The sequence below is a fragment of the Somniosus microcephalus genome, chromosome 9 (assembly GCF_052327205.1).
Source record: "Somniosus microcephalus isolate GS21.2 chromosome 9, FLI_Smic_1.0, whole genome shotgun sequence".
NCBI classification, from domain to species: domain Eukaryota; kingdom Metazoa; phylum Chordata; class Chondrichthyes; order Squaliformes; family Somniosidae; genus Somniosus; species Somniosus microcephalus.
This window is the reverse complement of record NC_140995.1, coordinates 69,578,525-69,866,882: the sequence shown is the minus strand read 5'-3', so window position 1 is coordinate 69,866,882 and position 288,358 is coordinate 69,578,525. Positions and strand designations below refer to the sequence as shown.

Below are 288,358 nucleotides of genomic sequence, written 5' to 3'. Positions count from 1 at the left end.
ACACCGTCCACAAAACTGACCATGTCCACAAAACTGACCCCGTCCACAATACTGACTCCATCTACAAAACTGATCCTGCACACAATACTGACCCTGTCCACAATACTGACCCTGTCCACAAACCTGACGAGGTACACAGTACTGACCCCGTCCACAATACTGATCCCGTCCACAAAAATGACCCCATCCACAACACTGACAGTGCCCACAAAAGTGACCCTGTCCACAATACTGACCATGTCCACAAACCTGACCCTGTCCACAACACTGACACCGCCAACAATACTGACCTGGTCCACAATACTGACCCGGTCCACAATACTGACCCCATGCACAATACTGACAATTTCCACAATACTGGCCCTGTCCACAATATTGACCATGTCCACAATACTGACCATGTCCACAGTACTGACGCTATCCACGATACTGACCATGTCCACAAATCTGACCCTGTCCACAATACTGACCATGTCCACAATACTGACACTGTCCACAATACTGACCCTGTCCACAATACTGACCCCGCCCACAATACTGTCCAGGTCCACATTACTGACAATGTCCACAATACTGAACCCGTCCACACTAATGACACCGTCCACAATTCTGATTCTGTCCTCAATACTGACCCTGTCCACAATAGTGACCCCGTCCACAATACTGACCATGTCCACAAACCTGATCCCGTCCACAATACTGAACCATCCACAATACTGACAATGTCCACAATATTGACCACATCCGCAATATTGACCTGGTCCACAGTACTGACCTGGTCCACAATACTGACCCCGTCCACAATACTGACCATGTCCAAAATACTGACCCAGTCCACAATACTGACCATGCACACAATACTGACCCTGTCCACAATACTGACCCTGTCCACAATACTGACCCTGTCCACAATACTGAGCTGGTCCACAATGCTGACCATGTCCTCAATACTGACCATGTCCACAATACTGACCCAGTCCACAATAATGGCCCGTCCACAATGCTGGCTCCATCCACAATGCTGCCCATGTCCACAATACTGACCCCATCCACAATACTGACCCTGTCCAAAATACTGACCCAATCCACAATACTGACCATGTCCACAATACTGACCCATCCACAAAACTGACACCGTCCTCAGTACTGACACCGTGCACAATACTGACCCTGTGCACAATACTGACCCCATCCACAATACTTACCACGTCCACAATTCTGGCTCCACCCACAATACTGACCATGTCAACAATACTGACCCCGTCCACAATACTGATCCCATCCACAATACTGACCTGCCCATAATCCTGCCCATGTCCACAATCCTGACGCTGTCCACAATACTGACCCCATCCACAATACTGACCTGGTCCACAATACTGACCTTTTCCACAATACTGACCTGTCCACAAGACTGACCCACTCCACAATACTGACACCGTCCACAATATTGGTCCCGTTGATAATACTGAACCCATCCACAATACTGACACCATCCACAATACTGACCCCGTCGACAAAACTGACCACATCCACAATACTGACAATGTCCACAATATTGATATTGTCCACAATACTGACGCTGTCCACAATACTGACCCCATCCACAATACTGACCTGGTCCACAATACTGACGCTGTCCACAATACTGAAATGGTCCACAATACTGACAATGTCCACAATACTGACCGCGTCCACAAAACTGACCAGGTCCACAATACTGACCTGTCCACAAGACTGACCCACTCCACAATACTGACCATGTCCACAATACTGACCATGTCCACAATACTGACCCCATCCACAATACTGACCTGGTCCACAATACTGAACCTGTCCACAATACTGACCCCATCCACAATACTGACCTGGTCCACAATACTGACCATGTCCACAATACTGACACCGTCCACAATACTGACCATGTCCACAATACTGACCCTGTCCACAATACTGACCATGTACACTGTACTGACCCTGTCCACAATACTGACCCTGCCCACAATACAGACCCCATCCAAAAAACTGACTCCGTCTACAAAACTGATCCCGTCCACAATAATGACTCCATCCACAACACTGACCCTGCCCACAATAGTGACTCGGTCCACAATACGGACTTCATCCACACACTGACATGGTCCACAATACTGACCCCGTCCACAATACTGACCATTTCCACAATACTGGCCCTTTCCACAATATTGACCATGTCCTCAATACTGACACTCTCCACAATAATGACCCTGTCCACAACACTGACACCGCCAACAATACTGATCTGGTCCATAATACTGGCCTTCTCCACAGTACTGACCACGTCCACAATACTGACCATGTCCACAAACCTGACCTGTCTACAATACTGACCATGTCCACAATACTGACCCTGTCCACAATATTGACCATGTCCACAATACTGACATTGTCCACAATACTGACACTTTCCAAAATATTGACCATGCCCACAATACTGTCCCTATCCACAATACTGACCATGTTCACAAAACTGACCCCGTCCACAATACTGACCCCGTCCACAATACTGACACCATCCACAAAACTGACCATGTACACAAAACTGACACCGTCCACAATACTGACTCCATCCACAATACTTATTCCACCCACATTACTGACCATGTCCACAACACTGACCATGTCCACAATACAGAACCTGCCTACAATATTGACCCTGTCCACAATAATGATTCCTCCACAATACTGACCCCATCCACAATACTGACCCCATCCACAAGACTGACACCGTCCACAAAACTGACCATGTCCACAAAACTGACCCCGTCCACAATACTGACTCCATCTACAAAACTGATCCCGCACACAATACTGACCCTGTCCACAATACTGACCCTGTCCACAAACCTGACGAGGTACACAGTACTGACCCCGTCCACAATACTGATCCCGTCCACAAAAATGACGCCATCCACAACACTGACAGTGCCCACAAAAGTGACCCTGTCCACAATACTGACCATGTCCACAAACCTGACCCTGTCCACAACACTGACACCGCCAACAATACTGACCTGGTCCACAATACTGACCCGGTCCACAATACTGACCCCGTGCACAATACTGACAATTTCCACAATACTGGCCCTGTCCACAATATTGACCATGTCCACAAGACTGAACTTGTCCACAATACTGACCGGTCCACAAACCTGATCCTGTCCACAAGACTGACCATGTCCACAATACTGACCCTTTCCACAATATTGACCACGCCCACAATACTGTTCCTATCCACAATACTGACCATGTCCACGAACCTGAAACTGTCCACAATACTGACCATGTTCACAATACTGTCCATATCCACAAAACTGACCACGTCCACAATGCTGACAATGTCCACAATACTGATACTGTCCACAACACTGACGCTGTCCACAATACTGATACTGACCACAATACTGATGCTGTCCACAATACTGATCCCACCCACAATACTGACCTGGTCCACAATACTGATGCTGTCCATAATACTGAATTGGCCATCAATGCTGACAATGTCCACAATACTGACCGCGTCCACAATACTGACCGCTTCCACAATACTGACCAGGTCCACAATGCTGACCTGGTCCAAAATACTGACTCCATCCACAATACTGACCCTGTCCACAATACTGATCATCTCCACAATACTGATGCTGTCCACAACACTGACCCCGTCCATAACACTGACCCCATCCACAATCCTGACGCTGTCCACAATACTGACCCCATCCACAATACTGACCTGGTCCATAATACTGATCTTTTCCACAATACTGACCTGTCCACAATACTGACCCACTCCACAATACTGACACCGTCCACAATATTGGTCCCGTTGATAATACTGAACCCATCCACAATACTGACACCATCCAGAATACTGACCCCGTCGACAAAACTGACCACATCCACAATACTGACAATGTCCACAATATTGATATTGTCCACAATACTGACGCTGTCCACAATACTGACCCCATCCACAAAACTGACCAGGTCCACAATACTGACCTGGTCCACAATACTGACCCCATCCACAATACTGACCATGTCCACAATACTGACCATGTCCACAATACTGAGCCCATCCACAATACTGACCTGATCCACAATACTGAACCTGTCCACAATACTGACCCCATCCACAATACTGACCTGGTCCACAATACTGATCATGTCCAAAATACTGATACCGTCCACAATACTGACCATGTCCACAATACTGACCCTGTCCACAATACTGACCCTGTACACTGTACTGACCCTGTCCACAATACTGAACCTGTCCACAATTCAGGCCCCGTGCACAATACTGACACTGTACACACTACTGACCCTGCCCACAATACAGACACCATCCAAAAAACTGACTCCGTCTACAAAACTGATCCCGTCCACAATAATGACTCCATCCACAACACTGACACTGCCCACAATAGTGACTCGGTCCACAATACGGACTTCATCCACATACTGACATGGTCCACAATACTGACCCCGTCCACAATTCTGACCATTTCCACAATACTGGCCCTTTCCACAATATTGACCATGTCCTCAATTCTGACACTGTCCACAATAATGCCACTGTCCACAACACTGACACCGCCAACAATACTGACCCGGTCCATAATACTGGCCTTCTCCACAGTACTGAACACATCCACAATACTGGCCATGTCCACAATACTGACCATGTCCACAATACTGACCCTGTCCACAATATTGACCATGTCCACAATACTGACATTGTCCACAATACTGACACTTTCCAAAATATTGACCATGCCCACAATACTGTCCCTATCCACAATACTGACCATGTTCACAATACTGACCCCGTCCACAATACTGACCCCGTCCACAATACTGACACCATCCACAAAATTGACCATGTACACAAAACTGACACCGTCCACGATACTGACTCCATCCACAATACTTATTCCACCCACATTACTGACCATGTCCACAACACTGACCATGTCCACAATACAGAACCTGCCTACAATATTGACCCTGTCCACAATAATGATTCCTCCACAATACTGACCCCATCCACAATACTGACCCCATCCACAATACTGACACCGTCCACAATATTGGTCCCGTTGATAACACTGAACCCATCCACAATACTGACACCACCCACAATACTGACCCCATCGACAAAACTGACCACATCCACAATACTGACAATGTCCACAATATTGATATTGTCCACAATACTGACGCTGTCCACAATACTGACTCCATCCACAATACTGACCTGGTCCACAATACTGACGCTGTCCACAATACTGAACTGGTCCACAATACTGACAATGTCCACAATACTGACCACATCCACAAAACTGACCAGGTCCACAATACTGACCTTGTCCACAATACTGACCCCATCCACAATACTGACCATGTCCACAATACTGACCATGTCCACAATACTGACCCCATCCACAATACTGACCTGGTCCACAATACTGAACCTGTCCACAATACTGACCCCATCCACAATACTGACCTGGTCCACAATACTGATCATGTCCAAAATACTGACACCGTCCACAATACTGACCATGTCCACAATACTGACCCTGTCCACAATACTGACCATGTACACTGTACTGACCCTGTCCACAATACTGAAGCTGTCCACAATTCAGGCCCCGTGCACAATACTGACACTGTCCACACTACTGATCCTGCCCACAATACAGACCCCATCCAAAAAACTGACTCCGTCTACAAAACTGATCCCGTCCACAATAATGACTCCATCCACAACACTGACACTGCCCACAATAGTGACTCGGTCCACAATACGGACTTCATCCACATACTGACATGGTCCACAATACTGACCCCTTCCACAATTCTGACCATTTCCACAATACTGGCCCTTTCCACAATATTGACACTGTCCTCAATACTGACACTGTCCACAATAATGACCCTGTCCACAACACTGACACCGCCAACAATACTGACCTGGTCCATAATACTGGCCTTCTCCACAGTACTGAACACATCCACAATACTGACCCTGTCCACAATATTGACCATGTCCACAATACTGACATTGTCCACAATACTGACACTTTCCAAAATATTGACCATGTCCACAATACTGTCCCTATCCACAATACTGACCATGTTCACAATACTGACCTGGTCCACAATACTGACCCCGTCCACAATACTGACACCATCCACAAAACTGACCATGTACACAAAACTGACACCGTCCACAATACTGACTCCATCCACAATACTTATTCCACCCACATTACTGACCATGTCCACAGCACTGACCATGTCCACAATACTGACCCTGCCCACAATACTGCCCAGGTCCACTTTACTGACAATGTCCACAACACTGAACCCGTTCACAATAATGAAAGCGTCCACAATTCTGATCCCGTCCTCAATACTGAACCCGTCCACAATACTCACCCTGTCCACAATACTGAAAAATCCACAATACTGACAATGTCCACAATACTGACCATGTCCGCAATATTGACCTGGTCCACAGTACTGACCTGGTCCACAATACTGACCCCGTCCACAATACTGACAATGTCCACAATACTGACACCGTCCACAACACTGACCATGTCCACAAAACTGAACCCGTCCACAATACAGACCCTGCCTACAATATTGACCCTGTCCACAATAATGATTCCTCCACAATACTGACCCCGTCCACAATACTGACACCATCCACAAAACTGACAATGTCCACAAAACTGACCCCGTCCACAATGCTGACTCCATCCACAATTCTTATACCGCCCACAATACTGACCCTGTCGACAATGCTGATCATGTCCACAATACTGGCCCCATCTACAATACTGACCATGTCCACAATACTGACCATGTCCACAATACCAATCCCGTCCACAATACTGACACTGTCCACAATACTGACCCTGTCCAAAATACTGACCCTGTCTATAATACTGACCCCGTTCACAATACTGACCCTGTCCACTACACTGACACCGCCCAAAATACTGACCTAGTCCACAATACTGGCCTTCTCCATAATACTGACCGTGTCCACAAACAAGATACAGTCCACAATACTGATTATGTCCACAGCACTGACACTGTCCACGATACTGACCATGTCCACAAATCTGACCCTGTCCACAATACTGACCATGTCCACAAATCTGACCCTGTCCACAATACTGACCATGTCCACAATACTGACCCCGCCCACAATACTGTCCAGGTCCACATTACTGACAATGTCCACAATACTGAACCCGTCCACACTAATGACACCGTCCACAATTCTGATTCTGTCCTCAATACTGACCCTGTCCACAATAGTGACCCCGTCCACAATACTGACCATGTCCACAAACCTGATCCCGTCCACAATACTGAACCATCCACAATACTGACAATGTCCACAATACTGACCACACCCGCAATATTGACTTGGTCCACAGTACTAACCTTGTCCACAATACTGACCCCGTCCACAATACTGACAATGTCCACAATACTGACCCAGTCCACAATACTGACCATGCACACAATACTGACCCTGTCCACAATACTGACCCTGTCCACAATACTGACCCTGTCCACAATACTGAGCTGGTCCACAATGCTGACCATGTCCTCAATACTGACCATGTCCACAATACTGAACCAGTCCACAATAATGGCCCATCCACAATGCTGGCTCCATCCACAATACTGCCCATGTCCATAATTCTGACCCCATCCACAATACTGACCCTGTCCAAAATACTGACCCAATCCACAATACTGACCATGCACACAATACTGACACTGTCCACAATACTGACCCTGTCCACAATACTGACCCTGTCCACAATACTGACCCTGTCCACAATACTGAGCTGGTCCACAATGCAGACCATGTCCTCAATACTGACCATGTCCACAATACTGACCCAGTCCACAATAATGGCCCGTCCACAATGCTGGCTCCATCCACAATGCTGCCCATGTCCACAATACTGACCCCATCCACAATACTGACCCTGTCCAAAATACTGACCCAATCCACAATACTGACCATGTCCACAATACTGACCCATCCACAAAACTGACACCGTCCTCAGTACTGACACCGTGCACAATACTGACCCTGTGCACAATACTGACCCCATCCACAATACTTACCACGTCCACAATTCTGGCTCCACCCACAATACTGACCATGTCAACAATACTGACCCCGTCCACAATACTGATCCCATCCACAATACTGACCTGCCCATAATCCTGCCCATGTCCACATTACTGACCATGTCTACAATACCTACCCCATCCACAATACTGATTATGTCCACAATATTGATCCTGTCCACAATACAGATCATGTCCACAATACTGACGCTGTCCACAACACTGAGCCCGTCCATAACACTGACCCCATCCACAATCCTGACGCTGTCCACAATACTGACCCCATCCACAATACTGACCTGGTCCACAATACTGACCTTTTCCACAATACTGACCTGTCCACAAGACTGACCCACTCCACAATACTGACACCGTCCGCAATATTGGTCCCGTTGATAATACTGAACCCATCCACAATACTGACACCATCCACAATACTGACCCCGTCGACAAAACTGACCACATCCACAATACTGACAATGTCCACAATATTGATATTGTCCACAATACTGACGCTGTCCACAATACTGACCCCATCCACAATACTGACCTGGTCCACAATACTGACGCTGTCCACAATACTGAACTGGTCCACAATACTGACAATGTCCACAATACTGACCGCGTCCACAAAACTGACCAGGTCCACAATACTGACCTGGTCCACAATACTGACCCCATCCACAATACTGACCATGTCCACAATACTAACCATGTCCACAATACTGACCCCATCCACAATACTGACCTGGTCCACAATACTGAACCTGTCCACAATACTGACCCCATCCACAATACTGACCTGGTCCACAATACTGACCATGTCCACAATACTGACACCGTCCACAATACTGACCATGTCCACAATACTGACCCTGTCCACAATACTGACCATGTACACTGTACTGACCCTGTCCACAATACTGACCCTGCCCACAATACAGATCCCATCCAAAAAACTGACTCCGTCTACAAAACTGATCCCGTCCACAATAATGACTCCATCCACAACACTGACCCTGCCCACAATAGTGACTCGGTCCACAATACGGACTTCATCCACATACTGACATGGTCCACAATACTGACCCCGTCCACAATACTGACCATTTCCACAATACTGGCCCTTTCCACAATATTGACCATGTCCTCAATACTGACACTCTCCACAATAATGACCCTGTCCACAACACTGACACCGCCAACAATACTGACCTGGTCCATAATACTGGCCTTCTCCACAGTACTGACCACGTCCACAATACTGACCGTGTCCACAAACCTGACCTGTCTACAATACTGACCATGTCCACAATACTGACCCTGTCCACAATATTGACCATGTCCACAATACTGACCCCATCCACAATACTGACCTGGTCCACAATACTGAACCTGTCCACAATACTGACCCCATCCACAATACTGACCTGGTCCACAATACTGACCATGTCCACAATACTGACACCGTCCACAATACTGACCATGTCCACAATACTGACCCTGTCCACAATACTGACCATGTACACTGTACTGACCCTGTCCACAATACTGACCCTGCCCACAATACAGACCCCATCCAAAAAACTGACTCCGTCTACAAAACTGATCCCGTCCACAATAATGACTCCATCCACAACACTGACACTGCCCACAATAGTGACTCGGTCCACAATACGGACTTCATCCACATACTGACATGGTCCACAAAACTGATCCCGCACACAATACTGACCCTGTCCACAATACTGACCCTGTCCACAAACCTGACGAGGTACACAGTACTGACCCCGTCCACAATACTGATCCCGTCCACAAAAATGACACCATCCACAACACTGACAGTGCCCACAAAAGTGACCCTGTCCACAATACTGACCATGTCCACAAACCTGACCCTGTCCACAACACTGACACCGCCAACAATACTGACCTGGTCCACAATACTGACCCGGTCCACAATACTGACCCCATGCACAATACTGACAATTTCCACAATACTGGCCCTGTCCACAATATTGACCATGTCCACAAGACTGAACTTGTCCACAATACTGACCGGTCCACAAACCTGATCCTGTCCACAAGACTGACCATGTCCACAATACTGACCCTTTCCACAATATTGACCACGCCCACAATACTGTTCCTATCCACAATACTGACCATGTCCACGAACCTGAAACTGTCCACAATACTGACCATGTTCACAATACTGTCCATATCCACAAAACTGACCACGTCCACAATGCTGACAATGTCCACAATACTGATACTGTCCACAACACTGACGCTGTCCACAATACTGATACTGACCACAATACTGATGCTGTCCACAATACTGATCCCACCCACAATACTGACTGGGTCCACAATACTGACGCTGTCCACAATACTGAATTGGCCATCAATGCTGACAATGTCCACAATACTGACCGCGTCCACAATACTGACCGCTTCCACAATACTGACCAGGTCCACAATGCTGACCTGGTCCAAAATACTGACTCCATCCACAATACTGACCCTGTCCACAATACTGATCATCTCCACAATACTGATGCTGTCCACAACACTGACCCCGTCCATAACACTGACCCCGTCCACAATCCTGACGCTGTCCACAATACTGACCCCATCCACAATACTGACCTGGTCCATAATACTGATCTTTTCCACAATACTGACCTGTCCACAATACTGACCCACTCCACAATACTGACACCGTCCACAATATTGGTCCCGTTGATAATACTGAACCCATCCACAATACTGACACCATCCAGAATACTGACCCCGTCGACAAAACTGACCACATCCACAATACTGACAATGTCCACAATATTGATATTGTCCACAATACTGACGCTGTCCACAATACTGACCCCATCCACAAAACTGACCAGGTCCACAATACTGACCTGGTCCACAATACTGAGCCCATCCACAATACTGACCTGATCCACAATACTGAACCTGTCCACAATACTGACCCCATCCACAATACTGACCTGGTCCACAATACTGATCATGTCCAAAATACTGATACCGTCCACAGTACTGACCCTGTCCACAATACTGACCCTGTACACTGTACTGACCCTGTCCACAATACTGAACCTGTCCACAATTCAGGCCCCGTGCACAATACTGACACTGTACACACTACTGACCCTGCCCACAATACAGACCCCATCCAAAAAACTGACTCCGTCTACAAAACTGATCCCGTCCACAATAATGACTCCATCCACAACACTGACACTGCCCACAATAGTGACTCGGTCCACAATACGGACTTCATCCACATACTGACATGGTCCACAATACTGACCCCGTCCACAATTCTGACCATTTCCACAATACTGGCCCTTTCCACAATATTGACCATGTCCTCAATTCTGACACTGTCCACAATAATGCCACTGTCCACAACACTGACACCGCCAACAATACTGACCCGGTCCATAATACTGGCCTTCTCCACAGTACTGAACACATCCACAATACTGGCCATGTCCACAATACTGACCATGTCCACAATACTGACCCTGTCCACAATATTGACCATGTCCACAATACTGACATTGTCCACAATACTGACACTTTCCAAAATATTGACCATGCCCACAATACTGTCCCTATCCACAATACTGACCATGTTCACAATACTGACCCCGTCCACAATACTGACCCCGTCCACAATACTGACACCATCCACAAAATTGACCATGTACACAAAACTGACACCGTCCACGATACTGACTCCATCCACAATACTTATTCCACCCACATTACTGAACATGTCCACAACACTGACCATGTCCACAATACAGAACCTGCCTACAATATTGACCCTGTCCACAATAATGATTCCTCCACAATACTGACCCCATCCACAATACTGACCCCATCCACAATACTGACACCGTCCATAATATTGGTCCCGTTGATAATACTGAACCCATCCACAATACTGACACCACCCACAATACTGACCCCATCGACAAAACTGACCACATCCACAATACTGACAATGTCCACAATATTGATATTGTCCACAATACTGACGCTGTCCACAATACTGACCCCATCCACAATACTGACCTGGTCCACAATACTGACGCTGTCCACAATACTGAACTGGTCCACAATACTGACAATGTCCACAATACTGACCACATCCACAAAACTGACCAGGTCCACAATACTGACCTTGTCCACAATACTGACCCCATCCACAATACTGACCATGTCCACAATACTGACCATGTCCACAATACTGACCCCATCCACAATACTGACCTGGTCCACAATACTGAACCTGTCCACAATACTGACCCCATCCACAATACTGACCTGGTCCACAATACTGATCATGTCCAAAATACTGACACCGTCCACAATACTGACCATGTCCACAATACTGACCCTGTCCACAATACTGACCATGTACACTGTACTGACCCTGTCCACAATACTGAACCTGTCCACAATTCAGGCCCCGTGCACAATACTGACACTGTCCACACTACTGATCCTGCCCACAATACAGACCCCATCCAAAAAACTGACTCCGTCTACAAAACTGATCCCGTCCACAATAATGCCTCCATCCACAACACTGACACTGCCCACAATAGTGACTCGGTCCACAATACGGACTTCATCCACATACTGACATGGTCCACAATACTGACCCCGTCCACAATTCTGACCATTTCCACAATACTGGCCCTTTCCACAATATTGACCATGTCCTCAATACTGACACTGTCCACAATAATGACCCTGTCCACAACACTGACACCGCCAACAATACTGACCTGGTCCATAATACTGGCCTTCTCCACAGTACTGAACACATCCACAATACTGACCATGTCCACAAACCTGACCTGTCTACAATACTGACCATGTCCACAATACTGACCCTGTCCACAATATTGACCATGTCCACAATACTGACATTGTCCACAATACTGACACTTTCCAAAATATTGACCATGTCCACAATACTGTCCCTATCCACAATACTGACCATGTTCACAATACTGACCTGGTCCACAATACTGACCCCGTCCACAATACTGACACCATCCACAAAACTGACCATGTACACAAAACTGACACCGTCCACAATACTGACTCCATCCACAATACTTATTCCACCCACATTACTGACCATGTCCACAGCACTGACCATGTCCACAATACTGACCCTGCCCACAATACTGCCCAGGTCCACTTTACTGACAATGTCCACAACACTGAACCCGTTCACAATAATGAAAGCGTCCACAATTCTGATCCCGTCCTCAATACTGAACCCGTCCACAATACTCACCCTGTCCACAATACTGAAAAATCCACAATACTGACAATGTCCACAATACTGACCATGTCCGCAATATTGACCTGGTCCACAGTACTGACCTGGTCCACAATACTGACCCCGTCCACAATACTGACAATGTCCACAATACTGACACCGTCCACAACACTGACCATGTCCACAAAACTGAACCCGTCCACAATACAGACCCTGCCTACAATATTGACCCTGTCCACAATAATGATTCCTCCACAATACTGACCCCGTCCACAATACTGACACCATCCACAAAACTGACAATGTCCACAAAACTGACCCCGTCCACAATGCTGACTCCATCCACAATTCTTATACCGCCCACAATACTGACCCTGTCGACAATGCTGATCATGTCCACAATACTGGCCCCATCTACAATACTGACCATGTCCACAATACTGACCATGTCCACAATACCAATCCCGTCCACAATACTGACACTGTCCACAATACTGACCCTGTCCAAAATACTGACCCTGTCTATAATACTGACCCCGTTCACAATACTGACCCTGTCCACTACACTGACACCGCCCAAAATACTGACCTAGTCCACAATACTGGCCTTCTCCATAATACTGACCGTGTCCACAAACAAGATACAGTCCACAATACTGATTATGTCCACAGCACTGACACTGTCCACGATACTGACCATGTCCACAAATCTGACCCTGTCCACAATACTGACCATGTCCACAAATCTGACCCTGTCCACAATACTGACCATGTCCACAATACTGACCCCGCCCACAATACTGTCCAGGTCCACATTACTGACAATGTCCACAATACTGAACCCGTCCACACTAATGACACCGTCCACAATTCTGATTCTGTCCTCAATACTGACCCTGTCCACAATAGTGACCCCGTCCACAATACTGACCATGTCCACAAACCTGATCCCGTCCACAATACTGAACCATCCACAATACTGACAATGTCCACAATACTGACCACACCCGCAATATTGACTTGGTCCACAGTACTAACCTTGTCCACAATACTGACCCCGTCCACAATACTGACAATGTCCACAATACTGACCCAGTCCACAATACTGACCATGCACACAATACTGACCCTGTCCACAATACTGACCCTGTCCACAATACTGACCCTGTCCACAATACTGAGCTGGTCCACAATGCTGACCATGTCCTCAATACTGACCATGTCCACAATACTGAACCAGTCCACAATAATGGCCCATCCACAATGCTGGCTCCATCCACAATACTGCCCATGTCCATAATTCTGACCCCATCCACAATACTGACCCTGTCCAAAATACTGACCCAATCCACAATACTGACCATGCACACAATACTGACACTGTCCACAATACTGACCCTGTCCACAATACTGACCCTGTCCACAATACTGACCCTGTCCACAATACTGAGCTGGTCCACAATGCAGACCATGTCCTCAATACTGACCATGTCCACAATACTGACCCAGTCCACAATAATGGCCCGTCCACAATGCTGGCTCCATCCACAATGCTGCCCATGTCCACAATACTGACCCCATCCACAATACTGACCCTGTCCAAAATACTGACCCAATCCACAATACTGACCATGTCCACAATACTGACCCATCCACAAAACTGACACCGTCCTCAGTACTGACACCGTGCACAATACTGACCCTGTGCACAATACTGACCCCATCCACAATACTTACCACGTCCACAATTCTGGCTCCACCCACAATACTGACCATGTCAACAATACTGACCCCGTCCACAATACTGATCCCATCCACAATACTGACCTGCCCATAATCCTGCCCATGTCCACATTACTGACCATGTCTACAATACCTACCCCATCCACAATACTGATTATGTCCACAATATTGATCCTGTCCACAATACAGATCATGTCCACAATACTGACGCTGTCCACAACACTGAGCCCGTCCATAACACTGACCCCATCCACAATCCTGACGCTGTCCACAATACTGACCCCATCCACAATACTGACCTGGTCCACAATACTGACCTTTTCCACAATACTGACCTGTCCACAAGACTGACCCACTCCACAATACTGACACCGTCCGCAATATTGGTCCCGTTGATAATACTGAACCCATCCACAATACTGACACCATCCACAATACTGACCCCGTCGACAAAACTGACCACATCCACAATACTGACAATGTCCACAATATTGATATTGTCCACAATACTGACGCTGTCCACAATACTGACCCCATCCACAATACTGACCTGGTCCACAATACTGACGCTGTCCACAATACTGAACTGGTCCACAATACTGACAATGTCCACAATACTGACCGCGTCCACAAAACTGACCAGGTCCACAATACTGACCTGGTCCACAATACTGACCCCATCCACAATACTGACCATGTCCACAATACTAACCATGTCCACAATACTGACCCCATCCACAATACTGACCTGGTCCACAATACTGAACCTGTCCACAATACTGACCCCATCCACAATACTGACCTGGTCCACAATACTGACCATGTCCACAATACTGACACCGTCCACAATACTGACCATGTCCACAATACTGACCCTGTCCACAATACTGACCATGTACACTGTACTGACCCTGTCCACAATACTGACCCTGCCCACAATACAGATCCCATCCAAAAAACTGACTCCGTCTACAAAACTGATCCCGTCCACAATAATGACTCCATCCACAACACTGACCCTGCCCACAATAGTGACTCGGTCCACAATACGGACTTCATCCACATACTGACATGGTCCACAATACTGACCCCGTCCACAATACTGACCATTTCCACAATACTGGCCCTTTCCACAATATTGACCATGTCCTCAATACTGACACTCTCCACAATAATGACCCTGTCCACAACACTGACACCGCCAACAATACTGACCTGGTCCATAATACTGGCCTTCTCCACAGTACTGACCACGTCCACAATACTGACCATGTCCACAAACCTGACCTGTCTACAATACTGACCATGTCCACAATACTGACCCTGTCCACAATATTGACCATGTCCACAATACTGACCCCATCCACAATACTGACCTGGTCCACAATACTGAACCTGTCCACAATACTGACCCCATCCACAATACTGACCTGGTCCACAATACTGACCATGTCCACAATACTGACACCGTCCACAATACTGACCATGTCCACAATACTGACCCTGTCCACAATACTGACCATGTACACTGTACTGACCCTGTCCACAATACTGACCCTGCCCACAATACAGACCCCATCCAAAAAACTGACTCCGTCTACAAAACTGATCCCGTCCACAATAATGACTCCATCCACAACACTGACACTGCCCACAATAGTGACTCGGTCCACAATACGGACTTCATCCACATACTGACATGGTCCACAAAACTGATCCCGCACACAATACTGACCCTGTCCACAATACTGACCCTGTCCACAAACCTGACGAGGTACACAGTACTGACCCCGTCCACAATACTGATCCCGTCCACAAAAATGACACCATCCACAACACTGACAGTGCCCACAAAAGTGACCCTGTCCACAATACTGACCATGTCCACAAACCTGACCCTGTCCACAACACTGACACCGCCAACAATACTGACCTGGTCCACAATACTGACCCGGTCCACAATACTGACCCCATGCACAATACTGACAATTTCCACAATACTGGCCCTGTCCACAATATTGACCATGTCCACAAGACTGAACTTGTCCACAATACTGACCGGTCCACAAACCTGATCCTGTCCACAAGACTGACCATGTCCACAATACTGACCCTTTCCACAATATTGACCACGCCCACAATACTGTTCCTATCCACAATACTGACCATGTCCACGAACCTGAAACTGTCCACAATACTGACCATGTTCACAATACTGTCCATATCCACAAAACTGACCACGTCCACAATGCTGACAATGTCCACAATACTGATACTGTCCACAACACTGACGCTGTCCACAATACTGATACTGACCACAATACTGATGCTGTCCACAATACTGATCCCACCCACAATACTGACTGGGTCCACAATACTGACGCTGTCCACAATACTGAATTGGCCATCAATGCTGACAATGTCCACAATACTGACCGCGTCCACAATACTGACCGCTTCCACAATACTGACCAGGTCCACAATGCTGACCTGGTCCAAAATACTGACTCCATCCACAATACTGACCCTGTCCACAATACTGATCATCTCCACAATACTGATGCTGTCCACAACACTGACCCCGTCCATAACACTGACCCCGTCCACAATCCTGACGCTGTCCACAATACTGACCCCATCCACAATACTGACCTGGTCCATAATACTGATCTTTTCCACAATACTGACCTGTCCACAATACTGACCCACTCCACAATACTGACACCGTCCACAATATTGGTCCCGTTGATAATACTGAACCCATCCACAATACTGACACCATCCAGAATACTGACCCCGTCGACAAAACTGACCACATCCACAATACTGACAATGTCCACAATATTGATATTGTCCACAATACTGACGCTGTCCACAATACTGACCCCATCCACAAAACTGACCAGGTCCACAATACTGACCTGGTCCACAATACTGAGCCCATCCACAATACTGACCTGATCCACAATACTGAACCTGTCCACAATACTGACCCCATCCACAATACTGACCTGGTCCACAATACTGATCATGTCCAAAATACTGATACCGTCCACAGTACTGACCCTGTCCACAATACTGACCCTGTACACTGTACTGACCCTGTCCACAATACTGAACCTGTCCACAATTCAGGCCCCGTGCACAATACTGACACTGTACACACTACTGACCCTGCCCACAATACAGACCCCATCCAAAAAACTGACTCCGTCTACAAAACTGATCCCGTCCACAATAATGACTCCATCCACAACACTGACACTGCCCACAATAGTGACTCGGTCCACAATACGGACTTCATCCACATACTGACATGGTCCACAATACTGACCCCGTCCACAATTCTGACCATTTCCACAATACTGGCCCTTTCCACAATATTGACCATGTCCTCAATTCTGACACTGTCCACAATAATGCCACTGTCCACAACACTGACACCGCCAACAATACTGACCCGGTCCATAATACTGGCCTTCTCCACAGTACTGAACACATCCACAATACTGGCCATGTCCACAATACTGACCATGTCCACAATACTGACCCTGTCCACAATATTGACCATGTCCACAATACTGACATTGTCCACAATACTGACACTTTCCAAAATATTGACCATGCCCACAATACTGTCCCTATCCACAATACTGACCATGTTCACAATACTGACCCCGTCCACAATACTGACCCCGTCCACAATACTGACACCATCCACAAAATTGACCATGTACACAAAACTGACACCGTCCACGATACTGACTCCATCCACAATACTTATTCCACCCACATTACTGAACATGTCCACAACACTGACCATGTCCACAATACAGAACCTGCCTACAATATTGACCCTGTCCACAATAATGATTCCTCCACAATACTGACCCCATCCACAATACTGACCCCATCCACAATACTGACACCGTCCATAATATTGGTCCCGTTGATAATACTGAACCCATCCACAATACTGACACCACCCACAATACTGACCCCATCGACAAAACTGACCACATCCACAATACTGACAATGTCCACAATATTGATATTGTCCACAATACTGACGCTGTCCACAATACTGACCCCATCCACAATACTGACCTGGTCCACAATACTGACGCTGTCCACAATACTGAACTGGTCCACAATACTGACAATGTCCACAATACTGACCACATCCACAAAACTGACCAGGTCCACAATACTGACCTTGTCCACAATACTGACCCCATCCACAATACTGACCATGTCCACAATACTGACCATGTCCACAATACTGACCCCATCCACAATACTGACCTGGTCCACAATACTGAACCTGTCCACAATACTGACCCCATCCACAATACTGACCTGGTCCACAATACTGATCATGTCCAAAATACTGACACCGTCCACAATACTGACCATGTCCACAATACTGACCCTGTCCACAATACTGACCATGTACACTGTACTGACCCTGTCCACAATACTGAACCTGTCCACAATTCAGGCCCCGTGCACAATACTGACACTGTCCACACTACTGATCCTGCCCACAATACAGACCCCATCCAAAAAACTGACTCCGTCTACAAAACTGATCCCGTCCACAATAATGCCTCCATCCACAACACTGACACTGCCCACAATAGTGACTCGGTCCACAATACGGACTTCATCCACATACTGACATGGTCCACAATACTGACCCCGTCCACAATTCTGACCATTTCCACAATACTGGCCCTTTCCACAATATTGACCATGTCCTCAATACTGACACTGTCCACAATAATGACCCTGTCCACAACACTGACACCGCCAACAATACTGACCTGGTCCATAATACTGGCCTTCTCCACAGTACTGAACACATCCACAATACTGACCATGTCCACAAACCTGACCTGTCTACAATACTGACCATGTCCACAATACTGACCCTGTCCACAATATTGACCATGTCCACAATACTGACATTGTCCACAATACTGACACTTTCCAAAATATTGACCATGTCCACAATACTGTCCCTATCCACAATACTGACCATGTTCACAATACTGACCTGGTCCACAATACTGACCCCGTCCACAAAACTGACACCATCCACAAAACTGACCATGTACACAAAACTGACACCGTCCACAATACTGACTCCATCCACAATACTTATTCCACCCACATTACTGACCATGTCCACAGCACTGACCATGTCCACAATACTGACCCTGCCCACAATACTGCCCAGGTCCACTTTACTGACAATGTCCACAACACTGAACCCGTTCACAATAATGAAAGCGTCCACAATTCTGATCCCGTCCTCAATACTGAACCCGTCCACAATACTCACCCTGTCCACAATACTGAAAAATCCACAATACTGACAATGTCCACAATACTGACCATGTCCGCAATATTGACCTGGTCCACAGTACTGACCTGGTCCACAATACTGACCCCGTCCACAATACTGACAATGTCCACAATACTGACACCGTCCACAACACTGACCATGTCCACAAAACTGAACCCGTCCACAATACAGACCCTGCCTACAATATTGACCCTGTCCACAATAATGATTCCTCCACAATACTGACCCCGTCCACAATACTGACACCATCCACAAAACTGACAATGTCCACAAAACTGACCCCGTCCACAATGCTGACTCCATCCACAATTCTTATTCCGCCCACAATACTGACCCTGTCGACAATGCTGATCATGTCCACAATACTGGCCCCATCTACAATACTGACCATGTCCACAATACTGACCATGTCCACAAATACCAATCCCGTCCACAATACTGACACTGTCCACAATACTGACCCTGTCCAAAATACTGACCCTGTCTATAATACTGACCCCGTTCACAATACTGACCCTGTCCACTGCACTGACACCGCCCAAAATACTGACCTAGTCCACAATACTGGCCTTCTCCATAATACTGACCGTGTCCACAAACAAGATACAGTCCACAATACTGATTATGTCCACAGCACTGACACTGTCCACGATACTGACCATGTCCACAAATCTGACCCTGTCCACAATACTGACCATGTCCACAAATCTGACCCTGTCCACAATACTGACCATGTCCACAATACTGACCCCGCCCACAATACTGTCCAGGTCCACATTACTGACAATGTCCACAATACTGAACCCGTCCACACTAATGACACCGTCCACAATTCTGATTCTGTCCTCAATACTGACCCTGTCCACAATAGTGACCCCGTCCACAATACTGACCATGTCCACAAACCTGATCCCGTCCACAATACTGAACCATCCACAATACTGACAATGTCCACAATACTGATCACACCCGCAATATTGACCTGGTCCACAGTACTAACCTTGTCCACAATACTGACCCCGTCCACAATACTGACCATGTCCACAATACTGACCCAGTCCACAATACTGACCATGCACACAATACTGACCCTGTCCACAATACTGACCCTGTCCACAATACTGACCCTGTCCACAATACTGAGCTGGTCCACAATGCTGACCATGTCCTCAATACTGACCATGTCCACAATACTGAACCAGTCCACAATAATGGCCCATCCACAATGCTGGCTCCATCCACAATACTGCCCATGTCCATAATTCTGACCCCATCCACAATACTGACCCTGTCCAAAATACTGACCCAATCCACAATACTGACAATGTCCATATTACAGAACCCGTCCACAATACGGAACCTCTCCACAATACTGACCATGTCCACAATACTGACCCGTGCACAAAACTGACACCGTCCTCAGTACTGACACCATGCACAATACTGACCCTGTGCACAATACTGACCCCATCCACAATACTTACCACGTCCACAATTCTGGCTCCACCCACAATACTGACCATGTCAACAATACTGACCCCGTCCACAATACTGACCCCATCCACAATACTGACCTGCCCATAATCCTGCCCATGTCCACATTACTGACCATGTCCACAATACCTACCCCATCCACAATACTGATTGTGTCCACAATATTGATCCTGTCCACAATACAGAACATGTCCACAATACTGACGCTGTCCACAACACTGACCCCGTCCATAACACTGACCCCGTCCACAATCCTGACGCTGTCCACAATACTGACCCCATCCACAATACTGACCTGGTCCACAATACTGACCTTTTCCACAATACTGACCTGTCCACAATACTGACCCACTCCACAATACTGACACCGTCCACAATATTGGTCCCGTTGATAATACTGAACCCATCCACAATACTGACACCACCCACAATACTGAACCCGTCGACAAAACTGACCACATCCACAATACTGACAATGTCCACAATATTGATATTGTCCACAATACTGACGCTGTCCACAATACTGACCCCATCCACAATACTGACCTGGTCCACAATACTGAAGCTGTCCACAATACTGAACTGGTCCACAATACTGACAATGTCCACAATACTGACCGCATCCACAAAACTGACCAGGTCCACAATACTGACCTGGTCCACAATACTGACCCCATCCACATTACTGACCATGTCCACAATACTGACCATGTCCACAATACTGACCCCATCCACAATACTGACCTGGTCCACAATACTGAACCTGTCCACAATACTGACCCCATCCACAATACTGACCTGGTCCACAATACTGATCATGTCCAAAATACTGACACCGTCCACAATACTAACCATGTCCACAATACTGACCCTGTCCACAATACTGACCATGTACACTGTACTGACCCTGTCCACAATACTGAACCTGTCCACTATTCAGGCCCCGTGCACAATACTGACCCCGTCCACAATACTGACCCCGTCCACAATACTGACACCATCCACAAAATTGACCATGTACACAAAACTGACACCGTCCACGATACTGACTCCATCCACAATACTTATTCCACCCACATTACTGAACATGTCCACAACACTGACCATGTCCACAATACAGAACCTGCCTACAATATTGACCCTGTCCACAATAATGATTCCTCCACAATACTGACCCCATCCACAATACTGACCCCATCCACAATACTGACACCGTCCATAATATTGGTCCCGTTGATAATACTGAACCCATCCACAATACTGACACCACCCACAATACTGACCCCATCGACAAAACTGACCACATCCACAATACTGACAATGTCCACAATATTGATATTGTCCACAATACTGACGCTGTCCACAATACTGACCCCATCCACAATACTGACCTGGTCCACAATACTGACGCTGTCCACAATACTGAACTGGTCCACAATACTGACAATGTCCACAATACTGACCACATCCACAAAACTGACCAGGTCCACAATACTGACCTTGTCCACAATACTGACCCCATCCACAATACTGACCATGTCCACAATACTGACCATGTCCACAATACTGACCCCATCCACAATACTGACCTGGTCCACAATACTGAACCTGTCCACAATACTGACCCCATCCACAATACTGACCTGGTCCACAATACTGATCATGTCCAAAATACTGACACCGTCCACAATACTGACCATGTCCACAATACTGACCCTGTCCACAATACTGACCATGTACACTGTACTGACCCTGTCCACAATACTGAACCTGTCCACAATTCAGGCCCCGTGCACAATACTGACACTGTCCACACTACTGATCCTGCCCACAATACAGACCCCATCCAAAAAACTGACTCCGTCTACAAAACTGATCCCGTCCACAATAATGCCTCCATCCACAACACTGACACTGCCCACAATAGTGACTCGGTCCACAATACGGACTTCATCCACATACTGACATGGTCCACAATACTGACCCCGTCCACAATTCTGACCATTTCCACAATACTGGCCCTTTCCACAATATTGACCATGTCCTCAATACTGACACTGTCCACAATAATGACCCTGTCCACAACACTGACACCGCCAACAATACTGACCTGGTCCATAATACTGGCCTTCTCCACAGTACTGAACACATCCACAATACTGACCATGTCCACAAACCTGACCTGTCTACAATACTGACCATGTCCACAATACTGACCCTGTCCACAATATTGACCATGTCCACAATACTGACATTGTCCACAATACTGACACTTTCCAAAATATTGACCATGTCCACAATACTGTCCCTATCCACAATACTGACCATGTTCACAATACTGACCTGGTCCACAATACTGACCCCGTCCACAAAACTGACACCATCCACAAAACTGACCATGTACACAAAACTGACACCGTCCACAATACTGACTCCATCCACAATACTTATTCCACCCACATTACTGACCATGTCCACAGCACTGACCATGTCCACAATACTGACCCTGCCCACAATACTGCCCAGGTCCACTTTACTGACAATGTCCACAACACTGAACCCGTTCACAATAATGAAAGCGTCCACAATTCTGATCCCGTCCTCAATACTGAACCCGTCCACAATACTCACCCTGTCCACAATACTGAAAAATCCACAATACTGACAATGTCCACAATACTGACCATGTCCGCAATATTGACCTGGTCCACAGTACTGACCTGGTCCACAATACTGACCCCGTCCACAATACTGACAATGTCCACAATACTGACACCGTCCACAACACTGACCATGTCCACAAAACTGAACCCGTCCACAATACAGACCCTGCCTACAATATTGACCCTGTCCACAATAATGATTCCTCCACAATACTGACCCCGTCCACAATACTGACACCATCCACAAAACTGACAATGTCCACAAAACTGACCCCGTCCACAATGCTGACTCCATCCACAATTCTTATTCCGCCCACAATACTGACCCTGTCGACAATGCTGATCATGTCCACAATACTGGCCCCATCTACAATACTGACCATGTCCACAATACTGACCATGTCCACAAATACCAATCCCGTCCACAATACTGACACTGTCCACAATACTGACCCTGTCCAAAATACTGACCCTGTCTATAATACTGACCCCGTTCACAATACTGACCCTGTCCACTGCACTGACACCGCCCAAAATACTGACCTAGTCCACAATACTGGCCTTCTCCATAATACTGACCGTGTCCACAAACAAGATACAGTCCACAATACTGATTATGTCCACAGCACTGACACTGTCCACGATACTGACCATGTCCACAAATCTGACCCTGTCCACAATACTGACCATGTCCACAAATCTGACCCTGTCCACAATACTGACCATGTCCACAATACTGACCCCGCCCACAATACTGTCCAGGTCCACATTACTGACAATGTCCACAATACTGAACCCGTCCACACTAATGACACCGTCCACAATTCTGATTCTGTCCTCAATACTGACCCTGTCCACAATAGTGACCCCGTCCACAATACTGACCATGTCCACAAACCTGATCCCGTCCACAATACTGAACCATCCACAATACTGACAATGTCCACAATACTGATCACACCCGCAATATTGACCTGGTCCACAGTACTAACCTTGTCCACAATACTGACCCCGTCCACAATACTGACCATGTCCACAATACTGACCCAGTCCACAATACTGACCATGCACACAATACTGACCCTGTCCACAATACTGACCCTGTCCACAATACTGACCCTGTCCACAATACTGAGCTGGTCCACAATGCTGACCATGTCCTCAATACTGACCATGTCCACAATACTGAACCAGTCCACAATAATGGCCCATCCACAATGCTGGCTCCATCCACAATACTGCCCATGTCCATAATTCTGACCCCATCCACAATACTGACCCTGTCCAAAATACTGACCCAATCCACAATACTGACAATGTCCATATTACAGAACCCGTCCACAATACGGAACCTCTCCACAATACTGACCATGTCCACAATACTGACCCGTGCACAAAACTGACACCGTCCTCAGTACTGACACCATGCACAATACTGACCCTGTGCACAATACTGACCCCATCCACAATACTTACCACGTCCACAATTCTGGCTCCACCCACAATACTGACCATGTCAACAATACTGACCCCGTCCACAATACTGACCCCATCCACAATACTGACCTGCCCATAATCCTGCCCATGTCCACATTACTGACCATGTCCACAATACCTACCCCATCCACAATACTGATTGTGTCCACAATATTGATCCTGTCCACAATACAGAACATGTCCACAATACTGACGCTGTCCACAACACTGACCCCGTCCATAACACTGACCCCGTCCACAATCCTGACGCTGTCCACAATACTGACCCCATCCACAATACTGACCTGGTCCACAATACTGACCTTTTCCACAATACTGACCTGTCCACAATACTGACCCACTCCACAATACTGACACCGTCCACAATATTGGTCCCGTTGATAATACTGAACCCATCCACAATACTGACACCACCCACAATACTGAACCCGTCGACAAAACTGACCACATCCACAATACTGACAATGTCCACAATATTGATATTGTCCACAATACTGACGCTGTCCACAATACTGACCCCATCCACAATACTGACCTGGTCCACAATACTGAAGCTGTCCACAATACTGAACTGGTCCACAATACTGACAATGTCCACAATACTGACCGCATCCACAAAACTGACCAGGTCCACAATACTGACCTGGTCCACAATACTGACCCCATCCACATTACTGACCATGTCCACAATACTGACCATGTCCACAATACTGACCCCATCCACAATACTGACCTGGTCCACAATACTGAACCTGTCCACAATACTGACCCCATCCACAATACTGACCTGGTCCACAATACTGATCATGTCCAAAATACTGACACCGTCCACAATACTAACCATGTCCACAATACTGACCCTGTCCACAATACTGACCATGTACACTGTACTGACCCTGTCCACAATACTGAACCTGTCCACTATTCAGGCCCCGTGCACAATACTGACACTGTCCACACTACTGACCCTGCCCACAATACAGACCCCATCCAAAAAACTGACTCCGTCTACAAAACTGATCCCGTCCACAATAATGACTCCATCCACAACACTGACCCTGCCCACAATAGTGACTCAGTCCACAATACGGACTTCATCCACATACTGACATGGTCCACAATACTGACCCTGTCCACAATACTGACCATTTCCACAATACTGGCCCTTTCCACAATATTGACCATGTCCTCAATACTGACACTGTCCACAATAATGACCCTGTCCACAACACTGACACCGCCAACAATACTGACCTGGTCCATAATACTGGCCTTCTCCACAGTACTGACCACGTCCACAATACTGACCATGTCCACACACCTGACCTGTCTACAATACTGACCATGTCCACAATACTGACCCTGTCCACAATATTGACCATGTCCACAATACTGACATTGTCCACAATACTGACACTTTCCAAAATATTGACCATGCCCACAATACTGTCCCTATCCACAATACTGACCATGTTCACAATACTGACCCCGTCCACAATACTGACCCCGTCCACAATACTGACACCATCCACAAAACTGACCATGTTTACAAAACTGACACCGTCCACAATACTGACTCCATCCACAATACTTATTCCACCCACATTACTGACCATGTCCACAACACTGACCATGTCCACAATACAGAACCTGCCTACAATATTGACCCTGTCCACAATAATGATTCCTCCACAATATTGACCCCATCCACAATACTGACCCCATCCACAATACTGACACCGTCCACAAAACTGACCATGTCCACAAAACTGACCCCGTCCACAACACTGACTCCATCTACAAAACTGATCCCGCACACAATACTGACCCTGTCCACAATACTGACCCTGTCCACAATCCTGACGAGGTACACAGTACTGACCCTGTCCACAATACTGACCCCATCCACAATACTGACACTGCCCACAAAAGTGACCCTGTCCACAATACTGACCATGTCCACAAACCTGAGCCTGTCCACAACACTGACACCACCAACAATATTGACCTGGTCCACAATACTGACAATTTCCACAATACTGGCCCTGTCCACAATATTGACCATGTCCACAAGACTGAACTTGTCCACAATACTGACCGGCCCACAAACCTGATCCTGTCCACAAGACTGACCATGTCCACAATACTGACTCTTTCCACAATATTGACCACGTCCACAATACTGTTCCTATCCACAATACTGACCATGTCCACGAACCTGAAACTGTCCACAATACTGACCATGTTCACAATACTGTCCATATCCACAAAACTGACCACGTCCACAATACTGACAATGTCCACAATACTGATACTGTCCACAATACTGATACTGTCCACAACACTGACGCTGTCCACAATACTGATACTGACCACAATACTGATGCTGTCCACAATACTGATCCCACCCACAATACTGACCTGGTCCACAATACTGACGCTGTCCACAATACTGAATTGGCCATCAATACTGACAATGTCCACAATACTGACTGCGTCCACAATACTGACCGCTTCCACAATACTGACCAGGTCCACAATGCTGACCTGGTCCAAAATACTGACCCCATCCACAATACTGACCATGTCCACAATACTGACCCCATCCACAATACTGACCTGGTCCACAATACTGACCCTGTCCACAATACTGATCATGTCCACAATACTGATGCTGTCCACAACACTGACCCCGTCCATAAACACTGACCCCGTCCACAATCCTGACGCTGTCCACAATACTGACCCCATCCACAATACTGACCTGGTCCATAATACTGATCTTTTCCACAATACTGACCTGTCCACAATACTGACCCACTCCACAATACTGACACCGTCCACAATATTGGTCCCGTTGATAATACTGAACCCATTCACAATACTGACACCACCCACAATACTGACCCCGTCGACAAAACTAACCACATCCACAATACTGACAATGTCCACAATATTGATATTGTCCACAATACTGACGCTGTCCACAATACTGACCCCATCCACAATACTGACCTGGTCCACAATACTGACGCTGTCCACAATACTGAACTGGTCCACAATACTGATAATGTCCACAATACTGACCACATCCACAAAACTGACCAGGTCCACAATACTGACCTGGTCCACAATACTGACCCCATCCACAATACTGACCATGTCCACAATACTGACCATGTCCACAATACTGACCCCATCCACAATACTGACCTGGTCCACAATACTGAACCTGTCCACAATACTGACCCCATCCACAATACTGACCTGGTCCACAATACTGATCATGTCCAAAATACTGACACCGTCCACTATACTGACCATGTCCACAATACTGACCCTGTCCACAATACTGACCATGTACACTGTACTGACCCTGTCCACAATACTGAAGCTGTCCACAATTCAGGCCCCGTGCACAATACTGACACTGTCCACACTACTGACCCTGCCCACAATACAGACCCCATCCAAAAAACTGACTCCGTCTACAAAACTGATCCCGTCCACAATAATGACTCCATCCACAACACTGACACTGCCCACAATAGTGACTCGGTCCACAATACGGACTTCATCCACATACTGACATGGTCCACAATACTGACCCCGTCCACAATTCTGACCATTTCCACAATACTGGCCCTTTCCACAATATTGACCATGTCCTCAATTCTGACACTGTCCACAATAATGCCCCTGTCCACAACACTGACACCGCCAACAATACTGACCCGGTCCATAATACTGGCCTTCTCCACAGTACTGAACACATCCACAATACTGGCCATGTCCACAATACTGACCATGTCCACAATACTGACCCTGTCCACAATATTGACCATGTCCACAATACTGACATTGTCCACAATACTGACACTTTCCAAAATATTGACCATGCCCACAATACTGTCCCTATCCACAATACTGACCATGTTCACAATACTGACCCCGTCCACAATACTGACCCCGTCCACAATACTGACACCATCCACAAAACTGACCATGTACACAAAACTGACACCGTCCACAATACTGACTCCATCCACAATACTTATTCCACCCACATTACTGACCATGTCCACAGCACTGACCATGTCCACAATACTGACCCTGCCCACAATACTGCCCAGGTCCACTTTACTGACAATGTCCACAATACTGAACCCGTTCACAATAATGAAAGCGTCCACAATTCTGATCCCATCCTCAATACTGACCCTGTCCACAATACTGACCCTGTCCACAATACTGAAAAATCCACAATGCTGACAATGTCCACAATACTGACCATGTCCGCAATATTGACCTGGTCCACAGTACTGACCTGGTCCACAATACTGACCCCGTCCACAATACTGACAATGTCCACAATACTGACACCGTCCACAATACTGACCATGTCCACAAAACTGAACCCGTCCACAATACAGACCCTGCCTACAATATTGACCCTGTCCACAATAATGATTCCTCCACAATACTGACCCCGTCCACAATACTGACACCATCCACAAAACTGACAATGTCCACAAAACTGACCCCGTCCACAATGCTGACTCCATCCACAATTCTTATTCCGCCCACAATACTGACCCTGTCGACAATGCTGATCATGTCCACAATACTGGCCCCATCTACAATACTGACCATGTCCACAATACTGACCATGTCCACAATACCAATCCCGTCCACAATACTGACACTGTCCACAATACTGACCCTGTCCAAAATACTGACCCTGTCTATAATACTGACCCCGTTCACAATACTGACCCTGTCCACTACACTGACACCACCCAAAATACTGACCTAGTCCACAATACTGGCCTTCTCCATAATACTGACCGTGTCCACAAACAAGATACAGTCCACAATACTGATTATGTCCACAGCACTGACACTGTCCACGATACTGACCATGTCCACAAATCTGACCCTGTCCACAATACTGACCATGTCCACAAATCTGACCCTGTCCACAATACTGACCATGTCCACAATACTGACCCCGCCCACAATACTGTCCAGGTCCACATTACTGACAATGTCCACAATACTGAACCCGTCCACACTAATGACACCGTCCACAATTCTGATTCTGTCCTCAATACTGACCCTGTCCACAATAGTGACCCCGTCCACAATACTGACCATGTCCACAAACCTGATCCCGTCCACAATACTGAACCATCCACAATACTGACAATGTCCACAATCCTGATCACACCCGCAATATTGACCTGGTCCACAGTACTAACCTTGTCCACAATACTGACCCCGTCCACAATACTGACCATGTCCACAATACTGACCCAGTCCACAATATTGACTATGCACACAATACTGACCCTGTCCACAATACTGACCCTGTCCACAATACTGACCCTGTCCACAATACTGAGCTGGTCCACAATGCTGACCATGTCCTCAATACTGACCATGTCCACAATACTGACCCAGTCCACAATAATGGCCCATCCACAATGCTGGCTCCATCCACAATACTGCCCATGTCCATAATTCTGACCCCATCCACAATACTGACCTTGTCCAAAATACTGACCCAATCCACAATACTGACAATGTCCACAATACAGAACCCGTCCACAATACGGAACCTCTCCACAATACTGACCATGTCCACAATACTGACCCATGCACAAAACTGACACCGTCCTCAGTACTGACACCATGCACAATACTGACCCTGTGCACAATACTGACCCCATCCACAATACTTACCACGTCCACAATTCTGGCTCCACCCACAATACTGACCATGTCAACAATACTGACCCCGTCCACAATACTGACCCCATCCACAATACTGACCTGCCCATAATCCTGCCCATGTCCACATTACTGACCATGTCCACAATACCTACCCCATCCACAATACTGATTATGTCCACAATATTGATCCTGTCCACAATACAGAACATGTCCACAATACTGACGCTGTCCACAACACTGACCCCGTCCATAACACTGACCCCGTCCACAATCCTGACGCTGCCCACAATACTGACCCCATCCACAATACTGACCTGGTCCACAATACTGACCTTTTCCACAATACTGACGTGTCCACAATACTGACCCACTCCACAATACTGACACCGTCCACAATATTGGTCCCGTTGATAATACTGAACCCATCCACAACACTGACACCACCCACAATACTGAACCCGTCGACAAAACTGACCACATCCACAATACTGACAATGTCCACAATATTGATATTGTCCACAATACTGACGCTGTCCACAATACTGACCCCATCCACAATACTGACCTGGTCCACAATACTGACGCTGTCCACAATACTGAACTGGTCCACAATACTGACAATGTCCACAATACTGACCGCGTCCACAAAACTGACCAGGTCAACAATACTGACCTGGTCCACAATACTGACCCCATCCACATTACTGACCATGTCCACAATACTGACCATGTCCACAATACTGACCCCATCCACAATACTGACCTGGTCCACAATACTGAACCTGTCCACAATACTGACCCCATCCACAATACTGACCTGGTCCACAATACTGATCATGTCCAAAATACTGACACCGTCCACAATACTGACCATGTCCACAATACTGACCCTGTCCACAATACTGACCATGTACACTGTACTGACCCTGTCCACAATACTGAACCTGTCCACTATTCAGGCCCCGTGCACAATACTGACACTGTCCACACTACTGACCCTGCCCACAATACAGACCCCATCCAAAAAACTGACTCCGTCTACAAAACTGATCCCGTCCACAATAATGACTCCATCCACAACACTGACCCTGCCCACAATAGTGACTCAGTCCACAATACGGACTTCATCCACATACTGACATGGTCCACAATACTGACCCCGTCCACAATTCTGACCATTTCCACAATACTGGCCCTTTCCACAATATTGACCATGTCCTCAATACTGACACTCTCCACAATAATGACCCTGTCCACAACACTGACACCGCCAACAATACTGACCTGGTCCATAATACTGGCCTTCTCCACAGTACTGACCACGTCCACAATACTGACCATGTCCACAAACCTGACCTGTCTACAATACTGACCATGTAATACTGACCCTGTCCACAATATTGACCATGTCCACAATACTGACATTGTCCACAATACTGACACTTTCCAAAATATTGACCATGTCCACAATACTGTCCCTATCCACAATACTGACCATGTTCACAATACTGACCCCGTCCACAATACTGACCCCGTCCACAATACTGACACCATCCACAAAACTGACCATGTACACAAAACTGACACCATCCACAATACTGACTCCATCCACAATACTTATTCCACCCACATTACTGACCATGTCCACAACACTGACCATGTCCACAATACAGAACCTGCCTACAATATTGACCCTGTCCACAATAATGATTCCTCCACAATATTGACCCCATCCACAATACTGACCCCATCCACAATACTGACACCGTCCGCAAAACTGACCATGTCCACAAAACTGACACCGTCCACAATACTGACTCCATCTACAAAACTGATCCCGCACACAATACTGACCCTGTCCACAATACTGACCCTGTCCACAATCCTGACGATGTACACAGTACTGACCCTGTCCACAATACTGACCCCGTCCACAATACTGATCCTGTCCACAATAATGACCCCATCCACAACACTGACACTGCCCACAAAAGTGACCCTGTCCACAATACTGACCATGTCCACAAACCTGACCCTGTCCACAACACTGACACCGCCAACAATACTGACCTGGTCCACAATACTAACAATTTCCACAATACTGGCCCTGTCCACAATATTGACCATGTCCACAAGACTGAACTTGTCCACAATACTGACCTGCCCACAAACCTGATCCTGTCCACAAGACTGACCATGTCCACAATACTGACTCTTTCTACAATATTGACCACGTCCACAATACTGTTCCTACCCACAATACTGACCATATCCACGAACCTGAAACTGTCCACAATACTGACCATGTTCACAAAACTGTCCATATCCAAAAAACTGACCACGTCCACAATACTGACAATGTCCACAATACTGATACTGTCCACAATACTGATACTGTCCACAACACTGACGCTGTCCACAATACTGATACTGACCACAATACTGATGCTGTCCACAATACTGATCCCACCCACAATACTGACCTGGTCCACAATACTGACGCTGTCCACAATACTGCATTGCCCATCAATGCTGACAATATCCACAATACTGACCGCGTCCACAATACTGACCGCTTCCACAATACTGACCAGGTCCACAATGCTGACCTGGTCCAAAATACCGACCCCATCCACAATACTGACCATGTCCACAATACTGACCCCATCCACAATACTGACCTGGTCCACAATACTGACCCTGTCCACAATACTGATCATGTCCACAATACTGATGCTGTCCACAACACTGACCCCGTCCATAACACTGACCCTGTCCACAATCCTGATGCTGTCCACAATACTGACCCCATCCACAATACTGACCTGGTCCACAATACTGATCTTTTCCACAATACTGACCTGTCCACAATACTGACCCACTCCACAATACTGACACCGTCCACAATATTGGTCCCGTTGATAATACTGAACCCATCCACAATACTGACACCATCCACAATACTGACACCGTCGACAAAACTGACCACATCCACAATACTGACAATGTCCACAATATTGATATTGTCCACAATACTGACGCTGTCCACAATACTGACCCCATCCACAATACTGACCTGGTCCACAATACTGACGCTGTCCACAATACTGAACTGGTCCACAATACTGACAATGTCCACAATACTGACCGCGTCCACAAAACTGACCAGGTCCACAATACTGACCTGGTCCACAATACTGACCCCATCCACAATACTGACCATGACCACAATACTGACCATGTCCACAATACTGACCCCATCCACAATACTGACCTGGTCCACAATACTGAACCTGTCCACAATACTGACCCCATCCACAATACTGACCTGGTCCACAATACTGATCATGTCCAAAATACTGACACCGTCCACAATACAGACCATGTCCACAATACTGACCCTGTCCACAATACTGACCATGTACACTGTACTGACCCTGTCCACAATACTGAACCTGTCCACAATTCAGGCCCCGTACACAATACTGACACTGTCCACACGACTGACCCTGCCCACAATACAGAACCCATCCAAAAAACTGACTCCGTCTACAAACCTGATCCCGTCCACAATAATGACTCCATCCACAACACTGACCCTGCCCACAATAGTGACTCGGTCCACAATACGGACTTCATCCACATACTGACATGGTCCACAATACTGACCCCGTCCACAATACTGACCATTTCCACAATACTGGCCCTTTCCATAATATTGACCATGTCCTCAATACTGACACTGTCCACAATAATGACCCTGTCCACAACACTGACACCGCCAACAATACTGACCTGGTCCATAATACTGGCCTTCTCCACAGTACTGACCACGTCCACAATACTGACCATGTCCACAAACCTGACCTGTCTACAATACTGACCATGTCCACAATACTGACCCTGTCCACAATATTGACCATGTCCACAATACTGACATTGTCCACAATACTGACACTTTCCAAAATATTGACCATGCCCACAATACTGTCCCTATCCACAATACTGACCATGTTCACAAAACTGACACCGTCCACAATACTGACTCCATCCACAATACTTATTCCACCCACATTACTGACCATGTCCACAACACTGACCATGTCCACAATACTGACCCTGCCCACAATACTGCCCAGGTCCACTTTACTGACAATGTCCACAATACTGAACCCATCCACAATAATGACAGCGTCCACAATTCTGATCCCGTCCTCAATACTGACCCTGTCCACAATACTGACCCCGTCCACAATACTGACCTGTTCCACAATACTGACCCTGTCCACAATACTGAAAAATCCACAATACTGACAATGTCCACAATACTGACCATGTCCGCAATATTGACCTGGTCCACAGTACTGACCTGGTCCACAATACTGACCCCGTCCACAATACTGACAATGTCCACAATACTGACACCGTCCACAATACTGACCATGTCCACAAAACTGAACCTGTCCACAATACAGACCCTGCCTACAATATTGACCCTGTCCACAATAATGATTCCTCCACAATACTGACCCCGTCCACAATAATGACACCATCCACAAAACTGACAATGTCCACAAAACTGACCCCGTCCACAATACTGACTCCATCCACAATTCTTATTCCGCCCACAATACTGACCCTGTCGACAATGCTGATCATGTCCACAATACTGGCCCCATCTACAATACTGACCATGTCCACAATACTGACCATGTCCACAATACCAATCCCGTCCACAATACTGACACTGTCCACAATACTGACCCTGTCCAAAATACTGACCCTGTCTATAATACTGACCCCGTTCACAATACTGACCCTGTCCACTACAGTGACACCGCCCAAAATACTGACCTCGTCCACAATACTGGCCTTCTCCATAATACTGACCATGTCCACAAACAAGATACAGTCCACAATACTGACCATGTCCACAGTACTGACACTGTCCACAATACTGACCCCATCCACAATACTGACCTTGTCCACAATACTGATCTTTTCCACAATACTGACCTGTCAACAATACTGACCCGCTCCACAATACTGACACCGTCCACAATATTGGTCCCGTTGATAATACTGAACCCATCCTCAATACAGACACCGTCCACAATACTGACCCCGTCGACAAAACCGACCATGTCCACAATACTGACAATGTTCACAATACTGATACTGTCCACAATACTGATGCTGTCCACAATACTGACCCCATCCACAATACTGACCTGGCCCACAATACTGACGCTGTCCACAATACTGAACTGGTCAACATTACTGATAATGTCCACAATACTGACCCCATCCACAATACTGACCTGGCCCATAATACTGACACTGTCCACAATACTAACCCTGTCCAAAATACTGACCCTGTCTATAATACTGACCCCGTTCACAATACTGACCCTGTCCACTACAGTGAATCCGCCCAAAATACTGACCTAGTCCACAATACTGGCCTTCTCCATAATACTGACCGTGTCCACAAACAAAATACAGTCCACAATACTGACCATGTCCACAGTACTGACACTGTCCACGATACTGACCATGTCCACAAATCTGACCCTGTCCACAATACTGACCATGTCCACAAATCTGACCCTGTCCACAATACTGACCATGTCCACAATACTGACCATGTCCACAGTACTGACACTATCCACGATACTGACCATGTGCACAAATCTGACCCTGTCCACAATACTGACCATGTCCACAATACTGACACTGTCCACAATACTGACCATGTCCACAATACTGACCCCGCCCACAATACTGTCCAGGTCCACATTACTGACAATGTCCACAATACTGAACCCGTCCACACTAATGACACCGTCCACAATTCTGATTCTGTCCTCAATACTGACCCTGTCCACAATAGTGACCCCGTCCACAATACTGACCATGTCCACAAACCTGATCCCGTCCACAATACTGAACCATCCACAATACTGACAATGTCCAAAATACTGACCACATCCGCAATATTGACCTGGTCCACAGTACTGACCTGGTCCACAATACTGATCCCGTCCACAATACTGACCATGTCCACAATACTGACCCAGTCCACAATACTGACCATGCACACAATACTGACCCTGTCCACAATACTGACCCTGTCCACAATACTGACCCTGTCCACAATACTGAGCTGGTCCACAATGCTGACCATGTCCACAATACTGACCCAGTCCACAATAATGGCCCGTCCACAATGCTGGCTCCATCCACAATACTGCCCATGTCCACAATACTGACCCCATCCACAATACTGACCCTGTCCAAAATACTGACCCAATCCACAATACTGACAATGTCCACAATACTGACCCCATCCACAATACTGACCTGGTCCACAATACTGATCTTTTCCACAATACTGACCTGTCCACAATACTGACCCACTCCACAATACTGACACCGTCCACAATATTGGTCCCATTGATAATACTGAACCCATCCACAAAACTGACACCATCCACAATACTGACCCCATCGACAAAACTGACCACATCCACAATACTGACAATGTCCACAATATTGATATTGTCCACAATTCTGACGCTGTCCACAATACTGACCTGGTCCACAATACTGACGCTGTCCACAATACTGAACTGGTCCACAATACTGACAATGTCCACAATACTGACCGCATACACAAAACTGACCAGGTCCACAATACTGACCTGGTCCACAATACTGACCCCATCCACAATACTGACCATGTCCACAATACTGACCATGTCCACAGTACTGACCCCATCCGCAATACTGACCTGGTCCACAATACTGAACCTGTCCACAATACTGACCCCATCCACAATACTGACCTGGTCCACAATACTGATCATGTCCAAAATACTGACACCGTCCACAATACTGACCATGTCCACAATACTGACCCTGTCCACAATACTGACCATGTACACTGTACGGACCCTGTCAACAATACTGAACCTGTCCACAATTCAGACCCCGTGCACAATACTGACACTGTCCACACTACTGACCCTGCCCACAATACAGACCCCATCCAAAAAACTGACTCCGTCTACAAAACTGATCCCGTCCACAATAATGACTCCATCCACAACACTGACCCTGCCCACAATAGTGACTCAGTCCACAATACGGACTTCATCCACATTCTGACATGGTCCACAATACTGACCCCATCCACAATACTGACCATTTCCACAATATTGACCATGTCCTCAATACTGACACTGTCCACAATAATGACCCTGTCCACAACACTGACACCGCCAACAATACTAACCTGGTCCATAATACTGGCCTTCTCCACAGTACTGACCACGTCCACAATACTGACCATGTCCACAAACCTGACCCTGTCCACAATACTGACCATGTCCACAATACTGACCCTGTCCACAATATTGACCATGTCCACAATACTGACATTGTCCACAATACTGACAGTTTCCAAAATATTGACCATGCCCACAATACTGTCCCTATCCACAATACTGACCCCGTCCACAATACTGACACCATCCACAAAACTGACCATGTACACAAAACTGACACCGTCCACAATACTGACTCCATCCACAATACTTATTCCACCCACATTACTGACCATGTCCACAACACTGACCATGTCCACAATACAGAACCTGCCTACAATATTGACCCTGTCCACAATAATGATTCCTCTACAATACTGACCCCATCCACAATACTGACCCCATCCACAATACTGACACCGTCCACAAAACTGACCATGTCCACAAAACTGACTCCATCTACAAAACTGATCCCGCACACAATACTGACCCTGTCCACAATACTGACCCTGTCCACAATCCTGACGAGGTACACAGTACTGACCCTGTCCACAATACTGACCCCGTCCACAATACTGATCCCGTCCACAATAATGACCCCATCCACAACATTGACACTGCCCACAAAAGTGACCCTGTCCACAATACTGACCATGTCCACAAACCTGACCCTGTCCACAACACTGACACCGCCAACAATACTGACCTGGTCCACAATACTGACCCGGTCCACAATACTGACCCCGTGCACAATACTGACAATTTCCACTCTACTGGCCCTGTCCACAATATTGACCATGTCCACAAGACTGAACTTGTCCACAATACTGACCAGTCCACAAACCTGATCCTGTCCACAAGACTGACCATGTCCACAATACTGACTCTTTCCACAATATTGACCACGTCCACAATACTGTTCCTATCCACAATACTGACCATGTCCACGAACCCTAAACTGTCCACAATACTGACCATGTTCACAATACTGTCCATATCCACAAAACTGACCATGTCCACAATACTGACAATGTCCACAATACTGATACTGTCCACAATACTGATGCTGTCCACAATACTGATCCCACCCACAATACTGACCTGGTCCACAATACTGACGCTGCCCACAATACTGAATTGGCCATCAATACTGACAATGTCCACAATACTGACCGCGTCCACAATACTGACCGCTTCCACAATACTGACCAGGTCCACAATGCTGACCTGGTCCAAAATACTGACCCCATCCACAATACTGACCATGTCCACAATACTGACCCCATCCACAATACTGACCTGGTCCACAATACTGACCCTGTCCACAATACTGATCATGTCCACAATACTGATGCTGTCCACAACACTGACCCCGTCCATAACACTGACCCCGTCCACAATACTGACGCAGTCCACAATACTGACCCCATCCACAATATTGACCTGGTCCACAAAATTGACCTTTTCCACAATACTGACCTGTCCACAATACTGACCCGCTCCACAATACTGACACCGTCCACAATAATGACCCCGTTGTTAATACTGAACCCATCCACAATACTGACACCGTCCACAATACTGACCCCGTCGACAAAACTGACCATGTCCACAATACTGACAATGTCCACAATACAAATACTGTCCACAATACTGACGCTGTCCACAATACTGACCCCGTCCACAATACTGACCTGGTGCACAATACTGATGCCGTCCACAATACTGAACTGGTCCACAATACTGACCAGGTCCACAATACTGACCCCATCCACAATACTGACCTGGTCCACAATACTGACCCTTTCCACAATACTGACCCCATCCACAATACTGACCTGGTCCACAATACTGACCATGTCCACAATACTGACCCAGTCTACAATAATGCCCTGTCCACAATTCTGGCTCCACCAACAATACTGACCATGTCCATAATAATGACCCTGTCCATAATACTGACCATGTACACTGTACTAACCCTGTCCACAATACTGACCCTGTCCACAATTCAGACCCCATGCACAATACTGACACTGTCCACAATACTGACCTTGCCCACAATACGGAACCCATCCATAAAACTGACTCCGTCTGCAATGCTGATCCCGTCCATAATAATGACTCCACCCACAACACTGACCCTGCCCACAATAGTGACTAGTTCCACAATACGGACTTCATCCACAAAACTAACACGGTCCACAATACTGACGCCGTCCACAATACTACCATTTCCACAATACTGGCCCGGTCCACAATATTGACCATATCCACAATACTGACTCTGTCCACAATGCTGAACCTGTCCACACACTGACACCGCCAACAATACTGACGTGGTCCACAATACTGGCCTTCTCCACAGTAGTGACCCCGTCCACAATACTGACCATGACCACAAAACTGACCCTGTCCACAATAATGATCTTGACTACAATACTGACCCCATCCAAAATACTGACCCTGTCCACAATACTGAACCTTTCCACAATATTGACCATGTCCACAATACTGACCTTGTCCACAATACTGACCTTTTCCACAACATTGACCATGTCCACAATACTGATCCTATCCACAATACTGACCATGTCCACAAACCTGACCCTGTCCACAATACTGTCAAAGTTCACAATACTGACCATGTCCACGAAACTGACCCTGTCCACAATACAGACCCGGCCTACAATATTGACCCTGCCCACAATAATGATTCCTCCACAATACTGACCCCGTCCACAATACTGACACAATCCACAAAACTGACCCCAACCACAATACTGACTCCTTCCACAATACTTATCCCGCCCAAAATACTGACCTTGCACAGAATACTGACCCTGTCCACAATACTGAACCTGTCCACAATACTGACCCCGTCAACAATACTGAGCTGGTCCACAATGCTGACCATGTCCACAATAGTGACCATGTCCACAATACTGACCCAGTCCACAATAATGGCCCGTCCACAATTCTGGCTCCATCCACAATACTGCCCATGTCCACAATACTGACCCCATCCACAATAGTGACCTTGTCCACAATACTGACCCAATCCACAATACTGACAATGTCCACAATACAGAACCCGTCCACAATACGGAACCTGTCCACAATACTGACCATGTCCACAATACTGACCCGTCCACAAAACTGACACCATCCTCAGTACTGACACCGTGCACAATACTGACCGTGTGCACAATACTGACCCCATCCACAATACTGACCACATCCACAATTCTGGCTCCACCCACAATACTGACAATGTCAACAATACTGACCCCGTCCACAATACTGACCCCATCCACAATACTGACCTGCCCATAATCCTGCCCATGTCCACATTACTGACCATGTCCACAATACCTACCCCATCCACAATACTGATTATGTCCACAATAGTTATCCTGTCCACAATACTGATCATGTCCACAATTCTGACACTGTCCACAACACTGACCCCGTCCATAACACTGACCCCGTCCACAATCCTGATGCTGTCCACAATACTGACCTGGTCCACAATACTGACCTGGTCCACAATACTGACTCTGTCCACAATACCGATCATGTCCACAATACTGATGCTGTCCACAACACTGACCCCGTCCATAACACTGACCCCGTCCACAATACTGACGCTGTCCACAATACTGACCCCATCCACAATATTGACCTGGTCCTCAATACTGATCTTATCCACAACACTGACCTGTCCACAATACTGACCAGCTCCACAATACTGACACCGTCCACAATACTGACCCCGTCGATAATACTGAACCCATCCACAATACTGACACCGTCCACAATACTGACCCCGTCGACAAAACTGACCATGTCCACAATACTGACAATGTCCACAATACGAATACTGTCCACAATACTGACGCTGTCCACAAAACTGACCCCGGCCACAATACTGACCTGGTGCACAATACTGATGCCGTCCACAATACTGAACTGGTCCACAATACTGACCCTTTCCACAATACTGACCCCATCCACAATACTGACCTGGTCCACAATACTGACCATGTCCACAATGCTGACCCAGTCTACAATAATGCCCTGTCCACAATTCTGGCTCCACCAACAATACTGACCATGTCCATAATAATGACCCTGTCCACAATTCAGACCCCGTGCACAATACTGACACTGTCCACAATACTGACCCTGCCCACAATACGGAACCCATCCATAAAACTGACTCCGTCTGCAATGCTGATCCCGTCCATAATAATGACTCCACCCACAACACTGACCCTGCCCACAATCGTGACTAGTTCCACAATACGAACTTCATCCACAAAACTATCACGGTCCACAATACTGACGCCGTCCACAATACTACCATTTCCACAATACTGGCCCTGTCCACAATATTGACCAGGTCCACAATACTGACTCTGTCCACAATACTGAACCTGTCCACAACACTGACACTGCCAACAATACTGACCTGGTCCACAATACTGGCCTTCTCCACAGTACTGACCCCATCCACAATACTGACCATGACCACAAAACTGACCCTGTCCACAATAATGATCTTGACTACAATACTGACCCCATCCAAAATACTGACCCTGTCCACAATACTGAACCTTTCCACAATATTGACCATGTCCACAATACTGACCTTGTCCACAATACTGACCCTTTCCACAATATTGACCATGTCCACAATACTGATCCTATCCACAATACTGACCATGTCCACAAACCTGACCCTGCCCACAATACTGTCAAAGTTCACAATACTGACCATGTCCACAAAACTGACCCTGTCCACAATACAGACCCTGCCTAAAATATTGACCCTGTCCACAATAATGATTCCTCCACAATACTGACCCCGTCCATAAGTTCCTCGGAGTCCACATCACGGAAGACCTCTCCTGGTCCCTCAACACCTCCTCTCTGGTGAAGAAGGCCCAGCAGCACCTATATTTCTTGAGGAGGCTGAAGGGATGTAATCTGTCACCCCCGATCCTCTCTAACTTCTACCGCTGCACTATAGAGAGCATCCTGACTGTGGTAAACCACTGTTATTGTATATTGTTACCTCTGGGTGGCGCTGTGTACCAAGGCATGCCTCAGCTGACTCCGCCCACATGACCAGGTATAAAGGTGGGGGTTTCACCGACTCACTTCCTTCTTGGAACCAGCCACCCACGAGAGGCATGCTCTGTTCTCTAGTTAATAAAAGCCTTTTCATCACCTTCCTGATTCATCGTCTTTTATGGGGTAATTGATAAGCGTATCAATTTTATTAACTAGAAGTAAAATGGCAACACCTGAACAGCAACAACAGCAGGCGTTGCTGCGAGCCCTCAGACCGGCATGCCTGGACCTCGACCCTCAAGCAGCGGGTTCATCAACCAATTTCGAACACTGGCTGAGCTGCTTTGAATCCTTCCTAGGAGCCTCCGCCGTGACATCGGAGGAGAACAAACTAAAAGTTTTGACCGCCCAGGTGAGCCCTCAAGTATATACGCTCATCCGGGACGCTACTATGTACACGGCGGCCCTCGAACTACTAAAAGGGCAATACACGCGCCGAGTGAACACGATTTACGCCAGACACCTCTTGGGATCCCGCAGGCAGCAACCGGGGGAATCGGTAGAGGCATTTTTACGGGCATTACAGACACTCTGCAGAGACTGCGACTGTAAGGAGGTAACGGCTGCGGGGCACGTGGAGGGACTTACTTGTGATGCCTTCGTCAGGGGCCTCCAGTCCGACTACTCCCGGCAGAGACTGCTCGAAAGCAAGGAGCTCAACCTGAAGACGGCCGTAGCCCTTGCGCTCTCGCTAGATGCGGCCCACCGAAACCTCAAAGCATACTCACGTAACGGCGCCGCGCCATGGCCATCGCGACCGTGGGACATGGGACCGCCGCCCCCGGCACCAACTGCTGCAGCGATGTCCCGAAATCAACTGGGACAGCCACCCCCGGTAAGAACCGCAGCGATGCCCCGTAACCAGGCCCAAAAATGCTATTTCTGTGGCCAGTTAAAACACCCTAGAGCGCACTGCCCGGCTAAGACCGCTACCTGCTCGGGCTGCGGGAAGAAAGGCCATTACGCCAATGCCTGCAGGGGGAAACCAGCGAACGCCAGCAGCGCCGCGTGCGAACCATGGGGGCAGCCATCTTATCCGCCATTTTGTGCACCTCCGGCCGCATGGCCGCCGCCATTTTATCCGCCGCACTCAACCGCCACTTCGTCTCCGGACTCAACCACCGTCTCGTCGGACGACCATACCGACTCACTAAGCCATACACTGGCCTCCGTTACGCTGGATCAAGCCCTCCCTCATCACCTATCCAGCTCTATGATGGATATCACGGTAAACGGCCGTGCCACCACTTGCCTAATCGACAGCGGGAGCACAGAGAGTTTTATTCACCCAGACACGGTACGTAGCCACTCCCTCACGGTCCTGCCGATGCGCCATCGGATTTCTATGGCATCCAAGTCCCAGTCAATGGACGTCGGCGGCTACTGTGTGGTGACCCTTTCGATTGGGGGCTCAGAATATAAAAATTTTAAACTTCTAGTCCTGCCCCGTCTCTGCGCTGCCGTGCTGCTAGGGTTGGATTTTCAGTGCCACCTTAAAAGTGTCACATTAGCATACGGTGGACCCCTCCCCCCACTCACAGTCTGCAACCAACACCTTTTAAATCGCCCGCCGCAAACCACCTGCAGCCTTTCCATACTAAAAGTCCCCCCCCCTCCCTTGTTCGCTAACCTCACCCACGACTGTAAACCCATCGCTACCAAGAGCAGGCGGTACAGCGCCGGGGACAGAGCTTTCATTAGCTCTGAGGTGGAGCGGCTCTTGAAGGAGGGCATTATCGAAGGGAGCACTAGCCCCTGGCGAGCCCAGGTTGTAGTCGTTAAAACCACTGATAAATGCCGCCTGGTCATTGACTACAGCCAAACCATAAACCGGTACACTCAGCTGGACGCATACCCCCTTCCTCGCATATCTGATATGGTCAACCAGATTGCGCAATACAAAGTATTCTCCACCATTGACCTTAAGTCAGCATACCACCAGCTCCCCATCCGCCATGAGGACCGCCAGTATACTGCCTTCGAGGCGAACGGCCACCTCTACCACTTCCTTAGGGTTCCCTTCGGCGTCACCAACGGGGTTTCGGTCTTCCAAAGGGAGATGGACCGGATGGTTGACGAGAACGCGCTGCAGGCCACCTTTCCCTATCTGGATAACGTCACCATCTGTGGCCACGACCAGCAGGACCATGACGTTAATCTAGAAAAATTCCTCCGTACGGTCCAACGGCTGAACCTAACGTACAATAAAGAGAAATGTATGTTTCGCACCAAACGCCTCGCCATTCTCGGCTGCGTGGTGGAGAACGGAGTCATCGGGCCCGACCCCGACAGAATGCGCCCCCTAATGGAGCTACCCCTCCCCCACTGCCAAAAAGCACTGAAGAGATGCCTGGGGTTTTTCTCCTACTATGCCCAGTGGGTGCCCCACTATGCAGACAAAGCTAGACCCCTCATCAAATCCACCTCCTTCCCCCTGACACCAGAGGCATGTGCAGCCTTCACTCTTATCAAGAGCGATATCGCGAAGGCCACAATGCACGCAGTGGATGAGTCGATCCCCTTCCAAGTGGAGAGCGATGCATCCGACTTCGCCCTAGCTGCGACCCTTAACCAGGCGGGCAGACCCGTGGCCTTTTTCTCAAGGACCCTCCAGGGCCCCGAGACCCGACACTCCTCTGTCGAAAAGGAGGCCCAGGCTATTGTGGAAGCGGTGCGTCACTGGAGGCATTACCTGGCCGGAAAACGGTTTACCCTGCTCACTGACCAGCGTTCAGTAGCTTTTATGTTTAATAATAAGCAGAGGGGCAAAATCAAGAACGACAAGATCTTGAGGTGGAGAATCGAACTCTCCACCTACAATTATGATATCTTGTACCGGCCCGGGAAACTAAATGAGCCCCCAGACGCCCTATCACGTGATACATGCGCCAACGCGCAGGTTGATAGACTGCAGACCCTCCACAATGACCTCTGCCACCCGGGGGTCACCAGGTTCTTCCATTTCATCAAATCCCGTAACCTGCCCTACTCCATCGAGGAGGTCAGGACCATGACCAGGAACTGCCAAATCTGTGCCGAGTGCAAACCGCACTTTTATAGGCCGGACAGAGCAAGCCTGATCAAGGCCACTCGCCCCTTCGAGCGCCTGAGCGTCGATTTTAAAGGGCCCCTCCCCTCCTCTGACCGCAATGTGTACTTCCTCAACATAATTGATGAGTACTCCCGTTTCCCGTTTGCCATCCCTTGCCCAGACATGACCAGTACCACGGTCATCAAATGTCTGAATGACCTCTTCGCCTTGTTCGGGTTCCCTAGCTATATACATAGCGACAGGGGCTCATCTTTCATGAGCGACGAACTTCGGCAGTACCTGCTAGCGAGAGGTATTGCTACGAGCAGAACCACCAGCTACAACCCCCGGGGGAACGGCCAGGTGGAAAGAGGGAACGTGACGGTTTGGAAGGCCGTCCTCTTAGCCTTAAAATCTAAGGGCCTTCCGACCTCTCGCTGGCAGGAGGTCCTCCCTGCGGCGCTCCACTCCATCCGGTCACTGCTTTGTACTGCCACTAATGCCACCCCTCATGAGCAAATGTTCGTTTTCCCCAGGAAGTCCACATTGGGAACCTCGCTACCGGCATGGCTGACTTCTCCTGGGCCCGTCCTACTGCAAAGGCACGTAAGGACCCATAAAACGGACCCCCTGGTCAAGAGGGTGCACCTCCTACACACCAACCCCCAGTATGCCTGGGTGACATACCCAGACGGGCGGGAGGACACGGTCTCCATACGAGATCTCGCACCCTCGGGTACCCCTGAACTACCACCGTTATCCCCCACCACCCCTCCCAATCCAACCCCTGTAGACGACATGCCGGAGCCCCAGGACCCTTCATTGACCACCCAGACACCAGATCCGACGTTGGATGCTGCAACACCGCCGCCGCCACCACGACGATCAGGACGTCAGACAAGGCCTCCTGATAGACTTAACTACACGAACTTGTAGTACCCTTCACCCCGCCGGACTTAATTTTAAATAAGGGGTGAATGTGGTAAACCACTGTTATTGTATATTGTTACCTCTGGGTGGCGCTGTGTACCAAGGCATGCCTCAGCTGGCTCCGCCCACATGACCAGGTATAAAGGTGGGGGTTTCGCCGACTCACTTCCTTCTTGGAACCAGCCACCCACGAGAGGCATGCTCTGTTCTCTAGTTAATAAAAGCCTTTTCATCACCTTCCTGATTCATCGTCTTTTATGGGGTAATTGATAAGCGTATCACTGACAAACTGTATCACGGTATGGTACGGCGGCTGTAGCTCCCATGACCGGAAAGTCCTGCAGCGGGTAGTCAAAACTGCCCAACGCATTACCGGCACCCGGCTACCGACCATAGAACATATATATCAGAAACGCTGCCTACGGAGGGCACGGACCATCATCAAAGACCCTACCCACCCCAGCCACAGTCTGTTCACCCTCCTACCATCTGGAAGACGCTACAGATGCATTCGCACCCGTACGACCAGATTTAGGAACAGCTTCTTTCCCAGGGCTGTCATCCTACTGAACTCCACAAATAAACACTAAAGCCTGCACATCTGTCGATGCACTTTATTATGGTCATATTTATGCTAATATATATGTACAAATGTATGTTGAAATGTTTAAGTGTCCTAATCCAAATTGTACACTCTTGGGAGCCGCAAGCCTACATTTCGTTGTACTGCACTTGTGCACTAACAATGACAATAAAAGTTGATTTGATTTGATTTGATTTTGATTTGAATACTGACGCAATCCACAAAACTGAACCCAACCACAATACTGACTCCATCCACAATACTTATCCCGCCCAAAATACTGACCATGCACACAATACTGACCCTGTCCACAATACTGAACCAGTCCACAATACTGACCCTGTCCACAATACTGAGCTGGTCCACAATGCTGACCATGTCCACAATACTGACCATGTCCACAATACTGACCCAGTCCACAATAATGGCCCGTCCACAATTCTGGCTCAATCCACAATACTGCCCATGTCCACAATACTGACCCCATCCACAATACTGACCTTGTCCACAATACTGACCCAATCCACAATACTGACAATGTCCACAATACAGAACCCATCCACAATAAGGACCCTGTCCACAATACTGACCATGTCCACAATACTGACCCGTCCACAAAACTGACACCGTCCTCAGTACTGACACCGTGCACAATACTGACCCTGTGCACAATACTGACCCCATCCACAATACTGACCACGTCCACAATTCTGGCTCCACCCACAATACTGACCATGTCAACAATACTGACCCCGTCCACAATACTGACCCCATCCACAATACTGACCTGCCCATAATCCTGCCCATGTCCACATTACTGACCATGTCCACAATACCTACCCCATCCACAATACTGATTATGTCCACAATATTGAACCTGTCCACAACACTGACCCCGTCCATAACACTGACCCCGTCCACAATCCTGACACTGTCCACAATACTGACCCCATCCACAATACTGACCTTGTCCACAATACTGATCTTTTCCACAATACTGACCTGTCCACAATACTGACCCGCTCCACAATACTGACACCGTCCACAATATTGGTCCCGTTGATAATACTGAACCCATCCTCAATACAGACACCGTCCACAATACTGACCCCGTCGACAAAACCGACCATGTCCACAATGCTGACCTGGTCCACAATACTGACCCCATCCACAATACTGACCAAGTCCACAATACTGACCATGTCCACAATACTGACCCCGTCCACAATACTGACCTGGTCCACAATACTGACCGTGTCCACAATACTGATCATGTCCACAATACTGACGCTGTCCACAACACTGACCCCGTCCATAACACTGATCCCGTCCACAATACTGACGCTGTCCACAATACTGACCCCATCCACAATACTGACCTGGTCCACAATACTGATCTTTTCCACAATACTGACCCCATCAATAATACTGAACCCATCCACAATACTGACACCGTCCACAATACTGACCCCGTCGACAAAGCTGACCACGTCCACAATACTGACAATGTCCACAATACTGATACTGTCCACAATACTGATGCTGTCCACAATACTGACCATGTCCACAATACTTACCGCGTCCACAATACTGACCCCATCCACAATACTTAGCTGGTCCACAATACTGACCCTGTCCACAATACTGACCCAGTCTACAATAATTCCCTGTCCACAATTCTGGCTCCAACAACAATACTGACCATGTCCATAATACTTACCCCGTCCACAATACTGATCATATCCACAATACTGACACCGTCCACAATACTGACCATGTCCTCAATACTGACCCTGTCCAAAATACTGACCATGTATGCTATACTGACCCTGTCCACAATACTGACCATGTCCACAATTCAGACCCCGTGCACAATACTGACACTGTCCACAATACTGACCCTGTCCACAATACTGACCCCATCCATAAACTGACTCCATCTACAAAACTGATCCCGTCCACAATAATGACTCCATCCACAACACTGACCCTGCCCACAATAGTGACTCGGTCCACAATACGGACTTCATCCACAATACTGACACGGTCCACAATACTGACCCCGTCCACAATACTGACCATTTCCACAATACTGGCCCTGTCCACAATATTAACCAAGTCCACAACACTGACACCGCCAACAATACTTACTTGGTCCACAATACTGGCCTTCTCCACAGTACTGACCCCGTCCACAATACTGACCATGACCACAAACTGAACCTGTCCACAATAATGAACTTGTATACAATGCTGACCATGTCCACAAACCTGACCCTGTCTACAATACTGACCATGTCCACAAAACTGACCCCGTCCACAAAACTGACTCCATCCACAATACTTATCCCGCCCACAATACTGACCCTGTCCACAATACTGACCATGTCCACAATACTAATCCCGTCCACAATACTGACACTGTCCACAATACTGACCCCGTCCACAATACTGACCATGTCCACAATACTGACCATGTCCAAAATACTGACCCTGTCCACAATACTGACCCCGTTCACAATACTGAACCTGTACACAATACTGACCCTGTCCACAATACTGACCCTGTCCACAATACTGACCCCGTTCACAATACTGAACCTGTACACAATACTGACACCGTCCACAACACTGACCTGGTCTACATTACTGGTCTTCTCCACAATACTGACCCCGTCCACAATACTGACCATGTCCACAAACCTGACCCTGTCCACAACACTGACACCGCCCACAATACTGACCTGGTCCACAATACTGGCCTTCTCCATAATACTGACCTCATCCACAATACTGTCCCTGACCACATAACTGACCCTCTCCACAATACTGAACTAGTCCACAATACTGAGTGTCCACAAACCAGATCCAGTCCACAATACTGACCATGTCCACAATACTGACACTGTCCACGATACTGACCATGTCCACAAACCTGACCCTGTCCACAATACTGACCATGTCCACAATACTGACCCTGTCAACAATCCTAACCATGTCCACAAACCTGACCCTTTCCACAATACTGACCATTTTCACAATACTGACCATGTCCACAACACTGACCCTGCCCACAATACAGACCCTGCCTACAATATAGACCCTGTCCACAATAATGATTCCTCCACAAAACTGACTCCATCCACAATACTGATCCCGCACACAATACTGACCCTGTCCACAATACTGACCCCATCCACAATACTGACCCCATCCACAATAATGACCCCATCCACAACACTGACCCTGCCCACAATAGTGACCATGTACACAATACTGACTCCGTCCACAATACTGACCCGGTCCACAATACTGACCCCATCCACAATACTGACAATTTCCACAATACTGGTCCTGTCCACAATATTGACCATGTCCACAACACTGAACCTGTCCACAATACTGACTATGTCCACAAACCTGACCCTGTCCACAACACTGACACTGCCAACAATACTGACCTGGTCCACAATACTGACCCAGTCCACAATACTGACCCCTTCCACAATACTGACAATTTCCACAATACTGGCCCTGTCCACAATATTGACCATGTCCACAAGACTGAACTTGTCCACAATACTTACCGTGTCCACAAACCTGATCCTGTCCACAAGAATGACCGTGTCCACAATACTGACACTGTCCACGATACTGAATATGTCTACAAACCTGACCGTGTCCACATTACTGACCATGTCCACAAAACTGACCCTTTCCACAATATTGACCATGTCCACAATACTGACCCTGTCCACAATACTGACCCTTTCCACAATATTGACCTTGTCCACAATACTGATCCTTTCCACAATACTGACTATGTCCACAAACCTGAACCTGTCCACAATACTGACCATGTTCACAAAACTGACCATGTCCACAAAACTGACCCTGTCCACAATACAGGCCCTGCCTACAATATTGACCCTGTCCACAATAATGATTCCTCCACAATACTGACCCCGTCCACAATACTGACCCTGTCAACAACACTGACTCCATCCAGAATACTGACACCATCCACAATAATGACCCTGCCCACTATAGTGGCCCTGTCCATAATAATGACTCCAACCACAATACTGACCATGTCCACAATATTGACCATGTACACGATACTGACCCCGTTCACAATACTGACCCTTTCCACAAAACTGACCCCATCCACAATACTGACCCTGTCCACAATACTGACCCTGTCCACAATACTGACCCTGTCCACAATGCTAACCATGTCCACAAACCTGACCCTTTCCGCAATACTGACCATTTTCACAATACTGACCATGTCCACAACACTGACCCTGTCCACAATACAGACCCTGCCTACAATATTGACCCTGTCCACAATAATGATTCCTCCACAATACTGACCCCGTCCACAATACTGACCCCGTCCACAATACTGACACCGTCCACAAAACTGACCATGTCCACAAAACTGACCCCATCCACAATACTGATTCCATCCACAATACTGATCCTGCACACAACACTGACCCTGTCCACAATACTGACCCTGTCCACAACCCTGACGATGTACACAGTACTGATCCTGTCCACAATACTGACCCCGTCCACAATACTGACCCCGTCCTCAATAATGACCCCATCCACAACACTGACCCTGCCCACAATAGTAACCATGTCCACAACACTGACCCTGTCCACAATACAGACCCTGCCTACAATATTGACCCTGTCCACAATAATGATTCCTCCACAATACTGACCCCGTCCACAATACTGACACCATCCGCAAAACTGACCCCGTCCACAATACTGACTCCATCCACAATACTTATCTCGCCCACAATACTGGCCCCGTCCACCATACTGACCATGTCCACAATACTGACCATGTCCACAATACTAATCCCGTCCACAATACTGACACTGTCCACAATACTGACCCCGTCCACAATACTGACCATGTCCACAATACTGACCATGTCCAAAATATTGACCCTGTCCACAATACTGACCCCGTTCACAATACTGAACCTGTACACAATACTGACCCTGTCCAAAATACTGACCCTGTCCACAATACTGACCCCGTTCACAATACTGAACCTGTACACAATACTGACACCGTCCACAACACTGACCTGGTCTACATTACTGGTCTTCTCCACAATACTGACCCCGTCCACAATACTGACCATGTCCACAAACCTGACCCTGTCCACAACACTGACACCGCCCACAATACTGACCTGGTCCACAATACTGGCCTTCTCCATAATACTGACCTCATCCACAATACTGTCCCTGACCACATAACTGACCCTCTCCACAATACTGAACTAGTCCACAATACTGAGTGTCCACAAACCAGATCCAGTCCACAATACTGACCATGTCCACAATACTGACACTGTCCACGATACTGACCATGTCCACAAACCTGACCCTGTCCACAATACTGACCATGTCCACAATACTGACCCTGTCAACAATCCTAACCATGTCCACAAACCTGACCCTTTCCACAATACTGACCATTTTCACAATACTGACCATGTCCACAACACTGACCCTGCCCACAATACAGACCCTGCCTACAATATAGACCCTGTCCACAATAATGATTCCTCCACAAAACTGACTCCATCCACAATACTGATCCCGTACACAATACTGACCCTGTCCACAATACTGACCCCATCCACAATACTGACCCCATCCACAATAATGACCCCATCCACAACACTGACCCTGCCCACAATAGTGACCATGTACACAATACTGACTCCGTCCACAATACTGACCCGGTCCACAATACTGACCCCATCCACAATACTGACAATTTCCACAATACTGGTCCTGTCCACAATATTGACCATGTCCACAACACTGAACCTGTCCACAATACTGACTATGTCCACAAACCTGACCCTGTCCACAACACTGACACTGCCAACAATACTGACCTGGTCCACAATACTGACCCAGTCCACAATACTGACCCCTTCCACAATACTGACAATTTCCACAATACTGGCCCTGTCCACAATATTGACCATGTCCACAAGACTGAACTTGTCCACAATACTTACCGTGTCCACAAACCTGATCCTGTCCACAAGAATGACCGTGTCCACAATACTGACACTGTCCACGATACTGAATATGTCTACAAACCTGACCGTGTCCACATTACTGACCATGTCCACAAAACTGACCCTTTCCACAATATTGACCATGTCCACAATACTGACCCTGTCCACAATACTGACCCTTTCCACAATATTGACCTTGTCCACAATACTGATCCTTTCCACAATACTGACTATGTCCACAAACCTGAACCTGTCCACAATACTGACCATGTTCACAAAACTGACCATGTCCACAAAACTGACCCTGTCCACAATACAGGCCCTGCCTACAATATTGACCCTGTCCACAATAATGATTCCTCCACAATACTGACCCCGTCCACAATACTGACCCTGTCAACAACACTGACTCCATCCAGAATACTGACACCATCCACAATAATGACCCTGCCCACTATAGTGGCCCTGTCCATAATAATGACTCCAACCACAATACTGACCATGTCCACAATACTGACCATGTACACGATACTGACCCCGTTCACAATACTGACCCTTTCCACAAAACTGACCCCATCCACAATACTGACCCTGTCCACAATACTGACCCTGTCCACAATACTTACTACATTGTGGCAGAGCCACTAAGGGACTCCAATCAATTGTATATAATTCCCTTTAATAATATGTTGGCTACAGCCTGAGTCTGTATCCTTGTTTTCACTGTCTACTTGTACAGAGCGTGATCACTTTAATAGCGCGGGTAAACACGATGATGTCATGCCGTTCATCGCGTGAACCCCCACCGGCGGGAAAAACGTGATGACGTCATGACATCAGCCACGGGACCGCCCTAGCAGTCCTCGTGGAGCCTCCGAACTGACTAGACCTATATTCGATGTTGTCCTGTAGTTATCTGTTAAACTCTGTTACTGTTCATTAAATCTCGTTGATTTCATCGCCTGAGTGGACCTCAGTCTTTTGGATAGGAATTAGACATTCCTACAACATCCACAATACTGACCCTGTCCACAATACTGACTCTGCCACATTACTGATCCTGTCCACAATACTGAACCTGTCCGCAATACTGACCTCATCCATAATACTGACCTGGTCCACAATACTGACCCTGTCCAAAATATTGACCTGGTCCACAATACTGACACTGTCCATAATACTGACCCCATCCACAATTCTGACACTGTCCACAATACAGATCATGTCCACAATACTGACCATGTCCACAATACTGACTCCGTCCACAATACTGTCCCCATCCAATATACTGATCCTGTCCACAATACTAACCCTGTCCACAACATTGGCTCCATCGTCCACAATACTGACCCCGTCCACAATACTGACCATGTCCACAATGCTGACCATGTCCACAATACTGACCCGTTCCACAATAGTGACCACGGCCACAATACTGTTCATGTCCACATTACTGACAATTCCACAATACTGACCCCGTCCACAATACTAACCCTGTCCACATTACTGACCCCATCCACAATACTGACCCTGTCCACAATACTGACCTCGCCGACAATACTGACAATGTCCAAAATAGTGACCCCGTCCACAATACTGAACCCATCCACAATACTGACCCCGACCACAATACCGACCCTGCCCACAATATTGACCCTGTCCACAATACCGACTCCTTCCACAATACCGACCCCATCCACAATACTGGCCCAGTCGACAATACTGACCCCGTCCATAATACTGAAACCATCCACAATACTGACACTGTCCACAATACTAACTCCGTCCACAATACTGACTCCATCCACAAAACTGACCATGTCCACAATACTAACCATGTACACAATACTGTAGGGGGTGGCGTGTGCCCAGTCAGCTTCACCTCTGACTGTCTCTGAGTGGTTCAAATCGCTCCCACACCCCTGGGTTCTAGACACTGGACTTAGGTACAAGTGGCGATAAAGAAAATCGAGTGGACAAGTGGTTTGGTGCAAGAAAACTGCAATTTTTATTAAAGGCACAATAAAACACAATCTTACTGAGAATTACTGAAATAATTACAGGCATAAACAATTACACTTATATGGGAATGGGGAACACACAGCACATCGAGGGAAACAAATACATTAAAAATCCCCTTATTCTTATCCCACCCCCAGTACCTAACTAGATTAAGCTACGAGGGGCCAGGAATTCATGCTCACCAACTCGAAACCTGTTGATTTAACTGGTTGTGGGTTTTGAGGTTCACTCTTGTTGTCCTTTGGGGTTCGTCGTTGCCACGTGGTCACAGGTGTGGCGATGGAGTTGTTTGTGTGAAGCACCCTCCGTTTTCCTCCGTTAACGTCTTTATTGAGTACCTTGTCGCGATGGGTCTTCTTCTTCGGGCGGTTGGTCGTCGACAGGTATGCTGCTGTTGGGGCTCGGTTGGCGGTTTGTACCATTACTATGATTTTCCTACCCAAGCTTCGAACGCCAGTTTATTCTTAATTGGGCTTTACTGTCCAAGCATCAAACGCCAGCTTATAACTAGGCCGTTTGTCTTGATTTCACTGCCCATGCTTCAAACGCCAACTTATTCATCAAACGCCAGCTTATAACTAGGCTGTTTGTCCCCCAACGTGTCTTTCCGCTGCCCTTCTCTGCCTTTACTGGTTTTATTTTTCTCGTCTCATCTCGTCTGTTCGTGACCCCGTATGTCCTGTGCGTCTTTGATTCGGGTCTCATTCTCCTCCCGTGTTTGACCCCCGATGTAGTAATGGGTGTCCTTGGTGTCGAGCGGCATGGGGAGGGAGAAGAGGGCCCGCAACGAGGCATGAAGCGAGAGCGAGAGGCAAGGAGGCAAGAGAGGCAAGCGACAAGAGACGGAGGCAAAAGCGAGGGCTACCAGTGGGCCTACAATTATACTCAGTTCTTCACCCCTTATCTGCGCGCCAAATCAGGTCAGTCCTTTGTCTAACTTTTGGCGGGCTCATCTAAAATGATTACAGCCATTTACTTTAACGACTTCTGGGGCGGTTGTCTCTTGTTTAGTGGCTTCGATATCCTGGCTGTTTGTTATTTATGAAACCTAATCGTCTTTCCTGGCTTGGCAGCTACCTGTGAGCTGTTACCGATTATTTATGCGAAGAGTTGATGGCCTTCAGATTAGGGCCATCCTGACTTGATCTGTTCCAAGGTGAAGAATACATATTCTGTGTTTACCTAGCTGTCTGGCTTTACAAAGTCTTTTCACAGATCCACGCATGTTAGGTTTCATTTCAGGGCCTGCCTTTTTGCAGGGCCTTGCTTTTAAAATCCTGTCGGTTTTGGTCACAGGTTTCAGAAGCCATTTTGGGTACCCTTTTTAATAACTTGTCCATACAGGGTCCCTTTATCCAATAACTTTGGGGAATGTGGGAATTTTGAGAACCCTACATACTGACACCGTCCACAATACTGACGCTGTCCACAATATTGACACTGTCCACAATACTGACACCGTCAACAATACTGACCCTGTCCACAATACTGAACCCGCCCACAATACTGACCCCGTCTAGAATACTGACACTGTCCACAGTACTGACCCTGCCCACAATACTGACCCTGTCCACAATACTGACCTGGTCTACAATACTGACGCTGTCCACAATACTGACCTGGTCCACAACACTGACCCAGTCGACAATACTGACCATATCCACAATACTGACCATGTCCACAATACTGACCAAGTCCACAATACTGGCCCCATCCACAATACTGACACTGTCCACAACACTGACCATGTCCACAATACTGGCCCTGTCCACAATACTGACCATGTTCACAATACTGACATCATCCACAACACTGACCCTGTCCAAAATACTGACCATGTCCACAATACTGGCCACATCCACAACACTGACCTGGTCCACAATACTGACCATGTCCACTATACTGACCTGGTGCACAATACTGACCCTGTCCACAATACTGACCATATCCACAAAACTTATCATGTCCACAATGCTGACCCAGTCCACAATACTGACCCCATCCACAATACTGACACTGTCCACAATACTGTCCCTATCCACAATACTGACCTGGTCCACAATACTGACCCCGTCCACAATACTGAACCTCTCCACAATACTGAACCTCTCCACAATACTGACCCTGTCCACAATACTGACCTGATCCACAATACTGACCCTGTCCACAATACTGACCTGATCCACAATACTGACCCCGTCCACAATACTGTCCCCGTCCAATATACTGATCCTGTCCACAATACTAACCCTGTCCACAACATTGGCTCCATCGTCCACAATACTGACCCCGTCCACAATACTGACCATGTCCACAATGCTGACCATGTCCACAATACTGACCCGTTCCACAATAGTGACCACGGCCACAATGCTGTTCATGTCCACATTACTGACAATTCCACAATACTGACCCCGTCCACAATACTAACCCTGTCCACATTACTGACCCCATCCACAATACTGACCCTGTCCACAATACTGACCTCGCCGACAATACTGACAATGTCCAAAATAGTGACCCCGTCCACAATACTGAACCCATCCACAATACTGACCCCGACCACAATACCGACCCTGCCCACAATATTGACCCTGTCCACAATACCGACTCCTTCCACAATACCGACCCCATCCACAATACTGGCCCAGTCGACAATACTGACCCCGTCCATAATACTGAAACCATCCACAATACTGACACTGTCCACAATACTAACTCCGTCCACAATACTGACTCCGTCCACAAAACTGACCATGTCCACAATACTAACCATGTACACAATACTGTAGGGGGTGGCGTGTGCCCAGTCAGCTTCACCTCTGACTGTCTCTGAGTGGTTCAAATCGCTCCCACACCCCTGGGTTCTAGACACTGGACTTAGGTACAAGTGGCGATAAAGAAAATCGAATGGACAAGTGGTTTGGTGCAAGAAAACTGCAATTTTTATTAAAGGCACAATAAAACACAATCTTACTGAGAATTACTGAAATAATTACAGGCATAAACAATTACACTTATATGGGAATGGGGAACACACAGCACATCGAGGGAAACAAATACATTAAAAATCCCCTTATTCTTATCCCACCCCCAGTACCTAACTAGATTAAGCTACGAGGGGCCAGGAATTCATGCTCACCAACTCGAAACCTGTTGATTTAACTGGTTGTGGGTTTTGAGGTTCACTCTTGTTGTCCTTTGGGGTTCGTCGTTGCCACGTGGTCACAGGTGTGGCGATGGAGTTGTTTGTGTGAAGCACCCTCCGTTTTCCTCCGTTAACGTCTTTATTGAGTACCTTGTCGCGATGGGTCTTCTTCTTCGGGCGGTTGGTCGTCGACAGGTATGCTGCTGTTGGGGCTCGGTTGGCGGTTTGTACCATTACTATGATTTTCCTACCCAAGCTTCGAACGCCAGTTTATTCTTAATTGGGCTTTACTGTCCAAGCATCAAACGCCAGCTTATAACTAGGCCGTTTGTCTTGATTTCACTGCCCATGCTTCAAACGCCAACTTATTCATCAAACGCCAGCTTATAACTAGGCTGTTTGTCCCCCAACGTGTCTTTCCGTTGCCCTTCTCTGCCTTTACTGGTTTTATTTTTCTCGTCTCATCTCGTCTGTTCGTGACCCCGTATGTCCTGTGCGTCTTTGATTCGGGTCTCATTCTCCTCCCGTGTTTGACCCCCGATGTAGTAATGGGTGTCCTTGGTGTCGAGCGGCATGGGGAGGGAGAAGAGGGCCCGCAGCGAGGCATGAAGCGAGAGCGAGAGGCAAGGAGGCAAGAGAGGCAAGCGACAAGAGACGGAGGCAAAAGCGAGGGCTACCAGTGGGCCTACAATTATACTCAGTTCTTCACCCCTTATCTGCGCGCCAAATCAGGTCAGTCCTTTGTCTAACTTTTGGCGGGCTCATCTAAAATGATTACAGCCATTTACTTTAACGACTTCTGGGGCGGTTGTCTCTTGTTTAGTGGCTTCGATATCCTGGCTGTTTGTTATTTATGAAACCTAATCGTCTTTCCTGGCTTGGCAGCTACCTGTGAGCTGTTACCGATTATTTATGCGAAGAGTTGATGGCCTTCAGATTAGGGCCATCCTGACTTGATCTGTTCCAAGGTGAAGAATACATATTCTGTGTTTACCTAGCTGTCTGGCTTTACAAAGTCTTTTCACAGATCCACGCATGTTAGGTTTCATTTCAGGGCCTGCCTTTTTGCAGGGCCTTGCTTTTAAAATCCTGTCAGTTTTGGTCACAGGTTTCAGAAGCCATTTTGGGTACCCTTTTTAATAACTTGTCCATACAGGGTCCCTTTATCCAATAACTTTGGGGAATGTGGGAATTTTGAGAACCCTACATACTGACACCGTCCACAATACTGACGCTGTCCACAATATTGACACTGTCCACAATACTGACACCGTCAACAATACTGACCCTGTCCACAATACTGACCCCGCCCACAATACTGACCCCGTCTAGAATACTGACACTGTCCACAGTACTGACCCTGCCCACAATACTGACCCTGTCCACAATACTGACCTGGTCTACAATACTGACCCAGTCAACAATACTGACCATATCCACAATACTGACCATGTCCACAATACTGACCAAGTCCACAATACTGGCCCCATCCACAATACTGACACTGTCCACAACACTGACCATGTCCACAATACTGGCCCTGTCCACAATACTGACCATGTTCACAATACTGACATCATCCACAACACTGACCCTGTCCAAAATACTGACCATGTCCACAATACTGGCCACGTCCACAACACTGACCTGGTCCACAATACTGACCATGTCCACTATACTGACCTGGTGCACAATACTGACCCTGTCCACAATACTGACCATATCCACAAAACTTACCATGTCCACAATGCTGACCATGTCCACAATACTGACCCCATCCACAATACTGACACTGTCCACAATACTGTCCCTATCCACAATACTGACCTGGTCCACAATACTGACCCCGTCCACAATACTGAACCTCTCCACAATACTGAACCTCTCCACAATACTGACCCTGTCCACAATACTGACCTGATCCACAATACTGACCCTGTCCACAATACTGAAACTCTCCACAATACTGACCCTGTCCACAATACTGAACTGGTCCACAATATTGACCCTGTCAATAATACTGACCGGGTCCACAATACTGACCCAGTCCACAATACTGAACCTGTCCACAATACTGACCTGGTCCACAATACTGACCCCGTCCACAATACTGACCATGTCCACAATACTGACCCTGTCCACAATACTGACCCTGTCCACAACACTGACCTGGTCCACTGCACTGACCCCGTCCACAATACTGACCATGTCCACAATACTGACCCTGTCCAGAATTCTGACACCTTCCACAATACTGACCCCGTCCACAATACTGACCGGGTCCACAATACTGACCCCATCCATAATACTGACCCCGTCCACAATACTGACCCTGTCCAAAATACCGACCCGCCCATAATCCTGTCCATGTCCACAGTAGTGAGTGTTGCTGGTGTTACTGGTGCTAGTGTTACTGGTGCTGGTGTTATAGAAATTTACAGCACAGAGGGAGGGCAGACACGGTGGCATAGTGGTTAGCACTGTTGCCTCACAGCGCCAGGGTCCCGGGTTCGAATCCGGTCTCGGGCGACTGTCTGTGTGGAGTTTGCACATTCTCCCCGTGTTTGCGTGGGTTTCCTCCGGGTGCTCCGGTTTCCTCCCACAGTCCAAAGATGTGCGGGTTAGGTTGATTGGCTATGATAAATTGACCCTTAGTGTTAGGGGGATTAAATACGTGGAGTTACGGGGATAGGGTGGGATATGTGTTGGTGTAGGGGTTACGGGGATCGGGTGGGATATGTGTCGGTGCAGGCTCGATGGGCCGAAATGGCCTCTATCTGCACTGTGGGGTTTCTGTGTGATTCTGTGATTCGGCCCATCTTGTCCATGCTGGCCAACAAAGAGCTTTCCACCCTAATCCCACTTTCCAGCACTTGGTCCGTAGCCCTGTAGGTTACGGCACTTCAAGTGCATATCCAAGTACTTTTTAATGTGATGAGGGTTTCTGCCTCTACCACCCTTTCAGGCAGAGAGTTCCAGACCCCCACCACCCTCTGGGTGAAACAATTTCTCCTCAAGTCCCCTCTAAACTTCTGACCAATTACTTTATATCTCTACCCTCTGGTTATTGACCCTTCTGCTCAAGGAAATGGGTCCTTCCTAGCCACTCTATCTAGGCCCCTCATAATTTTATACACCTCAATTAGGTCTCCCCTCATCCTCCTCTGTTCGAAAGAAACAACCCCAGCCTATCCAATCTTTCCTCATAGCTAAAATTCCCCAGCCCAGGCAACAGCCTCGTGAATCTCCTCTGCATCCCCTTATAGTGCAATCACATCCTTCCTGTAATGTGGTGACCGTAACTGCACACAGTATTCTAGCTGCGGCCTAACTAGTGTTTTATACAGTTCAAGCATAACCTCCCTGCTCTTGTATTCTATGGCTTGGCTAATAAAGGCAAGTATACCGTATGCTTTCTTTCTGGTGTTACTGGCGCTGGTGTTACTGGTGGTGGTGTTACTGGTGCTGGTGTTACTGGTGTTACTGCTACTGGAGTTACTGGTGCTGGTGTTACTGGTTTTACTGGTTCTGGTGTTACAGGTCATGGTGTTACTGGTATTGCTGGTGCTGGTGTTACTGGTGCTGGTGTTACTGGTGCTGGTATTATTGTTGTTACTGGTGCTGGTGTTACTGGTATTACTGGTGTTGGCGTTACTGGTGCTTGTGTTACTGGTGCTGGTGTTACTTGTTCTGGTGTTACTGGTGCTGCTGTTACTGGTGTTATTGGTGCTGGTGTTACTGGTGCTGGTGTTACTGGTGCTGATGTTACTGGTGCCGGTGTTGCTGGTGCTGGTGTTACTGGTGCCAGTTTTACTGCTGCTGGTTCTACTACTGTTACTGGTGTTACAGGTGCCGGTGTTACAGTTGTGATTGGTGCCGGTGTTACTGGTGCTGGTGTTACTTGTGTTACTCGTTCTGGTGTCACTGGTGCTGGTATTACTGGTGATACTGGTGCTCGTGTTACTGGTGTTACTGGTTCTCGTGTTACTGGTGCTGGTGTTAATGGTGCTGGTGTTACTGGTGCTGGTGTTCCTAGTGTTACTGGTGCTGGAGTTACTGGTGCTGCTGTTACTGGTGCTGGTTTTAATGGTGCTGGGGTTACTGGTGCTGGTGTTACTGGTATTACTGGTGTTGGCGTTACTGGTGCTGGTATTACTGGTGCTGGTGTTACTGGTGTTACTCGTTCTGGTGTTACTGGTGCTGGTGTTACTGTTGTTACTGGAGCTGGTGTTACTGGTGCTGGAGTTACTGGAGTTACTGGTGTACTGGTGCTTGTGTTACTGGAGTTACTGATGCTGGTGTTACTGGTGCTGGTGATACTGATGCTGGTGTTACTGGTGTTACTCGTTCTGGTGTTACAGGTGCTGGTGTTCCTGGTGTTACTGGTGCTGGTGTTACTGGTGTTACTGATGCTGGTGTTATTGGTGTTACTGGTGCTGGTGTTACTGGTGCGGGTGTTACTGTTGTTACTGGAGCTGGTGTTACTGGTGCTGGTGTTACTGGTGCTGGTTTTACTGGAGTTACTGGTGTACTGGTGCTTGTGTTACTGGAGTTACTGATGCTGGTGTTACTGGTGCTGGTGTTACTGATGCTGCTGTTACTGGTGTTACTCGTTCTGGTGTTACTGGTGCTGGTGTTCCTGGTGTTACTGGTGCTGGTGTTCCTGGTGCTGGTGTTACTGGTGTTGGTGTTACTGGTGTTACTGGAGCTGGAGTTGCTGGTGCTGGTGATACTGGTTTTACTGGTTCTGGTGTTACTGGTGCTGGTGTTACTAGTGCTGGTGATACTGGTGCTGGTTTTACTGGTGCTGGTGTTACTGGTGCTGGTGTTACTGGTGTTACTGGTGCTGGTGTTACTGGTATTACTGGTGTTGGTGTTACTGGTGCTGGTGTTACTGGTGTTACTGGTGCTGGTGTTACTGGTGTTACTCGTTCTGGTGTTACTCGTGCTGGTGTTCCTGGAGTTACTGGTGTACTGGTGCTTGTGTTACTGGAGTTAATGATGCTGGTGTTACTGGTGCTGGTGTTACTGGTGCTGGTGTTACTGGTGCTGGTGATACTGGTGCTGGTGTTACTGGTGCTGGTGCTACTGGTGCTGGTGATACTGGTGCTGGTGTTACTGGTGCTGGTGCTACTGGTGCCGGTGTTACTGGTGCTGGTGTTACAGGTGCCGGTGTTACTGTTGTTACTGGTGCTGCTGTTACTGGTGTTACTGGTGCTGGTTTTACTGGTGCTGGTGTTACTGGTGCTGGTGCTACTGGTGTTACTGGTGCTGGTGTTACTGGTATTACTGGTGTTGGCGTTACTGGTGCTGGTGTTACTGGTGTTACTGGTGCAGGTGTTACTGTTGCTGGTATTACTGGTGTTACTGGTGCTGGTTTTTCTGTATTTTTGTGTTACTGGTGCTGGTGTTACTGGTGTTACTGGTGCTGGTGTTACTGTTGCTACTGGTGTTACTGCTGCTCATGTTACTTGTGTTACTTGTGCAGGTGTTAATGGTGCTGCTGTTACTGGTGCTGCTGTTCCTGGTTGTACTGGTGCTGGAGTTACTCGTGCTGGTGTTACTGCTGCTCGTTATAATGGTGCTGGTGTTACTAGTGTTACTGGTGCTGGTGTTACTGGTGTTACTGATGCTGGTGTTATTGGTGTTACTGGTGCAGGTGTTATTGGTGCTTGTGTTATTGGTGCTGCTGTTACTGGTGCTTGTGTTAATGGTGCTGGTGTTACAAGTGTTAATGGTGCTGGTGTTACTGTTGTTAATGTTGCTGTAGCTACTGATGTTTCTGGTGCTGGTGTTACTGGTGCTGGTGTTATTGTTGTTACTGGTGCTGGTGTTACTGGTATTACTGGTGTTGGCGTTACTGGTGCTGGTGTTACTGGTGCTGGTGTTACTGGTGTTACTTGTTCTGGTGTTACTGGTGCTGCTGTTACTGGTGTTATTGGTGCTGGTGTTACTGGTGCTGATGTTACTGGTGCTGGTGTTACTGGTGCTGATGTTACTGGTGCCGGTGTTGCTGGTGCTGGTGTTACTGGTGCCAGTGTTAATGCTGCTGGTTCTACTACTGTTACTGGTGTTACAGGTGCCGCTGTTACAGTTGTGACTGGTGCCGGTGTCACTGGTGCGGGTGTTACTGGTGTTACTGGTGCTCGTGTTACTGGTGCTGGTGTTAATGGTGCTGGTGTTACTGGTGCTGGTGTTCCTAGTGTTACTGGTGCTGGAGTAACTCGTGCTGGTGTTACTGGTGCTGGTTTTAATGGTGCTGGAGTTACTGGTGCTGGTGTTACTGGTATTACTGGTGTTGGCATTACAGGTGCTGGTGTTACTGGTGCTGGTGTTACTGGTGTTACTCGTTCTGGTGTTACTGGTGCTGGTGTTACTGGTGTTACTGGTGCTCGTGTTACTGGTGCTGGTGTTAATGGTGCTGGTGTTACTGGTGCTGGTGTTCCTAGTGTTACTGGTGCTGGAGTTTCTCGTGCTGGTGTTACTGGTGCTGGTTTTAATGGTGCTGGAGTTACTGGTGCTGGTTTTACTGGTATTACTGGTGTTGGCATTACTGGTGCTGGTGTTACTGGTGCTGGTGTTACTGGTGTTACTCGTTCTGGTGTTACTGGTGCTGGTGTTACTGTTGTTACTGGAGCTGGTGTTACTGGTGCTGGTGTTACTGGAGTTACTGGTGTACTGGTGCTTGTGTTACTGGAGTTACTGATGCTGGTGTTACTGGTGCTGGTGTTACTGATGCTGGTGTTACTCGTTCTGGTGTTACTGGTGCTGGTGTTCCTGGTGTTACTGGTGCTGGTGTTACTGGTGTTACTGATGCTGGTGTTATTGGTGTAACTGGTGCTGGTGTTATTGGTGCTGGTGTTATTGGTGCTGCTGTTACTGGTGCTTGTGTTACTGGTGCTGGTGTTACAGGTGTTACTGGTGCTGGTGTTACTGGTGTTAATGGTGCTGGACCTACTGGTGTTTCTACTGCTGCTGTTACTGGTGCTGCTGTTACTGGTGTTATTGGTGCTGGTGTTACTGGTGCTGGTGTTACTGGTGCTGGTGTTACTTGTGCTGGTGTTAATGGTGCTTGTGTTACTGGTGCTGGTGTTCCTGGTGTTAATGGTGCTGGGGTTACTCATGCTGATGTTACTGGTGTTACTGGTGCTGGTGTTACTGATGCTCCTGGTGCTGGTTTTACTGGTGCTGTTGTTACAGGTGCTGGTGTTACTGGTGCTGGAGTTACTGGTGTTGGTGTTACTAGTATTACTGGTGTTGGCGTTACTGGTGCTGGTGTTACTGGTGCTGGTGTTACTGGTGTTACTCGTTCTGGTGTTACTGGTGCGGGTGTTACTGTTGTTACTGGAGCTGGTGTTACTGGTGCTGGTGTTACTGGTGCTGGTTTTACTGGAGTTACTGGTGTACTGGTGCTTGTGTTACTGGAGTTACTGATGCTGGTGTTACTGGTGCTGGTGTTACTGATGCTGCTGTTACTGGTGTTACTCGTTCTGGTGTTACTGGTGCTGGTGTTCCTGGTGTTACTGGTGCTGGTGTTCCTGGTGTTGGTGTTACTGGTGTCACTGGAGCTGGAGTTGCTGGTGCTGGTGATACTGGTTTTACTGGTTCTGGTGTTACTGGTGCTGGTGTTACTGGTGCTGGTGATACTGGTGCTGGTTTTACTGGTGCTGGTGTTACTGGTGCTGGTGTTACTGGTGCTGGTGTTACTGGTATTACTGGTGTTGGTGTTATTGGTGCTGGTGTTACTGGTGTTACTGGTGCTGGTGTTACTGGTGTTACTCGTTCTGGTGTTACTCGTGCTGGTGTTCCTGGTATTACTGGTGCTGGTGTTACTGGTGCTGGTGTTACTGGTGCTTGTTTTACTGGAGTTACTGGTGTACTGGTGCTTGTGTTACTGGAGTTACTGATGCTGGTGTTACTGGTGTTACTGGTGCTGGTGATACTGGTGCTGGTGTTACTGGTGCTGGTGCTACTGGTGCCGATGTTACTGGTGCTGGTGTTACAGGTGCCGGTGTTACTGTTGTTACTGGTGCTGCTGTTAATGGTGTTACTGGTGCTGGTTTTACTGGTGCTGGTGTTACTGCTGCTGGTGTTACTGGTGTTACTGGTGCAGGTGTTACTGGTGCTGGTATTACTGGTGTCACCGGTGCTGGTTTTTCTGTATTTTTGTGTTATTGGTGCTGGTGTTACTGGTGTTACTGGTGCTGGTGTTACTGTTGCTACTGGTGTTACTGCTGCTCATGTTACTGGTGTTACTGGTGCGGGTGTTAATGGTGCTGCTGTTACTGGTGCTGCTGTTTCTGGTTGTACTGGTGCTGGAGTTACTCGTGCTGGTGTTACTGCTGCTCGTTATAATGGTGCTGGTATTACTGGTGTTACTGGTGCTGGTGTTACTGGTGTTACTGATGCTGGTGTTATTGGTGTTACTGGTGCAGGTGTTATTGGTGCTTGTGTAATTGGTGCTGCTGTTACTGGTGCTTGTTTTAATGGTGCTGGTGTTACATGTCTTAATGGTGCTGGGTGTTACTGTTGTTAATGTTGCTGTAGCTACTGATGTTTCTGGTGCTGCTGTTACTGGTGCTGCTGTTACTGGTGTTATTGGTGTTGGTGTTACTGGTGCTGGTGTTACTGGTGTTATTGGTGTTACTGGTGTTATTGGTGCTGGTGTTACTGGTGCTGGTGTTACTGGTGCTGGTGTTACTTGGTGCTGGTGTTCCTGGTGTTACTGGTGCTGGAGTTACTTGTGCTGGTGTTACTGGTGCTGGTTTTAATAGTGCTGGTGTTACTTGTCTTACTGGTGCTGGTGTTACTGATGCTCCTGGTGCTGGTTTTACTGGTGCTGTTGTTACAGGTGCTGGTGTTACTGGTGCTGGAGTTACTGGTGCTGGTGTTACTGGTATTACTGGTGTTGGCGTTACTGGTGCTGGTGTTACTGGTGCTGGTGTTACTGGTGTTACTCATTCTGGTGTTACTGGTGCTGCTGTTACTGGTGTTACTGGTGCTGTTTTTTCTGTATTCTTGTGTTACTGGTGCTGGTGTTACTGGTTTTACTGGTGCTGGTGTTACTGGTGCTGGTGTTACTGGTGTTACTGGTGCTGGTGTTATTGGTGTTACTGGTGCTGGTGCTTTGGTGCTGGTGTTACTGGTGCTTGTGTTACTGGTGCTGGTGTTACAGGTGTTACTGGTGCTGGTGTTACTTGTGTTACTGGTGCTGGAGTTACTGGTGTTTCTTGTGCTGGTGTTACTGGTGCTGATGTTACTGGTTTTACTGCAGCTGGTGTTACTGGTGCTGGTGTTACTGGTGCTGGTGTTACTGGAGTTACTAGTGGTACTGGTGCTTGTGTTACTGGTGTTACTGGTGCTGGTGTTAATGGTATTACTGGTGTTGGCGTTACTGGTGCTGGTGTTACTGGTGTTACTGGTGCTGGTGTTACTGGTGTTACTCGTTCTGGTGTTACTGGTGCTGGTGTTACTGGTGTTATTGGTGCTGGTGTTACTGGTGCTGGTATTACTGGTGCTGGTGTTTCAGGTGCCGGTGTTGCTGTTGCTGGTGTTACTGTTGCCGGTGTTACTGGTGCCGGTGTTACTGGTGCTGGTGTTACAGATGCCGGTGTTACTGCTGCTGATTTTACCAGTGTTACTGGTGTTACAGGTGTCGGTGTTACTGGTGTTACTGGTGCTGGTGTTAATGGTATTACTGGTGTTGGCGTTACTGGTGCTGGTGTTACTGGTGCTGGTGTTACTGGTGTTACTCGTTCTGGTGTTACTGGTGCTGGTGTTACTGGTGTTATTGGTGCTGGTGTTACTGGTGCTGATATTACTGGTGCTGGTGTTTCAGGTGCCGGTGTTGCTGTTGCTTGTGTTACTGTTGCCGGTGTTACTGGTGCCGGTGTTACTGGTGCTGGTGTTACAGATGCCGGTGTTACTGCTGCTGATTTTACCAGTGTTACTGGTGTTACAGGTGTCGGTGTTACTGGTGTGACTGGTGCCGGTGTTACTGGTGCTGGTGCTACTTGTGCTACTCGTTCTGGTGTTACTGGTGCTGGTATTACTGGTGTTACTGGTGCTGTTTTTTCTGTATTCTTGTGTTACTGGTGCTGGTGTTACTGGTTTTACTGGTGCTGGTGTTACTGTTGCTGGTGTTACTGGTGTTACTGCTGCTCATGTTACTGGTGTTACTGGTGCTGGTGTTAATGGTGCTAGTGTTACTGGTGCTGGTGTTCCTGGTGTTACTGGTGCTGGAGTTACTCGTGCTGGTGTTACTGGTGCTGGTTTTAATGGTGCTGGTGTTACTGGTGTTACTGATGCTGGTGTTACTGATGCTCCTGGTGCTGGTTTTATGGGTGATTGTGTTACTGGTGCTGGTGTTACTGGTGCTGGTGTTACTGGTGTTACTCGTTCTGGTGTTACTGGTGCTGGTGTTGCTGTTGTTACTGGAGCTGGTGTTCCTGGTGCTTGTGTTACTGGTGCTGGTGTTACTGGAGTTACTAGTTGTACTGGTGCTTGTGTTACTGGAGTTACTGGTGCTGGTGTTCCTGGTGTTACTGGTGCTATTGTTACTGGTGCTTGTGGTACTGTTGCTGGTGTTACTGGTGTTAATGGTGCTGGTGTTATTGGTATTACTGGTGCTGGTGTTATTGGTGCTGGTGTTACTCGTGCTTGTGTCACTGGTGCTGGTGTTAGAGGTGTTACTGGTGCTGGTGTTACTGGTGTTACTGGTGCTGGAGTTACTCATGTTTCTGGTGCTGGTGTTACTGGTGCTGGTGTTACTGGTTTTACTGGTTTTGCTTTTACTGGTGCCGGTGTGACTGGTGCTTGTTTTACTGGTGCCGGTGTTACTGATGATATTGGTGCTGGTGTTACTGATGCTGGTCTTATTGGTATTTACTGGTGCTGGTGTTACTGGTGATGGTTTTACTGAGGCCGGTAATACTGGTGCTGGTGTTACTGGTGCCGGTGTTACAGGTGATGGTGCTGCTGGTGCTGGTGTTACTGGTGCCGGTGTTACTGCTGCTGGTTTTACTGTGTTACTGGTGTTACAGATGCCGGTGTTACTGGTGTTTCTGGGGCCGGTGTTACTGGTGCTGGTGTTACTGGTGATACTGGTTCTGGTATTACTGGTGTTACTGGTGCTGGTGTTACCGGTGCCGGTGTTACTTGTGTTACTGGTGCTGGTGTTACTGGTGCTGGTGTTACTGCTGGTGGCTTTACTGGTGCTGGTGTTACTGATGTTGCTGGTGCTGGTGTTATTGGTGTTACAAGTGTGGGTGTTACTAGTGTGGGTGTTACTGGTACTGGTGTTACTGGTGCCGGTGTTACTTGTGTTACTGGTGCTGGTGTTACTGGTGCTGGTGTTACTGCTGCTGGCTTTACTGGTGCTGGTGTTACTGATGTTGCTGTTGCTGGTGTTATTGGTGTTACAAGTGTGGGTGTTACTAGTGTGGGTGTTACTGGTACTGGTGTTACTGGTGTTACTGGTGCTCGTGTTACTGATGCTGGTGTTACTGGTGTTACTGGTGCTGGTGTTAGTGGTGCTGTTGTAACTGGTGCTGGTGTTACTGTTGTTAATGGTGCTGGTGTTACTGGTGCTGGTGTTACAGGTGCCGGTATTTCTGGTGCTGGTGTTACTGGTGCTGATGTTACTTGTGCCAGTGTTACTGGTGCTGGTGTTAGAGGTGCCAGTGTTACTGCTGCTGGTTTTACCAGTGTTAATTGTGTTACTGGAGTTACTAGTGGCACTGGTGCTTGTGTTACTGCAGTTACTGGTGCTGGTGTTCCTGGTGTTACTGGTGCTATTGTTACTGGTGCTGGTGGTACTGTTGCTGGTGTTACTGGTGTTAATGGTGCTGATGTTACTGGTGCTTGTGTCACTGCTGCTGGTGTTACTGGTGTTACTGGTGGTGGAGTTACTCGTGTTTCTGGTGCTGGTGTTACTGGTGCTTGTGTTACTGGTGCTGATGTTACTGGTGTTACTGGTGCTAGAGTTACTCGTGTTTCTGGTGCTGGTGTTACTGGTGCTGGTGTTACTGGTTTTACTGGTTTTGCTTTTACTGGTGCCGGTGTGACTGGTGCTGGTGTTACTGGGGCTGGTGTTACTGGTGCTGGTGTTACTGGTGCTTGTTTTACTGGTGCCAGTGTTACTGGTGCTGGTGATACTGTTGCTGGTGTTACTGATGCTGGTCTTATTGGTATTTACTGGTTCTGGTGTTACTGGTGACGGTTTTACTGAGGCCAGTATTACTGGTGCTGGTGTTACTGGTGCCGGTTTTACTGGTGTTACTGGTGCCGGTGTTACTGGTGCTGGTGTTACAGGTGATGGTGTTGCTGGTGCTGGTGTTACTGGTGCCGGTGTTACTGGTGCTGGTTTTACTGGTGCTGGTGTTACAGGTGCCGGTGTTACTGCTGCTCGTTTTACTGTGTTACTGGTGTTACAAATGCCAGTGTTACTGGTGTTACTGGTGCTACTGGTGCTGGTGACACTGGTGCTGGTGTTACCAGTGTTACTGGTTCTGGTATTGTTGTGTATGTGCCTTTAAGAGAAGAACTGATTCTATACTGCAGTACCGGCAGTGACCACCCCTGTATATAAAGCCATAGCAGGCTTCTGTATTTCAGTCTTAAGTTACTTTCTGTTCAAGTAAATACCTGTTTTATTGTTCTCCTGCAGTCCGTGTATTATTTATACTCGGACATTACACTGGCGACGGGCAGGTTCGAACTCACCTGCAGTACTGCATCACCTCACGGGGATCTTTTCCCTGAAGCGAAGCTTCTTGGAGGTCGAAGTCAGAACAGCGGTCGTCGACCACGGGTAACCGCCCAGGGATCCATCGGAGAGTTGCAGGGGAGGCTGTGGAGAGCTGGGCCTAGCTCCCCAGTAGAGGTGTTCCAGCAAGTCGTGCTGGTAGCAGGTAGTGCGCTGACCCTTCCAGACTGCGGCGGGCTCGGGCTCGATCGAGCGGCTCTGCAAAGGGGCCGTGCAGCGTTGTCAGGTGGAAGAGAGAGAGAGAGAGGGTGGAGCGCACAGGGCATGGTCGGTGCTCAAGAACAGGGCAGCGCGGAGAGAATAGAACGTGGGGAAGGAAAAGTGATATGCGCTGAAGCCGCAGATTGCTGCCATTACCCTGTAGAATGCTAGGAGCAGTGTGGCAGCAAGGGGAAGAAGGAAAAGCGCGGGAGGCGCCATTTTATTACATTGGGGAAGAAGGAAAAGCGCGGGAGGTGCCATTTTAAATCACCCAAGATGCCGAAGAGTGGCAGTATCACTGCTTTCGACAATGAGGTAGAAGACTGGACCACATATGTGAAAAGAATTGAAGTGTACTGCAAGGCAAATGAGGTGGCCGATGGAAAGAAGGCGTCGGTATTATTAAATTTGATGGGCATGAGAATGTACGGTGTGATAATAATAATAACTTGTTATGTCATCACTTCCTGTGAACTGTGAACTATGAACTATGAACTGTGTACATACCTCACTTCCTGTCATATGTCACTTCCTGTTGGACTGGTGTAAATACTGGACTGTTCAGTATTGTAAGAGGCTTCTACCAGAGGCATGGTAAAGACCTCTCTTGTTTCTAGTGTGTTTATAAGTTACTTAAAGCTTATTTTAAAGTTACTTGATGGTAAGACTCCTTTTTCTTACATCATACGGCCTATTGCGGAATGTAATTACCCCAGCTAAACCAATGGAGAAAAGTTTTGAAGAGATTGTTAATATCTTACAGGAACACCTAAACCCTACACTGCTGCTGATAGCAGAAAGATTCAAGTTCCATAAAAGAAACCAGCACAAAGATGAGTGCAATGCTGACTATCTTACGGAGCTACACAAGTTATCGAAGCACTGCCAGTTCGGAGCAAGTCTGGCAGATACCTTGCGGGATAAGTTTGTCTGCAGGCTCCAGAGTGAAGGAACCCAGAAATGACTACTTTCGGAAAAGGACCTGACGCTAGAACAGGCTTTCAGCGTGGCAGTATCCTACGAAGCAGCAGCACAGGGAGCTGCGGAAATACAACAGAAACCACAGGAATACAGCGCTAATGAAATGGCGTATGGAGCAGAAAAGTGCTATCGCTGTGGCAGAACAACCCATGATCAGAAGGACTGCTGGGTTAAGGACAAAGTATGCAGGCAATGTGGGAAAATGCGACACATAGCAAGAGTCTGCAGGTCGGGAAAGAAAACCAACACTACAAGAACTACTAAGGAAAAGTACAAGAAAGTAAAGAAATTGACAGACAGTAGTTCGGAAGATCAGGAGAGTGATAAGGACTCCGGGAGCAGGAGACTAAGTTGTCTAAAGTTACACAACGTGATCGCAAAGGAGGATCACCGAACCATTTGGGTCACCCGCATGATAGCAGGGTCCCCAGTAAAGATGGAATTGGACACAGGATCAGCCCTAACTGTCATGAATCGACGAGACTATGAGCGGCTATTCTCACACATACCCTTGAAGGACACGTCCATTGTATTGAAGACATAGTTGGGGCAAAAAGTCTACCCCAGAGGAAAAATAAGGGTGCCAGTTGAAAACAACGGCAAGGAAACACAGAAACTGTATCTATATATACTATCAGATGGAGGACCACCATTATTGTGATGTGAATGGATCCAAAAAATACAATTGGATTGGCATTCCATTCAGGCGCTAACTGTGACTGATAAAAAAGGATGATGACGTCACACCTGGACGACTGTCAAAAATTCTAACTGACACGAAAGAGGTGTTCCAACAAGGACTTGGGACTCTAAAAGGAGTAACGGCAATGATAAAAAATCGAAGATAACGCAAACCCAAAATTTTTTAAGGCCAGACCGGTACCTTACACAATCCACCCAGCCGTTGAAGCAGAGCTGGAGAGTCTGGAGCATTCGGGTGTGCTGTCCAAGGTGGACTGGAGCGAGTGGGCAACACCCATCGTTCCTGTAATGAAGAAATCATGGAGCAGCACGCCTGGGGAACCGAAGAAGGTTCGCATCTGTGGGGACTTCAAGGTAACTGTGAATCCAGTCCTGCACACAGTACAATATCCACTTCCACATTTAGAAGATATTTTCGCCTCACTATCTGGAGGGAAACGCTTTACAAAGATTGATCTGGCCCAAGCGTATCTACAAATGGAGGTGGAAGAAGTGTCTAGGAAATACCTCACGATGAACATTCACAAAGGCCTTTACCAGTACAATTGACTGGTATTTGGGGCAGCATCAGCCCTGGCTATTTGGCAGAGGGCGATGGAACAAGTCCTGCAAGGGATCCCGGGGACCCAGTGTTATTTGGACGACATCCTGGTTACGGGCGAAAATGACAGTGAACACCTTGCCAACCTGGAGCAGGTGCTCACAAGATTACAGGAATATGGGCTACGAGCCAACCGCCCCAAATGCGAGTTCTTCAGGAGACAAATCTCGTATTGTGGCCACATGATTGATGAGGAAGGGTTGCATAAGTCGCCGGACAAGATTGAGGCTGTAGTCAAGGCTCCAGCAATGGAAAATGTGTCGCAACTGAGGTCGTTCCTCGGGTTGGTGAACTACTACCATAAGATCTTGCCGAATTTATCCACAATTCTGCACCCACTGAACGCCCTACTGCAAATTGGAGTAACATGGAAATGGAGTGATGAGTGTAAGCGTGCCTTTCAGAAATGCAAATGCCTAATCACTTCAAAAGAAGTATTGGCCCACTACAATCCAACACTACCGATTCGGTTAGCATGTGATGCGTCTCCCTACGGCATCGGAGCGGTGCTGTCACACAAATACCCTGATGGTTCAGAGAGGCCAATAGCCTTTGCGTCACGCTCATTAACCTCAGCCGAGCGTAACTACGCCCAGATTGACAGGGAGGCCCTCAGCCTGGTTTGGGGGGTGAAGAAGTTCAATCACTATCTGCACGGGCAGAAATTTACCCTACTGACTGATCATCAGCCCCTGGTCTCCATTTTTAACCCAAAGAAGGGCGTTCCGGTGATGACGGCGCAATGGCTGCAAAGATGGTCACTTTTTCTAGTGGCACATCAGTACGACATAGAGTATAAGGGTATGAAACAGCATGGAAATGCTGATGGGCTGTTGTGCCTACTGTTGCCTATGGTGGAGGAAGCACCTGCAGTGGACCCTGTTGAGGTATTCCATGCGACCATAGTCGAATGTCTACCTGTTACAAACTTAAGTATAGAGAAGGAAACCCGAAATGACCCGACACTCTCTCGGGTCTATGATTTGACGGTGAAGGGATGGCCAGCACATGGTGACTCACTGTTGCCAGCATTCTCGCCAAGGAGAGAACAGCTGTCAGTGTGCCGGGGGACCTTGATGTGTGGATCCCGAGTGGTAATTCCACCCAAGTTGAGAGACAGAGTGCTCAATGAACTTCATGAGGGTCATCTGGGAGGGGTAAAACTGAGGAGCCTAGCCAGGGCATTTGTGTGGTGGCCGGGAATCGATAAAGAAATCAAGGATATGACCAAGAGATGCACAGGATGCCAGAAGGTCCAAAACGCTCCACCACAGGCCCCGCTACATCCATGGGAGTGGCCCTCATCTCCATGGCAACGGGTACACATTGATTTTGCTGGTCCATTTATGGACTCAATGTTCCTAATCCCTGTGGACGCCCATTTGAAATGGCCAGAGGTCATCAAAATGTCCTCCACCACCACGGAGAAAACTATTGCAGTCCTACGGACCATCTTCGCCAGGAATGACTTGCCAGAACAGATTTGCTCCGACAATGGGCCACAGTTTGTGTCAGAGGATTTCCGGAGGTTTCTGAGGAATAATGGGGTGAAGCATTACACATCTGCCCCATAGCATCCAGCCACAAATGGATTGGCTGAGAGGTTTGTTCAGACCTTTAAAAAGGCCATAAAGGCAATGCATAATGACGACATACCACTACAACACAAGGTGGATAATTTCTTGTTTGCTTACCGGAATGCGACACATGCAGTCACCAACCAAGCTCCAGCCATAATGTTCTTCAACCGAAGGCTAAGATGTCGCCTGGATTTGCTCAAACCAAACATAAGACGAGATGTTGAGGATAAGCAATTCCAGCACATAAATGAGAAGCCAACCAGGAGCTTCAAGATAGGGCAACCAGTCTTGGCCCGCGACTACCGAACAGAAAAATGGCAGCCAGGAACGATATGCACACAGCAGAGACCACTAATGTACACAGTGGACGTTGGAGAGAGCATCGTGAGACGCCATGCTGACCAGATTCTAGAGTCACAGGAACAAGCCAAACCCATACCACGAGCAGGTGCACCTGGTAATCAACCCGAAGTACAGATTGTGTCTACCTCAGAAGCAGTGGTATTGGAAGCTGACGAACCAACCAATGACAATGAGCCAGAATCAACTCCGCCGCAAGAACAGGATACTCGAGAAAGGCACTATCCAGTCAGGATCAGGAAGCCTCCTCAAAGACTGAACTTATAAATGATTATTTCAGTTGATGTATATAGTACAGAGAAAATTGTAATTGTAATTAGTTATTATTTAGTTGTTAAATGAATGTTATGTACTGTTTATCTAAAAGGGGAGGAATTGTTGTGTATGTGCCTTTAAGAGAAGAACTGATTCTATACTGCAGTACTGGTAGTGACCACCCCTGTATATAAAGCCATAGCAGGCTTCTGTATTTCAGTCTTAAGTTACACTCTGTTCAAGTAAATACCTGTTTTATTGTTCTCCTGCAGTCTGTGTATTATTTATACTCGGCCATTACAGGTATTACTGGTGTTACTGGTGCTGGTCTTACCGGTGCCAGTGTTACTTGTGTTACTGGTGCTGGTGTTGCTGGTGCTGGTGTTACTGGTGCCGGTTTTACTGGTGTTACTGCTACCGGTGTTACTGGTGCCGGTGTTACTGGTGCTGATGTTACAGGTGCCGGTGTTACTGCTGCTGGTTTTACTGGTTTTACTGATGTTACAGGTGCAGGTGTTACTGGTGTTACTGGTGCTACTTGTGCCTGTGTCACTGGTGCTGGTGTTACTGATGTTACTGTTTCTGGTATTACTGGTGTTACTGGTGCTGGTCTTACCTGTGCCAGTGATACCTGTGTTACTGGTGCTGGTGTTGCCGGTGCTGGCGTTACTGCTGCTAGTTTTACTGGTGCTGGTGTTACTGCTGTTACTGGTGCTGGTGTTATTGGTGTTACTAGTGTGGGTGTTACTGGTTTGGGTGTTACTGGTGCTGGTGTTACTGGTGTTATTGGTGCTGGTGTAACTGATGCTGGTGTTACTCATTCTGGTGTTACTGGTGCTGGTGTTACTGATGCTGGTGTTACTGGTGTTACTCATTCTGGTATTACTGGTGCTGGTGTTATTGGTGTAACTGGTGCTGGTGTTACTGTTGTTACCGGTACTGGTGTTACTGGTGCTGGTGTTACTGGTGCTTGTGTTACTGCTGCTGGTGTTACAGGTGTTACTGGTGCTGGTCATAGAGTCATAGGCCTAGAAATTCACTGGCCTTAGCGCCGCTTTTGAGGCGCTAGAGGGCCTAGCGCCGAAGTTATGGCCAGTTTAGAAATTGACAGGGGCCCTAAATCGGCGTTAGGCCGGTAGCGCTGCGCCGGCACCGATGACTTCATCGGTGTGCGCAGCGTCCCGGTTGCCATGGTAACCCGCCCGACCTCGGAAATTGAGTTGCGGCCGCCTCGCCCGTGGCAGCCGCAAGCAACGTTCTGGCAGAGGTGCCTTACAGAACTTTGCGCCGGCGCATTAAAGGCCCCGCGGCGGCCGGCCGCTTTCCCGCCGGCCGCCTGGCCGCAGCTCCCTCCCCGGACTTCCCCCCCCCCCCACCCCGGAACAGAAGCAAACTCGGCACTTGTCCGAGGTGCCGGGCTCATTTTTAAAAAGATTATCGCGGGCCGCGGCCGGGTGCAGGCAGCTCCTCCTTAACGGAAGGAGGAGGCCTGCACTTCCCGAGCCTGCCGCACCGCAGCGGGCGCCGCAGCGCCGGAATAGCGCCGCAATGCGGCGCGTGGCGCCAGTTTTGAGGCACTGAGACCCCTCAGTAGCGCCGGCAGCCGTTTGGGCGCGGCGCTACTGAATTTTTGGCGCGCGCAGGGGGACTTAGCGCCGGCACTAACTTCCGGCGCTAAAGCCCTCGCTGCGCCAAAACCGAATTTCTAGGCCATAGAGTCATAGAGTTTTACAGCACAGAAAGAGGCCCTTTGGCCCATCGTGTCTGCGCCGCCCATCCATCCCTGTCCAGTCTAATCCCATTTTCCAGCATTTGGTCCATAGCCTTGTATGCAATGGCATTTCAAGTGCTCATCCAAATGCTTCTTGAATGTTGTGAGGGTTCCTGCCTCCACCACCCTTTCAGGAATTGAGTTCCACATTCCAACCACCCTCTGGGTGAAGAAGTTCCTCCTCAAATCCCCTCTAAATCTCCTGCCCCTTACCCTGAATCTATGCCCCCTTGTTATTGACCCCCCCACTAAGGGGAAAAGTTCCTCTTTATCTACCCTATCTATGCCCCTCATTATTTTGTACACCTCAATCAGGTCCCCCCTCAGCCTTCTCTGCTCCAAGGAAAACAACTCCAGCCTGTCCAGCCTCTCTTCATAGCTGAGGCGCTCCATCCCAGGTAACATCCTGGTGAATCTTCTCTGCACCCTCTCCAAAGCAATCACATCCTTCCTATAGTGAGGCGACCAGAACTGCACACAGTACTCCAGCTGTGGCCTCACCAGCGTTTTGTACAGCTCCATCATAACCTCCCTGCTCTTATATTCTATGCCTCGGCTAATGAAGGCAAGTATCCCATATGCCTTTTTAACCACCTTATCTACCTGCTCCGCTGCCTTCAGGGATCTATGTACATGTACACCAAGGTCCCTCTGACCCTCTGTACTTCCTAGGGTCCTACCACTCATTGTGTATTCCCTTGCCTTATTTGTCCGTCCAAAATGCATCACCTCGCACTTTTCAGGGTTAAATTCCATTTGCCACTTCTCCGCCCATCTGACCAACCCGTTTATATCGTCCTGTAGCCGGAGGCTTTCCTCCTCACAATTTACCACCCCACCAATTTTCGTGTCATCTGCGAACTTACTGATCATACCTTTTACATTTTCATCCAAATCATTTATGTAGATCACAAACAACAAGGGACCCAGCACCGATCCCTGAGGTACCCCACTGGACACAGGCTTCCAGTCACAAAAGCAACCTTCGACCATCACCCTCTGCCTCCTGCCACTCAGCCAGTTTAGGATCCAACGCGCCAAGGCACCCTGGATCCCATGGGCTCTTACCTTCTTGACCAGTCTCCTATGCGGGACTTTGTCAAAAGCTTTACTGAAGTCCATGTAAACCACATCCACAGCATTTCCCTCATCCACACACCTAGTCACCCCCTCGAAAAATTCGATCAGATTTGTCAGACATGATTTACCCTTGACAAAGCCATGCTGACTATCCCCGATTAATCCTTGCCTCTCCAAGTGGAGATTAATTTTGTCCCTCAGAATTTTTTCCAATAATTTCCCCACCACAGATGTTAGACTCACTGGCCTGTAATTCCCTGGTTTATCCCTGCTACCCTTCTTGAATAATGGTACTACGTTAGCTGTTCTCCAGTCCTCTGGTACATCCCCTGTGGCCAGAGAGGTTCTGAAAATTTGTGTCAGAGCCCCTGCAATCTCCTCCCTTGCCTCCCACAGCAGCCTGGGATGCATCTCGTCCGGGCCTGGGGATTTATTCACTTTTTGGCCCGCTAAAACCACTAGCACCTCCTCCCTCTCGATGCTAATATGTTCAAGTATGTCACAGTCCCCTTGCCCGATTTCTATGTCTGCATCGTCTTTCTCCATAGTGCACACAGATGCAAAAAATTCATTTAAAACCCCGCCTACATCCTCTGGCTCTACACACAGATTGCCACTTTGGTCCCTAATGGGCCCTACCCTTTCCCTGGTTATCCTCTTGCCCTTAATATACTTATAAAACATCTTAGGATTTTCCTTTATTTTGCTCGCCAGTGTTATTTCATGGCCCCTCCTCGCCCTCCTAATTTCTTTTTTAAGTATGCCCCTGCACTTTTTATACTCCTCTAGGGCTTCTTCTGTCTTTAGTCTTTTGTAACTGCCAAAAGCCCCCCTTTTATTTCTAATGCATTTTTGTATATCCCTTGTCATCCAAGGTTCCCTTTGCTTGTTGGTCCCACCCTTGACCTTTACAGGAACATGTTGGCGTTGTACTCTCTCTATTTCCCTTCTGAAAGTCTCCCACTGTTTTGATGTGGATTTTCCTATAAGCAGCTGCTCCCAGTCCACTTTGGCCAGATCCTGCCTTATCATATTAAAATCGGCCTCCCCCCAATTTAGAACCCTTATTTCCGGGCCGTCTTTGTCTTTTTCCATGACCACCTTAAATCTCACCGAATTATGGTCACTGTCGCCAAAATGCTCTCCTACTGACACTTCCACCACTTGCCCGGCTACATTCCCCAGAATTAGGTCCAGTACCGCCCCCTCTCTTGTCGGACTTTCTACATGTTGGCTCAAAAAGCTCTCCTGGATGCACTTTAAGAATTCTGCACCCTCTAAGCCTTTCACACTCTGACTGTCCCAATTTATATTGGGGAAGTTGAAATCCCCCACTATTATTACCCTATTATTTTCGCACTTCTCTGAGATTTGCCTACATATCTGTTCCTCTATCTCCCCCTGACTGTTTGGGGGCCTATAGTACACTCCCAGCAAAGTGCTTGCCCCCTTTTTGTTTTTAAGTTCTACCCATATGGCCTCATTAGAGGAACCCGCTAATATATCATCCCTCCTTACAGCAGTAATTGACTCCTTAATTAATATTGCAACACCCCCTCCCCTTTTACACCCCCCTCTGTCTCGCCTGAAGATTCTATACCCCGGAATATTGAGCTGCCAGTCCTGACCCTCCCTCAACCATGTCTCCGTGATAGCAACAATATCGTACTCCCATGTGTTCAACAACAACTTCAGTTCATCCACCTTATTTGCAAGACTCCTTGCATTAAAATAAATGCCTTCCAGCCCTGCCATATTCTCTTTTGCCTTCACATATTTGCTCTGCCTTCCCAGCTGACTTGTTTTTCCCTCTGTATTTGGCCGTAAATCACCCCCTACTATAGCTCCACTCTGTACCCCAACCCCCTGCCAAGTTAGTTTAAACCCTCCCCAGCAGTGCTAGCAAACCTCCCCGCAAGGACATTGGTTCCCCCCTGGTTCAGGTGTAAACCGTCCGACTTGTACAAGTCCCACCTTTCCCAGAAGCAGACCCAGTGATCCAGGAAACTAAAGCCCTCCCCCCTGCACCATCCCTTTAGCCACGCATTCATCTGTTCTATCTTCCTATTCCTATACTTACTGGTGCCAGTGTTACTGGTGCTGGTGTTACTGATGTTACTGGTGCTGGAGTTACTGGTGTTTCTGGTGCTGGTGTTACTGGTTTTACTGGTTTTGGTGTTACTGCTGCTGGTGTGACTGGTGCCAGTTTTACTGGTGTTACTGTTGCCGGTGTTACTGGTGCTGGTGTTACAGGTGATGGTGTTGCTGGTGCTGGTGTTACTGGTTTTGGTGTTACTGGTGCCGGTGTGACTGGTGCCGGCTTTACTGGTGTTACTGGTTCTGGTATTACTGGTGTTACTGGTGCTGGTCTTACCGGTGCCAGTGTTACTTGTGTTACTGGTGCTGGTGTTGCTGGTGCTGGCGTTACTGCTGCTAGTTTTACTGGTGCTGGTGTTACTGCTGTTGCTGGTGCTGGTGTTATTGGTGTTACTGGTGTGGGTGTTAATTGTGTGGGTGTTACTGGTGCTGGTGTTACTGGTGTTATTGGTGCTGGTGTTACTGATGCTGGTGTTACTGGTGTTACTCATTCTGGTGTTACTGGTGCTGGTGTTATTGGTGTAACTGGTGCTGGTGTTACTGTTGTTAATGGTGCTGGTGTTACTGGTGCTGGTGTTACTGGTGCTTGTGTTCCTGCTGCTGGTGTTACAGGTGTTACTGGTGCTGGTGTTACTGATGTTACTGGTTCTGGAGTTACTGGTTTTTGTGGTGCTGGTGTTACTGGTTTTACTGGTTTTGGTGTTACTGGTGCCGGTGTGACTGGTGCTGGTGTGACTGGTGCTGGTGTTACTGAAGCTGGTGTTACTAGTGCTTGTTTTACTGGTGCAGGTGTTAATGGTGCTGGTGATACTGGTGCTGGTGTTACTGATGCAGGTCTTATTGGTATTTACTGGTGCTGGTGTTACCGGTGCTGGTGTTACTGAGGCCGGTATTACTGGTGCTGGTGTTACTGATGCAGGTCTTATTGGTATTTACTGGTGCTGGTGTTACCGGTGCCGGTGTTACTGAGGCCGGTATTACTGGTGCTGGTGTTACAGGTGACGGTGTTGCTGGTGCTGGTGTTACTGGTGTTACTGGTGTTACAGATGCCGGTGTTACTGATGCCGGTGTTACTGGTGTTACTGGCGCTGGTGTTACTGGTGCCGGTGTTACTTGTGTTACTGGTGCTGGTGTTACTGGTGCTGGTGTTACTGCTGCTGGTTTTACTGGTGCTGGTGTTACTGATGTTACTGGTGCTGTTGTTATTGGTGTTACTAGTGTGGGTGTTACTGGTGCTGGTGTTACTGGTGCTGGTGTTACTGATGCTGGTGTTACTGGTGTTACTCATTCTGGTGTTACTGGTGCTGGTGTTATTGGTGTTACTGGTGCTGGTGTTACTGGTGCTGGTGTAACTGGTGCTGGTGTTACTGTTGTTACTGGTGCTTGTGTTACTGCTGCTGGTGTTACAGGTGTTACTGGTGCTGGAGTTACTGGTGTTTCTGGTGCTGGTGTTACTCGTTTTACTGGTTTTGCTGTTACTGGTGCCAGTGTGACTGGTGCTGGTGTTACTGGTGTTGGTGTTACTGGAGATGGTGTTACTAGTGCTTGTTTTACTGGTGCAGGTGTTAATGGTGCTGGTATTACTGGTGCTGGTCTTATTTCTGTTACTGGTGCTGGTGTTACTGATGCTGGTGTTACTGGGGCCGGTATTACTGGTGCTGGTGTTACAGATGCCCATGTTACTGGTGCTACTGGTGCCGGTGTTACTGCTGCTGTTGTTACAGGTGCCCGTGTTGCTGGTGCTGGTGTTACTGGTGCCGGTGTTACTGGTGCTCGTGTTACAGGTGCCGGTGTTACTGCTGCTCTTTTTACTAGTGCTACTGGTGTTACAGGTGCCGGTGGTACAGGTGACGGTGTTGCTGCTGCTGGTGTTACTGGTGTTACTGGTTTTACAGATGCCGGTGTTACTGGTGTTACTGGCACTGGTGTTATTGGTGTTACTGGTTCTGGTATTACTGCTGTTACTGGTGCTGGTGTTACCGGTGCCGGTGTTACTTGTGTTACTGGTGCTGGTGTTACTGGTGCTGGTGTTACTGATGTTACTGGTGCTGATGTTATTGGTGTTACTAGTGTGGGTGTTACTGGTGCTGGTGTTACTGGTGCTGGTGTTAATGATGCTGGTGTTACTGGTGTTACTCATTCTGGTGTTACTGGTGCTGTTGTAACTGGTGCTGGTGTTACTGTTCTTACTGGTGCTGGTGTTACTGGTGCTGGTGTTACTGGTGCTTGCGTTACTGGTGCTGGTGTTACAGGTGTTACTGGTGCTGGTGTTACTGGTGTTACTGGTGCTGGAGTTACTGGTGTTTCTGGTGCTGGTGTTACTGGTTTTACTGGTTTTGCTGTTACTGGTGCCAGTGTGACTGGTGCTGGTGTTACTGGTGCTGGTGTTACCAGAGCTGGTGTTACTAGTGCTTGTTTTACTGGTGCAGGTGTTAATGGTGCTGGTATTACTGGTGCTGGTCTTATTTCTGTTACTGGTGCTGGTGTTACTGATGCTGGTGTTACTGGGGCTGGTATTACTGGTGCTGGTGTTAAAGATGCCCATGTTACTGGTGCTACTGGTGCCGGTGTTACTGGTGCTGGTGTTACAGGTGCCCATGTTGCTGGTGCTGGTGTTAGTGGTGCTGGAGTTACTGGTGCTGGTGTTGCTGGTGCTTGTGTTACTGGTGCTGGTGTTACTGGTGCTGGTGTTACTGGTGTTGGTGTTACTGTTGCTGGTCTCATTTGTGTTACTGGTGCTGGTGTTACTGGTGCTGGTGTTATTGGTGCTGGTGTTACTGGTGCTGCTGTTATTGGTGTTACTGGTGCTGATGTTACTTGTGCTGGTGTTACTGGTGCTGGTGTTACAGGTGCCCATGTTACTGGTTCTACTGGTGCTGGTGTTACTGGTGCTGGTGTTACTGATGCTCCTGGTGCTGGTTTTACTGGTGCTGGTGTTACTGGTGCTGGTGTTACTGGTGTTACAGATCTTGGAGCTCCGGTGCTGGTGTTACTGGTATTACTGGTGTTGGCATTACTGGTGCTGGTGTTACTGTTGTTGGTGTTACTGGTGTTACTCATTCTGGTGTTACTTGTGCTGGTGTTACTGTTGTTACTGGAGCTGGTGTTACTGGTGCTGGTGTTACAGGTGCTGGTGTTACTGGAGTTACTGTTGGTACTGCTGCTTGTGTTACTGGAGTTACTGGTGCTGGTGTTACTGATGCTGGTGTTACTGCTATTACTCGTTCTGGTGTTACTGGTGCTAGTGTTCCTGACGTTACTGGTGCCATTGTTACTGGTGCTGGTGTTACTGGTGCTGGTGTTACTGGTGTTACTGGTGCTGGTGTTATTGGTGTTACTGGTGCTGGTGTTATTGGTGCTGGTGTTATTGGTGCTGGTGTTACTAGTGCTTGTGTTACTGGTGCTGGTGTTACAGGTGTTACTGGTGCTAGTGTTACTGGTGTTACTGGTGCTGGAGATACTGATGTTTCTGATGCTGGTGTTACTGATGCTGATGTTACTGGTTTTCCTGGTTTTGCTGTTACTGGTGCTGGTGTTATTGGTGCTGGTGTTACTGGTGCTGCTGTTACTAGTGCTTGTTTTACTGGTGCTGGTGTTACTGGTGCTGGTGATACTGGTGCTGGTGTTACTGATGCTGGTCTTATTGGTATTTACTGGTGCTGGTGTTACTGGTGCCAGTGTCGCTGAGGCCAGTATTACTGGTGCTGGTGTTACAGGTGCCAGTGTTACTGGTGTTACTGATGCCGGTGTTACTGGTGCTGGTGTTACAGGTGATGGTATTGCTGGTGCTGGTGTTACTGGTGCCTGTGGTACTGGTGCCGGTGTTACTGGTACTGGTGTTACAGGTGCCGGTGTTGCTGCTGCTGGTTTTACTGGTGTTACTGGTGCTGGTGTTATTGGTGTTACTGGTTCTGGTATTACTGGTGCTGGTGTTACCAGTGCCAGTGTTACTTGTGTTACTGGTGCTGTTGTTACTGGTGCTGGTGTTACTGCTGCTGGTTTTACTGGTGCTGGTGTTACTGATTTTACTGGTGCTGGTGTTATTGGTGTTACTAGTGTGGGATTTACTGGTGCAGGTGTTCCTGGTGTTGATGTTACTGGTGCTGGTATTACTGATGCTGGTGTTACTGGTGTTACTCATTCTGGTGTTACTGGTGCTGGTGTTATTGGTGTTACTGGTGCTGGTGTTAATGGTGCTGTTGTAACTGGTGCTGGTGTTACTGATGCAGGTCTTATTGGTATTTACTGGTGCTGGTGTTACTGGTGCCGGTGTTACTGAGGCTGGTATTACTGGTGCTGGTGTTACAGGTGCCGGTGTTACTGGTGTTACTGGTGCCGGTGTTATTGGTGTTACTGGTTCTGGTATTACTGCTGTTACTGGTGCTGATGTTATTGGTGTTACAGATGCTGGTGTTACTGGTGTTACTGGCGCTGGTGCTATTGGTGTTACTGGTTCTGGTATTACTGCTGTTACTTGTGCTGGTGTTACCGGTGCTGGTGTTACTTGTGTTACTGGTGCTGGTGTTACTGGTGTTACTGCTGCTGGTTTTACTGGTGCTGGTGTTACTGATGTTACTGGTGCTGATGTTATTGGTGTTACTAGTGTGGGTGTTACTGGTGCTGGTGTTACTGGTGCTGGTGTTACTGATGCTGGTGTTACTGGTGTTACTCATTCTGGTGTTACTGGTGCTGGTGTTACTGGTGCTGTTGTAACTGGTGCTAGTGTTACTGTTGTTACTGGTGCTGGTGTTACTGGTGCTGGTGTTGCTGGTGCTTGCATTACTGGTGCTGGTGTTAAAGGTGTTACTGGTGCTGGTATTACTGGTGCTGGAGTTACTGGTGTTTCTGGTGCTGGTGTTACTGGTTTTACTGGTTTTGCTGTTACTGGTGCCAGTGTGACTGGTGCTGGTGTTACTGGTGCTGGTGTTACTGGAGCTGGTGTTACTAGTGCTTGTTTTACTGGTGCAGGTGTTAATGGTGCTGGTGTTACTGGTGCCGGTGTCCCGGTGTTACTGGTGCTGGTGTTACTGGTGCTGATGTTACTGGGGTCACTGGTTCTGGTGTTACTGGTGCTGGTGTTACAGATGCCCATGTTACTGGTGCTACTGGTGCCGGTGTTACTGGTGCTGGTGTTACAGCTGACCGTTTTGCTGGTGCTGCTGTTACTGGTGCTGGTGTTTCTGGTGCTGGTGTCCTGGTGTTACTGGTGCTGGTGTTACTGGTGCTGGTGTTACTGGGGTCACTGGTTCTGGTGTTACTGGTGCGGGTGTTACAGGTGCTGGTGTTACTGGTGTTACTGGTGCTGCTGTTACTGGTGCTGGTCTTACTGATGCTGGTGTTACTGGTGCCGGAGTTACTGGTGCTGGTGTTACTGGTGCTTGTGTTACCGGTGCTGGTGTTACTGGTGCTGGTGTTATTGGTGCTGGTGTTACTGGTGCTGCTGTTATTGGTGTTACTGGTGCTGGTGTTACTTGTGCTGGTGTTACTGGTGCTGGTGTTAGAGGTGCCCGTGTTACTGGTTCTACTGGTGCTGGTGTTACTGGTGCTGGTGTTACTGATGCTGCTGGTGCTGGTTTTACTGGTGCTGGTGTTACTGGTGTTACTGATGCTGGAGCTCCGGTGCTGGTGTTACTGGTATTACTGGTGTTGGCATTACTGGTGCTGGTGTTACTGGTGTTGGTGTTACTGGTGTTACTCGTTCTGGTGTTACTTGTGCTGGTGTTACTGTTGTTACTGGAGCTGGTGTTACTGGTGCTGGTGTTACAGGTGCTGGTGTTACTGGTGCTTGTGTTACTGGAGTTACTGGTGCTGGTGTTACTGGTGCTGGTGTTACTGATGCTGGTGTTACTGGTGTTACTCGTTCTGGTGTTACTGGTGCTAGTGTCCCTGGTGTTACTGGTGCTGGTGTTACTGGTGCTGGTGTTATTGGTGTTACTGGTGTTACTAGTGCTTGTGTTACTGGTGCTGGTGTTACAGGTGTTACTGGTGCTGGTGTTACTGGTGCTGATGTTACTGGTTTTACTGGTTTTGCTGTTACTGGTGCCGGTGTGACAGGTGCTGGTGTTATTGGTGCTGGTGTTACTGGTGCTGCTGTTACTAGTGCTTGTTTTACTGGTGCTGGTGTTACTGGTGCTGGTGATACTGGTGCTGGTGTTACTGATGCTGGTCTTACTGATGCTGGTCTTATTGGTATTTACTGGTGCTGGTGTTACTGGTGCCGGTGTCACTGAGGCCAGTATTACTGGTGCTGGTGTTACAGGTGCCGGTGTCACTGGTGTTACTGGTGCTGGTGTTACAGGTGACAGTATTGCTGGTGCTGGTTTTACTGGTGTTACCGATGCCGGTGTTACTGGTGTTACTGGCGCTGGTGTTATTGGTGTTACCGGTGCGGGTGTTACAGGTGCTGGTGTTATTGTTGCTGGTGTTACTGGTGCTGGTGTTGCTGGTTTTACCGGTGCTGGTGCTACTGGTTTTACTGGTGCTGTGCACTGTGCACTGTGCCCCGGTCCCTGTCGGTGCTTGTGTGGGTGCAGTGGTCAGGATGTTGTTTGGGGCAGGCTGGGCTGCCCTTTACACAGTGTGGTTCCTGGTGAAGTGTGTGGGGAGCGGAGGGATGTGACCCGCCCCTTGCCGTCCTGCAGTGCCTCCTTCCCTCTCCCTTTGCCTCACAGTCACTCCCAGACTCTCCGAGCTGCCAATCTTCCTGAGCTCAGCAGAGCTGTGAGTCTGTCCGGCCCCGAGGACCGTGCGGAGCTGAACCGGGGATGAGATAATGTGGCGAGGGGACCCTGGGGACACATAACTCTCACAATCCAGGACACTGCACCGGTGAGTCTGGCGTCATCCGCTTTACATTCTTATTCTCTGCCTCTGTTCATTTCGTATGGAGCACACGATCCGTGTATTTAATCCGTCAGAGAGACTCGAGCTCAAACACAATCCATCAAACAGTGTATTGGGAACGGAAGGACTCTTGCCTCCTGAGTTTATGGTATTCCTGTTTCTCCCTGAATCTACCTGAGCGCGCGCCGTCAGCGAGTGATCGGAAATGAACATTTCACGCTGTGTGGTTCACGGAACTCAAACATCAAGTTACACACCTGATGTCAGAGTTACTTTCTGTCTCTGTGTGCTTCTGTGTCTCTATGTTTCTGTGTGTGTCTCATTCCTGTGTCACTATCTCTGTGTATTCCTGTCACTATCTCTGTGTATTCCTATATCACTATCTCTGTGTATTCTTGTGTCACCATCTCTGTGTATTCCTGTGTCACTATCTCTGTGTATTCTTGTGTCACTATCTCTGTGTATTCTTGTGTCACTATCTCTGTGTATTCCTGTCACTATCTCTGTGTATTCCTGTGTCACTATCTCTGTGTATTCCTGTCACTATCTCTGTGTATTCCTGTGTCACTATCTCTGTGTATTCCTGTGTCACTATCTCTGTGTATTCCTGTCACTATCTCTGTGTATTCCTGTCACTATCTCTGTGTATTCCTGTGTCACTATCTCTGTGTATTCTTGTGTCACTATCTCTGTGTATTCCTGTCACCATCTCTGTGTATTCCTGTCACTATCTCTGTGTATTCCTATATCACTATCTCTGTGTATTCCTGTGTCACTATCTCTGTGTATTCCTGTCACTATCTCTGTGTATTCCTATATCACTATCTCTGTGTATTCTTGTGTCACTATCTCTGTGTATTCCTGTCACTATCTCTGTGTATTCTTGTGTCACTATCTCTGTGTATTCTTGTGTCACTATCTCTGTGTATTCTTGTGTCACTATCTCTGTGTATTCCTGTCACCATCTCTGTGTATTCCTGTCACTATCTCTGTGTATTCCTGTCACCATCTCTGTGTATTCTTATATCACTATCTCTGTGTATTCTTGTGTCACCATCTCTGTGTATTCCTGTCACTATCTCTGTGTATTCCTGTGTCACTATCTCTGTGTATTCCTATATCACTATCTCTGTGTATTCTTGTGTCACCATCTCTGTGTATTCCTGTGTCACTATCTCTGTGTATTCTTGTGTCACTATCTCTGTGTATTCTTGTGTCACTATCTCTGTGTATTCTTGTGTCACTATCTCTGTGTATTCCTGTCACTATCTCTGTGTATTCCTGTCACCATCTCTGTGTATTCCTGTCACTATCTCTGTGTATTCCTGTCACCATCTCTGTGTATTCCTGTCACTATCTCTGTGTATTCTTGTCACTATCTCTGTGTATTCCTGTCACCATCTCTGTGTATTCTTATATCACTATCTCTGTGTATTCTTGTGTCACCATCTCTGTGTATTCCTGTCACTATCTCTGTGTATTCCTGTGTCACTATCTCTGTGTATTCCTATATCACTATCTCTGTGTATTCTTGTGTCACCATCTCTGTGTATTCCTGTGTCACTATCTCTGTGTATTCTTGTGTCACTATCTCTGTGTATTCTTGTGTCACTATCTCTGTGTATTCTTGTGTCACTATCTCTGTGTATTCCTGTCACTATCTCTGTGTATTCCTGTCACCATCTCTGTGTATTCCTGTCACTATCTCTGTGTATTACTGTCACCATCTCTGTGTATTCCTGTCACTATCTCTGTGTATTCTTGTGTCACTATCTCTGTGTATTCTTGTGTCACCATCTCTGTGTATTCCTGTCACTATCTCTGTGTATTCCTGTCACCATCTCTGTGTATTCCTGTCACCATCTCTGTGTATTCCTGTCACTATCTCTGTGTATTCTTGTGTCACTGTCTCTGTGTATTCCTGTCACTATCTCTGTGTATTCTTGTGTCACTATCTCTGTGTATTCCTATATCACTATCTCTGTGTATTCCTGTGTCACTATCTCTGTGTATTCCTGTGTCACTATCTCTGTGTATTCTTGTGTCACCATCTCTGTGTATTCCTGTCACCATCTCTGTGTATTCCTGTCACTATCTCTGTGTATTCCTGTCACCATCTCTGTGTATTCCTGTCACCATCTCTGTGTATTCCTGTCACTATCTCTGTGTATTCTTGTGTCACTATCTCTGTGTATTCCTATATCACTATCTCTGTGTATTCCTGTGTCACTATCTCTGTGTATTCCTGTGTCACTATCTCTGTGTATTCTTGTGTCACCATCTCTGTGTATTCCTGTCACTATCTCTGTGTATTCCTATATCACTATCTCTGTGTATTCCTGTGTCACTATCTCTGTGTATTCCTGTGTCACTATCTCTGTGTATTCCTGTGTCACTATCTCTGTGTATTCCTGTCACTATCTCTGTGTATTCCTGTCACCATCTCTGTATATTCCTGTCACTATCTCTGTGTATTCTTGTGTCACTATCTCTGTGTATTCCTGTGTGACACTATCTCTGTGTATTCCTATATCACTATCTCTGTGTATTCCTGTGTCACTATCTCTGTGTATTCCTGTCACTATCTCTGTGTATTCCTATATCACTATCTCTGTGTATTCCTGTGTCACTATCTCTGTGTATTCCTGTGTCACTATCTCTGTGTATTCCTGTGTCACTATCTCTGTGTATTCTTGTGTCACTATCTCTGTGTATTCTTGTGTCACTATCTCTGTGTATTCCTGTCACTATCTCTGTGTATTCCTATATCACTATCTCTGTGTATTCCTGTCACTATCTCTGTGTATTCCTATATCACTATCTCTATGTATTCCTGTGTCACTATCTCTGTGTATTCCTGTGTCACTATCTCTGTGTATTCTTGTGTCACCATCTCTGTGTATTCTTGTGTCACCATCTCTGTGTATTCCTGTGTCACTATCTCTGTGTATTCCTGTCACTATCTCTGTGTATTCCTATATCACTATCTCTGTGTATTCCTGTCACTATCTCTGCGTATTCCTATATCACTATCTCTGTGTATTCCTGTGTCACTATCTCTGTGTATTCTTGTGTCACCATCTCTGTGTATTCCTATATCACTATCTCTGTGTATTCCTGTCACTATCTCTGTGTATTCCTATATCACTATCTCTGTGTATTCCTGTCACTATCTCTGTGTATTCCTATATCACTATGTCTGTGTATTCCTGTCACCATCTCTGTGTATTCCTGTGTCACTATCTCTGTGTATTCTTGTGTCACTATCTCTGTGTATTCTTGTGTCACTATCTCTGTGTATTCCTGTCACCATCTCTGTGTATTCCTATATCACTATCTCTGTGTATTCTTGTGTCACTATCTCTGTGTATTCCTGTCACCATCTCTGTGTATTCCTGTGTCACTATCTCTGTGTATTCTTGTGTCACTATCTCTGTGTATTCTTGTGTCACTATCTCTGTGTATTCTTGTGTCACTATCTCTGTGTATTCTTGTGTCACTATCTCTGTGTATTCCTGTCACTATCTCTGTGTATTCCTGTCACCATCTCTGTGTATTCCTGTCACTATCTCTGTGTATTCCTATATCATTATCTCTGTGTATTCCTGTGTCACTATCTCTGTGTATTCCTGTGTCACTATCTCTGTGTATTCTTGTGTCACCATCTCTGTGTATTCTTGTGTCACCATCTCTGTGTATTCCTCTGTCGCTATCTCTGTGTATTCTTGTGTCACTATCTCTGTGTATTCCTGTCACTATCTCTGTGTATTCCTATATCACTATCTCTGTGTATTCTTGTGTCACCATCTCTGTGTATTCCTGTGTCACTATCTCTGTGTATTCTTGTGTCACTATCTCTGTGTATTCTTGTGTCACTATCTCTGTGTATTCTTGTGTCACTATCTCTGTGTATTCCTGTGTCACTATGTCTGTGTATTCCTGTCACTATCTCTGTGTATTCCTGTGTCACTATCTCTGTGTATTCCTGTGTCACTATGTCTGTGTATTTCTATATCACTATCTCTGTGTATTCCTGTGTCACTATGTCTGTGTATTCCTGTCACTATCTCTGTGTATTCCTGTGTCACTATGTCTGTGTATTCCTGTCACTATCTCTGTGTATTCCTGTGTCACTATCTCTGTGTATTCCTGTCACTATCACTGTGTATTCCTACATCACTATCTCTGTGTATTCCTGTGTGTCACTATCTCTGTGTATTTCTGTGTCACTATCTCTGTGTATTCTTGTGTCACTATGTCTGTGTATTCCTGTGTCACTATCTCTGTGTATTCCTGTGTCACTATCTCTGTGTATTCCTGTGTCACTATGTCTGTGTATTCCTGTGTCACTATCTCTGTGTATTCCTGTGTCACTATGTCTGTGTATTCCTATATCACTATCTCTGTGTATTCTTGTGTCACTATCTCTGTGTATTCTTGTGTCACTATCTCTGTGTATTCCTGTGTCACTATGTCTGTGTATTCCTATATCACTATCTCTGTGTATTCCTGTGTCACTATCTCTGTGTATTCCTGTCACTATCTCTGTGTATTCCTGTGTCACTATGTCTGTGTATTCCTGTGTCACTATGTCTGTGTATTCCTGTGTCACTATGTCTGTGTATTCCTATATCACTATCTCTGTGTATTCCTGTGTCACTATCTCTGTGTATTCCTGTGTCACTATCTCTGTGTATTCCTGTGTCACTATCTCTGTGTATTCCTGTGTCACTATGTCTGTGTATTCCTGTGTCACTATCTCTGTGTATTCCTGTGTCACTATCTCTGTGTATTCCTGTGTCACTATGTCTGTGTATTCCTGTGTCACTATGTCTGTGTATTCCTGTGTCACTATGTCTGTGTATTCCTATATCACTATCTCTGTGTATTCCTGTGTCACTATCTCTGTGTATTCCTGTGTCACTATCTCTGTGTATTCCTGTGTCACTATCACTGTGTATTCCTGTGTCACTATCTCTGTGTATTCCTGTCACTATCTCTGTGTATTCCTATATCACTATCTCTGTGTATTCCTGTCACTATCTCTGTGTATTCCTGTGTCACTATCACTGTGTATTCCTGTGTCACTATGTCTGTGTATTCCTATATCACTATCTCTGTGTATTCCTGTGTCACTATCTCTGTGTATTCCTGTGTCACTATCACTGTGTATTCCTATATCACTATCTCTGTGTATTCCTGTGTGTCACTATCACTGTGTATTCCTGTGTCACTATGTCTGTGTATTCCTATATCACTATCTCTGTGTATTCCTGTGTCACTATCTCTGTGTATTCCTGTGTCACTATCACTGTGTATTCCTATATCACTATCTCTGTGTATTCCTGTGTCACTATGTCTGTGTATTCCTGTGTCACTATGTCTGTGTATTCCTGTGTCACTATCTTTGTGTATTCCTGTGTCACTATCTCTGTGTATTCCTATATCACTATCTCTGTGTATTCCTGTGTCACTATCTCTGTGTATTCCTGTGTCACTATCACTGTGTATTCCTATATCACTATCTCTGTGTATTCCTGTGTCACTATGTCTGTGTATTCCTATATCACTATCTCTGTGTATTCCTATATCACTATCTCTGTGTATTCCTGTGTGTCACTATCTCTGTGTATTCCTGTGTCACTATCTCTGTGTATTCCTGTGTCACTATCTCTGTGTATTCCTGTGTCACTATCTCTGTGTATTCCTGTGTCACTATCTCTGTGTATTCCTGTGTCACTATCTCTGTGTATTCCTGTGTCACTATGTCTGTGTATTCCTATATCACTATCTCTGTGTATTCTTGTGTCACTATCTCTGTGTATTCCTGTGTCACTATGTCTGTGTATTCCTATATCACTATCTCTGTGTATTCCTGTGTCACTATGTCTGTGTATTCCTATATCACTATCTCTGTGTATTCTTGTGTCACTATCTCTGTGTATTCCTGTGTCACTATGTCTGTGTATTCCTATATCACTATCTCTGTGTATTCCTGTGTCACTATGTCTGTGTATTCCTGTGTCACTATGTCTGTGTATTCCTATATCACTATCTCTGTGTATTCCTATATCACTATCTCTGTGTATTCCTGTGTCACTATGTCTGTGTATTCCTGTGTCACTATGTCTGTGTATTCCTATATCACTATCTCTGTGTATTCCTATATCACTATCTCTGTGTATTCCTGTGTCACTATCTCTGTGTATTCCTGTGTCACTATCTCTGTGCATTCCTGTGTGTCACTATCTCTGTGTATTCCTGTGTCACTACCTCTGTGTATTCCTGTGTCACTATCTCTGTGTATTCCTGTGTCACTATCACTGTGTATTCCTGTGTCACTATCTCTGTGTATTCCTGTGTCACTATCACTGTGTATTCCTGTGTCACTATCTCTGTGTATTCCTGTGTCACTATGTCTGTGTATTCCTGTGTCACTATCTCTGTGTATTCCTGTGTCACTATCTCTGTGTATTCCTGTGTCACTATCACTGTGTATTCCTGTGTCACTATCTCTGTGTATTCCTGTGTCACTATGTCTGTGTATTCCTGTGTCACTATCTCTGTTTATTCCTGTGTCACTATGTCTGTGTATTCCTGTGTCACTATGTCTGTGTATTCCTGTGTGTCACTATCTCTGTGTATTCCTGTGTCACTATGTCTGTGTATTCCTGTGTCACTATCACTGTGTATTCCTGCGTGTCACTATCTCTGTGTATTCCTGTGTCACTATGTCTGTGTATTCCTGTGTCACTATCACTGTGTATTCCTGCGTGTCACTATCTCTGTGTATTTCTGTGTCACTATCTCTGTGTATTCCTGTGTCACTATGTCTGTGTATTCGTGTCACTATCACTGTGTATTCCTGCGTGTCACTATCTCTGTGTATTCCTGTGTCACTATCTCTGTGTATTCCTGTGTCACTATCACTGTGTATTCCTGCGTGTCACTATCTCTGTGTATTTCTGTGTCACTATCTCTGTGTATTCCTGTGTCACTATGTCTGTGTATTCCTGTGTCACTATCACTGTGTATTCCTGCGTGTCACTATCTCTGTGTATTCCTGTGTCACTATCTCTGTGTATTCCTGTGTCACTATCTCTGTGTATTCCTTTGTCACTATCTCTGTGTATTCCTGTGTGTCACTATATCTTTGTATTCGTGTGTGTCACTATCTCTGTGTATTCCTGTGTGTCACTATATCTTTGTATTCCTGTGTCACTATCTCTGTGTATTCCTGTGTGTCACCATCTCTGTGTATTCCTGTGTCACTCTCTCTGAGTATTCCTGTGTGACACTATCTCTGTGTATTCCTGTGTGACACTATCTCTGTGTATTCCTGTGTGTCACTATCTCTGTATATTCCTGTGTCACTATCTCTGTGTATTCCTGTGTGTCACTATCTCTGTGTAGTCCTCAGTCATAGAGTCATAGAGTTTTACAGCACAGAAAGAGTCCCTTCGGCCCATCGTGTCTGCACCGCCCATCCATCCCTGTCCAGTCTAATCCCATTTTCCAGCATTTGGTCCATAGCCCTGTATGCAATGGCATTTCAAGTGCTCATCCAAATGCTTCTTGAATGTTGTGAGGGTTCCTGCCTCTACCACCCTTTTAGGCATTGAGTTCCACATTCCAACCACCCTCTGGGTGAAAAAGTTCCTCCTCAAATCCCCTCTAAATCTCCTGCCCCTTACCCTGAATCTATGCCCCCTTGTTATTGACCCCCCTACTAAGGGGAAAAGTTCCTCTTTGTCTACCCTATCTATGCCCCTCATCATTTTGTACACCTCAATCAGGTCCCCCCTCAGCCTTCTTTGCTCCAAGGAAAACAACCCCAGCCTGTTTAGTCTTTCTTCATAGCTGAGGCGCTCCATCCCAGGTAACATCCTGGTGAATCTTCTCTGGTCCCTCTCCAAAGCAATCACATCCTTCCTATAGTGAGGCGACCAGAACTGCACACAGCACTCCAGCTGTGGCCTCACCAGCATTTTGTACAGCTCCATCATAACCTCCCTGCTCTTATATTCTATGCCTCGGCTAATGAAGGCAAGTATCCCATATGCCTTTTTAACCACCTTATCTACCTGTTCCGCTGCCTTCAGAGATCTATGTACATGTACACCAAGGTCCCTCTGACCCTCTGTACTTCCTAGGGTCCTACCACTCATTGTGTATTCCCTTGCCTTATTTGTCCGTCCAAAATGCATCACCTCGCACTTTTCAGGGTTAAATTCCATTTGCCACTTTTGCGCCCAACTGACCAACCTGTCTATATCGTCCTGTAGCCTGAGGCTTTCCTCCTTGCAATTTACCACCCCACCAATTTTCGTGTCATCTGCAAACTTACTGATCATACCTTTTACATTCTCATCCAAATCATTTATGTAGATCACAAACAACAAGGGACCCAGCACCGATCCCGGAGGTACCCCACTGGACACAGGCTTCCAGTCACAAAAGCAACCTTCGACCATCACCCTCTGCCTCCTGCCACTCAGCCAGTTTAGGATCCAACGCGCCAAGGCACCCTGGATCCCATGGGCTCTTACCTTCTTGACCAGTCTCCTGTGTGTCACTCTCGCTGTGTATTTCTGTGTCACGATCTCTGTGCATTTCTGTGTGTCACTATCTCTGTATATTCCTGTGTCACTATCTCTGTGTATTTCTGTGTCACTATCTCTGTGTATTTCTGTGTCACTATCTCTGTGTATTCCTGTGTGTCACTATCTCTGTGTATTCCTGTGTCACTATCTCTGTGTATTTCTGTGTCACTATCTCTGTGTATTCCTGTGTGTCACTATCTCTGTGTAGTCCTGTGTGTCACTATCTCTGTGTATTCCTGTGTGTCACTATCTCTGTGTAGTCCTGTGTCACTATCTCTGTGTATTCCTGTGTGTCACTATCTCTGTGCATTCCTATATCACTATCTCTGTGTATTCCTGTGTCACTATCTCTGTGTATTTCTGTGTCACTATCTCTGTGTATTCCTGTGTGTCACTATCTCTGTGTAGTCCTGTGTGTCACTATCTCTGTGTATTCCTGTGTGTCACTATCTCTGTGTAGTCCTGTGTGTCACTATCTCTGTGCATTCCTGTGTGTCACTATCTCTGTGTATTCCTGTGTGTCACTATCTCTGTGTATTCCTGTGTGTCACTATCTCTGTGCATTCCTGTGTGTCACTATCTCTGTGTATTCCTGTGTGTCACTATCTCTGTGTATTCCTGTGTGTCACTATCTCTGTGCATTCCTGTGTGTCACTATCTCTGTGCATTCCTGTGTGTCACTATCTCTGTGTAGTCCTGTGTGTCACTATCTCTGTGCATTCCTGTATGTCACTATCTCTGTGTATTCCTGTGTCACTATCTCTGTGTAGTCCTGTGTGTCAGTATCTCTGTGTATTCCTGTGTGTCACTATCTCTGTGTATTCCTGTGTCACTACCTCTGTGTATTCCTGTGTGTCACTATCTCTGTGTATTCCTGTGTCACTATCTCTGTGTATTCCTGTGTGTCACTACCTCTGTGTATTCCTGTGTGTCACTACCTCTGTGTATTCCTGTGTGTCACTATCTCTGTTTATTTCTCTGTGTCACTATCTCTGTGTATTCCTGTGTGTCACTATCTCTGTGTATTCCTGTGTGTCACTATCTCTGTGTATTCCTCTGTGTCACTATCTCTGTGCATTCCTGTGTCACTACCTCTCTGTATTCCTGTGTGTCGCTATCTCTGTTTATTTCTCTGTGTCACTATCTCTGTGTATTCCTGTGTGTCACTCTCGCTGTGTATTTCTGCATCACAATCTCTGTGTATTTCTCTGGACATGATCGTGAAGAGTTTTGGAGAAAATGAGAATGTCATCCAGGTAGACAAAAACAAAGCGATTCAGCATGTCTCGGAGAACGTCATTGATGAGCGCCTGGAACACAGCAGGGGCGTTGGTCAATCCAAAAGGCATAACCAGGTACTCGTAGTGCCCAGTAGGTGTGTTGAATGCCGTCTTCCACTCGTCCCCTTCGCGAACGCGGATGAGGTTGTAGGCGTTGCGGAGGTCCAATTTTGTGAAGACCGTGGCTCCCTGAAGTAGCTCGAAGGCCGTCGACATGAGTGGAAGAGGATAACGGTTCTTTATAGTAATCTGGTTAAGGCCACGGTAGTCGATGCAGGGACGGAGACCTCCATCTTTCTTACTCACGAACAAAAAACCGGCACCAGCAGGAGAGGTGGACGGACGGATGAAGCCAGCGGCGAGGGCGTCACGGATGTACTCCTCCATGGCGGCGGTCTCAGGAGCAGAAAGGGAAAAGATCCTACCCCTAGGTGGGCATGTCCCAGGCAGGAGGTCAACGGCACAGTCATATGGCCTATGAGGGGGAAGTGATGTGGCTCGAACCTTACTGAAGACCTCTTTTAGATCCTCATACTCGGGTGGCACTCGGGACAATTCAGAGCGTGATGGGAACTCCTGGGTCTGGGAAGGAGACTTGGCGCGAAGACAGGTAGTATGGCAGGCGGAGCCCCATTCCGTAAGCCGGCCGGTGGCCCAATCCAAGCGAGGATTATGGCAGGCCAACCAAGGGTAACCCAGAATTAATGGAAACTGGGAAGAGTGGATAAGGGAGAATTGGATGGTCTCAAAATGTTGTCCTTCCACACCCAAACACAGGGGGGGCAGTATGATGGTGAATGGTTCCAGAGCCCAGGGGTCTTCCATCCAGGGCAACAACAGTGAGGGGGTGATCAGGATGGGTCAGGGGAATCTTGAGCTGTTTAGCTAACCCCAGATCTATGAAGTTACCATCAGACCCCGAATCCACCAGGGCCTTAAGATCATGTTGTTGATTGCCCCAGAAAAGGGAGGATGCCAGCAAAACCCTAGAAACAGTGGGGTCGGAAGGGATGGTTACGCTCATCTCAGGTCCCTCCGTCCTGGATGAGCCCTGGCTTTTCCCACCAACTCTGGACAGGAAGAGCGAAAGTGGCCAGCTTTCCCACAATAGAGGCAAGATCCCTCTTTCATTCGGCGATCATGTTCGGGTTGCGAGAGGCGGGTTACTCCCACCTGCATGGGCTCCTCTGGATCAGTCAAAGATGGACTCGGGATGGCTCGGAGGTTCTCAGATGGCTTCGAAGCAGGAAAAGCTCTGGTCTCTGGAAACGGAGTGAAAAAGGAGTGGCGTTCTCTTCGCCTCTCACGGAGACGATTATCCACACGAACAGAGATATCAAAAAGAGACTCCAAATCACTCACCGGATCCCTGGAAGCCAGTTCGTCCTTGATCTCATCCGTGAGACCGTGGCGAAAAGTGGCGATGAGCGCCTCCGAATTCCATTGGCTTTGTGCAGCGAGAGTGCGAAACTCAATAGCGTAGTCCGCAACGCTACGAACCCCCTGGTGAAGCCAAAGCAGTTTGTTAGATGCCTCTCTCCCACTGACAGGGTGATCAAAAACCCTTCTCATTTCTTCCGAGAAAAGTTGGTAGTTTAAACATGCCGGCGTTTGCTGTTCCCAGATGGCTGTAGCCCAGGTAAGCGCCTTGCCGGTAAGTAGCGAAATGATGTAGGCCACTCGGGAACAGTCACTGGGAAATAATGAACCCTGCAGTTGGAAAACCAGGGAACACTGGATTAGAAAACCTCGACATCCTCCTGGGTTACCGTCGTAGCGCTCGGGTGCAGGTAATCGGGGTTCTCTCAGAGGAGAAGGCGAAACCGTAGGAGCAGGTAACGGTGCAGGAGCTGCTTGGATCACCTGACTCTGTTTCTGGCTCTGATGGAAAGTGATGACGAGGCCCTCCAGCAGATTCTGGCTTCGGGAGACTGCCATGGCGAGACACTGCAGTTCGTTCAAGATCAGTTGTAGCTGTTCAGAAACTTGTCTTGGCCATTGGTCCTTCTCTGCTGGGTCCATGTTTTGGCTCAGTCTTGCTGTAAGGACTGGAACTCGGTGGACCCAACTGCAGTAAGGCAAACTGAGGCAGAGGTTAGGTTGCAAAACAAAGGTTGACTTTACTTGACATAAACAAAATAACAACAGTACAGAATACAGGCAAGCAGACCAGCAAGAGGTATCACCAGGCAGTGCAACTCAAGACTGAGCAATGAACATAAAGTGAACACCACTTAAATAGTAGGTATCTAACAATGCACAGGTGAATACAATAATGAATAAAGAAGGATACAATTAAGAGAGTACATGGAGCCCTCTGGTGGCGAGGCGAGGCAGAATCAGGGTCATTCCTCACAACTATGTCTGTGTATTCCTGTGTGTCACTATCTCTGTGCTTTCCTGTGTGTCACTATCTCTGTATATTCCCATGTCACTACCTCTGTGTATTCCTGTGTGTCACTATCTCTGTGTATTCCTGTGTCACTATCTCTGTGTAGTCCTGTGTGTCACTATCTCTGTGTATTCCTGTGTGTCACTACCTCTGTGTATTCCTGTGTGTCACTATCTCTGTGTAGTCCTGTGTGTCACTATCTCTGTGTATTCCTGTGTGTCACTACCTCTGTGTATTCCTGTGTGTCACTATCTCTGTGTATTCCCGTGTCACTACCTCTGTGTATTCCTGTGTGTCACTATCTCTGTGTAGTCCTGTGTGTCACTATCTCTGTGTATTCCTGTGTGTCACTACCTCTGTGTATTCCTGTGTGTCACTATCTCTGTGTAGTCCTGTGTGTCACTATCTCTATGTATTCCTGTGTGCCACTACCTCTGTGTATTCCTGTGTGTCACTACCTCTGTGTATTCCTGTGTGTCACTACCTCTGTGTATTCCTGTGTGTCACTATCTCTGTGTATTCCCGTGTCACTACCTCTGTGTATTCCTGTGTGTCACTACCTCTGTGTATTCCTGTGTGTCACTACCTCTGTGTATTCCTGTGTGTCACTATCTCTGTTTATTTCTCTGTGTCACTATCTCTGTGTATTCCTGTGTGTCACTACCTCTGTGTATTCCTGTGTGTCACTATCTCTGTTTATTTCTCTGTGTCACTATCTCTGTGTATTCCTGTGTGTCACTATCTCTGTTTATTTCTCTGTGTCACTACCTCTGTGTATTCCTGTGTGTCACTATCTCTGTTTATTTCTCTGTGTCACTATCTCTGTGTATTCCTGTGTGTCACTATCTCTGTGTATTCCTGTGTGTCACTATCTCTGTTTATTTCTCTGTGTCACTACCTCTGTGTATTCCTGTGTGTCACTACCTCTGTGTATTCCTGTGTGTCACTATCTCTGTTTATTTCTCTGTGTCACCATCTCTGTGTATTCCTGTGTGTCACTACCTCTGTGTATTCCTGTGTGTCACTATCTCTGTTTATTTCTCTGTGTCACTATCTCTGTGTATTCCTGTGTGACACTATCTCTGTGTATTCCTGTGTGACACTATCTCTGTGTATTCCTGTGTGACACTATCTCTGTGTATTCCTGTGTGTCACTATCTCTGTTTATTTCTCTGTGTCACTATCTCTGTGTATTCCTGTGTGACACTATCTCTGTGTATTCCTGTGTGACACTATCTCTGTGTATTCCTGTGTCACTATCTCTGTGTATTCCTGTGTGACACTATCTCTGTGTATTCCTGTGTCACTATCTCTGTGTATTCCTGTGTGACACTATCTCTGTGTATTCCTGTGTGTCACTATCTCTGTGTATTCCTGTGTGACACTATCTCTGTGTATTCCTGTGTGTCACTATCTCTGTTTATTTCTCTGTGTCACTATCTCTGTGTATTCCTGTGTCACTATCTCTGTGTAGTCTTGTGTGTCACTATCTCTGTTTATTCCTGTGTGACACTATCTCTGTGTATTCCTGTGTCACCATCTCGATGTAGTCTTGTGTGTCACTATCTCTGTGTATTCCTGTGTGTCACTATATCTGTGTATTCATGTGTGTCACTATCTCTGTGCATTCCTGTGTGTCACTATCTCTGTATATTCCCGTGTCACTACTTCTGTGTATTCCTGTGTGACACTATCTCTGTGTATTCCTGTGTGACACTATCTCTGTTTATTCCTGTGTCACTATCTCTGTGTATTCCTGTGTGTCACTCCCTCTGTGTATTCCTGTGTGTCACAATCTCTGTTTATTTCTCTGTGTCACTATCTCTGTGTATTCCTGTGTGTCACTATCTCTGTTTATTCCTGTGTCACTATCTCTGTGTATTCCTGTGTGACACTATCTCTGTGTATTCCTGTGTGACACTATCTCTGTGTATTCCTGTGTGACACTATCTCTGTGTATTCCTGTGTGTCACTACCTCTGTGTATTCCTGTGTGTCACTATCTCTGTGTATTCCTGTGTGTCACTATCTCTGTGCATTCCTGTGTGTCACTATCTCTGTGTATTCCTGTGTGTCACTATCTCTGTGTATTCCCGTGTCACTACCTCTGTGTATTCCTGTGTGTCACTATCTCTGTGTATTCCTGTGTGTCACTACCTCTGTGTATTCCTGTGTGTCACTATCTCTGTTTATTTCTCTGTGTCACTATCTCTGTGTATTCCTGTGTGTCACTATCTCTGTGTAGTCCTGTGTGTCACTATCTCTGTGTATTCCTGTGTGTCACTACCTCTGTGTATTCCTGTGTGTCACTATCTCTGTTTATTTATCTGTGTCACTATCTCTGTTTATTCCTGTGTCACTATCTCTGTGTATTCCTGTGTCACTATCTGTGTATTCCTGTGTGTCACTATCTCTGTGTATTCCTGTGTGACACTATCTCTGTGTATTCCTGTGTCACTATCTCTGTTTATTCCTGTGTCACTACCTCTGTGTATTCCTGTGTGTCACTATCTCTGTGTATTCCTGTGTGTCACTATCTCTGTGTATTTCTGTGTGTCACTACCTCTGTGTATTCCTGTGTGTCACTATCTCTGTTTATTCCTGTGTGACACTATCTCTGTGTATTCCTGTGTGTCACTATCTCTGTGTATTCCTGTGTGTCACTACCTCTGTGTATTCCTGTGTGTCACTACCTCTGTGTATTCCTGTGTGTCACTATCTCTGTGTATTCCTGTGTGTCACTATCTCTGTTTATTCCTGTGTGACACTATCTCTGTGTATTCCTGTGTGACACTATCTCTGTGTATTCCTGTGTGTCACTATCTCTGTTTATTCCTGTGTGACACTATCTCTGTTTATTCCTGTGTGACACTATCTCTGTGTATTCCTGCGTGTCACTACCTCTGTGTATTCATGTGTGTCACTATCTCTGTATATTCCTGTGTCACTACCTCTGTGTATTCTTGTGTCACTACATCTGTGTATTGCCATGTCACTACCTCTGTGTATTCCTGTGTGTCACTATCTCTGTGTATTCCTGTGTGTCACTATCTCTGTGTATTCCTGTGTCACTACCTCTCTGTATTCCTGTGTGTCACTATCTCTGTGTATTCCTGTGTGTCACTACCTCTGTGTATTCCTGTGTGTCACTATCTCTGTTTATTTCTCTGTGTCACTATCTCTGTGTATTCCTGTGTCACTACCTCTGTGTATTCCTGTGTGTCACTATCTCTGTGTATTCCTGTGTGTCACTACCTCTGTGTATTCCTGTCACTGTCTCTGTTTATTTCTCTGTGTCACTATCTCTGTGTATTTCTGTGTCACTATCTCTGTGTATTCCTGTGTCACTATCTCTGTGTATTCCTGTGTGTCACTACCTCTGTGTATTCCTGCGTGTCACTGTCTCTGTTTATTTCTCTGTGTCACTATCTCTGTGTATTCCTGTGTCACTATCTCTGTGTATTCCTGTGTCACTATCTCTGTGTATTCCTGTGTGTCACTATCTCTGTGTATTCCTGTGTCACTATCTCTGTGTATTCCTGTGTGTCACTATCTCTGTTTATTTCTCTGTGTCACTATCTCTGTGTATTCCTGTGTGTCACTATCTCTGTGTATTCCTGTGTGTCACTATCTCTGTGTATTCCTGTGTGTCACTACCTCTGTGTATTCCTGTGTGTCACTATCTCTGTGTATTCCTGTGTGTCACTATCTCTGTTTATTTCTCTGTGTCACTATCTCTGTGTATTCCTGTGTGTCACTATCGCTGTGTATTCCTGTGTGTCACTATCTCTGTTTATTTCTCTGTGTCACTATCTCTGTGTATTCCTGTGTGTCACTACCTCTGTGTATTCTTGTGTGTCACTATCTCTGTTTATTTCTCTGTGTCACTATCTCTGTTTATTTCTCTGTGTCACTATCTCTGTGTATTCCTGTGTCACTATCTCTGTGTATTCCTTTGTGTCACTACCTCTGTGTATTCCTGTGTCACTACCTCTGTGTATTCTTGTGTCACTATCTCTGTGTATTCCTGTGTGTCACTATCTCTGTGTATTCCTGTGTCACTACCTCTGTGTATTGCCATGTCACTACCTCTGTGTATTCCTGTGTGTCACTATCTCTGTGTATTCCTGTGTCACTACCTCTGTGTATTCCTGTGTCACTACCTCTGTGTATTCCTGTGTCACTATCTCTGTGTATTCCTGTGTGACACTATCTCTGTGTATTCCTTTGTGTCACTATCTCTGTTTATTTCTCTGTGTCACTACCTCTGTGTATTCCTGTGTCACTATCTCTGTGTATTCCTGTGTGTCACTATCTCTGTGTATTCCTGTGTGTCACTATCTCTGTGTATTCCTGTGTGTCACTATCTCTGTTTATTTCTCTGTGTCACTATCTCTGTGTATTCCTGTGTGTCACTACCTCTGTGTATTCCTGTGTCACTATCTCTGTGTATTCCTTTGTGTCACTATCTCTGTGTATTCCTGTGTCACTACCTCTGTGTATTCCTGCGTGTCACTGTCTCTGTTTATTTCTCTGTGTCACTATCTCTGTGTATTCCTGTGTCACTATCTCTGTGTATTCCTGTGTCACTATCTCTGTGCATTCCTGTGTGTCACTATCTCTGTATATTCCCGTGTCACTGCCTCTGTGTATTCCTGTGTGTCACTATCTCTGTTTATTTCTCTGTGTCACTGTCTCTGTGTATTCCTGTGTGACACTATCTCTGTGTATTCCTGTGTGTCACTATCTGTGTATTCCTGTGTATTGTGTTTGCCGAATGTGGGTGACTGAGTGGCTTTGCTGGTGGAATCTCAATCCCGGGTTTGGTTTTTCTTCCTTTTTGTCTGTTGTGGAAAATGTGCAGCACAATATTAGGGAAAGAGAAATACATCTATCCATATAAACTGTGGGCGTGATCTGAGTCTGCTAAACCAGTACAAACACGAATAAAATCGCCTTGAGCTCTGCATTTTATTGAGAGTTTGGGAATGATTGAACTTGAATGTTGCGTTGGCCTCGGGAAGATGCGCCACACTCTGGGCACAGCAGGTACTGCACCCGAGAGCTGAACCAGCCCGACTGCCATCTGGACAGCGTTTCAAACCCTTCATGTTCCTGTAACGCGGGACTTTAAACTAAGTGCAGCTGATTGTAAGAATAACAGAATGAAAAAATGCAAAAGTAAACTCAAACTTGTGACTACATGAAAATTATATGATGCAAAAATATATTTAGCTAGAAAAGTATTTATGCGAGAGTTAGTCGCAGCTAAAGAGCCGCGCCTCCAAAAGTTTTGTAGGGTCACTCCTCCAAAAGTTATGCAAAGAAATCAGAGGCAGTCAGCAACAAAAAATAAGCAGGATTCCCTGATAGTAGAATTCTAATGGCAGAGCCAGCACTGGGCAAGGGGTATCCACACACCTGTCTGCAGTCAGATGGACTGCCATATCTTCATTATTCTGAAATAGAACGCCTGGTTATCATCATTTGCTTTTAGTCTCGGTTCCATATATGCTGCCAAACGTATTTCCGAACTTTCTCGAGAATTTGTGTCACCCCCCTCTGTATTGATTTCTTTCTGGGTTCAATGACGACACATTGATGAAAGAGAATGTCTTTTAATCTAAAGTTTGTTTAACTAAGTTAACAGCATTACAGGAGACACCATCTTAGAGATCCATCTAAAACAAAACTAAAACTGTCTCTCTCACATGCCCTCTGCTGGTAAGGCATAAATAATCAAACAGGCAAATATGTTGGTAAGGCATAATAATCAAACAGGCAAATACCATCACTATTTGCTGATATCATTACATCTCCCTTTCTTAAAACAAAAGTATTTACTTTTATCTAACAACATGTATTCTTTGTATTACTCTGCCTTTTAACTGTAACACTTAATGAACTTACATTATCATTATCATTATCAAGGTTTTTTAACCTTGTTTTGTGTGTTCACATGAAATATGTAAATACACTAGAACTTGAAGAGAGAATAAGATAACATTACTTCCTTCTATAACAAGAGTCCTTAAACTTGCTCAATGAGTCTCTCAGGAGGCTTCACGTGTCTTGAGGATTTTCTGATTGATTGTCCTTGAATCTGAGTTGTTGCCTCAGATGATGAGTTCTCAGCTGTGTGATCAGGTTGTTCAACAGTATCAGTCTTTTGACCTGCTGTGGCTGGTCCCATGAGAAGATCCCTACGATTTCTTTGCAGAACAGCACCCTCATCTGTCTGAATGGTGTATGATCTTGGTTGGACTTCACTCAGGACGGTTCCCTTCTGAGTCCATATGTTTGTTTTGTCTTTGAACCTTACTTGGTCACCAGTGTGGAGTTCAGGTAGGTTTTGTGTTCCTCTGTCATAGTAGTACTTTTGCTTTTCTTTCTGTTGCTCTTTGAACTTCCTCACTTTCTCCCCCTTTTTTGTTTTCAGGAGGTTCTCCGGGATGGGTAGGTTTGACCTTAGCCGACGTCCCATAAGGAGTTGGGCTGGTGACTTACCACACTCGAGCGGCATTGTGCGGTATACAAGCATGCTCTGGTAGAAGTCAGTTCCACTGTCTTTTGCCTTGTACATCAGCCTTTTCACTGTCTGGACCGATTTTTCCACTAGTCCATTGGACTGTGGAAAGTGAGGACTTGACGCTGTGTGGACAAAGTCCCACTCTTTGGCAAAGTGTCGGAAACTTGCATTGTAAAACTGGGGTCCATTGTCTGTGAAGACCTCGTTTGCCATGCCATGTCTGGAGAATATGGCTTTCATACATGTTATCACAGCATCTGCAGTGGTGGTGTACAGTCTACAAACCTCTGGATACAGGGGGTAATAGTCTGTGACTACAAGATAGTCCTTCCCTTGACATATGAATAGGTCAGCGCCTACCTTCTGGTAAGGTCTGTCTGGTGCTGGGTGTGGCTTTAGTGGTTCTACCGGATTGCTTGCTCGATATTTCAGGCATATTGTGCAGTTTGACACCTCATTTGTCACATCTTGGTTGATTTGTGGCCAGTACATCACCTCTCGTGCTCTTTTCTTACACTTTTCAATTCCCAGATGTCCTCCATGGATCCTTTTTAGCATCTCTTTTCTCAGACTCTTTGGGATAACTATTTTACTTCCTTTGTAGATGATGTCTTTGACCACTGATAGTTCCGCCCTGCAGTTCCAGTACTCTGCCATGTCAGGTGAGCAGTCTTGCTTCATGTTGGGCCATCCATCCAAGATGCTTTTCCTCAGTCATCTCAGTGTTTCATCTTTGTTTGTCTCAGTCTTTATGAGCTCCATTTTTGCATCTGCTATGGGCAGTGCACTTGTGATCATGTCCAGGTAGGCGTTCACTTTTTCATCCATTTTGGTGTTTGTGGGCTCTCCTGGGTCAACAGCTCTGGACAAAGTGTCTGCTGTATACATCAGCTTACCCGGTGTGTACGCAACATTCAGTGTATAGCGTTGCAGCCTGATCATCATTCTTTGTATTCTAAGCAGACAGCTATTTAGTGGCTTTTGGAACAATGCAATCAAGGGCTTATGGTCAGTCTCTACACTGATTGCTTGTCCTGACACAAACTGGTGAAATCTTTCACAGGCGTATGTGATGCTGAGCAGCTCCTTTTCTATTTGAGCATATCGCGTCTCCGCGTCTGTCATTGAGCGCGATGCATATGCAATAGGTTGCCAGTAGTCATATTTTTGCAGAAGAACGGCACCGAGCCCACTCTGTGATGCATCTGATGATATCTTGATGGGTCTCGCTGGGTCATAAAACCTCAGAACTGGTTCCTCTGTGAGCAGTTTCTTTAGATCGCTCCATGACTTCTCATGCTCATGATTCCATTCCCATTCTATGTTCTTTTCAGTTAGTCGTCTCAGTGGCGCCATCTTTTCTGAGAGGTTGGATATGAATTTCCCCATGTAGTTGATCATTCCATTAAACCTCTGCACGTCCTTTTTGCATTGTGGCTTTGGCATATTCTCAATGGCGGACACCTTTCTGGGATCTGGTCTGATGCCCTCACTGCTAAGGATATCTCCCACGAATGTCAGTTCTGTCACCCCGAGCTGGCATTTCTCTCTATTCAGCTTCAGGTTTGTTTTCCTTGTTGTTTCCAGCACTTTTTTCAGTCTCTCGTCATGCTCAGTTCTCGTGGTTCCCCATACTATGATGTCATCCATTGAGGTATCAACTCCCTCCAGGTGCTCATAGATCATATGGATAGTTTTGTGATACACTTCAGGAGCTGAGGCAATGCCAAATGTTAACCTTAGGAATCTGTATCTGCCAAATGGACTGTTGAACATGCACAGTCTTGAACTTGCCTCGTCCAGTTTCATCTGCCAAAATCCTGATGATGCATCTAACTTGCTGAAATACTTTGCATTTGCAAACTGTGACATGATTTCCTCACGTGTAGGAAGCTTGAAGTGCTCTCTCTTTATTGCTCTGTTTAGATCCCTTGGATCCAGGCAAATTCTGAGCTTTCCATTCTTTTTGTCCACAACGACGAGGGAACTCACCCACTCAGTTGGCTCATCTATCTTCTGAATCACGTTCAGGCTTTCCATCCTGTCCAACTCTGCCTTCAGTTGCTTTTGAAGAGCAAATGGAACTTTTCTGCATGGATGTATGACCGGTGTCATACTTTTATCTACTCTGATCGTGTGTTCTCCTGGAAGGCAGCCTAGACCCTTAAATAGGTCATTGTACTCTTTCATGAGTTCATCATAGACTGTCTCTCCTTCGCTTTCCACAACGAGGACTCTCTTTACCAGGTTCAGTCTCTCACAGGCTATTAAACCTAGTATGGCTTGCACATCCTTTGGCACCACGATTAATGCTAGCGTGTGCTCTCTGTCCTTGTGTGTCACTTTGACAATGCATCTTCCTTTCACTGGTATATCAGTACCTGAGTATCCTGTCACTTTCACTTTTATTCCATGTATCTTTGGTCTGGCTCTAATTTTCTTAAAATCAGTCTCTGATATCACATTAACTTGTGCTCCAGTATCCAATTTAAATGGAATGTGTATGTCATTCACTTTTAGTGTCAACATCCAGTCTCTTTTTTCTTTTTTGTTTTCAGACACAACATCCACATAGAACTCCTCTATCTCGCTTTCATCTACTGTATGGACCTTGCTTTGTTGCGCTTGGTTCTTACAGCAACGGGCATAATGGTTGTTTTTGTTGCAACTATTGCATGTTTTACCATATGCTGGACACTTTTCTGGTGGATGCTGTGTACCGCATCGACTACATGACTTTCGATTGCACCTTTCATTTTTGTTCGCTGGCCACGCCTCTTTTTTCACATTGGCACTCTTTTCGTTAAATGGATTGTGTCCGTTCATTCTCACTGCATCCACGTTGCAGCTACTGTCACTGAACAGCTCCTTTGCCTGCGGCTTCACAGTCTCTGTAGCCCTACACAGTGCTATGGCTTTTCCCAGGTCTAGATTTCGCTCTCTTAGCAGTCTTTCCCTTAGACCATTATCTGGAATACCACACACCAGTCTGTCTTTTATCAGCGAGTCTGTCAGTCCCCCAAATTCACACGTTTTGCTTCTGTTTCTCAGTTCAGTCACATACTGATCAATAGTCTCTCCCGTTTTCTGTACACATGTGAAAAATCTGTGCCTCTCAAACGTCACGTTACGTTTAGGTATGCAGTAAGCCTCAAACTGTTCCATTATTTTATCCAGCTTCATTTTGTCTCCATCAGCAGCAAATGTGAAGTTATTATACACCTCCAGCGCTTCATCACCCACGACATGTAAGAACACTGACGCTTTCATTTGATCACTTTTCTCGTCAGCTCCGATTGCCGCTATATACAACTCCAAACGTTGTTTGAACCTCCTCCAATTTTCAGCCACATTACCTGTCAACTGAAGCTTCGCCGGTGGGTGTAAACCTTCCATTTTTCACTTCGTTAACTATTCTTCAAAGGTAAGTAACGATGTTCTCTTTTGGCTTGCTAATATGTGGAGAGCTGATTTAACTTCAGATTTTTCCTCTTCATCTCTTTCAATCACTTCTGACACCATGTATTGATTTCTTTGTGGGTTCAATGACGACACATTGATGAAAGAGAATGGGCTAGATTTTCAGTTGCTTGCGCCAGCAGTTAGCGCCTTAAGAGAAGTGATTTTCGGGCGCTATGCGTGTAGCGCCTGGGCGCAGCGCAGTTTGCGCCCCGCCCCAAATTAAGTTGCCCGTTAGCGCCGGCGCAAAGTTTAGCGGCCGCCCGGATGCGCGCGCAGAAAATGACGTCACATCCTCGTGCAACGCCCTTTGGCCGCCCCGAATCCAAACTTCAGTCGGACCGCCCCATTGTGCACCTGGCGTCCAGAGCGTTTGTAAAATGGAACGCAACACACCTTGGGGAGCGCAAATTAAAGGGCACTCGTACAAAAGGCACTCTGCATGTGTTGTGTGGAAGTAAGCTGTGTGTTGTTCTGAACGGCCTATTAATGTTTCCGGGCACCAATAATAATAATAATAATTCTTCTTCTTCTTCTTCCTCCTCCTCCTCCTCCTCCTCCTCCTCCTCCTCCTCCTCCTCCTCCTCCTCCTCCTCCTCCTCCTCCTCCTCCTCCTCTCCTCCTCCAAAAATACATGCACCCTTCCCCTTTAAGAGCTCACTGGCACCAGAGTGTCTGCCGTGCGCTGCGCCCGAGCTCGGGTGTTGCGCTCTCCACCGCCGGCTTAGCGCCTAAAGATACTAGTGGAACGCCTCTTTTAGCGCTCCACCAACCTCTTAGGGCGAAGCCACTGAATTTCCGGCAACGGGGCGCTACTTTGGGGCGGGCGATAACTTCAGGCGGGCGCTAAGCTTAGCGCCCCAAAACTGTCTATACTGAAAATCTAGCCCATAGTCTTTTAATCTAAAGTTTGTTTAACTAAGTTAACAGCATTACAGGAGACACCATCTTAGAGATCCATCTAAAATGAAACTAAAACTGTCTCTCTCACATGCCCTCTGCTGGTAAGGCATAAATAATCAAACAGGCAAATATGCTGGTAAGGCATAATAATCAAACAGGCAAATACCATCACTATTTGCTGATATCATTACACCCTCTAGCCCCACAACCCTCCACGATATCTGCGCCCCTCCAAACCTGGCCTCTTGTTACCCGATTTAATCGCTCCACCATTGGCGGCCATGCTTTCAGCCGCCAAGGCCCTAATCTCGAATTCCCTCCCTAAACCTCTCCACCTCTCCTCCTCCTTTAGGACGATCCTTAAAACCTCCCTGTCCGAATATCTCCTTCTGTGGCTCAGTGTCCAATTGTGTCTGACAATGCTCCTGTGAAGCTCCGTGGGACGCTTTACCATGTTAAACGCGCTATATAACTGCAAGTTGGTTTTTGTGTCTTTTCATTCGAGCATTCTTGATGAATGGTTGAAAATGTGTGAAATTGTTTTGTTTGCTGAATTACATCATCTGCATATTGAGTTGGAGTTGGGTCTTCCCAAGGATAAGTTGTATCTTGTTGGGTATAGATTACTTCTTAATAATACTTCTGTGGTCCTCCACTTTCCTCTGGTCCTGCCTGTGGTGGGAGGTCGGAAGCTGGTTCTTGTTGAGGTGTGTATAGCGTGGCATGTGGGAACCCAAAGCTTCCACAACCTGCTTAATGGAGCAGCACAGAGTGGCGGACCTCTGTCATAATAGCGCCAGTGATCAAATGGTAAAGGAGTTGATTGGGTAGATAGAGAAAAACTATTTCCTCTGGTGGGGAAATCCAAAACAAGGGGGCAGAACCTTTAAAGTAGAGCTGGGCCATTCAGGGGTGATGTCAGGAAGCACTTCTTCACACAAAGGGTAGTGGACTCTCCCCTAAAGGCTGTGGGTGCTGGGGGTCAATTGGAGTTTTCAAAACTAAGTTTTGTTAGGTCAGGTTATCAAGGGATATGAATCAAAGACAGGTAAATGGAGTTAAGATACAGATCAGTCTCTAGATAATAGAATAGTGGAACTGACTCGTGGGGCCTATGGAAGATCCCTGTGGCATAATGTTGAGGGCAGTGATGACCTCCGCTGATACTGGTTGACTGTTCTTGGAGATCTTCAGGGACTAGATGGTACACCTCAGGCACAGGCTCAATTGGCTGTTTAATGGTAAGACGTCTGCTACCGGCGATAGGACTCATTGTGACTCGTGGGATTCCCTTGCAAGCGTGGTCCTCTCTTTCTCCCTCCTCTGCCATACGAAGACATGATTCAGCCATGTTTCAGCTGTGACTCAGTGGGTAGCACCCTTGCCTCTGAGCCAGAAGGTTGTGGGTTCTAAGCCCCACTCCAGAGACTAGAATGCAAAAATCCAGACTGACACACCCAGTGCAGTACTGAGGGAGTGCTGCACTGTCAGAGGTGCCGTCTTTCAGATGAGCCATTAGACGAGGCCCCGTCTGCTGTCTCAACTGGATGTAAAAGATCCCATGGTGCTATTTGAAGAGCATGGGAGTTCTCTCCAGTGTCCTAGAAAATATTTATCCCTTAACTAGCATCGCTAAAACAGATTATCTGGTCATTATCACATTGCTGTTTGTGGGAGCTTGCTGTGCACAAATTGGCTGCACCGTTTCCTACATTACAACAATGGTCACACTTCAAAAAGTACTTCATTGGCTGTGAAATGCTTTGGGACATCCTGATGTCATGAAAGGTGCTTCAAAAAACTGGCAAACCACTAACTAGGACTGGATATAAAGGTCACTCCTATTGATGAAGTTTCCCCTTTATCCTCTCTCTTTCCTTTTTTTCCTCCTTCACCCCTTTTATACTTTGAAAATCCATCCCAAGTGTGACTTCAGTCTCATTTCATTCCCTTCGTTCTGCCTTGGGCTGAAGCACAGCCTCCATCTTCAATTCAATCAGATACAGGAGATCACACGGACCAAGTATTATTATAAAGACACTTGCCTTCTATACCATATGATCTCTGCCCCAGGCAAGAATCGGTCCAGCTCCCTCTTGAAGGCAGAGAGTCAGCACCCACCACACCAGCCGGTATCACATTCCAGAGGTTCACTACTCTCTGGGAAGAACCGCCCAACATCCAGTCTATTCCTACTCTTTCAGAGTTTAAATTAACTATCACAGCACAGGCCCACGAACATTAACTCTGTCACCACGGCTAATGGCACACAACTTCAACAGCTCCCCAGATACTGGGCAACTAGTTTCCATAAGAGAAAAGGTTGAACTCATATCTCTTAGAAACAACTGGGAGCCACCAAAATAAATGACATATTGCTTTGTGCCTTACCAGCTGTTTCCAAGGCGATGATGGTTGATTTAACACATGGCTTACTCCAAACTGTTACTGGCTCGCAGATAGGACACACAGGGGCAGCTTTAAAACCAGTCCTTTCATGATTCACTAAAAGGAAAGTGTTCCTAATCCCATTTTACAGCTGTCACAATGCCAATCATTCACCATTCAGATCTACTTATCCCGTCCTTTCAGGCCTGTGGTGCTGGTCCTACAGCACAGTGTCTGACCGGTGGGATGCATTATGAGAGAGCTCCAACAATTAACCCGACTAACTACTTGCATGGCCTCAATGGTGTTGCTCCTACTTCTACTCTCAATGTTAATAGTAGTTTCAAAATTTATAGAGTTGTAGGAATCTGGGGATTCCCGCTCAGTCATGTCTGACTGGGAAACCTTTGGCAAATTTATTTCAGACATATCTCCAATTATTATAAAAACATGAATTTCACCTAAAAAGTAGATTTTTGTACTTTAATGTAGTGGGGAGCTGATCTATTCTGGGCTGTGTTCAGAGAAGCTAGAATCAGCACGGTGGCATAGTGGTTAGCACTGTTGCCTCACAGCGCCAGGGACCCAGGTTCGAATCCGGCCTCGGGTGACTGTCTGTGTGGAGTTTGCACATTCTCCCCATGTTTGCGTGGGTTTCCTCCGGTTTCCTCCCACAGTCCAAAGATGTGCGGGTTAGGTTGATTTGGCTATGAAAAAAAAAATTGACCCTTAGTGTTAGGGGGATTAAATACGTGGGGTTACGGGGATCGGGTGGGATATGTGTCGGTGCAGGCTTGATGGGCCGAAATGGCCTCTATCTGCACTGTGTGATTTCTGTGAGGTTTGTGCTGGATTGAGCTGTGCTGGGCCATGTTGACGTGCGTTGGACTGGTTTCTGGGCTGTAAGGCAGCACTTTTAACATCAAGGGTATTTTGTTTATTTTGCCAATATTACTTGATCATTCTTCAGAACTTCTCATCTACAAACTATTAACATTCATGTAAGAATCCTAAGAGGCTGATCTTCCCACTGATGGGGAAAGTTGGGTATATAAAGCAAAACCCATAGGTTCTGGAGAGAGTCAGAGACTGAGAGACTGAGAGACAGCAAGAGGGCAGAGAGAGAGAGGGCAGAGAGAGAGAGAGGGGCAGAGAGAGAGGGACAGAGAGAGAGAGAGAGAGGGTAGAGAGAGGGGGCAGAGAGAGAGAGAGGGAGAGAGAGAGAGAGGGGACTGTTGAATCCGTGATTCTTAAAGTATGATGTTTTCCAATAACTAGACGGAGGCTGTAAATTAACAATCAACAAGTGTTTACTGGAGGAGGGTAGTCTAAAGACTAACAGTACAGAGGCATGCTCAAGGCTTATATACAGGTGTGGTCACTGCCGGTACTACAGTATACAGGAGCTGTAAAAGTAGTTCTCTCTTAAAGGTACATACACTACAATTCCTCCCCTTTTAGATTAACAGTACCCATAACATTCAAATAACAGTTAACACTTTAACATGCACTTTAAACTGAAATAGTCCATTTATAGATTCAGTCTTTGGGGCGGCTTCCTGATCCTTTCTGGATAGCGCCTTTCCTGAGGTTCTTGTTCTTGGTGCGGAGGCGATTCTGGCCCCCTTTCGTCGGTTAGTTCATCAGTTTCCGCTGCTACTGTTTCTGAGGTAGATGCTACCAGTATATCGGGTTCATCCCCAGGTATGCGAGACATGGGGTTGACACATTCCTGTGACGCTAGGATCTGGTCGACGTGGCGTCTCACAATGTTCTCCCCGACATCCACTGTGTACATTAATGGACCCTGCCATGTGCATATCATTCCGGGTTACCATTTCTCTGTTCGGTAGTCGCGGGCCAAGACTGGTTGTCCTACATTGAAGCTCCTTGTCAGCTTCTCATTGATGTGCTGGAATTGCTTATCCTCAACATTTCTTCGCACATTTGGTCTGAGCAAATCCAGACGAGATCTCAACCTTCGGTTAAAGAACATCATGGCCGGGGTCTGGTTGGTAACTGCATGTGTCGCATTTCTGTAGGCTAACAGGAAATTGTCCACCTTATGCTGTAGTGGAATTTCATCATCGCACACGGCCCTTATCGCCTTTTTAAAGGTTTGTACGAACCTCTCAGCCAATCCATTTGTGGCTGGATGATACGGGGCGGATGTGTAATGCCTTACCCCATTCCTTCTCATAAATTTCTGAAGCTCTTCGGACACAAACTGTGGTCCGTTATCAAAGCAAATCTGCTCTGGCAAGCCGTTCCTGGAAAATATGGTCCGTAGGACTGCAATCATTTTCTCTGTAGTGGTTGAGGACATTTTGATCACCTCAGGCCATTCGAGTGCGCATCCACTGCTATTAAGAACATTGAGTCCATGAATGGACCAGCAAAATCAATATGCACCCGTTGCCATGGAGAGGAGGGCCACTCCCATGGGTGTAGAGGGGCATGTGGTGGTGCATGTTGGACCTTCTGGCATCCTGAGCAGCTCTTTGTTAGGTCCTCGATTTGTTGATCGATCCCCGGCCACCACACATAAGCCCTAGCAAGGCTTTCCATTTTCACCCCTCCCAGATGGCCTTCGTGAAGCTCATTGAGCACTCTCTCCCTTAACTTGGGTGGAACTACCACTCGGGATCCACACATCACTGTCCCCTGGCATACTGACAGTTGTTCTCTTCTGGATGAGAATGCTGGCAACAGTGAGTCGCCATGTGTTGGCCATCCCTTCACCGTCAAATCATATACCCGAGACAGTGTTGGATCATTGCGGGTCTCCTCTATATCCGCGTTAGTTACTGGCAATCGTTCAATTATCGACGAATAAAATATTTCGATAGGGTCCACTGCTGGTGCTTCCTCCACAGTAGGCAGTGGCAGGCGTGATAGCCCATCAGCATTTCCATGCTGTTTCGTGCCCTTATACTCTATTTCATATTGGTTCGCCCCTAGAAAAAGAGACCATCTTTGTAGCCGTTGTGCAGTCATCACCGGAATGGCCTTCTTTGGATTAAAGATGGAGACAAGTGGTTGGTGGTCAGTCAGCAAGGTGAACTTCTGCCCATGCAGATAGTGGTTGAATTTTTTTACTCCCCATACTAGGCTGAGGGCCTCCCTGTCGATCTGGGCGTAGTTGCGCTCGGCTGAGGTTAGTGACCGAGAGGCAAAGGCTACTGGCCTCTCCAACCCATCTGGGAATTTGTGCGACAGCACCGCTCCAATACCATAGGGTGATGCATCACATGCCAACCGAATTGGTAGTGCTGGGTTGAAATGGGCCAACACCTCTTTTGATGTGATCAATTCTTTGCACTTCTGGAAAGCTCGCTTACATTCGCCATTCCACTTCCATGGTACCCCCGTTTGCAGTAGGGTGTTCAGTGGGTGTAATACTATAGACAAATTTGGTAAGAACTTATGGTAGTAGTTCACCAGCCCGAGGAACGACCTCAGTTGTGACACATTTTCTGGTGCTGGAGCCTTGACTACTGTCTCAATCTTTTCAGGGGACTTATGTAACCCCTCTTCATCAATAACGTGGCCACAATATGAGATCTGCTTCTGGAAAAACTCGCACTTGTGGCGATTAGCTCGTAGCCCATATTCCTTTAATCTAGCGAGCACCTTCTCCAGGTTGGCGAGGTGATCACTGTCATTTTCGCCCGTGACCAGGATGTTGTCCAAATAACACTGGGTCCCTGGAATCCCTTGCAGGGCTTGATCCATTGCCCTTTGCCAAATAGCCAGAGCCGATGCTACCCCGAACACCAGCCGGTTGTATTGGTAGAGACCTTTATGAGTGTTGATCGTGAGGTATTGTTTCGAGGCTTCTTCTACCTCCATTTGCAGGTACGCCTGGGCCAGATCAATTTTGGTGAAGCGTTTACCTCCAGATAGCGAGGCGAAAATATCCTCAATCCGTGGAAGTGGATATTGTACCGTGTGAAGGACTGGGTTCACTGTCACCTTAAAATCCCCACAAATGCGGACCTTCTTTGGTTCCCCAGGCGTATTACTCAATGACCTCTTCATTACAGGAACGATGGGTGTAGCCCACTCACTCCAGTCTACTTTGGACAGTACTCCTGAACGTTCCAACCCTTCCAGCTCTACTTCGACGGCTGGTCGGATCGCATAAGGCACCGGTCTGGCCTTAAAAAACTTTGGGCTTGCATTTTCCTTTATTTTAATCGTCGCTGTTATGCCTTTTAGTGTTCCGAGTCCCTCCTGGAACACTTCTTGTGTGTCAGTTAGCATTTTTGACAGTCGTCCAGGTGTGACGTCGTCATCCTTTTTGGCCTCAACCTTCAGTGCCTGTATGGAATGCCAATCTAATTGTATCTTCCGGATCAATTCACGTCCTAGTAGTGGTGGTCCTCCATCTGGCAATACATATAGGTCCATTTTGGGTATTTCCTGGCCTTTGTATATCACGTTCACCCTTATTTTTCCTTTGGGGTAGACTTTTTGCCCCGTGTACGTCTTCAAGACAATCTCTGTAGCTTTCAAGGGTATATGTGAAAATAGCCGCTTGTAGTCCCTTTGGTTTATGACTGTTAGGGCTGATCCTGTGTCCAATTCCATTTTCACTTGGACTCCGTCTATCTTGAGCGTGACCCAGATGGTCTGGTGATCCTCCATTTTGATTACCTTATGTAGTTTCAGACAACCCAGCTCCTTGCTTCCGGAGTCTGTATCACTTTTCTGTTCGTCTGAACTACTGTCCATTACCTTATGTACCTTTTTGTTCTTCTCCTGTGGAGATTTCTTGCTGCTGGTTTTCTTCCCTGACCTGCAGACTCTTGCTATGTGTCCTGCTTTTCCACACTGTCTGCACACTTGGTCCTTGAACCAACAATCCTTCTGGTCGTGTGTTGTTCTGCCGCAGCGATAACACTTCCCTGCTCCATATGACATTTCATTGGTGCCATATTCTTGCGGTCTCCGTTGTATCTCTGCAGCACCCCGTGCAGCTGCTTCGTGTGATACTGCCATGCTGAAAGCCTTGTCCAGCGTAAGATCCTTTTCTGATAGAAGCCGTTTCTGGGTTCCTTCACTTTGAAGCCCACACACAAACTTGTCCCTTAACGTATCTGCTAGTCCCAATCCAAACTGGCAGTGTTTCGATAGCTTGCGCAGTTCCGTTAAGTACTCAGCATTACTTTTGTCTTTATGCTGGTTCCTTTTGTGGAACTTAAATCTTTCTGCTATCAGCAGCGGTGTGGGGTTTAAGTGGTCCTGTAGGATTTCCATTATGCTTTCGAAATTCTTATCCACTGGTTTCTCTGGGGTTATTAGGTTTCGCAGTAAGCCATAAGTTTTTGCACCCATGGAATTCAACAAAACCAGTGCTTTCCTAGCATCTGGCACTTCATTTGCCTTGCAGTACACCTCAATGCGTTCCACATATGTCACCCAATCTTCGACTTCATTGTTGAACGCAGTGATACTGCCACTCTTCGGCATCCCTGGGTGTGATTAAACTGTCTAAAATGCGTCTCCCACGCTCTCCCTTCTTCTCCGCTGGCACAAAATGGCGTCTCCCGCGCTTTCCTTTCTTCCCGCGCTCGCCCTTCTTCTCCGCTGCAGCTTCTAAAATGGCGTCTCCCGCACTCTCCCTTCTTCTCCGCTGCTCAATGGCATCTCCCGCACTTCCTTTCTTTCCCCCACGGACGCTGTTCAGCCCTTGAGCCCTGGCTGTGCTCTGCACGTTCTCCTGTGCGCCTCTCTCGTTGCCGCCGCTCGGTCCTGAACCCGGCTGCTGCTTTACCCTCTCTCTCTTTTTGTTTTCCGTTGACGCCACTCCATTTTCAACCCCCGGCTGCGCCCTGTGCGCTTCACCCTCTCTCTTACCCCGTCGACGCTGCTCGGCCTTTTCAGTGCCATCGGTCGGCTCCAGCCGCCGCTGTCCGGGAAGGGTCTGCGCTGTACCTGTTGCCAGTCTGTTGCTGGATCGTCGTGGCTGGAGAACCAAGCCCAGCTCTCAACAGCCTCCCCTGCGATGTTCACTCTCTGCCGGATGACTGGGCGGTTGCTCGTGGTCGACGCCCGTGCTTCTGGCCTCGACTTTCTTCCACCGTCCTCCTGGAGCGAATCCTTGAAAGGAAATGCAGAGTTGCAGGTAGATTCGAATCGACCTCGTCGCCACTGTTGAATCCGTGATTCTTAAAGTATGATGTTTTCCAATAACTAGACGGAGACTGTAAATTAACAATCAACAGGTGTTTACTGGAGGAGGGTAGTCTAAAGACTAACAGTACAGAGGCATGCTCAAGGCTTATATACAGGTGTGGTCACTGCCAGTACGACAGTATACAGGAGCTGTAAAAGTAGTTCTCTCTTAAAGGTACATACACTACAGGGACAGATAGAGGGGGCAGAGAGAGAGGGGGCAGAGAGAGGGGGCAGAGAGAGACAGGGGGCAGAGAGAGAGGGCAGAGAGAGGGGGGCAGAGAGAGAGAGGGGGCAGAGAGAGGGAGAGAGAGGGGGGGCAGAGAGAGAGAGGGGGCAGAGAGAGAGGGGGCAGAGAGAGAGGGGGGCAGAGAGAGGGACAGAGAGAGAGAGAGGCAGAGAGAGAGGGGGCAGAGAGAGAGAGGGGGCAGAGAGAGGGACAGAGAGAGAGGGGGCAGAGAGAGGGACAGAGAGAGAGAGGGGGCAGAGAGAGAGAGGGGGCAGAGAGAGAGGGCAGAGAGAGAGAGGGGCAGAGAGAGAGGGGGCAGAGAGAGAGAGGGGGCAGAGAGAGGGACAGAGAGAGAGGGGGCAGAGAGAGGGACAGAGAGAGAGAGGGGGCAGAGAGAGAGGGGGCAGAGAGAGAGAGGGGGCAGAGAGAGGGACAGAGAGAGAGGGGGCAGAGAGAGGGACAGAGAGAGAGAGGGGGCAGAGAGAGAGAGGGGGCAGAGAGAGAGGGCAGAGAGAGAGAGGGGCAGAGAGAGAGGGGGCAGAGAGAGAGAGGGGGCAGAGAGAGGGACAGAGAGAGAGGGGGCAGAGAGAGGGACAGAGAGAGAGAGGGGGCAGAGAGAGAGGGCAGAGAGAGAGAGGGGCAGAGAGAGAGGGGGCACAGAGAGAGAGGGGGCAGAGAGAGGGACAGAGAGAGAGAGGGGGCAGAGAGAGGGACAGAGAGAGAGAGGGGGCAGAGAGAGGGACAGAGAGAGAGGGGGCAGAGAGAGGGGGCAGAGAGAGAGAGGGGGCAGAGAGAGGGACAGAGAGAGAGGGGGCAGAGAGAGAGGGACAGAGAGAGAGAGGGGGGCAGAGAGAGAGAGGGGGCAGAGAGAGGGGGCAGAGAGAGGGGGCAGAGAGAGGGTGGGAGAGAGAGAGGGGGCAGAGAGAGGGGGCAGAGAGAGAGAGGGGGCAGAGAGAGAGAGGGGGAGAGAGAGAGAGGGACAGAGAGAGAGACGGACAGAGAGAGAGAGGGACCGAGAGAGAGAGGGGCAGAGAGAGAGGGGCAGAGAGAGAGAGGGACAGAGAGAGAGAGGGGGCAGAGAGAGAGGGCAGAGAGAGGGGGCAGAGATAGGGAGAGAGAGAGAGGGACAGAGAGAGAGAGGGGCAGAGAGAGAGGGCAGAGAGAGGGGGCAGAGAGAGAGGGGGACAGAGAGAGAGAGGGGCAGAGAGAGAGGGCAGAGAGAGGGGGCAGAGAGAGAGAGAGGGGCAGAGAGAGAGGGCAGAGAGAGGGGGCAGAGAGAGGGTGGGAGAGAGAGAGAGAGGGCAGATAGAGGGGCAGAGAGAGGGGGCAGAGAGAGAGAGAGAGGGGCAGACAGAGAAGGCATAGAGAGAGGGCAGAGAGAGGGGGCAGAGATAGGGAGAGAGAGAGGGGGCAGATAGAGGGGGCAGAGAGAGAGGGGCAGAGAGAGAGGGTGGAGAAAGAGAGGGGGAAGAGAGAGAGGGGGCAGAGAGAGAGGGGGCAGAGAGAGAGAGGGAGAGAGAGAGGGAGAGAGAGAGACAGAAAGAGAGAGGGGGCAGAGAGAGAGGGGGCAGAGAGAGAGGGGGCAGAGAGAGAGAGGGAGAGAGAGACAGAAAGAGAGAGGGGGCATAGAGAGAGGGGGCAGAGAGAGAGGGGGCAGAGAGAGAGAGAGGGAGAGAGAGACAGAAAGAGAGAGGGGGCAGAGAGAGAGAGGCAGAAAGAGAGAGGGGCAGATAGAGAGACCTCAAAAGTAGTAATCTCCAGATTACTCCTGGTGCCACGTGCTAGCGAGTGCAGGAATAGGAGAAAGCAGGGATCGGGTACTGAATTTGGATGATCAGCCATGATCACATTGAATGGCGGAGCAGGCTCGAGGGGCCGAATGGCCTACTCCTGCTCCTATCTTCTATGTTTCTATGTTTTTATGTAGGTGGATAGAACAGATGAATGCGTAACTGGAGAGATGGTGCAGGAGGGAAGGATTTAGATTCCTGAGGCATTGGGACCATTTTTTGGGAAGGTGGGACCTGTACAAGCCGAACGGGTTACACCTCAACAGAGCCGGGACCAATATTCTCGCGGGGAGGTTCATTAGTGCCGTTGGGGAGCGTTTAAACTGGCTTGGCAGGGGGGTGGACACCAGCATATAGGAGTAGAAAAGAGGAATAAGGTGCATAAAAGAGTGAGTGTGTTGGATAGTGCGAGAGAAGATAGTACCATATTAGATAGGAGCAGACTAAGAAAGACTACGAAAAATTCAAAAATGGGTTTATAATGCATGTACGTAAACGCACAAAGTGTGGTGAATAAGGTTGGTGAGCTACAAGCACAATTAGCTGTGAGGCAATATGATGTTGTGGCAATAACGGAAACGTGGCTTAAAAACGGTGAGGACTGGGCACTTAATATTCAAGGGTACAAGGTGTTCAGAAAAGATAGGGAAGGGAAAAAGGGAGGTGGGGTGGCAGTGCTGATTAAGGAAGACATTGTAGTGTTGGAAAGAGAGGATGTTCTTGAGGGGACAAGGACAGAATCCATTTGGTTAGAGTTGAGGAGCAAAAAGGGTATGATCACACTATTGGGGGTATTCTATAGGCCTCCAAATAGTGAGAGGGAGGTAGAGGAGCAAATCTGCAGGGAAATCGCAGAGATATGCAAGAGCTATAGAGTGGTGATATTGAGGGATTTTAATTACCCAAATATCGATTGGGATAATGCTAGGGTAAAGGGAAAGGAGGTGGAGGAATTTCTGAAATGTGTTCAGGAGAATTTCCTTGACCAATATGTTCTTGGCCCAACTAGGAAGGAGGCATTGCTGGATCTGGTGCTGGGGAATGAGGTGGGCCAGGCCGATCAAGTGTCTGTGGGAGAACACTTGGGTACGAACGATCATCGTATCATAAGACTTAGATTAGCAATGGAAAGGAGCAAGGAACAATCTAGAGTGGAACTTCTAAACTGGAATAGAGCTAACTTCAATGGGATGCGAAAGGTTCTAGCCAGGGTCAAATGGAACCAAAGACTGACAGGAAAAACTGTAACGGAACAATGGGTGATCTTTAAGGAGGAGATGTTCCAAGTACAGGCTAGGTACCTTCCAACAAGAGGGAAGGGTAAGGGAACCAAAGCAAGGGCTCCTTGGATGATGAGGGAGATAGAGAAGATGATGAAACTAAAAAAGAGGGTGTATGATGCATGTCAGGTGAATTCTTCAAGGGAGAACCAGACCAAATACAATAAGTTGAGAGAGGATGTGAAGATGAAAATAAGATTGGCAAAGAGAGAATATGAGAGTAGAATGGTGGTTAATATAAAAGGTAACCCAAAAATCTTCTGCCGGCATGTAAACAGTAAGCGGGTAGTAAGAGGCGGGGAGGGGCCAATTAGAGACAAAGAAGGTGATACAGGTAGACTATCCCTTATCCGAAAACCTTGGGACCAGCCGTGTTTCGGATTTCGGAAATTTTCGGATTTCAGAAGGTATTACGAGGTAGCATCCCGTAGGCCACCACATTAATATTTCTGCAGCGAACCTTATGAATATTCACACATGAGTGGGATAAATAAAGACTATAAATAGTATTACAGGGATAAATACTCTAGTACAGTTTATTTGTAAGGAAAACATTCAATAAAACTTCAAACATATACAGGTACAAACTAAGCTAAATACCTGTACATATACATTCAGTAAAGGTACATTACATCTGGCTTGAGGATCTTGGAGAAGAGGGTACATCAGTGTTGCATATTCACAAATCACAAAAAACCAACAAATATCAAAGAGAGCAGCAGGCGCACGTGTGACAGCGCTGAGCCACAACTGATGCCTCACACCTGCGTGGGTCAAGCATCGGCCACGTCAGGTCATGTTTTGCGCCACTCGGGTCATGTCGTGCGCACGACTTACGCTCCACGAAAAAACTTTCGGTTTTCAGAGATTTTCGGTTTTCGGAAGTGCGGATAAAGGATAGTCTACCTGTATATGCTTAGAGGCGCAGGGCAAGGCTAGAATACTCAATGAGCACTTTGTATCGGTGTTTATTAAGGAGGTGGATGCTGACAAAATATTGGTCGAAGTGGAACAGGTAGAAGCAATGGAAGGGGTGAAAATTGATAGACAGGATGTACTAGAGTATGCTTAGAGTGGACAAGTCGCCTGGTCCAGATGGCTTGCATCCCAGGTTGCTAAGGGAATTGGGGGAGGAGATAGCAGAAGGGCTTGCCATAATTTTCCAATCTTCCCTAGATGCGGGAGAGGTGCCTGAGGATTGGAAAGTGGCAAATGTGACAACATTGTTCAAGAAAGGGTGTAAGGACAATCCTAGTAACTACAGGCTGGTCAGTTTAACATCAGTGGTAGGTAAAGTTTTAGAAACAATAATCAAGGAAAAAATTAATGTACACTTGGAGAGGTTTAAGCTAATTATGGAGAGCCAACACAGATTTGTAAAAGGCAGATCATGTTTAACTAATCTAATTGAATTTTTTGATGAAGTAACAGAGAGGATTGATGAAGGGAATGCAATGGATGTTGTCTACATGGATTTTCGGAAGGCGTTTGACAAAGTACCGCATAGAAGGCTGGTTAACAAAATTGAGGCTCATGGAATAGGTGGGTCAGTGGTAGCTTGGATAAGGAATTGGCTTAAGGACAGAAAACAGCGAGTTGTGGTAAATGGCTGTTTTTCAGACTGGAGGATGGTAGACAGTGGCGTTCCCCAAGGGTCAGTGCTGGGGCCACTGCTTTTTTTGATGTATATAAATGACCTGATATTGGAATACAGAGTAGAATTTCTATATTTGCCAATGACACCAAACTTGCAGGTGTGACAAACAGTGATGATGATACCAATCGACTGCAACAGGACATAGAAAGGCCAGCAGAATGGGCAGACAAGTGGCAGATGGAATTTAATAGAGAAGTGTGAGGTGTTGCATTTTGGCAGAAGGAACAGGGAGAGGCAATATACACTTAATGGCACAGTTTTAAAGAGTGTGCAGGGACAGAGGGACCTGGGAGTTAATGTGCATAGGTCCCTGAAGGTGACAGGACATATTGAGAGAGAGAGCAAAGCATATGGGATCTTGGGCTTCATAAATAGAGGTATTGAGTACAAAAGTAGAGAAGTTATGCTGAATCTTTATAAAGCGCTGGTTAGGCCACAACTGGAGTATTGCGCCCAGTTCTGGTCACCACACTTTAGGAAGGATGTGAAGGCCCTTGAGAGGGTGCAGAGGAGATTTACCAGAATGGTTTCAGGGATGGGGGATCTTAGCTACAAGGACAGGTTGGAGAAGCTGGATTTGTTTTCATTAGAGCAAAGGAGGTTGAGGGGTGAATTCGTAGAGGTGTAAAGATTATGACGGGTTTGGATAGGCTAGGCGGGGAAAGGCTCTTCCCACTAGTTGATGGTACAAGGACTAGGGGACACAGATATAAGGTTTTGGGCAAGAGATACAGGGTGGATGTGAGGAAAATCTTTTTAACGCAGCAAGTGTTGAGGACCTGGAATTCACTGCCAATGAAGTGGTGGAAGCGGAGATACTCAATGTTTCAAGGGGAGACTGGATAGGCACTTGAGGGAAATAAACTTGCAGGGCTACGGGGATAGAGCGGGGGAATGGGACTGACTGGATTGCTCTACAGAGAGCCGGCATGGACTCGATGGGCCAAATGGCCTCCTTCTGTGCCGTTATGACTTTATGACTCTATGAGAGGGCAGAGAGAGAGACAGAGAAAGAGAGAGAGGACAGAGAGAGAGAGAGCAGAGAGAGAGAAGGCAGAGAGAGAGAGAGAGAGAAAGAGATAGAGAAAGTGAGAGGGGGCAGAGAGAGAGAGGGCAGAGAGAGAGAGAGACAGAGAAAGAGAGGGGGCAGGGAGTGAGAGAGACAAAGGGAGAGACAGAGAGAGAGTCAGAGAAAGAGAGAGGGGCAGAGAGAGAGACAGAGAAAGAGAGGGGGCAGAGAGCGAGAGAGACAAAGGGAGAGAGGGGGCAGAGAGCGAGAGAGACAAAGGGAGAGATAGAGAGCGAGACAGAGAGAGCGAGTGACAGGGAGATGGACAGAGAGAGAGAAGGACTTGTATCATGGTTGGATCACATGCTGTCCTATAGCAATGTTTGAAGCTCTGTTTGGAGATGGTGCAGACCCCTCTATCTGCTGCCCTCACACAAACACAGTCAGTTCACCAGCACCTTGGATGAGATGACTTGACCCTGGAGACGTGCGTTCCCATTGGATGTGGGAAAATCACATGACAGATTGAGTGACAGTTGTGTCTACAATTGTGACCATGCTCATGTTGAGAGTTCTAGGCCATGATTGGCTGAGAAAATGACCTTAGCTTTAAGCTAATCAACAGCTAATTGCTCTAATAATTTTCCCACCTCCGAAATGGAATACCAAATTCTGGAAGTTTCAAAAGTAAGGGAAGTAAACTATTTTGGGTCTGCACTGTTGGAGGTGCCATCTTTCAGATGAGACATTAGCCCAGAAATTAGGTTCGGGGGCTTGCCGCGCGTGCAAGCCCCCGATGTGCACTCACCCAGCGCGCCGACATCTGAAGCCTGGGCCTGCTTGGAATATCTGTCACTGGCCCGGTTCAGATGTCGGCGCGCTGTGCTTACCTGATCCAGCAGCGTAGTTAGTTCAATGTGCCGGTTGGGATCAGGTGAGCACTGTGCAGCCAATCAGGGGAGGGGAAACTTCATTCATGAGTTTGATAGTAAGAACTGTCAAACTCATGAAAAGTACGGGAGCCCAAAAGACTAGTTTAACTTTAAATAAAAAATTTTAAAACATCCCAATAATTAAATAAACTATAAATAACTTTAAAAAACTATTTTAAACAATTAATCAAATTTTTGAAAAAAATATTTTTTTTTTAAATCGGTTCTAAAACTACACTTACCTTACTGTAAAGTCCTTAAAAACAATAAAGCTGTGGAAAAAATGTTATAATTTTAAGTAATAAACCGCTTACCTTAAAGAATGAAGTCCTTACGTCTCCTTTTTACATTCGTAAAAGGGAGAGGCCCTTACACACGGGCAAACCTGTGGAAAAAAAGGAATTTCAGCACGCACACGCAGACTCCTGCGCGCACGCGTTCGTCCTCTGAACCCCTTGGTTCAGAGGATAGGAAATGCCGGTTTCCTGCGCATGCGCTGTGCATGCTGAAATCCGGCACTTCCAACAGGCCCACACGTGAGTACCCCGTCCGTACTCAGGCGTTGGGACCGGAATTACTAGCCCAATAAACTGAGGCCCCATCTGCTCTCTCAGGTGGACATAAAAGATCCCGTGGCAATTTGTTGAAGAAGAGCAGGGGAGTTATCCCCAGTGTCCTGGCCAATATTTATCCCTCAATCAACATCACCTCCTGAGGTCATGAAAGAAGCGATATAAATTCAAGGTCTTTCTTTTTTCTATGCTTTGTTTTTTTTTTAAAAACACAGAACTTTATATATGTGACAGTGTGACACCTGAAATGTGACACACATCTGAAACCTTAAAGGATAAAGCTGCTCCTTCATTGATCATAATAAATTTTAAATGCCTCAAATTTAAAATTCTCATCCTCGTGTTCAAATCCCTCCATGGCCTCGCTCCTGCCTGTCTCTGTAACCTCCTCCAGCCCTACAACCCTCCGTGATCTCTGCGCTCCTCCAATTCTGGCCTCTTGTGCGTTCCTGATTTTAACCGCTCCCCCATTGGCGGCCATGCCTTCCGCTACCTAGGCCCTAAGCTCTGGAATTCCCTCCCTAAACCTCTCCTCCTCTCTCTCCTTCTTTAAGACGCTCCTTAAAACCTACCTCTTTGACCAAGTTCCTGTCGTAATATCTCCTTATGTGGCTCGGTGTCAAATGTTGTCTGATAGCACTCCTGTGAAGCACCTTGGGGCACTTTACTGTGTTAAAGGTGCTATATAAATGCAAGTTGTTATTTTTGTGAGCTCTAACATGTTCTATAATTCTGTTTTCACTTCAGATGGCAATGCTCTGTGTTTTCACATGATCAGCAGAGGGCGTGTTCGGAAAGTGACTTTATCTAAAGTCTAACAGTGCGCTTTGTGACCCACCCTCAATCTCACAATGAGCTCATCCGCTGTAGGAGCCTTCACCCTCGGTAGGTAACAGGAATCTCGCGCCCCTTTATTTGCATGAGTCGATGCCTGCGAAGAGATGTGGCACTGAGCACAAAAGGGAGCAGGGTCCAGACCGAGCAACGTGTAGCTTCCTCTCCCCCTTCCATGTGCAGTTGTCCTGTTTAATAACATTGCTTCTGCCAATCAGTTCACAATTTCTTTATTGAACCGATGTTATATTTTTGTGTTTATTGAATGTTCCAGCACAGAAATGATCCATTCAGTGTTTATCTTCCTGAGAGTCAGAAACTCTAATCCCACTTTCCTGCTCATTCCACACACCCTTTAATATTTCTTCTTTTACAAGCCACTATCTAATTCCTTTTTAAAAGAATTGATGCACACTGCTTTCAACAACAGTTTGTGGTCATAGAGTCATAGAGTTTTACAGCACAGAAAGAGGCCCTTCGGCCCATCGTGTCTGCGCCGCCCATCCATCCCTGTCCAGTCTAATCCCATTTTCCAGCATTTGGTCCATAGCCTTGTATGCAATGGCATTTCAAGTGCTCATCCAAATGCTTCTTGAATGTTGTGAGGGTTCCTGCCTCTACCACCCTTTTAGGCATTGAGTTCCACATTCCAACCACCCTCTGGGTGAAAAAGTTCCTCCTCAAATCCCCTCTAAATCTCCTGCCCCTTACCCTGAATCTATGCCCCCTTGTTATTGACCCCCCTACTAAGGGGAAAAGTTCCTCTTTGTCTACCCTATCTATGCCCCTCATCATTTTGTACACCTCAATCAGGTCCCCCCTCAGCCTTCTTTGCTCCAAGGAAAACAACCCCAGCCTGTTTAGTCTTTCTTCATAGCTGAGGCGCTCCATCCCAGGTAACATCCTGGTGAATCTTCTCTGCACCCTCTCCAAAGCAATCACATCCTTCCTATAGTGAGGTGACCAGAACTGCACACAGTACTCCAGCTGTGGCCTCACCAGCGTTTTGTACAGCTCCATCATAACCTCCCTGCTCTTATATTCTATGCCTCGGCTAATGAAGGCAAGTATCCCATATGCCTTTTTAACCACCTTATCTACCTGTTCCGCTGCCTTCAGGGATCTATGTACATGTACACCAAGGTCCCTCTGACCCTCTGTACTTCCTAGGGTCCTACCACTCATTGTGTATTCCCTTGCCTTATTTGTCCGTCCAAAATGCATCACCTCGCACTTTTCAGGGTTAAATTCCATTTGCCACTTTTCCGCCCATCTGACCAACCCGTTTATATCGTCCTGTAGCCTGAGGCTTTCCTCCTCGCAATTTACCACCCCACCAATTTTCATGTCATCTGCGAACTTACTGATCATACCTTTTACATTCTCATCCAAATCATTTATGTAGATCACAAACAACAAGGGACCCAGCACCGATCCCTGAGGTATCCCACTGGACACAGGCTTCCAGTCACAAAAGCAACCTTCGACCATCACCCTCTGCCTCCTGCCACTCAGCCAGTTTAGGATCCAACGCGCCAAGGCACCCTGGATCCCATGGGCTCTTACCTTCTTGACCAGTCTCCTATGCGGGACTTTGTCAAAAGCTTTACTGAAGTCCATGTAAACCACATCCACAGCATTTCCCTCATCCACCCCCCTAGTCACCCCCTCGAAAAATTCAATCAGATTTGTCAGACATGATTTACCCTTGACAAAGCCATGCTGACTATCCCCGATTAATCCTTGCCTCTCCAAGTGGAGACTAATTTTGTCCCTCAGAATTTTTTCCAATAATTTCCCTACCACAGATGTTAGGCTCACTGGCCTGTAATTCCCTGGTTTATCCCTGCTACCCTTCTTGTATAATGGTACTACATTAGCTGTTCTCCAGTCCTTTGGTACATCCCCTGTGGCCAGAGAGGTTCTGAAAATTTGTGTCAGAGCCCCTGCAATCTCCTCCTTTGCCTCCCACAGCAGCCTGGGATACATCTCGTCCGGGCCTGGGGATTTATCCACTTTTTGGCCTGTTAAAACCGCTAGCACCTCCTCCCTCTCGATGCTAATATGTTCAAGTATGTCACAGTCCCCTTGCCCGATTTCTATGTCCGCATCGTCTTCCTCCATAGTGAACACAGATGCAAAAAATTCATTTAAAACCCCGCCTACATCATCTGGCTCTACACACAGATTGCCACTTTGGTCCCTAATGGGCCCTACCCTTTCCCTGGTTATCCTCTTGCCCTTAATACACTTATAAAACATCTTAGAGAATTCCACCTTATAACCAGTCTCTGTATGGTGACAGAAAATGCTGGGAACACTCAGCAGGTCAGGCAGCATCTGTGGAGAGAGAAACAGAGTTCACGTTTCAGGTCGATGAGCTTTCGAAAGGATCACCCTACCTCTCTCTCTCCACAGATGCTGTCTGACCTGCTGAGTGTTTCCAGCAGTTTCTGTTTTTAATTTCAGATTTCCAGCATCCGCAGTATTTTGCCTTTTGTGTAGTGTTAGCCGTGGCTCAGTGGGTAGCGCTCTCACCTCTGAGTCAGAAGGTCGTGAGTTCAAGTCCCAGTCCCAGTCCAGAGACTTGAGCACAGAATCCAGGCTGATACTCCAGTGCAGTACTGAGGGAGTGCTGCACTGTTGGGAGGTGCTGTCTTTCGGATGAGATCCCATGGCACTATTTGAAGAGCAAGGGAGTTTTCCCCGGTGTCCTGGCCAACATTTATCCCTCAACCAACATCACTAAAACAGATTGGCCTAGAAATTGGGTTGGTAGCGCCGGCGCTGAGCGCCTAAAGAGACCTAGAATTGGGGCGAAGCCCTATGTTGGGGCGAGCGCTATGAAGATAGCGCCAACTCAGATATTGACTATACATTTAGCGCCTGTGCTAAGTGTTTGCGCGCGCCCGCGAGCGCAAGCAGCTCATGACATCATTTCAGTGTGCAACGCCTTTCAGGAGCGCCTGAGCGCATATTGGGTGGCGCCCGGAGCCTTAGCGCCCAGCGCTATTAGTGACAGTTCGAGGGAGGGCTAACAGGCCCTTCTCGGAGTAGGGCGGCGCTATTTAAAGGGGACAGCTCTAGTGCAGAATCTTCTGCCACTTGGCCTGCTCATTGCGATCGCTGCTACAGAGAGTTGGCGAGCTAATGTGGAGCGGAGTTCTGGGAATTTAGCTTTACAGTACTTGGGACCTTCAACCCTGTCCGAACCGCTTGCACCACTACACCTAAAAGCCTTTTGACCAACTGGCATCGGAATGGGAGCTTGTTTGGAGGGCGACGGCCTCATCGCCCAACACTGTGAAGGGGCAGAGAGACGGCGGGAGAGAGGGCCGGGATTGGCCAGAATGAGGAGGGGCAATGGAGGTCGCCCAATCCGACGGGATGCTGCGAGGGTCTTTAGGCAGCAGGTGACAAGCCTTGACATGTCGGAGGAGCAGTGTTTGCGAAGGCTGCAAATCTGGAGGGACATTGTTACTGATCTGTGCCACCTGCTTGGTCAGCACCTGCAGCCGCGTGAACGCTGCAGAACCTCTCTGTCCGTTATGACTAAACTGACTGATGCCCTCCATTTTTATGGCAACGGATCCTTTCAGTCAGCCATTGGGGACAATGCGACTGTCGCTCAGGCTGCAGTCCACTGTTGCATCCGGCAAGTGACAGATGCCCTTTATAGGCGAACGCGTCAATTCATTACCTTCCCTCGGACCCTGCACAAGCAGGCGGAGGAGGAGGAGTATGAGGAGGAGGAGGAGGAAGAGCAGGCGGAGGAGGAGGAGGAGGAAGATGGAAGGGCTGCTGAAAGTGGAAGGTCCATTCGTCAGAGGCTCCTCTGGACTCGTGTCGACACCCCTGTGGCGGAATGATGAGAGTCTTAACTCATGCGCACTTTGGATGTTTCAGGGCCTCTGAATGCCAGCATCACTGAAAGTAGTCACATGCACCATGCAACATTGAAACTTCTGTTTATTGACACAAAAGTCTTTCATTACAGCTAAACAACGTAATGTGAGCACAAACCATAACTTTCAAAGAAACTGTTAACTGTTCGGCCAAGCCGCAAAACTCAACAAACCTCAGCAAATATAACAGCAGGTGAGGGTGTCCTTGAATTTGGACAAACAAACGTCTCAGCACCTCCCTGTACAACTGGCCCCTTCAGGGAGAACGACTTCTCTTCTGCGCCTGGCCCCTTCCCTCCCTGCTGCTCCTCCGTAATTGGACCCCAGTGGCGGGCTCAAGGCTGGGGGACGCCTCCTGACTGTCTGGAAGCGCAGAAGCCCTTGCGGGACGGCCTGGCCGACCTCTGGGCTTGGAGGGTGCAGACGCAGGATGCTTGCTGTGACCATGGCTGGGAGCAGCGTGGCCTGCAGGTGGTGGCAGCTGCAATGCAGGCGTCCCAGCGCTGGCATGTGCAATGCTCTCCTGCCGAGAGAGGACACCTGCACCATGGTCGGACGACACACTGACTATCTGAGGGGAGCGGCTCGGCTCATCGCATGCTCCACTGATTCCTGGCCTTGTATGGGAGTGGAAGGGCCCGGGGTGATCCTATCTGATGCAGAGAGGGTGGCTGCAGTGAGAGATCGCGTTGCGTCAATCTGGCTGTGGAGGAGCCCAGCAAGTGACTGCGTGGCAACAGTGAGGACCTGTGTGCCAGGTGCCAGTGCTTCGGAGAAGGCCTGGACAGTTCTTCCCATGGCTTCGGACAAGGCAGGTGCCGACCGCTCCACTGCCTCGGACAAGCCCTGCACAGACCTTTCCAGGGATTGTCCGAAGCCCTGAACAGTCCTTTCCATTGCCGACTCAAAGCCGTGGACAGTCCTCTCCATTGTTGGGCCGAAGCCCTGGATAGTCCTGTCCGTAGTTTCCCCGAACACCTGGAGAGTCCTCTCCATTGTGGCCCCAAAGCCCTGCAGAGTCCTCTCCATTGCTGCCCCGAAGTCCAACATACTCCTAGCCAATGAATCTATTGACTCAGGCATCTTCTCCACTGCAGCCATCAGCTCCGTGTGTCTGACCCGGGCCTGTTTGCTCATCTCAGCCAGGCGACGGACCTCATCTGCACTCTGTGCAGCAGTCATGACGACCTGCCTTGCCCTGCGGGGAGACGGTGGCTGAACTTGCCTATCCCCCGTGCGCTGCTGCATGCCGCTTGGTCCGGCAACTGGTTCATCCTCAGAGCCACCCCCCCTCCCCTCCAGGGGACTACTATCCCCACTCTGCAGATGTCTCAGCTCCCCGGATTCTGCAGCGGCTGGTCCGGATTCCTCCTGGTCCTCGCCTCCGATGGCACTGGCACTGGCAGCTTCAGCGCCTTGAGCCTGAGTTGGTGCTGCTTCATCTGAAAGTGGGAGGTGGAAGAGTGGCTTTAGCAAAAGGACAGCTTTGCTGAAAGGCATGCCAGATTGCGGCAAGGCTCTGACATGGCTGCACACTGAGGATGCATGCTGGCGGGGGGACCAAGTGGAAGGCAACAGGTGAAAAAGCTGAGAGTCTTACCCTCGCTGTCGGTAATGGGGTCGGCAGATGCCGTGGTCACAGGACCAGACAGACGTCCTCCAAGTATCTGGTGCACTCTCTCCTCCAGATCCGTGAGAGTGACCACTTGTGCAGGTCTGCCACTGGTTCGACCCTGCTCCTTTCGAATCATCGCCAGCTTGGCCTGCAGGGGAAAGAAGGGGAGGTTCTGTTACATGAGGCCTTGAGACCTCATCGCATGCCCCCCATGGTGCAAGACCCCTTACATCAGGCCTTGAGACATCATCGCATGCCCCCCATGGTGCAAGAGCCCTTACATCAGGCCTTGAGACCTCATCGCATGCCCCCCATGGTGCAAGAGCCCTTACATCAGGCCTTGAGACATCAGTCCATGTGTGTGCCCAGAAAGGGCCATGGGTGCATACTGACAGATGGCCAGTGGCGCATCATTGCAGCAGGGTGCCCGAAGTCAGCTGCAGATGGAGGGAAGCATAAGTTTGGTAAAGCACCACTTACCCTAACGATCCATGTGAGGTCGTTGAATTTCTTCCTGCACTGAACAGGGGTCCTGGTCGCCATGCTGCTGGAGTTGACCCTCACAGCAACCTCCCTCCAAGATCGTCGATAAGCCTTCTGATTCGGCCTCTTGCCATTATCCGGATACAGGACCTCTCGACGGTGTTCAACTGCAGCCACCAAGTGGTCCAGAGCCTCAGTCCTGAAGCGCTCTGCTCTCTGCCTAACCTTCTCCATGATGAACAAGTTTGTACCACCAGACAAGGGCGAGCGCCGAATCTGAGGCCTACAGGGCGTTGGGTGTTGAAGCTCAGGCTGACTGACCCACCCCTTTAAGAGCCGGCCGGCGCCTGGAGGTCTCGTGCTTTCCCGTAATTGAGTTCACCTGCGCTGCGCCCATCCACAGCGATATTGAGTAGCGCCTGACCTTTTGCGCCTTAAGAGCACCGTGCAACGGCTGATTTAGCGCCTCAATCCCCTTTGGGGGCGATGCAACCCAATATCGCGCCAGGCGGCGATAAGTTTCGTCTGGCTATAAACTTTGCGCATCGCCAGTTCTAACGCCTCAAGCGGGGCTATACCCAATTTCTAGGCCATTATGTGGTAAATTATCTCATTGCTGTTTGTGAGAGCTTGCTGTGCGCAAATTACCTGCTGCTTTTCCTACATTATAAGAGTGACTACAAAAGTACTTCATTGGCTGTAAAGCACTTTGGGATGTCCTGAGAATGTGAAAGGTGCTATAGAAATGCAAGGTCTTTGGAACTTATTTTCTTTCAGCCACTACTTGGGTTGAATAATTTAGATGATAATCCTTAGTACATCCTCAAAGAACTCTTGGCTCTTCTGAATGTTCAAGCAAAAACTGCTGCTTCCTTCATTTCTCTGATTTGCGATGACCAAACACAGGCACTTGAGGGTGAATATTCCGAATGTACGCTCCCGGCATGGAGTCCCGGTACCCTGGGAGCGTACAGCGGGAAATCACGGGACTGTGAACTTCCTTCCAATAATTTTCACCTGTAGAGTTCTGTCCATAAGACGAGCAAGGAAGCATGGCAAGGATCGCGGCGAGTAGTATCCATAAAATATTCCCATTTATTCCAGGTTGCAGGTCTAACAGGCAGCTGGTAGTTTACCAGGTGTGTGTTAGTAGGGGCTGTGGAATGACTACCAGCCTCTTGTTGTGCAGGTCGATGTGGAGCTTCAATCACTTAATGTATCTTCACATTGCAAGTAACATAGGCTCATCCGTATTATAACTTCCTGCTGCTGAATTCACATTTGTAAGACAGGTTTTGGTGAGTAACAGCCAGGTCTTTATTTTGTATTTCATTAATTTAATAAGGCAAACGTTACTGTAGTAACGTGGCGAGGAGCGCGCATGGCATTACCCAATACGCAGCCCTGGTGGGCGAGGAGCGTGCTTGGCATTTCTCAATACGCAACCCTGGTGGGCGAAGAGTGCACTTGGCATTTCCCAATATGCAGCCCTGGTGGGCGAGGAGCACGCTTGGCATTTCCCAATACACAGCCCTGGTGGGCAAGGAGCGCGCTTGGCATTTCCCAATACGCAGCCCTGGTGGGCGAGGAGCATGCTTGGCATTTCCCAATACGCAGCCCTGGTGGGCGAGGAGCGCGCTTGGCATTTCCCAATACACAGCCCCGGTGGGCGAGGTGCGCGCTTGGCATTTCCCAATACATAGCCCTGGTGGGCGAGGAGCGCGCTTGGCATTTCCCAATACATAGCCCTGGTGGGCGAGGAGCGCGCTTGGCATTTCCCAATACACAGCCCCGGTGGGCGAGGTGCGCGCTTGGCATTTCCCAATACATAGCCCTGGTGGGCGAGGAGCGCGCTTGGCATTTCCCAATACGCAGCCCTGGTGGGCGAGGAGCGCGCTTGGCATTTCCCAATACGCAGCCCTGGTGGGCGAGGAGCGCGCTTGGCTTTTCCCAATATGCAGCCCTGGTGGGCGAGGAGCGCGCTTGGCTTTTCCCAATATGCAGCCCTGGTGGGCGAGGAGCGTGCTTGGCATTTCCCAATACAAAGCCCTGGTGGGCAAGGAGCACACTTGGCACTTCCCAATACATAGCATTGGTGGGCGAGGAACGCGCTTGGCATTTCCCAATACACAGCCCTGGTGGGCGAGGAGCACGCTTGGCATTTCCCAATACACAGCCCTGGTGGGCGAGGAGCGCGCTTGGCATTTCCCAATACACAGCCCTGGTGGGCGAGGAGCGCGTTTGGCATTTCCCAATACACAGCCCTGGTGGGCGAGGAGCGCGCTTGGCTTTTCCCAATATGCAGCCCTGGTGGGCGAGGAGCGCGCTTGGCTTTTCCCAATATGCAGCCCTGGTGGGCGAGGAGCGCGCTTGGCATTTCCCAATACACAGCCCTGGTGGGCGAGGAGCGCGCTTGGCATTTCCCAATACACAGCCCTGGTGGGCGAGGAGCACGCTTGGCATTTCCCAATACACAGCCCTGGTGGGCGAGGAGCGCGCTTGGCATTTCCCAATACACAGCCCTGGTGGGCGAGGAGCGTGCTTGGCATTTCCCAATACACAGCCCTGGTGGGCAAGGAGCGCACTTGGCATTTCCCAATACACAGCCCTGGTGGGCGAGCAGTGCGCTTGGCATTCCCCAATTCACAGCCCTGGTGGGCGAGGAGTGCGCTTGGCATTCCCCAATTCACAGCCCTGGTGGGCAAGGAGTGCGCTTGGCATTCCCCAATTCACAGCCCTGGTGGGCGAGGAGCGCACTTGGCATTTCCCAATACGCAGCCCTGGTGGGCGATGAGCACGCTTGGCATTTCCCAATACACAGCCCTGCTGGGCGAGTAGCGCACCAGGATCGCGTGATCCTAAAACACACGTGTACGTTTGTTGCCGCAGTTTAGACAAGCTGAGGCAGAGTGAGTGTTGATGGTCTTTATTCTATCTCTTTTCTTCACAGTCCTGTTGCTGACTTTATCCGATGGCGTGAGAGAGAAGGGACGGAAGAGCAAAAGACCATGTAGGTGAACGGTTCTGACTGTGAGATGGGCCCACCATGCTACTGCTTCCTGCTGACCGAGTCCATCCAACTCCTTTCTCCTAAAAATAGCAAACCAAGCACTGCCGTTGATTTCTCGAGAACTGAGAGGTTATACATATCAGGAAAGATTGAACGGGCTGGGGTTCGTTTCCAGAGGGATAGAATTGAAAATCAGAGAAGTTATGTTAAACATGTATCGGACCTTGGTTAGACCACACTTGGAGTATAATGCATAGTTCTGGTCTCCATATTAGAAAAAGGATATAGAGGCACTGGAGAAGATGCAAAAAAGATTTACAAGGATGATACCTGAACTGAGAGGATATAACTATCAGGAAAGACTGAACAGGCTGGGGCTCTTTTCTCTGGAAAAGAGAAGACTGAAAGGTTACCTGATAGAGGTCTTTAAGATTATGAAGGGGTTTGATAGGGTGGAAGTGGAGAAGATGTTTTCACTTGTGGGGGAGTCCAAAACTAGGGGCCATAAATATAAGTTAATCACTAATAAATCCAATAGGGAATTCAGGAGAAACTTCTTTACCCAGAGAGTGGTGAGATTGTGGAACTTGTTACCACAGGGAGTAGTTGAGGCGAATAGGATAGATGTATTTAAGGGGAAGCTACATAAACACACAAGGGAGAAAGGAATAGAAGGTTATTCTGCTACGGTTAGATGAAGTAGGGTGGGTGGAGGCTCATGTGGAGCATAAACACTAGCCTGTTTCTGTGCTGTAAATTCTATGTAAACTGCCCATCCCTTGTTTATTCAATGATTCTGTAATGTACCAAAATAACACGGTGTATTTTCGGTTCAAATTGTATCTGAGTTCGTGCAAAACCCCATTTGCAGAGCAATAAAATTGTGTTGCAGTATTAGACACCGGCTAAAAGTATCAGTCTAGGCTGGACAGATAGATAGCCAAGGGAGGCTCCATACATCTGAAACAACTCTGCTCTCCTGACGATGCTACGGCTCAATGTTAATGACGCCCTTCAAAAAAGGGAAAAATGACAGCTACACAGAATAGTTTTAATGCCAAGAGGTCACATGGTAATGACAGTTGGGAAGGACCATTTGGCCCATATAAGTTTGGCCAGGAGCAACCTACACTCTCCACAGAATCTACTTGTTTCTTAAATACATCCAGGATTTCCCCCTCCACAAGGACCCCTTATGTTGAACACTCTTTGAGCAGAGAGGAAGTTCCAGGTATCAGCCCTATTACTAATCTGACCAGAACCAGACACAGTACTCAAGGTGGGTCTGACCAGAACTGGACACAGTGCTCAAGGTGGGTCAGAGCAGAACTGGACACAGTGCTCAAGGTGGGTCAGAGCAGAACTGGACACAGTGCTCAAGGTGGGTCAGAGCAGAACTGGACACAGTGCTCAAGATGGGTCAGAGCAGAACTGGACACAGTGCTCAAGGTGGGTCAGAGCAGAACTGGACACCGTGCTCAAGGTGGGTCTGACCAGAACTGGACACAGTGCTCAAGGTGGGTCAGAGCAGAACTGGACACAGTGCTCAAGGTGGGTCAGAGCAGAACTGGACACAGTGCTCAAGGTGGGTCAGAGCAGAACTAGACACTGCTCAAGGTGGGTCAGAGCAGAACTGGACACAGTGCTCAAGGTGGGCCAGAGCAGAACTGGACACAGTGCTCAAGGTGGGTCAGAGCAGAACTGGACACTGCTCAAGGTGGGTCAGAGCAGAACTGGACACAGTGCTCAAGGTGGGTCAGAGCAGAACTGGACACAGTGCTCAAGGTGGGTCAGACCAGAACTGGACACAGTGATCAAGGTGGGTCTGATAGAACTGGGCACAGAGCTCAAGGTGGGTCAGAGCAGAACTGGACGCAGTGCTCAAGGCAGGTCAGACCAGAACTGGACACAGTGCTCAAGGTGGGTCTGACCAGAAATGGAGACAGTGCTCAAGGTGGGTCTGATAGAACTGGACACCATGCTCAAGGTGTGTTTGATGGAACTGGACACAGTGCTCAAGGTGTGTCAGACCAGAACTGGACACAGTGCTCAAGGTGTGTCTGACAGAACTGGACACAGTGCTCAATTGGGTCTGACAGAACTGGACACAGTGCTCAAGGTGTGTCTGACAGAACTGGACACAGTGCTCAATTGGGTCTGACAGAACTGGACACAGTGCTCAAGGTGGGTCTGACAGAACTGGACACAGTGCTCAAGGCAGGTCTGGCAAAACTGGACACAGTGCTCAAGGTGGTTCAGACCAGAACTGGACACAGTGCTCCAGGTGAGTCTGACAGAACTGGACACAGTGATCAAGATGGGTCTGATAGAACTGGACACAGTGCTCAAGGTGGGTCTGACCAGAACTGGACACAGTGCACAAGGTGAGTCTGACAGAACTGGACACAGTGCTCAAGGTGAGTGACCAGAACTGGACACAGTGCTCCAGGTGAGTCTGGCAGAACGGGACACAGTGCTCGATCTGACCAGAGTTGTGTACAGGTTGGTTATGACTTCTTCTGACTTGTACCCTACTGTTATCGCTCTGTGGTTTGACTCTAAATGTCTGTTTGTGTTTACACCTCCAGCCGTGCCTCAGATAGACTGTGACATCAGAGCGGGCAAGATAAAGGTGTCTGAGTTTGTAGCGAGGTGCCCACCAGGATGTCTGGTCACAAAGCAGGCCGTGTGGGGCACTGACATCTACGCATCCGTTTCCAGTGTGTGCGGCGCAGCTATTCACAGGTCTACAGCTCTTCCGTTTCCATAATGCCCAAGTGGTTTTCAAAGTATAATTTTTCTCCTCAGCAACATGGTGTGTCGGCCATCTTGTCCTGGGCTGAGCCTACTTAGAATCATAGAATTCACCACCACAGAAGGAGGCCATTCGGCCCATTGTGCCTGTGCTCCCTTAGTTCACTAGATTGATTCCTGGGATGAGAGGGCTGTCCTATGAGGAGAGATTAAGTAGAATGGGCCTATACTCTCTGGAGTTTAGAAGAATGAGGGGTGATCTCATTGAAACATTAAAAAAATCTTAGAGGGCTTGGCAGGGTAGATCCTGAGATGTTGTTTCCCCAGGCTGGAGCGACTACAACTAGGGGTCATACTCTCAGAATAAGGGGTCAGCCATTTAAGACTGAAGTGAGGAGACATTTCTTCACTCAGATGGTTGTGAATCTTTGGAATTCTCTATCCCAGAGGGTTGTGGATGCTCCGTTGTTGAGTATATTCAAGACTGAGATCGATAGATTTTTGGGCACTAAGGGAATCAAGGGATATGGGGATCGGGCAGGAAAGTTGATGTAGAAGATCAGTCATGATCTTACTGAATGGCAGAGCAGGCTTGAGGGGTCGTAAGGCAGACTCCTGCTCCTATTTTGTATGTTCTTATGTTCTCTCTCTCTCTGAAAGAGCTCGCCCCTTAACCCATTCCCCTGCCCTTTCCCCATTCATCTCATTGCCCCTGTGCCCTCTCTCTGCCAGGAACCTAGTCCCATTCCTCTGCTCTCCCCGGCCCCTTTGTGTCCCATGATTTGGAAATGTTAGTTATTAATATTCATAAAGGTTTACGAATAATTTTTCATGATTAGGAAAGCAAATGTCACGAGTGAAGCCTTGATTCAACCGCCCTGGACAACCTCCTTTCACCCTCCCGTCGGGGTTGAATTTAACTGATCATAGCCATGTTGATGTTAATTGTTCAAGGACCACTCAACCGAAAATGATGGGGACCGCACCTGTGCTTTCCTGCTATGAGCTCTCGGTGGGTGAAGCTCCAATCTGGAACTCCTTCTTCAAAAAGCTGTTGAGGCTGGGGGTCAATTGAAAATTTCAAAACTGAGTGTGATAGATTTTTTTTGTTCGGCAAGGATATTCAGGGTTACGAAACCAAGGCAGGTAGATGGAGTTAACATACAGATCAGCCGTGACCAACTGAAATGTGTAGCGTGGTCTAATTGAATGGTGGAATAGGCTGAGGGGCTAAATGGCCTCCTCCTGTTCCTATGATCATGCATTTGGAAATTTGGCCCAGTTTGCTCACCCCTCCCTATCTCTGTAACCTCCTCCAGCCCTTCAACCCACCGAGATCTCTCCGCCTTTCTACCTCTCCTCCTTTAAGACGCTCCTTAAAACCTATCCCTTTGACCAAGCTTTTGGTCACCTGCCCTAATATCTCCTTAGGTGACTCGGTGTCGAAATTTGTTTGATAACGCTCCTATGAAGCTCCTTGGGATGTTTTACTTCGTTAAAGGCGCTATATAAATGCACGTTGTTGTTGTTGACTGCTATTCAGTCTGGTCCCGATACTGAGCAGTGATGTGAAATGGGTCCTTCTGCCTTCACAGCGCGCCAAAAAAAGCACACACCCTTTTACTTCCTCTTCATAATGTAATGTGTAACGCCAAGAAACTTCAAGGGCACACGGATAATATAACCACAAAGGTAGCCTGTCTTATCAACAACAACAACAACTTTATATAGCGCCATTAACGTCGTCAAACGTCCCAAGGTGTTTTGCAGGAGAGTTATCAAACAAAATTTAACACCGAGCCACATAAGGAGATATTACAACAGGCTAACAAAAGCTTGATAAAAGAGGCAGGTTTTAAGGAACATCTTAAAGGAGGAGAGAGAGGCGGAGAGGTTTAGGAAGGGAATTTCAGAGACTTGTGGCCTAGGCAGCTGAAGGCACGGCTGCCAATGGTGGAGCAATTAAAATCGGGGATGCTCAAGAGGCCAGAATTGGAGGAGCGCAGATATCTTGGAGGGTTGTAGCGCTAGAGGAGATTACAGAGATAGGGAGGGGCGAGGCCATGGAGGGATTTGAGAATGAGGATGAAAATTTTGAAATGGAGCAGGGAGTTGTTAACCTGCCCGTTTTCTGCTGCAGTGGGGTCATCAACAACGGCGGAGGAAAAATTCACGTGCGGAAGGTGCCCAGCAGCTCCAGTTACAAAGGGACCTTCTCCAATGGTGTTCGATCCCTGTCGCTACCCAGGTGGAGAGAGTCTTTCGTGGTGTCAGGTAATTGTTTCCAAGCTTTACATATAATTAACAAGCTCAGATTGAAGGTTCTATTTCACCCTCAACTTTGTCAGTCATCTGTTTGGCAGCAAGAATTGTGGGTAAAGTATGAGGGAGGGTTTTTCAGATGTGAGGCTCCTGGTGGGGCTCCTCCGTCAGCGGGAGAGCAGATCGGAGAGCCAGATGCAGAGGTCGATTCTAGCTCCTAATTGTCCAGTCATTACGATTAATGAGAAGGAAATGGAAGGGCCAAATCCCGATCTTTCGCACTCCCAGCGGACCAGGTTCCCCACCTGGAGTGACCTACCTTGTATATATTTAGCAGAGGAGCGCCCTTTAAGATTAACTTTGACCCGAGCTCTCCCTTCTTACAAACATTTCTTGCCAGAATCGAGCTGATCCTGATGAGCGTTTTGCATCCTTTTACTGGTTTGTAATCGGGCTAACCACTGGCTAACCTTCCTTGCTCAAACACCAAATAACTCAGGTTGCCAACTCCAGTTAGACATATTCCTGGAGGTTGCATCACATGCCCTCCCACCTCCAACTGCCACGTCCGGTCGAACTGCCTTTTTTCCCATCTCCATTACTTTTTATAACTAATAAATTAAAGTCTTCAAAGAAAATGATTGTTCTCTGGATATTTTGCTCACAGCAGTGTCCAGGGGATTATTTTTTAATTCCTGGTGACTCCAGAACAATCCTGGAGGGTTGGTAACCGGACAAATAATCCTGCTTTACCATGTGTGGCCATGAATCCTGGTTAGCTATCGCTGCCAACATCAAAATCATTGCTTTCATCCAGTTGGAAGCTCTCTCGCCCTCTGAAGGTCTAGGCTGACATTCCCAGTGCAGTACTGAGGGAGTGCTGCACTGTCGGAGATGCCGTTTTTTGGATAAGATGTTAAACCGAGACCCCATCTGCCCTCTCAGGTGGACGTAAAAGATCCCACGGCCGCTATTTTGAAGAAGAGCATGGGAGCTCTCCCCGGTGTCCTGGCCAATATTTATCCCTCAACCAACATCACTAAATACAGATTCACCTCATTTACTGTGTGGGGGATCTTGCTGTGTGCAAATTGGCTGCTGTGTTTCCTGCATCACAACACTTCAAAAGTAATCCATCAGTCATGAAGCGCTCTGGGACCCCTGAGGATTGGATAAAGCTTCTTCTTTCTTGTCAGCCAATTGTCAGCCCTGGTAGCGGCAGATAACCATGTTGCGATGTTGAAGTTAACGTTACGAGTCCGATGTTATGAGTCCGTGTTGCTGGCAGGGAGCCCTGCCCTCGAGCGGCAATCGGAAAATCGTAGGCCATACAATTCGCACCTGAATTTCCGTTTTGTGAGGCCAGAAAAAAAGAAAGACTTGCATTTATATATTGATTTCATGACCTCAGGAAATCCCAAATTGGCTCACAGCCAATGAAGTACTACTAACGTGGAGTCACCGTTGTAATGGAGGAAACGCAGCAGCCAATTTGCGCACAGCAAGCTCCCACAAACAGCAATGTGATAAATGGCCAGATAATCTTATTTTAGTGATGTTGATTGAGGGATAAATATTGGCCAGGACATCTCATCTGAAAGACGGCACGTCCGACAGTGCAGCACTCCCTCAGCACTGCATTGGGAGCGTCAGCCTGGATTTTGTGCTCAAAGTCTCTGGGGTGGGCCTATGAACCCAAAACTTCAGACCCTGAGGCAAGAGTGATACCCACTGAGCCACAGTATGGTGTGAGCCGCTGCCAATGTGGATATTGAGTCATTGAGTATATTCAAGGCTGAGATCGACAGACTTTTAGACTCATGGGGAATCAAGGGATATGGGGATCGGGCGGGAAAGTGGAGATGAGGTCGAAGATCAGCCATGACCTTATTGAATGGCAGAGCAGGCTCGAGGGGCCGTATGGCCTACTCCTGCTCCTAATTCTTATGTTCTTATGTCAATGTACCAACTGCACTCTGTACTCACCATGATGTCGGATCTCAGGAGCAGCCATTAACCAAATACCCCTTCTGCCTCTTCCTCTAGGGCCCAAACAACAGAAAGGAGTGACCTACCCCTCGATCCTTGAATTTCTGCCTTCAAGAACCTCGCGAATAAGGACCGGTAATTGTTTTGGCTTGGGACTGGTTGTCTGGGACACTAACAGCAAACTCTGTTAAATGCATTGTGCCAGTTAAACATCCTCTTATATACTTCATTAACATAATCTCACTGGAGGGGAGGGCGAGTTGTTCCGATGGCTCAGCTGGTGAGTGCAACGCCCCAGTATGGTACTGAGCCAACAGACCAGCAACATCCCAGATTCAGCCATGGTCTGTGTTGAGTTCGCGGAATGTCAGCTGTGTGTGCAGCAGGGGCAGAGGTGTAGATGCTTCAGTGCCCCTATGGCTAGGAAGGGGGCAAATATCAGCCACAGTTCCCATCGTTGCCTAGTAATCCGGAATAGGCACAATGTCCAAATGGCCGCGTTCTGTGTTGTAAGATTCTTGCTGGACAGGGCAGGTGTATGGGTGTTGGGAGAGGGCGGGAGTGGGGAAGATGAAACTGGTCAGCAACGATGCCCAACATGGCCGAACAGCTTGCCGCGAGGCTCTCAGGGTGTCGGGCGTGGTGCTGCAGGGCAGCTGGGGTCTGGGGCGGTGCATAATACGCTAAGAATCAGCAGCACGGCCGGGAGAGAATCTAGGGAGCCACTCCCGGCAAAGAGATGGGAAGCAGAACAGGAGAGAAACTCGCCCTTTGATAGTTGGGGTACTCTGGGGGGCAAGGGGAACATTTGAACAAAGCTATGGGGGGAAGGGGGTGAAGGGGAAACATTTGAACAAGGCCATGGCGGGGGGGAGGGGACATTTGAAGAAGGCCATGGGGGGGGGGGGGAACATTTGAACAAGGCCATGGGGGGGTGGAGGGGACATTTGAACAAGGCCATGGGGGGGGAGGGGACATTTGAACAAGGCCATGTTGGGGGGGGACATTTGAACAAGGCCATGGTGGGGGAGGGGACATTTGAACAAGGCCATGGTGGGGGGGGACATTTGAACAAAGCCATGGGGGGGGGGAGGGGACATTTGAACAAGGCCATGGGGGGGGGGACATTTGAACAAGGCCATGGGGGGGGGGGGGACATTTGAACAAGGCCATGGTGGGGGGGGACATTTGAACAAGGCCATGGGGGGGGGAGGGGACATTTGAACAAGGCCATGAGGGAGGGGACATTTGAACAAGGCCATGGGGGGGGAGGGGACATTTGAACAAGGCCATGGGGGGGGGGACATTTGAACAAGGCCATGGTGGGGGGGGGACATTTGAACAAAGCCATGGGGGGGGGGGGAGTGGACATTTGAACAAGGCCATGGGGGGGGACATTTGAACAAGGCCATGGGGGGGGAGGGGACATTTGAACAAGGCCATGGGGGGGGAAGGGGACATTTGAACAAGGCCATGGGGGGGAGGGGACATTTGAACAAGGCCATGGTGGGGGGGGACATTTGAACAAGGCCATGTTGGGGGAGGGGACATTTGAACAAGGCCATGGTGGGGGGGGACATTTGAACAAAGCCATGGGGGGGGGGAGGGGACATTTGAACAAGGCCATGGGGGGGGGACATTTGAACAAGGCCATGGGGGGGGGGGGGGACATTTGAACAAGGCCATGGGGGGGGAGGGGACATTTGAACAAGGCCATGGGGGGGGGGGAGGGGACATTTGAACAAGGCCATGGGGGGGGGGACATTTGAACAAGGCCATGGGGGGGGGAGGGGACATTTGAACAAGGCCATGGTGGGGGGGGACATTTCAACAAGGCCATGGTCGGGGGGGGACATTTGAACAAGGCCATGGGGGGGGAGGGGACATTTGAACAAGGCCATGGGGGGGGGGGACATTTGAACAAGGCCATGGTGGGGGGGGACATTTGAACAAGGCCATGGGGGGGGAGGGGACATTTGAACAAGGCCATGAGGGAGGGGACATTTGAACAAGGCCATGGGGGGGGAGGGGACATTTGAACAAGGCCATGGGGGGGGGGACATTTGAACAAGGCCATGGTGGGGGGGGACATTTGAACAAAGCCATGGGGGGGGGGGAGTGGACATTTGAACAAGGCCATGGGGGGGGACATTTGAACAAGGCCATGGGGGGGGAGGGGACATTTGAACAAGGCCATGGGGGGGAAGGGGACATTTGAACAAGGCCATGGGGGGGAGGGGACATTTGAACAAGGCCATGGTGGGGGGGGACATTTGAACAAGGCCATGGTCAGGGGGGGACATTTGAACAAGGCCATGGGTGGGGGGGGACATTTGAACAAGGCCATGGTGGGGGGGGACATTTGAACAAGGCCATTGGGGGGGGGGGGGGGAGGGGACATTTGAACAAGGCCATGGGGGGGTGGGGGAGGGTGTAAAGTCTGTAGGTATTATGACGAATTAATACACAGACTACAAGAGTAACTTTAACAGGACTTTACTATTCGAAGGTCAGGGCGAATCTGCCCAATAAATCCTGACACAGCACTTATATACCGGTGTGGTCACCGTCGGTATTACAGTATACAGCAGCCAAGATAAAGTAGTGCCACACCTAAAATAGTTCTCTTAAAGGTGGACGGTTACAAACAATAGTTCTCTTAAAGGTACAACAGTTACATACACTACAATCCTCCCTTTTTAGCTTACAACATACTTATTCCCCATTAACATAACATCATAACATATATACAACTTATGCAAAACAGTTCACAGATTCAGTCTCTCTGGAGGCTTCCTGACTCTGTCCGGATAACGCCTCGGTGGTGTAGTAGTTTTCGGCGGGGTAGTAGGTTCTTCTGGCAAGGTCGATTCGGCTTGAAGGACATTGTCAGGTTCATCTGATTCCAGTATTACCAGATCGGAGGTAGGTGCTCTGGGTATCTCTGCTTCAACATTAGCCGTGTAAGGTTGTGGAGTAGGTTGGTCCTTTGTGGATGACCCTATGATCTGGTCAACATGGCGCCTTATTATGCTGTCACCAATGTCCACGGTATACATCAGCGGCCCTAGCCTTTTCCCAATAGTTCCAGGCTGCCATTTCTCGGTACGGTAGTCCCGGGCCAAAACTTGTTGACCTACCTGAAAGGATCTAGTTGGCCTCTCATTCATGCCCTGAAATTGCCGGTTCTCTACGTCCCTTCTGACGTTTGGCTTAATCAAATCCAGCCGGCATCTTAGTCTTCTATTGAAAAACATCATGGCGGGAGTTTGGTTTGTGACCGCATGTGTTGCATTCCTGTACGCCAACAAGAAGTTATCTACCTTATGTTGTAGGTTGATGTCTTCATTACCCATGGCCTTTATGGCCTTCTTGAAGGTCTGGACAAACCTTTCAGCTAATCCATTGGTGGCGGGATGGTATGGGGCTGACGTGTAGTGCTTGACCCCATTCCTTTTTAAGACTTTCCTGAATTCTTCGGACACAAATTGCGGTCCATTATCAGAACAGATCTGTTCCGGCAGCCCATTCCTGGCAAATATGGTCCTTAATACTGTGATGGTTTTTTCCGTGGTGGTGGAGGACATCTTTATTACCTCCGGCCACTTGGAGTGTGCATCCACCGCGATTAGAAACATTGAGTCCATAAATGGACCAGCAAAGTCGACGTGTACCCTTTGCCAAGGAGATGAGGGCCACTCCCATGGATGCAGAGGAGCTTGTGGTGGCGCGTTTTGGACCTTCTGGCATCCTAGACAGCTCTTGGTTATTTCTTCGATGTCTCCATCAATACCTGGCCACCACACAAACGCTCTTGCTAGGTTCTTCATTTTCACTCCACCCAGATGCCCCTCGTGAAGCTCCTTTAGCACCTTCTGCTGAAGTTTGGGTGGAATCACCACTCTAGATCCACACATCAAGGTTCCTCGGCACACTGACAGCTGTTCTTTTCTTTGCGAAAATGCGGGCAGCGTTGGTTCGCCATGTGCTGGCCATCCCTCCACTGTTAAATCGTAGACTCGTGAGAGAGTCGGGTCATTTCTTGTTTCATTTTCGATCATCGAATTTGTTACTGGTAGACATTCCACTATGGATGAGTGGAACATCTCTACCGGGTCCACTGTAGCCGCCTCTTCTACTACTGGCAACGGTAGGCGCGATAACCCATCAGCATTTCCATGCTGTTTGGACCTTTTGTATTCGATGTCATATTGGTGTGCCCCAAGTAACACGGACCACCTCTGTAGCCTTTGCGCTGTCATAGTGGAAACGGCCTTGTTAGGGTTGAATATGGACACCAACGGCTGGTGGTCTGTCAGTAGTGTGAACTTCTTGCCCTGCAGGTAATGATTGAATTTCTTTACTCCCCACACAAGGCTGAGGGCCTCCCTATCTATCTGAGCATAATTTCGCTCAGCGGAGGTCAATGATCGGGACGCAAATGCGACTGGCCTTTCCGAGCCATTTGGTAACTTGTGTGAAAGTACTGCTCCAATTCCATAAGGGGAAGCATCACAAGCTAGACGAAGAGGTAACGTTGGGTTGAAATGAGCCAACACTTCCTCAGAGGTAATCAACGCCTTGCTTCTGCGAAAGGCCTTCTTACAGTCCTCGCTCCACTTCCATGGTACTTCTTTCCGCAACAGAGCATTCAGCGGATGCAGCACCGTGGATAGATTTGGCAGAAACTTGTGGTAATAATTAATCAACCCCAGAAACGGTCTCAACTGTGATACATTTTCCGGAGCGGGGGCCTTCACGACAGCTTCTATCTTGTCAGGTGACTTGTGCAGCCCCTCTTGGTCAATGACATGACCGCAGTACGAGATCCATTTCTGGAAGAACTCGCATTTCTGGCGATTAACTCGAAGGCCATATTCCTTCAACCTGGTGAGCACCAGTTTCAAATTTGTGAGGTGTTCCTCCTCGTCTTCTCCCGTAATCAGGATATCGTCCAAGTAACACTGCGTGCTTGGAATACCCTGTAAGACCTGCTCCATGGCCCTCTGCCAAATTGCTGGAGCCGAAGCTACTCCAAAAACCAGTCTATTATAACGATACAAGCCTCTGTGCGTGTTGATTGTGAGATACTGGCGCGACTTCCTCGACTTCCATTTGTAAGTATGCTTGTGCCAGGTCTCTATCTTGGTGAAGTGTTTCCCGCCAGACAATGAAGCAAAGATATCCTCAATCCACGGGAGCGGGTATTGTACCGTGTGAAGCACCGGATTAACTGTGATCTTGAAGTCTCCGCAGATACGGACCTTTCCCGGTCCCCCTGGCTTGTTACTTGATGAAGACTTCATGACGGGAACAATGGGCGTGGCCCACTCACTCCAGTCCACCTTAGACAGTACCCCTGAACGTTCAAGCTCTTCCAGTTCTGCCTCCACAGCAGGTCGTATCGCGTAAGGTACCGATCTGGCTTTGAAAAATTTTGGGCTTGCATGTTCTGCAATCTTGATTTTTGCTTTAATTCCTCTCAGTGTTCCCAGTCCTTGCTGGAATACCTCTTTAGCTTCGTCCAATATTCTGGACAACCGTTCAGGTTTGACATCTTCCTTTCCGGAATCTACCGTCATTGTGTTTAGTGAATGCCAGTCTATCTTTATTTTCCTGATCCACTCCCGTCCCAGAAGTGGTGGACCTCCCTTGGGCAGCACATACATGTCCATCCCTTGGTGATCTTTGTCCTTGTATCTCACCTTGACTTCTATCTTTCCGATGGGGTATACTCTGTGCCCCGTGTATGTCTGCAATACTATCTCCGTATCCCGTAGGGGAATATGTTTGAATAACTTTTTGTAATCTTGCTTATTCATGACCGTCAACGCCGATCTGGTGTCCACTTCCATCTTCACTTGGACTTTTGCAATCTGTAGTGTGACCCAGATAGTTTGTCGGTCAGCTTCTTTACTCACATTGTGAATCCTCAGACTACTCAGTTCCTTGCTGTTGGAGTCTGAGTCCGAATTCTGTTCATCTGGACTCTTCCCAGTCACCTTATGTACCTTTCTGTACTTCTTCTGCGGTGACTTTTTATTGCTGGTCTTCTTTCCTGCCCGGCATACCTTAGCTATGTGACCAAGCTTGCCACATTTTCTACATTCCTGGTTTTTAAACCAGCATTGGTTCTGGTCGTGTGTTGTCTTCCCACAACGATAACATTTCATTGTACCTGAAGTCATTTGATCCACACTGAGTACCGCTGTCTTCCGCTGCATTTCCGCCGTGCCTCTCGCTGCGGCTTCGTGCGATGCTGCAATAAGGACAGCCTTATCAAGTGTAAGATCGTTCTCTTCGAGCAGTCGTTTTTGTGTTCCTTCCTTCGACATCCCGCACACGAACTTGTCTCTCAGTGCCTCTGTCAGATTTACCCCAAACTGACAGTATTTTGCTAGCCTACGCAGTTCAACCAGGTACTCCACGTTGCTTTCCTCTTTTCGTTGTGTTCTCACGTAAACTTTTGATCGTTCCGCTAACATCAGCGGTGCGGGGTTAAAATGATCCTTCAGGACAGCAACAATATTAGCGAAAGACTGATCCGCCGGTTTAGCTGGTGATAGAAGATGCTTCAATAACCCGTATGTCTTCGCACCCATTGAGTTTAGTAAGGTTAGAGCTTTGTCATAATTTGCTATCTTATTGACCTTACAATATATCTCGATGCGTTCTACATACGTGGCCCAATCTTCCACATCGGAATCGAAACCGTTGATGTTACTACGCTTAGGCATCTTCACACTCTTCCTGAGAAACAACAACGAAATATTTCTTTAACTTTTTTTTTCAAAATGGCGGTTTTCCGCGCTTGTCTTCTTTCCCCGCCCACTTCCAAAATGGCGGTTTCCCGCTTCTGTCTTCTTCCCCCCTACTGGCGGCTTCCCGCGTTTCTTCCCCTGGCGGGAGGGGTAAGCTTTTCCCTCGGGCGACGACCGCTGGCTTTCGGGGTTCGCAGCCTGCGCGTCGGCTTCAGTGCGTTCCTTGTTCTCTTTTCTCGGCAGGGCAACCGGCGCTGGAGACAACCCGTTGACGGCAAACAGTTCCAGCCGCGGGCTGGATCTCGCTCAGTCTCCGGGGGTCGCAGCCTGCGCGTCGGCTTCAGTGCGTTCCTTGTTCCCTTTTCTCGGCAGGGCAACCGGCGCTGGGGACAACCCGTTGACGGCGAACAGTTCCAGCCGCGGGCTGGATCTCACTCGGGCTCTGTCTCTCCCGCTCGCTCGGGCTCTGTCTCTCCCTCAGCGGCTTCCAATCGCGCCTCCCAGCCCTCTCGCAGTCCGGTGCTTTCCTCCCCGGCTGCGGCTGAGTTCTCCGCGATTTATTTATTTTTATATCTTCCCGCGCCTTACGATCCCGGTCGCAGCGCTTCGTGGCCTCGGTAGCTGCCCGGCCTTTTTCGCCGGTCGCGGTCTAGCTGTCTCACGACGCCGTTGCGTCTCCCAGCCCGCTTGTACCGCGGCTTCCGTGCTCCACGCTGCCCCAGTCTCAGCACCTCTGGGCCCGACTTCTGTCCGGCTCCTTTCCCCCGACCGTGGTCGAGTTCACCGCCCTTATCCTCCGTTTACTTTTTTATTTTCCCTTTACTCACAGTCACCGTGGCCGACTTGCTTCTCGTGCTGATCGGCTCACTCACCACCGTGGCAGAAGGGACAATCAGTGCCTGTTGCTGATGGAAGGCTTCGTGTCTGAATTCTTCCTTCTTCCTTGCTCTGCAGACTCGAGTTTTCTCTCAGCAGAACGACGAGGGCGGTTGCCTCTTCTCGACGCTCGTTAACTGCTTCGGAAGTATTGTTGCCGCAGGGTAAGATCGAACTCGTCGCCACTGTAAAGTCTGTAGGTATTATGACGAATTAATACACAGACTACAAGAGTAACTTTAACAGGACTTTACTATTCGAAGGTCAGGGCGAATCTGCCCAATAAATCCTGACACAGCACTTATATACCGGTGTGGTCACCGTCGGTATTACAGTATACAGCAGCCAAGATAAAGTAGTGCCACACCTAAAATAGTTCTCTTAAAGGTGGACGGTTACATACAATAGTTCTCTTAAAGGTACAACAATTACATACACTACAGAGGGGACATTTGAACAAGGCCATGGTGGGGGGGGACATTTGAACAAAGCCATGGGGGGGGGGGGGGAGAGGGGACATTTGAACAAGGCCATGGGGGGGGGGACATTTGAACAAGGCCATGGGGGGGGAGGGGACATTTGAACAAGGCCATGGGGGGGGCAGGGGACATTTGAACAAGGCCATGGGGGGGGAAGGGGACATTTGAACAAGGCCATGGGGGGGGAGGGGACATTTGAACAAGGCCATGGGGGGGGGGACATTTGAACAAGGCCATGGGGGAGGGGACATTTGAACAAGTCCATGGTGAGGGGGACATTTGAACAAGGCCATGGGGGGGCACATTTGAACAAGGCCATGGTGGGGGGGGACATTTGAACAAGGCCATGGGGGGGGGGAGGGGACATTTGAACAAGGCCATGGGGGGGGAGGGGACATTTGAACAAGACCATGGGGGAGGGGACATTTGAACAAGGCCATGGGGGGGGGGGGGACATTTGAACAAGGCCATGGGGGGGGACATTTGAACAAGGCCATGGGGGAGGGGACATTTGAACAAGGCCATGGGGGGGACATTTGAACAAGGCCATGGGTGAGGGGACATTTGAACAAGGCCATGGGGGGGGACATTTGAACAAGGCCATGGGGGGGGGGGGACATTTGAACAAGGCCATGGGGGGGGAGGGGACATTTGAACAAGGCCATTGGGGGGGGGGGGACATTTGAACAAGGCCATGGGGGGGGTGGGGAGGGAACATTTGAACAAGGCCATGGGGGGGGGACATTTGAACAAGGCCATGGGGGGGGGACATTTGAACAAGGCCAGGGGGGGGGACATTTGAACAAGGTCATGGGGGGGGACATTTGAACAAGGCCATGGGGGGGGGACATTTGAACAAGGCCATGGGGGGGGGGAGGGGACATTTGAACAAGGCCATGGGGGGGAGGGGACATTTGAACAAGGCCATGGGGGTGGGGACATTTGAACAAGGCCATGGGGGAGGGGACATTTGAACAAGGCCATGGGGGGGGGGGGGACATTTGAACAAGGCCATGGGGGAGGGGACATTTGAACAAGAGCATGGGGGGGGAGGGGACATTTGAACAAGGCCATGGTGGGGGGGGACATTTGAACAAGGCCATGGGGGGGGGGGGAGGGGACATTTGAACAAGGCCATGGGGGGAGGGGACATTTGAACAAGGCCATGGGGGGGGGAGGGGACATTTGAACAAGGCCATGGGGGAGGGGACATTTGAACAAGGCCATGGCGGGGGGGGGCATTTGAACAAGGCCATGGGGGGGGAGGGGACATTTGAACAAGGCCATGGGGGGGGGACACATTTGAACAAGGCCATGGGGGGGAGGGGACATTTGAACAAGGCCATGGGGGGGAGGGGACATTTGAACAAGGCCATGGGGGGAGAGGACATTTGAACAAGGCCATGGGGAGGAGGCTCTTTATCCTTGCTGAACTCAAATTCAAAGGACACAATATTAACCTGTTTTTTTTTTCCCGGGTGTGGGGGGTTTGACGCAGAGAAGTTGAAGACCACCAGTGCACCAGCTCCCACTACCACTGCTACAACGCCCGAAGCAACCACCAGCACCACCACCATATGGCAGGCCAGAACACCTCGGCAGGTTCTACATGAAGCCACCGCTACCAAACTTCCTGAGCCAAGGACCATCGAACCAACCCGCATCTCTCGGCAGCTTCTGTTGGAAGTGCGGGATGCAGGTTAGTGACGCTGGGGAACTGAGGAATGCTTCAGAGGCTGGACTAGGGCCATAAAGGACCACAAAACACTAAAGGTTGGTTAAGAGCAGTCCCTCGGTACGTCCATTGTCTGGGCTCTGGTGGTAGCATGACGGAGTTTCGCTAACAGAAGGCCATCATTTATTCTGTGCAGAATCCCTGCCATTCCCTCTTTCGGCAAGGTCAAGGAACAGAGCAAGGATTGAAAGCTGTAGATCTCAGGGCATTGCTCTCTGCTCCACATTCATTTCGCAGTGAGATTTCGGCCTCCTTCCTCAGATCACACATCAAAGGTTGGGTCATCCACCTCGGAAACCATTCGATACCTGGAAGCCTCTGCAAAGCCACGATTAATACCAATGGCATGCGGCTTGTTTTCACTTCTAAATTATTCAACAATATAATTGCTAACACTTTCTCCTCTGAGTCAGAAGGTTGTGGGTTCAAGTCCCACTCCAGAGACTTGAGCACAAAATCTAGGCTGACACTGCAGTGCAGTGCTGAGGGAGTGCTGCTCTGTCGGAGGTGCCGTCTTTTGGATGAAATGTTAAACCGAGGCCCCGTCTGCTCTCTCAGGTGGACATAAAAGATCTCATGGCTCGATTTCGAGGAAGAGCAGGGGAGTTATCCCCGGTGTCCTGGCCAATATTTATCCCTCAACCAACATAACAAAAACAGATTATCTGGTCATTATTACATTACTGTTTGTGGGAGCTTGCTGTGTGCAAATTGGCTGCCACGTTTCCTCCTGTCCCCCATGACCTCCAGCACCTCGAAGGACAAAGGCAGCAAACGGTTGGAAAGTGATGCCCAGCAAGACCCTGAATTATCAGTTAAGGCGATACCCCCTTGTTCTGGACTCCCCCACCAGCTCAATATTCCGGGGAATAGAATCTTCAGGCGAGACAGGGGGGGGTGTAAAAGGGGAGGGGGTGTTGCAATATTAATTAAGGAGTCAATTACTGCTGTAAGGAGGGACGATATATTAGCGGGTTCCTCTAATGAGGCCATATGGGTAGAACTTAAAAACAAAAAGGGGGCAAGCACTTTGCTGGGAGTGTACTATAGGCCCCCGAACAGTCAGGGGGAGATAGAGGAACAGATATGTAGGCAAATCTCAGAGAAGTGCGAAAATAATAGGGTAATAATAGTGGGGGGTTTCAACTTCCCCAATATTAATTGGGATAGTCAGAGTGTGAAAGGCTTAGAGGGTGCAGAATTCTTAAAGTGCATCCAGGAGAGCTTTTTGAGCCAACATGTAGAAAGTCCTACAAGAGAGGGGGCGGTACTGGACCTAATTCTAGGGAATGTAGCCGGGCAAGTGGTGGAAGTGTCAGTAGGAGAGCATTTTGGCGACAGTGACCATAATTCGGTGAGATTTAAGGTGGTCATGGAAAAAGACAAAGATGGCCCGGAAATAAGGGTTCTAAATTGGGGGAAGGCCGATTTTAATATGATAAGGCAGGATCTGGCCAAAGTGGACTGGGAGCAGCTACTTATAGGAAAATCCACATCAAAACAGTGGGAGACTTTCAGAAGGGAAATAGAGAGAGTACAACGCCAACATGTTCCTGTAAAGGTCAAGGGTGGGACCAACAAGCAAAGGGAACCTTGGATGACAAGGGATATACAAAAATGCATTAGGAAAAAAAGGGGGGCTTTTGGCAATTACAAAAGACTAAAGACGGAGGAAGCCCTAGAGGAGTATAAAAAGTGCAGGGGCATACATAAAAGAGAAATTAGGAGGGCAAGGAGGGGCCATGAAATAACACTGGCGAGCAAAATAAAGGAAAATCCTAAGATGTTTTATAAATATATTAAGGGCAAGAGGATAACCAGGGAAAGGGTTGGGCCCATTAGGGACCAAAGTGGCAATCTGTGTGTAGAGCCAGATGATGTAGGCGGGGTTTTAAATGAATTTTTTGCATCTGTGTTCACTATGGAGAAAGACGATGTAGACATAGAAATCGGGCAAGGGGATTGTGACATACTTGAACATATTAGCATCGAGAGGGAGGAGGTACTAGCGGTTTTAGCAGGCCAAAAAGTGGATAAATCCCCAGGCCCGGACGAGATGTATCCCAGGCTGTTGTATGAGGCAAAGGAGGAGATTGCAGGGGCTCTGACACAAATTTTCAGAACCTCTCTGGCCACAGGGGATGTACCAGAGGACTGGAGAACAGCTAACGTAGTACCATTATTCAAGAAGGGTAGCAGGGATAAACCAGGGAATTACAGGCCAGTGAGTCTAACATCTGTGGTGGGGAAATTATTGGAAAAAATTCTGAGGGACAAAATTAATCTCCACTTGGAGAGGCAAGGATTAATCGGGGATAGTCAGCATGGCTTTGTCAAGGGTAAATCATGTCTAACAAATCTGATCGAATTTTTCGAGGGGGTGACTAGTGGGGTGGATGAGGGAAATGCTGTGGATGTGGTTTACATGGACTTCAGTAAAGCTTTTGACAAAGTCCCGCATAGGAGACTGGTCAAGAAGGTAAGAGCCCATGGGATCCAGGGTGCCTTGGCGCGTTGGATCCTAAACTGGCTGAGTGGCAGGAGGCAGAGGGTGATGGTCGAAGGTTGCTTTTGTGACTGGAAGCCTGTGTCCAGTGGGGTACCTCAGGGATCGGTGCTGGGTCCCTTATTGTTTGTGATCTACATAAATGATTTGGATGAAAATGTAAAAGGTATGATCAGTAAGTTCGCAGATGACACGAAAATTGGTGGGGTGGTAAATTGCGAGGAGGAAAGCCTCCGGCTACAGGACGATGGGCGGAGAAGTGGCAAATGGAATTTAACCCTGAAAAGTGCGAGGTGATGCATTTTGGACGGACAAATAAGGCAAGGGAATACACAATGAGTGGTAGGACCCTAGGAAGTACAGAGGGTCAGAGGGACCTTGGTGTACATGTACATAGATCCCTGAAGGCAGCGGAGCAGGTAGATAAGGTGGTTAAAAAGGCATATGGGATACTTGCCTTCATTAGCCGAGGCATAGAATATAAGAGCAGGGAGGTTATGATGGAGCTGTACAAAACGCTGGTGAGGCCACAGCTGGAGTACTGTGTGCAGTTCTGGTCGCCTCACTATAGGAAGGATATGATTGCTTTGGAGAGGGTGCAGAGAAGATTCACCAGGATGTTACCTGGGATGGAGCGCCTCAGCTATGAAGAGAGGCTGGACAGGCTGGAGTTGTTTTCCTTGGAGCAGAGAAGGCTGAGGGGGGACCTGATTGAGGTGTACAAAATAATGAGGGGCACAGATAGGGTAGATAAAGAGGAACATTTCCCCTTAGTGGGGGGGTCAATAACAAGGGGGCATAGATTCAGGGTAAGGGGCAGGAGATTTAGAGGGGATTTGAGGAGGAACTTTTTCACCCAGAGGGTGGTTGGAATGTGGAACTCAATGCCTGAAAGGGTGGTGGAGGCAGGAACCCTCACAACATTCAAGAAGCATTTGGATGAGCACTTGAAATGCCATTGCATACAAGGCTATGGACCAAATGCTGGAAAATGGGATTAGACTGGACAGGGATGGATGGGCGGCGCAGACACGATGGGCCGAAGGGCCTCTTTCTGTGCTGTAAAACTCTGACTCTATGACTCTATGACTCTAACAGAATGGTACTCTACCCACAATGCACTGTGAACAGTCATGGCGACAGACAAACACAGGGTCCAAAGGGGGTAACAGGCAGATCTTGGGGTTTTTTGTTCCCCCCAAGTGAGTGTAGAGTTTTACGAATCTCCTTTGCTTTTGGTTATAAATTAAACAGGAAGCCTGTTACTAAAACCCTAGCAGCTATCTATAGTCAAGGACAATCCTTTACAGAATATTAAGCAATCCTTTACAGAATATTAAGCAATATGTACATAGGGACAACTATACTTTTCATTGTCAGAAAAAGCAAATTTAATTAGGGCAGTGAGTTACAGCATCTCTTTTGCATACGTACACATATAACAAAAAATGCAAGGACTGAAGTTAAAGCTGTACTTTTTCAATGGGAGCAATTCAGACCCTTGATTTACATGCAAGGGAAATTCAGTTTATGTGTTGAGGAGAGGACAGGAATTATCAATAGTCTTTACTGTCCCCGTGGGATAGAATGTTTATAATAAAAGGTTTAGATTCCAGCCCTAGTTATAAGTAGCTTATAAAGGTCTGGTCTGAAGTATATGAGGGGGGACCTGATTGAGGTGTACAAAATGATGAGGGGCATCGATAGGGTGGATAAAGAGGAACTTTTCCCCTTAGTAGGGGGGTCAATAACAAGGGGGCATAGATTCAGGGTAAGGGGCAGGAGATTTAGAGGGGATTTGAGGAGGAACTTTTTCACCCAGAGGGTGGTTGGAATCTGGAACTCACTGCCTGAAAGGGTGGTGGAGGCAGGAACCCTCACAACATTCAAGAAGCATTTGGATGAGCACTTGAAATGCCATTGCATACAAGGTTATGGACCAAATGCTGGAAAATGGGATTAGACTGGACAGGGATTGATGGACGGCGCAGACACGATGAGCCGAAGGGCCTCTTTCTGTGCTGTAAAACTCTATGACTCTATGACCAGAGGAAAAAATGTCTCCCTATCAAATCCTGTAATCATCTTAAATACCTGAATTAGTTCACCCCTCAATCTTCTATACTCGAGGGAATATAAGCCTAGTCTATGCAGCCTGGTCTCATAATTTAACCCTTTTAGCCCCGGTATCATTCTGGTGAATCTGTGCTGCACCCCCTCCAAGGCCAATATATCCTTCCTGAGGTGCAGGGCCCAGAACTGAACACAGTACTCCAGACGGTGTCTAACCAGAGCTCCGTACAGCTGTAACATAACTTCCACCTCTTTGTATTCCAGCCCTCTTGAAATAAAAGCCAACACTTTATTAGTCCTTCTGATTATTTGTTGTACGTGCCTACTGGCTTTTAATGACTTGTATGGATTCCAGGTCACATCCTCTCTGCACATGGCAGAGGGCAGCAATCAGGTAGGCGGCTAATTAAGTTGCCGGCTGCCCTTTATCATTTGTCGCTGTTGGTTCCTGGCGCAATAAAAATCCCGACTCATGAAGTGACGTTTCCTTCGCAGCATTCCGCGGGTCAGCCATGTCCGAATTTACCAACAGGGACTACCGTCCGCCACACGCAGGTACCTCGCTCGCTCCGATCCTCCGTTCTCTTCATCCAATGTGCCAGTTTCCACGGGTTCGCACTGTGTAATGCTATACCCTGCTTTTGTCGCCACCAGGGGTCCACCGCCGGGAGCCTGTCATCGCGGTCCGCAGGACGGACAGCTCGGGCGCTGGTCTTGGTACGTTCGACCCGCACACTCTCACAACATGGTAGACAACCTCTCTCTCCCGCTTCTCCAGACGTCTTCCTTTTTTTGCACTCTTTCTTTCACCTTCCTTTTTCCTTTCTTTCTTTCTTTCTCTTTATTTTTTTCTTCCGTTCTGCAGAGAGCCGCACGTGCTCCTTCTGTGCTGTAACCATTCTATGATTCCTTTCTTTTCATGCTTTTCTTTCTTTCTATTTCTTTTCTATTTTCATTACTCTTTCCTTCTCCCTTTCTTTCTAGCTGCAGCACAATTGCCCCAATAATCTCAAATGAGTGTTGTGCTAGTGGGTATTTACTGGGGTGCCTGGGCTGTTCACATACGCTCTCAGGATGCGACTCTTTCATCTTCAGGTTTCACCAGACAGGCACAGCTGGCACGGCCGAGATCAGATTGGGTGATCCCTCCAGCCAGGCAGAGGGGTAAGTGAGCCACTGGCACATATTCGCCATTCTCCGTTGCTGAATGCATTTGCCCCTTTCTGTTCCACAGGCCACAGACACCCGGCGGTTACCTCATGCAAGAGGCCATTCCTAGACAGGCCATTCCACCATCACAGCCACGGCCGATCCTGTCCACATCTAACTGTCCTCATTACCTAGTGAACCTAGACAGGCCATTCCACCATCACAGCCACGGCCGATCCTGTCCACATCTAACTGTCCTCATTACCTAGTGAACCTAGACAGGCCATTCCACCATCACAGCCACGGCCGATCCTGTCCACATCTAACTGTCCTCATTACCTAGTGAACCTAGACAGGTCATTCCACCATCACAGCCACGGCCGATCCTGTCCTCATCTAATCTAACTGTCCTCATTACCTAGTGAACCTAGACAGGCCATTCCACCATCACAGCCACGGCCGATCCTGTCCACATCTAACTGTCCTCATTACCTAGTGAACCAAGACAGGCCATTCCACCATCACAGCCACGGCCGATCCTGTCCACATCTAACTGTCCTCATTACCTAGTGAACCAAGACAGGCCATTCCACCATCACAGCCACGGCCGATCCTGTCCACATCTAACTATCCTCATTACCTAGTGAACCTAGACAGGCCATTCCACCATCACAGCCATGGCCGATCCTGTCCACATCTAACTGTCCTCATTACCTAGTGAATCTAGACAGGCCATTCCACCACCACAGCCACGGCCGATCCTGTCCACATCTAATCTAACTGTCCTCATTACCTAGTGAACCTAGACAGGCCATTCCACCATCACAGCCACGGCCGATCCTGTCCACATCTAACTGTCCTCATTACCTAGTGAACCTAGACAGGCCATTCCACCATCACAGCCACGGCCGATCCTGTCCTCATCTAACTTTCCACAATTCCTACATTAAACAGTGACTACACTTCCGAAAAAAGTACCTCATTGGCTGTAAGCACTTTGGAACGTCCTGAGGTGGTGAAAGGCGCTATAGAAATTCAAGTTTTTCTTTCCACATTCTCAGCATTCCTTCCTCCAAAAGATGTTTCCCTGACTGCCGGCCAATCCAGTTATTGTGAGGTGATGGTGCCTGTAGCAGATAAATCTTGGATTGTTACTACCGAGAACATAACTGCACTTGAAAAATGGCTTAGTGTTTTGAATCCTTAACTATTTATGTGATATAATGGAGCCTGTGTATTTGGGTACGGTAGCGTAGTGGTTATGTTACTGGACTAGTAATCCAGAGACCTAGGACTAGTGTGTGACAAAATTAATCAGTTTAATTTAAGCATAACATTTTGTGATATGATTTGCTTCATTAATGCAGTGTGGAAACATTCTATCTTCATGTATTTTACCACAGATTTGTGTTTTAATTGATTGCGTGGGGAGTGCGGGGTGGGGGGGGGGGGGGGGGAGATTGTTCTGGGGATCCCGAGGGCACTCCTCGAATGTGTCTTAATTTTTAATCAGGCTCCGTTGAAAACAGCAGGATGAAGCTTAAAAGGTGATGAATTTTTGTATCTGTAGCTGATAACAGTGAGCTCGCGACTGACCCTGCGTACACTTGGACTGAAGTGGAGACGTACAACACCCCAGGTTAGAGATTTACGAAGGCAAGGGGATGAAGCAGTGAATTAACAGCCTCACGAAGACCACCTCCCACGTCCCGCCCCACCCTACCCTACCCGCACATGATCGGAGGAACAGCGAGAGGGGCTGGAATTCCCATTGGTTCCACTAGTTTTCTGCCAGAGATATGGTACAGAACCACCGGAATCCTCACCGATTTTCAGCCCTGAATTATAGAACAATACAGCACAGAAGGAGGCCATTCGGCCCATTGTGCCTGTGCCGGCTCTTTGAAAGAGCTCTCCAATCAGTCCCACTCCCTTGCTCTTTCCCCATAGCCCGGCACATTTCTTCTTTTCAAGTATTTATCCAATTCCCTTTTGAAAGTTATTATTGAATCTGCTTCCACCAACCTTTCAGACAGAGCATTCCAGATCACAACAACTCACTGTATAAAAAAATTCTTATCTCCCCTCTGGTTCTTTTGATGATTATCTTAAATCTGTGTCTTCTGGTTACTGACTCTCCAGCCAGTTGAAACAGTTTCTCCTTATTTACTCTATCAAAACCATTCATAATTTTGAACAACTATACCAAATCTCCCCTTAACCTTCTCTGCTCCAAGGAGAAAAACACCAGCTCCTCCCGTCTCTCCACATAACTGAAGTCCCTCATCCCTGGTACCATTCTAGTAAAAGTGCACATTGTGAAGAAAGGTGTTTTTTTGTATAGCTCCCAGTAGGAGCTGTCCCCAGTTTGGTATGTTGTTCAATTATTGGACAGTGTTAAACGCCTGGATATTCATCCTGGTCACCCATTAGACCAGGGATGCATGGGGTTGGGGGTGCGTGTGGGGCTGGTGTGTGTGTGGGGTTGGGGTGTGGTGTGGGGCTGGTGTGTGTGTGGGGTTGGGGGTGCGTGTGGGGCTGGTGTGTGTGTGGGGTTGGGGTGTGGTGTGGGGCTGGTGTGTGTGTGGGGTTGGGGTGTGGTGTGGGGTTGGGGGGGGTTGGGGTGTGGTGTGGGGCTGGTGTGTGTGTGGGGTTGGGGTGTGGTGTGGGGTTGGGGGGGGTTGGGGTGTGGTGTGGGGCTGGTGTGTGTGTGGGGTTGGGGTGTGGTGTGGGGTTGGGGGGGGTTGGGGTGTGGTGTGGGGTTGGGGTGTGTTGGTTTGGGGGGGTGGGGTTGGGGTGTGGTGTGGGGTTGGGGTGTGTTGGTTTGGGGGGGTGGGGTTGGGGGGGGTGGGTTTGGGGGGGTGGGGCTGCAGGGTTTGGGGGGGTGGGGCTGCAGGGTTTGGGGGGGGTGGGGCTGCAGGGTTTGGGGGGGTGGGGTGCGCGTCTGGGGTTGGGGTGCGCGTCTGGGGTTGGGGTGCGCGTCTGGGGTTGGGGTGCGCGTCTGGGGTTGGGGTGCGCGTCTGGGGTTGGGGTGCGCGTCTGGGGTTGGGGTGCGCGTCTGGGGTTGGGGTGCGCGTCTGGGGTTGGGGTGCGCGTCTGGGGTTGGGGTGCGCGTCTGGGGTTGGGGTGCGCGTCTGGGGTTGGGGTGCGCGTCTGGGGTTGGGGTGCGCGTCTGGGGTTGGGGTGCGCGTCTGGGGTTGGGGTGCGCGTCTGGGGTTGGGGTGCGCGTCTGGGGTTGGGGTGCGCGTCTGGGGTTGGGGTGCGCGTCTGGGGTTGGGGTGCGCGTCTGGGGTTGGGGTGCGCGTCTGGGGTTGGGGTGCGCGTGTGGGGTTGGGGTGCGCGTGTGGGGTTGGGGTGCGCGTGTGGGGTTGGGGTGCGCGTGTGGGGTTGGGGTGCGCGTGTGGGGTTGGGGTGCGCGTGTGGGGTTGGGGTGCGCGTGTGGGGTTGGGGTGCGCGTGTGGGGTTGGGGTGCGCGTGTGGGGTTGGGGTGCGCGTGTGGGGTTGGGGTGCGCGTGTGGGGTTGGGGTGCGCGTGTGGGGTTGGGGTGCGCGTGTGGGGTTGGGGTGCGCGTGTGGGGTTGGGGTGCGCGTGTGGGGTTGGGGTGCGCGTGTGGGGTTGGGGTGCGCGTGTGGGGTTGGGGTGCGCGTGTGGGGTTGGGGTGCGCGTGTGGGGTTGGGGTGCGCGTGTGGGGTTGGGGTGCGCGTGTGGGGTTGGGGTGCGCGTGTGGGGTTGGGTGCGCGTGTGGGGTTGGGTGCGCGTGTGGGGTTGGGTGCGCGTGTGGGGTTGGGTGCGCGTGTGGGGTTGGGTGCGCGTGTGGGGTTGGGTGCGCGTGAGGGGTTGGGTGCGCGTGCGAGGTTGGGTGCGCGTGCGGGTTGGGGGCGCGTGCGGGGTCGGGGCGCGTGCGGGGTCGGGGCGCGTGCGGGGTCGGGGCGCGTGCGGGGTCGGGGCGCGTGCGGGGTCGGGGCGCGTGCGGGGTCGGGGCGCGTGCGGGGTCGGGGCGCGTGCGGGGTCGGGACGCGTGGGGTTGGGGGTGTGTGTGGGATTGGGGGGTGTGTGTGGGGTTGGGGATGTGTGTGGGTTTGGGGGTGTGTGTGGGGTTGCGGCGTGTGTGGGGTTGCGGCGTGTGTGGGGTTGCGGCGTGTGTGGGGTTGCGGCGTGTGTGGGGTTGCGGCGTGTGTGTGGGGTTGGGGTGTGTGTGTGGGGTTGGCAGTGTGTGTGGGGTTGGGGGTGTGTGTGGGGTTGGGAGGTGTGAGTGGGGTTGGGGTGTGTGTGTGGGGTTGGGGTGTATGTGGGGTTACATAGAAACATAGAAGATAGGAGCAGGAGTAGGCCATTCGGCCCTTCAAGCCTGCTCCGCCATTCAATGAGATCATGGCTGATCATCTAAACTCAGTACCCTGTCCCTGCCTTCTCCCATATCCCTTGATCCCTTTAGCCTCAAGAAATATATCCAACTCTTTCTTGAATATATTTAATGAACTGGCCTCCACCACCCTCTGTGGTAGAGAATTCCACAGGTTCACCACTCTCTGGGTGAAGAAATTCCTCCTCATTTCAGTCATAAATGGCTTACCCGTTACCCTTAGACTATGACCCCTGGTTCTGGACTCCCCGGCCATCAGAAACATCCTTCCTGCATCTAGTCTGTCCAGGCCTGACAGAATTTTATAGGTTTCGATGAGATCCCCTCTCAATCTTCTAAACTCCAGTGAGTATAAGCCCAATCAACACAATCTCTCCTCATACGTCATTCCTGCCATCCCAGGTATCAGCCTTGTAGTGTCCGAGTATAAATAATACACGGACTGCAGGAGAACAATAATAACAGGTATTTACTAAACAGAGGGTACTCTTTTTGTTTGAACCCAAAAAAAAAAAACCAAAAAAAACCAATCGGACTGCAAATAAACAAAAGTTCAACTAAAAGTTAACAAATCAAATCAAAATTTGATTTTCTGGGTTGATAATGCACTCCAGTGCCCACGGCGCTCACCGGTCGCGGAAATACTCAACCGCGTCGGCCGACACCGCGTGCTCCAACTCCAGGGCCACCCGGCCGCGAACATGGCCGCGGAAGAGAGGCAGGCAATTCGGCTGGACGACCCCCTCGACCGCCCGCTGCCTGGGCCAATTGATGGCTCTTTTAGCCAGGCCCAGGAGCAGGCCCACAAGGAGGTCCTCCAACCTGTCTGCTCCCCTCCGCACCGGGTGACCATAGACCAAGAGCGTGGGACTGAAGTGCAAACAAAAATCGAGGAGCAGCCCCTTCAAGTAGTAAAAGAGGGGCTGCAACATCTCACACTCCATATAAACGTGAAACACGGACTCCTCCAGGCCGCAAAAAATACAGGCGGCCTGGGAGTCCGTGAACCTACTTAAAACCTTATTGCACGGGACCGCTCCGTGCAACACCCTCCAGGCCAAGTCCCCGATGGAACAAGGGAGGACTCCCGCGTAGAGAGCCCTCCATTGGGGACCTCCGCCACCGCCAGTCGGCAAGACGCCACGCCAAGGCGTGTCCGGATGGTAGATGAAGATGGCAAAGTGGTGAGTGTGCAGGAGCAGCCCGTACAGGAAACCCCTCCGCGCGGAATGAAAAGGCACGGAGGGTATTTCCTCGAGACGGCTCAAGTTGTGAGGCGTCGGTTCCTGAGGGGAGTTTCGGGGCCGGGCGCGGATGAGGAATTCCATCCGAACGGGGGTATGCTCAGACGGGATCGCCCCACGTGCTTGAGCCGCCTCAATACACCTAGTGGAGTCGGGGCCCAGTGCCGCTTTCACCGATTCGATGGCTTCGACCGCAAGCCGGACGTTGGCCCAGGACAGGCGCCGCGCCAGCTCCTCCGGTGCCATCCATCCCGCTCCTCCGCCATCGAGCAGGTCCCCGACTCTGGTCACCTTGCCAGGCACAGCCCTGCCCTCTGCCAGCCGCCCGAACCCGCATTCGTGGAGGTGCGGATTCCTGAGCAGCGGCTCCCGAAGGCGAGCTGACGGGGGAGAGCTCCGCCTGGAAGCGACATAGTTCCAAACCCATAGTAGTTCCTGGTAGAAGACAGGCAGCTCCCGCAGGCCGGCATGCCTGCCGCCCACTTTCGCAAACAGGAGCTGCGTGTCGTAATTAAGGCCGTGCAGCTGGCGGAAGAAAAACGTCGCCAGCGCACACCATCTCGGAGGATTCTCGACGTACAGGTATCTCTGCAGCGTCTGAAGACGGAAAGTCGCTGCCTGGGTGCGAAGGCACACCAGCGCCTGGCCGCCCTCCCTAAGCGGGAGACACAGAACCGCGGCAGAGAGCCAGTGCTTCCTTTTGTCCCAGAAGAAGTCGATGAGCTTCTTCTGCATCTTGGCGACAAACGCAGGGGGTGGGATCAAAGTGACCAACCGGTACCACAACATGACGGCCACCAGCTGGTTTATGACCAGCGCTCGACCCCTGTAGGGCAACACTCGGAGCAGTCCTGTCCAGCGTCCTAGGTGAGCGGTGACTTTGGCCTCCAGCTCTTGCCAGTTCGCCGGCCAGGCGTCCTCGGCAGGGCTAAGGTAGACTCCCAAATAGAGGAGGTGCGTGGTGCTCCAGGCGAAAGGCCTGAACTCCTCCGGCAGGGAGTCCACCCGCCACTGACCCACCAGGAGTCCGGAACATTTCTCCCAGTTCATCTTGGCGGAGGATGCGTCCGAGTAAATCTACTGGCATTCCCGCATCCTCCGCAAGTCAGCGGGATCCGTGACTGTGAGGAGCACGTCATCGGCGTAAGCTGAGAGGACCACCTCCACGCCCGGCCCTTGCAGAGCCAGTCCCGTCAACCTCTTCCGCAAGAGGCGCAGGAATGGCTCCACGCAAACGGCGTATAACTGACCGGACATGGGGCATCCCTGACACACCCCCCTCCCGAAGCGAAGGGGCGCCGTCAAGGACCCGTTAACTTTAATCAGACACTCCGCGGCGGCGTACAGAAGTCGGATCCGGGCGACGAAAAGCGTCCCGAACCCGAATGCGCGCAGAGTCCCGAAGAGATACTCGTGATCCACCCTGTCGAACGCCTTCTCCTGATCCAGGGAAAGGAAGGCGACCGGCAGACCAGCCCTCTGGGAGTGGTGGACCAGGTCCCGGACCAGATGGATGTTATCGTGGATGGTCCGGCCCGGGACCGTGTCGGACTGGTCGGGGTGGATCATGTGGGCCAGCACGGTGCCAAGGCGAGCAGACATGGCCCTGGCAAAGATTTTATAGTCCGTGCTGAGGAGGGAGACCGGGCGCCAGTTCTTAAGGAGGCGGAGATCGCCCTTCTTAGGCAGCAGGACAATGACCGCCCTACGCCAAGAGAGGGGCATCTCCCCGGTCGCCAAACTTTCCCCCAGGACCCGCGCGTAGTCGCCCCCCAAGACGTCCCAGAACGCCCTGTGGAACTCCACGGTCAGCCCGTCCAGCCCCGGGGACTTTCCCCTAGAAAGCTGGCGGAGGGCACAGGTCAGCTCTGCCAGGCTTAGCGGAGTGTCCAATTTTTCGGCGCCCTCTGGGCTGACCTTCGGCAGGTCCTCCCACAAAACTCTGCGCGCATCCTCGCTGGACGGATCTGGAGAGAACAGAGCCCCGTAGTAGGCGCGGGTCTCCGCGCTGATTCCCTCTGGATCTGAGACCAGAGATCCGTCGTCGGCCAGCAGCCCCAAGAGCTGCTTACGGACCCCCTGTCTTTTTTCCAGCGAGTAGAAGAAGGGGGAGCCGCAGTCCAGGTCCCGCAGGAGCTGGATCCGTGACCTCACGTACGCGCCTCGGGACCCGACGAGCTGCAGGTCCTTCAGCGCGCCCTTCTTCTCTTCGTACACCTTCCGCAGGGCCGGGTCCTCGACGACCTGACCGAGACGGGACTCCAGATCGAGCACCTCCTTCTCCAACCGCCCGACCCGGGCCTCCCGCCTCTTGGTCGACCCCTTCGCGTACTCCTGACAGAAGAGACGGATGTGAGCCTTGCCCACATCCCACCATAGCCTCAAGGAGGGGAAGCCCCCCCGCTTCCTTCTCCAGTCGGCCCAGAATCGACGAAACGAATCCCGGAACCGTGCGTCCTCCAGCAGCAGGTTGTTAAAATGCCAGTACACGGACCCCCCGCCGCGCGCGCAGCGGAGTGAGCTCCGCCCACACCAGGTGGTGGTCCGTGCACGGCACCGGCCGCATGGAAGCCTTGGCGGGTGAGAACAGAACGAGAGGACATAATTTAAGGATAAGGGCTAAACCATTTAGGACAGAGATGAGGGGGAATTTCTTCACTCAGAGAGTGGTGAACCTGTGGAACTCATTGCCACAGAGGGCAGTGTACGCCAGCTCATTAAATATATTTAAGAGGGAATTAGATATATTTCTACGGGCAAAAGGGGTTAAGGGTTACGGAGAGAAGGCGGGGACGGGATACTGAATTAAAAGATCAGCCATGATCTCATCGAATGGCGGAGCAGGCACGAAGGGCCGAATGGCCTACTCCTGCTCCTATCTTCTATGTATCTATGTATCTATGGAACGCAGGAGACGTACGCCCGGGAAATGTAGAGGCAGTCGATTTTGGACCTTCCTCCCCCAGACCTCACGCTAGTGAAGGCGCTGGAGTCGGGGTGGAGATTTCGCCAGACGTCCACCAAGTCGAAGGACCCGACCAGGTCCCTCAACTTCTCCATCGCCGCCGGGCTTCGCGGGGGACCCGAACGGTCCCTCGCCTCGAGGGTGCAATTAAAATCCCCCCCGAGGATGACGCACTCGCCCACGTCGACGGAGCCCAAAAGAGCGGACACTTCTTCGAAGAAGCGCACTTGCTGCGCACCGGTCTGAGGGGCGTACACGTTCACTAGATGGAGCGGCACGCCCCCCAGGTGAACAGTGACCTGGAGCAAGCGGCCCGGCACGTGCTCCTTGACCCCCAAGATCTCCGGCTGAAAATGCGGGGCCAACAAGATAGCCACCCCGCTGGAATTGTTGGAGAGGTGACTCATGCTGACCCCTCCTTGCCACTCCAGGAGCCACGTGGCTTCGTCTCCCGGAACGGTGTGGGTTTCTTGCAGGAAGCACACCGCATACTTCCCGTCCCAAAGGACCGAGAAGTTATTGAATCTGCGGCGCGCCTCCCTGCTGCCGTTGATGTTGAGGCTGGCTATGGTTATCTTCATGTCAGAAGCATAGTGCAACCTCTACCTACACCTAACGGGGGGAGGAAGCACAACCGCTGATCAGCCGCCACTACCTCAGCAGTCCAGTGAGAAACGTTCTGAGCCGACGCAGGTCGAGCGGGTTCACACCCTCGTCCGCGCCCATGATCTTAACGGCGGCGCGGACGGATACGATCAGCAGCGCCAGCTCCAACCACCTGTCGAGGGCCAGCCGGACTTTATTGCGCCGACCCAGGCACGTGGCCATAAAATCCCGGAGTTCCCTTACGGGAATGAGGGGAGACTCGGCAAGGGGCACGAGGTCATCCATTGCCTCGTCAGCGCTGGAGTCCGAATCGTCCTCCGTGCCCATCACCGAGTCCCCATCCTCCTCCAGGGGGTCGTCACCAGCGGCCGACCCGTCCGCCGCGCAGTGCGCAGCGAACGGCTCGGCCGCACCAGCCAGCCCCGCCTCTGCCCGGATCCCACCCCCAGGATCGGTGGCAGAGGATTCCTCCCTGGGCTCCTCTAGGGGTGCTGGGCCAGAAGACGGCGGCGGTTCAGAGCTCCCCTCCGCCCCAGACGCCGGAACGACCGGAGAATCCGGGGAGAGAACAATTCCCAGCTCCTCCAGCACGTCCGGCACCAGAGACGCAGCCAGGGGGCCATCCTCCTCCCCGCCACCAACCTCCGACCCAGCGGATGGGGTGTTTTGAATTCAAAGCTCTACCAGGACGAGCAGCCCCTGGGAGATGTCCGGGTCGCATTGGGTGAGCTCATTATCCTCGAGCTCGCCCGACGAAGACCTCAGGCCGCCCGACCCGGCGAGTGGTAACGGCACCGATAGAACGTCAATTTCCGCCGCGGGTTGTTCCGTGACCCCCCCCACGGGCAGGGTCTCGTCCCCATCCCCGGGAGGCACGCGCCGGACAGACACATCTGCCTCAGCCTCCCGAGGGACAGGTGACCACTGACGATCGCTGGTGATGACGACAGCGGGGTGGGGGGGGCGCAGTACCCGCGGCGGGCGACGACTCCCCCTGCTCGGAGGAACCTTCCTCCTCCCGGTCCTCCTCCTCTTCCAGGGGGTCGCGCCTTCTTTTTAGCACGGAGGAAGCGAGGGAGGCCTCCATGTCTGCAGAGGCCTCCTCCTCAGCTCCCTCCAGCGGAGCAGGTTTGTCGGGTTCCTCGGGCCCGAGTCCGGCCGCAGGTGTCGGCGTTTCCGCAACGGCGGTTGCGACCACAGGCTCGGGCACGAGGCCCCTCCCACTCACGTCCGCCCCGATTAACTCTGCTAGGAGTGCGGGTGTAAGCGGCTCAAGGGGCAAGGGCAGGCCCTCCACGGGAGGACCCACCCCAAGGTGTTTTGATTTTATCCGCGCCTTCTTTCCAGCCGGACGCGCTCCCTCCCCCCCGCCGGAGGCCTTGGTGGCATCGGCCCCCGACGTCAACCGCGCATCAGATGTTCTCGACACGCGGGCAGATCCGAGGGGAGGAGCGGCGGCAGCGGCGCCAGCCTTGGCCGCACGAGATGATCCGGCGGCCTTGGAGGCGAGGCAGTTTTTCCTGATGTGCCCCACCTCCTTGCAGGCGTGGCACCGCACACCGTCCGACGTCCAAAAGACGCGATAGGCGGTCCCCTCGTGGAGGACGACGAACGCCCCGTCGGTGTCCTCCTCCCGCGCCAGCTGGATAAACAGCTGGCGCCGGAAGGAGAAGACATGGCGAAGGCTGGCCTCCCGGAAGCCGAGCGGGATAGGCGTGATCCCCGACCTCACTTCCCCAAGTTGGCGTAAATGGGGAAGGAGGAGCTCACCAGGAACATAGGGCGGGATGTTGGAAATGACGATCCTCTGCGCGGTGGCCTCGAGAGGATCCACCGGCAGGAAGGTCCCGCCCACGGTGAGCCCCTTGGCGACAGCCAGGGACACCGCCCGCTCCGACCCCAGGAAGAACACAGCCTTCCCATACATTTTTGAGGCCGCGACGATGGCTGAGGGGCCGACAACCCCAGCCATGGCTTTAACGCAGGCCTCAATGGTCATAGTGGGGTGAGTGTAGCTCTTCACCCCAAGCTTTTTTGTCATCAGTCTGAATGGTGACGGGGCAGCAGAAGCAGTGGGAGCAGCTGTGGCTGTGGCTGCCACTCCCGCATACATCTTGGCTGGCCCCGTCACCGGCAAAGATGCAGTCACCATTCTGGGGTGGTATTATAGAGGGCTACACTCACCCCAAGTCACAGGCCTGAAGGTGGAAATGGCCTCAGGTATTTTTTGGTCCTCCGTTGAGCAGAGGGAGCTGTTTAAAATGAAGGCACACCTCTCCCCCTATTGACTGAGATTGGGGGAGGGGCCTTCTCTCCTCCGCTCAATAGGCAATTAATTAATAGAGTCAATTGAGGTGCCTTAGAAAAAGAGGCAGAGAGAGACAAAGAGAGAGAGAGAGGGGGGGTGGGAAGGAGGGAGGCCGCAAAGGCAGGGTCGCCACTCAGGATGGCGGGTGGGTGGGTGTTGGCAGGGGTGCACTCTCCTGATGGAAATTTAAAGTCTCTGATAGTGGTGGTCTTCTGGCAGGGGGAGAAGATGTCTTCACCTGGGAAAGCTGGAGATGCCCAGGCTCAGTCCTGCACCAGGTCTTAACGATGTAATTAATGGAATTAACCACTTCACCTAGGCAGCTCCAGCTGGTCCAGGTCAGGCAATAGAAGGGATGCTTATTTGTGGTGTGTGTGGCCTAGTTTTGTCAAGAGCCACACACACACACAGCCACCCCTTGATGTTCCGGACTTGTTTCTTCTTTTCTCCCCCCACCTAAAATACAAAGTCTTTGGGAGAGTGCCCCAAATAACACCCACCTGTAGATATTTTGAAAGATGATATTCCTCCCTCCTTCCGAACAGTTTGGTGTTGGTTGATAGTAGTTTCTCTCCCCTTCTCCTGAAGTGGAGGCCAATTTGGGGAGGCAGTAATGGGAAAGGCCTCTCCCCTGGTTGGTGTTGTTGCTGGCCTCCCTTCTCCTTCTCCTCCTCTGTCCTCTCCCTCCAGGCACCTCAGTTGCTGTGATGATGGTGGAGGTGGAGGTGGTGGTGGTGGTGGTCCAGCGTTCTCCTCCTCTGCCTGGTCAGGGGACCACCACTTTAGTCCACTCTCCTAGTCTGGCAGCTCCCTCTGCTTGTGTTTGCAGCTGCACAGCCAGCAATGCTGTGAATGAGGAACAGAGGGTAACTCTTTTGTTTGTACCCAAAAAAAAACCAAATTGGACTGTAAACAAAAGTTCAACTAAAACTTAACAAATCAAATTAAAATTTGGTTTTCTGGGTTGACTCCAGTCCCCGTGGCACCCACCGGTCGCAGAAATACTCAAGCGCACCGGCGGACACCGCGTGCTCCATCTCCAGGGCCACCCGGGCGCGAACATGGCCGCGGAAGAGAGGCAGGCAATCCGGCTGGACGACCCCCTCGACCGCCCGCTGGCTGGACCAATTGATGGCTCTTTTAGCCAGGCCCAGGAGCAGGCCCACAAGGAGGTCCTCCAACCTGTCCGCTCCCCTCCGCACCGGGTGACCGTAGATCAAGAGCGTGGGACTGAAGTGCAACCAAAAATCGAGGAGCAGCCCCTTCAAGTAGTGAAAGAGGGGCTGCAACCTCTCACATTCCATATAAACGTGAAACACGGACTCCTCCAGGCCGCAAAAAATGCAGGCGGCCTGGGAGTCCGTGAACCTACTTAAAACCTTATTGCACGGGACCGCTCCGTGCAACACCCTCCAGGCCAAGTCCCCGATGGAACAAGGGAGGACTCCCGCGTAGAGAGCCCTCCATTGGGGACCTCTGCCACCACCAGTCGGCAAGACACCATGCCAAGGCGTGTCCGGACGGTAGGCGAAGATGGCAAAGTGGAGAGTGTGCAGGAGCAGCCCATACAGGAAACCCCTCCGCGCGGAATGAAAAGGCACGGAGGGTATTTCCTCGAGACGGCTCAAGTTGTGAGGCGCCGGTTCCCGAGGGGATTTTCGGGGCCGGGCGCCGATGAGGAATTCCGTCCGAACGGGGGTAAGTTCGGACGGGATCGCCCCACGTTCTTGAGCCGCCTCGATACACCTAGTGGAGTCGGGGCCCAGTGCCGCTTTCACCGATTCAATGGCTTCGACCGCGAGCCGGACGTTGGCCCAGGACAGGCGCCGCGCCAGCTCCTCCGGCGCCATCCAGCCTGCTCCTCCGCCATTGAGCAGGTCCCCGACTCTGGTCACCTTGCCAAGCACAGCCCTGCCCTCCGCCAGCTGCCTGCACCCACGTTCGTGGAGGTGCGGATTCCTGAGCAGCGGCTCCCGAAGGAGAGCCGCCGCTCCTGACGGGGGAGAGCTCCGCCTGAAAGCGACGTAGTTCCAAACCCATAGTAGTTCCTGGTAGAAGACAGGCAGCTCCCGCAGGCCGGCACGCCTGCCGCCCACTTTCGCAAACAGGAGCTGCGTGTCGTAATTGAGGCCGTGCAGCTGGCGGAAGAAAAATGTCACCAGCGCACACCATCTCGGAGGATTCTCGACGTACAGGTATCTCTGCAGCGTCTGAAGATGGAAAGTCGCAGCCTGGGTGCGAAGTCACACCAGCGCCTGACCGCCCTCCCTAAGCGGGAGACACAGAACCGCAGCAGAGACCCAGTGCTTCCTTTTGTCCCAGAAGAAGTCGATGAGCTTCTTCTGCATCTTGGCGACAAACACAGGGGGAGGGATCAAAGTGATCAACTGGTACCACAACATGGCGGCCACCAGCTGGTTTATGACCAGCGCTCGACCCCTGTAGGACAACACTCGGAGCAGTCCTGTCCAGCGTCCTAGGCGAGCGGTGACTTTGGCCTCCAGCTCTTGCCAGTTCGCCGGCCAGGCGTCCTCGGCAGGGCTAAGGTAGACTCCCAAATAGAGGAGGTGCGTGGTGCTCCAGGCGAAAGGCCTGAACTCCTCCGGCAGGGAGTCCACCCGCCACTGACCTACCAGGAGTCCGGAACATTTCTCCCAGTTCATCTTGGCGGAGGATGCGTCCGAGTAAATCTACTGGCATTCTCGCATCCTCCGCAAGTCAGCGGGATCCATGACCGTGAGGAGCATGTCATCAGCGTAAGCCGAGAGGACCACCTCCACGCCCGGCCCTTGCAGAGCCAGTCCCGTCAACCTCTTCCGCAAGAGGCGCAGGAATGGCTCTACGCAAACGGCGTATAACTGACCGGACATGGGGCATCCCTGACGCACCCCCCTCCTGAAACGAAGGGGCGCCGTCAAGGACCCGTTAACTTTAATCAGACACTCCGCGGCGGCGTGCAGAAGTCGGATCCGGGCAACGAAATGCGTCCCGAACCCGAATGCGCGCAGAGTCCCGAAGAGACACTCGTGATCCACCCTGTCGAACGCCTTCTCCTGATCCAGGGAAAGGAAGGCGACCGACAGACCAGCCCTCTGGGAGTGGTGGACCAGGTCCCGGACCAGATGGATGTTATCGTGGATGGTCCAGCCCGGGACCGTGTAGGACTGGTCGGGGTGGATCATGTGGGCCAGCACGGTGCCAAGGCGAGCAGACATGGTCCTGGTAAAGATTTTATAATCCGTGCTGAGGAGGGAGACCGGGCGCCATTTCTTAAGAAGGCAGAGATCGCCCTTCTTAGGCAGCAGGACAATGACCGCCCTGCGCCAAGAGAGGGGCATCTCCCCGGTCGCCAAACTTCCCCCAGGACCCACGCGTAGTCGCCCCCCAAGACGTCCCAGAACGCCCTGTGGAACTCCACGGTCAGCCCGTCCAGCCCCGGGGACTTTCCCCCAGAGAGCTGGCGGAGGGCGCCGGTCAGCTCCGCCAGGCATAGCGGAGCGTCCAATTTTTCGGCGTCCTCCGGGCCGACCTTCAGCAATTCCTCCCACAAAACTCTGCGCGCATCCTCGCTGGACGGATCCGGAGAGAACAGAGCCCCGTAGTAGGCGCGGGTCTCCGCGCTGATTCCCTCCGGATCCGAGACCCGTCGTCGGCCAGTAGCCCCAAGCTGCTTATGGACCCCCTGTCTTTTTTCCACCGAGTAGAAGGGGGAGCCGCGGTCCAGGTCCCGCAGGAGCTGGATCCGCGACCTCACGTACGCGCCTCGGGACTGGACGAGCTGCAGGTCCTTCAGCGCGCCCTTCTTCTCTTCGTACACCTTCCGCAGGGCCGGGTCCTCGACGACCTGACCGAGACGGGACTCCAGGTCGAGCACCTCCTTCTCCAACCGCCCGACCCGGGCCTCCCGCCTCTTGGTCGACCCCTTTGCGTACTCCTGACAGAAGAGACGGATGTGAGCCTTGCCCACATCCCACCATAGCCTCAAGGAGGGGAAGCCCCCCCGCTTCCTTCTCCAGTCAGCCCAGAATCGACTAAACGAATCCCGGAACCGTGCGTCCTCCAGCAGCAGGTTGTTAAAAGGCCAGTACGCGGACCCCCCCCCCCGCGCGCACAGCGGAGCGAGCTCCGCCCACACCAGGTGGTGGTCCGTGCACGGCACCGGCCGCATGGAACCCGCCGGAACACAGGAGATGTACGCCGTACGCCCGGGAAATTTCGAGGCGGTCGATTCTGGACCTTCCTCCCCCAGGCCTCACGCTAATGAATGCGCTGGAGTCGGGGTGGAGATTTCGCCAGACGTCCACCAAGTCGAAGGACCCGACCAGGTCCCTCAACTTCTCCATCGCCGCCGGGCTTCGCGGGGGACCCGAACGGTCCCTCGCCTCGAGGGTGCAATTAAAATCCCCCCCGAGGATGACGCACTCGCCCACGTCGACGGAGCCCAAAAGAGCGGACACTTCTTCGAAGAAGCGCACTTGCTGCGCACCGGTCTGAGGGGCGTACACGTTCACTAGATGGAGCGGCACGCCCCCCAGGTGAGCAGTGACCTGGAGCAAGCGGCCCGGCACGTGCTCCTTGACCCCCAAGATCTCCGGCTGAAAATGCGGGGCCAGCAAGATAGCCACCCTGCTGGAATTGTTGGAGAGGTGACTCATGCTGACCCCTCCTTGCCACTCCAGGAGCCACGTGGCGTCGTCTCCCGGAACGGTGTGGGTTTCTTGCAGGAAGCACACCGCATACTTCCCGTCCCGACGGACCGAGAAGTTATTGAATCTGCAGCGCGCCTCCCTGCTGCCGTTGATGTTGAGGCTGGCTATGGTTATCTTCATGTCAGAAGCATAGTGCAACCTCTACCTACACCTAACGGGGGGGAGGAAGCGCAGCCGCTGATCAGCCGCCACTTCCTCAGCAGCCCAGTGAGAAACGTTCTGAGCCGACGCAGCTCGAGCGGGTTCACACCCTCGTCCGCGCCCATGATCTTAACGGCGGCGTGGACGGATACGATGAGCAGCGCCAGCTCCGACCACCTGTCGAGGGCCAGCCGGACCTTATTGTGCCGACCCAGGCACATGGCCATAAAATCCTGGAGTTCCCTTACGGGAATGAGGGGAGACTCGGCAAGGGGCACGAGGTCATCCATTGCCTCGTCGGCGCTGGAGTCCGAATCGTCCTCCGTGCCCATCACCGAGTTCCCATCCTCCTCCAGGGGGTCGTCACCAGCGGCCGACCCGTCCGCCGCGCAGTGCGCAGCGAACGGCTCGGCCGCACCAGCCAGCCCCGCCTCTGCCTGGATCCCACCCCCAGGATCGGCGGCAGACGATTCCTCCCTGGGCTCCTCTAGGGGTGCTGGGCCAGAAGACGGCGGCGGTTCAGAGCTCCCCTCCGCCCCAGATGGTGGAACGACCGGAGAAACCGGGGAAGAGAACAATTCCCAGCTCCTCCAGTACGTCCGGTGTTAAGTCTGTGGGTTGTATTATAAATAATCACAGACTCCACTGTTAACAAAATAAAACACGTCTTTACTATTCAGAGGCTCGGGCGATTCTGCCCTAGTTAACGTATCACAACCCTTATATACTGGTGTGGTCACTATCGGTATTACAGTATACATGAGCCAACAAATAGTGCCACACCGAAAGTAGTGCTCTTAAAGGCGAACGGTTACATTCTATAGTTCCCTTAAAGGTAAACGGTTACATACACAACACTCCTCCCTTTTTAGCTTATTACTTACAGAATCCCCTTTAAACATACAATCTTCAACTTCATATAACAGTTTACAGATGTACTCTCGATGGAGTCAACGTCATATAACAGTTTACATGTTTAGTCTCTGTGGAGGTTTCCGGATCCTCTCTGGATAACGCCGAAGTGGTGTCGTCATTCCTAGCGGCCCAGTAGGGGTGCCTGGCAAAATCGATTCAGCTGGAACAACAGTGTCAGGTTCATCTGAATCCAATGTTACTAGATCAGCAGTAGGTGTTCTAGGTATTTCAGTTTCAACATTACTCGGGTCAGGTGGTGAAGTCGAGTGCTCATTTGTGGCGGACTCTATGAGCTGGTCAACATGGCGCCTTATTACATTGTCCCCAATGTTCACCGTGTACATCAACGGGCCTAGCCTTTTTTTAATAGTTCCAGGCTGCCATTTTTCTGTACGATAGTCCCGGGCCAAAACTTGTTGCCCCATCTTGAAAGACCTAGTTGCCCTGTCATTGATGTTCTGGAATTGCCGGTTCTCCACGTCCCTTCTGACATTGGGTTTAAGTAGATCCAGCCGGCATCTTAAGCGTCTGTTAAAAAACATCATTGCGGGAGTTTGATTTGTGACCGCATGTGTTGCATTTCGGTATGCCAACAAAAAACTGTCTACCTTATGTTGTAGACTTATGTCTTCATTACTCATGGCCTTTACGGCCTTCTTGAAGGTCTGGACGAACCTTTCAGCCAACCCATTGGAGGCGGGATGGTATGGGGCTGATGTGTAATGTTTAACCCCATTGCTCTTTAGGAATTTCTTGAATTCCTCGGACACAAATTGTGGTCCGTTATCGGAACAGATCTGTTCCGGCAGGCCATTCCGAGCAAACATGGTTCTTAACACCGTGATGGTTTTCTCCGTCGTGGTGGTGGTCATTTTAATTACTTCCGGCCACTTGGAGTGGGCATCTACCGCTATCAGGAACATCAAGTCCATAAATGGACCAGCAAAGTCGATGTGTACTCTTTGCCAAGGAGATGAGGGCCACTCCCATGGGTGCAGAGGAGCCGGTGGTGGTGCGTTCTGAACCCTCTGACATCCTAGGCAATTCTTGGTGATCTCCTCTATGTTCCCGTCGATGCCTGGCCACCACACAAATGCTCTCGCTAAATTCTTCATCTTTACTCCACCCAGATGTCCTTCGTGCAGCTCCTTGAGTACTTTCTTTTGGAGTTTGGGCGGAATCACCACTCTCGACCCACACATTAGGGTTCCTCGGCACACCGACAGTTGTTCTTTCCTCTGTGAGAATGCCTGCAGTGTTGGTTCGCTCTGTGCTGGCCATCCCTTCACCGTTAAGTCATAGACTCGTGAAAGAGTCGGGTCATTCCTTGTCTCCTTCTCAATCATTGAGTTTGTTATCGGCAGACATTCCACAATGGACGAGTGGAACAACTCCACTGGGTCCCCTGTACTCGCTTCTTCTACTGTCGGCAATGGTAAGCGTGATAACCCATCGGCATTTCCGTGTTTTGTTGACCTTTTGTACTCAATGTCATACTGGTGTGCCCCAAGTAAGACTGACCATCTTTGTAGCCTTTGTGCTGTCATGTTGGACACGGCCTTGTTCGGGTTAAATATGGACACCAACGGCTGGTGGTCTGTCAGCAATGTGAACCTCTTACATTGCAAGTAATGGTTGAATTTCTTCACACCCCACACAAGACTGAGGGCCTCCCTGTCTATCTGGGCGTAATTTCGCTCCGCGGTTGTCAAAGATCGGGACGCGAAAGCCACTGGCCTTTCCGAGCCATTTGGAAGCCTGTGCGAAAGTACTGCTCCAATTCCGTACGGTGAAGCATCACACGCCAGCCGAAGGGTTAATGCTGGGTTGAAATGAGCCAACACTTCCTCGGAGGTAATCAACTCCTTGCTTCTGCGAAAAGCCTTTTTGCACTCCTCACTCCACTTCCATGGTGTCTCCTTTCGCAACAGCTCATTCAGTGGATGCAGCACCGTGGACAAATTTGGTAGGAACTTGTGGTAGTAATTGATCAACCCCAAGAATGCTCTTAACTGTGACACGTTCCCTGGAGCGGGAGCCTTCACGACCGCTTCTATCTTCTCCGGTGATTTATGTAGTCCCTCGCGGTCAATGATATGACCGCAGTATGAGATTCGTTTTTGGAAAAACTCACACTTATTGCGGTTAACCCTAAGGCCATACTCCTTTAACCTGGTGAGTACCAGTTTCAAATTCGTGAGGTGTTCCTCTTCATCCATTCCCGTGATTAGGATATCATCCAAATAGCACTGTGTGCTTGGAATTCCTTGTAACACCTGTTCCATGGCCCTCTGCCAAATTGCTGGTGCCGAAGCCACTCCAAAGACCAGTCTGTTATAACGGTACAAACCTCTGTGGGTATTGATAGTTAGGTATTGGCGTGACTCTTCCTCAACCTCCATCTGCAAATATGCCTGAGCTAGGTCTATCTTCGTGAAGTGTTTTCCTCCAGCCAACGAAGCGAAAATATCTTCAATCCTTGGCAGCGGGTATTGCACCGAATGAAGCACTGGGTTCACTGTGATCTTGAAATCCCCGCAGATACGGACCTTCCCCGGTCCCCCTGGCTTACTACTTGGTGAGGATTTCATGACGGGTACAATGGGCGTGGCCCACTCACTGTAGTCTACTTTTGACAGAACCCCTGATCGTTCAAGTTCTTCTAGTTCTGCCTCCACTGCTGGTCGTATTGCATACGGTACCGACCTGGCCTTACAAAACTTTGGGCTTGCATGTTCTGCAATCTTAACCCTTGCTTTAATACCTCGCAGCTTACCCAGCCCTTGTTGGAATACTACTTTCGCTTCATCTAATATTCGGGACAACCGTTCAGATTTGACGTCCTCTTTCTCGTGCTCCACCGACATGGCGTTTAGCTCATGCCAATCCATCTTTATTTTTCGGATCCACTCCCGTCCTAGAAGTGGTGGACCTCCCTCAGGCAGTACATACAGATCCAGACGGCGGTAATTTTTGTCTTTGTATCGCACATTAACTCCTGCCTTCCCAATAGGGAATACTTTGTGTCCCGTGTATGTCTGTAGTACTAATTCTGTATTCCGTAGTGGAATATGTTTGAAAAACTTTTTATAGTCATGCTTATTCATGACCGTCAATGCCGATCCCGTGTCTACTTCCATTTTGACTTTGGCCTTTTCAATCCGCAGCGTCATCCAAATGGTTTGTCTGTCAGCTTCGTTGTTCACGTTGTGAATTTTTAGACTGTCCAGTCCCTTGTATTTGAAGTGTGAGTCGGACTTTTGTTCCCTTGGACTCTCCTTGTACCCTTTTTTTGCGGACTCCCTCTTGTTGTCCGTCATTCTTGACCGGCATACTTTTGCTATGTGCCCGATCCTGCCACATTTCCTACATTCTTGGTTCTTAAACCAGCACTGATTCTGGTCGTGCGTTGTCTTTCCACAACGGTAGCATTTGGAAGTGCTTGCAGTAATTTGATCCTTCAGCACTGCTACGATCTCTTCGAAGGTCTGGTCCACTGGTTTAACTGGTGCTATTAGATGTTTCAAGAGCCCGTATGTTTTTGCTCCCATCGAATTTAACAAAGTTATTGCCTTGTCGTATATGGCTACGCAATATATTCCTATGCGTTCCCCATACGTGGCCCTGTCTTCTATTTCAGCATTAAAATCATTAATATTTCCTCGCTTAGGCATCTTCTTCTCTTTCCGAGAACAGCACAAGTATTTCTTTACTTATTATTAATTTTCTTCTCTTCTTGAGAACACCACAAGTATTGCTTTACTTATTTCTTGTTTCTGAAAATTCTAATTAATTTTCTAAGATGGCGGTTTCCCGCTTCTGCCTTCTTCCCCAGCGGTTTTCCCGCGAAAAATGGCGGCTTTCCCGCGCTTCTCGCTCTCCCCGCCCACTTCAATGGCGGTTTTCCCGCGCTTGACGGTCTTCACCCGTCCCCCGACGCTGTCTTTCAGCCTGAGTGCGGCCCTTATCAGCTCTCCCGATCGGTGGCCCTGTCTTTGCAGCCAACGCTGCGGCTTACCCACGAGGTTATGGAGGCTTCAGGGTCCTAATGCCTGTCGCTTCCAGCCTGTCGGTTCCAGACTGGTGAGGATTGAAACCTCTCTTCAACGTCCTGTCTTCGGACGAAGCCGCCGTGGAACAACTGCCGCAGGGTTCGAATCCTGACTCGTCGCCAATGTTAAGTCTGTGGGTTGTATTATAAATAATCACAGACTCCACTGTTAACAAAATAAAACACGTCTTTACTATTCAGAGGCTCGGGCGATTCTGCCCTAGTTAACGTATCACAACCCTTATATACTGGTGTGGTCACTATCGGTATTACAGTATACATGAACCAACAAATAGTGCCACACCGAAAGTAGTGCTCTTAAAGGCGAACGGTTACATTCTATAGTTCCCTTAAAGGTAAACGGTTACATACACAACATCCGGCACCAGAGACGCAGCCAGGGGGCCATCCTCCTCCCCGCCACCAACCTCCGACCCAGCGGATGGGGTGTTTTGGATTAAAACCTCTACCAGGTTGAGCAGCCCCTGGGAGATGTCCGGGTCGCATTGGGCGAGCTCATTATCCTCGAGCTCGCCCGACCCAGACCCCAGGCCGCCCGACCCGGCGAGGGGTAACGGCACCGATAGAATATTTATTTCCACCGCGGGTTGTTCCGCGACCCCCACCACGGGCAGGGTCTCGTCCCCGTCTCCGGGAGGCACGTGCTGGACAGACACATCTGCCTCAGCCTCCCGAGGGACAGGCGACCCCTGCCGATCGCTGGTGATGGTGACAGCGGGGGGCGGGGGCGCATTACCCGCGGCGGGCGACGATTCCCCCTGCTCGGAGGGACCCTCCTCCTCCCAGTCCTCCTCCTCTTCCAGGGGGTCGCGCCTTCTTTTTAGCACGGAGGGAGCGAGGGAGACCTCTATGCCTGCAGAGGCCTCCTCCTCAGCTCCCTCCGGCGGAGCAGGTTTGTCGGGCTTCTCGGGCCCGAGCCCGGCCGCAGGTATCGGCGTTACAGTTGCGGCCACAGGCTCGGGCACGAGGCCCCTCCCGCTCGCGTCTGCCCCGATTAACTCCGCGAGGAGCGCGGGTGTGAGGGGCTCAAGGGGCAAGGGCTGGCCATCCACGGGGGGACCCGCCCTAAAGTGTTTATTTTTTCGCCGCGCCTTCTTTCCGGCCGGACACGCTCCCTCCCCCCCACCGGAGGCCTTGGTGGCATCGGCCCCCGACGTCGACCCCCGACGTCGACCACGCATCAGACGTTCCCGACGCGCGGGCAGATCCGGGGGGAGGAGCGGCGGCGGCGCCAGCCTCGGCCGCACGAAATGATCCGGCGGCCTTGGAGGCGGGGCAGTTTTTCCGGATGTGCCCCACCTCCTTGCAGGCGTGGCACCGCACACCCTCCGACGTCCAGAAGACGCGATAGGCGGTCCCCTCGTGGTGGACGACGAATGCCCCGTCAGTGTCCTCCTCCCGCGCCAGCTGGATAAACAGCTGGCGCCGGAAGGAGAAGACGTGGCGAAGGCTGGCCTCCCGGAAGCCGAGCGGAATGGGTGTGATCCCCGACCTCACCTCCTCAAGTTGACGTAGATGGGGAAGGAGGAGCTCACCAGGAACATAGGGCGGGATGTTGGAAACGACGATCCTCTGCACGGTGGCCTCGAGAGGATCCACCAGCAGGAAGGTCCCGCCCACAGTGAGCCCCTTGGCGACGGCCAGGGACACCGCCCGCTCCGACCCCAGGAAGAACACAGCCTTCCCATACATTTTTGAGGCCGCGACGATGGCTGAGGGGCCGACAACCCCAGCCATGGCTTTAACGCAGGCCTCAATGGTCATAGTGGGGTGAGTGTAGCTCTTCACCCCAAGCTTTTTTGTTATTAATCTGAATGGTGACGGGGCAGCAGAAGCAGCGGGAGCAGCTGTGGCTGTGGCTGCCATTCCCGCATAAGTCCTGGCTGGTCCCGCCACCGGCGAAGATGCAGTCGCCATTATAGGGTGTTTTTATAAGGGCTACACTCACCCCAAGTCACAGGCCTGAATGTGTTAATGGCCTCGGGTTAAAAAGTCCTCCCTTGAGCAGAGGGAGCTGTTTAAATTGAGGCACACCTCTCCCCCTTATTGATTGAAATTGGGAGAGGGCCTTCTCCCCTCTGCTCAATAGGCAATTAATAATTAAAGATGAAATGAGGTGCCTCAGAGAGAAAGGCAGAGAAAGACAAAGAGAGAGAGAGAGGGGGGGTGGGAAGGAGGGAGGCCGCAAAGGCAGGGTCGCCACTCAGGATGGTGGGTGGGTGGGTGTCGGCAGGGGTGCACTCTCCGATGAAAAATTAAAGTCTTTGAAGGTGGTCTTCTAGCAGGGGGAGAAGATGTCTTCACCTGGGAAAGCTGGAGATGCCCCAGGCTCAGTCCCACACCAGGTCTTAACGATGTACAATTGGGCTGATCACCTAGGCAGCTCCAGCTATCCCAGGTCAGGCAATAGGAGGGGGTGCTTAATTAGTGGTGTGTGTGGCCTAGTGTTTTACAAGAGACACACACACACACACACCCCTTAATGATCCGGCCCTTTTTTCTTCTTTTCTCCCCCCACCTAAAATACAAAGTCTTTGGGAGAGTGCACCAAATAACACCCACCTGAAAGAAGATGTTGTTCTTCCCTCCTTCCAAACAGTTGGTGGTTGTTGGTTGTTTCTCTCCCCTCTCTCCTGGAATGGAGGCCAATTTGGGGAGGCAGTAATGGGAAAGGCCTCTCCCCTGGTTGGTGTTGTTGCTGGCCTCCCTTCTCCTCCTCTGTCCTCTCCCTCCAGGCACCTCAGTTGCTATGATGATGGTGGAGGTGGTGGTGGTGGTCCAGCGTTCTCCTCCTCTGCCTGGTCAGGGGACCACCACTTTAGTCCACTCTCCAAGTCTGGCTGCTCCCTCTGCTTGTGCTTGCAGCTGCACAGCCAGCAATGCTGTGAATGCTGAACAGAGGGTAACTTCAGACTGAAATACAGAAGCCTGCTATGGCTTTATATACAGGGGTGGTCACTGCCGGTACTGCAGTATAGAATCAGTTCTTCTCTTAAAGGGACATACACAACAATTCCTCCCCTTTTAGATAAACAGTACATAACATTCATTTAACAACTAAATGATAACTAATTACAATCACAATTTTCTCTGTACTATATACATCAACTGAAATAATCATTTATAAGTTCAGTCTTTGAGGAGGCTTCCTGATCCTGACTGGATAGCGCCTTTCTCGAGTATCCTGTTCTTGCGGCGGAGTTGATTCTGGCTCATTGTCATTGGTTGGTTCGTCAGCTTCCAATACCACTGCTTCTGAGGTAGACGTAATCTGTACTTTGGGTTGATTACCAGGTGCACCTGCTCGTGGTATGGGTTTGGCTTGTTCCTGTGACTCTAGAATCTGGTCAGCATGGCGTCTCACGATGCTCTCTCCAACGTCCACTGTGTACATTAGTGGTCTCTGCTGTGTGCATATCGTTCCTGGCTGCCATTTTTCTGTTCGGTAGTCGCGGGCCAAGACTGGTTGCCCTATCTTGAAGCTCCTGGTTGGCTTCTCATTTATGTGCTGGAATTGCTTATCCTCAACATCTCGTCTTATGTTTGGTTTGAGCAAATCCAGGCGACATCTTAGCCTTCGGTTGAAGAACATTATGGCTGGAGCTTGGTTGGTGACTGCATGTGTCGCATTCCGGTAAGCAAACAAGAAATTATCCACCTTGTGTTGTAGTGGTATGTCGTCATTATGCATTGCCTTTATGGCCTTTTTAAAGGTCTGAACAAACCTCTCAGCCAATCCATTTGTGGCTGGATGATATGGGGCAGATGTGTAATGCTTCACCCCATTATTCCTCAGAAACCTCCGGAAATCCTCTAACACAAACTGTGGCCCATTGTCGGAGCAAATCTGTTCTGGCAAGCCATTCCTGGCGAAGATGGTCCGTAGGACTGCAATAGTTTTCTCCGTGGTGGTGGAGGACATTTTGATGACCTCTCGCCATTTCGAATGGGCGTCCACAGCGATTAGGAACATTGAGTCCATAAATGGACCAGCAAAATCAATGTGTACCCGTTGCCATGGAGATGAGGGCCACTCCCATGGATGTAGTGGGGCCTGTGGTGGAGCGTTTTGGATCTTCTGGCATCCTGTGAATCTCTTGGTCATATCCTCGATTTCTTTATCGATTCCCGGCCACCACACAAACGCCCTGGGTAGGCTCTTCATTTTTACCCCTCCCAGATGACCCTCATGAAGCTCATTGAGCACTCTATCTCTCAACTTGGGTGGAATTACCACTCGGGATCCACACATCAAGGTCCCCCAGCACACTGACAGCTGTTCTCTCCTTGGCGAGAATGCTGGCAACAGTGAGTCGCCATGTGCTGGCCATCCCTTCACCATCAAATCATAGACCCGAGAGTGTGTCGGGTCATTTCGGGTTTCCTTCTCTATACTTGAGTTTGTAACAGGTAGACATTCGACTATGGTCGCATGGAATATCTCAACAGGGTCCACTGCAGGTGCTTCCTCTACCGTAGGCAACGGTAGGCGCGACAGCCCATCAGCATTTCTCTGCTGTTTCGTACCCTTGTACTCTATGTCGTACTGATGTGCCCCTAGAAAAAGTGACCATCTTTGCAGCCGTTGCGCCGTCATCACCGGAACGCCCTTCTTTGGGTTAAAAATGGAGACCAGGGGCTGATGATCAGTCAGTAGGGTGAATTTCTGCCCGTGCAGATAGTGATTGAACTTCTTCACCCCCCACACCAGGCTGAGGGCCTCCCTGTCAATCTGGGCGTAGTTACGCTTGGCTGAGGTTAACGAGCGTGACGCAAAGACTATTGGCCTCTCTGAACCGTCAAGGAATTTGTATGACAGCACCGCTCCGATGCCATAGGGAGACGCATCACATGCTAACCAAATCGGTAGTGTTGGATTGTAGTGGGCCAATACTTCTTTTGAAGTGATTAGGCATTTACATTTCTGAAAGGCACGCTTACACTCATCACTCCATTTCCATGTTACTCCAGTTTGCAGTAGGGCATTCAGTGGGTGCAGAATTGTAGATAAATTCGGCAAGAACTTATGGTAGTAGTTCACCAACCCGAGGAACGACCTCAGTTGCGACACATTTTCTGGTGGTGGAGCCTTGACTACAGCCTCAATCTTGTCCGGCGACTTATGCAACCCTTCCTCATCAATCATGTGGCCACAATACGAGATTTGTCTCCTGAAGAACTCGCATTTGGGGCGGTTGGCTCGTAGCCCATATTCCTGTAATCTAGTGAGCACCTGCTCCAGGTTGGCAAGGTGTTCACTGTCATTTTCGCCCGTAACCAGGATGTCGTCCAAATAACACTGGGTTCCCGGGATCCCTTGCAGGACTTCTTCCATCGCCCTCTGCCAAATAGCCGGGGCTCATGCTACCCCGAATACCAGTCGATTGTACTGGTAAAGGCCTTTGTGAGTGTTTATCGTGAGGTATTTCCTAGATGCTTCTTCCACCTCCATTTGTAGATACGCTTGTGCCAGATCAATCTTTGTAAAGCATTTCCCTCCAGATAGTGAGGCAAAATTATCTTCTATCCGTGGAAGTGGATATTGTACTGTGTGCAGGACTGGGTTCACAGTTACCTTGAAGTCCCCACAGATGCAAACCTTCTTCGGTTCCCCAGGCGTGCTGCTCAATGATTTCGTCATTACAGGAATGATGGGTGTGGCCCACTCGCTCCAGTCCACCTTGGACAGCACACCCGAACGCTCCAGACTCTCCAGTTCTACTTCAACGGCTGGACGGATCGCGTAAGGCACCGGTCTGGCCTTAAAAAATTTTGGGTTTGCGTTATCTTCGATTTTTATCGTTGCCGTTACTCCTTTTAGAATCCCAAGTCCTTCTTGGAACACCTCTTTCGCGTCAGCTAGAATTTTTGACAGTCGTCCAGGTGTGACGTCATCATCCTTTTTATCAGTCACAGTTAGCGCCTGAATGGAATGCCAATCCAATTGTATTTTTCGGATCCATTCACGTCCCAATAATGGTGGTCCTCCATCTTGTAGTATATATAGGTACAGTTTCTGTGTTTCCTTGCCGTTGTATTCAACTGGCACCCTTATTTTTCCTCTGGGGTAGACTTTTTGCCCCGTGTATGTCTTCAATACAATGGACGTGTCCTTCAAAGGTATGTGTGAGAATAATCGCTCATAGTCTCGTCGATTCATGACAGTTAGGGCTGATCCTGTGTCCAATTCCATCTTTACTGGGGACCCTGCTATCATGAGGGTGACCCAAATGGTTCGGTGATCCTCCTTTGCGATCACGTTGTGTAACTTTAGACAACTTAGTCTCCTGCTCCCGGAGTCCTTATCGCTCTCCTGATCTTCCGAACTACTGTCTGTCAATTTCTTCACTTTCTTGTACTTTTCCTTAGTAGTTCTTGTAGTGTTGGTTTTCTTTCCCGACCTGCAGACTCTTGCTATGTGTCCCATTTTCCCACATTGCCTGTATACTTTGTCCTTAAACCAGCAGTCCTTCTGATCATGGGTTGTTCTGCCGCAGCGATAGCACTTTTCTGCTCCATACGCCATTTCGTTAGTGCTGTATTCTTGTGGTTTCTGTTGTATTTCCGCAGCTCCCTGTGCTGCTGCTTCGTAGGATACGGCCACGCTGAAAGCCTGTTCTAGCATCAGGTCCTTTTCCGAAAGTAGTTGTCTCTGGGTTCCTTCGCTCTGGAGGCCGCAGACAAACTTATCCCGTAAGGTGTCTGCCAGTCCTGCTCCGAACTGGCAGTGCTTCGATAACTTGCGTAGTTCCGTAAGATAGTCAGCATTGCTCTCATCTTTGTGCTGGTTTCTTTTATGGAACTTGAATCTTTCGGCTATCAGCAGCGGTGTAGGGTTTAGGTGTTCCTGTAAGATATTAACAATCTCTTCAAAACTTTTCTCCATTAGTTTAGCTGGGTTAATTAAATTCCGCAATCGGCCGTACGTTCTCGCGCCCATCAAATTTAATAATATCGACGCCTTCTTTCCATCGGCCACCTCATTTGCCTTGCAGTACATTTCAATTCTTTCCACATACGTGGTCCAGTCTTCTACCTCGTTGTCCAAAGCAGTGATACTGCCACTTTTCGGCATCTTGGGTGATTTAAAATGGCGCCTCCCGCGCTTTTTTCTTCTTCACCAATGGATTAAAATGGCGCCTCCCGCGCTTTTACTTATTCCCCAATGGAATAAAATGGCGCATCCCGCACTTTTCCTTCTTCCCCTTGCTGCCACGCTGCTCCTAGCATTCTGCAGGGTAATGGCGGCGACCCGCGGCTTTGGCGCGTCTCACTTTTCCTTCCACTTGTCTTATTTTCGCTATGCTGCCCGGTTCTTGAGCACTGACCGCACCCTGTGTGCTCCACCCTCTCTCTCTCTCTTTTCCTCCCGACGACGCTGCACGGCCCCTTTTGCAGAGCCACTCGATCGAGCTCGAGCCCGCCGCAGTCCGGAAGGGTCAGCGCACTACCTGCTACCAGCATGATTTGCTGGAACACCTTGACTGGGGAGCCAAGCCCAGCTCTCCACAGCCTCTCCTGCAACTCTCCGAACTCCGATGGATCCTTGGGCGGTTGCCCACGGTTGACGCCTGTTGTTCTGACTTCGACCTCCAAGAAGCTTCTTCTCAGGGAAAGATCCCCGTGAGGTGATGCAGTACTGCAGGTGAGTTCGAACCTGTTTGTCGCCAATGTAGTGTCCGAGTATAAATAATACACGGACTGCAGGAGAACAATAATAACAGGTATTTACTAAACAGAGGGTAACTTATGACTGAAATACAGAAGTCTGCTATGGCTTTATATACAGGGGTGGTCACTGCCGGTACTGCAGTATAGAATCAGTTCTTCTCTTAAAGGTACATACACAACAAGCCTGGTGAATTTTCGCTGCACTCCCTCCATGGCAAGAACGTCTTTCCGCAGGTAAGGCGACCAAAACTGCACACAATACTCAAGGTGCGGCCTCACCAAGGCCCTGTACAAATGTAGCAAGACATCCTTGTTCCTGTACTCGAACCCTCTTGCTACGAAGGCCAACATACCATTTGCCTTCTTAACCGCCTGCTGCACCTGCATGCTTACCTTCAGCGACTGGTGCACAATAATACCCAGGTCTCTTTGCACTTCCCCTTCTCCCAATCTATTGCCATTCAAATAATAATCTGCCTTCCTGTTTTTGCCACCAAAGTGGATAACCTCACATTTATCCACATTATAGTGCATTTGCCATGTTTCTGCCCAATCACCCAACCTGTCCAAATCGTACAGGAGTTTCACGACATCCTGCTCATAGCTTACCCTCCCACCCAGCTTTGCGTCGTCTGCAAATTTGGAGATATTACATCCAATTCCCTCGTCCAGATCATTAATATATATTGTGAACAGCTGGGGTCCTAGGACCGATCCTTGCGGTACCCCACTAGTCACTGCCTGCCACTCGGAAAACGACCCTTTTATTCCAACTCTTTGCTTTCTGTCCGCCAACCAGTTCTCTATCCAAGTCAATACCTTGCCCCCAATCCCATGTGCCTTAATTTTGCATGCTAATCTCTTATGTGGGACCTTATCGAAAGCCTTCTGAAAGTCCAAATACACCCTTATCTATTTTACCAGTTACACACCCCCCAACACCACACACACACCCCAACCCCACACCCCAAGGAGGACACAAATAACCTCCCAGAGATGCCGGGGAACATAGGGTCTGATGAAAGGGAGGAACTGAAAGAAATCAGTATTTGTAGGGACATGGTTTTAGGAAAATTGATGGGACTGAAGGCCAATAAATCCCCAGGGCCTGATGGTCTACATCCCAGGGTACTTAAGGAAGTGGTCCTAGAGATAGTAGATGCATTGCTGGTCATCTTCCAGAACTCGATAGACTCTGGAACAGTACCCATGGATTGGAGGGTAGCTAATGTTACCCTACTATTCAAAAAAGGTGGTAGAGAAAAAGTGGAGAATTATAGACCAGTAAGCCTGACATCGGTAGTGGGGAAAATGCTAGAGTCTATTATAAAAGATGTAAAAAGTCACACAACACCAGGTTATAGTCCAACAGCTTTATTTGAAATCACAAGCTTTCGGAGCGCTGCTCCTTCTTCAGGTGAAGTGGAGAAATGCATAAAGACACAGCTTATATAGTCAGAGAATCATGTCAGATGTTTACAGGTAACCTTTCCAACTGCCATTAATCACACCTCGGCAGAGAGATAATCACAGCAGTCAAAGGTGTGAATGGTGTCCAAACAGGTCAGTCAGGGAAACATTACATCAAAGAACAATGAGGTGGGGTCACAAGCGGTCAAATATTGCAGATGCTGGGGTCTGTATGAAAAACAAAAAAAGACAAACAACATTTTTTTTTTTTTTGGCTGGAAATCACAGCAGGTCCGGCCGCATCCGTGTAGAGAGAACAAGCCAATGTCGACTCGAGTCTGGATGACCCTACAGTTTCTGCTCGACGATTTTGCGTTGTCGTGTGTCTCGAAGGCCACCTTGGAGAATGGTGGCCTTCGAGACACACAACAACGCAAAATCGTCGAGCAGAAACTGATAGCCAAGTTCCTCACCCATGAGGACGGCCTCAACAGAGATCTTGGGTTCATGTCACGCTACATGTAACCCCACCTGATGCAGGGTCATCCAGACTCGAGTCGACATTGGCTTGTTCTCTCTACACGGATGCGGCCGGACCTGCTGTGATTTCCAGCCAAAAAAAAAAAAAAAAAATGTTTTTTTTCCTGTTTTTTTGTTTTTCATACGGACCCCAGCATCTGCAATATTTGACCGCTTGTGACCCCACCTCATTGTTCTTTGATGTAATGTTTCCCTGACTGACCTGTTTGGACACCATTCACACCTTTGACTGCTGTGATTATCTCTCTGCCGAGGTGTGATTAATGGCAGTTGGAAAGGTTACCTGTAAACATCTGACATGATTCTCTGACTATATAAGCTGTGTCTTTATGCATTTCTCCACTTCACCTGAAGAAGGAGCAGCGCTCCGAAAGCTTGTGATTTCAAATAAAGCTGTTGGACTATAACCTGGTGTTGTGTGACTTTTTACATCTTTTATAATAGACTCTAGCATTTTCCCCACTACCGATGTCAGGCTTACCGGTCTATAATTCTCCACTTTTTCTCTACCACCTTTTTTGAATAGTAGGGTAACATTAGCTACCCTCCAATCCATGGGTACTGTTCCAGAGTCTATCGAGTTCTGGAAGATGACCAGCAATGCATCTACTATCTCTAGGACCACTTCCTTAAGTACCCTGGGATGTAGACCATCAGGCCCTGGGGATTTATTGGCCTTCAGTCCCATCAATTTTCCTAAAACCATGTCCCTACAAATACTGATTTCTTTCAGTTCCTCCCTTTCATCAGACCCTATGTTCCCCGGCATCTCTGGGAGGTTATTTGTGTCCTCCTTGGGGTGTGGGGTTGGGGTGTGTGTGTGGTGTTGGGGGGTGTGTGTGGTGTTGGGGGGTGTGTGTGGTGTTGGTTGGTGTGTGGGGTTGGGGGTTGTGGGGTTGAGGGGAATGTGGGGTTGGGGCGTGTGTGGGATAGGGTTTGGGGAGTGTGTTGGGTTGGGAGTGTATGTGGGTTTTTTGGTGTCTGGGGTTGGGGTGCGTGTGGGGGGTTGGGGTGCGTGTGTGGGGTTGGGGTGCGTGTGTGGGGTTGGGGTGCGTGTGTGGGGTTGGGGTGCGTGTGTGGGGTTGGGGTGCGTGTGTGGGGTTGGGAGATATGCGGGTTTGCGGGGTCGGGGGATGCGCGGGGTCGGGGGATGCGCGGGGTCGGGGGATGCGCGGGGTCGGGCTCTGCGCGGGGTCGGGGTGTGCGCGGGGTCGGGGTGTGCGCGGGGTCGGGGTGTGCGCGGGGTCGGGTGGTGCGCGGGGTCGGGGGGTTTGTGGGTTTGGGGGGTTGTGGGATGCGTGGGGTTGGGGTGTGCGTGGGGTTGGGGTGTGCGTGGGGTTAGGGTGTGCGTGGGGTTAGGGTGTGCGTGGGGTTAGGGTGTGCGTGGGGTTAGGGTGTGCGTGGGGTTAGGGTGTGCGTGGGGTTAGGGTGTGCGTGGGGTTAGGGTGTGCGTGTGGGGTTAGGGTGTGCGTGGGGTTAGGGTGTGCGTGTGGGGTTAGGGTGTGTGTGGGGTTAGGGTGTGCGTGGGGTTAGGGTGTGCGTGGGGTTGGGGTGTGCGTGGGGTTAGGGTGTGCGTGGGGTTAGGGTGTGCGTGGGGTTAGGGTGTGCGTGGGGTTAGGGTGTGCGTGGGGTTAGGGTGTGCGTGGGGTTAGGGTGTGCGTGTGGGTTTGGGGTGTGTGTGGGGTTGGGGGTGTGTGGGTTTTGGGGCTGTGTGGGGTTGGGGTGTGGGTAGGTTTAGGGGTGTGGGTGGTTTTGGGGTGTGGGTGGTTCGGAGGTGTGTGGGGTTGGGGTGTGTGTGGGGTTGGGGTGTGTGTGGGGTTGGGGTGTTTGGGGTTGGGGGTGTGTGTGGGGTTGGGGTGTGTGTGGGGTTGGGGTGTGTGTGGGGTTGGGGGTGTGTGTGGGGTTGGGGTGTTTGGGGTTGGGGGTGTCTGTGGGGTTGGGGTGTGTTTGTGGGGTTGGGGTGCGTGTAGGGTTGGGGGGGTGTTTGTGGGTTTGGTGGAGTGTGTGGGGTTGGGGTGTTTGGGGTTGGGGGTGTGTGTGGGGTTGGGGTTGGGTGTGTCTGTGGGGTTGGGGTGTGTTTGTGGGTTTGGTGGAGTGTGTGGGGTTGGTGGGGTGTGGGGTTGGTGGGGTGTGGGGTTGTGGGGTGTGGGGTTGGGGGTTGTGTGGGGTTGGGGTTGGGGGTTGTGTGGGGTTGGGGTTGGGGGTTGTGTGGGGTTGGGGTTGGGGGTTGTGTGGGGTTGGGGTTGGGGGTTGTGTGGGGTTGGGGTTGGGGGTTGTGTGGGGTTGGGGTTGGGGGTTGTGTGGGGTTGGGGTTGGGGGTTGTGTGGGGTTGGGGTTGGGGGTTGTGTGGGGTTGGGGTTGTGGGTTGTGTGGGGTTGGGGTTGGGGGTTGTGTGGGGTTGGGGTTGGGGGTTGTGTGGGGTTGGGGTTGTGGGTTGTGTGGGGTTGGGGTTGGGGGTTGTGTGGGGTTGGGGTTGGGGGTTGTGTGGGGTTGGGGTTGTGGGTTGTGTGGGGTTGGGGTTGGGGGTTGTGTGGGGTTGGGGTTGTGGGTTGTGGGTTGTGTGGGGTTGGGGTTGGGGGTTGTGTGGGGTTGGGGTTGGGGGTTGTGTGGGGTGCGTGTGCGGGTTTGGGGTGCGTGTGCGGGTTTGGGGTGCGTGTGCGGGTTTGGGGTGCGTGTGCGGGTTTGGGGTGCGTGTGCGGGTTTGGGGTGCGTGTGCGGGTTTGGGGTGCGTGTGCGGGTTTGGGGTGCGTGTGCGGGTTTGGGGTGCGTGTGCGGGTTTGGGGTGCGTGTGCGGGTTTGGGGTGCGTGTGCAGGTTTGGGGTGCGTGTTGGGCTGGGGTGGGTGGGGTTGGGGTGTGTGTGGGGTTGGTGGGGTGTGGTGTTGGGGTGTGTGTGTGTGTGTGTGTGTGTGTGTGTGTGTGGGGTTGGGGTGTGTGTGGGGTTGGGGCGTGTGTGGGGTTGGTGTGTGTGTGTGTGTGTGTGTGTGTGTGTGGTTGGGGTGTGTGTGGGGTTGGGGCGTGTGTGGGGTTGGGGTGTGTGTGGGGTTGGGGCGTGTGTGGGGTTGGGATGTGTGTGGGGTTGGAGTGTGTTTGTGTGGTTGGGAGATGTGTGTGGGTTTGGGGGGGTGTGTGTGGGGTTGGGGTGTGTGTGGGGTTGGGATGTGTGTGGGGTTGGAGTGTGTTTGTGTGGTTGGGAGATGTGTGTGGGTTTGGGGGGTGTGTGTGGGGGTTTGGGGGTGTGTGTGTGGGGTTGGGTTGTATGTGGGGTTAGATAGAAACATAGAAGATAGGAGCAGGAGTCGGCCATTCGGCCCTTCAAGCCTGCTCCGCCATTCAATGAGATCGTAGCTGATCATCCAAATTCAGTACCCTGTCCCTGCCTTCTCCCCATATCCCTTGATCCCTTTAGCCTCAAGAAATATATCCAACTCTTTCTTGAATATATTTAATGAACTGACCTCCACCGCCCTCTGTGGTAGAGAATTCCACAGGTTCACCACTCTCTGGGTGAAGAAATTCCTCCTCATTTCAGTCCTAAATGGCTTACCCCTTATCCTTAGACCATGGCCCCTGGTTCTGGACTCCCCAGCCATCAGAAACATCCTTCCTGCATCTAGTCTGTCCAGGCCTGACAGAATTTTATAGGTTTCGATGAGATCCCCTCTCAATCTTCTAAACTCCAGTGAGTATAAGCCCAATCGACACAATCTCTCCTCATACGTCATTCCTGCCATCCCAGGTATCAGCCTGATGAATCTTCGCTGCACTCCCTCCATGGCAAGAACGTCCTTCCTCAGGTAAGGCGACCAAAACTGCACACAATACTCAAGGTGCGGTCTCACCAAGGCCCTGTACAACTGTAGCAAGACATCCTTGTTCCTGTACTCGAACCCTCTTGCTACAAAGGCCAACATACCATTTGCCTTCTTACCCGCCTGCTGCACCTGCATGCTTACCTTCAGCAACTGGTGCACAATAACACCCAGGTCTCTTTGCACTTCCCCTTCTCCCAATCTATTGCCATTCAAATAATAATCTGCCTTCCTGTTTTTGCCACCAAAGTGGATAACCTCACATTTATCCACATTATAGTGCATTTGCCATGTTTCTGCCCAATCACCCAACCTGTCCAAATCGTACTGGAGTTTCACGACATCCTCCTCACAGCTTACCCTCCCACCCAGCTTTGTGTCGCCTGCAAATTTGGAGATATTACATCCAATTCCCTCGTCCAGATCATTAATATGTATTGTGAACAGCTGGGGTCCTAGGACCGATCCTTGCAGTACCCCACTAGTCACTGCCTGCCACTCGGAAAACGACCCGTTTATTCCAACTCTTTGCTTTCTGTCCGCCAACCAGTTCTCTATCCAAGTCAATACCTTGCCCCCAATCCCATGTGCCTTAATTTTGCATGCTAATCTCTTGTGTGGGACCTTATCGAAAGCCTTCTGAAAGTCCAAATACACCACATCCACTGGTTCTCCCTTATCTATTTTACCAGTTACGTCCTCAAAAAATTCCAGTAGATTAGTCAAGCATGATTTAACTTTTGTAAATCCATGTTGACTTTGTCCGATCCTGTCACTGCTTTCCAAGTGCTCTGCTATTGCATCTTTTATAATAGACTCTAGCATTTTCCCCACTACCGATGTCAGATTTACCAGTCTATAATTCCCCACTTTTTCTCTACCACCTTTTTTGAATAGTGGGGTAACATTAGCTACCCTCCAATCCATGGGTACTGTTCCAGAGTCTATCGAGTTCTGGAAGATGACCAGCAATGCATCTACTATCTCTAGGGCCACTTCCTTAAGTACCCTGGGATGTAGACCATCAGGCCCTGGGGATTTATCGGCCTTCAGTCCCATCAATTTTCCTAACACCATTTCCCTACAAATACTGATTTCTTTCAGTTCCTCCCTTTCATCAGACCCTATGTTCCCCGGCATCTCTGGGAGGTTATTTGTGTCCTCCTTGGGGTGTGGGGTTGGGGCGTGTGTGGGGTTGGCGGGTGTGTGAAGGGGGCTTGGGTGTGTGTGGGGTTGGGGGGGTGTCGGGTTGGGATGTGTGTGGGGTTGGGGAGTGTGTGGGGTTGGGGTGTGTGTGTTTGGTTGGGGGTGTATGTGGGTTTTTGGTGTCTGGGGTTGGGGTGCGTGTGGGGTTGGGGTGCGTGTGTGGGGTTGGGGTGCGTGTGTGGGGTTGGGTGGTGTGTGGGGTTGGGTGGTGTGTGGGGTTGGTGGTGTGTGGGGTTGGGTGGTGTGTGGGGTTGGGTGGTGTGTGGGGTTGGGTGGTGTGTGGGGTTGGGTGGTGTGTGGGGTTGGGGTGCGTGTGTGGGGTTGGGTGGTGTGTGGGGTTGGGTGGTGTGTGGGGTTGGGTGGTGTGTGGGGTTGGGTGGTGTGTGGGGTTGGGTGGTGTGTGGGGTTGGGTGGTGTGTGGGGTTGGGTGGTGTGTGGGGTTGGGTGGTGTGTGGGGTTGGGTGGTGTGTGGGGTTGGGTGGTTTGTGGGGTTGGGTGGTGTGTGGGGTTGGGTGGTGTGTGGGGTTGGGTGGTGTGTGGGGTTGGGGTGTGTCTGGGGTTGGGAGGTGTGTGTGGGGTTGGGGGGTGTGTGGTGTTGGGGGGTGTGTGTGGTGTTGGGGGGGTGTGGTGTTGGGTGTGTGTGTGGTGTTGGGGGGTGTGTGTGGTGTTGGTTGGTGTGTGGGGTTGGGGGTTGTGGGGTTGAGGGGAATGTGGGGTTGGGGCGTGTGTGGCATAGGGTTTGGGGAGTGTGTTGGGTTGGGGGTGTATGTGGGTTTTTTGGTGTCTGGGGTTGGGGTGCGTGCGTGGGGTTGGGGTGCGTGCGTGGGGTTGGGGTGCGTGCGTGGGGTTGGGGTGCGCGTGGGGTTGGGGTGCGCGTGGGGTTGGGGTGCGCTTGGGGTTGGGGGTGCGCGTGGGGTTGGGCTGTGCGTGGGGTTGGGCTGTGTTTGTGGGGGTGGGGTGTGTGTAGGGTTGGGGGGGAGTGGGGTTGGGGTGTCTGTGGTTGGGGTGTGTGGGGTTGGGGTGTGTGTGGGGTTGGGGTGTGTGTGGGGTTGGGGTGTGTGTGGGGTTGGGGTGTGTGGGGGGTTGGTGTGTGTGTGTGGGGTTGGGATGTGTGTGTGGGGTTGGGATGTGTGTGGGGTTGGTGGGTGTGTGTGTGGTTGGGAGGTGTGAGAGGGGTTGGGGGGTGTGTGTGGGGTTGGGGATGTGTGGGGTTGGGGATGTGTGGGGTTGGGGATGTGTGGGGTTGGGGATGTGTGGGGTTGGGGATGTGTGGGGTTGGGGATGTGTGGGGTTGGGGATGTGTGGGGGGTTGGGGATGTGTGGGGTTGGGGTGTGTGTGGGGTTGGGGATGTGTGGGGTTGGGGTGCGTGTGTGGGGTTGGGGCGTGTGTGGGGTTGGGGCGTGTGTGGGGTTGGGGCGTGTGTGGGGTTGGGGCGTGTGTGGGGTTGGGGCGTGTGTGGGGTTGGCGTGTGTGTGGAGTTGGCGTGTGTGGGGTTGGGGTGTGTGGGGTTGGGGTGTGTGGGGTTGGGGTGTGTGGGGTTGGGGTGTGTGGGGTTGGGGTGTGTGGGGTTGGGGTGTGTGGGGTTGGGGTGTGTGGGGTTGGGGTGTGTGGGGTTGGGGTGTGTGGGGTTGGCGTGTGTGGGGTTGGGGTGTGTGGGGTTGGGGTGTGTGGGGGTTTGGGGTGTGTGTGTGGGGTTGGGGGGTGTGTGGGGTTGGGGGGTGTGTGGGGTTAGGGTGTGCGTGGGGTTGGGGTGTGCGTGGGGTTAGGTTGTGTGTGGGGGGCTGGGGTGTGTGTGGGGTTGGGGAGTGTGTTGGTTTGGGGTGCGTGTGTGGGGTTGGGGTGCGTGTGTGGGGTTGGGGTGCGTGTGTGGGGTTGGGGTGCGTGTGGGGTTGGGGTGTGCGTGTGTGGGGTTGGGGTGCGTGTGTGGGGTTGGGGTGCGTGTGGGGTTGGGGTGCGTGTGTGGGGTTGGGGTGCGTGTGGGGTTGGGGTGCGTGTGTGGGGTTGGGGTGCGTGTGTGGGGTTGGGGTGCGTGTGTGGGGTTGGGGTGCGTGTGGGGTTGGGGTGCGTGTGTGGGGTTGGGGTGTGTGTGGGGTTGGGGTGCGTGTGTGGGGTTGGGGTGTGTGTGGGGTTGGGGTGTGTGTGGGGTTGGGGTGCGTGTGTGGGGTTGGGGTGCGTGTGTGGGGTTGGGGTGTGTGTGTGGGGTTGGGGTGTGTGTGTGGGGTTGGGGTGTGTGTGTGGGGTTGGGGTGTGTGTGTGGGGTTGGGGTGTGTGTGTGGGGTTGGGGTGCGTGTGTGGGGTTGGGGTGCGTGTGTGGGGTTGGGGTGTGTGTGGGGTTGGGGTGCGTGTGTGGGGTTGGGGTGCGTGTGTGGGGTTGGGGTGTGTGTGTGGGGTTGGGGTGTGTGTGTGGGGTTGGGGTGTGTGTGTGGGGTTGGGGTGTGTGTGGGGTTGGGGTGTGTGTGTGGGGTTGGGGTGTGTGTGGGGTTGGGGTGTGTGTGGGGTTGGGGTGTGTGTGCGGTTGGGGTGTGTGTGTGGGGTTGGGGTGTGTGTGGGGTTGGGGTGTGTGTGGGGTTGGGGTGTGTGTGGGGTTGGGGTGCGTGTGTGGGGTTGGGGTGTGTGTGGGGTTGGGGTGTGTGTGTGGGGTTGGGGTGCGTGTGTGGGGTTGGGGTGTGTGTGGGGTTGGGGTGTGTGTGGGGTTGGGGTGTGTGTGGGGTTGGGGTGTGTGTGTGGGGTTGGGGTGTGTGTGGGGTTGGGGTGCGTGTGTGGGGTTGGGGTGCGTGTGTGGGGTTGGGGTGCGTGTGTGGGGTTGGGGTGCGTGTGTGGGGTTGGGGTGCGTGTGTGGGGTTGGGGTGCGTGTGTGGGGTTGGGGTGTGTGTGTGGGGTTGGGGGGTGTGTGTGGGGTTGGGGTGTGTGTGGGGTTGGGGTGTGTGTGGGGTTGGGGTGCGTGTGTGGGGTTGGGGTGCGTGTGTGGGGTTGGGGTGCGTGTGTGGGGTTGGGGTGTGTGTGTGGGGTTGGGGTGTGTGTGTGGGGTTGGGGTGCGTGTGTGGGGTTGGGGTGCGTGTGTGGGGTTGGGGTGCGTGTGTGGGGTTGGGGTGTGTGTGGGGTTGGGGTGCGTGTGTGGGGTTGGGGTGCGTGTGTGGGGTTGGGGTGCGTGTGTGGGGTTGGGGTGTGTGTGTGGGGTTGGGGTGTGTGTGTGGGGTTGGGGTGTGTGTGTGGGGTTGGGGTGCGTGTGTGGGGTTGGGGTGTGTGTGGGGTTGGGGTGTGTGTGTGGGGTTGGGGTGTGTGTGTGGGGTTGGGGTGTGTGTCTGGGGTTGGGGTGCGTGTGTGGGGTTGGGGTGTGTGTGGGGTTGGGGTGTGTGTGTGGGGTTGGGGTGCGTGTGTGGGGTTGGGGTGTGTGTGGGGTTGGGGTGTGTGTGGGGTTGGGGTGTGTGTGGGGTTGGGGTGTGTGTGTGGGGTTGGGGTGTGTGTGGGGTTGGGGTGCGTGTGTGGGGTTGGGGTGCGTGTGTGGGGTTGGGGTGTGTGTGTGGGGTTGGGGTGCGTGTGTGGGGTTGGGGTGCGTGTGTGGGGTTGGGGTGTGTGTGTGGGGTTGGGGTGTGTGTGTGGGGTTGGGGTGTGTGTGGGGTTGGGGTGTGTGTGTGGGGTTGGGGTGTGTGTGTGGGGTTGGGGTGCGTGTGTGGGGGTTGGGGTGTGTGTGGGGTTGGGGTGTGTGTGTGGGGTTGGGGTGCGTGTGTGGGGTTGGGGTGCGTGTGTGGGGTTGGGGTGCGTGTGTGGGGTTGGGGTGTGTGTGGGGTTGGGGTGTGTGTGGGGTTGGGGTGTGTGTGGGGTTGGGGTGTGTGTGGGGTTGGGGTGCGTGTGTGGGGTTGGGGTGCGTGTGTGGGGTTGGGGGGGTGTGGGGGGTTGGGGTGCGTGTGTGGGGTTGGGGTGTGTGTGGGGTTGGGGTGTGTGTGGGGTTGGGGTGTGTGTGTGGGGTTGGGGGTGTGTGTGGGGTTGGGGTGCGTGTGTGGGGTTGGGGTGTGTGTGGGGTTGGGGTGTGTGTGGGGTTGGGGTGTGTGTGGGGTTGGGGTGTGTGTGGGGTTGGGGTGTGTGTGGGGTTGGGGTGCGTGTGTGGGGTTGGGGTGTGTGTGGGGTTGGGGTGTGTGTGGGGTTGGGGTGTGTGTGGGGTTGGGGTGTGTGTGTGGGGTTGGGGTGTGTGTGGGGTTGGGGTGTGTGTGTGGGGTTGGGGTGTGTGTGGGGTTGGGGTGTGTGTGTGGGGTTGGGGGGGTGTGGGGTTGGGGTGCGTGTGTGGGGTTGGGGTGTGTGTGTGGGGTTGGGGTGTGTGTGTGGGGTTGGGGTGTGTGTGGGGTTGGGGTGTGTGTGGGGTTGGGGTGTGTGTGTGGGGTTGGGGTGTGTGTGTGGGGTTGGGGTGTGTGTGGGGTTGGGGTGTGTGTGTGGGGTTGGGGTGTGTGTGTGGGGTTGGGGTGTGTGTGGGGTTGGGGTGTGTGTGTGGGGTTGGGGTGTGTGTGGGGTTGGGGTGTGTGTGTGGGGTTGGGGTGTGTGTGTGGGGTTGGGGTGCGTGTGTGGGGTTGGGGTGTGTGTGGGGTTGGGGTGTGTGTGTGGGGTTGGGGTGCGTGTGTGGGGTTGGGGTGCGTGTGTGGGGTTGGGGTGCGTGTGTGGGGTTGGGGTGCGTGTGTGGGGTTGGGGTGCATGTGTGGGGTTGGGGTGCATGTGTGGGGTTGGGGTGTGTGTGGGGTTGGGGTGCGTGTGTGGGGTTGGGGTGCGTGTGGGGTTGGGGGGGTGTGGGGTTGGGGTGTGTGTGGGGTTGGGGGGGTGTGGGGTTGGCGGGTTGTGTGGGGTTGGGGGGGTCTGTGGGGTTGTGTGTGGGGTTGGGGTGTGTGTGTGGGGTTGGGGGGTTGTGTGTGCGGTTGGGGTGTGTGTGTGGGGTTGGGGGGTTGTGTGTGCGGTTGGGGTGTGTGTGGGGTTGGGGGGTTGGGAGGTTGTGGCGTGTGTGGGGTTGGGGTGTGTCTGGGGTTGGGGTGTGTGTGTGTGGTTGGGAGGTGTGTGTGGGGTTGGGGTTGGGGTGTGTGTGTGGGGTTGGGGGGGTGTGGGGTTGGGGGGTTGTGTGGGGTTGGGGGGGTCTGTGGGGTTGTGTGTGGGGTTGGGGTGTGTGTGTGGGGTTGGGGGGTTGTGTGTGCGGTTGGGGTGTGTGTGTGGGGTTGGGGGGTTGTGTGTGCGGTTGGGGTGTGTGTGTGGGGTTGGGGGGTTGGGAGGTTGTGGCGTGTGTGGGGTTGGGGTGTGTCTGGGGTTGGGGTGTGTGTGTGTGGTTGGGAGGTGTGTGTGGGGTTGGGGTTGGGGTGTGTGTGTGGGGTTGGGGGGGTGTGGGGTTGGGGGGTTGTGTGGGGTTGGGGGGGTCTGTGGGGTTGTGTGTGGGGTTGGGGTGTGTGTGTGGGGTTGGGGGGTTGTGTGTGGGGTTGGGGTGTGTTTGGGGTTAGAGTGTGTGGGGGGTGTGGGTTTGGAGTGTGTAAGGTGTGTGTGGTTGGGAGTGTCTAAGGTGTGTGGGGTTGGGAGTGTGCAAGGTGTGTGGGGTTGGGAGTGTGTAAGGTGCTTGGGATTGGGGGTGTATAAGGTGCATGGGGTTGGGAGTGTGTAAGGTGTGTGGTGTTGGGGGTGTATAAGCTGCGTGGGGTTGGGAGTGTGTAAGGTTGGGAGCGTATAAGGTGTGTGGAATTGGGAGTGTATAAGGTGTGTGGTGTTGGGGGTGTATAAGGTGCGTGGGGATGGGAGTGTGCAGTGTTGGGAGCGTGTAAGGTGTGTGGGGAAGGGATGCGGTTCGCTTTGCCTGCACGGCTCCTGAGTAGTAACCCTTGAGTTTCGAGAAGGAGTCTTCCGTTCCCATCAGCAGATGATCCGTCCTATATTTTCGAACGAGAATGGTGTCTTGGTGCCAATTCCATCTGCTGGAAGAAGTGATTTGACAATAGACGGGGCGGGTTTTTTGTTAATTGTACATTGGGCGCGGAGCTTCGCATGTCGAGAGTGGGGTGTCAGGAGTAATGTGTCAGGCAAGGTATGAAACCAGTGGGAACTCTTAAAATTAACGAGAGGACGATCCCCAGCGGGCCATGCAGATCTCCAAAATTGCTCTCCCGGAACATCCATCGGATCGAACTGGACTTCCTGAGAGCGGGCCTGCACACGGAGTGCTTGTTCACAGAAATCACAGAAACCCCACAGTACAGATAGAGGCCATTTCGGCCCATCGAGCCTGCACCGACACATATCCCACCCGATCCCCGTAACCCCTGCACCAACATATATCCCACCCTATCCCCGTAACCCCACGTATTTAATCCCCCTAACACTAAGGGTCAATTTATCATAGCCAATCAACCTAACCCGCACATCTTTGGACAGTGGGAGGAAACCGGAGCACCCGGAGGAAACCCTCGCAAACACGGGGAGAATGTGCAAACTCCACACAGACAGTCACCCAAGGCCGGATTCGAACCCGGGTCCCTGGCGCTGTGAGGCAACAGTGCTAACCACTATGCCACCGTGCTGTGGTTTGTTTGGGTTTGAAGTGGGTTTGTTTGGCCTGGAATGATAGGGTTTGCAAAGCCTTCCCTCCTTAACCAATATTCCCCCGAGGTGGCATCACTGACCCGCGTCAGACTAAGGGACCTAGGTAGACCGAACGGGCCATGCAATGTTCCATGGATTGTAGATCTTGTCAGAAGTTTGGTGGCCAATCGCTGACACATTTACAGTGAGTTTCTCCACCCTAGGTGACAGGTCCAAGCCTGCGTTATCGGATTACCAGAAGTGGGGCCTCGGCATTGGTGAAAGCAGTAAGTACGTTGGTATTATTTTTTCTGGACATGTTTATTAAATAAAGAAAAGCCTAAATTTAACTCTGAGCAGGAGCGAGGCGAGTAGGCCACACAGCGTGACTATCCCCGCCCCAATTTCGGAGGGGGGAAGGGAGGGGTTCGGTGCAGGAAAATCTAGCCCACGGTGACGTGCTGACTGAAATGCTGCCACAAGCCTCACTGCTACCTCAGCGTCTTCAACTCCTGTAGGTAAGAGGAGGGTGCATTTGTGAGCGAGGGGTGCGCAGAGTTTGTGGATCCCTATTGATCGACAACTTGTATTGCGCCTTTAACACAGTAAAACGTCCCAAGGCGCTTCACAGGAGCGTTATCAAACAAAATTTGACACCAAGCCATATAAGGAAATATTAGGACAGGTAGGTTTTAAGGAGCATCTTAAAAGAGGAGAGAGACGTGTAGAGGTTTAGGGAGGGAATTCCAGATCTTAGGGCCTAGGCAGCTGAAGGCTCGGCCGCCATTGGTGGAGCGATTAAAATCGGGGATGTGCAAGAGGCCAGAATTGGAGAAGCGCAGAGGTCTCGTAGGATTGTAATGCTGGAGGAGGTTACTGAGATAGGGAGGGCTGAGGAACAGGAACAGTACTGAGCATCAAGCAGATGTGGAACGGACATGGTTTTAAAAAATCGTGCTGGAGTCAGCTCACAGCCGTTCGGCCCATTTTCATACAACCAGTCAGAACAACCCTACGTTCCCCACCCCCTGTTTACTGCAGCTAACTGTTGCTTGAACGATTCAAGAATTTTCACCTCCACCCCTCTCCATATCACATGTTGAAGAGGAACCTCACTATGGGAATCGGGGTCCTACACTGGTTAAAGGGCCCTGATTCCAAATCTTCAGCTACAAATGAGCAGAGCTGCTACAAAACAACACAGGAAACTTGTCATTGTTATGTGTTGGTGGGGTTCAGGAGGAGCAGGAGAGCTTGTCCTGGCCCACCCCAAAGAGCTCCAGTCTGTTCAAGCCCCCCACTCCCCCACTGACCCTGGTATGGCTTCTTCCTTCCACCCCCTCCCCCACACTGGGATGGCCTCTTCCTTCCACCCCCTCCCCCCACACCGGGATGGCCTATTCCTTCCACCCCCTCCCCCCACACTGGGATGGCCTCTTCCTCCCACCCCCTCCCCACACCGGGATGGCCACTTCCTCCCTCCCCCACACCCCCCCCCCCCCCACCGGGATGGCCTCTTCCCCTCCCCCTCCCCCTCCACATCGGGATGGCTTCTTCCTCCCACACACCGGGATGGCCACTTCCTCCCACCCCCTCCCCCACACCGGGATGGCCACTTCCTCTTCCCCAACCCCTTGGGATGGCCTCTTCCCCTCCCCCCCCCCCCCCAAACCGGGTTGGCCTCGTCCCCTTCCCCCCTCCCCCAAACCGGGTTGGCCTCGTCCCCTTCCCCCCCCACCGGGATGGCCTCTTCCCCTCCCCCCCCCCAACCGGGTTGGCCTCGTCCCCTTCCCCCCCACCGGGATGGCCTCTTCCCCTCCCCCTCCCCCAACCGGGATGGCCGCTTCCCCTCCCCCTGGGATGGCCTCTTCCCCTCCCCCCCCAACTCCACCCCACGCTTGCAGCTCACCAGTGGCAGTGCTCAGGCGGGCGTTAGAAGCGCTACTTTAAAAATCGTCCCCGCCCCCCAATTTCCCAAAATTCTTTTCATGAAGTTCATTTTCCTTTTAATACAAACAAAAGCAAGTTAACCAACTCTGACTGGTATCTGCCAGTGCCAGGACTGGGAGTCTAGTTAATGGACAGCTCAGACTTCATTTTCTACCGAGAATGCAGCTTTTCGAAACAGCATAGCAACTCCAAGGCAACAAGTGGTGTTTGTTCTTTCTTTAGCTGGACTCTGTTACTTCCAGAGCGAGAATGGTAGCCTGCACTGCAATGAGGGTATCCAGCCCATATAGCCAGCCTCGCACATCAAGGGTGCTGATTGGCATATTGGGTGGTAAAGGTCATGAACCCAGGGTCACAGCCCGGCTCGTTTTCCGCCCGTTAACTTCAATGTGACGGGTTTCTCTTGGGACAATGTACTGTCCCTGCCACCAAGCGGGAGATCCAACATCATGAAACGTGCACCCAGCAATGAGTCAATAACCTTCTGACTCAGAAGTAAGAGTGCCAGCACTGTGCTAAGGTACTTGTCAGCCATGGCTCAGAATCCAGGTCAACTAGGTCCCTTGCTTCTTGTGGTATATATCAATGATCTGGACTTGAATATAGGGGATATGATTAAGAAGTTTGCAGATGATACTAAAATTGGCTGTGTGGTTGATACTGAAGAAGAAAGCTGTGGACTGCAGGAAGATATCAATAAATTGGTCAGGTGGGCAGAACAGTGGCAAATGGAATTCAATCCAGAAAAGTGTGAGGTAATGTATTTGGGGAGTGTTAACAAGGAAAGGGAATATACATTAAATAGTAGGACACCGAGTAGTGTAGAGGAACAAAGGGACCTTGGAGTGCATGTCCACAGATCCCTGAAGGTAGCAGGCCAGGTAGATAAGGTGGTTAAGAAGGCATACGGAATGCTTGTCTTTATAGCCATGGCATAGAATACAAGAACAGGGGGGTTATGCTTCAACTGCATAAAACATTGGTTAGACCTCAGCTAGGGCACTGCGTGCAGTTCTGGTCACCACATTACAGGAAAGATGTGACTGCACTGGAGAGGGTAGAGGAGATTTACAAGGATGTTGCCGGGAGTAGAGAATCTTAGCTATGAGGAAAGACTGGATAGGCTGGGTTTGTTTTTCTTGGAACAGAGGAGGCTGAGGGGAGACCCTATTGAGGTGTATAAAATTATGAGGGGCATAGATAAAGTGAATAGAAAGGACCTATTTCCCTTAGCAGAGGGGTCAAAAGCCAGGGGGCACAGATTTAAAGTAATTGGTGGAAAGTTTAGAGGGGATATGAGGGGAAATTTCTTCACCCAGAGGGTTGTGGGGGTCTGGGACTCACTGCCTGAAAGGGTGGTAGAGGCAGGAACCCTAACCACATTTAAAAAGTACTTGGATATGCACTTGGGGTGCTCTAACCTGCAAGGCTACAGACCAAGAGCTGGGAAGTGGGATTAGGCTGGATAGCTCTTTGTTGGCCAGTGTGGACACGATGGGCCGAAAATGGCCTCCTTCCGTGCTGTAACTTTCTATGATTCTAACTGAGGGAGCGCAAACCGTCACATAAAACAGCAATTTGCTAATGACCAGATAATCTGGTTATCTGTGATGTTGGTTAAAGGATAAATATTGTGCAGCATGCCAAGGTGAACTCCCCTGCTCTTCAAAATAGTGGGATGGGATGTTTTACGTCAACCTGAGGGGACAGACAGGGCCTCGGTTTTATATCTCATCCAAAAGACATCTCCGACAGTGCAGCACTCCCTCAGCACTCCCTTGGAGTGTCAGCCTAGATTTCTGTGCTCAAGTCTCTGGAGTGGGACTTGAACCCACAACCTTCTGACTCAGAGGCGAGAATGCTACCCACTTTTTTTTTTAATGTACTTTATTGAACATTTACAACATCGTGATCATTTCATTGTATGATACAAATCAATACCGCCACTCTGCACAGCCATTCCGCCACCACATTTTAACATCAAAACCTGAAGTTTAATTTGTCTCCTGTAACATATATTAATCGATTGTACTTTAAAAATTGGTTGTAAAATACTATCCTTAAATTCCTTTCTGAATAAAACATCCACAGATCTTTTAGCTTATATTTAAAATACTCTTTTAGATTGATTTTCCTCCCCTTAAAAAAGAGCATGCCTTCTTTGCACAATCACGAACCTAGCCAAACTGAACATTAAATTAACTGCCGCTCCGCTAGACTCAGGCAGACTCTCCTGCAATCCCCATCTCAAAATTGAGTCCCATGGGATTCCCATTCTCGCTCTTTGGTCCCCACCCAGCAAAAATGCTTCACACAACTGTCGAACATAGTACTTAAAATCATTTAACTGCGGACGTAACACCAGTAAATAGGACAGAGTCTCATCCCATGTCCCACACATTGGGCAAGTTGCCGCCTCCACTCGTCCAATCTTGCACAAGACCGTCATGGTAAAGATCTGGTTATGAGCCAATTTGAAATCCAGTTCAATCCATTCTGGACATTTAAAATTCGCCCACACTCCCTTCCAAATCCTGTTGAAGTCCAGCTGTGAGTATATACTCCTGACCAGCAGGTGTCTTGAATTTCCATTCTCTAAATACCTCATAGAAATCTCGAGTATTACAGTTGTCAAATTGGACCAACTCTCCCCCTTTCTCCAGCAGAAAGCTTGGAAAAGCGGGATGCATTTTACTTCCTTTGGAGATTTCCGTATTTATTTCTTCCATCCAATCTTGTGGCATTGCCCTCACAATCTTCTCATACATGATCCCTATTGCTTTTTCCTCTACCTCCTGATCCTCCTCCCACACCATGTCCCTCACTATCGCTTCCGACAACCAACCTGGAATTACCTCGTATAATACATCTTTCACACATATAATACCAGCTATTATAAAAGCTTGATTAAATAAAACCTCTCCTTCAATGTTGACCCACCTGTTCAAAAATAAGGGCTGTTCTAAAAATTCCTCAGCCCCCTTGGGCATAAACTGCACACTTTTTAAAAATTGGGCCCAAGTCTCTACAACCCCCTTATAAAACCTAGGGAGGAAGTTTAATCGATTTCAAAAATGTATTATTGTATTCCATATACAATATCCCCTGCCCTCCTATCCCACTTTGTTTTAAAAAATGCTCAAAACAACTCTTCCAAAAACTTGTATTTGACTTCTGAAGAAATCTCTTCACCCATTTGATTCTAAAGGATTTTTTCTTCAAATCAGTATCTGGGAAATTGAGTCCTCCCTGATTTCTCCGTCCAATGATGGTATTGTAAGCCACCAAGGCTGGTTTCCCTTCCCATAAAAACCTCACACAAGCCTCTCGGATGGACTTTTCCTCCACTGTCAATAAGTACCATAGTGTGACGGAGCCACTAAGGGACTCAGAACATTTGAGAATTGTAAAGTATGTGTCTATACTTAATCCAATAATGAAGAGACAGCTTGGCAGATTCAACGTAGGTCTTTACTTAATACCAGCAGGCGGGAACTGAAGGGAAATCAGTACCCACAGTACTATTTATACCCCTATGGCCAGGGGTGGTACTACGGTATCACTACGCCCTACAAAGTAGTGCTGCCCTGGCCATAGGTTTAAAGCAACATACATATTACATACACAACATTCCTCCCCTTTTAATTAAAATGTACCCGTGCAATTAAGTCAATGGATGCCCCATAACTAGGGCTAATAACATTTGGTAACGCAATCTACATAACATATTTACATCAAGAGTTGTCTACTTATATATATATAAGCAGAAACAGGTTATAGATTCAGTCTCTGAGGAGGCCTCCTGTCTCGACTAGGATAACGTCTTTCTCTAGTCGGTCTTGGTGTAGGCGGCGGTACTTCCGTCACCCCTTCATCGCTGGACTCGTCGGTGTCTGATGGCACATCCTGTGCCGTGGAGATCACTGGAGTGCTGAACTCCTCGCAATCCTGAGACCTCTGTAACGACGAGCTGGGCCGTGATCCCGCTGTAACAATGTGCTGAGACGTTTGAGGTAGTGAATCAGTTGGGTTTCTGGACTCCACAAGTTGATCAGCATGTCGTCCGATTATGCCTTCCCCTGTCTCAACTGTGTACATCAAGGGTCCCTGGCGGGCCTTTATCGTACCAGCCCGCCACTTTTCCTTCCTATAATCACGGGCCAACACTTGCTGCCCCACTTCGAAGCTCCGTGTCTGTCTGTCAGGAGCCCTACGAAATACTCGGTTTTCCACATCTCTCCGAATGTTTGGTTTGAGCAATTCAAGGCGAGACCTTAACCTTCTATTAAAGAACATGACGGCGGGGGCCTGGTTGGTCACCGTATGTGCAACATTACGGTATGCGAATAGGAAGTTGTCCACCTTGTATTGTAATGGCAACCTTTCCTCTCCCATCGCCTTGATGGCCTTTTTAAAAGTCTGTACAAATCGCTCTGCCAGCCCATTTGTAGCCGGATGATATGGTGCGGACGTATAATGTCGCACTCCATTCCTTTTTAGGAATGCTTGAAATTCTTCTGCCACAAATTGTGGCCCATTGTCCGAACAGGCTTTCTCGGGCACCCCGTTTCGGGCAAAAATGGTCCTTAAGACTGCGACCGTCTTTTCGGCTGTCGTTGATGACATCTTTATGACCTCCGGCCATTTTGAATGGGCGTCCACTACAATAAGGAACATCACATCCATGAAGGGGCCAGCGAAGTCCACGTGGATCCTTTGCCATGGCGTTGAGGGCCACTCCCACGGATGTAGTGGGGCTTGTGGTGGTACGTTCTGTACCATCTGGCATCCTTGGCACGCTTTTGCTACTTCCTCAATGTCCCTGTCAATGCCGGGCCACCAGACGTAGGCTCTGGCGAGGCTTTTCATTTTGACACCCCCCAGATGACCTTCGTGTAAGTCCTGCAACACTTTATGTTGTAATTTTTGAGGGACCACTACCCTGGCTCCGCACATCAATGTGCCCCGGCAGACGGACAACTGGTCCTTCCTTGCCGAAAACGCCGGCAATGATGCGTCACCCTGCGCCGGCCAGCCTTTCACGGTTAATTCGTAAACCCTTGCCAATGTCGGGTCGTTCCGTGTTTCCCGCTCGATACATTGGCTGGTGATGGGCAAGTGTTCCATAACAGCCGTATGATATATTTCCACGGGGTCCTGTACTATCTCTTCGATCTCGGTAGGCAAGGGTAGCCGCGACAGGCCATCCGCATTGCAATGCTGTTTGGTACCCTTATATTCGATAAGGTACTGGTGTGCTCCTAAGAACAGTGACCACCATCTCTGTAGCCTTTGGGCCGTCATCAGGGGCACCCCTTTTGTTGGATTGAATATCGACACCAACGGTTGATGATCCGTCAGTAGTGTGAAACGTTGCCCATGTAGGTAGTGGTGGAATTTTTTTTACACCCCACACCAGACTGAGGGCCTCCCTGTCGATTTGCGCATAGTTTCTTTCGGCTGTAGTTAACGACCTTGAGGCAAATGCTATTGGCCTCTCCGTCCCGTTGGGAAATTTGTGTGACAACACTGCCCCTATACCGTACAGGGAGGCGTCACATGCCAACCTCATTGGCATTTTTGGGTCAAAGTGTGCGAGCACTTCCTTTGATGTGATGAGTTGTTTACCCTTTTTAAAAGCAGCCTCACACGCTTCGTCCCAATTCCAGGAGACTCCCTTTTGCAGCAATGAATTTAGTGGATGTAAAATGGACGATAAGTTGGGGAGGAACTTATGGTAATAGTTTATAAGGCCTAAGAATGATCGTAACTGAGATACATTCTCAGGGGGCGGGGCCTTCACTACTGCCTCGATCTTTTCCGGGGACTTATGCAGGCCTTCCTTATCTATAATGTGACCACAGTATGAGATACGTTCCTGGAAAAACTCACATTTCTGCTTGTTCGCCCTGAGTCCGTATTGTTGTAACCGCAGAAGTACTCGCTCCAGGTTAGCGAGGTGATCGTTATCCGTTTGTCCTGTCACCAGGATGTCATCCAGGTAGCATTGCGTTCCTGGAATGCCCTGTAGGACCTGTTCCATGGTCCTCTGCCATATTGCCGGGGCAGACGCCACACCAAATACCAGGCGATTGTACTGGTACAATCCCTTGTGTGTGTTAATCGTTAGGAGCTTTTTCGAGTCCTGCTCCACCTCCATCTGTAAATAAGCTTGACAAAGGTCAATCTTCGTAAAGTGTGTACCCCCAGCTAACGATGCGAATATGTCTTCTATCCGCGGCAGCGGATACTGTACCTTGTGCAGGACGGGGTTAATAGTTATCTTAAAATCCCCGCAAATGCGAACCTTCTTTGGTTCCCCCGGTGTGTTATTTGCAGATTTCTTTATAACTGGGACGATGGGCGTGGCCCACTCGCTCCACTCAATCTTTGTAAGGACACCTGCACTCTCTAAGGCGTCCAGTTCTGCTTCCACCGTTGGCCGTTGGCCGGTCTGGCCTTACAAAACTTGGGGTTTGCGTCTTGAGCAATAGTTATTTTTGCTCTAATGTCCTTTAAGGTCCCCAGCCCTTGTTGGAACACCTCTGGCGTTTTTGCCAATAGTTTCGACAGCCTGCTTGTAATGGTTGCATCATCCGTGGTGGTCTCTACTTTTAACTCGTGTATCGACTTCCAGTCGAAGTTGATTTTTCTTATCCATTCCCTACCCAAAAGTGGTGGTCCACCGTTTGGTAGGACGTATAAATAAAGTCCTGGCACTTTTCTGCCGTTGTATTTAACTGTTACTTACATTTTTCCCTTCGGGTAAACTTTTTGTCCCGTATATGTTTTTAATTTAATTTCCGTATCCTTTAAGGGAATGCTTTTGAACAGCCTGTTATAATCTTGTTCATTAATTACTGATAGGGCTGAACCCGTGTCCAGCTCCATATTAACTTCGACGCCTGCTACCGTCATTTTAACCCACATTGTGCTGTGGTCCTCCGTTTTATCTACGCCATATAACTTGAGACATCTTAGACCTTTAGGCTCTGCTTTTGTGCCTTCCTGTGACTCGTCTGAGCTACTGTCAGACATCTTATGTATTTTTGCCCTTGCCTTGGTACTGCTCGGATTGCCCCCACGATTGGGTTTCGTACCAGACCGGCAAACTTTCACTATGTGCCCCTTTTTCCCACACTGCCAGCATATTTTATCACGAAACCAACAATTACTTTGGTCGTGGGTGGTTTTGCCACAACGGTAGCATTTACCTTTGTGAAATGTCACCTCATGGGTGTCATAGCCGGTTGTGTTTTGTCGTATTTAAGCCGCACCCTGTGCTGCTGCTTCGTGGACGATGCTATTTCAATCGCCTGATCTAGGCTGAGCTGTTTCTTGGCTAGCAACTGTTTACGTGTATTTTCATTTAACATGCCACAGACAAATCTGTCTCTGATCGCGTCCGTCAATATGGTTCCAAACTGGCAATGTTTGGACAACCTTCTGAGCTCAGCTAGATATGCTGCCTGCGACTCATCATTCCTTTGGTCGCGTCTGTAGAAGCGGTACCTTTCCGCTATAAATGGTGGCTTAGGGTTTAAATGTTCCCTTAACGTAGCAACAATTTGGGCGTACGTTTTGTCCGCTGGCTTTTCTGGAGTAAGAAGATTCCTCAGCAGCCCGTATGTTTTTGCCCCCATAAAATTTAATAAGGTTGCTACCTTTTGGTCATCTTCCACCTTGTTTACTATGCAATAAAGTTCATGCCTTTCGATATAGGCCTCCCATTCTTCTGTGTCCTCCACAAATGGTGCCAACCACCCTTCTTTAGACATTTTAACTGCTGAAGAGAAAAAAAACTTTGAAGAGAAAAAACTTTTCCCCTTTTGTCCACTAGATGGCGTGCTAGTCCTCATGGCTCCGTTTGTTCCCCAGATCGCTTTCCCCTTTGTCCACTAGATGGCGTTGTTTTTTTTTTGTATTTTAAACTGCTGGAGGAAAAAAAAAACTTTTCCCTTTTGTCCACTAGATGGCGTGCTAGTCCTCGTGGCTCCATTTATTCCCCAGCTCGCCTGCCCGTTCTTTGCAGCACCCGTTCCCCGGGAAGGATTTCAGTTACCTGGCCCTGGGTGGACTTTTGCCCCGTGGCTGGAGCGCCCCTCTCTGTTGCTGCTGCTCCTCTCGTACCTGGAGTGCTGGGCGATTTCCTTTGGTCGCCGCTGGGCTCTGCACCTCTCGTCCCTGGAGTGCTGGTCGATTTCCTTTGGTCGACGCTGGAGTCTGCTCCTCCGAACCTGGAGTGCTGGGCGATTTCCTTTGGTCGCTGCTGGACCCTGCAGGCTGGCTGGTAAGAAGCGTCTCTCCTCTCTCCATACTGCTGCCGTTGCTTTGTTGCACCATGTACTGGTGAGTTCGAACGTTACTCGTCACCAGTGTAAAGTATGTGTCTATACTTAATCCAATAATGAAGAGACAGCTTGGCAGATTCAACGTAGGTCTTTACTTAATACCAGCAGGCGGAAACTGAGGGGAAATCAGTACCCACAGTATTTTTATACCCCTATGGCCAGGGGTGGTACTACGGTATCACTACGCCCGACAAAGTAGTGCTGCCCTGGCCATAGGTTTAAAGCAACATACATATTACATACACAACAAGAATAATCTCTTTAACTGCATTGTAGTGCAGCCACGTACTGCACCTTTAAACTGTTTGTTAACTATACTGTATGTACCTTCCTATACTCTGCGTGATGACGTCATGACGCCGATCACGTGACCGCCAGTGGCACGAAGAACGCGATGACGTCAGTTTCCAGAACCTTCCAGCAGTCTTTGAGTGCCTTGCAGCCTGAACAGACCTGTATACATCTTCTCCTGCAGTTTACTAGTTAACTTCGTTGTTATTAAACTTTGTTGTTTTGATTTACTGAGTCGAACTGCGATTATTCAGATAGGAACTACCGTTCCTACATTGGTGACCCCGATCTCGTCGAACAACTTTAGTTGAGATTCAAGAATGAACACGAACGCCGTCGCCCTCAAACTTCCACAGTTCTGGGAACAACAGCCATCAGCATGGTTCTTCCAGGCAGAAGCTCAGTTCTCACTCCGAGAGATTACAGCGGATTCGACCCGTTATTTTCACGTGGTCTCCACTCTCGACAGCACCACGGCCTCGCGGGTCGTCAGCCTCCTGGGCAATCCACCAGAAGAGGGCAAGTATGAGGCTCTTAAAACTCGTTTGCTACAGGTGTTTGGTCTCAATAAGTCGGAGCGCGCACGCAGGCTTATTGCTATGCCTGGCCTCGGGGACTCAAAACCTTCTGAACTGATGAGCCAGATGCTCACTCTTTTGGGTTCGGAGCCCCAATGTTTTTTGTGCCGCGAACTTCTCCTTAACCAGCTACCAGAACCGGTTCAGACGGCCCTGACCAATTCTCCGATTACGGACTGTGCAGAACTTGCGGTTGAGGCAGACAAGTTTTTTACTGTTGCGCAGCAGTATTGTGCAGCCACGAGGCGCCCTTCCCCCTCGCGGGCGCAGCCCAGCCCACCTCCCGCAGGCTGGTGTGCATACCACGCCCGTTTTGGCGCCAAAGCTCGATGCTGCCGCCCGCCCTGCAGTTTTTCGCCCAAAAAAAAAAACTCCACCGAGCCCGCGCCCTTCGGCAAAACTGACTGGGTCTAAAAAAAACGTCCACTTCACCATGGCGGTTGGTTCGGCAGGAAAGCTGCTGTACATCACGGATTCCATGACAGGGCGACGATTTTTGTGCAACACTGGATCCCAGTGCAGTATTCTGCCAGCTTCAAGGCTCGATCTGCAATCCGGCGGGCGCGGCCCACCCCTCGAGGCAGCTAATGGCGCGGATATCCGCACGTTCGGAAAACGGAGTGTCAATTTAACCTTCAGCGGTCAGAGATTTGTTTAGGACTTTATTGTGGCTAAAGTTTCGCAGGCTATCCTGAGGGCTGATTTTTTCTGCTCCAACGGCTTTCTGGTCGATGCCCAACACTGCCGACTCATAAATGCATCCACTTTCCACGCACTGCCGTGCCATCGCAGCACCACCATGTCCTGGTCGATTGCCTGTACACTTGCAGCACAGGATGGGTTTACGCGTCTGCTCGGGGAGTTTCCAGAGCTCACCAGGCCTACTTTTTCGGCAGCAGTCACGCGGCACGGAGTGGTGCATCACATCACGATGAAGGGACCGCTGGTTTATGCCCGGGCACATCGGTTGGAACTAGGCAAGCTCGCAGCAGCAAAAGCCGAGTTTCGCACCATGGAATGCCTCGGGATCGTTCAACACTCCAATAGCCCTTGGTCCTCCCCACTGCATATCGTCCCCAAACAAGGCGGTGGCTGGCGACCTTGCGGGGATTACCAACGTCTAAATGAAGCCACTACACCAGACAGGTATCCAATACCTCATATCTAGAACTTTTCAGCCCATCTGGCTGGCAACTCCGTTTTATCCAAGGTGGATCTCGTCCGCAGTTAGTACCAAGTCCCAGTATACCCGCAAGATGTCCCTAAAACGGCGGTCATCACACCGTTCGGACTTTTCGAATTCCTCCGAATGCCTTTCAGGTTGAAAAACGCAGCGCAGGCCTTCCAACGGCTCATGGACTCTGTGTTACGAGATTTGCCCTTTCTTTTTGGTTACTTGGATGACATTCTCATCGCCAGTAGAGATTCGCAGGAACACCTACAGCATTTGTGCACACTTTTTGCCCATCTCAGCCAGCACGGCCTCATCATCAACCCCGCCAAATGCCAGTTTGGATTATCTAGCATCGACTTCTTGGGACACAAGATCACTTCGGACGGCGCCGTCCCACTAGCTACCAAGGAAGTGGCAGTTACAGCATTCCCACGGCCTCACACAGTCAAATCCCTGCAAGAGTTTCTGGGGATGGTGAATTTCTATCACCAGTTCGTCCCCAAGGCAGCCCAGTTGATGCAGCCGCTGTACGAAGCGCTCAAAGGGAAGTCGGGGAAGGACGTTATCACTTGGATGCTGCCGATGGGCCAGGCGTTCCTTAACACCAAGGCGGCATTGGCAGACGCAACCATGCTTGCTCACCCGTTACCGGGCGCGACCATCGCCCTCACTACAGATGCCTCCGATTATGCTATCGGGGCGGTTCAAGAGCAATGGGTCGATGGTGCGTGGCAGCCGTTAGCATTCTTCAGCCGCCAGCTTCGCAAGAATGAGCAAAAATATAGCACTTTCGACGGGGAGTTGTTGGCCCTGTTTTTAGCCGTCCGACACTTCCGTTTTCTCCTAGAAGGGCGTCCGTTTACTGCATTTGTGGACCACAAGCCACTTACGTTCGCAATGGCAAAAACGACAGAGCCTTGGTCAGCCCACCAGCAGCGCCACCTCACCTTTATATCCGAATTTACGACGGATCTAAGGCACGTGTCCGGCAAAGATAATCTCGTGGCCGATTGTCTCTCCCGTTCTCCAGTCCAGGCAGTCCACCTGGGTATCGATTTCGTTGGGTTGGCAGAAGAGCAACTGGCAGATCCTGAAGTACAGGCATACCAGACCACGCCTTCCAGTTGGCAGGTGGCCGATGTTAAGTGCCAGGCGGCGGGAACCACGCTTTTGTGTGACATATCCATGGGAGTGCCCAGGCCCATCGTGCCGTTGGAATGGCGTAAGAAAATTTTCCAGGCCATACATGGTTTATCGCACCCAGGGATGCGTGCTTCACAATGGCTAATGTCCCATAAATTTGCCTGGAAAGGAATGCATTTGGACGTCCGGGACTGGACGTCAAAAAGCAAAAGTTAATTGCCATGTCAAAGCTCCACTGGCTGAATTTCCAGTACCAGAACGCTGTTTCGACCACGTACACGTGGACTTAGTGGGTCCTCTTCCCGTTTCGCGAAGTTTCACACATCTCCTGACGGTAGTGGACCGTACCACCAGGTGGCCAGAGGCGATCCCATTGAGTGCTACTGCTGCATCAGACGTCTCCAGGGCATTCGTTTCATCGTGGGTAGCTCAGTTCAGGGTACCATCCGACATCTCCTCTGACAGAGGCCCACAATTTACATCAGAGTTGTGGACAGCAGTCGCGCAAGGTTTGGGTGCCAAGCTGCACCGCACCACCACACACCATCCGCAAGCGAATGGCCTGTGCGAGCGGTTCCATCGGTCGCTCAAGGCATCAATCCGGGCCAGCTTGCGTGGTTCCAACTGGGTGGACAGACTCCCCTGGGTGTTACTAAGCCTTCGAACAGCCCCCAAGGATGATCTCCAGTCTTCATCAGCTGAGTTAGTCTACGGCCAGCCGCTTCGAGTACCAGGTGACTTTATCCCTTCACACACGGAATCGTGGTCTGCGGCTCAGCAGCTCCTCCAGCATCAGGAGGTGGCCAAGAGTTTCCTGCCAATTCCAACCTCGAATCACAACCTACAGAGGCCTCATGTCCCGGCAGAGCTAATGAGCTCTGAGTATGTTTTTATTTGGCAGGACGCTCACAGAGGCCTGTTAAAACCACCTTATGCTGGACCGTTTCGTGTCATCTCATCGGGTGAAAAAATTTTCACGGTGGACGTCGGTGGCAAACCAGATACCATCTCTATTGACCGACTTAAACCGGCCGATCTCGATCGGAGTGAACCAGTCGTTGCTACTCAACCGCCTCGCCGTGGTCGACCTCCGTTGACCACCGGACCAGCTCGGCACCAGCCCGCCAGTGAACCACCTGCATCGGTTTCCACGTCGCCTACACCAGCACCTCTTGTTTCCTCCACGCCTGTCGTGCCGCTCCAGACGCAGCCAAGAACCGACTCGTCCTTCAACGCTCCATTCCCGCTGCCCGAGTTTCGCCGTCGCTCGACCAGGCTTATCAAGCCTCCTGTTCGTTTGACACTGTCTGTTAAAGAGTATTCTGGGGGGCCGCCTGTGGCGGAGCCATTAAGAGACTCAGAACATTTGAGAATAATCTCTTTAACTGCATTGTAGTGCAGCCACGTACTGCACCTTTAAACTGTTTGTTAACTATACTGTATGTACCTTCCTATACTCTATGTGATGACGTCATGATGCCGATCACGTGACCGCCAGTGGCGCGAAGAACACGATGATGTCATGACATCGGTTTCCAGAACCTTCCAGCAGTCTTCGAGTGCCTCACAGCCTGAACAGACCTGTATACATCTTCTCCTGTAGTTTACTAGTTAACTTCGTTGTTATTAAACTTTGTTGTTTTGATTTACTGAGTCGAACTGCGATTATTCAGATAGGAACTACCATTCCTACAATAGCCTAGATAGCAGGAGAGCAGACACCACTGTCGCTCTTCCTTGCACTTTCAACCACCTTCTTTCCCATCTTCCCAAACCTTTTTAATTTTCATAACCTTCGGTTCCCAATTTAATCGATCCACTTCATCCCTGTCTTTCTTACACCCCCAGAACTTCCAAAACCTCCACCACCTTAAAGGGACTTTCCCCCAACCATTCCCCCCTACCCCTTCCTGCAACCAGGCATTGGGGCTTACTATAATTCACTCTGGCTCCTGAAGCTCTACAATATTCCTCCACTACATCCATAGCTTTCCTCACTGACTCCCCATTTCTCAATGTTAAGGTTGTGTCATCTGCATATTGGTGTATCACCGACACCAGCCCAGAACTGGGAACCACAATCCCAACTACACCTTGTTTCTTTCGCATCATGTAACCTAATGGTTCTGCTACCAATGTGTACAACAATGGGGACAGGGGACAACCCTGTCTCACTGATTTCTGTATCAGAAGATACTTGGATAAAAAACCATTACATTTAACACAGCTAAATATGTTTGAATAAAAAATTCTTATTCTCTGAATGAAATTTTCCCTGAAACCAAATGCTTCCAAAACCTTCAATAAAAACTCATGAGAGACCCTATCAAAGGCTTTCTCTTGATCGATCTTTAATACATAAGCCTCCTTCCCACTCTCTTCCATGAGCTCTATCGCATCTCGGATTGAGACCACAGAGTCTGCGATGTCCTGGCCTCATATGACTCCATAGGACAGAGGGCAAAACGATCTGCGGCAACACCTCCTTCAAACGATTTGCCATAACCCTCGCCAAGATCTTATAATCCACATTTAATAATGTGATGGGCCTCCAATTCTTCAGATCCCATCTATCCCCTTTATTTTTATATAAGCTAAGCTTATGATACCTCTCCTCATAGATGGGGCCAGGCTTCCCTCAATTTTAATTTCCTTAAAAACTTCTAAGAGCAATGGATTTAAAATCTCAAAAAATTCTTTATAAAATTCTGCACTTAGTCCATCGGACCCTGGGCTTTTCCCCCCTTCATTCCACTTATTGCTACTTTTATTTCCGCTAATCCTACTTCTTTGTCACACATGTTTCTCTCATCCTCCTTTAAACCCTCTTCAATAAAAGCAGTAACCTTCTCCATCGCCAAATTGAAAATGTCTTCTTTTGTATATAACTCTTGATAAAAGCTGCTAGCCGCCTCTAAAATCTCCCCACTTTCATGAATGATCTTCTCCCCAACCTTCAACTCTTCAATTAATGATAATCTCTGTCGCAGCTTCTCTTGCTCTAGAAAATATCTAGTGCAACTTTCGCCCTCCAATGCATCTCTAGCCTTTGCACGGAGAATGGCCCCCTTGCATTTTTCAGCTTGCAATAATTCCCACTCTTCCTTTAGCACCCGGAACTTAGTCTCAGCTCCCTTATTCCCTCTGTCAACTGCTTTACAGACATCTGTAAACCTTTTGTTTATATTCTCTTCTTGACGCCGGTTAGCTGCCGCTCTCTTTTTCCCATAACGTACCGAAAAAACTTTTACCTCATATTTGAAATTGTCCCACCAAACTCTTCTTTCTTTCAAGAACAAAGGTTCCTTCCGAGCATTCTTTATTATATTTAAAATCCCTTCTTTATAAGCAATTTCTTTCAGGTATTGATTGTTTAAAATCCACACCCCTGAACCGATCTTAACTCTGCTGTTCCTAATTCTAAGAACCAAAGCCGAGTGATCACTAAAAAATACTTTTTTATAATAAATCTCCATCACTTCAGAACTTAACCCTTCCCGCATTAACACAAAATCTATTCGGCTCTGTTTTAAAACATCACCCACCCAACCTGATTTGGAGAAATCCCATTTTATGAGGTTCTGGTCCCTCCATAAGTCTCTCAAATTTAAATTTGCCATCATTTTTACAATCATCCCTCTGGAGTTATCATCCTTAAAGGTCATCTGGGCTGAAATGCCCATCCGAGATAAAAATACATTAAAATCCCCCACTATACAAGGATTTTCCACCTCTGCCGCTTCAGCGAATAACCCCCGAAAAAACTCACGACGCTTGCAATGGTCGTTCAGTGCATAGATATTAAAGAGATCGCAAATAAATTCCTCCATTTTTACCCTTAGCCATAAAAATCTCCCCTCAGTGTCCTTGTCCACCAAGGCAACGTTCTCTTTTATGGACAGACTCACCAAAACAGCCACCCCTCTACGGTTATTGTTTGCACAACTTGCAAACATCTCTCCCTTCCAAACCTTCTGAACTCTTTCTAGGATATCCTCATCCCAAGAGGTTTCTTGCAGACACAACAAGTCCGTGCTTTTAAAACCCTGCAACAACTGCTGCAATTTCTTCTCACCCCTCAGTCAGTTCACATTAATCGAGACCAACGTAACCATGGCTCCAAAGAAGGGAAGTATGCCTGATAATCTCCCCATCATTTAATCTCTGGCCCTTCCCTCCTCACATGCTCCTTCCCAACTTTTTGGCCAGCTGTTGCTTTTTCCTGCAGCCTCCGACTCTTTTTCACCTCCTCTTTAAACCTTCCCTACTGTTTCAGCCTCTTCCTTGCATTAAGTTTGGGCCCGGGAGCTGCCCTTTCTCCTTCCTTCTGCCCCTCACTAACCTTTCCCTTTCCACATGATGCCACCCCACCCCCCACTTCCATGTCCCTGTCCCCCTCTAATTCCTCACTCTCAAGCTCTTCTGTAACCCTCTGTGCCTGCTTCCCATCAGATATATAATCCTGCTCCCAGTCAGATACATCATCTCCCATAGAGAGTCTTCCTGCTATCGCGGTTTCTCCAACAGTGCTGCTCCCTTTGACCTCATCTCCACCTCTGACCCTTGCTCCCTGATCCTTCTCTCTCTGGGACAATGGCGCACCTATATTGTTCCCTTCTGGTGTCTTTGTCTCGCCGATCCTGTCCTGCTGCCCATTTAAGGCTCCTGCCTCTTGCACCCTCTCCTTGTCTTGCCCCCTCCTGCTCACCGAGATGTCCGACTCCCCATCTTTCTTTGGAGTATTTACATTTACCACACACCCCGCTCCCGCCTCCTCTCCCCCCGCGGACACCAGATTCCGGGAGAGCTGAACCGTATTAAGGCTCGAGTCTGCACTCGACCCTTGCTGCCCGCTGCTGTCTTTGTTCTTTTCCACTGTACTTGGTGTGTTTTCCACCATCTCCATCCTGTTCTCTGCTCAACAATTTTCTGCCTCTTCCTGTGCTCTTTTCTCCTTCAATTTACCAGCTGTGTCCTCCGACTTCTCCGCTCCTCCAGCCATTCCACTCACACCTCCTGCTCCTTCTCCCATCTCCTCATCACTCAGAGCTTCCTTCTGCCTCACACTCACAGCGGGTGGGGCCTTTGTGACACACCCCACAGCTCGCCGCCTTGCAGCTCCGAGCGATGTGTCCAGACACGCCGCAATTATAACAGTACAAGTCTGGACAGTTTCTTACAAGATGGTCGTGTCCAAGACAATAATAACAAACCTTAATTTGGTTATCATGCAGTAATCGAAAGTACTGCACTCCTTCCAGTGTCTCGAATTTCATGCTGTACGGTAATGACTTCACCCCCTCTGGGAACCGCACCTTTACGTAACGTGTTCCATCTGCTACCCGTGTTCCTGGATAGCACCTCCTCTTTATTGTTGAGCAAATTTTAATGTCCCACGACTCCAACTTTTTGATTAGCACATCATCCTCAATATAAACTGGCAAGTTTAAGAATGAGACCACCACCTCTTCCGAATATAGCAGAGATACCTCCAAGAACTTATCGCCAACTTTCAGACTGAGTAAAAGTCTTTCCACCTCCTCTCGGCCACTGACCGTCACCTCGAACCCAACATTCGGCTTTGGTCGGCAGGCAAAGCAGCTTCTCTCGCCACAGTCCTCATGTACCACTTGGATAATATCCCAAGCTCGTATCTCCTTATCCTTGCACTGAACCACCACCGTGTTTTCTTTTCCAAACCTCCTGGGGGCCCGGCCCAAATCTTTGGGCCTTTTTCTTTCCCCTCCAACCACAGTTTCTTCCCTAATTAAATTAATCTTGGGAACACTGTCCTCTGAGGGGCCCGGTGCTCCGGACCCCTCAGCAGCCATCTGGCTGTTTTTTATGGGCCAAAAGGGCCCTAAAACCTGAAAACAAAAACCCCAAAACCCACCACCAACTTTTTACAAACTCACTCCAACTCCCTGCTGCAATCAGGCAACCAGTCACACCTGTTCACTCCTAGCCCCTCCCACCCAGAGAGTGCTACCCACTGAGCCATGGCTGACACTACAAAGGGATTGAATGCAAAAGCAAGGAGGTGACGTTGAAATCATTGGTTAAGGTCACCATGGGAGTGGTTCAGTGGTTGAACCATGGTGACATTCTGCGGTCAGTTGAGACCATCGGTATGTTGTCGGTTGGTTCCGGCGTGATCATTAATATGGCACTGAAATCATGTTGCACAATTCACCGGGGATCTGTACACCCAGGGAGCATGGCTCAGAGAATTGGCGTTAGTCTTGTAGTTTGACCTCTGACTTGCGTGCCATGCAGGTGGGAGCCGAGGATCATGGTATCGCCCCCTCCACGAAAATGTGAGGATTGCAAATGAGACTAGAAGTTATAGAAGCAGCTGTAGTCATTCATTCAAATGTAAATTAAGGCAGTTTTTTTTTTCCAGAAAATAACATTTTGGGATACCGTATATGAGTAATTTGATGAGACATAGAGAAGATGTTTTCACTATGGGGGAGACCAAAACTAGGGGTCATAAATATAAGATAGTCACTAATAAATCCAATAGGGGATTCAGGAGAAACTGCGATACCCAGAGAGTGGCGAGAATGTGGAACTCGCTACCACAGGGAGTGGTTGAGGCGAATCACATAGATCCATTTAAGGGGAAGCTAGATAAACACATGAGGGAGAAAAGAATAGAAGGATATGCTGATAGGGTGAGATAAAGAGGGGTGGGAGGAGGCTCATGTGGAGCACAAACACTGGCATGACCAGTTGGACTGTGGCCTGTTTTCTGTGCTGTACATTCTGCATAATTTTATGTAATTTGAGACATGTGATGTGGTCCATGCTTGGGAGGAACAGGTGACTTTGGACCTCTGGTTCCCAAAGCTCTCCATCACTGGGGTTTTCTTCACCTCACGTCCGGGTCTGTTGTAGACTCATTGATAGAAATTGATTGCTGTGATTAGTCAACAGTCGTTATCCTTGTATCATGTGAAGACCAGGATGGTAGAAGGCTAACTCGATGGACCTCGGTCTTTTATCGTCTAGCAATTCCTATGTTGTGTTTAATTTGGCAGGTCCCAGAGTCCAGGATCCGGGTTTATGGAAGTTTGGCTCTTTGGACCGTGGTAAGTGGCTCTATATTTCAGTCATTAATTTGTACATCAGCCCAATTTCACAGCAGGAAGCCTCGATTGCTGAGTGTGCGTATGGGGAGATAGCAGCCGCATTCCCCATGATTTTAATGGTTGACAAACATGGAAGCAATGACCAGGATCTCGCGATATGCAATGACTGATAAGGCTCCATGTTGGAAACTGGGATTCGGAAACATTACCCTGACACGTTTAATATGGGCACGTGCAATTATTGGAGATTACATCAATAAATAAACGTCTCCAATATTTTATCGCAGGTCAAAGGCTTGGGGTACCAGGGAGCAGACCGTGGGGATCCAGCCCAGAATCGTTCCAATCACAAAGTACGTAAAACTATTCCAATGTTACATTTAACGCGGCGTGGGGTAATTGCAGTGGTGCCTCTCTCCTAGCCTTTATATTCCTAAAGAAGTAGCCGTATGAGAGTTTTTCTGTACACCAATGAATCAGAAAAACTCCAGAGCTGGAGGAGGCCATTCAGCACATCGAGCTGGTGCGACTCGTTAGCTCTTCATCAAGTGGGAGGCATTATTCCATCGATTGATTGACAGCGGGTGTTATTCTATTGATTGACAGCGGGTGTTATTCGATTGATTGACAGCGGTTGTTATTCTATCGATTGACAGCGGGTGTTATTTTATTGATTGACAGCGGGTGTTATTTTATTGATTGACAGCGGGTGTTATTCTATCGATTGACAGCGGGTGTTATTCTAACGATTGACAGCGGGTTTATTGATTGACAGCGGGTGTTATTTTATTGATTGACAGCGGGTGTTATTCTATTGGACAGCGGGTGTTATTCTATTGGACAGCGGGTGTTATTCTATTGGACAGCAGGTGTTATTCTATTGATTGACAGCGGGTGTTATCCTATCTATTGATTGACAGTGGGTGTTATTCTATTGATTGACAGCGGGTGTTATTCTATTGATTGACAGCAGGTGTTATTCTATTGATTGACAGCGGGTGTTATTCTATTGATTGACAACGGGTGTTATTCGATTGATTGACAGCTGGTGTTATTCTATTGATTGACAGCGGGTGTTATTCTATTGATTGACAGTGGGTGTTATTCTATCTATTGATTGACAGCAGGTGTTATTCTATCTATTGATTGACAGCGGGTGTTATTCTATTGGACAGCGGGTGTTATTCTATCTATTGATTGATAGCGGGTGTTATTCTATTGATTGACAGTGGGTGTTATTCGATTGATTGACAGCGGGTGTTATTCTATCTATTGATTGACACCGGGTGTTATTCTATTTATTGATTGACAGCGGGTGTTACTCTATTGATTGAGAGGTGTTATTCTATTGATTGACAGCGGGTGTTATTCTATTGATTGACAGCGGGTGTTATTCTATTGATTAACAGCGGGTGTTATTCTATTGATTGACAGCGGGTGTTATTCTATCGATTGACAGTGGGTGTTATTCTATCGATTGAGAGCGGGTGTTATTCTATTGATTGACAGCGGGTGTTATTCTATCGATTGACAGTGGGTGTTATTCTATCGATTGACAGTGGGTGTTTTTTTATCGATTGACAGCGGCTGTTATTTTATCGATTGACAGCGGGTGTTGTTCTATTGATTGACAGCGAGTGTTGTTCTGGTGTTGTTCGATTGATTGACAGCGGGTGTTATTCTATCTATTGACTGACAGCGGGTGTTATTCTATCTATTGATTGACAGCGGGTGTTATTCTATTGACTGACAGCGGGTGTTATTCTATCTATTGTTTGACACCGGGTGTTATTCTATTGATTGACGGCGGGTGTTATTCTATCGATTGACAGCGGGTGTTATTCTATCGATTGACAGCGGGTGTTATTTTATCGATTGACAGCGGGTGTTGTTCTATTGATTGACAGCGGGTGTTATTCTATTGATTGACAGCGGGTGTTATTCTATCTATTGATTGACAGCGGGTGTTATTCTATCTATTGATTGACAGCGGGTGTTATTCAATTGATTGACAGCGGGTGTTATTCTAGTGATTGACAGCGGGTGTTATTCGAATGATTGACAGCGGGTGTTATTCTATCGATTGACAGCGGGTGTTATTCTATCGATTGACAGCGGGTGTTGTTCTATCGATTGACAGCGGGTGTTGTTCTATTGATTGACAGCGGGTGTTATTCTATCTATTGATTGACACCGGGTGTTATTCTATCTATTGATTGACAGCGGGTGTTATTCAATTGATTGACAGCGGGTGTTATTCTAGTGATTGACAGCGGGTGTTATTCTATTGATTGACAGCGGGTGTTATTCGAATGATTGACAGCGGGTGTTATTCTATCGATTGACAGCGGGTGTTATTCTATCGATTGACAGCGGGTGTTATTCTATTGATTGACAGCGGGTGTTATTTTATCGATTGACAGCGGGTGTTATTCTATTGATTGACAGCGGGTGTTATTTTATCGATTGACAGCGGGTGTTATTCTATTGATTGACAGCGGGTGTTATTCTATTGATTGACAGCGGGTGTTGTTCTATTGATTGACAGCGGGTGTTATTCTATTGATTGACAGCGGGTGTTGTTCTATTGATTGACAGCGGGTGTTATTTTATCGATTGACAGCGGGTGTTGTTCTATTGATTGACAGCGGGTGTTATTCTATTGATTGACAGCGGGTGTTATTCAATCTATTGGTTGACAGCGGGTGTTATTCTATCTCTTGATTGACAGCGGGTGTTATTCTATCGATTGACAGCGGGTGTTATTCTATTGATTGACAGCGGGTGTTATTCTATCTCTTGATTGACAGCGGGTGTTATTCTATCGATTGACAGCGGGTGTTGTTCTATTGATTGACAGCGGGTGTTATTCTATTGATTGACAGCGGGTGTTATTCTATTGATTGACAGCGGGTGTTATTCTATTGATTGACAGCGGGTGTTATTCTATTGATTGACAGCGGGTGTTATTCTATCGATTGACAGCGGGTGTTGTTCTATTGATTGACAGCGGGTGTTATTCTATTGATTGACAGCGGGTGTTATTCTATTGATTGACAGCGGGTGTTATTCTATCTATTGATTGACACCGGGTGTTGTTCTATTGATTGACAGCAGGTGTTGTTCGATTGATTGACAGCAGGTGTTGTTCGATTGATTGACAGCGGGTGTTATTCTATCTATTGATTGACAGCGGGTGTTATTCAATCTATTGGTTGACAGCGGGTGTTATTCTATCTATTGATTGACAGCGGGTGTTATTCTATCTATTGATTGACACCGGGTGTTATTCTATCTATTGATTGACAGCGGGTGTTATTCTATCTATTGATTGACAGCGGGTGTTATTCTATCTATTGATTGACACCGGGTGTTATTCTATCTATTGATTGACAGCGGGTGTTATTCGATTGATTATAAGAACATAAGAACATAAGAAATAGGAGCAGGAGTAGGCCAATCGGCCCCTCGAGCCTGCTCCGCCATTCAATAAGATCATGGCTGATCTGATCCTAACCGCCAATCCACTATCACAGAATCATCTCCTGAATCTAACAGAATTAGACACACAAAATAGGAGCAGGATCAGGCTACACGGCCCCTGGGCCCGCTCCGCTACCCACAGGGCCATGACCGATCCGCACCTACACTCATGTCCAAATTCCTGCCCGCTCCCCGTAACCCTTAATTCCCTTTACTTCTAGGAAACTGTCTATTTCTGTTTTAAATTTATGTAATGATGTAGCTTCTACAGCTTTTTGGGGCAGCATATTCCATGGACGTAGTTCCTCCTCATCTCAGTTTTGAAAGAGCAGCCCCTTATTCTAAGACTATGCCCCCTAGTTCTAGTTTCACCCATCATCGGGAACATCTTCCCCGCATCCACCCGATCCAACCCCTTCACAATCTTATATGTTTCAATAAGATCGCCTCTCATTCTTCTGAACTCCAATGAGTAGAGTCCCAATCTACTCAACCTCTCCTCATATGTCCATCCCCTCATCCCCGGGATTAACCGAGTGAACCTTCTTTGTACTGACTCGAGAGCAAGTATGTCCTTTCTTAAGCATGGACACCAAAACTGTACGCAGTATTCCAGGTGCGGTCTCACCAATACCTTGTACAACTGAAGCAATACCTCCCTATTTTTATATTCTATCCCCCTAGCAATTAAAGCAAACATTCCATTGACCTTCTTAATCACTTGCTGCACCTGCATACTAACCTTTTGAGTTTCGTGCACCAGGACCCCCAGATCCCTTTGTACTTCAGTACTTTCCAGTTTCTTGCCATTAAGATAATAACTTGCTCTACGATTTTTCCTGCCAAAGTGCATAACCTCACACTTTCCAGTATTGTATTACATCTGCCAAATCTCTGCCCACTTACTTAGCCTGTCTATATCCCCTTGCAGGTTTTTTATGTCCTCCTCACTCACTACTTTCCCTCCCATCTTAGTATCATCTGCAAACTTTGATATGTTACACTCGGTCCCCTCCTCCAAATCATTAATATAGATTGTAAAGAGTTGGGGACCCAGCACTGACCCCTGCGGAACACCACTAGTTACTGATTGCCAGTCTGAGAATGAACCATTTATCCCAACTCTCTGCCTTCTGTTAGATAGCCAATCCTCTATCCTTGCCAGAATATTACCCCCAATCCCGTGATTTTTTATCTTAAGCAATAATCTTTTGTGTGGCACCTTGTCAAATGCCTTTTGGAAGTCTAAATACACTACGTCCACTGGTTCCCCTTTATCCACCCTATATGTTACTTCCTCAAAGAACTCTAGCAAATTTGTCAAACATGACTTCCCCTTCATAAAACCATGCTGACTTTGTCCTATTAAATTATGATTATCCAAATGTCCTGTTACTGTCTCCTTAATAATGGACTCCAATATTTTACCCACCACAGATGTTAGGCTAACCGGTCTATAGTTTCCAGCATTCTTTCTACTGCCCTTTTTAAATAAGGGTGTTACATTAGCAGTTTTCCAGTCTGCCGGGATCTTTGCCGAGTCCAGGGAGTTTTGGAAAATTATTACCAATGCATCCACAATCCCTACCGCCACTTCCCTCAAGACCCTAGGATGTAAGCCATCAGGTCCAAGTGATTTATCCGCCTTGAGTCCCATTATTTTACCGAGTACCACTTCCTTAGTGATTTTGATCGTGTTTAGCTCCTCCCCCCCTTTAGCCCCCTGTTTGTCCAGTGTTGGGATATTCTTAGTGTCTTCTACTGTAAAGACTGATACAAAATATTCATTCAGTGTTTTTGCCATCTCCATATTTCCCACCATTAATTTCCCGGTCTCATCCTCTAAGGGACCAACATTTACTTTAGCCACCCTTTTTCTTTTTATATAACTATAAAAACTCTTACTATCTGTTTTTATATTTTTTGCTCATTTACTTTCATAATCTATCTTCCCTTTCTTAATCAATCTTTTTGTTATTTTTTTGCTGTCTTTTAAAGTTTTCCCAATCCTTTATCCTCCCACTAGATTTGGCTACCTTATATGCCCTTGTTTTTAGTCGAATACTATCCTTAATTTCTTTACTTAGCCACGGATGGCTGTCTTTTCTTTTACACCCTTTTCTTCTCAGTGGAATATATATTTTTTGGAAGTTGTAAAATAACTCCTTAAATGTACACCACTGATCATGTATCGTCTTACCCTTTAATCTATTTTCCCAATCCACTCTACTCAATTCCGCTCTCATACCTTCATAGTCTCCTTTATTCAAGCTTAGCACGCTTGTTTGAGATCCACCCTTCTCACCCTCTAATTGAATATGGAATTCAACCATGTTATGGTCACTCATTCCAAGGGGATCCTTTACTAGGACATTTTTAATTAATCCTGTCTCGTTACACAGGACCAGATCCAAGGTTGCTTGCCCCCTGGTTGGTTCAGTTACATACTGCTCAAGAAACCCATCCCTAATACACTCAATGAACTCATCCTCAAGGCAGCCCTGCCCAATTTGATTTGTCCAATTAATATGATAGTTAAAATCCCCCATAATTATAGATGCTCCCTTATTACAAGCCTCAACTATTTCCTGATTGGTACTCCGTCCAACAGAGTTGCCACTGTTCGGAGGCCTATAGACTACGCCCACTAGTGTTTTTTTTCCCCTTATTATTCCTTACCTCCACCCAAACTGTTTCATTATCCTGATCTTTTGACCCAATATCATTTCTCTGTATTACAGTGATTCCTTCCTTTATTAACATAGCCACCCCACCTCCCCTTCCTTCCTGCCTGTCCTTCCTGATCGTTAAATAACCTGGTATGTTTAATTCCCAGCCATTGTCACCCTGCAGCCATGTTTCTCTAATGGCCACAAGATCATACCCATATGTAGTTATTTGTGCCATTAACTCGTCTATTTTGTTACGAATGCTACATGCATTCAGATAGAGAACTTTCAAAGATGTTTTGTGACACTTAGTTCCTGCTTTTGCCCTTTTTATTACTTTACCTTTCACTCCATACCTTCTGCCCCTTCCTGACACGCTCTGGTTTTTAATTTCCCCACTGCTACCTAAGTCTATGACCTTCTCTGTTGTCATTTTTATTATTTGCTCTCTAGGAACCTCCCCCCCACTAGTTAGTTTAAAGCCCTCTCTACAGCCCTAGTTATATGATCCGCCAGGACTCTAGTCCCAGCACTGGCCAAGTGAAGCCCGTCCCAACGGAACAGCTCCCTCCTGCCCCAGTACTGGTGCCAGTGTCCCAGGAAGCAAAACCCATTTCTCCCACACCAGTCTTTGAGCCACGCATTTAACTCTCTAATTTTATTTGTCCTAGCCAAATTCGCTCGTGTCTCAGGTAATAATCCAGAGATTATTACCCTTGTGGTTCTGCTTTTTCATTTGACCCCTAGCTGCTCAAACTCCCTCAGCAGAACCTCCTTCCTTGTCCTATCTATGTCGTTGGTACCAACATGGACCACGACAACTGGATCCTCCCGCTCCCACTCCAAGTTTCTCTCCAGTCCAGAGGAGATGTCCTTAACCCTGGCACCGGGCAGGCAACACAGCCTTCGGGACTCTCGCTCTCAGCTGCAAAGAACGCTATCTATCCCCCTAACGATACTATCCCCTACCACTACAGCATTTCTTTTAACTCCCCCCACTTGAATGACCCCCCGCTCCACGGTGCTGTGGCCAGGTTGCTTATCCTCCCCGCAGTCCCTGTTCCCATCCTCACAGGGAGTAAGAGCCTCGAACCTGTTGGACAAGTGCAAGGGCTGCGGCTCCTCCAACACTACCTCCTGGATCCCTGTACCTGCCTCACTTCTAGTCACACCATCCTGACCCTGGCCACGGACTACATCTGAATTAATTAATCTAATTGGTGTGAATACCTCGTGATACACAGAGTCCAGGTAACTCTCCCCCTCCCTGATGTGTCTCAGTGTTTGAAGCTCGGACTCCAGCTCTTCAACACGGAGCCGGAGTTCCTCGAGCAGCCAACACTTACTGCAAATGTGATCACCGTGAGCATCAATGGTGTCCACCAGCTCCCACATATTGCAGCAGTAACACATCACCTGATCTCCCACTCTGTGTAATTAATTAAATGTATTATTATTCTTAAATACCCTCTGCCCCGATTCTAGATGGTGAATATCACACCTTAGAAACTATAAACCAAAGAGATTTAAGCTTAAAAAGGGAGAAATACTTACCAACCAATCACTTACCCGCTTTCTGGTGACGTCACACTTGGATTACTTTTTACCTCTCTCCTTCCCTCCAAGTTCCCAGACTGGAGACTGGTAAAACTACCTGGTCTCTGGGCCTTTTACAGCGCCGCTCTGCCGCTTGAGATTCCCGCCAACGCACTGAGGCCTTACCTGGTCTCCGGGACTTTTATAGCCCTGCTGCTGCCGCTGAAACACCCGCCGACGCACTGAGGCCTTACCTGGTCTCTGGGACTTTTATAGCCCATCTGCTGCCGCTCGAGATTCCCGCCGACGCTGTGAGGCCTTACCTGGTCTCTGGGACTTTTATAGCCCCGCTCTGCCGCTCGAGATTCCCGCCGACGCTGTGAGGCCTTACCTGGTCTCTGGGACTTTTATAGCCCCGCTCTGCCGCTCGAGATTCCCGCCGACGCTGTGAGGCCTTACCTGGTCTCTGGGACTTTTATAGCCCCGCTCTGCCGCTCGAGATTCCCGCCGATGCACTGAGGCCTTACCTGGGTCTCTGGGACTTTTATAACCCCGCTGCTGCCGCTGAATTCCCGCCGACGCACGGTTGTTATTTGATTGATTGACAGCGGGTGTTATTCTATTGATTGCCAGCGGGTGTCATTCTATCTATTGATTGAGACCGGGTGTTATTCTATCTATTGATTGACAGCGGGTGTTATTCTATCTATTGATTGACAGCGGGAGTTATTCTATCTATTGATTGACAGCGGGTGTTATTCTATCTATTGATTGACAGCGGGTGTTATTTTATTGATTGACAGTGGGTGTTATTCTATTGATTGACAGCGGGTGTTATTTTATCTAATGATTGACAGCGGGTGTTATTTTATCTATTGATTGACAGCGGGTGTTATTCTATCTATTGATTGACAGCGGGTGTTATTCTATCTATTGATTGACAGCGGGTGTTATTTTATTGATTGACAGCGGGTGTTATTTTATCTAATGATTGACAGCGGGTGTTATTTTATCTATTGATTGACAGCGGGTGTTATTTTATCTATTGATTGACAGCGGGTGTTATTTTATCTATTGGTTGACAGCGGGTGTTATTTTATCTATTGATTGACAGCGGGTGTTATTTTATTGATTGACAGTGGGTGTTATTCTATTGATTGACAGCGGGTGTTATTTGATTGATTGATGGGGGGTGTTATTCGATTATTGATGGGGGTGTTATTCGATTGATTGACAGCGGGTGCTTTTCTATTGATTGACAGCGGGTGTTATTCTACTGATTGACAGCGGGTGTTATTCTATTGATTGACAGCGGATGTTATTCTATCTATTGATTGACAGCGGGTGTTATTCGATTGATTGACAGCGGGTGTTATTCGATTGATTGACAGCGGGTGTTATTCTATCTATTGATTGACAGCGGGTGTTATTCGATTGATTGATTGACAGCGGGTGTTATTCGATTAATTGACAGTGAGTGTTATTCGATTGATTGACAGCAGGTGTTATTCTATCTATTGATTGACAGCGGGTGTTATTCTATCTATTGATTGACAGCGGGTGTTATTCTATCTATTGATTGACAGCGGGTGTTATTCGATTGATTGACTGAGTGTTATTCGATTGATTGACAGCAGGTGTTATTCTATCTATTGATTGACAGCTGGTGTTATTCGATTGATTGACAGCGGGTGTTATTCGATTGATTGACTGAGTGTTATTCGATTGATTGACAGCAGGTGTTATTCTATCTATTGATTGACAGCTGGTGTTATTCGATTGATTGACAGCGGGTGTTATTTTATTGATTGACAGCGGGTGTTATTCGATTGATTGACAGTGAGTGTTATTTTATCTATTGATTGACAGCGGGTGTTATTTTATCTATTGATTGACAGCGGGTGTTATTTTATTGATTGACAGTGGGTGTTATTCTATTGATTGACAGCGGGTGTTATTCTATTGATTGACAGCGGGTGTTATTCTATTGATTGATGGGGGTGTTATTCGATTGATTGATGGGGGTGTTATTCGATTGATTGACAGCGGGTGCTTTTCTATTGATTGACAGTGGGTGTTATTCTACTGATTGACAGCGGGTGTTATTCTATTGATTGACAGCAGATGTTATTCTATCTATTGATTGACAGCGGGTGTTATTCGATTGATTGACAGCGGGTGTTATTCGATTGATTGACAGCGGGTGTTATTCTATCTATTGATTGACAGCGGGTGTTATTCGATTGATTGATTGACAGCGGGTGTTATTCGATTGATTGACAGCAGGTGTTATTCAATTGATTGACTGAGTGTTATTCGATTGATTGACAGCAGGTGTTATTCTATCTATTGATTGACCGGGTGTTATTCTATCTATTGATTGACAGCGGGTGTTATTCGATTGATTGACAGCGGGTGTTATTCTATTGATTGACAGCGGGTGTTATTCCATCGATTGATTGACAGCGGGTGTTATTCGATTGATTGACAGTGAGTGTTATTCGATTGATTGACAGCAGGTGTTATTCAATTGATTGACTGAGTGTTATTCGGTTGATTGACAGCAGGTGTTATTCTATCTATTGATTGACCGGGTGTTATTCTATCTATTGATTGACAGCGGGTGTTATTCGATTGATTGACAGCGGGTGTTATTCTATTGATTGACAGCGGGTGTTATTCCATCGATTGATTGACAGCGGGTGTTATTCGATTGATTGACAGTGAGTGTTATTCGATTGATTGACAGCAGGTGTTATTCTATCTATTGATTGACAGCGGGTGTTATTCTATCTATTGATTGACAGCGGGTGTTATTCTATTGATTGACAGCGGGTGTTATTCCATCGATTGACTGACAGCGGGTGTTATTCTATCTATTGATTGACAGCGGGTGTTATTCTATCTATTGATTGACAGCGGGTGTTATTCTATCTATTGATAGACAGCTGGTGTTATTCGATCGATTGATTGACAGCGGGTGTTATTCTATTGATTGACAGCGGGTGTTATTCTATTGATTGACAGCTGGTGTTATTTTATTGATTGACAGCGGGTGTTATTCGATTGATTGACAGTGAGTGTTATTCTATCTCGCACTGGTTGTATTTGTTATGGTCAGTTCATAGTTGCCAATGTAACTCTTCTGATTCTCCCTTGTATTACGCTAGAAATTCAGGCGGCCCCAGTCTGGGGCAGAACCTCGAACACCCAGGGTATGGTATCGGCGTGACTTAAACCGTTGGGTATGGGGTCTTTAACGTAATAGTGGGCAGGCATCTCACCGTGTCCTCCCTGAGAGCAGAAGCGCGAGCGCGGTGTCTGTTAATAATTGCAGCTCATCTTTCTTGTCAACGGCTTGATTGGAAGCTCACCATGGTTCTGTTTTTCCTCCAGATCACAACACAGATGAAACAGAGATTAATTTTTGGAAGTCTGACTTCAGCGCAGGGGGTGAGTTAAACTTTGAACACATGGTTCCAATGTATTATACTATAGTGCAAGGTGTAGGTTTGATTCCAGTGTGCCTCTGTTACAGCTAGGCTCTCTCTCAACACTTTCTACAGATACACAGCACAAACAGTTTCCACTGCATGTTTCCTATGAATTGAAACGTGCTCTCTTACATGTGATGTGAGTGGGAGAGCATTCCACATGACCAGCAAGTACCCTTTCCCCTTACTGCTTTGCCATGCACTCCAGTCCACTCAACAATACCACTCTGTCAAGACAATTGCATGCAGGCTAAAACTAAAATCAAATTTACATACAAGAAAGATGATTACACAGAAGCAAAAGACCACAGCAAAAATCAAACAGTACAAATACTTGCAAAAGAACCCAGATTGAATCAGCCCACAGTTTAAATATCTGCATTAGAACATATTCTTTATAGTCTGATAATCAGGAACATTTTTGGAGGACCCTGATTTTACAGAAGAGAATCATAGAATATTACAGCACAGGAGGTGGCCATTCGACCCATCGTTACTGTGCCGGCTCTTTGAAAGAGCGATCCAATTAGTCCCACTGCCCTACTCTTATAGAATTATCCCAGCCAGCCGACTATATCGGGGAAATGGCGCTAACTGTTTGCCATCACCATCAGCGTCAATTACAAAGATGCTGCTTATAATTCCATTTGCATGTAATCGGCAAATGGACTTCAGTGTAGTTAAGTGCGAGATAATACATTTTGGTAGGAAAAATAAGGAGGCCTCATACTGATTGGATAATAAGTCTAAATGGGGTAGAGGAACAGAGGGATCTGGGGTTACAGATACACATCACCTTCTGTTCACCCCCCTCCCTCCACTGCCCTGCAGTGCTGGTTTAATGTACAGCGGTATTAAAAGGAATCTAATTGAGTACATTCTTTAGAGAACTCGAGACTTTCAGACCAGCTGTGCTCAGCAGATATATTTCCTTCTTTGAATCACCCCCTTAATTAAATGTTAATTTCTGAGACATTCACAGGTGGCAGTGGTTCAGGAACCTTGAAACTGACCAGCAACTTTCGCATCAAATGATGCTGTCTGCTGGCCCATAGAGTTGGCAATATTCATTACACTTGCAATAACGTCTTATTAAAAGTGGTGGCACTGGCGTTATTTTGGGAGCTCACCCACCATAAAGTCTGCCAAACATTATACCAGCCATTGCATACGTCGGGCAAATGGCGCCGCATGAACGCGCCCGCTATAAGTGGTTAGAACTCGATATTGATATTCGATCACTGCTCAACCCTCTCTAATGCCACCCCATGTTCCCTCCTGGTCACAGCCCCTAGCCCCAATGCCCCAGTGGAGTCCTTTACCCATCTGATGAAAGTCTCCACCTCCACTCCAGAGCCTGGTGGCTGCCATTTCGCTGGGAATCCTGGGCCTTAGCAAAGGCAAGGCATAACAATTGAGTACATCAGTAAAGCGACATGTTTGACAAACATAGCATGGCCTACAGAAAAGAGAGAGGTCACAGAATCACAGAAACCCCACAGTGCAGATAGAGGCCATTTCGGCCCATCGAGCCTGCACCGACACATATCCCACCCGATCCCCGTAACCCCTACACCAACACATATCCCACCCTATCTCCGTAACCCCACATATTTTAATCCCCCTAACACTAAGGGTCAATTTATCATAGCCAATCAACCTAACCCGCACATCTTTGGACTGTGGGAGGAAACCGGAGCACCCAGAGGAAACCCACGCAAACACGGGGAGAATGTGCAAACTCCACACAGACAGTCACCCGAGGCCGGATTCGAACCTGGGGCTCTGGCGCTGTGAGGCAACAGTGCTAACCACTATGCCACCGTGCTAGGTCAGAGGGAAGGAGAGACTTATTCAAAGAGAATTAATCAACACAGAGATCTAAATAGCACAATGAGAAATAGGTGTGCGAGCTGAACACAGAGAATGAGAAAACAGTAAGTCAATTTTTCGATCTCCATGACTAACATTTATGAGATATCAGCTATGATCATACAACAAGGTAGAATCATCGATCTCATGGTCGGTGTACGGCGTACGAGTAATTTGAGAACGTGACCTGTGGTGAGTATAGCATCCGTGGGAGGAGCAGGTGATTTTGGACCCCATGGTTCCCAAAGCTCTCCACCACTGGGGTTTTCCTCACCTCCTGTCTGGGTCTGTTGTTGACTCATTGATCGAGATTGATTGTTATGATTAGTCAACAATCCATTATCATTTTATTGTGCGACTACTGGGATAGCAAAATACCAACTAGATGGACCCTGGTCTTTCGTCTAGCAGTTCCCACGTTCATGATCCCAGTGGGAAGATTCACTTGAAAAATGTGCAGTGTTATCGGCCATCTGGTTCCCAGACTGGTGCTGCCTTTCATTGCACTTCCCCACTGACGATTGTTTCCCAATGTGTGTCACTGTGTTTAATGTTGCTGAATATTATACGTTGTATCCCACATTCAGCATTACATGGTATCGCACCACTGCTTCAGAAAGCAGAAGAATCTCCTGCTCACCCTGACCAATGCTGCGCGGGATCAGTCAATATTAGCCAAAAGTGTCCTTCTACGTAATTTGTTGTGTAACTTTAACTGGAGTGAAAAGTTTTCCAAAGTAGAAAATATTTTCACCATTATTAGTCGCAGCTAGCATTGTGTGGGGAGATATTTGTCCAAACATCTACATAGCTCATTGTGTTGAAGCTGGCCAGGTGAGTGGGGAGGAATTGGGTTGCTTGTATGGAGGAAGGGAGCTGGGGAGGGGGGTTTGAGATGGCTGGGTCACATTGGGGGGTGAGGGAGCTGGGTCCAATGTGTTGGGGTGGGGGGCAGTTGGGCAACATGTGAAGGGTGGAGAAAAGAGCTGCAGCACATGTGGCAGCCAGGCGGCATGTGGGGGCAGGAGTGGAGTGGAGCAGAACCAGTGTGGGAGGACTGCGCCACGTGAGGGGAAGGCTCTTCTCGATGTACTCAAGTTCACCTCATTAAACAACAGCAACTTGCACCTTTAACTTAGTAAAACGTCCCAAGGCACTTCACAGGAGAGTTGTCAGATAAAATTTGACACTGAGCCACATAAGGAGATATTAGGACAAGTGACCAAAAGCTTGATTTAAAGAGGTCGGGGGAAAAATTCGGTGCCGCTCCCTTGTGGACACTAACTTCGCCGGGCAGTACTTTTAATAACTTCGCCGGGCAGTACTTTTAGTAACTTCGCCGGCCAGTACTTTTAGTAACTTCGCCGGCCAGTACTTTTAGTAACTTCGCCGGCCAGTACTTTTAGTAACTTCGCCGGCCAGTACTTTTAGTAACTTCGCCGGCCAGTACTTTTAGTAACTTCGCCGGCCAGTACTTCTAGCGTCCCTGTGCCGTAAATTCAGTGGTAGCACCCCAAGCAGGAGGCGAGGCGAGGCGCTACTGGAAGCACTCCTCCTCCTTCATGGGGCGCTACCAGTGAATATCACAGCGCTATGTGCAACAGCGCCACGTGCGTTGGCATTGCAGGCATCCCGCCCCTGATTAAAGGGGAGGGGCCTAGCGCAGCGCGCACCGGGGCCCTGCTGGACCACCAGGGAGCGGGGTGCCGCGAAAACAGCCCGGCACTTGAGGATTGCCGGCCTGACCAATCGCGGCCGGCACCCCGAATGAAAGAGGGGAAGGGGGCAGGTGCTGGCAGGCGGTCAGAAAAAAAATGGCCGCCTGACACATGCCCCTTTAAATACCGCCGCCGCGGCTGCAAAAACGCCACATATTGTCCAGCAATAGGCCAGGAGTCACAGCCGAAGTTTGTGAGCGGGGCGCTGTGCACAGCAATGGCGTCATCACTGCAGGGTGCTACCGCCACCGCTAACCTCCCGCTGAATTTCGTGGGAGGCGTTAGCGACGCTGCGCCCAGGACTTTGCGTCCCCCAGGGGTGCTAGCAGGAGGCACAAAACAACCCAATTTTTCCCCCGTAGGTTTTAAGAAGTGTCTTAAAGGAGAAGAGAGGGGTAGAGAGGCGGAGAGGTTTAGGGAGGGAATTCCAGAGCTTAGGGCCTAGGCAACTGAAGGCACAGCCGCCAATGGTGGGGTGATAAAAATCGAGGATGCGCAAGAGGCCAGAATTGGAGGAGTGCAGAGATCTCGGAGGGTTTAAGGTTTGAGGAAGTTACAGAGATAGGGAGGGAACGAGGCCATGGAGGGATTTGAACGCATGGTTGAGAATTTTAAGTTCAAGGCATTGCCGGACCGAGAGCCAATGTAGGTCAGTGAGCACAGGGGGTGATGGGTGAATGAAACTTGGTGCGAGTTATAATACGGCCAGCAGAGTTTTGGATAAGTTCAAGTTTACAGAGGGTGCAAGGTGGGAGGCTGACCTGGAGCGCGTTGGAATAGTCATGGGTGGTATATCCTAACAACACCCACAGAGAGACATTGGGGTGTCTTGCCCTTGTCTGAGGAAAGCCTAGATACAAGACATGGCTGTGAATAGAGGATAAAGAAGAATTGCTGTTGGTAAACACACTGATTTTAGATTTTCGTCCTAACCAGGTTTCAGCACAAAAGACCAAGATTTCGTAGAGGAGCCAATTTCCCGGGGAGATCCAAGTATCTACACTTTTTTGCCTCTTGAAATTATTGACTTAAACAGATAGTAAAGCAACAGAGCAAAATTATGTTTTATCGCTGACTGCGCGGAAATCTTACGGATCAGTCTTATGAACTTGCGCTCCCAGGAGAGCGCTCCAGCTGGCGGCAGCGCACATTGGAAATTTGGCACGTGATTCTCTGCCCCTGAATTGTAATGGGCGATGGGCAAGATGCATGCATTGGCCTCATGCTCAAATTCCCGATATGTGCTTCTGATGCGCAGCACTCTAGGTTGGGAGCACTAACTGGTAGAGGCACCTGTAGGTAATTTGGACTTTTAAACCCCTTCAATAATTATTCACCTTTGTCAACCAGGCAGAGCCATCCCATTGAAATGAACAGAAATGGGGTTAACCAGGAAATGTGCAATGTATTGGAGTATCTCTAGGCCACAGTTTCTGCTTTTGTGGAAAAAAAGTGTTAACTGGAATTTTTTTTATCAGCCTTATCAATTCACAAGAAAAATGGTGGAATGTGCACATCCTAGGAATGCAATTCTGTTAATTGGTTTTAACTACCCTCTGATAATATCACTTCTACCACTTCTTCCTCTGGTGCGGTGCCCAGAACTGAACACAGTACTCCAGATGGGGTCTGACCAAGGCTCCGTACAGCTGAAACATCACTTCCACCTTTTTGAATTCCAGCCCTCTTTATACAAATACAAAGGCCTGCATTCCAATAGCCTTTTAATTGCTTTTTGTACCCGTCTACTAGCTTTTAATGATTTGTGTACATGGGCTCCCAAATCTCTGCTGCTCTACAATTCCTAGCTTCTCGCCATTTAGAAAATATTCCAAGTTTATGTCTCTTGGGTCCAAAGTGGGTAACCTTACTTGCCCACATTGACTTCCTGCTCCCATCTGCACTACTTACTGTCCCGCCTAACTTAGTGTCATCAGCAAACTTGGATATACAACTCTATTCCTTCATCCAAGTTATTAATAAATATGGTGGAAAGCTGAGACCCCAGAACAGACCCCGGGGGAACTCCACTTGTCACATCACCCCCTGCCTCCCAATCAGTGTACCACCCTTTGTCATCTCTCTCTCTCAACTCCCAACCAATTGACACTGCACTGTTGGTTTCAGTACATTTTTCTGACTTGTTTTCTCTCCTTTTCCATCTCTCTCTTCTGCACCATTGAATTCCACCTGCCACTTTTTTTGCCCATTCCACCATCTCATCAATATTCCCTTGCATTTTCTTTGCCCTTGAGAATTATTCACTATACTTCCTATTTTAGTATCGCCTGCAAACTTGCACACCAGCCCTTCTAGGCTGATATGTAAGTCAGTGATGTAGACGGTGGCAATGCTCCCCCTAAGGTTCGTGCAGTAATCTGCCAGGTCCTGCGCAGGCTGCTCACCGGCTTATACATTGTAAATACCGCACATGCGCAGAAATTTAAGGGGACCGCGCATTAAAAGAAACAGGCCACGCAGAGCACAGCGCAGCTTACAGGGAACATTGCAGTGGTCTCCATTGCCTGACTTATGCTGGGGCTGAAGTGGGGGGGCGGTGAGTGGCGGTGAGAATCAGTGGCCATATCTCTGAAGGTAGTGAACTTTTTCCTGTGGAGTTTTTAACCGGCTGTCGAGTCCTGGAGTAAAAGATGAATCTTCTCACCACTGCAGATTGCAAGGTCGATCTTGCGTTCTTGGTGGATGGAAGTTGGAGCATAGGAAGACGAAGATTTGGAATTCAGAAGCAGTTCTTGGTGAATATCGCTCAAGCACTTGATATTGGAATAGCAGGCCCGCTGATTGGCATCATTCAGTTTGGGTGAGTAGAGTCAACCGCTCCCTTCTCTGTATGAAGAACGCAAGCAAAATGAGGAAGAAAAGGGCTTTGGGATATCCTGAGGTCATGAAAGCCACTATATAAATGCAAGTTTGTTCCTTTATTTGATAGATGTTAGAGGATGTTGACTTTTTGTCATTCTAGGAATAATGCTAGCACAGAGTTCAGCCTACAGACTTACCGAAATGCCCCTGATCTTAAAAGTGCCATCGAAAAGATTCCACAGAAAGGCGGCCTCTCCAACGTGGGTAAGTGCCTCATCCTTCCGTTCACACCACCAATCCTACACCTTCCAACTGTTGGAAAAATGTGGTGTCAGTGAGTTTGAGGGAGATCTGCCAGTCCGGGGAAAAGCTGTAGCAGTGTTTAGAACAATCTGTTTATGCCGATCAGCTATTCAAGTAGCCATGCTTGTGATGCCATGTTTTAATAATGATTTATAAAAGCTGACGACTGGCTGGCTGTCAGTAGATTTCATGGGTACCTTCACCCTAATTAAAACAAAACACCATTTGCTTTGTTTCATGTAGAAAACAACCTCTTACCCCCCCTCCAACCTCACTCCCACCAGAGATAAACACTTCGCTCCACCATTGGCGGCCGTGCCTTCAGCTGCCTTGACTCCACACTCTGGAATTCCCTCCCTCAACCTCTCGCCTCTCTTTCCTCCTTCAAGACACTCCTTAAAACCTATCTCTTTGACCAAGCTTTTGGTCACCTGTCCTAATATCTCATGTGGCTCACGGGGGACGTCTACAATGTAACCTAGTTTGCAGGACACTGGCATTATCAAAATTATTGGTGCAGGGCCAACCTGCAAAAGGACATAGGCAGGCTAAGTGAGTGAGCAGAGATTTGGCAGATGCAATATAATGTTGGAAAGTGTGAGGTTATGCACTTTGGCAGAAAAAAATCAAAGAGCAAGTTATTATCTAAATGGAGAGAAACTGCAAAGTGCTACAGTACAAAGGGATCTGGGGGTCCTGGTGCATGAAACACAAAAAGTTAGTATGCAGGTGCAGCAGGTGATCAGGAAGGCCAATGGAATCTTGGCTTTTATTGCAAGGGGGATGGAGTATAAAAACAGGGAAGTCTTGCTGCAGTTATACAGGGTATTGGTGAGGCCACACCTGGAATACTGCGTGCAGTTTTGGTTTCCATATTTAAGAAAAGATATACTTGCTCTCGAGGCGGTTCAGAGAAGGTTCACTCGGTTGATTCCAGAGATGAGGGGGTTGATGTATGAGGAAAGGTTGAGTAGGTTGGGACTCTACTCATTGGAGTTCAGAAGAATGAGAGGCGATCTTATCGAAACATATAAGATTGTGAGGGGGCTTGATCGGGTGGATGTGGTGAGGATGTTTCCACTGATGGGTGAGACTAGAACTAGGGGGCATAATCTTAGAATAAGGGGCTGCCCTTTCAAAACTGAGATGAGGAGAAACTTCTTCACTCAGAGGGTAGTAAATCTATGGAATTTGCTACCCCAGAGAGCTGTGGAAGCTGCAACATTAAATAAATTTAAAATGGAGATAGACATTTTCCTAGCAGATAAGGGAATTAGGGGTTACGGGGAGAGGGCAGGGAAGTGGACGTGAGTCTAGATTCAGATCAGCCATGATCCTATTGAATGGCGGAGCAGGCCCGAGGGGCCGTATGGCCTACTCCTGCTCCTATTTCTTATGTTCTTATGTTCTTTCACTACTTATCCTTCTGAATCAGAAGGTCGTGAGTTCAAGTCCCACTTCAGGGACATGAGCACAAAATCCAGGCTAACACCCCAGTGCGGTACTGAGGGAGTAGGGAACGGAATCAGATCTGAGGAAATTCCTTCACTTCTCCCATACAAAGACCAAATAATTACATCGTCTTTACATCGTGGAACAGGCCATTTGGCTCCACACAAGCCTCCTCCCACCGTACTTCATCTCACCCTATCAGCATATCAATTCTTCTCGCAAGGCACCTAACCGAGTTCCATTTTAAATGCACAATAAGTTAGTCTACGTAAAGTTTCAAATACATCATAAGAACAGTTCTCATCAATAATAACTGGCTCAACCAAGGCCCTAGAATATGCCCCAGTGCAATAATAATTTACGTCACAGGGAGACAGAGAATTCCACCGTAAATTGCACCCTGGAAAGCAAGGATGGAAAACGATTGGAAACTGTTCTCTCTCTCTCTCTCTCTCTCTCTCTGCAGGCAGTGCTGTCAGTCACGCCATTGGGAATTTCTTTTCCAACGAGCAGGGGAACCGGGGTGGAGCCCCCAATGTGGTGGTGATCCTGGTCGACGGTTGGCCCACCGACAAGGTCGCAGAAGCCGCTCGCCTCGCCAGAGAGTCTGGCATCAACATCTTCTTCATCACAGTGGAAGGTGCGGATCGGGGCGAAAGGCAGAATGTGGTCGAGAGAGACTTTGTGGACAAGGTGAAGTCATGAATCTGTAACCTGTCCAAAGCACGACGGAATGGTCTCCACTTCCGATTGATACTCCATCCAATTTAGGGATGCTTACCTCGCAGTGTTCTACACTTAATACTTTTCAAATTCTTGTAAGAACTGGTAACTAACAAGGGGGTTAGCGCAAAGCTGTTGGGCCTGTAAATCAACGCTACATCAGTGACACCACAGTGCCAGGCCCACATGCCAACTATGGCCAGACTGGCGACTGTGGCCTACTCTGTCCTGTTGCTGCTCTCGACTCATAAAATGTTCCAGTGCCAAAACAGGTCATTTGCCCCATCGAGTCGGTGTCTGTTTGTTTCTCCCCAATGAGGCAACAGGTCGAATCCCACGCTCCTGCTCTCTCCCCACTCCCCTTTTATAATATTACTCTTTTTCAAGCAACTACACAATCTCCTTTTTAAAGAGTTTATGGACTCGGTTTACAGCATTGAATTACACATTGTAGCCTCCCTCTGTGGAAAGATTTTTTTTTCCTAACCTCTTAAATTTGTTTTGTGATTATTTTGCAATGATATCGGGCTTCGGTAAGACCACACCTGGAGTACTGTGCACAGTTTTGGTCTCCCTACCCAAGGAAGGATATACTTGTCTTAGAGAGAGTGCAACAAAGGTTCACCAGACTGATTCCTGGGATGGGGGGTTGTCCAATGAGGAGAGATTGAGTAGATTAGACCTATATTCCCTAGAATTTAAAAGAATGAGAGGAGATCTCATTGAAACGTATAAAATTCTTACAGGGCTTGGCAGGGTAGATGTTGGGAGGATGTTTCTCCTGGCTGGGAGTCCAGAACTAGGGGTCACAGTCTTCGATTAAGGGGTCAGCCATTTAGGATTACATAGGATATACAGCACAGAACAGGCCATTCAGCCCAACCAGTCCATGCCGGTGTTTATGCTCCACTCGAGTATCCTCCCGTCTTTCCTCATCTAAATCTATCAGCATAACCCTCTATTCCCTTCTCCCTCAGATGCTTATCCAGCCTCCCCTTAAATGCATCTATACTATTCGCTTCAACCACTCCCTGTGGTAGCGAGTTCCACATTCTCATCACTTTTTGGGTAAAGAAGTTTCTTCTGAATTCCCTATTGGATTTCTTGGTGACTATCTTATATTGATAACCTTTAGTTATACTCTTCCCCACAAGTGGAAACATTCTATCTGTATCCACTCTATCAAAACCTTTCGTGATTTTAAATACCTCTATTAGGTCACCCCTCAGCCTTCTCTGTTCAAGAGAAAAGAGACCCAGCCTGTTCATCCTTTCCTGATATGTATACCCTCGCATTTCTGGTATCATCCTTGTAAATCTTCTCTACACCCTCTCCAGTGCCTCTATATCCTTTTTATAATGGCCCAGAAATTCGGGTCGGAGGCTTCCCGCGGGTGCAAGCCTCCGACCTGCACTTACCTTGCACGCCAGCTGTTGAGCTTTGAACCCCCGTGGAATTTTCTTACCAAAATGTAATACCTTACATTTATCGGTGTTGAATTTCATTTACCAATTAGATGCCCATTCTGCAAGTTTATTAATGTCCTCATGTAATTTGTTGCAGTCCTCCTCAGCATTGACTATCGCCCCCAATTTGGTGTCATCTGCAAATTTAGAAATTGTGTTTTTGATTCCAAAGTCTAAATCGTTAATATAAATTGTGAACAGCAGTGGTCCCAGCACTGATCCTTGTGGAACACCACTGCCCACCTTCTGCCACTGTGAATAGCTACCCTTTACTCCTACTCTCCGCTTTCTGCCCTGAAGCCAGCCAGCAATCCATTCTGCTACTTGTCCCCTGACTCCGCATTCTCTGACCTTGTTCATCAGTCTGTTATGTGGTACCTTATCGAAAGCCTTTAGGACTGAGATGAGGAGAAATTTCTTCACTCAGATGGTTGTGAATCTTTGGAATTCTCTACCCCAGAGGGCTGTGGATCCTCAGTCGTTGAGTATATTCAAGGCAGAGATCAATAGATCTTTGGATTTTAAGAGAATCAAGGAATAGAGCGGGAAGGTGAAGTCGAGGTCGAAGATCAGCCATGATCATATTTAATGTTGGAGCAGGCTCGAAGGGACGAATGGCCTACTCCTGCTCCTAGTTCTTATGTTCTTATTAAATTTGGGCCCTTTCATCACTGTCTCACGGACCAGTGGAAACAATCCATCACTATTTATGTAGTGTATGTACTTTGCAGAAGGAACTATATTCTGCAGCCCCTGTATACTGCAGTACCAGTAGTGACCACCCCTGTATATAAGCCTGTGTAGTAACTTTGCATAGTTAGTTCCAGTTTGTCTCCACTCAGTAAAGACCTGTTGTAACCCACTCCTGCAGTCCGTGTCTCAATTACACACGGACATAATACTGGCGATGAGCAGATACGAACTTACCTACAGTCTGCACCACCTCATGGGGATCCATCCCTGAAGCGAAGTTGTCAGAGGTCGAGGCCAGAAGGAAGAAAAAAAAAAATCAGAAGAAACGGGCGTCGACCATGGGCAACCGCCTCTGATTCATCGGAGTGAAAGATTTACAGGAGAGGCTGTCGAGAGCGGGGCTTGGTTATCCTGTCGATGGTGTTCCAGCTAATCGGGCTGGTGGCAGGTAGTACACTGATCCTTCCTGGGCTGCGGCGGGCTAGAGCTCGATCAGGTGGCTTTTCAACGGGGCCGAGCAGCGTTGTCGGGAAGAGGAGAGAGAGAGAGAGGGTGGAGCACACAGGGCGCGGCCGGTGCTACGAAGCCGGGCAGCGTACAGACCTGAGAAGAGGGAGGAAAGTGTCCCGCAGGGTTGCTCCGACGACGGGGAAATAAGAGAAATTAGAAGCGCAGAAAGCCGCGAGGAGCTGCAGTTTGCCACGGGAACCGCGGAGAGCGGCGTTAGCAACAGCACGGGGGGGGGGAAGTGCGCGAAGACCATAGGGCATCACCATCAAGGCATAAAATGCCAGCAACAGCGCTAGCAGCAGCGGAGAAGACGGAAAGCGCGGGAGGCACCATTTTGTTAAATCGGGGAAGAAGTCAAAGCGCAGGAGGCGCCATCTTAGATTTCCAAGGTGCCTTCGATAATGCAATAGAAGACTGGACCACATATGTGGAAAGAGTCGAAGTATATTGCGAGGCAAACGAAGTAACCGATGAGAAAAAGGCATCTGTACTATTAAACTTAATGGGCGCAAGAACGTACGGCCTATTGCGGAACCTGATTACTCCAGCCAAACCGATGGCGAAGAGTTTTAACGAAATTGTTGATATCCTACAGGAACACCTAAATCCTACACCGCTGCTGATAGCAGAAAGATTTAAATTCCACAGGAGAAATCAGCATAAAGATGAGAGCAATGCTGATTACCTTACGGAACTATGCAAGCTATCAAAGCACTGCCAGTTCGGAGCAGGACTGGCAGATACCCTACGGGACAAATTTGTCTGTGGACTCCTGAGTGAAGGAACCCAGAAGAGGTTACTCTCAGAGAAAGAGCTGATGCTAGATAAGGCTTTCAGCGTGGCAGTATCGTACGAAGCAGCAGCAAGGGGAGCTGCAGAAATACAGCAAAAGCCACAGGAATACGGCACCCACGAAATGACACGGGGATTTGAAAAATGTTATTGCTGCAGCAGAACAACCCATGACCAGAAGGACTGCTGGTCCAAGAACAAAATATGCAGGCAATGCGGAAAGATGGGACACATTGCATGAGTTTGCAGGTCTGGGAAGACCACCAACGACAACAAAAAGGCTACTAAGGAACAGTACAGGAAAGTACAAAAGATGACGGACAGTAGTTCCGAAGACCAGATGAGCAATAGTGAATCCGGGAACAAGAGACTAAGCTGTCTCAAACTTCACAACGTAATCGCAAAAGAGGATCACCGAACCATTTGGGTCCCCCTCACGATAGCAGGGTCCCAAGTCAAAATGGAATTGGATACAGGATCAGCCCTGACCATCATGAATCACAGAATCACAGAATCACAGAATCACAGAAACCCCACAATGCAGATAGAGGCCATTTCGGCCCATCGAGCCTGCACCGACACATATCCCACCCGATCCCTGTAACCCCTACACCAACACATATCCCACCCTATCCCCGTAACCCCACGTATTTAATCCCCCTAACACTAAGGGTCAATTTATCATAGCCAATCAACCTAACCTGCACATCTTTGGACTGTGGGAGGAAACCGGAGCACCCGGAGGAAACCCACGCAAACACGGGGAGAATGTGCAAACTCCACACAGACAGTCACCCAAGGCCGGATTCGAACCCGGGTCCCTGGCGCTGTGAGGCAACAGTGCTAACCACTATGCCACCGAGACTACGAGCAGCTATTCTCACACATACCCTTGAAAGAGACATCCATTGTCTTGAAGACGTATACGGGGCAAAAAGTATACCCCAGAGGGAAAATAAGGGTGCCTGTCGAATACAACGGCAAGGAAATACAGAAATTGTATCTGTACATACTGCAAGATGGTGGACCACCGTTATTGGGACGTGAATAGATCAGAAAGATAAGTTTAGACTGGCACTCCATTCAGGCACTGACGGTGGCTGGTAAAAAGGATGACGACGTCACACCTGGACGATTGTCAAAAATCTTAGCTAACGCCAAAGAGGTATTTCAACAAGAACTGGGAACTCTTAAAGGCGTAACCGCCTCGATAAAAATAGAAGAGAATGCAATTCCCAAGTTTTTCAAAGCAAGACCGGTACCATATGCAATTCGCCCAGCCGTCGAGGCAGAGCTGGAGAATCTGGAGAATGCAGGCGTGTTATCTAAGGTAGACTGGAGCGAGTGGGTGACACCCATCGTTCCTGTCATGAAGAAAACGTTAAACAATAAGTCTGAGGAGCCAAGGAAGGTTCGCATCTGTGGGGACTTCAAGGGGACGGTGAACCCACTCCTTCACACAATACAATATCCTCTCCCGAGGATAGAAGATATTTTCGCCTCACTATCTGGAGGGAAGCGTTTTACAAAAATTGACCTAGCACAAGCATATTTGCAGATGGAGGTTGAAGAATCCTCTAGGAAGTATCTCACGATAAACACTCACAAAGGTCTTTACCAGTATAATCGACTGGTATTCGGAGTAGCATCAGCTCCGGCGATATGGCAAAGAGCGATGGAACAAGTCCTGCAAGGGATTCCGGGGACTCAGTGTTACTTGGGCGACATCCTAGTGACAGGTGAAGATGATAGTGAACACCTTGCCAACCTAGAGCAGGTGCTCACTAGACTAAGAGAACATGGGCTACGAGCCAATCGCCCCAAGTGCGAGTTTTTTAAGAAACAGATATCGTATTGTGGCCACGTGATTGATGAAGAGGGGTTACATAAGTCCCCTGACAAAATTGAAGCGGTAGTTAAGGCTCCAGCGCCTGAAAATGTGTCGCAACTGAGGTCATTCCTCGGATTGGTGAATTACTACCATAAGTTTTTGCCGAATTTGTCCACAATTCTGCACCCACTGAACGCCCTACTACAAACTGGAGTAGCATGGAAATGGAGCGATGAATGTAAGTGGGCCTTTCAGAAGAGTAAAGACCTAATCACTTCAAGAGAAGTATTGGCTCACTACAACCCATCACTACCGATCAGACTGGTGTGTGATGCGTCTCCCTACGGCATTGGAGCGGTACTGTCACATAAATTCCTTGATGGTTCAGAGAGGCCGATAGCTTTTGCGTCACGCTCGTTAACTGCAGCCGAGCGTAACTACGCCCAGATTAACAGAGAGGCCCTCAGCCTGGTGTGGGGAATGAAGAAGTTCAATCACTACCTGCACGGTCAGAAATTTACTCTACTAACTGATCATCAACCTCTTGTCTCCATTTTCAACCCTCAGAAGGGCGTACCGATAATGACAGCACAACGGCTACAGAGGTGGTCCCTTTTCCTAGGGGCACACCAATATGACATCGAGTACAAAGGAACTAAACAGCATGGGAATGCTGATGGATTGTCGCGCCCACCGTTGCCGACGTTGGAAGAAGCACCTGCAGTGGATCCAGTGGAGATATTCCACTCGACCATAGTCGAATGTCTACCTGTGACGAATGCAAACATAGAAAAGGAAACACGAAATGCCCCGACACTCTCCTGGGTCTATGATTTAACGGTGAAGGGATGGCCAGCACATGGCGAACCACTGTTGCCAGCATTCTCGCTGAGAAGAGAACAGCTATCAGTGTGCAGAGGAACCTTGATGTGTGGATCCAGAGTAGTAATTCCACCCAAATTGAAGGATAGAGTGCTCAATAAGCTTCACGAGGGTCATCTGGGAGGGGTAAAAATGAAGAACTTAGCCAGAGCGTTTGTGTGGTGGCCGGGAATCGATAGAGAAATCGAAGAGATGACCAAGAGCTGTACAGGATGCCAGAAGGTCCAAAACGCCTCACCACAAGCCCCTCTACATCCATGGGAGTGGCCCTCATCTCCATGGCAAAGGGTGCACATTGATTTTGCTGGTCCATTTATGGACTCGATGTTTTTAATTGCGGTGGATGCACAAAGTGGCCAGAGGTAATAAAAATGTCCTCAACCACCACAGAATCACAGAAACCCCACAGTGCAGATAGAGGCCATTTCGGCCCATCGAGCCTGCACCGACACATATCCCACCCGATCCCCGTAACCCCTACACCAACACATATCCCACCCTATCCCTGTAACCCCACGTATTTAATCCCCCTAACACTAAGGGTCAATTTATCATAGCCAATCAACCTAACCCGCACATCCCGCACAGAAAAAACTATCACAGTCTTACGAACCATATTCGCCAGAAATGGGCTGCCTGAACAGATTTGCTCCGACAATGGACCACAGTTTGTGTCTGAAGAGTTCCGGAGGTTCTTAAAGAACAATGGTGTTAAGCATTACACATCCGCCCCATATCATCCAGCCACCAATGGATTGGCTGAGAGGTTCGTTCAAACATTCAAGAAGGCTATCAAGGCAATGTGTAATGAAGACATACCCCTACAACACAAGGTGGATAACTTCTTGTTTGCCTACCGGAATGCGACACATGCGGTTACCAACCAAACTCCAGCCATGATGTTCTTCAATCGAAGACTACGATGCCGCTTGGATTTGGTTAAGCCAAACATCAGAAGAGATGTGGAAAACAGGTAGTTTCAGAATATGAATGAAAGGCCGACCAGGAGTTTTAAGATAGTTCAACCAGTTTTGGCCCGGGACTACCGCACAGAGAAATGGCAGCCAGGAACGATCTGTACACGGCAAGGACCTCTAATGTATACCGTGGACGTTGGAGAGAGCATTGTAAGACGCCATGCTGACCAGATTCTAGAGTCACTGGAAAACGTCAATTCCACACCACGATCCGATACACCTGGTGATGAAACCGAAGTACCAATTGCATCTACCTCAGAATCGGGAATATTGGAAGCAGACGAACCCAACAACGACGTTGATTCCGAATCAACTCTGCCAGAAGAACCTGATACCCCAAAGAGGCGTTATCCAAACAGAATCAGGAAGCCTCCTCAAAGACTGAACTTATAATTGCTTAACTTCAGCTAATGTATATGACAACTGTAATTGTAAATATGTTATTTAATTATTAATCGAATGTTATGTACTGTTTAGCTAAAAGGGGAGGAATTGTAGTGTATGTACTTTGCAGAAGGAACTATATTCTGCAGCCAAACATCAGAAGAGATGTGGAAAACAGGTAGTTTCAGAATATGAATGAAAGGCCGACCAGGAGTTTTAAGATAGTTCAACCAGTTTTGGCCCCTGTATACTGCAGTACCAGTAGTGACCACCCCTGTATATAAGCCTGTGTAGTAACTTTGCATAGTTAGTTCCAGTTTGTCTCCACTCAGTAAAGACCTGTTGTAACCCACTCCTGCAGTCCGTGTCTCAATTACACACGGACATAATAATTTACCTTATTCTAACCCTTCGTAATCTTCAAAGCTTTTATTGGGTCACCTCTTAACCCTCTCGGCTCCTGTGGAAAAAAGTCTCAACTTCTCCAATCTCTTTGTAAGTATAACCCTTGTATATCCCTGGTACCATCCTACTGGATCGACTCTGTACCTTCGCCATTGCTTTTTTACCCTTCCTATAATGGGATACCCAAACCTGCACACAGCGGTTCACAATTGGCTTAGAGTGATGGGACCTCCAATCTTCCCTCCCTTCAGAATACAAGTGCAAGCGCATGGCTGAGCTCTGAATCTTCACCACACACCAGCACAGGTGATGCTGACAGACGGACAGAAACTTATTGCAGTACATTGAAATAAAATGTCTCTCAAAAAAAATGTAGTTAAGCATTAATCTTCACAATTCCCTGTATATAATGATTAAAACCAGATCCATTTTATACAACCATTCATGGATGGCATTAAATCGGCTCAATTTTTTAGAACCAATTCATTGCAGTGAAAATTGAACCCTGCAGTCTGGTTAATCAACCACCAGAGGGCAGTGGATAATTAAAGCAGGAACCCGCATTTATGCAGCACCTTCCATGACCTCGGGAAGTCCCGAAAGTGCTTCCACAGCCAATGAAGTACTTTTGAAGTGTAGTCGCTGTTATAGAGGCAGCATGATACCTGTGAATATGGTCAGTCAAAAAGAACCCTCACCTGTACTTTCTAAGGTAATGCTGGATTGTGACCTAATTAAAATGGCTCACTGAGAAACATAGAAACATAGAAGATAGGAGCAGGAGTAGGCCATTCGAGCCTGCTCCGCCATTCAATGAGATCATGGCTGATCATCCAAATTCAGTACCCTCCCTGTCCCTGCCTTCTCCCCATATCCCTTGATCCCTTTAGCCTCAAGAAATATATCCAACTCTTTCTTGAATATATTTAATGAACTGGCCTCCACCGCCCTCTGTGGCAGAGAATTCCACAGGTTCACCACTCTCTGGGTGAAGAAATTCCTCCTCATTTCAGTCCTAAATGTCCTAACCCTTATCCTTAGACTATGACCCCTGGTTCTGGACTCCCCGGCCATCAGAAACATCCTTCCTGCATCTAGTCTGTCCAGACCTGACAGAATTTTATAGGTTTCAATGAGATCCCCTCTCAATCTTCTAAACTCCAGTGAGTATAAGCCCAATCGACACAATCTCTCCTCATACGTCATTCCTGCCATCCCAGGTATCAGCCTGGTGAATCTTCGCTGCACTCCCTCCATGGCAAGAACGTCCTTCCTCAGGTAAGGCGACCAAAACTGCACACAATACTCAAGGTGCGTTCTCACCAAGGCCCTGCACAACTGTAGCAAGACATCCTTGTTCCTGTACTCGAACCCTCTTGCTACGAAGACCAACATACCATTTGCCTTCTTAACCGCCTGCTGCACCTGCATGCTTACCTTCAGTGACTGGTGCACAAGAACACCCAGGTCTCTTTGCACTTCCCCTTCTCCCAATCTATTGTCATTCAAATAATAATCTGCCTTCCTGTTTTTGCCTCACATTTATCCACATTATAGTGTATTTGCCATGTTTTTGCCCAATCACCCAACCTGTCCAAATCGTACTGGAGTTTCACAACATCCTCCTCACAGCTTACCCTCCCACCCAGCTTTGTGTCGTCTGCAAATTTGGAGATATTACATCCAATTCCCTCGTCCAGATCATTAATATATATTGTGAATAGCTGGGGTCCAAGGACCAATCCTTACGGTACCCCACTAGTCACTGCCTGTCACTCGGAAAACGACCCGTTTATTCCAACTCTTTGCTTTCTGTCCGCCAACCAGTTCTCTATCCAAGTCAATACCTTGCCCCCAATCCCATGTGCCTTAATTTTGCATGCTAATCTCTTGTGTGGGACCTTATCGAAAGCCTTCTGAAAGTCCAAATACACCACATCCACTGGTTCTCCCTTATCTATTTTACCAGTTACATCCTCAAAAAATTCCAGTAGATTAGTCAAGCATGATTTACCTTTTGTAAATCCATGTTGACTTTGTCTGATCCTGTCACTGTTTTCCAAGTGCTCTGCTATTACATCTTTTATAATGGACTCTAGCATTTTCCCCACTACCGATGTCAGGCTTACCGGTCTGTAATTCCCCGTTTTCTCTCTACCACCTTTTTTGAATAGTGGGGTAACATTAGCTACCCTCCAATCCATGGGTACTGTTCCAGATTCCATCGAATGTTGGAAGATGACCAGCAATACATCTACTATCTCTAGGGCCACTTCCTTAAGTACCCTGGGATGTAGACCACCAGGCCCTGGGGATTTATCGGCCTTCAGTCCCATCAATTTTCCTAACACCATTTCCCTACAAATACTGATTTCTTTCAGTTCCTCCCTTTCATCAGACCCTATGTTCCCCGGCATCTCTGGGAGGTTATTTGTGTCCTCCTTTGTGAAGACAGAACCAAAGTATGTATTTAGTTGGTCTGCTATTTCCTTGTTTCCCATTATAAATTCCCCTGATTCTGACTGTAAGGGACCTACGCTTGACTTCACCAATCTTTTTCTCTTCACATATCTATAAAAGCTTTTACAGTCAGTTTTTATGTTCCCTGATAGCTTACTCTCATACTCTATTTTCCCCCTCTTAATTAATCCCTTTGTCCTCCTTTGTTGAATCCTAAACTGCTCCCAATCCTCAGGATTATTGCTTTTTCTAGCCAATTTATATGTCCTCTCCTTGGATCTTATGCTATCCCTAATTTCCCTTGTTAGCCACGGTTGAGTCATCGTTTTTGTTTTATTTTTATGCCAAACTGGGATGAACAAATTCTGTAGCTCATCCATTCGGTCTTTGAATGTTTGCCATTGCCTATCCACCGCCAACCCTTTGAGTGCCATTCCCCAATCAATCCTACCCAACTCGCTCCTCAGACCATCGTAGTTTCCTTTATTTAAATTGAGGACCCTTGTCTCTGAGTCAACTACTTCATTCTCCATCTTAATGAAGAATTCGATCATATTATGATCGTTCTGACCCAAGGGGCCTCGTACAAGATTGCTAATTAATCCTTTCTCGTCACATAATACCCAGTCTAAGATGGCCTGATCTCTGGTTGGTTCCTCGACATATTGGTCCAGGAAGCCATCCCGTAAACACTCCAGGAATTCCTCCTCCACAGTATTGTTACTAATTTGGTTGGCCCAATCTAGATGTAGATTAAAGTCACCCATGATGACTGCTGTGCCCTTATTGCACGCTTCTTTAATTTCCCTTTTAATGCCATCCCCAACCTCCGCCTTACTGTTGGGAGGTCTATATACCACTCCCACTAATGTTTTTTTCCCCTTAGTATTTCTCAATTCTACCCATACAGATTCCACATCATCAGAGCTAATATCCTTCATTACAATTGTATTAATCCCTTCTTTAACCAGTAATGCTACCCCACCTCCCTTTCCTTTTTGCCTATCTTTCCTGAATATCGAATACCCCTGGATGTTGAGTTCCCAATCTTGGCCATCCTTGAACCACATTTCCGTAATCCCAACCAAATCATATTCGTTTACCTCTATTTGCGCAGCCAATTCATCCACCTTATTACAAATGCACCTCGCATTAAGACAGAAAACCTTCAGGCTTGTTTTTTTTAACGCTCTTAGACCTATTAGAATTATTATTTACTGTGGCCACGTTTGATTTCTCTGACTGCCACTTTTGTTTTTCTCCTTCCTATCTTTTGCTTTTATCCCTGTTTTCCTTTCCTCTGTCTCCCTGCTCAGGTTCCCAACCCCCTGCCATTTTAGTTTAAACCCCCCCGAACAGTGCTAGCAAACCTCCCCACAAGGATATTTGTCCCGCTCTGGTTCAGGTGCAACCCGTCCGACTTGTACAAGTCCCACCTTCCCCAGAAGCAGGCCCAGTGATCCAGGAAACTAAAGCCCTCCCTCCTGCACCAACTCTTTAGCCACGCATTCATCTGCTCTATCCTCCTATTCCTATACTCACTAGCACGTGTCACTGGGAGTAATCCAGAGATTACAACCTTTGAGGTCCTACTCTTTAATCTGCTACCTAGCTCCCTAAATTCTTGCTGCAGGGCCTCATCCCTCTTCCTACCTATGTCGTTGGTCCCAATGTGAACCACGACCTCTGCCTGTTCACACTCCCCCTTCAGAATGCCCTGCAGCTGTTCAGTGACATCCTTGACCCTGGCACCAGGGAGGTAACAACCATCCTGGAGTCACGTCTACGGCCACAGAAACGCCTATCGGTTCCCCTTACGATAGAATTCCCTACCACTATTGCTCTCCCACTCTTTTTCCTCCCTTCCTGAGCAGCAGAAGCACCCCGGTGCCAGGAAGTTGGCTGCTGCTGCCTTCTCCTGGTGAGTCATCCCCCTCAACAGTATCCAAATTGGTATACCTGTTTGAAAGGGGGATGGCCACAGGGTTCCCCTGCACTACCTGCCTGCTTCTATTGCTCCGCCTGGTGGTCACCCATTTCCCTTCTGCCTGTGCAGCTCTACCCTGCGGCGTGACCAACTCATCAAACGTGTAATCCACGACCCTCTCAGCATCGTGAATGCTCCACAACCCATCCATCCGCAGCTCCAGCGCCTCAATACGGCCCGTTAGTAGCTGCACTGGATGCATTTCTGGCACACGTGGTCGTCAGGGACACTGGCAGCATCCCTGAATACCCACATAGAGCAAGAGGAGCATAACACGGGGCTGGGCTCTCCTGGCATGACTTACCCCTTTAATTAATTTAAATTAATTCAATACCACCAGTTAAAGATATACTCTAGGGCGCTTATTTACCAACTGTCCCCACTATACCACAGAGACCCAAGAAAATATAAACTGCAGAATTTAAGCTTGTAATGAAAAGGAGAAAGAAATACTCACCAACCAATCACTTACCTGCTTCCTGGTGACGTCACACTTGGATTACTTTTTACCTCTCTCCCCTGTTGCTGAATTGGTCGGGCCTCGCCTCACTCCTCCTTTTAACTGCCACCTCGCCTCTTACCTCACGCAGGTCCGCTCTGGTCGAGCCTCGCTCTTCACTGCACTCCCAGGTCAGCCGCTGTGGTCGGGCCTCGCCTCACTCCTCCTTTTAACTGCCACCTCGCCTCTTACCTCACGCAGGTCCGCTCTGGTCGAGCCTCGCTCTTCACTGCACTCCCAGGTCAGCCGCTGTGGTCGGGCCTCGCCTCGCTCCTCCTTTTAACTGCTGCCTCGCCTCGTATCTCAAGCAGGTCCGCTCTGGTCGGGCCTCGCTCCTCACTGCCCTCCCAGGTCAGCCGCTGTGGTCGGGCCTCGCCTCGCTCCTCCTTTTAACTGTCGATTTTCCTGGAGCCGTCAAGCGGGGTTTCAGGCGTGTTGGGGGGGTGGAAATCCCGAATTCGGGGGTCCCGACACCATCGCGCCCAAAACCCCGCTTCACGCAAGTTTCAGAGGTGGCGGGTACCCGCCCCGCACTGGGACCCGCCGACCCCAGGCGGGAAGAGATTAGTGCCAATTAACTGCCTGTTAACAGGTAGTTAACAGGCAGTTTTTAGCCTAATCCCTATTTTGAGGGGTGTTGTGTGGGATTCCCGATGGCTCCAAACCATGCCAGGTTAGAGCAGGCGGGCCGTCGGGATGAAGGGGTCGCGATGGCGGTGTTCAGGTGAGTGATGGGTGCATGAGTACAAAGGTAAGTGTGTTTGGTGTGCCTAAAGCGTGTAAAGAACTTTTACTTACCTGTACTTACCTTAACAGTGTTTCTTCCTGTAGGCGTCGGGAGCGCATCACTCAGCCGGCACTTAAAGCTGAATGGCTGCGATCTGTGAAAAGTGACAGCCTTCAGCTTTGAGTGCTGCTGAGAGTTCTAACTGAGTCTGTGCAGAAGGACTCATGTTAGAACTCAGACTGTCAGTGTTTGGCAGCTTCAAACAGCTGTGAAACACTGATATTTCATCTGTCAAGAACTCTTGACAGATGAAATTGCAGTCTGTGACGTCACCTGTTGCCGGGTGGCCCTTAATTGGCCTGCTGAGCCCGCTGGGCGGGCTCAACAAGGTCAATCAAGGGAAAATCGCGCAGATTGGCCGGACGTTAATGTAGGCGGGTCTAAAACCCGAAAGTTGTAGTCCCGCCTTCTTCCCGACAGCTTCGGGAAAATCGACCCCCCGATGTCTGGTACTCTCTGTTTCTCAAACTCTTTCTCTCAGTCTGTCACACTCTCACTCTAGATCTCGCCTTCTCAATCTCTGTACATCTGATACTCTGTTTCTCACACTCTCTCAGTCTGTCTCACTCACTTTTTCTCTCTCACTCTAGATTTCTCCTTTCCCTGTCTCCATATGTAGGGATCTACATTGGGGCCTCAGCTTTTCACCATATAAATTCAATCACTTGGATGAACATAGGAACAGGAGTAGGCCATTGAGCCCCTCGAGCCTATTCCGCCATTCAATGAGATCATAGCTGATCTGCGACCTAACTCCATTAACCCCCTTTGCCCCATATCCCTTAATACCTTTGGTTAACAAAAAGCTATCAATCACAGATTTAAAATTAACAATCGATCTAGCATCAATTGCCGCTTGTGGAAGAGAGTTCCAAACTTCTACCACCCTTTGTGTGTATAAGTGTTTCCTAATTTCACTCCTGAAAGGTCTGGCTCTAATTTTTAGACTATGCCCCCTAGTCCTAGAATCCCCAGCCAATGGAAATAGGTTCTCTCGATCTACCCTATCTGTTCTCCTTAATATCTTGAAAACTTCAATCAGGTCACCCCTTAACCGTCTAAATTCTAAGGAACACAACCCTCGTTTGTGTAATCGCTCCTCGTAATTTAACCCTTGGATTCCAGTTATCATTCTGGTAAACCTACGCTTTCTCCAAGGCCAATATATCCTTGCTAAGGTGTGGTGCCCAGAACTGCTCACCATCTTCCAGGTGTGGTCTAACCAGGGCTTTGTATAGCTGCAGCATAACTTCTACCCCCTTGTATTCTAGTCCTCTAGATATAAAGGCCAGTATTCCATTAGCTTTTTTGATTATTTCCTGCACCTGTCCATGACATTTTAATGATCTGTGTACCTGGACCCCCAAGTCTCTTTGGACCTCCACTGTCTTTAGTTTTTCACCATTTAGAAAGTACCCTGTTCTATGCTTTTAGGTCCAAAGTGGATGACCTTACAATTGCCTACATTGAAATCCATTTGCCACAGTTTTTGCCCATTCACTTCGTCTATTAATATCTCTTTGTAATTTTATGCTTCCACCTACATTGCTTACAATGCCGCCTATCTTTGTTGTAGGGGGTGGTGTGTGTGGTCAGCTTCCCCGCTGACTCCTTTGAGCAGTTCGAATCGCTCCCACTCCCTTTTGTTCTAGACTTTGGACTTATTTGGGGGGTCGTAATAAACTTGCAACAGACACCCGGGTTAGTCAAAAAGAATTCAGATCTTTATTTTGAGACAGGAAAATATACAATACAATAAAACTTACACTTTAAAAGGGTGGGGAATACACGGAATAAGCGAGGGAGAATTACAATATACAAAATCCCTTTCCCTCCCAACCCCACTACACTAGCTAGGCTGGAATCCAGAGGACCAGGAAATGCTCACCAAAAACGACTTTCTTGACAGTTGTAGAGGTTCGCGATTTCAGGGTTCTCTTTAGTTGTGGCGGTTGGGGCCTGCCGTACCTCAGACGTGGTAGAAGACTGTACCTGCATTGGGTCTTCAGTTGGGTTGAGTCCGCTGATGCGGTTAGTCGCTCTGTTGGATCTATTGGGTAAGTACCCAATTTTCTTTGGTTAGGGCTAGTTTTAGAGTCTTTTGTGTCCAAATCTTACCTAGGGGTAAGTCAGACTAGCCTGTAGAGTGGAAACAAGTCTTTGGTTCGTGAGTTTTTCGGCAGTTGGTTTCTTGTTGGTCGTGGTGGCCCAATATTACCCGGTTGGTGGTAATATTGGCTGTTGTTGGTTTCTGTAGGCCTTTGGTTGCCGCGATCTCTGTTGCTTCTTTTCTTCCTTCGAGTCGCCGATGATGGTCTTTCTCTTGAGCTGGTTGGCTGAACTTGAACTCGGACTCGGACTTCTGAGCTGACTCGAACTGGTAACAAAACTGACTGACTGTGTTGTACTGCTGAACTGAAAAGGCAGGCCTCAATTATACTAATTTGGGGCTTGGCTTGCCTGACCACCAAATCTCGGTTTCCTTTGTAAAATTTGGCGGGCTCGTTATTTTTAATGTCCTTTAAAACTTTAACGAGCTTCGGGGATGGCCCATCCAAAACCTAATGAGTTTAGGGGATGGCTCACCCAAACTTAATTGGCTTTTAACTGGTTTCAGGATTGCCTTGAAACCAATTTAAAATGCAAAACGTTTGTCAATCTTTTTAATTGACTTTGAACTGTGGTTTGTTTATGGTAACTGTCGGGCTGATGTACTTTCTTTTGTATGGCTGGAGACATGTCCTGTTTACTTGATACCTGGCTCTGCGACTTCTGGGCGGGAAAACAGGCTTCATCGTCTTTATGTAAAACTGGGGCGGCCCTGGACATTCCTTAGACAGTCCAATATCCAAACCTCAGGGGCCCACCCCGCCACCCCGCTGTTCCAGCCTTTTGCAAGCCTGAACATGTCTTTTAAAACAGCCAAATCTTCCTGGGATTATTATTTTAAATCCCTTTTACCCAATAACCTTGAAAACAGTCTAAAAAGTCTCTTCCTTAAACAATCTCTTTAAAATCCTTCTGTTTAGGCCCAACCACACTTTTACCCCTTTTCCAGATTCCTTCTGTGATGTTCCCAAAATCATTTTTAAAATGACCTTCCTCGTGTTCTGGGGTTGTGCAGAAATTTTCGAACCTTACATTGCGTCATCCACAGACTTGGATATGTGGCTTTCTATCCCATTATCTAAGTTGTTAATAAATACTGTGAATAGTTGAGGCCCAACACAGATCCCTGCAAGACACCATTAGTCACCTGCCAATTTGAGTCGCTACCCATTATCCCTCCTGCCTGTCTCCTGCCGCTCAGCTAATTTCCTAACCAGGTCAATAATTTGCCCTCAATTCCATGGGCTTCTACCTTAGTTAACTGTCTCTTATGTCGGACTTTATTAAATGCCTTCTGGAAGTCCATATAAATAACATCCATAGACATTCACCTGTCCACTACTTTAGTCACCTCTTCAAAAAATGTAATCAGGTTTGTCAGGCATGACCTACCTTTCACAAATCCATGCTAGCTCTCTCTGATCAGCTGAAAATTTCAGTCACCCTATCCTTAATTATAGACTCTAGTAATTTCCCGACAACAGATGTTAGGCTAACTGGTCTATAATTCCCTGCTTTCCCTCGCTCACCTTTCTTAAATAGCAGAGTGAGTGACGTGTGCAATTTTCCAATCTAAAGGAACCGTTCCCGAATCAAGAGAACTTTGGAACATTATAGTTAGGCCATCAACAATGTGCTCACCTACTTTCTTTAAAACTCGAGGATGGAAACCATCTGGTCCTGGGGATTTGTCACTCCTTAGTGCCATTATTTTCTTCATTACTGTTATTTTGCTTACGTTAATTTTGGTGAGTCCCTGTTCCTGAATATTAGTTTCCTTGGGATTTTTGGCATGCTATCCTCTTCCTCGACTGTAAATACTGGCACAAAGTAATTATTCAATATGTCCGCCATTTCCTTATTTTCATTTACAATATCACCGTTATCAAGGGGCCCACATTGCTCTTGACTACCCTCCTCTTCGTAATATAATTGTAAAAAAAAGTGTTGATTTTGATATTCCTTGCAAGTTTCCTTTCATACTCCCTTTTTGTAGCTCTCACTATCTGTTTTGTGACTCTTTGCTGTTCTTTGTATCTCTCCCAGTTGCCAGGATCTGTTCTTGTTTTTGCATTTTTGTATGCTTTTTCTTTTAGTTTTATGTTGTCCCTGGCAAGTAGAGCTCTTGCCCCCTAGAGGTATAAGCTGGTTCTGTATCACATTAAATTCTTTTTTAACATCTTCCACTGATATTCTGTCATTTTACCCATTTAATAGATTTGCCCAGTTTACTGTGGACAGTCTCTGTCTCATCGCATTGAAGTTGGCCTTACCCAAATCTAGAATCTTAGTAGTTGTTTCGCGTTTCTCCCTTTCAAACACTACATTGAACTCTATGATCGCTATTAGATAAATGTTCAAGCACCATTAGGCTGTTAACTAAATCTGGCTCATTACTAAATCTAATACGGCCTTCCCCCTTGTTGGTTCTAGGACATATTGTTGCAGAAAACTATCCTGAACACACTCAAGAAATTCACTACCTTTCTGACAGGCGCTAGTCTGCTTGTTCCAACCTATATGAAAGTTAAAATCCCCCATTAAAACCACTCTGCCTTTACTACACGCTTGTCTAATCTCTGCATTTATACAATCTAGCACTTCACAGCTGCTACCAGGGGGCCTAGACACAACTCCCACTACAGTCTTGGATCCTTTTCTATTTCTCAATTCTACCCATAAAGTCTCCACTGCCTGCTTACCTCTCTTTATATCCTCTCTTATCATTGAAGTGATTTCATCTTTAATCACTAAGGCTAATCCTCCCCCTCTACCATTTTCCTTATCTTTCCTATAGAAGGAATAGAGAGTTATATATCCAGGTTTGCAGATGACACCAAGTTAGGGGGCACAGTAAGTTGTGTGGATGGGAGCAGGAAATTACAAAGGGACATGGACAGATTAAGTGAATGGACAAAACTGTGACAGATGGAGTTCAATGTGGGCAAGTAAGGTCACCCACTTTGGACCCAAGAAAGACAAATCAGAATTTTCTTTTAATGGCGAGAGTCTAGAAACTGTGGAAGAACAAAAGGGATTTAGGAGTCCATGTACACATCACTGAAAGCTGGTGGACAGGTACAAAAAATAATGAAAAAGACTAATGGAATACTGGCCTTTATCTCAATGGAGCTGGAATACAAAGGGGAGGAAGCTGTGCTTCAGTTGTACAGAACCTTGGTCAGACCACATCCAACAGTCACTGCACTTCAATTATAGCACAGAAGGAGGCCATTAACCCCATTGTGCCTATGCTGGGGCGGCTCGTCTGTGATTTAACCAAAACCCTGGAGTGGGACGTGAATCCACGACCATCTGACATGAGGCGAGAACGCTACAGCTGAGCTGTGGTTGAAGGAAAATCAGGCGGGTCCTGTAGGGGTTTTCTCCGTGTTCCGCCCAGACGCGAAAGACCAAAATCTAATCGCCCCCTCCCCCACGGCATTTACATGCAGTATATTTCAACACAGTGGACGAGAATTGTGTTCGGCAGGGGGAGCTCATCATTGTGTAGGTGGGAGCAGGTACACAGGGACAAAAACACTACTGAGTGGGTGGGCCAAACTGTGGCGGATGCTGTTCGATGCGATTTATAAATCCCACTTCTCCTCTCTAGTCCGTGTGCAGGACCGATGGTTACTTCTCCATCAACGTGCCCAGCTGGTTTAAGCTGCACCAGGTGGTGAGCCCCCTGGTGAAACGGGTGTGTGACACCGAGCGGCTGGTCTGCAGCAAGACCTGCTTCAACTCCGCCGACATTGGCTTCGTGGTGGACGGCTCAAGCAGTGTGGGCACCGACAACTTCCGCACCGTCCTGCAGTTCGTAGCCAACATCAGCCGGGAGTTTGAGATCTCCGACACGGCCACGCGGATCGGAGCCGTGCAGTACACCTACGAACAGAGGCTGGAGTTCGGCTTCGGTGAGCACAGCACCAGGGACGCGGTAACTAACGCCATCAAGAATATCAGGTACTGGAGTGGCGGGACCAGCACAGGCGAGGCCATCAGCTACGCATCAAAGCATCTCTTCAGTAAGTCCAAACCCAACAAAAGGAAGCTCATGATCGTCATCACAGACGGAAGGTCTTACGACGATGTCCGGTCTCCTGCGCTGGCTGCTCATAGAAATGGTAAGATCAGTGGGGAGAGGGCGCACGGTGAAACAGTACTGGTCAATGGGGAGAGAGCGCACAGTGAAACAGTACTGGTCAATGGGGAGAGAGAACGCACGGTGACACAGTACTGGTCACTGGGGAGAGCACACGGTGAAACAGTACTGGTCAATGGGGAGAGAGCGCACGGTGAAACAGTACTGGTCAATGGGGAGAGAGCGCACGGTGAAACAGTACTGGTCAATGGGGAGAGAGCGCACGGTGGAACAGTACTCGGAACTGGGGAGAGAGCGCACGGTGAAACAGTACTGGTCACTGGGGAGAGCGCACGGTGAAACAGTACTGGTCACTGGGGAGAGCACACGGTGAAACAGTACTGGTCAATGGGGAGAGAGCGCACGGTGAAACAGTACTGGTCAATGGGGAGCGAGAACGCACGGTGACACAGTACTGGTCACTGGGGAGAGCACATGGTGAAACAGTACTGGTCAATGGGGAGAGAACGCACAGTGAAACAGTACTGGGGAGAGCGTGCACGGTGAAACAGTACTGGTCAATGGGGAGAGAGCGCACGGTGGAACAGTACTAGGAACTGGGGAGAGAGCGCACGGTGAAACAGTACTGGTCACTGGGGAGAGCGCACGGTGAAACAGTATTGGTCAGTGGGGAGAGAGCGCACGGTGAAACAGTACTGTTCACTGGGGAGAGAGTGCACGGTGAAACAGTACTGGTCAATGGAGAGAGAACGCATGGTGACACAGTACTGGTCACTGGGGACAGCATGCACGGTGAAATAGTACTGGTCAATGGGGAGAGAGTGCACGGTGAAACAGTACTGGTCAATGGGGAGAGAGAACGCACGGTGAAACAGTACTGGTCAATGGGGAGAGAGTGCACGGTGAAACAGTACTGGTCAATGGGGAGAGAGAACGCACGGTGAAACAGTACTGGTCAATGGGGAGAGAGCGCATGGTGAAACAGTACTGATCAATGGGAGAGTGCACGGTGAAACAGTACTGGTCAATGGGGAGAGAGTGCACGGTGAAACAGTACTGGTCAATGGGGAGAGAGAACGCACGGTGAAACAGTACTGGTCAATGGGGAGAGAGCGCATGGTGAAACAGTACTGATCAATGGGAGAGTGCACGGTGAAACAGTACTGGTCACTGGGGAGAGAGAGTGCACGGTGAAACAGTACTGGTCAATGTGGAGAGAACGCACGGTGAAACAGTTCTGGTCAATGGGGAGAGAGTGCACGGTGAAACAGTACTGGTCACTGGGGAGAGAGTCGTCTTCTCTTAGGCAGTCCCTCAGAACCGAGGATGACTTGCTTCCACATTAAAAATGAGTTCGCAGGTGACTGATTAGTCCAATGCGGGACCTACAGTCTCTGTCACAGGTGGGGCAGACAGTGGTTGAAGGGGCGGGTGGGTGGGGTGCTTGGGTTGACGTGCGCTCCTTGTGCTGTCTGCGCTTGGCTTCCGCTTGCTCCCGGTGAAGAGACTCGAGGTGTTCGGCGCCTTCCCGAATGCTTCTCCTCCACTTTGTGCGGTCTTGGGCCAGGGATTCCCAGGTGTCGGTGGGGATTTTGCACTTTTTCAAGGAGGTTTTGAGGATGTCCTTGAAGCGATTCCTCTGCCCAACTGGGGCTCTCTTGCCGTGCCAGAGCTCCGAGTAGAGCGCTTGTTTTGGGAGTCTCGTATCGGGCATGCAGACAATGTGACCCGTCCATCGGAGCTGATTGAGCGTTGTCAAAGCTTCGATGCTGGGGATGTTGGCCTGAGCAAGTACACTGACGTTGGTGCGCCTATCCTGCCAATGGATTTGCAGGATCTTGCAGAGGCAGCGTTTGTGGTACCTCGCCAGTGCTTTGAGGTGCCTGCTGAACATGGTCCATGCCTCTGAGGCATACAGCAGGGCGGGTATCACTGCTGCCCTGTAGACCATGAGCTTAGTGCCGGGTTTGAGGTCCTGGTCTTCAAACACTCTCTTCCTCAGGCGACCGAAGGCTGCACGGGCACACTGAAGGCGGTGTTGGACTTCGTCGTCGACGTCTGCCCTTGTTGACAGTAGGCTCCCGAGGTATGGAAAGTGGTTCACGTTGTCCAAGGCCTTATTGTGGATTTTGATAGTCGGGGGGGCAGCACTGTGTGGCGGGGGCAGGTTGGTAGAGGACCTTTGTCTTACGGATGTTTAGTGTAAGGCCTATGCTTTCGTATGCTGCGGTGAAGGTGTTGACGATGGTTTGGAGTTCGACCTCCGAGTGAGCGCAGACGCAAGCATCATCTGCATACTGTAATTCGACGACAGAGGATGGGATGACCTTGGATCTGGACTGGAGGCGACGGAGGTTGAACAGTTTCCCGTTTGTTCTGTAAATTAGCTCCACTCCAGTGGGGAGCTTACTGAGGGCGAGATGGAGCATTGTAGCAAGGAAAATCGAGAAGAGCGTTGGTGCAATGACACAGCCTTGCTTGACCCTGGTTCGTACGTGAATTGGGTCTGTGGTGGAACCGTTGGTCAGGATCACGGCTTGCATGTCGTCGTGAAGCGGGCGGAGGATAGTGACAAAACTTGAGGGCAGCCGAATTTGAGGAGGACACTCCATAATCCCTCACGGTTGACAGTGTCGAAGGCCTTTGTGAGATCAAAGGCGGCCATGTACAGTGGTTGGTGCTGTTCCCTGCATTTCTCTTGTAATTGACGTGCGGTGAAGATCATGTCCATTGTGCCCCTTAGTGGGCGGAATCCGCATTGCGACTCTGGGAGGAGCGCTTCAGCCACTGGGAGAAGGTGATGGAGGAGAATTCTTACGATGACTTTCCCTGTGGCAGATAGCAGGGAAACTTCTCTGTAATTACCGCAATCGGACTTGTCACCTTTCTTGAAGATGGTCACAATTACGGCGTCTCTGAGATCCCCTGGCATGCTCTCCTCCTTCCAGTTAAGAGAAATGAGTTCATGAATTCACGCCAGTAGTGCTTCTCCGCTATGCTTTAGTGCCTCGGCGGGGATTCCATCTGCTCCCGAGGCCTTGTTGTTCTTCAGTTGTTGGATGGCCTTTTCAACCTCATGCCGGGCTGGGGTTGTGCCGAGATGGTGGCAGGTAGCATGCTGTGGGATGGAGTTGCAGACACTCGTGTCGAAGACAGAGTCATGGTTAAAGAGATCTTTGAAGTGCTCCTTCCAGCAGGCACTGACTGCTTCCCTGTCCTTGAGGAGTACCTCTCCAGTCTTGGCCCGCAGTGGGGAAGGGCCTTGGGTGCTTGGGCCGTAGATGGTCTTGACTGCGCTAAAGAATCCACGCACGTCGCGGTTGTCGGCTAGCTGCTGGATCTCCTGCGCTTTCTCCATCCACCATCTATTCTTTAGGTCACGAGTTTTTTGTTGGACCTCGGTCTTCAGGCGTCTGTAGAGCTGCTTTCTTGCTCTCGAGTTCTGTTGTTGTTTCCAGATCAGGAATGCCTTGCGTTTGTGGCTTATTAGGTCCTGGATCTCCTGGTCGTTCTCGTCGAACCAGTCTTGGTGTTTCCTGGTCGAGTGACCGAGCGTCTCTTCACAGGTGCTGATTATGGAGGCCTTGAGTGCAGACCAGACGCTGTGGGCATTCTGTGTCTCTACATCACTGGGAGTCGTCAGGTTGGTTGTGAGACGCAAGCTGAATAGGGCTTTCTTAGCGGGGTCTTTGAGTGCTCCAGCGTTAATTTTCCTGCGGCATTGTTTCTGTTGCCGCCGCTGTTTTAGGGCTACATTGATGGAGTAGCAGTATGTTTGTGTGTGTGTGCTAGGCCATTGTAGCAGAGCCTTGTCTCCAATCGTCTTGGACCCCCTTGCCATTGGACCACAACCTTGCTCTGTCAAGCCCGTGTGGTAGCTAGTGTGCAACGACCACCCCACATTAAAAGAATTCACGCACAAGCATCTTCCACCCTTTAAAATGAAGTTCGGGACCTGAGTGCGAGTCATCAAACAGTGCTCTGAGTTTGGGTAAGTGTGAGAGTTCTTTAATTGTTATTTCTCTTTAAATCATCCTTGATAAGATTACTTAAGCAGTTTAAGTAAAGGGGAAAAGTTAAATATTTGGGATTCTGTTGGTTTAAGAAGAGTAAAACAAGGTTACCCTGCAGTAGGAGTAAATTGGCACAGCAGGCAGTGGAAACCAGTTTTCTAACCAATCAGCAGGGGTGACTCATTTGGCTGTAAACAAACAAACAGTATAAAAAGACCAGTCCTAGTGCGAGCAAGCACTGAGTGCAAGTCATCAAAGAGTGCTCAGAGTTTGGGTAAGTGGGGTGTTAGGGTAAGTGGGGTGTTAGGTGCTCTTTTCAAACTTTAACTCTGTGGGTTGTAGTTAATAAGGCCTTTCTGGTGCAGAGTGACTGTTGGTAAACCATTTAACTGGTGTAACTAGAGGGATTGATTTAATTTAAATCCAATTAATTAAAGGGGATACTAGCATCTAAAATCGGGCAGAGGGTGTCCATAACTAACAATAAAAAATGTAATTAATTACATAGAATGGAGCAGGTGATGTGTTACTGTTGCGAGATGTGGGAGCTGGTGAACCCCATTGAGGCTCACGGTGATTATGTCTGTGACAAGTGTCTGCTGCAACAGGAACTCCAGCTCCGTGTTGATGAGCTGGAGTCTGAGCTTCAGACACTGCGACACATCAGGGAGGGGGAGAAGTACCTGGGCTCTGTGTATCAGGAGGTGGTCACACCTATGAAGTTAATTAATTCAGATGTAGCCCATGGTCAGGGACAGGATGGTGTGACTACGAGTGAGGCAGGTACGGGGATCCAGGAGGTAGAGCTGGAGGAGCCGCAGCCCTTGCTCTTGTCCAACAGGTTCGAGGTTCTTACTCCCTGTGGGGACAGGAGCAGGGACTGCAGGGAGGATGAGCAACCTGGCCACAGCACCATGGAACAGGGGGCCATTCAAGAGGGGGGAGTAAATAGAAATGTTGTAGTGGTAGGGGATAGTATTATTAGGGGGAGAGATAGAGTTCTCTGCAGCTGCGAGCAAGAGTCCCGAAGGCTGTGTTGCCTACCCGGTGCCAGGGTTAAGGACATCTCCTCTGGGCTGGAAAGAAACTTGCAGTGGGAGGGGGTGGATCCAGTTGTCGTGGTCCATGTTGGTACAAACGACGTAGATAGGACTAGGAAGCCGGTTCTGTTAAAGGAGTATGAGCAGCTAGGGGTCAAATTAAAAAACAGAACCTCAAGGGTAATAATCTCTGGATTATTACCTGAGCCACGAGCGAATTTGGCTAGGACAAATAAAATTAGAGAGTTAAATGCGTGGCTCAAAGACTGGTGTGGGAGAAATGGGTTTTGCTTCCTGGGACACTGGCACCAGTACTGGGGCAGGAGGGAGCTGTTCCGTTGGGATGGGCTTCACTTGGCCAGTGCTGGGACTAGAGTCCTGGTGGATCATATAACTAGGGCTGTAGAGAGGGCTTTAAACTAACTAGTGGGGGAGAGGTTCCTAGAGAGCAAATAATAAAAATGACAACAGAGAAGGTCATAGACTTAGGTAGCAGTGGGGAAATTAAAAACCAGAGCGTGTCAGGAAGGGGCAGAAGGAATGGAGTAAAAGGTAAAGTAATAAAAAGGGCAAAAGCAGGAACTAAGTGTCACAAAACATCTTTGAAAGTTCTCTATCTGAATGCACGTGGCATTCGTAACAAAATAGACGAGTTAATGGCACAATTAACTACATATGGGTATGATCTTGTGGCCATTACAGAAACATGGCTGCAGGGTGACAATGCCTGGGAATTAAACATACCAGGTTATTTAATGATCAGGAAGGACAGGCAGGAAGGAAGGGGAGGTGGGGTGGCTATGTTAATAAAGGAAGGAATCACTGTAATACAGAGAAATGATATTGGGTCAAAAGATCAGGATAATGAAACAGTTTGGGTGGAGGTAAGGAATAATAAGGGGAAAAAAACTAGTGGGCGTAGTCTATACGCCTCCGAACAGTTGCAACTCTGTTGGAAGGAGTATCAATCAGGAAATAGTTGAGGCTTGTAATAAGGGAACATCTATAATTATGGGGGTTTTTAACTATCATATTAATTGGACAAATCAAATTGGGCAGGGCTGCCTTGAGGATGAGTTCATTGAGTGTATTAGGGATGGGTTTCTTGAGCAGTATGTAACTGAACCGACCAGGGGGCAAACAACCTTGGATCTGGTCCTGTGTAACGAGACACGATTAATTAAAAATGTCCTAGTAAAGGATCCCCTTGGAATGAGTGACCATAACATGGTTGAATTCCATATTCAATTAGAGGGTGAGAAGGGTGGATCTCAAACAAGCGTGCTAAGCTTGAATAAAGGAGACTATGAAGGTATGAGAGCGGAATTGAGTAGAGTGGATTGGGAAAATAAATTAAAGGGTAAGACGATACATGATCAGTGGTGTACATTTAAGGAGTTATTTTACAACTTCCAAAAAATATATATTCCACTGAGAAGAAAAGGGTGTAAAAGAAAAGACAGCCATCCGTGGCTAAGTAAAGAAATTAAGGATAGTATTCGACTAAAAACAAGGGCATATAAGGTAGCCAAATCTAGTGGGAGGATAGAGGATTGGGAAAACTTTAAAAGACAGCAAAAAATAACAAAAAGATTGATTAAGAAAGGGAAGATAGATTATGAAAGTAAATGAGCAAAAAATATAAAAACAGATAGTAAGAGTTTTTATAGTTATATAAAAAGAAAAAGGGTGGCTAAAGTAAATGTTGGTCCCTTAGAGGATGAGACCGGGAAATTAATGGTGGGAAATATGGAGATGGCAAAAACACAATGAATATTTTGTATCAGTCTTTACAGTAGAGGACACTAAGAATATCCCAACACTGGACAAACAGGGGGCTATGGGGGGGGGGAGGAGCTAAACACGATCAAAATCACTAAGGAAGTGGTACTCGGTAAAATAATGGGACTCAATGCGGATAAATCACCTGGACCTGATGGCTTACATCCTAGGGTCTTGAGGGAAGTGGCGGTAGGGATTGTGGATGCATTGGTAATAATTTTCCAAAACTCCCTGGACTCAGCAAAGGGCCCGGCAGACTGGAAAACTGCTAATGTAACACTCTTATTTAAAAAGGGCAGTAGACAGAAGGCTGGAAACTATAGACTGGTTAGCCTAACATCTGTGGTAGGTAAAATTTTGGAGTCCATTATTAAGGAGACAGTAACAGGACATTTGGATAATCATAATTTAATAGGACAAAGTCAGCATGGTTTTATGAAGGGGAAGTCATGTTTGACAAATTTGCTGGAGTTCTTTGAGGAAGTAGCATATAGGGTGGATAAAGGGGAACCAGTGGACGTAGTGTATTTAGACTTCCAAAAGGCATTTGACAAGGTGCCACACAAAAGATTATTGCTTAAGATAAAAAATCACGGGATTGGGGGTAATATTCTGGCATGGATAAAGGATTGGCTATCTAACAGAAGGCAGAGAGTTGGGATAAATGGTTCATTCTCAGACTGGCAATCAGTAACTAGTGGTGTTCCGCAGGGGTCAGTGCTGGGTCCCCAACTCTTTACAATCTATATTAACGATTTGGAGGAGGGGACCGAGTGTAACATATCAAAGTTTGCAGATGATACTAAGATGGGAGGGAAAGTAGTGAGTGAGGAGGACATAAAAAACCTGCAAAGGGATATAGACAGGCTAAGTAAGTGGGCAGAGATTTGGTAGATGGAATACAATCCTGGAAAGTGTGAGGTTATGCACTTTGGCAGGAAAAATCGTAGAGCAAGTTATTATCTTAATGGCAAGAAACTGGAAAGTACTGAAGTACAAAGGGATCTGGGGGTCCTGGTGCACGAAACTCAAAAGGTTAGTATGCAGGTGCAGCAAGTGATTAAGAAGGCCAATGGAATGTTGGCTTTCTTTGCTAGGGGGATAGAATATAAAAATAGTGAGGTATTGCTTCAGTTATACAAGGTATTGGTGAGACCGCACCTGGAATACTGCATACAGTTTTGGTGTCCATACTTAAGAAAAGACATACTTGCTCTCAAGTCAGTACAAAGAAGGTTCACTCGGTTAATCCCAGGGATGAGGGGATGGACATATGAAGAGAGGTTGAGTAGATTGGGACTCTACTCATTGGAGTTCAGAAGAATGAGAGGCGATCTTACTGAAACATATAAGATTGTGAAGGGGTTGGATCGGGTGGATGCGGGGAGGATGTTCCCGATGATGGGTGAAACTAGAACTAGGGGGCATAGTCTTAGAATAAGGGGCTGCTCTTTCAAAACTGAGATGAGGAGAAACTACTTCACTCAGAGGGTGGTAGGTCCATGGAATATGCTGTCCCAAAAAGCTGTAGAAGCTACATCATTACATAAATTTAAAACAGAAATAGACAGTTTCCTAGAAGTAAAGGGAATTAAGGGTTACGGGGAGCAGGCAGGAATTTGGACATGAGTCTAGGTTCGGATCGGACATGGCCCTGTGGGTAGCGGAGCGGGCCCAGGGGCCGTGTAGCCTGATCCTGCTCCTATTTCATGTGTCTAATTCTGTTAGATTCAGGAGATGGTTCTGTGATAGTAGATTGGCGGTTAGGATCAGATCAGCCATGATCTTATTGAATGGCGGAGCAGGCTCGAGGGGCCGATTGGCCTACTCCTGCTCCTATTTCTTATGTCCCTCATGGACAACCCCAACAGTGACAGACCGGAACGCCGTACTGCTATCGTTGCCCGGGAGCTCAGACGTTTCGACATTGACATCACCGCCCTAAGTGAGACCCGGCGGGCAGGGGAAGGCCAGCTCAAGGAGCAAGGCGGTGGCTACACCTTCTTCTGGAAAGGCAAACCTGAAGAACGCCTCCTCCATGGGGTAGGCTTCGCCATAAAAAATGAACTGGTCGGGCGTCTCAGAGACTCCCCTAGCGGTATAAATGAGCGCGTCATGACTCTTCAACTCACCCTAGCCCGAAACCAGTGCGCTACGGTCATCGGTGCGTACGCCCCAACTCTGGAAGCCACAGACAAGACCAAAGAGGAAATCTACTCCAGCCTCAAACAATCCCTGTCCCGAGTCCCAACGGGCAACAAGCTGATCCTCCTTGGCGACTTCAACGCCAGAGTTGGAAACGACACAGACCTCTGGAGAGGTGTGATCGGCAGAGAGGGGGTAGGGAAAGCCAACTCCAACGGTACCCTCCTCCTGTCGAAATGCTTAGAACATGGCCTTGTCATAACCAACACCTGGTTCCGTCAGAGAGACAAGTACAAGGCTTCATGGCAGCACCCTCGTTCCAAGCATTAGCATCTGCTGGACTACGTCATCGTCTGAGCGAGGGAGCGCAAGGATGTCCGCATCGCCCGCGCCATGACAGGAGCTGATGACTGCTGGACAGACCACCGCCTAACCCGCTCCGTCATCTCCATCAATGGGGAGAGAGTGCACGGTGAAACAGTACTGGTCAATGGGGAGAGAAAGCGCATGTTTATAAATGTTCTCTATTCAAGTGTTTATCCAATTCCCTTTTGAAAGTTACTATTGAATCTGCTTCCACCGTCCTTTCAGGCAGTGCATTCCAGATCACAACTCGTTGAGTAAAAATAATTCTCCTTATCTCCCCTCTGGTTACCGACCCTCCTGCCAGAGGAAAGTTTCTCCTTATTTACTCTGTCAAAACCCTTTATAATTTTGAACAACTTTATTAAATCTCCCCTTCACCTTCTCTTCTCTAAGGAGACCAATCCCAGTCTCTCCACATAACTGAAGTCCCTCATCCCTGGTACCATTCCAGTAAATCTCCTGAGTGATGGACCAAGCCAATAATGCGCTCTGGGCAAGTCGGCCAAATTGAGCTCAACGTAGTTTGCTTAATCCTTCTAAGACCTGGTAAAACTGACCAGGCTGGGGCTCTTTCCTCTGGGAAAAAGGCTGAGGGGTGACCTGATAGAGATTTTTAAAATTATGGAGGGGTTTGATGGGGTAGACGTAGAGAAACTGTTCCCACTTGTGGGGGAGTCCAAAACTAGGGGCCATAAATATAAGATAGTCACTAATAGATCCAATGAGGAATTCAGGAGAGCATAAGAACATAAGAAATAGGAGCAGGAATAGGCCACTTGGCCCCTCGAGCCTGCTCCGCCATTCAATAAGATCATGGCTGATCTTGGGCTCAAAGCCACTTCCCCGCCCGCTCCCCATAACCCTTCACTTCCTTATCTTGCAAAAATCTGTCCATCTCCACCTTAAATGTATTTAATGACCCAGCCTCCACAGCTCTCTAGGGCAGAGAATTCCACAGATTTACGACCCTCAGAGAAGAAATTCATTGAAACATAGAAGATAGGAGCAGGAGTAGGCCATTCGGCCCCTCGAGCTTGCTCCGCCATTCAATGAGATGATGGCTGATCATCCAAACTCAGTACCGACCCTGCCTTCTCCCCATATCCCTTGATCCCTTTAGCCTTAAGAAATATATCTAACTCCTTCTTGACTATATTTAATGAATTGGCCTCAACTGCCTTCTGTGGTAGAGAATTCCACAGATTCACCACTCTCTGGGTGAAGAAATTCCTCCTCATTTCTGTCCTAAATGGCTTACCCCTTATCCTTAGACTGTGACCCCTGGTTCTGGACTCCCCGGCCATCGGGAACATCCTTCCTGCATTTAGTCTGTCTAGTCCTGTTAGAATTTTATAAGTTTCAATGCGATCCCCTCTCATTCTTCTAAACTCCAGCGAGTATAAGCCCAATTGACCCAATCTCTCCTCATACGTCATTCCTGCAATTCCTCATCTCAGTTCTAAAAGGGCAACCCTTTATTCTAAAACTGTGCCCCCAAGTTCTAGATTTCCCCATGAGGGGAAACATCCTCTCTACATCTACCTTGTCGAGCCCCCTCCGTATCTTATACGTTTCAATAAGATCACCTCTCATTCTTCTAAATTCCAAAGAGTATAGGCCCAGCCTGCTCTACCTTTCCTCATAAGTCAACCCCCTCATCTCTGGAATTAACCTAGTGAATCGTCTCTGAACTGCCTCCAATGCAAGTATATCCTTTCTTAAATAAGGAGACCAAAACTGTATGCAGGACTTCCCTGTTTTTATACTCCAACCCCCTTGAAATAAAGGCCAACATTCCATTTGCCTTTTTGATTACTTGCTGTACTTGCATGCTAACTTTTTGTGTTTCATGCACAAGGACCCCCAGGTCCCTCTGAAATGTAGCATTTTGTAATCTCTCCATTTAAATAATAATTTGCTTTTTTATTTTTCCTGCCAAAGTGGATAACCTCGCACTTTCCCGCATTGTTTGCCCACTCACTTAGCCTGTCTATATCCCTTTGCAGATTCGAGTCCTCTGAACAACTTGCTTTCCCACCCATCTTTGTATCATCTGCAAACTTGGCTACATTAATAACTTGGATGAAGGGACCGAATGTAATGTAGATTGTAAATAGTTGAGGCCCCAGCACCGATCCCTGTGGCACCCCACTAGTTACCGTTTGCCAACCGGAAAATGACCCATTTATCCCGACTCTCTGATTTCTGTTAGTTAGCCAATTCTCTATCCATGCTAATAAATTACCCCCAATTCCATGAGCTCTTATCTTATGCAGTAACCTTATATGTGGCACCTTATCGAATGCCTTCTGGAAATCCAAATACACCACATCTACTGGTTCACCTTTGTCCACCCTGCTCGTTACATCCTCAAAGAACTCCAGCAAATTTGTTAAACATGATTTCCCTTTCATAAAACTATGCTGACTCTGCTTGACTGCATTATGATTTTCCAAATGCCCTGCTACTGCTTCCTTAATGAAGGACTCCAGCATTTTCCCAATGACAGATGTTAGGCTAACTGGTCTATAGTTTCCTGCTTTCTGTCTCCCTCCTTTCTTAAATAGGGGTGTTACATTTGCGGTTTTCCAATCTGCTGGGACCTCTCCAGAGTCCAGGGAATTTTGGTATATTGCAACCAATGCATCCACTATCTCTGCAGTCACTTCTTTTAAGGCCCTGGGATGCAGGCCATCTGGTCCAGGGGACTTGGTAAAATAATGGGACAAAAAGATGACAAGTACTATTTCCCTACTGATTGTCTTTAGTTCCCCCCTCCCTGTGGCCCCTTGATTATCCATTTTTGGGATGTTGTTAGTGTCTTCTACTGTGAAGACAGATACAAAATATTTATTCAGAGTCTCTGCCATTTCCCCGTTCCCCATTATTAATTCCCCAGTCTCATCCTCTAAGGGACCAACCTTTACTTTAGCTACCCTCTTCCTTTTTATAGTGGCGAGAATGTGAAATTCGCTACCACAGGGAGTAGTTGAGGCGAATAGTATAAATGCATTTAAGGGGAAGCTAGATAAACACATGAGAGAGCAAGGAATAGAAGGATATGCTGATTGGGTTAGATAAAGAAGGGTTGGGAGAGGCTCGTGTGGGGCATGGACCTGTTGGGCCGAATGGCCTGTTTCTGTGCTGTACATTCCAATGTAAACAATTCTCTTACCGGTCTTCCTTTTGCAGGTGTGATTGCGTATGCTATTGGGATTGCTTGGGCGGCAGTGGATGAGCTGGAGTACATCGCGACAGACCCCGACAAGGACCACTCCTTCTTCGTCGACGAGTTCAACAACCTGTATCAGTTCGTACCCCGGATCGTGCACAACATCTGCCAAGAATTCAATTCACAGCCGCGTAACTGAGCAAGTCCCCTGTCAGATTGAGAGACTGTAGTTACCATACAGCCGCTCGATATATACTTACTGTTCATAAAGCAAGCTTCAAACTATGCAGCCGCTGGGGCAGACTTTGTCCTGCAGTTTCAAGTTTTCTTGTAGACACCAAACTTTTAGAGGCGTGTAGATGTGAAACAGATGGTGATCTTATGAAGTACAACGCTGTAAGCATATCCATGTTTGGGCAGGAGGCACCCGCTGGTCCACCGAGCCACCGTTCCAAACCACCCATTCGGTTCCTTGCCACGGTCCCAAAATTCCTGGAGGGCCCCGACCATGTTGGCGCAACCATGGCAGAGTGGATCCCCTGGCTGCCCTGGATCCCAGTCCCGGATCCCCTGGATCCCAGTCCCAGATCCTCTGGCTGCCCTGGATCTCACTCACGGATCCGCTGGCTGCCCTGGATCCCACTCCCGGATCCCCTGGCTGCCCTGGATCCCACTCCCGGATCCCCTGGCTGCCCTGGATCCCACTCCCGGATCCCCTGGCTGCCCTGGATCCCACTCCCGGATCCCCTGGCTGCCCTGGATCCCACTCCCGGATCCCCTGGCTGCCCTGGATCCCACTCCCGGATCCCCTGGCTGCCCTGGATCCCACTCCCGGATCCCCTGGCTGCCCTGGATCTGCTGGCTGCTCTAGATCCCACTCCCGGATCCCCTGGTTGCTCTAGATCCCAGTCCCGGATCCGCTGGCTGCTCTAGATCCCAGTCCCGGATCCGCTGGCTGCTCTAGATCCCACTCCCGGATCCCCTGGCTGCTCTAGATCCCACTCCCGGATCCGCTGTGACGGGTAACATGCACGGCCGAAGTGGGCGTGACAGCACCCGCAAGAGGCATCTAGCCCCGGTCCGACCTAGTCAGGTGGAACAGCTCACGTGACCCCCACCTGAGGCCCGTCGGTGGGGAGAGTAATAACAAAATGATTGAAAGGAGCCATTCCGCTTCCCGAAAAGATCTCGAGCCCCTCCTTGGCCTGGGTGAGGTTATGGTGGTGGTGGGGGTGCGCTCTGGCGGCCTCAAAGGGACTTGCCATAACCCTCAGTTCTGTTGAGGCTGGTTAAGAGGGGGGGGGGGGGGGCGGTAACAGGGTGAAATTCATGGAGTAACCTAGGAACCCACCCCACCACCTCCTGTTCAGAAGATCCACCTACTAGCACCACCCCCCCCACCCACACACAGGGATAGGGTGGGATATGTGTTGGTGTAGGGGTTACGGGGATCGGGTGGGATGGGCCGAAATGGCCTCTATCTGCACTGTGGGGTTTCTGTGATTCTGTGAAAATGACAAACAAATAAAGAATGGCGTGAAATCCCAGCAGATCCAGGGCCTGCCAGAAAATTCTAGCCCGAGGCAGCGGACCCAGATACTTGAGCACATAATCCAGGCTGACTCTCCCGGTGGAGCACTGAGGGAGTGCTGCACTGTCGGAGGTGCTGTATTTCCAATGAGACATTAAACCGAGGCCCCGTCTGCTCTCAGGTGGACGTAAAAGATCCCATTGCACTATTGGAAGAAGAGCAGGGGCGTTCTCTTCATTATCCTGGCCGATATTTATCTCTCAACCAACAACACAAACAGATTATCCGGTCATTATCTCATTGCTGTTTGTGGGATCTTGCTGTGTGTAAATTGGCTGTGGTTTTTCCTACATTCCACAAGTGACTACACTTCAAAAGTACTCCATTGACTGTAAAGCGCTTTGTGATATCTTGAGGTGGTGAAACCGCTATAGAAATACAAGTCTGTCTTTTGATCCACCCTTAAACCGGACTAGAATTTTGGGGCCTGAGATTTTGGAACTAATATCTGCCTAACAAAAATTCATCCAATCCTTTTCTGATCCACAATTCTATCCTCCCCATCCTAAAAACAAAGCGTGCACGATATACTTTGGAAAAAGATCAAGACATCAATTGATCAGTGATCTTATCCATTAAATATCAGAACCACACGAGCCAGAGGGGTCCCAGCCTCAATCCTCAGTCTGTGCTATGGTGGTTGGCAGTACAGGTGCAGCAATTGGTCTCGTTTATAAGGATAATAATAAAAAGAGCAAGCGAGAATTTATACAGCCCTTCACCACATCCTGAAGACATCCCAAAGCACTTTACAACCCATGGATTACTTTGTCAAGGGACACGGTTATCACTTTGGGAGGCTCAGCGCTCGAAATGCGAGAAGTCCCAGGTTCAATCCTGGATGATCTCTGACCCCGCCCAGTATAGGCACGATGGGGGAAATGGCCTCCTTCTGTGCTGTGACTGATATGTAGACACACACTACAAGCAGCAAATGAGGGCACACAGTACAAGCAGCAAATGAGATGGACGCTCAGTCAGTCTGCCTTTCAATGACGGTAGCAGGGGGGTGGGAGAAAATCAGCCGAGGGTTCGTTTCCTGATCACCATCCACCAACCCTCTGCTGGACGTGGATCGTAGAATAGGGACAGAATTGGGTTCGGCCACAAAGGCCCCTGCGGCCAAATAGCTGGCCGGCGCTCACCGTCAAGGCACCATGGCTGAATTAAGCCCAACTGGGGAGGTACAAGAGGGTGATTGGCGTCTGTGGAACCATACTGCAGCAAGTAGTCAAGACTTTGAGCAGAGATAATTGGTATGGTAGTTCAGTAGCTATGGTCCTGGACCAGCAACCAAGAGGTCGGGAGCTCAAATCCCACAAATTCTGAAACTGAATTCAATAAAATCTGGTCATTTGCGGAGGAAAAAAATGACTTATGAAAGCTGCCAAACTGTTGCTTAAAAACCCATCTGGTTCACATATCATCCAGGGAAAGGAGCCTACCACCCTAACCCGGTCTGGCCTACATGTGACTCCAGTCCTATGCCACATAGTTAACTCTTTAACGCCCGCAGGGCTCCTAGGGATGGGCAACAAATCCTGCCCCACCAGCATCGACCACATCCGAAGAACAAAATCATAGCACATTACATCACAAGTATTGTTTGCATTGGGACGATATTTACTACTGTGTTCATAGCGACTGGTTTAGTGACATTTTTCTTGCTTAAATATTCATTTGAAGCTGCAGTATAAGAGCTACTGTGTATGATATATGTACAGTTATTTTATTTACTAAAACCAAATGTTGAATATCTGCAAAGGTGGATCAAAAGTCCAATGCTCAAGATAAGGCTCTGAAAGGACCTTCCCACTGGCACTGGACCTCAGTGTGATTGCTGTGCGATTCCGTATCCAAACAAATAAAAATTACAGGCATTCAACTTTTATGATGTGTGCATTTTTTGATCAAAATGGGTAAGTAGCTGCTTCTCGCATGAACATCTTTCATTTTGACCCTGGCATTTGTGGCTTTGTTATAAAAGTGTTTTCGGGGGGGGGCAGTATAAAGAGGGCAATGGGTTTTCACCAAACCTCCACCAGCAACGTCGGTGGAGTGGGAAAAGCCTCGAGGAAGTTCCATTTACCCACCACCCCTGCACTCGCTGACCTACATTGGCTCCCAGTCTGGCAATGCCTCGATTTTACAGTTCTCATCCTGGTTTTCAAAACCCTCCATGGCTTCACCCCTCCCCATCTCTTTAACCTCCTCCAGCCCCACAACCCCGAGATCTCTGCACTCCTCCAATTCTGGCTGCTTGTGCATCCCTGACTTCCATCGCTCCACAATTGGTAGCTGTGCCTTCAGTCGTCTAGACTCCTCTCCTTCACCCCACCACCCGCCCACCCATGTGGTCACTCAGGGTGGTCCTTGGCTAATTAAGAATTGGGCATTCAGTTTTAAACGTACAAGAAAGGCCTAGGGGGATCAATTTCAATAACAGCAACTTACATTTATACAGCGCTTTCAACATAGTAAAACGTCCCAAGGCCAAGGTGCTTCATGAGTGTTATTGGCCAAAATTTGACACCGAGATAGTAGAAGCTTGGTGAAAGAGGTCCACATCACGGAAGACCTCTCCTGGTCCCTCAATACCTCCTCTCTGGTGAAGGCGGCCCAGCAGTGCCTATATTTCCTAAGGAGGCTGAAGGGATGTAACCTGTCACCCCTGATCCTCTCTAACTTTTACTGCTGCACAATAGAGAGCATCCTGACAAACTGTATCACAGTATGGTATGGCAGCTGTAGCTCCTATGACCGGAAAGCCCTGCAGCGGGTAGTCAAAACTGCCCAACGCATTACCGGCACCCGGCTACCGACCATAGAGCACATATACCAGAAACGCTGTTTACGGAGGTCACTGACCATCATCAAAGACCCTACCCACCCCAGCCACAGTCTGTTCACCCTCCTGCCATCTGGGAGACGCTACAGATGCATTCGCACCCGAACGACCAGATTTAGGAACAGCTTCTTTCCCAGGGCTGTCATCCTACTGAACTCCACAAATAAACATCTGCCAATGCATTTTATTATGTTTATGTTAATGTATTACAAGCCAAATGTATGTTGAATGTTTAAATGTCTTAATCTAAATGTGCACTCTCGGGAGCCGCAAGCCTACATTTCGTTGTACTGCACTTGTGCACTAACAATGACAATAAAGTTGATGATGATTATGATATTCTAAGGAGCAACTTAAAGGAGGAGAGGCAGAGAAGTTTAGGGAGGGAATGTATAAATGTAAGTTGCTGTTGTTGAAATTGATCCCCCTAGGCCTTTCTTGTATGTTTAAAACTGAATGCCCAATTCTTAATTAGCCAAGGACCACCCTGAGTGACCACATGGGTGGGCGGGTGGTGGGGTGAAGGAGAGGAGTCAGGCTACAGTGATACGTGGCTGGAGAGATAGGGGAGTTTCAAGTTCCTAGGAGAAAAAGGTGCTAGGGAAAGCTGTGGAGACAAGTTGGGCTTACAGAATTGATCTACTACCAATGTCTTTCTCGAGAGGGTACAGAGAACGGTGCGGGGAAATACGGGAAAGGATGTGAAATAGTAATGACTGGAGTGGAGCTACATTGAGCACACTGAACATGAAAGAAAATAGAAGTTGGATCGAGAAACATTACACACTCTGTATAATGTATTATCACATGGTTTAGTATGAGCATGCTCAGTTCACTCTGGCATAGTAAGCAAGCAAGCACCTTGACTACCAACTCATGTCTCTGTCCTTCATTTGTTCTACCCACATATATCACATTTTTGGTGACGAGGATGAGATCCCAAAACCATTTTTAGGGATCATGGAAGGACACAGTGTTCAACCTTCGAGTGGAAAAGTTTGTGAATTTGTGACACCTAAACTGAATTTTTTGCTGTTAATGCTAATGCAGAATTTTCTGTGCTTTACCTTCATGTGCATGCATACACAGCAACAGCAACATTGATTCTCACAGGTTAACTGTTCAACAGGAGCAGGACAATCATGGCCGCACCTACGGGATTCATCGGAAGCCTCGGCATGTATGACCGAGCTTGTGAACCGTTCAGTTCTTACATAGAGATTTTTTTTAATTTTTTATAAAAAGGCCAATAACATTATTGAGACTCAAAATAAAGAAATTTGTGAATGTAAATAACAGTTTTTCTAACGGAGATCGGGCCAGATGTATACGGAACATTGACAAACCTACTCGTGCCAGGGAAAGCGAAGGATGCGTTGTTTGAAGACATTCTCAAGAAACTCGAGGAGCATTTAAACACAAAGTCATTAGAAATAGCAGAGAGCTGCAAGTTTGGTACCAGAAACCAAAAACAAAGTGAAACCATCAGTGAGTACAGAGGATGAACCATCCGTGGCCAACTAAGGAAGTAAAGAATGGTATCAAATTGAAAACAAAAGCATACAATGTTGCGAAGAATAGTGGAAGGCCAGAGGATTGGGAATTTTAAAAAAACCAGCAAAGGACAACTAAAAAAGATATAGCTTGAGAGTAAGCTAGCAAGCAATATAAAAACAGACAAAGAGCTTCTACAGGTATATAAAAAGGAAAAGAGCAACTAAAGTCAACTTTGGTCCTCTAGAGGAAGAGTCTGGGGAATTAATAATGGGAAACAGGGACTTTGAACAAATATTTTGTATCGGTCTTCACTGAAGACGACATTAAAAGCATCCCAATAATGGATAATCAAGGGGTAATTGGGGTGGGGTGGGGGGGGGGGGAGGAACTTAAAACAATCACTATCACTAGAGAGAAAGTACTAGGCAAACTAATGGGGCTCAAGGTGGACAAGTCCCCTGGACCCGATGGCCTGCATCCTAGAGTCTTAAAAGAGGTGGCTACAGAGATAGTGGATGCATTGGTTGCAATCTACCAAAATTCCCTGGATTCTGGAGAGGTCCCAGCAGACTGGAAAACCGCAAATGTAATGCCCCTATTTAAGGAAGGGGACAGAAACCAGACAACTATCGACCAGTTAGCCTAACATCTGTCATTGGGAAAATGCTGGAGTCCATCATTAAGGAAGTGGTAGCAGGATATTTAGAAAATCATAATATAGTCAAGCAGAGTCAGCATGGTTTTATGAAAGGGAAATCACGTTTGACAAATTTGCTGGAGTTCTTTGAGGATGTAACGAGCAGGTTGGATAAAGAGGAACCAGTAGATGTCGTGTATTTGGATTTCCAGAAGGCATTCGATAAGGTGCCACATAAAAGGTTGCTACACAAGGTAAGAGCTCACATGGTTGGGGGTAATATATTAGCATGGATAGAGGATTGGCTAACCAATAGAAAAGAGAGAGTCGGGATAAATGGGTCATTTTCAGGTTGGCAAACTGTAACTAGTGGGATGCCGCAGGGATCATTGCTGGGGCCTCAACTATTTACAGTCTATATTAATGACTTGAATGAAGGGACCAAGTTTAATGTAGCCAAATTTGCTGCTGCTAAGGATAGGTGGGAAAGCAAATTGTGTGGAGGATGCAAATAATCTCCAAAGGGATATAGATAGGTTAAGTGAGTGGGCAGGAATCTGACCGATGGAGTATAATGTGGGAAAATGTGAGGTTATCCACTTCAGTAGGTGTTGTGTATGTACCTTTAAGGGAATAACTGGTCTCAGACTGCAGTACCGGCAGTGACCACCCCTGTATAAAAGGCCCTAGCAGGCTCCTGTAGTTTCAGTTTCCAGGTTGTCTCCATTCAGTAAAGTCTTGTTATAATCAACTCCTGCAGTCCGTGTCTCAATTATACACGGACATAATACTGGCGACGAGTAAGAAACAAACTTACGTGCAACTCGGCAGCACCTCAGACGACGTTATTGAAGGTCGAAGCCAGAAGAAAAAAAATATATATATATAATCCAAAGAAACTCGAGAAATGGGCGTCGACCGTGGGCAACCGCCCTCCAAATCATCGAATTGAAAAGTGCAGGAGAGACTGTCGAGAGCCAGGCTTGCTTCTCCAGTCTGTGGTTTCCCAGCTAATCGGGCTGGTGGCAGGTAGTGCACTGATCCTTCCTGGGCTGCGGCGGGCTAGAGCTCGATCGGGTGGCTCTGCAACGGGGCCAGGCGAGTCGGGAAGCAGAGAGGGTGGAGCACACAGGGCGCGGCCGGTGCTTCGAAGCCGGGTAGCGTTCGGACCTAAGAAGAGGGAGGGAAGTGTCCCAGAGGGTCCGCTCCACGACAGGAATGGTTCTTCAATTAACGGAGCAAATATTGAAGCGCGATAGAAAAATAAAAATACCGCGGAGCGCGGTGTTGGCAGCAGCGATCGGGGAGGCGCGAAGACCATAGGGCGTCGCCATTACAGGATAATAAAATAAATATAATCGCCAGCAACAGCGTTGGCAGCAGCGGCGGGAAAGTGCGGGAGGCGCCATCTTAACTCGGTGGGGAAGAAGGAAAAGCGCGGGAGGCGCCATTTTGATCCATCGGGGACGAAGGCAAAGCGCGGGAGGCGCCATCTTAGATTTTCAAGATGCCAAAGACTGGCGATATCACTGCCTTCGATAATGCAATAGAAGACTGGACCACGTATGTGGAAAGAGTCGAGGTATATTGCGAGGCAAACGAAATAGCCGATGAGAAAAAGGCATTGGTGTTGCTAAATTTAATGGGTGAAAGAACGTACGGCCTATTGCGGGACCTGATTACTCCAGCCAAACCGAAGGCGAAGAGTTTTAACGAAATTGTTGCTATCCTACAGGAACACCTAAATCCTACACCGCTGCTGAAGGCAGAAAGATTTAAATTCCACAGGAGAAATCAGCATAAAAATGAGAGCAATGCTGATTACCTTATGGAACTACGCAAGCTATCAAAGCACTGCCAGTTCGGAGCAGGACTGGCAGATACCTTACGGGACAAATTTGTCCGTGGACTCCTGAGTGAAGGAACCCAGAAGAGGTTACTCTCAGAGAAAAGAGCTGACGCTAGATAAGGCTTTCAGCGTGGCAGTATCGTACGAAGCAGCAGCAAGGGGAGCTGCGGAAATACAACAAAAGCCACAGGAATACGGCACCCACGAAATGACACGGGGATTTGCAAAATGTTATCGCTGCGGCAAAACAAACCATGACCAGAAGGACTGCTGGTCCAAGGACAAAATATGCAGGCAATGCGGAAAGATGGGACACATGGCACGAGTTTGCAGGTCTGGGAAGAAGACCAATGACAACAAAAAGGCTAAGGAACCGTACAGGAAAGTACAAAAGATGACGGACAGTAGTTCCGAAGACCAGATGAGCGATAGTGAATCCGGGAACAAGAGACTAAGCTGTCTCAAACTTCACAACGTAATCGCAAAAGAGGATCTCCGAACCATTTGGGTCACCCTCATGATAGCAGGGTCCCAAGTCAAAATGGAATTGGATACAAGATCAGCTCTAACCGTCATGAATCGACGAGACTATGAGCGGCTATTCTCACACATACCCTTGAGAGAGACATCCATTGTCTTGAGGACGTATACGGGGCAAAAAGTATACCCCAGAGGAAAAATAAGGGTGCCCGTCGAATACAACGGCAAGAAAATACGGAAATTGTATCTCTACATTCTGCAAGATGGTGGACCACCGTTATTGGGACGTGAATGGATCAGAAAGATAAGTTTAGACTGGCACTCCATTCAGGCACTGACGGTGGCTGGTAAAAAGGATGACGACATCACTCCTGGACGATTGTCAACAATCTTAGCTGACGCCAAAGAGGTATTTCAACAAGAACTGGGCACTCTTAAAGGCGTAACCGCCTCGATAAAAATAGAGGAGAATGCAATTCCCAAGTTTTTCAAAGCAAGACCGGTACCATATGCAATTCGCCCAGCCGTCGAGGCAGAGCTGGAGAATCTGGAGAATGCAGGCGTGTTATCTAAGGTAGACTGGAGCGAGTGGGCGACACCCATCGTTCCTGTCATGAAGAAAACGTTAAACAATAAGTCTGAGGAGCCAAGGAAGGTTCGCATCTGTGGGGACTTCAAGGGGACGGTGAACCCAATCCTTCACACAGTACAATATCCTCTTCCAAGGATAGAAGATATCTTCGCCTCACTATCTGGAGGGAAGCGTTTTACAAAATTGACCTAGCACAAGCATATTTGCAGATGGAGGTTGAAGAATCCTCTAGGAAGTATCTCACGATAAACACTCACAAAGGTCTTTACCAGTATAATCGACTGGTATTCGGAGTAGCATCAGCTCCGGCGATATGGCAAAGAGCGATGGAACAAGTCCTGCAAGGGATTCCGGGGACTCAGTGTTACTTGGACGACATCCTAGTGACAGGTGAAGATGATAGTGAACACCTTGCCAACCTAGAGCAGGTGCTCACTAGACTATGAGAACATGGGCTACGAGCCAATCGCCCCAAGTGCGAGTTTTTTAAGAAACAGATATCGTATTGTGGCCACGTGATTGATGAAGAGGGGTTACATAAGTCCCCTGACAAAATTGAAGCGGTAGTTAAGGCTCCAGCGCCTGAAAATGTGTCGCAACTGAGGTCATTCCTCGGATTGGTGAATTACTACCATAAGTTTTTGCCGAATTTGTCCACAATTCTGCACCCACTGAACGCCCTACTACAAACTGGAGTAGCATGGAAATGGAGCGATGAATGTAAGCAGGCCTTTCAGAAGAGTAAGGACCTAATCACTTCAAGAGAAGTATTGGCTCACTACAACCCATCACTACCGATAAGACTGGCGCGTGATGAGTCTCCCTACGGCATTGGGGCGGTACTGTCACATAAATTCCTTGATGGTTCAGAGAGGCCGATAGCTTTTGCGTCACGCTCGTTAACTTCAGCCGAGCGTAACTACGCCCAGATTGACAGAGGCCCTCAGCCTGGTGTGGGGGGATGAAGAAGTTCAATCACTACCTGCACGGTCAGAAATTTACTCTACTAACTGATCATCAACCTCTCGTCTCCATTTTCAACCCTCAGAAGGGCGTACCGATAATGACGGCACAACGGCTACAGAGGTGGTCTCTTTTCCTAGGGGCACACCAATATGACATCGAGTACAAAGGAACTAAACAGCATGGGAATGCTGATGGATTGTCGCGCCTACCGTTGCCGACAGTGGAAGAAGAACTGGCAGTGGATCCAGTGGAGTTACTCCACTCGACTATAGTCGAATGTCTCCGTGACGAATGCAAACATAGAAAAGGAAACACGAAATGACCCGACACTCTCCTGGGTCTATGATTTAACGGTGAAGGGATGGCCAGCACATGGTGAACCACTGCTGCCAGCATTCTCGCCGAGAAGAGAACAGCTGTCAGTGTGCAGAGGAACCTTGATGTGTGGATCCAGAGTAGTAATTCCACCCAAATTGAAGGATAGAGTGCTCAATGAGCTTCATGAGGATCATCAGGGAGGGGTAAAAATGAAGAACTTAGCCAGAGTGTTTGTGTGGTGGCTGGGAATCGATAGAGAAATCGAAGAGATGACCAAGAGCTGTACAGGATGCCAGAAGGTCCAAAACGCCCCACCACAAGCCCCTCTATATCCATGGGAGTGGTCCTCATCTCCATGGCAAAGGGTGCACATTGATTTTGCTGGTCCCTTTATGGACTCGATGTTTTTAATTGCAGTGGATGCACAAAGTGGCCAGAGGTAATAAAAATGTCCTCAACCACCACAGAAAAAACTATCACAGTCTTACGAACCATATTCGCCAGGAATGGGCTGCCTGAACAGATTTGCTCTGACAATGGACCACAGTTTGTGTCTGAAGAGTTCCGGAGGTTCTTAAAGAACAATGGTGTTAAGCATTACACATCTGCCCCATATCATCCAGCCACTAATGGATTGGCCGAGAGGTTTGTGCATTCAAGAAGGCTATCAAGGCAATGTGTAATGAAGATATACCCCTACAACACAAGGTGGATAACTTCTTGTTTGCCTACAGGAATGCGACACATGCGGTTACCAACCAAACTCCAGCCATGATGTTCTTCAATCGAAGACTATGATGCCGCTTGGATTTGGTTAAGCCAAACGTCAGAAGAGATGTGGAGAACAGGCAGTT

At 48.9% G+C, this 288,358-nt stretch overlaps 2 protein-coding genes across 3 annotated transcripts; both read left to right on the top strand.

Annotated features, from left to right (window-relative positions):
• Positions 1 to 70,897: 70,897 nt before the first annotated feature.
• On the top strand, positions 70,898 to 86,124 carry LOC147112458 (uncharacterized). The gene is made up of 11 exons (XM_085998181.1): positions 70,898 to 71,101; positions 71,342 to 71,529; positions 71,577 to 71,995; positions 72,026 to 72,406; positions 72,492 to 72,821; positions 83,306 to 83,467; positions 84,103 to 84,498; positions 84,691 to 84,945; positions 84,988 to 85,307; positions 85,543 to 85,688; positions 86,109 to 86,124. The coding sequence occupies exons 1-11, from the start codon at positions 70,898 to 70,900 to the stop codon at positions 86,122 to 86,124; spliced, it is 2,817 nt and encodes a 938-aa protein (XP_085854307.1).
• Positions 86,125 to 89,339: 3,215 nt separating this feature from the next.
• vit (vitrin) lies at positions 89,340 to 280,201 on the top strand. Of its 2 annotated transcripts, XM_085996736.1 has the most exons (21): positions 89,341 to 89,521; positions 129,486 to 129,623; positions 138,526 to 138,585; positions 141,174 to 141,330; positions 143,480 to 143,613; positions 145,648 to 145,725; positions 155,205 to 155,405; positions 160,516 to 160,575; positions 160,675 to 160,737; positions 161,116 to 161,184; positions 162,740 to 162,808; positions 203,889 to 203,951; positions 224,195 to 224,245; positions 224,533 to 224,598; positions 235,330 to 235,386; positions 239,954 to 240,010; positions 241,691 to 241,838; positions 242,001 to 242,104; positions 244,062 to 244,288; positions 263,717 to 264,230; positions 276,747 to 280,201. In XM_085996736.1, exons 2-21 carry the CDS (start codon positions 129,590 to 129,592, stop codon positions 276,923 to 276,925), a joined length of 2,391 nt encoding a protein of 796 aa, XP_085852862.1. In that variant the 5' UTR covers positions 89,341 to 89,521; positions 129,486 to 129,589; the 3' UTR covers positions 276,926 to 280,201. The 2 variants fall into 2 exon arrangements, with proteins under 2 accessions (XP_085852864.1, XP_085852862.1); XM_085996738.1 differs by lacking the exon at positions 160,516 to 160,575 and having other exon boundaries at positions 89,340 to 89,521.
• Positions 280,202 to 288,358: the final 8,157 nt, after the last annotated feature.

Excerpts from the sequence above, each read along its gene's own strand:
- LOC147112458 (XM_085998181.1), top strand. The coding sequence starts at position 70,898 with ATGGTGCTGGTGTTATTGGTATTACTGGTGCTGGTGTTATTGGTGCTG. Across the intron at positions 71,996-72,025 it reads TGCCAGTGTTACTGCTGCTG|TTACTAGTGGCACTGGTGCT; the intron begins GTTTTACCAGTG and ends GTGTTACTGGAG. Across the intron at positions 83,468-84,102 it reads AGCTGGTGTTACTAGTGCTT|GTGTTACTGGTGCTGGAGTT; the intron begins GTTTTACTGGTG and ends CTGGTGTTACAG.
- vit (XM_085996736.1), top strand. The coding sequence starts at position 129,590 with ATGAGCTCATCCGCTGTAGGAGCCTTCACCCTCG. Across the intron at positions 160,576-160,674 it reads CTACCGTCCGCCACACGCAG|GGGTCCACCGCCGGGAGCCT; the intron begins GTACCTCGCTCG and ends TGTCGCCACCAG. Across the intron at positions 224,246-224,532 it reads GTTTGGCTCTTTGGACCGTG|GTCAAAGGCTTGGGGTACCA; the intron begins GTAAGTGGCTCT and ends ATTTTATCGCAG.